General features: G+C 32.3%; 8 protein-coding genes and 3 long non-coding RNA genes across 12 annotated transcripts; 5 read left to right on the top strand and 6 right to left on the bottom strand.

Moving 5' to 3' along the window:
- Positions 1 to 1,726: 1,726 nt before the first annotated feature.
- LOC132745529 (RNA polymerase-associated protein RTF1 homolog) lies at positions 1,727 to 22,588 on the bottom strand. Its single transcript, XM_060734479.1, has 17 exons — positions 22,429 to 22,588; positions 19,788 to 19,901; positions 19,310 to 19,436; positions 18,546 to 18,717; positions 17,484 to 17,701; positions 15,256 to 15,475; positions 14,596 to 14,685; positions 12,643 to 12,733; positions 12,236 to 12,318; positions 11,350 to 11,545; positions 10,561 to 10,638; positions 9,713 to 9,834; positions 8,602 to 8,737; positions 7,612 to 7,710; positions 7,076 to 7,111; positions 6,687 to 6,786; positions 1,727 to 6,206 (listed from the first exon to the last, which is right to left on the bottom strand). The coding sequence occupies exons 1-17, from the start codon at positions 22,504 to 22,506 to the stop codon at positions 6,100 to 6,102; spliced, it is 2,067 nt and encodes a 688-aa protein (XP_060590462.1). The 5' UTR covers positions 22,507 to 22,588; the 3' UTR covers positions 1,727 to 6,099.
- An 80-nt stretch (positions 22,589 to 22,668) lies between these two features.
- On the top strand, positions 22,669 to 38,461 carry LOC132745528 (zinc finger FYVE domain-containing protein 1-like). The gene is made up of 11 exons (XM_060734477.1): positions 22,669 to 23,480; positions 24,415 to 24,922; positions 25,288 to 25,496; positions 27,502 to 27,599; positions 28,557 to 28,665; positions 29,338 to 29,435; positions 29,837 to 29,951; positions 30,460 to 30,630; positions 31,427 to 31,595; positions 32,132 to 32,239; positions 33,119 to 38,461. The coding sequence occupies exons 1-11, from the start codon at positions 22,761 to 22,763 to the stop codon at positions 33,349 to 33,351; spliced, it is 2,538 nt and encodes an 845-aa protein (XP_060590460.1). The 5' UTR covers positions 22,669 to 22,760; the 3' UTR covers positions 33,352 to 38,461.
- Positions 38,462 to 41,439: 2,978 nt separating this feature from the next.
- On the bottom strand, positions 41,440 to 50,253 carry LOC132745530 (vesicle transport through interaction with t-SNAREs homolog 1B-like). The gene is made up of 7 exons (XM_060734480.1): positions 50,071 to 50,253; positions 47,404 to 47,462; positions 46,024 to 46,134; positions 45,389 to 45,448; positions 44,440 to 44,613; positions 43,449 to 43,510; positions 41,440 to 41,638 (listed from the first exon to the last, which is right to left on the bottom strand). The coding sequence occupies exons 1-7, from the start codon at positions 50,165 to 50,167 to the stop codon at positions 41,548 to 41,550; spliced, it is 654 nt and encodes a 217-aa protein (XP_060590463.1). The 5' UTR covers positions 50,168 to 50,253; the 3' UTR covers positions 41,440 to 41,547.
- Positions 50,254 to 51,051: 798 nt separating this feature from the next.
- LOC132745523 (uncharacterized) lies at positions 51,052 to 53,044 on the top strand. The gene is made up of 3 exons (XR_009627847.1): positions 51,052 to 51,688; positions 52,184 to 52,260; positions 52,474 to 53,044. It is a non-coding gene; the product is annotated as an uncharacterized LOC132745523 (long non-coding RNA).
- A 1,353-nt stretch (positions 53,045 to 54,397) lies between these two features.
- LOC132745531 (F-box/WD repeat-containing protein 7-like) lies at positions 54,398 to 75,839 on the top strand. The gene is made up of 11 exons (XM_060734481.1): positions 54,398 to 54,578; positions 54,866 to 54,990; positions 55,547 to 55,699; positions 55,882 to 56,000; positions 57,302 to 57,453; positions 57,975 to 58,047; positions 59,942 to 60,053; positions 63,975 to 64,099; positions 64,758 to 64,833; positions 65,343 to 65,458; positions 73,713 to 75,839. Exons 1-11 carry the CDS (start codon positions 54,448 to 54,450, stop codon positions 73,839 to 73,841), a joined length of 1,311 nt encoding a protein of 436 aa, XP_060590464.1. The 5' UTR covers positions 54,398 to 54,447; the 3' UTR covers positions 73,842 to 75,839.
- Positions 68,475 to 69,277, bottom strand: LOC132745524 (uncharacterized). Its single transcript, XR_009627848.1, has 2 exons — positions 68,902 to 69,277; positions 68,475 to 68,684 (listed from the first exon to the last, which is right to left on the bottom strand). It is a non-coding gene; the product is annotated as an uncharacterized LOC132745524 (long non-coding RNA).
- Positions 75,840 to 76,187: 348 nt separating the features above from the next.
- On the bottom strand, positions 76,188 to 90,697 carry LOC132745532 (uncharacterized). Its single transcript, XM_060734482.1, has 13 exons — positions 90,552 to 90,697; positions 88,913 to 89,138; positions 87,437 to 87,544; positions 86,344 to 86,448; positions 85,754 to 85,881; positions 85,015 to 85,147; positions 84,094 to 84,276; positions 83,140 to 83,336; positions 81,623 to 81,749; positions 80,827 to 81,120; positions 79,039 to 79,170; positions 78,272 to 78,429; positions 76,188 to 77,723 (listed from the first exon to the last, which is right to left on the bottom strand). The coding sequence occupies exons 1-13, from the start codon at positions 90,662 to 90,664 to the stop codon at positions 77,585 to 77,587; spliced, it is 2,043 nt and encodes a 680-aa protein (XP_060590465.1). The 5' UTR covers positions 90,665 to 90,697; the 3' UTR covers positions 76,188 to 77,584.
- Positions 90,698 to 93,997: 3,300 nt separating this feature from the next.
- LOC132745534 (DNA polymerase epsilon subunit 2-like) lies at positions 93,998 to 137,708 on the bottom strand. Its single transcript, XM_060734483.1, has 15 exons — positions 137,605 to 137,708; positions 135,745 to 135,845; positions 134,865 to 134,940; positions 133,635 to 133,712; positions 132,692 to 132,785; positions 132,204 to 132,275; positions 130,614 to 130,697; positions 130,017 to 130,073; positions 126,908 to 127,029; positions 126,478 to 126,619; positions 125,678 to 125,798; positions 124,817 to 124,931; positions 124,156 to 124,339; positions 120,176 to 120,352; positions 93,998 to 96,704 (listed from the first exon to the last, which is right to left on the bottom strand). Exons 1-15 carry the CDS (start codon positions 137,667 to 137,669, stop codon positions 96,621 to 96,623), a joined length of 1,572 nt encoding a protein of 523 aa, XP_060590466.1. The 5' UTR covers positions 137,670 to 137,708; the 3' UTR covers positions 93,998 to 96,620.
- Positions 122,379 to 123,349, bottom strand: LOC132745533 (uncharacterized). Its single transcript, XR_009627849.1, has 2 exons — positions 123,139 to 123,349; positions 122,379 to 122,816 (listed from the first exon to the last, which is right to left on the bottom strand). It is a non-coding gene; the product is annotated as an uncharacterized LOC132745533 (long non-coding RNA).
- Positions 137,709 to 137,712: 4 nt separating the features above from the next.
- On the top strand, positions 137,713 to 180,571 carry LOC132745535 (acidic fibroblast growth factor intracellular-binding protein-like). Of its 2 annotated transcripts, none has more exons than XM_060734484.1 (11): positions 137,713 to 137,745; positions 152,355 to 152,468; positions 158,220 to 158,418; positions 167,721 to 167,847; positions 168,491 to 168,594; positions 169,675 to 169,808; positions 171,707 to 171,815; positions 173,042 to 173,111; positions 176,182 to 176,268; positions 176,813 to 176,910; positions 177,635 to 180,571. In XM_060734484.1, exons 2-11 carry the CDS (start codon positions 152,387 to 152,389, stop codon positions 177,714 to 177,716), a joined length of 1,092 nt encoding a protein of 363 aa, XP_060590467.1. In that variant the 5' UTR covers positions 137,713 to 137,745; positions 152,355 to 152,386; the 3' UTR covers positions 177,717 to 180,571. The 2 variants fall into 2 exon arrangements, with proteins under 2 accessions (XP_060590467.1, XP_060590468.1); XM_060734485.1 differs by having other exon boundaries at positions 137,720 to 137,846.
- Positions 180,572 to 212,321: 31,750 nt separating this feature from the next.
- Positions 212,322 to 232,416, top strand: LOC132745537 (homeobox protein prospero-like). The gene is made up of 5 exons (XM_060734486.1): positions 212,322 to 212,655; positions 215,588 to 217,349; positions 220,625 to 220,779; positions 224,486 to 224,630; positions 228,488 to 232,416. Exons 2-5 carry the CDS (start codon positions 215,667 to 215,669, stop codon positions 228,671 to 228,673), a joined length of 2,169 nt encoding a protein of 722 aa, XP_060590469.1. The 5' UTR covers positions 212,322 to 212,655; positions 215,588 to 215,666; the 3' UTR covers positions 228,674 to 232,416.
- Positions 232,417 to 288,358: the final 55,942 nt, after the last annotated feature.

The following is a 288,358-nucleotide window of genomic DNA, read 5'->3' on the forward strand; positions in this document are numbered from 1 at the left end:
CTAAAATCGTGCTTCATATACCAGCGATTACTCATTCTAAATAGTTGTGTAACTGCTACAACTGCATGCAAGCAAGCAATATTCCAACTTGCTGTCGTTCATCATCACTGGTTAAAATGACATTTACGTTCTATATATACAGTGAAAAACCTCAATTAAGATCACCAAAGGGACTGCACAAGAGTGGTCTCGATTGCGGGTGTTCTAAATTGTGGATATAATTAATTATCAAAGCATTTCTATTTCATGACAACTCTATTTGAATTATTATGTATGAATATGTTGAAACAATTATATTATAACCTTTAAAGATTACTATAAACTGATGTTATAATATTTATTAATCCTAATTAGAACATTAATCTGAAGATATTTAATGTACAGATTGAATTTTCATAGGTCTTGTTTCATTAGCATAATTCACATATTAATTAAGAAATTAATTCGTCACAAAATAAATGTGCAGAAGGTAACATTAAACCAATTTAAAGATTATCTTCTTACCTTTATACAATATTCTACTAATCATGACAGTTTCAACACATTGTTTCAAGTTTTAGAGAATTCAAGCAGATGAATAACAAAAAAAATTGTCATCTGAATAGGTACTGACTGGAAAATCAGTAGTCTCAATAGTGGGGTTCGATAAATAAAACAATGAATTGGGACTAAAACTGGTGGTCTTAAATGTGGGTAAGTGGGGTGGTCTTAATTGTGGATCATGTTACCATTAACATTAAGAATGACTGCAGTCTTAAATTAAAGGGAAAAAACAATGAAATATGTATACACATGTTTACTTTTGGAAAACTTATTGTTAATTGGGGAAAATTAAATCCATTGTAACTGAACAGTACTAATGCAGGTAACTTAAACTCACAACTAGAGATTTGTAAACTTATTGTTACTTAACAGTATATAATATTAAAGAAACACCACTTTAGTCCAAAAAAAATCCTAAAAACAAAAATTTGAATTTCTTACATAGATTAGCTAGGTGAACTTTAAAACAGAAAGATATGCAAAAGATAATTCAGAAATATACTAAGAAATAAATTGAAAACCCTATTTTTGTGCTATATTTGCCTGATTTGAGCATTGTGAAACTACAATTTCGGGTCATTTTCACATTTAAAATAATAATCCATGTAAAACCAGGGTGAGCAAATGATTTGAAATTTTGTGTAAAACTTACTAGTCTGGACCTACATCAAATGGAACATTAATTTTGAAAAAAAAATCTAGTCCTGTCATGTCAAAAACCTCAGTGGAGTCCCTTGAAACTCACCAAAATAGACAGATGTAATGGAAAAAAGTAAAACTTGCATAATTTAACCGTTGTAATGTAGGTAAATCAATGTCCCTTAAGCAAAACAGTTGTAATGAAGAGAAATTAAACTCATTGTTTTTTTTTGTTTGTTCACACTGACACAGTGTAGGTCATTTGGCAACATTCCAGCTTTACTGGCGGAGGAAGACCTCAGGTGCCATTCCGTGCATTATTTCAGGCACGAACAGGCACCTGGGTAGAACCACCGATGTCCAGTTAGCTAGCTGGATAGCGTCCTTACATGAAATAATTCATAGTCTCTGTTGGGATTTCAACTCACAGCGGTGAGTGGCAATTGGTTTGAAGTCAACGACCTTAACCACTCAGCCACGGACGCCCCTAAACTCATTGTAAGTAGAGAGTTGTACAGGAGGTAAATTAAAACAAACAACAAAGCTTGTTCATAAAATATTTAATTTTGTATAAAGAGAAGAATTTTGCTTATGTTAGAAACAAAACAAGAAAATATAATGAAATAACTGGAAAGCAAACATAATATGTTTAAAGTTGTTCAGTTTTAAATAACATACAAGCATTATATCAATGTAAAATTCAATTAACAGTATAAATAAACCATATGATTAGTTTGTATTCTTTTCAATTTCTTGGCAGAAAAGTAAGAAATTTCTGTTACCCTATAGCCTGCTGAATTTGTGTAATGGATTTGCCCAACAAAGACATTGGAACAGTCCATTCAAATATGAAGGGATTTCAATAACAAAATACAAAGACATCTACCAACAGTTAAGAGACTGGTCAGATTTAACAGATACTAAACATTTTGGTTCCAGCAGGTTTAAGGTCGAAAACTGACACAAAATTGACGAAACATTTTATACTACAAGGATTTGAATGACTCAAGTTTGGTTCTTTTATGCTGTTGGTTATTGTTTGTTTCTGTGATTCTGTTACATTGGCACAGTATAAGTCATATGGCGACGTTCCAGCTTTTACTGGCGGAGGAGGACCTCAAGTACCCATCAGTGCATTATTTCAGGCACGATCAGGCATCTGCGTAGAACCACTGACGTTCCATAAGCTAGCTGGATAGCTTCCTCTCATACAACAATCCAAAGTCCCTGTCGGGATTCGTACCCACAGTGGTGAGGGCCAAGTGATTTGAAGTCAACGACCTTTACCAACCAGCAATGGACGCCCCTATGATGTTGCTAAACCGGGAATAATTAAAGAAGAAAAATAAAAGGTCTGAGAAACACATCGTTATAAACAAAATGGAAATAACAAATTACAATATATGACATTAAGGGCTTAACTTTTGTAATATTTACAATCAGTAACTAAACATTTACCCTACAGAAAAGCAGATTGAAATTAAATTAATTTTATTCAATAAGCAATAAAACATAAAATCCATAACAAGTTCTGTATCCAAAAATATGTAAGTATTTGTTTAACTCAACAGACTTTCTTAATTTTCTTTCTTTATTTCCATTAAAAAAAAACTTCATGAACATTAGAATGATTTTATGGGTATGCTACTTTCATGGAAACCAATAGTGAAAATTAAATGATGAATGATCTGAGATTGCAAGAGTAGGAAATACATGTATAAGACTTTCATACAGAACTTTAATGGCACTAATCATAAAGTAATTATTTTAATCACCTAAATTTGTGTAATAGATTTTTCCTACTGTAAATTTAGAACAGTTACATGTTTAAGCGATTTCAATATTGAAAATACAACACATAAGCTACCAACAGTATAAAGCCAGGTCTAATCTAGTGACAAGCCAAGTCTATACTGGCAATGGTAGCAAAAGTTATTCACCTTCAGTTCCAGCAGATTAATCCTCAAAATGTTACAACCTAAAAGTAATAGACCTTTTTGCCACCAGCATAATACAGGCCAGCCAGCACAACTGTATAGTGTGAGTAAGCTCTATACTGATGGAATCTCAACTTTTGTATTCTTATATTGAAATCCCTTAAACTTTTGAATGGACTGTTCTAAATTCAAAACTAGGCAAAATCCATTATAAAAATTGGGTAGATTAAGGGTGAAAGGTTAACCTAAACTATCAACATACAATCACAATACAATAGGACTTACTATATTTCTATACCAAATTAACTACAGCAGTAAATATGATAAAAAAAAATACTTACAAACAGGACAGAACACTTGTCTTATAAAAAAAATCATAATAAAACATATAGCACTTTTATCAAAAGATTTCAGTAGCCTATGTGATAGATATATTTAATTTACAGTCACGTTATTTCTATATACAAAGTACACATCTATCTATAGATAGCCTATAAATAAAGTATAAATATGTTGACCAAAAAAAAAACTAAATGAATTCAGGCTGAAAATAACTATCCCTAGCAAACATTTCATTATACATGTATAAGTTTTAAATTTCCAAGAACATTTGTTGAAAAACTGTTATAGAATTTGCGATATAAGAACTTTTTTGAATGGAAACCCGTTGTGTGAATAAAATGAAATATTGAATTTGATTTTTATTTTGTTACAAAAAAAAGCATTTTTTCTTTTTCTTTTACAACAAGGTAAAAAGTTTTGAAAAGACAATACTGTATACAATAAAACAATTGACCTTAAAAATGAGACATATATCCATCTCAGAATTTCATTACAAAGACAGACTAAATACAACAATGCTCAACTTTACACAAAAAACAATTTACATATATTCATAAAAATATATCTTATGAAATATTTTTAAAAGAATAACTAACAATAAATTATATTGTTTCCATAATCTTATGGTGGATTCTCCAAAGAGTTGTAACATAGAATATCTCTGTTATTGAACAAACATCAATATTGTATGTAAACAGAATAAAATGTTCTGTACCAAAATATTACTTTGCTGTTTTAATAAGTAGAATTCATTCCATTTAGCAATGATTTTGTGTATGCGCCATTTGCTTATTTGCATATTTCTTTGATGCAATCATTTTGGTAGTAGTCTATTTTATTCTTTTTAAATTAAAATAACACATCAGACAAGTGATCTCAGGATTGCTGACAGTGGGGGTTTAAACCCCTTCAGGAGCAAGTCGTTGTTTCCTTGAGCAAGAATCTTTACGCTCATTCCTTAGGCTTAGTACAGCTTGGTTCCAGGTATGGATTCAAGAGTGTTTCAATAAGCTTATAGCTTCAAACACAACTAAACTAAAATAAATTTGTATAAACCATAAATTAAAATACATGTATATATATCTTTATACATTTTTAACACAGCTTTTCCTTAATTATTTAATCTTTAAATAAAATAATAAACTGTAGATATACAAGAATTGGTTTTATAAGAGGACAACATGTGAAAATATAAGCATGTCTGAATATCTAAAGATTCAAGAAATGAGCCGCGTCACGACAAAACCAACATAGTGGGTTTGCGACCAGCATGGATCCAGACCAGCCTGCGCATCCGCGCAGTCTGATCAGGATCCATGCTGTTCGCTATCAGTTTCTCTACTTGTTATAGAGTTGAAAAGCGAACAGCATGGATCCTGATCAGACTGCGCGGATGCGCAGGCTGGTCTGGATCCATGCTGGTCGCAAAGCCATTATGTTGGTTTTGTCGTGACGCGGCTCAAATGTATGATCAATGTAACATCTGATGATCATCAAATTAACCCCATGCTAAAAGTACACTGAAAACAGATTAATGATCAAAGATTATGTTAATGCTTTTATTTCAAATTCTAAACAACTTTTGTGACTAAAATAAGCAAAATTCAACTCCGTAAGACAATATACATACAACACCCTATGTAAAACAAAAAATTGCTAAAAATGTTTTATTTTCATTCATTATTTGTTTCACACTAGGCAATCCCCCCATAAATTTACAATATATCCCCCTAAAACAGTTTATTAATGGACACTACTGCCATGATAATGCCATTATGTTTGGTGTAAAAATGTAACAAAAATGAGGTTATTAACAATGACAAAATGGCCTGGCCTCAAGGTTATGAAACATTCTTCCGAGATCTGACTCATATCTCAGGATTTTCATTTGTCAGTGCACATTCTGTGACGGTTCCTGGCCAATCAAATACCTGAAATCCGAGTTTGAAATCAGAAAATTTCTATATAACCCCTGACACTGGTACTTGCTCACCTGAGTTCTAATCTACAGAAACATAATGGATGTGAAAACAAAATACTGAAACAAAAATTGTAGCAGGAACTCAAAAATTACAACAGTTTGGGCACCAGTTTTTCAAGATTCATTGCTAACAGTTAGTCACTGCCTATCAAAGTAATTCAAATCCAACGTTGTGTTAAAAATTAACTGAGCTTTTGGAAAAAAATCAAAAGAGAACATATCTTAAATTTCAACATTGTGAAGAGATTTTCTCACAGAGATTTTTGTAATATTTATGCTCAGCATGTCTGAACTATTTATAAACAATATAATTGGAAATCTATGAGACAGACAAAGAATAATCACGGTGATAAAAGGTGTAAGCCATTAGTTTAACACAAACATTTGGCAAGCTTTCATCATTATCCATTTATTTTATTAAATTAGACAGAGAAAAGCTAGCTAGTTTCTAGATTTAGTCTTGGTAAATCTAATTTGACCCAAACACAGTAAACTCTGCTTGATTTTCATGAAATTGCATGGATATGTACTTAATAGTTTTCAAGTATTTTAATATTTTCTCCTTAAAACTCAGCCTCACATTTCTTTCTCTCTCTCACATTCTAACTCCCTGCTCACAACCCACTCAAGAATCTCACAATGCCCTCTCAACATATGCTATATAAGTCCTTTCTTTTTTTTATATTCATCTAGGTTTAGAGAACGTCGTGGGGCTCCTGGCTTAAATTGAGGTGTTGGTCGATTTTGTACAACTACAGCGGTATCTGGAATAAACAAATAAAAACTTTCATTAAATATGACTATACTCCCTGTCACCAATTTGTGGCTTACATTTATATCTCCTACAGGTAGTTATGAATTTCTCTCTACTATTTAAAGAGACTACATTTGAGCAATTCTGCCTATTAAAAGCATGAACAATACAGTATGCAAGCATTAATTATGAGCGGGCCTATACTGTTATCTTTAAATATTACAAGAACTTTCATAAGGGAGTACTTCCATATAAATGTGTAAAAGTCATATAATTCGTTCACGCTTTGATTCTAGAGTTAACACAACACGAGTTGTTACACCAATACTTGTATTTTGTTAAATTAGATGGGACTCTTTCCTACACATTTCAAAGATTCCTAAGTCTTTTAACTGAGATGGACAAGTGATTAAAAGTCAAAGAAACTGACACTTTGTTCATCCTGTCCATGGTCTGGATATTTTTTTTTCATTTTAATAAAGCCACTTACTTGTCGTCGAGAGATCCATGTCAATTTTTATTTCAAAATCGTGATCAGCAAATGGATCTTCAGAAAGTTTTTTCTCAGCTGATTTTGAACCACTAAACATCTGTAAGCAAGAAAATTCAACTGTTACAAACATATGTAATATCTGACATTTATTTTGTTCATTGCTAGACAATTACTTATAATACACTTTTGATATATACATAAAATCTTAATGAAAATTAGGAAATACTTCATGAAATATGTCTTAAGAAACTGCACAAGACAACAAATCACTAAAAATACTTAAATCTCCTGTATTAAGGACACAATTCTCAAACAAAATAAGTTAAAAGTAACTTTTTTGAAAAGCAGCTATAAGGTTATATATCAATAGGATAGTTATACATTACCATGGAGTCATTTTTCTTGTCTTTATTTAATGCTGCCTGAAAAAATAAAGAAACAGTGTGCAACTAAAAACCTCACTGTTATATAGAATTATATCTGCAAGTAGATAACAAGAACCTCAAAGTGATCAGCTTGCTCAGCTATTCACAGTACCATAGCCTGAACAATGTAGGAATTGTGTATGTTCACAAAATAAGTACAATAAAGCTAAACTTAACTTACAGACTGAAGGCTTTAATACTGGCCTTCAAGCTACTGATATACACATGGTTATTTGTGATTTCAACAAGGACAGGCTATAACATCACCATATTTGTTGATAGTTATCAAATACCATCATTCATGGGAGAGTAGCTTCAAGACATTTGTGAAGTTTCAAGTGAATACCTTAGTGCTTGTACATATAAATTTTGCATGCAAAACTGCCAAAGGTGTATAATTCAGTCACAATGGAGTTATGGGTCTTGAACAAAACTAAAGAAACAATAGTTTGCAAGAATAATTATTATAAAACATTCATCAACTGTATCATTCTTACCATATTTTGTCCTATATTCTGTTCTACAAGTTTCTTCCGCTGTTCTTCCAGTTCTTTCTTTTTTGCTTCATCTATTTGAGTCATAGCTGTATCACGTGACTGGAAGTATAAAAAAATATACAGTTTAACTTCAACTTGCCTATGTAAGCACATACATAAAATGACTTGTCTGTAGCCACCACTTTAAATCCCCCCCCCCCCACCTCTGTGATCATTTTATCTCTATATCTTTAATGTATAAAGCGACTTTTGCTCAATGGGACCAGCAGCCACTAATAAGCCAGTTTATTGTCATCAATCTTTTCATCAAGCGACCAGTTTTATCTGTCAAGATTTTGTGTTTTTATAGAACGCCGCCTCATGTGATCACAAATGTTAACAATCAAAACCCACTACATAATGTGAAAAACTTAATTTCCCAAAGCCAGTAGCGTAAGCAAATGAAGTTAATTATACCTGTTCAATAAAATTGATAAAACAAAGCAACACAAGTTCTATAAACTTAGTATCGAATCTACACGAATATAATATTCTATTTGTCACATATATAAAATAAGAATAGTTATATAATATTCTATTTATCACATATATAAAATAAGAATAGTAAACTGTTAAAAAGAGTCATTTTTCATTGATGCGCCTATAGAATAATGCTAACATTAGCACGCTTTAACACTATGTTTATATATATAACGCAAATGATATAATGTTTAAGTGTTATTACACTAGTGATTTATTGTTTTCATTAAATGGCTCTATTACACTCCTGTGCTGTGGTTTATGTGACAAAATTATACAATTACATAGAATATGGTTTTACACATATAGTACAAAAATTCTCACAATTAGTTTTTAAAAAATTTTTTTTTGCATAAACCTATAACACATGAGACAATCCTTGAAATATTTTCATCCAATACCACTAGTGTTCATATTGGACATATTCCTTAAATATTCAGCATAAAACCTAGCTTTGCACAGATCGCTTACTTTTGTGACTAGTGTAGGTCTACTGTGGCGTCTAGTGAAAGGATCAGCAGCTGCTCCCTTCATGTCCTCAAATTCTTTTTTCATAGCTTCTTCCTTCTCAATCTGGTTACGTAATCTGTTACGCTGATTAATATAACTGTAAAATAACGAAATCTTTTTATAACTCTATCAACTGTAACAATATACAAGTACTACCAGCATAGAGTCAGTCTATGTCCATTCAAACAATGCTGGTTTTTCAATATAAACACTAAAGTCTTTCATAAAATTTTGATTTTCAATGGTGTGTAAGGCTCCCATGTTTACATTTTTTGTAAACGTTTACAGGATTGCTAAGAACCGAAACGATACTGTTTAAACGGTGGTAACTCTATGTACTTTATACACCATGTAGATGAGTTGCCAAATGATGACTTACTTGCTATTTTTAATACATGTACAAATAAAGAATGTGCAGGGCTCATCACGATTGAGTCAGTATTTTTTGCATTGTATCCCCATTTGTTACCAAAAATGTATTATGTCATGAGCAATTTTTCCACGTTAATGCTGTGTGGAGGGTTGTAAACACCCATTTTCCGTTTTTTAGTTTGGAATAAACCACTAGAATTGATAAAATCCATGATTACAGACAATGATTAAGAAATTTTGTAAGACACTATACTATGGTTATTTCTTTTAAATGGTAAAAAATATTGTAAATGTTTACGAATGAAAATCAAAACGAATCCGTTTAAACGTGTTACCGTTGGGACCTTAATGGTGTGTACTGGATTTAATGATTGACCATTCCAAAATCAAACCAGAAGTATTTGCCAAATTCAATGGTGGTTAAGGTCATTTTGATTCTAGTTCAACATTAAATACAATACAAAACATAATCTGAAATCATAGATAAATTCTGTATTATCGTCAAATTTAGTTTTTTATCGACCATTACACTATATGTTGAAAACCTTACAAATCCAATACAGTTTTGAGATACCATTTGTTTCTATCCTCAAAATGGGGTTTGGAAGCAAAGTTTGACATTTCATATATTATGTAAGAACAACAGATAACAAATGAGCATTGATCAATATAAAACAAGTACATGTATCCGCATTAATACCTTATAGAACTGATACTTTGACTTCTCTGTTTATCGAGATCTTCCGCTCGTTCCTCCAAACTGTCAAGTTCTTGTTGAAACTTAATGGTCATTTCATGATCACCTTTCAACACTGCCTCTTCCTGTGTGGCAAATCAATAAAATCATTGGTACAGAATCATCATGTTATAAATATGGATTCAACAGTTTTTAAACTTGAAAACTTTATCTGTAGTATAACATATATTATATGTTATAAGTAGATATAACCTCGTGTTGAAAAGTGAGCAAAATATAAAATTACAGACATTTCGCTTAAGGAAATATTAGCCAATCGTGCAAGAGTAGAATTTAATGATAGGTTGTTGATATTTACGCAAGAGGAAATTTTAGTGATAATCTCAATTTACGAAATTTGCCAATATTTCCATGTCGGTTACTTAATCACTTACACAGTATCTGTTAAAATACACTAGTTTAAAGGCTCTGTATAATTGGACACTTTGCAAGCCATCTATGCAGATTAAGGTTATAATGTATATCTCAATATATCAATTTAAAGTAATTGATCTGAAGTATCTTGAGGTTCTTTAAAAGACAAGTGTATTTGATCAATTAAAAACTTCTTCAATAAGCCTATGACTTTTTCAGCTATCAAGTGAAATATGATTACAAATCTTTTTTTGAGAAAATGGCTGTTTCCATAAAATAAGTATTTTTTATTCTTTCATCAATACCAACATTTTGTTTATGCCTTTAAAGTAGCAGAAATATATCTAACCATACATTCCACTGAATTTTATCACTTTAATTAACTAGATGGTTTCATATTCTCATAATATAATAATGAAAAGTCATTAGGCACTTACCCTCTGTTTGAGTAAATCGGTTTTCTTCAAAGCATAATTATGAGGATTCTTTTTAAATCTTTGTTTTTCCGCTACAATCTGAAATCAAATCAATACAATATACATGTACTATAAATATTATATGAGCTAGATGTAAAATAAGATTTACATGTGTAAATGGATTCCATGACAATACTAACAAATTTATTCAATTGGCTGCCAAATAATGCTTAGTTAAAACATCAGCATTTGACATTTAGTCAAAAAAAGTTATGGAAAAACATGCGTCTCATGCAATTGATTCAAGCTCAGGGAACCAAACTCTGTAGACTTAAATTTGTACTGAGAATAATCTCCTGGATAAAACAATTTGTCTTTTAATGTTGTATTCCAAAACTTCCATGAAGAATTTTTTTTAAAATGTTATCATACTGAGAACTCTGAGAAGTTAATACTATAGTTCTAAACTTACTTTAATTTGACACAACAAAGAGTTTTCCACAGAAAAAAAAGAAGAAACATCTAATTCAGCTTCATTTTTACACAAACAAACAGCTAAACTTATTCATTTTAAACATATTTATTTTACCTACATTGTGATAAAACTTGAAGTTTTACTGTAACACTGTCAAGTGCTTTGTGCATAACAAATATCAGATTATAATTTGAAATGACTGATTTAGTTAGGGATTAATCAGTACTGGTGTTATATGACGGAACCTGATAGTGACCACTTTAAGGCTCAAATGCTCTGGGTTGAGAGGCAAGCACCTTAACAACGATGCAACTACTGAGTACTTAAAGACAAACCTTTTCAATATCTGCATCTTTAAATTTGAACTGGTGAGCTGACTGGATATCTTTAAGTTTTTTCTGTACATCATCTGTTGATGGTAAAATTGACCCGCACAACATCACTGCCTCTTTCCATTTGAAAAATTCTGACTCTGTAAAGTCTTGATTTGATACAAACTCTAATCTGTATACCCGCTCTGCTGCACCATGTCTGTTTCAAATAAAAGAAAACTCATTGTACATGTATTTCATTGGTCAGAAAGACTTACTGCACTACTAGGTTAAATGGATAATTATTGAGATAAAAATGATGGAAAAATACATCTTCTTTAAGCCAACTTTATCACATTGAAAACTTCTTCTTCCCTAGCAGTATTAAAACATACAGAAGTAAAGAGCAAGTGACCTAAGTAACACAACAATAGAGACATAAGTGGAAGTCAGGCATGCTACTGATATTTGTAGACAGAACTTCACACGACAAACTGTTTATACATCTCTTGAATATACTTTTCAAGGCATATATGAGTATTTCATTTTTGGTATGTAAGCATAACTTTAATGTTAATGACATAGAAAGCATGGACACCTACATTTTTTGTTAACTTGTAAATTTTTGATATCATAAAAATACCATATGCAATTCGGTTTCCCAGTATTAGAAAGTATATACTAATTTACTTCAAAGAATGTTTTAGCTTGACGTTGATGGATGGTTGAAAATCACAGGTCAAGGTGTCCTCCTTCTTTGGGACACTCAGATTCAAAAAGAACAGTGTACTTTTGGAACCTGATTCAGATCAGATTGATCAAGACCCTCACATGCTAGCAATAGAGTTCTTACTGTACTATAAACAGTCAGTTTCATGTCATTATTCTAAAATATAGTACAAGATCTTACCTTAATTTTAAACCTTTATTTGTTCTTGTGCTACCCAATTGATATATTTTGGCTGTTTCAACAACATCTACAATTTCTGCCACCTGAAAATGATGTAACAATGTTATCAAAAACTAAAAACTATTACAAGTACAGGGAAAAAACCTCTTATTAAATGACCGTATTTTTTTTCTCAAAGCATTTTAGCTACAAGCTAGAAAGCTATACCACAGAATTATATGGTTGTAGTCTGTACAAATAGGGATTTTAACAACTAAAGCATTGTAAACATAATTATGTTACTATTTTTCCACCCTATTTCAGGAACTAAACTGAAACAGTTTGAAATCTCATCAACTTGGCTATAGAATACCACATACATATACATATAAGTATCAATAGTAAATTCAAATATAGAAATTACTTACCCTATATACAGGCCTACTATCATGATTTCCTATACCTATCCGTACAAAACAACCGGCAACAGTGTCCTTGAAAAATGGCATATGACACCACCTGCAAAAATATACATTTATATCAGCAAACGTCTAGAAAATTTAAAGATTGGTATGGATATCCTTGTATGATAGAGCTGGTATATAAGAAACTAGTATTGTATATTTATTTTACACCTTTTAACCTGTCCACAAGGAATAACTCAGTAAGACTTTCCAGTGTCATTAGCTTTAAGAAAAGTTGACCTACACAACCATGCTGTAACTTTTGTGTATTCAATTCTTTCTAATTTTTTGTCAGGATATCTTACTGAAATTCTAAATTTAATTGCACTACTAATAATTATACCATATAATAAAAGCAATAATCACAAAAAACAGCATCTGATAACAAGAGCACCGCTAGGCGGAGCATTATATGCCCGAAAGTGTTTTTTTTTATATAAAGGATGAAGCATTTGTAAGACATTCCATAAATTAAATAAAGTATTAACTCCTTCCAATAGCAATCCTCCTATAAAGTTTGAATATTGTGGGCCAAATAGATTAAGTTATGCTCCAGAAACTGTTTTCAGTTTTAAAGTAATAGTGAGCTTGACCTTTGACCTTGTGACCCAAAAATCAATAGGGGTATTCTACCCAATATGGACAATCATCCTATAAAGTTTGAATATTGTGGGCCAAATAGACCTTAAGTTATGCTCCAGAAACAGTTTTCAGTTTTTAGTTATAAAGTAATAGTGACCTTGACCTTTAATCTTGTGACCCAAAAATCCATAGGGGTATTCTACCCAATATGGACAATCATCCTATGAGGTTTGAATATTGTGGGCCAAATAGACCTTAAGTTATGCTCCAGAAACTGTTTTCAGTTTTTAGTTATGCTCCAGAAACTGTTTTCAGTTTTAAAAGTAATAGTGACCTTGACCTTTGACCGTGCCACCACAAAATCTATAGGGGTCTCCTACCCAATATGGACAATCATCCTATGAAGTTTGAATATTGTGGGCCAAATGGAACTTAAGTTATCCTCCGGAAACTGTTTTCAGTATTAAGGTAATAGAGACCTTGACCTTTGACCTCAAAATCAATAGGGGTCTCCGACCCAATATGGACATTCATCCTATGAAGTTTGAACACTGTGGGCCACATGGAACTGAAGTTATGCTCCAGAAACTGTTTACAGTTTAAAGGTAAAAGTGACCTTGACCTTTGACCTTTTGACCCCAAAATCAATAGAGGTCTTCTAACCACTATGGACAATCATCCTATGAAGTTTGAACACTGTGGGCCAAATGGAACTTAAGTTATGCTCCGGAAACTGTTTTTAGTTTTAAGGTGATAGTGACCTTGACCTTTGACCTTGTGACCCCAAAATCAATAGGGGTCTTCTACCCACTATGGACAATCATCCTATGAAGTTTGAACACTGTGGGCCAAATGGAACTTAAGTTATGCTCCGGAAACTGTTTTCAGTTTTAAGTTGATAGTGACCTTGACCTTTGACCTTGTGACCCCAAAATCAATAGGGGTCTTCTACCCAATATGGACAATCATCCTATGAAGTTTGAATGTTGTGGGCCAAATGAAACTTAAGTTATGCTCCGGAAACTGTTTTCAGTTTTAAGGTGATAGTGACCTTGACCTTTGACCTTGTGACCCCAAAATCAATAGGGGTCTTCTACCCAATATGGGCAATCATCCTATGAAGTTTGAATGTTATGGGCCGAATGGAACTTAAGTTATGCTCCGGAAACCAAATTGCTAACGGACGGACGGACAGACGGACGGACGGACGGACGGACAGACGCCAGGGGGTATAACATAATATGCCCGAAATTCTTTCGGGCATATAAAAAGTGAGTTTCAGAAAAACTATTCAATTATCAATCAAATATCAAGTTTTTTCACAATTGTTGTTACCTTTCAAGTTTATTTCGAGACAATCTGATTTTTGATAAAACATCTTTTGAGGATATAGGTGTGTATCTTTTCCGTGACTTTGATCTTGACCTAAAAATAAACATTATTATTTACAATATCTTTTATCTAATACCAATACAATGTACATGTACTTGTTATACATGTACTTTCAGCAACATCACAAGAACCTATGCTTCTACATTCAACAAATTTGTTACCTACATGTAGATATAGCAATAGGTGCTGTGCAAAAAGACACGCTGATCAATAAATTAATGAGGTTTTTAATTCATCTCAATTAATAATGTTTATTAAAAAAGGTTTTTAATAAATTTACTTGACAACACAATCTAGTATGAATAATATGATAATCTCATTAAATCAGTGTTTTATATACTGAATAAACATAATAAACTTTACTATAACTTCGAATAAAAGGGTAATGTCTAATGGCAAGACAAAAAGAGGAATTTGAAAAAGTTGAAAAAGGTTATAGGCCTAAAATGTTTAAATGAGTACACTTTAAGTTTTAAAATTTAAAAGTTTACAATCTTCTTCTACAGCAATACATTATATTAATACTAATGGACATGCATCAGTCAGATTATATCTATTTCGCTCTGTATCACAACATAAACTAACTCATATGTATTAACTTACTCGTCGTCTGATGACTCTGACCTATAGGAAGACCGACTACTACGACTACTGCTACTTCTACTACTGTCCGAGTCAGAATCATCCTTCTCTCTTTCACCTTCTTCTTTCTGTTTCTCTGCCTTTTCTTCACCTTCATCATCATCATCGTCATCATCATCAGAATAAATGTCACTCGCTTTCAGTGGCTTTTTCTTATCTTCCTCTTGTTGCTTTTGTTCTTCTGTTATTGGAGGAAAATGATACAGTATCCTTTTTAAATAAACTTAATATAGCAACAAACAACAACTGCTCATTTTAGGTGATGGCTAAAATTCCAATGGTTTATCTTGATCTAAATGATGGTTAATCTTGTAAAACTTGAAAACTATTAAATCTAAATGCCTTGCAAAAACAATCCAACAAGAGGACCATCATGCTCACCTGAGAGCTAAAACAGGTCATAATTATTTAGTGTAGAAATAAGTTACTGGATCACATTGGGGCTGGGCCATTCTGACTCCTGAGCCAAGATTCATGTTACTATTGTGCACTCGGCAATACTTCATGCAAAATATCTTAGTTCAAAGTCATTTACTATACATAAAAAGATTAAATATGTGAAACCCTATATTAGTCTATGTAAACAAGATATTATCATAGTATTGCAAGCAATCTATAAGTACTCTTCCAGTTAGAACCCCAGCAACATTCTTAAGGGCCACTGGCCATTCAATTATTAACATTGAATGAATGAATGAATGATATGAATGAACTTAAATCTTTAGAGTTTTCAGTTTGTCAGTATCATAGTAATGTTTTAAGTTTCCCTGCCTAGAAGGAAATTATATTTATACAACAGAAAATCAAAAGAACCAATTTTCTCAGAATGAAAACTAATGTTTCAACTTTTCTCTGTTTTAAATAAAATTGTCAGAAAAGTTCCAAGTTCTTTAAAAGTGATCATAGAAAACAGTTTTAGGAATTGACAGACAGATGGACTGAGGGTAAATCTTTAAACAACACTGGTAGTTACCAGGATATAATATTTTTCTAAAGCAAAAGTCTTAAACTAAAGAGGAGATAACTCTTGAAATAAAGATGCTAGACTTATGAACTTTGTCATTCATGATGCAAGTGTAACAAAGAACAATTATCTTAAGTTTAATGAAAATACCATTCATAATCACAAAGAAGAAAAGTGAAAAAATATGTTTTTCAAATATACCATTTACAGTAACAAAGAAGAAAATTAAAAAAAAAATCAAATAAATTTCAAGTTCAAATGAAAATAATCATGGAAACCCATGACTTATAAATCTAATCACATGTGATAAAGGTGTTGATAATGAATGTATATTTTAAATTTGAAGTAAATTCATGAAAAAATAAGAAAGGAAATTTAAGAAGGAGATCATTCTGGAAATATGGACACTACATTTACACCCCTTGTCATATTATTTAGATGTGGGAGTTTGAAGTAAATGCTATATGACATGAAGAAGTTTAAGTAAAAAATAATAATTTCTAGAAAAAATCTAAATTCAAGGGGGATTTAATTCTGGAAATAGTCAAGGTAGAGTATTGAACCTTCTCCCAAATGACTTGAATGACAATAAGAAACATATATATAAAGTTTGTAGTAGACACATTAAGAAATAAAGAAGTTATAAACGAGAAGCACTGCAATGCGACAAAAACCAGGTAAACCAAAGTATTGATGTGACAGGAATTTGGAATGAAATATGGAAGGGAAGTAAAAATGATGGTGTTATTTGTACCAACACAGAAAGTTAGTTTTAACAGTTCAAAATAAAAAGATACAAGATAACTGAGTAGCAATGTAAGGCTGTATTTTCATGTTCTCTACACACATGCCAAGTTAAGTATTAAAGGTCAAAGTGTACTGAAGTTATTGAGTAGAAGCTGAAAATTCTGCTGTAAGCAAGTGACCTTGACCTTGCTCCCAGATATCTAAATAGCAATCCCAAACTGCATCTTAATATAAGCTACCCATACAGCAGGTTTGGTGTCAATAGGTCAAAGCAAACTCAAAATATTATGAAAAAAAACTGAATTTCTTTTTTTTAGGCAACAGTGACTTTGACCTTATTCACAGACACCTGGGTAACAATCCAAAGTTGCTTCCCACATACTAAATTTGGTGTCAATAGGTCTAAGCAAACTCAATTTATTATTATCTTGTCTAACATATTTTCAATCTAGTAAATATATTCAAAGGAAGCAACTACCTCTGTATTTCTTCTCTTCTCTCCTTGCTTTTAATTCCTGCATAGCCGTCAATTTTTTATTGTCTTTCTTTGATTCTAAATCTTTTCTTCTTTCCTGACTACGTTTGCTAGCTACCATTCCAACGACACCCTTTGGTCCAGAGGCTTCACCCCCTTTCTCTTTCTTCTTCTTCTGTTCAAGCTTTTTGGCATGTTTTAATTTTCTCTCTATTTCAAATCTTGAAAGAAAATCAACAGTTGCTACAAAAATTATAGGACAATAATCAGATATTTAAAAACAACATCATATATATAGCCAAAAATATATAAATTAGCTCTTTGAAACTTACGCAAATTAAATAATTGAAATAAAGAAGTACTACCATGTGACATCCATTCACTAAATTTCAGAACAATTGATTATTTTCATCAAATTTCATTAAAATACATTAAGATTCAAGATAAGTTGCTAACATGTATAATAATATTACTACAATGTATATTAAAACATCTGTAATGATATATCCTTTGCTTTATGATTAAATACATACTACTTTAAAGAGTCGAGTGTAAACAGCTCTTTTTTTCAAAAAAACTAACAGATACATTACACTAGTTTTAAGGACTATTTCCTCAATAAAATTGATCAATAACAATCATTTAAATCTTACAACTATTTTATGATAAATACTGAAAAAAGTGGTTCAATGCAAGTATGCCCAGGCTCTTGAGAAATTTAAATGCAGCGTGAAAATATATAAGTAGCTGGTAATAAAGTGCTCTTGAGTGGTATGGATGGGTGGCCATGCCCTTAACATTTTCACAACTTGCTAGTTTGATACACTCTTTCCTTTCGTAAGTTGGAAGAAATTTGACAGATACATAAAAATTTACTTTGATGTTATAAAATATCCAATTGTTTTTCTTCTTAACAAACATTGACAAGACTTTGCGACATAAACAGTAATGGTGTTGACTTAATTACAGGGAGGAATTTATGGCATCGGATGTTAAAAGCATTTTATTTATCATGATTTAGCAGCAATTTCTACTGGCAGCTTATTACAGAGCTATATGACATACCTAGTTTGAAGTAGAGATCTTCTCTCCATACGACGGAAGAGTTCCTGCTCTCTTTCTTTCTCCGTCATATCCTCTAGTCTTTGTTTATCTTCATCATCTCCCATCAGGTTCTCATCAAAACCATCATGAAACTGTTCATCACCAGAGTCATCATCAGAATCAGAAACCTCTCCTGTTGCAATAATTATATCAATTTTATACTTTATTATATAAATTTGACTGAGACTTACAAAAGTTTTTGGAGCACCACACTAAATATGGTACGTATTCAGGTATATACTGAACAAGACACTTGAATGACTAAATGCTAAAATCTCTCCTTTTCACCTGCCAATATACATTTTAAAACATCTAATTTATCTTTTCACACCATTTTATATACAAATGTGATTATGACTGAAAAATGTTTAAATCGGCAAAAACAGCAATATTTTTCTACTTCTTAAATCACTATTTCTGCAAGTCTTTAGAGGTCATGTGCCAACACTGTACGAAGTTAAATCCTATAATTTTTCTAAAAGCCTTCAAGTGCAAACCACTCTACCATTCTCAATTCTTCATAGAGCAATTAGATCCATTAAAAGAAAAATTAGTTCACAAAGTGGTCTAATTCTTCTTATTTTCTAGATAAAACTTAAAAGTATTTTGAGCAGACAAAAATTTACTCTTTTGCAAAATTAGCACAACAGAGTAATTTATATAAATATATATTTTCTAAATCAATAAAGTACATAATATATGATACAATTTTTCTTATGACCTACCTTCTTCGGGTTCTGATCTTATTTCTCCCTCACTTTCACTGTCTGATGATGAAGCTACCATTGTCTTTCTTTGTGTTTTCTTTGATATTTTCTTTTTCTTTCTACTTTTCTTCCCGTCTCCTCTCCACTAAAAGATTAGTGTTCCATATTTAAGTAAATTTAAAATTATTTTGCATTGCTTCACATTAATAATTGCAAATATTTTACAAATTATGTATAATTTTTTTATGATTTATTGAATACCTAGCCTGCTGGCCTGCTGATTTTTTTTCCAATTCCAATAATATTTGTAAAGAAAAAAACTTTTTTATTGCATTAAATAAAGTTGTTAAAAGTTCAAAGATCATATGACCATGAGTATAAAATTCATTATAAATGTAATGGAAAACATTCTAATATGACAAAAGTTACTTTGCATATATGCTATATAACTTAGACATTGTATGAAAGTTAAAAATGATCTTGTTATGACACATACTTCTCCATCACTACCAGATGAGGATTCTGAGTCACTCCCTCCACTAGATTGGCTAGCTGCCTTAGACTGAGATTCAGATGTCCGCCTCTTTCTCTTGGCCAATGCTTTGAGTTCCTATTAATATAAACATTATTCTAATAAACTGGTAATTGAATAATTTATGAATTATAGTTTCAATAGAATTTAAAATATTTATTTTTATTATTCTATTATAAATGCATACATGTAAATATATTTCATACTTTAATATTAGAATTAACTTTAATAAATTTAAAACTTCACAATATATCGAATGTTAAGGCAACATACATAGACTTTTTTTACTCTTAAATTAAATTAGTATACTTATTTTCAAAATTTCAATGAAATAATTCAAACTTGTTATAGAATTTTTCAGTTTAACATAATTGAAGATTTTAAAAAGGTTTAGAACTATGACTATGCAATGACTTTATTTACTGTAATTAGAATTTTAAACGAGAATCTTAAAATGCCATAGTCTAAAGATTCTTTCAGGTTCGAATTGAAGTTATTCAACAGTTTAATTGTTTCTTAAATGATTCCTTTCAGGTTGTAACGTAATTTAAAGTTTTTAATGAGAAATCTTAGAATACTATGCACAATATGCCTTAAATGAATAATGATAATGAACAAAAATTAGAAGAACATGTTTTAAATCACCATAATAAGCCAACAATCTATTAATTTGCACGCTTAAATATATTTAAAGAGTTCAAAGACTACATGAAAATGAAAATTTGTTACTATTAACTTAAAAACAGTTTAAACAAAGTTTATAAACAAAATACGTAATATTTCAACAGGCTAATAATGGCATATTTTAAGGTAAATAGACATAATTCAAAAAGTAAATTTATTAGTATAATATATATGTTTCAACAGCAATCTATAAACTGAAAAAAATTTATACAGTAAATTTATACATTGTATTGCTTTCAGTTTTCATAATTTGTCTTTTGTAATAAGACACTATTGGACAATTTGTTTTATAGCAAACAAACATTCAGCAAACTGTGATCATAATTTTACTACTTGTATCTGCTATCATACACATTCTATGTAATATCATCAGTGATGTGATAATGCAGAATGATAAATGAAAGATAATTTAATATATTGTCAGATGCCCTAAATTTGTCCCTGTCTTAAAGTGAACTCTATTTAACTGTGTATATCACAAAGTCTCAACAAATGTTTGTTAAGAAAGAAAACAGTTGGATATTTTTAAACATCAAATTTCTTCAACACAGAATGCTTGGATCATTCAAAAATATAGTATATAAAACTAGCAGTGTAAAATGCTTAGGGTAACAAATGTAAATTGTATATATTGTGTCCCAGATGCTATTAAGTATTTTTCAAATGAAAAAGCCAATATTTAAATATTCTACAATATTGAGATTCTTTCTTTAATAATTCTTGAATGCAAAAAATTAACTTTAGTGCAATTCATTTATGATCAAGTTGTATGACATAGAATTGAAACTATTTGTATGTTGAAGAGCAGTGTTTTGCCATACAAATAGCGGTAGTAATAGAATGCGAAATGGACTCCATTTCGCAATTTGAACTTTTCGATTTCGCAATTTGAACTTTTCGACTACGAAATGTACATTTGTTTCTTAAATTTTGGTTTAAGTGTACTATTTAATATTTTTTTTAATAACGAACATAAGATTACTATTTAAACAATTTTTTTAATATTTTTTCATTATTTATGCTTGTAGATCTACATTTGAAAATAATCGTATAATAATGTCACATAGTTAAGTGTTTTATACATGGTCTTTCAAATAGAAAAATTCTGTAATATATCATATGTTTAACCTGGGACAAAATATTTTTTGTCGTCCAGATGTAAATGTAGAATGATAAATGAAAGATACCTTTAATTTTGTGAAAATTTGTCCTGTTAAGTGAACTCATAATGTTTTAAACAAATGTCAACAATGTTTGTTAAGACGAAACTTGCGATATTTTTAAACATCCAATTTTTCACCAGATTATATTTCAAAATATATATGATCAAACTATGTAAAAGTAGGGAAAATGTAAATTTTATATATTGTTCCAATCTTAGTATTTTTCAAATGAAAGCATATTCTAATATTGAATTCTTTCTTTATAATCTGAATCAAAATTACATTTAGGTGGTAATTCATTTGAAATTGGAGTCAACATTTGTATTTATAGCAGTGCCATACAAATAATAAGACAAAAAAAGTAGTTTCAATAACATGTATATTATTTTGTCATAAAATATTCAATGTGCTGCAGATATTTTTTTAAAAATATGATGCATTTTCTCTCTCATAGTGGAAGATAATTCTTGCAAATTAGAAACATGAAATTTAAAATAGATTTGCAACATGTTCATTTTTATAGCATTTGTGGAGTGGGTGGGGTATGGCAAGACTTTATTTTTATTTGGTATTTCTCCGACTAATTTCATTTTATTTGAGGTGGGAGGTATTCATACTGTTTTTAGAACATTTATTGAACTGCTTATATTTAAATCTGGCTCATGTGCACTGTAACCGTTTCGTGAACTTTTTAAAAGAGCAAATTATTTATAAAATGACTGTGTATTTGACTGAATGTCATTTTACAATATTATTACTTCGTCAAGATTAGAGCCACTACCACTGCCGTCACTGTCAGAATCTATAACTGGGGCAGACTTTTTCCGTTTTGACATGGTTTGGCTAAAATTATTAAATTTTCAATCAAATTTACTCCTGGGATTTCACTAACGTCCCAGCATGCTCTATTAACAAGGGAGGTAACGCGAGGTCAGAAAAGTAACCAATCAAAAATAATTTTACATTGATAAACCAATCAAACAGAAGAATACATAACGTATTTATTTACGGAAATGATCAGCAGTTCACAACAATGGAGAAAGATGACTATTAAAAATAATACGAAGAAAGAGTTAATCACAATGACACCATGGCTGCTGTTAATAAACGAAGATACAGAACACGTACTTCGAAAAGATACTGTCAGGAGAAGTTCTGCTGTTTAACAGAGGGTGCAGTCGCTGAATACCACTGCATTCAATGCAAAAGTGATCAGTGTGAAAAGTGCAATTCCTCCCTTCATAAATCGAAACTTGAGTTTGGATTTCATGATATTAAGCAAATAGAACCACCACCTTATGAGGAGTTGTGTCAAATTGCATCATTATTGAATAATTTAGATTGTGAAGACAGAAATTTTGCTGATCTCCGTTGTGAAAATTGTGATCGTAATTTTTGTTTACAGTGTTTTGACACCTATCATAATAAGGACAGTAGAAGAACTCATAGAAAAATCACATTTAAAGAGTACAAACATAGACAACAAACAGGGTTATTAGATGCTTTAAAACCCCTGCCACCACCTGAATTGTCATCATTAGAGCAGGACTCATTGAATTTCATCTCTTGTCCACAAACCACACAAGTTGCAGAGATCTCAAGCTCAGATAGTATGATGTCATATACAAGTATTCATTCAGATCACAGTCAGACAAGTATCCCTGACATTATTTCTTCTGATCCAAATCTGAATGCTGATCAAAAATCAGAAATGTTTTCACTCACAAAAGAATTGGAAGAATGCCAAATAGATGAAAGGTTTATGGATTGTGAAAGTTTCTTACTTGTAGATGAACAAGAAGCTTTGCAGGTAATTAAAAAATGCAGTCAAACTTGTGTTAAAGGTTGCTTTGAAAGCAGGAAATAACAGAAAATCAATAATTATTCATTTTGATGATATATAACTTTTTTTTATTTCTCTAATTTGCGATTCCTGGTCCCCAGTTTGGAAAAAAAATTAATATGATAAGGTTATTAGAGAAAATACAGGAATTACATTATTAAATCCCCAAATATCTATTTTCAATTTTTCACTGACTGAGTAATGTCAATTTGACAGTTGAGTTAGACATGTTCATTGTTGGGCACTGAGAGAGAACCACATGTACATGTACTAGTATTACTATAAGAGCATCCTTTTACACATTCCCTTTGGCAGCCCATGTCTACAAGTTTAATTCAATTTATAAGCTATTTTGTTAATAAGTATTAATTGTCTTTATCTGTTTAAGAGACAAGACAAAATATAGCATATAAGTATGAGAACTCATTTGTGTAAGTTTTTAGGCTTATTCCAGCATTTCAGGATTTTGACCTACTAAAATCCTCTATTTTGCATAAATATAACCATTTTAAACTTAAACACATAGAAATTTAGACAGTTGAAAACAAAATTGTAAATTTCACATAATTTAATTTGTTTTGGTTCTGCAAGATTTTTTCTATTGTAATGTGACCAGATCTTGTATTTATTTGAATTATAATTTGAAACTCAAAATCTAGACATATCCTCAAGTTGGAATACTCAAAGATTTGCACTTTATAAAAAATCATTGTGCAGATTTGGAATTATTTTAATTCCACTGAAGCATAATATTTATGAATGACAACATATTAAAGTTACAATATTGGTATTTAGGTTTCCATATTTTTGTTTGGCAAAGCTTTATTCAATACATGTAGATAAAAATGATCAATTGACATTTAATTTTATATTTAAAAAATAATTTTGATTACATTTCCAGGTAGTCAGTGCTGATGATTTCATTGATAAACTGCAGTGTGATAAAGATGACAAAGTTAAAGTTATATCTATTTTTGGAAACACCGGTGATGGAAAGTCTTATACTCTTAACCATACTTTCTTTGGTGGGAAAGAAGTTTTCAAAACCTCTGCTCAACAGGCTTCTTGTACTGTTGGAGTATGGGCCTCATATGACATTGACAACCATGCCATAATTGTTGATACTGAAGGTCTTCTTGGCGTTACCACTAATCAAAATCAAAGGACTCGCCTTTTATTAAAACTTTTGGCTATTTCTGATGTTGTCATCTACAGAACTCGTGCTGAGCGGCTACACAATGATATGTTCTACTTCCTCAGTGATGCTTCTAAAGCTTACTCTAAGCATTTCACAGAGGAGCTTCGTGCAGTGTCGAAACGTAATAAGATGTCTTTAGATGTGACTAATTTGAGCCCAGCTGTCATTGTATTTCATGAGACTCAGAATACCAATATTTTAGGAGCACAAGGTAAAAATTACTACACACACAAATTATAGTGAATAAATTCAAGTTTAACAATTTTTTCAATTTACAGAAAACAAATACGTATAATATTAATTTAATGTAATTATTGTATATGATGCAATCTTTTAATGTCAGGTAATCAGTAATTTACAAAACAAAATGCTAGCCTTTAGACAAAAGAATATAAGCACACCTTTGGTATGTTTAATTTTTATCTAACAATGATTTTGAATAAAATTTAATAATTTAGATTGCATTTCAAGCATTCAAATTTAGTAAGGAAAATTGTTTTTCCCCTGACATCTTCCTGGAACTAGGCCTTATGTTTTTTATGTCTGTTAAATAATCTGTTTATGCTGTTTATATAGATGGACAAGGAGCAGAATCTATACTAAGGGACAGATTTAAGGAATTAGACTGTTCAATGGACTTTAGCGACCTCAAATATGTGGGGACCAAAACTCATCGGGACCAGTGCACTGACTTCATAAAGTTACGCAAGTTTGTTCAAGAACAACTTAACAACAACACAATTAGGTCAAGGAGAAAACCTGAGATTATCTACAAAACATTTCAGGTAGGTTATCAACCATTCTGTTGCTAAATTTGTGTATTTAATTTTAAATGGACATCATTCAACATACCTGTATGTAGTAAATTTTTAAACATAATATAATTTATGGTTTCATCGTAATGTGTACCTGGTATGATAAATATGTTATGCCTAAGAAACCTTTGATATTTTAAGATTTATTACAGTATATAGTAAAGAATCATCATATTAAAGTGAATTGGTCTGTAATGCCATGAATAATTACTTTGACAGTATTTAGTATTAAACATAACAACAAACCACAAAAAGATAAATTATACATGGAAGTTATTGACAAGTGTAAGATACATGATCGGATATTACATATATTTGTGTAGCTGATAATAAAATGTTCTAGAACAAAATATTATTATTTATCATATAAATGTTTCGACATTTTCTTTTTCCAAGCAACATTTCATGAGAATGTCCAAATGATACTTTTCTGTTGTTTTTATCAATATTTAAAATAATTGTAGAAAATGTGCCAATACAGACTTTTAAGGCCCCCACGGTTACACGTTTAAACGGATTCGTTTCGATTTTCATTCGTAAACAGTTACGATATTTTTTACCGTTTAATCGAAATAACCATATTGTCTTAAATTATCTTAATCATTACCTGTAATCATGGGTTTTATCTATTCTAATTGGTTGATTCCAAAGTAAAAAATAGGAAAATTGGTGTTTACATCCCCCCACACAGCATCGCCGTGCAATAATCGCTCGTGACCAGAACTGCATTACTGGTACTGGTACTGCAGTACGTACTGCAACGATTTTGCAAGTACTTTGCATAATACATTTTTGGTAAAAATGATCTCCTTTAATCTTTCAAATAGTGAAAGGGGGATATATTGCAGAAAATAGTTGCCGACTCAATCATGATGAGCCCTGAATATAATTTACTTGTACAAATTAATCAGGGTTCTCACTAGGACTTTCAAACATGGAGTCCATGGACTCCCAACCCTGAAAAAGTTGGAGTCCAAAAGCGTGTCGCAATTAATATGTTTACAGATTAGTCATTCAATGCTCACAATAGTATTGCTGATATTTTGAATCTTCAAGAGACTTCCAAAGTTTATAGTTATTCAAAAGAAACTCTGAACTACATAGTATAATTATTGTTTTGTTGTTAATATTTATTATGAAATTATTTCATTATAATGCATCAACACATGGAAATCGTTGTTTTTGTTTTTTTCACTTTTATACCAAATTAAATTTTATTCTGGTTAAATAAGTCCACTCTAAAAATTTGTAAAAAAGAAGCTAGCGTTAGCGCTGATTGGCTAATCGCTTCACGGGTCGATGTGCATAGGACCGCCTACCATAGACTGACACGCGCTGACGCATTTGTGTATTTGTGGTTGTAAACAATCGGTAATGTTTATGCGTCCCCAGGCAAAATTAAGCGTACGTGGAATCCTTGCTCTGAAATATTTGCGTCCAGCTGTAATAAACATGCGTACCGGGACGCCGAAATAAGCGTCCCCGAGAACCCTAACATGTATTTAAACTCGAAAGTAAGTCATCATTTAGCTACTCTTATACATTGTGTAATTCAAAGAAGTACCACTGTTTAAACGGTATCGTTTCGGTTCTTAGCAATCGTGTAAACGTTTACAAAAAAATGTAAACGTGGGAGCCTTACAGACTTTCTACTTTAATTTTACTGTCTTAGTTAAATTAGTGGTAATCAGTATAAACTTTGAAGTTTGGAACTGTAGATTGTTCTTAAATTTAGCCGTTTCACGACAAAACCAATGTAATGCGTTTGCGACCAGCATGGATCCAGACCAACCTGCGCATCCGCGCAGTTTGATCAGGATTCATGCTGTTGGCTTACCAACTTTTTTACAAGTTGAGGATCCTGATCAGACTGCGGGGATGCGTAGGCTGGTCTGGATCCAGGCTGGTCGCAAACGCACTATGTTGGTTTTGTCATGACACAGCTCAATTGTATCATATTCCTTGTTTATTGCAGATTTTAAATGAAAAGTTTAGCGGCGAGATAGAGAAACATGTTTATGAAACATTTCCAGATCAGTATTTTACATGTACATGTAAATGCCAGTCTTGTGGGTAAGTAAATGATGATAATTTTAATTAATATTCTAATTAATATTCTAATTTCTGTGACAAGTATTTCTTCCGACACTTAATTTTGATTCTGTAAAAAATCCTGGATAGTCTTGTGTGCCTCTTGAGTGTCTAAAAGCTGCCAGCGATAAACATCTCCCAATAAACACATGTAGGCACATGTTTGTTAAATTGGGTTTTACGTCACACTGACACAATATAGATCATATGGTGACTTTTCGGCTTTACTGGTGGAGGAAGACTTCAGGTGCCCTTCGATGCATTATTTCAGGCATTAACAGGCAACTGTGTAGAACCACTGACATTCTGTAAGCTAGCTGGATAGTTTCCAAACTCCCTGTGAGGATTTGAAGCCACAGTGGTGAGGGGCAAGTTTTTTAAAGTCAACAACCTTAACCACTCGGCCACAGACGCCCACAAAGACACATAAAATTTACTTGTGCAAGTAAAAGTCTTGACCATGACACATGATTTTAAAGGTTTATTAATTTCTTAGTCTGCTTGCAGCAACTGAAACTACACATATGTGCTGTCTTATCTTAGTTTGCTCTCTTCAATCCATACTTATTTTGTAAATTTTCCTAAAAATGATGGATGATTTTGTCTTAATTGAATGAAAGACAAGTTCATTTAATATATTTGGTGCGATATTTAGAGGGATAAAGTCAATTGCTGAAATACAGTTATTTAATCATACTACTTGTATTTGTCTTCAACTACATATTCAAGTGCTTTATTTTTATGAGGTGGTAGTGGTAATAAAACTGAATTACTGATAATTTATTGGTATTAAGTAGCACTGTTAACCAAGTCTTTGTTTGTATTTGATTGAAATACTGCTACTGTCATATGTTGATATAAAAGAATCTTGATTAAGTAATGGGTCTTGTAAAGGTTAAAGGTCGCTGTTACATCATAGCTTGTTGTTATATTAAATAGGGCAAGATGTTCTAGAAGTATGAATCACAAAGAAGATGAACATGTGACTGACAAAGGTGTAAAATGCAAATATCAACACCAATTTGAAAACAAGGTTTACTTTTGTAAGGTATAAACTCAAATCATTTATTTTTGTTCTTGTTTAAATCATAAATAGGAATATGGTTGAAGTGTGTAATGATTTTATGAAATATTTTATGTTTTTCAAACCACAGATGTAAGCTTTATAAACGAAAAATGTTTATTGTTCATAAATAAATTTAAAAAAAAGATGATTTATTCATGACATATCATATTCTTATAATCATTATTTTATAAGTTTTTGTAAAATTAGCAATGTTTTACAGAACTCATTAAAGATTGCTATTACTCTGATTTTGGCATAAGCCACAGACCGAAATCAGGACACCAGTACAATTTGAATTGAGCTATTAAATATGCATGAAGTTTACAGGTCATGGCACTTGGCCCTAGTCTGATTAAACAATTAACCTCAATTTTACCTATCTATTCAATATACATGTGACTTTGTTATTATGTCTCTTGCTTTATGTAAAAAGAAAAGTTACAGTGTGTTGAAAATAAACAATTGATTGCTGTAGCAAAACAGAACTGATAATGTTTAGGGTTTTTCTTGTCAGATTAATGAACCTGTATTTCAGCTACTTAATTTTGACATTCCAAAAGTTTGAAATGGATATTTAACTCATACCTCTGTTATTATGTTACATGGTTAAAATTGAATACAACTGATATTGTTGCTGTTTGCATTGTGTTACAGAAATGTTACAGAGATGGTAAACAGGTAAGGGTGGTACCTAAAACATCCTCCTCTAAAGATAATGCTTGGCTAGGAGTTGCTAAATATGTCTGGTCTGGGTAAGTGACAAATATGGTGGTACATGTAATTTATTCAGAACTTTACATTTTGGTGCTGGCCAAAGAGACAAAAGTTCATTGAAATACCACATTGGAACATTAAGTCTCTCAATATAGTACATGTACATTTATTGTTTCATTTGTAGTAAATATTTATTTTTTTCAAGAGCCAAATTATACTTTTCCCCAGAATAAATATGATAAATTGATAACTAGTATCTATTTAACTTTTACTTAATATCAATAAATTAAGCATTATTATTAATGTGTAAGAAGAAAATATGGAAATTGTTTGCCAAATACATTTACAAATATTCCTGATATCACAAGTCAGAAACCATTTTTCATTTCTATACCGCAAAATGTTGCACAGTTTAAAATCATGTTATCTTTATATTTAGAGATGTATTGGAGTGTAGGAATTGTGGAATTATTTTCCGTAGTAGACAATATTGGTATGGAAATCCAGATGTAGAAAATGTTGTACATGAAGAAGTGGCCCATGTTTGGCCAGAGGTGTGTATCAAAATTTCTGAAATTCAGATGTTTTTGTCCATTTCAAGGCAAATAATGTTTATGCAATGAGTTATATGCTGATGGCCAGGGGTCCATGTGGCTAAACTCAATGACTTGCCCCTTACCACTATGTTTTCAATCCTAGCAGGGACTTTTAGATTCAGTTATTTGTGAAAACTGTCGAGCTAGTTTATAGGAGGTTGATGGGTCTACTTGATTGCTTGTTTGTTTGAAAAAATACATGAACATGAGGTGTCCATCCCTTAGCAAATCAGCAATTTAAAATGGTCATGTAACAATTTTTGCCTTTAAAAAACAAAACAAAATAGTAAAAAGTCATAAAATAATTATTAAATTTCATGTGTATAGATTTGAGAATTGTCTATATTCTGATGTCATTAGCTTGATTTTTATGGGGAAAAACATTTAAACAAATTAATGAAATTGTTATGTAATTTCTTATATATGTGGAATGCCATTTATATGAATATATATGATTTGGTTTCAGGGTGACAAGTTCCTAATTGGTACTCATAATGCTGCCCGTAAATTTATAGATGGTATAAGTTATGTGGCTGAATCTATTGGTACTGTGAGCGCAAAGCCCACCAAGGTCATGACAGATTGGATGGCTGACCAAATAGCACCAGCTTATTGGGTGCCTAACTCTAAAATCAAGGTGAACTTAAACAATTAGTTACATTGTAATTCATTAAGCTATCAAATTTTAACACTGACTGATTTTATGTTTTTTAGTTTTGTTTTGTCATACAAATGCTTGATTACTTTAACCCCGTTGGGGTATGTCTTCTTAAGTTTCTATGCAGCTAAAACTGAATCATGACTGTAATTTAAAGAATTCACAAAGCCGACCTGAAAAATCTGATTAATTAATTTTCTGTGAATAACTGTTAAGTGAGTTGCAAGGAAAGTATAAGATGAATATCGGTTAAGTAAGTTGCAAGGAAAGTATAAGATGAAGCTTTGGTGGTTCAAACTGCTGGATATAGATTAATGTTTCACTGAAACAATGTGTTTACAAGAAATGTATCAGATGGTGAAAGGACAGCCGGTTCTAATAAGGCTGGTTTGCAGTTGGCAGTTACTTTGTAACTATGAATGTTTCCTGTGACGAAGGTCACAATATGCTGTTAATGGTGAAATATTATTTCTAAAAGTAGCAGTTATATGTTTGAAAAATAATTTTTTCTGTTTTATTATGTAAATTGTGTTTTAAATAGTAGAGAAACTTTGTGCTTTAAGTCTTTTCAGTATTACCATACAAATATAAAAACCATGTGAATTTACATTTCATGATTTATTCAAACATGCAAGTTTAATTCACAAATATAGCTGTGCACCAGGAAGCATGTTTGTTTAAAGTTAATGGATTTCACAAGCAAAAATTAATGTACAATTTTTAAAAGATAACAAATCTTTGTTAAAACTAAATCATATTTTACACAATATTTCAGAAATGTAAGAAATGTGAGAAGAAGTTGTCAGAGGAGCAGAAACATCATTGTAGAGCTTGTGGAGAAGGTTTCTGTGATGAGTGCTCATCTAAACGTAGAACAGTACCAGAGAAAGGCTGGAATAATTCTGTCAGAGTCTGTGATGATTGCTATAATGTCAATATGAATGGTATCTTGGTTTCTGCTACTTTTTTATTTATTTATTTATTTATTTTAATCTTTCCAAACTAAAATCTCCTTGTTATCCCTTATCTTTTTTCTTACTTTTTTATTTAACACTTTTTCTTAAATTTTATGCCTTTCATTTTTCTTATGCCATCTAGATTTTATTCCTTATCTATTTCCCTATGGCAAATTCAGGTCCTACATGACATAGAGGTTAAGATCACTGACCTTAAACCATTAGTCTCTCACTACTGTGGGTTTGAATTCTGCCAAGGACTTTTGACTTTTTCATGAGGCAACTGTTCAGCTAGCTTATGGAATGTTTGTGGTTCTACTCCGGTTCCTTCTAATGCCTGAAATAATGCATGAAGGAGTACTAGAGGTTGTCTTTCACCTGGAAAGTTGCCATATGATCTTAACAGTATTGGTGTGAATCAGCCAATCTGTTAGTTTAGTTAGTTAGTCTGTTTACAATACATTTATACAGTAAGTCACTATCATGACATAAAATGTTTGTCATAAGATTAAAATTGATTTCAGATTCCAACTCGAGTACTGGTAGTGACTCCCAGGTGACAGCTAGAAAGGTGGGCGAGTCAATGACATCAGCCCTAGATGCAGTAGCTACAGCTATCAACTATCCTTTAGGTAAAGTTCTTGTCAGTTTATACAAAATATATATTATAGTTTGATAATAGAAAGCTTTGAGCTTATAGGTACACCCTCGGAACCATTTCTGGAACCAATCATTACTAGGCAATGAGTGGAAAGTTTCTTGCTTAATGGCTTATCCTGTTCTGATTGGGTTTGAAGTCATGTGGCCTTCAATCATTATATTACTAGTCCTATGTGTTAATCACACAGCCACACAATCATACAGTCCTTATTTTACTTGGAATGTGACACTGTGCTTCATGTGTTATACATAAAATAAGATAATTTTTGTAATGTTTAATTCAGAAATATAGCCCAGACACTTACATACAGGCAAATTTTAAATGTTTTAATGCTTGACCTGTAAAGAATGTACATATTTTACTACAATATGTCAGTATGGATTTTCTTTTTGAAAGTGTGTTTTGTTGCATTAGTTTTCTTTAACATTTGTTTATTTTGTGAATTAATAAAAGAAAGGTAGTCATAGCTACTATACATTCTTTAGTTATTAAGTAATTTTTTTTGTATTTTTTTGTTTTTGTTTTTGGAAATAAAGATGCAAGAGAATGAAAGACATTTTTTTAGGTCAGCAAATTGAGCTGAATCTCTGTAATAAGAACAAAGAAACACATAAATAATTATTCTTAAATTCCATATAACTGGTATAATCTAATACTAATAACTGTAAATGATTGCTTGCAAAAATACTGAGGACCATTCTTGGTATTCTGAAATTTCTCATCTGAACTGAATAATTTAAAAGGTTTATAACTGTTTGAAGGTTAAATATATAAAGAATTTAAAAAGAAACTGTGAAAATATGACATAGTAAAGTGGCAGAATGTGTTATAGTTATACTATTTGTTACAGGTATGTTGAAAGACTCAGCCAGGCCTGCCTACTGGGTACCAGACGAGCTCATCAAGTCATGTTGTGTCTGTGACCAAGATTTCTCTGTCAAGTTACCCATTCATCACTGCCGTGCCTGCGGTCAGGGTGTCTGTGATAAATGCTCCCCTAATAAACACCCAGTGCCATTAAGGGGGTGGGATTATCCAGTGAGGGTGTGTCAGAAATGTGAGAAAAGGAAAGATAAGCTGTGAAACGTGGCTGATTGTAAATGTTGACAGGCACTCACCTTTCAGATAATTGTTAAATGTATAGGCAGATATAGCTGTCAGGTTTTTCTTTTGAGACAAACATTTTTTACTGGTTATAAATAGCAGGGATGCATCACTATTTTGGATAATTTTGCGGGGCAGGGACACATTTGTGATGTTAACAATTCCCATTTAAAGCATACATCATTTAAGAAATACTGAGAAAACCAGATTGATTATCTAAGAATAAAGTATATGAACATTCACAATGTAGATTGCAAAAGGAAAAAAGAAACAGAAGACAAAATTAAAAATAATTGGACAGGGCTGTTGTCATAGGACAAATTTCTGTAAATTTTGGGGGGAATTTTTTTTTTATTGCAATGATGGAGTAGAAAAATTAACAAAAAGTTTATATACAGTCTTACCTCTACATAGCAACACTGGTTGGAAAACAGAATGTTTGGATCTTGCTATAAAGTTGTTAATTTTATTGTGAAGTCCTACTTTGGGGAGAATTGAAACTGTTGTCACTGGTGTACAGCGTTCACCAGAAATAGCCCCTCAAAACGTTGAAACTGAAAGTAAGATGATGTACGTCGGGTTCACTCAGGGTACAACTAACTCAAGCTGATGGGTGACAACTCAAATACAAGTAGAGGGAAGTCTATATTTTCTATTAAAGACGGATTTTGATACAGAAAATGCCTTTTGGGCTTGATTTAGTGTTAAATATCAACATTGTTTGCAAATGTCAACAAAAACACTTAAATTTATTGCCAAATAAACAAAAATTATTCAATTTGCAGTAAAAAGCAAATACTGGTCTAAAACTAGACATATTCAGCTTTGTTTGGAAAAATTGATTAAGTCATGATGGAGAAATAAATTAAAACATTACCTTGGGTGAACTCGACATACACCTTATTACTTTCATTTTCCATGTTTTGAACGGCTATTTCCGGTGAATGCTGTGCAACATTGGTTGTTGTTAAGAGGTCATTGTTATGTAGAAGTTCGCTTTACAGAGGTTGCTTTGTATGTAAAGCTTAGTGGTATTTATCATATTTGTCATTTTGAGAAAACTGGTTATTTTAATTGCAAGAGAAACTTAAAATTTTACTGCCATTGTTGATTTTGTATCATTGTGGGTGATTTTTTTTATAATCAAATATGGTCTTCAGTCTTTGAATTGTGTGTATTGTTTTACCTGTTTTTGTAAATTCAGCCTTGGGTTTAATAACATTCCTGCTTTTTGCTCAGTGTGTAAATTAATCATTAGGATTTTTTGTTTGGTTGCTTTTGTGGATGATAAGTAAGGCAATTGAATCGCAACATTTGAATGATTTCATTCTTCAAGTTACATGTCTCTAGAAGGGTACAAAATGATTTGAAACATAAAACTAAGAAAAGGTTAAGCCAAGATATTTATAAGATATCAACAATCCATGTGATGTGTGATATTGTTTACACAAGCATTGACTTAATTTATTGTTATAGTTTATTAGGGCGATCAATATTTTACACATTAAAGTTGTTATCTGAGTATAGAAAATACCTTGGACTGCCAGCACATTGACACTTAATCCTCTGGAACTAAAAATGATATGTCATTGCCACCAGTATTAGTGCAAAGTCCACCTGTCCTAAAGTGTAGTCTGACCAGGTTCTAAACTGTAGGTATCTCAATTTTTGTACTTGTATGTTTAAATCTATGTTTAAATTTTAAACAGACTCACTGTTCCACATTTCAAAGCTTGGCAGACCCTAGTTTTGCAATTTCAGCAGGTTATGGGATTAGATTGCATTATTAGTGTGTGTTGGGCATACATTTTCTAAATTTTTGTAAGATAAGCATTAATCGAAATGTGCCCTGTTTGAAAAAAAAAAAGAAAAAATTTCATTTATTAGAGAATTAGAGAATTATCTGTATTCATGTTTTCGAATTACATGTAACAGCTCAAGTTCTTTGCAAATGTGTATCAAAGATTTTCCTTCAATGATTTTGCACTGTAAATTTTATTTTCCCATTTATATTATGTTTTGTTGCCTATTTTAATAATGCATTTTCTTTTTTGTTCTTGTAAAAATGATTGTTTTGTTTGTTGGTGTGTTTTTTTCTCTGGTAAATAAATACCTAGTTATAATATGATACTTGTATCTGTGATGTTAAAAATACAATTTGTGCTTTAGATTTTGTTTTTATTTTAACTGTTATGTTAGATATTGGTAAACTTGAACTTTTGGTATAAGGTATAAAATTATAAGGTAAAAATTTTATATATATATAGAGGATAATGTGCTTTCACTAAATTTTAGCTCACCTGTTTCAAAGTAAAGGTCAAGCTATTATGAGTGCTGCATTGTGTTGTTGCCATCATTGTCCTTATCATGAAAAAACTTTAATATAGCCTAATATTGATATACTTTCATGTATTAGGTCAGTAGATTTTGTTTGCCTTTGCTTTATGTGCCAGAGTAACAATCTAATAAAATATAAAAATAAAACTAACAGGATCATTTATTAATTCAGATGTATGTCAAAGTAACATGTTAATGGAATACAAATGAATCGGATTAATGACTATTTTCCACTTTTATACTGCAATTAAATTAAATATAAATACAATGTACAAACAAGAATTTTTCAAACTTTTTTTTTTATACAGCTTATTTGTTGCAGAAATTTTGAGTTTGATTGCATTGAAATTAATGCATGGTGCTTATAATGTTTAAGGACTTTTTTTGTTGAGAATTTTTAGTGCAATATGATGATGGTCGATTTTTAGTCAGATTTTTATTGACTGTCTATATTGGTTTATTTTGTATTGAATTTTGAAGTTTGTTACGAGGGTTTTCTTTCTACTTCGAATTGTAAAGTACGTTGTTATTTAAAAATGCATGGAAGTAAGAATGGTTATCTTTGATTATTTTTTTTTTGCTTTAAGTAGTTTCTAATTTATGCTTTACTAATTTACTGTGATTGTCATATCCTGCACTGAATTCTGATTACTAGTAGTGCAATTTACACTTATATGATTCCGACTAAATGGTAAATAGGTTCAAATTACTTGAGTCTATGCATCTCATAGCTCCAGCAGGTGAGGTGGTTTCGACCCCTGGTTTTGCTTTAAGTTTGTAACACTGGGGTTTAGCCAAAAATCATCTTTCCCAAATCAGTACCATATGACCTAACTTGTGTTGGTGCGCTGTATAACAAAAAATCACCCAAGAATTAATGTAATGACCACTGGAAAATGTTTTGTGTATGATTCTATAGCTGAAATTTCAAGTGCATTTATGTCACTTGGTGTTGGCGGGCACTCTAAGGAATTGCTTTATCCTATTACATGCAGTTTTGAATGATTGTAAAAAAATGTCTTCCTTTTATAACCCAGGTGTGTTAAATAAATTAATAACTGTTATTACTCTTTAGAATGTATTCCTTTGTGTCATAAAGTGACACCTAAAACATTTGATTCTCAGAAGTATACGAAAATGTTTAATTATCCACCAATTAGTTCATTAAGTCAAAAATAATAAATATATGCAAAAGGGAGATTATGTTGGAATAAAAATAGCTTTGTGTATTGTACATGTATATTTAACTACATGTAACAGCCAAAATCAGTGCTGTTAGACCTTTCAAGATTCAAATTGACTTTTTAATATGATGTAAGCAAAAGTTATGATTTGATTTAAATTATTTGAGTATAATGTAGTGTTAGGATAATATTTTGTGATCAAAGCCAAATCTCATATGTAAACATCATGTTAGAATTACATACATACATGTATATCACACCATTCCTCTTGCTAGTATACACCTTTAATGGTAGTGGAAGGCTTTTATATTCTTTTTGAATTTTTCAAATTGCTTGTTATGATGAACTGTTATGATGAACTATTATGATGAACTATATGGTTAAAATAGTACTTGAATTTAGCAAATTGCCTGAATGATTAAAATGGTACTAAAGTTTTTTGAATTTTGCAAATTGCTTTAAATGATGTACTACATAACTATATCGATAGAAAGGTATTTTTAAAGTTAAAAACTTAATACTTTATATGAAAATGACAGTTATGCTTATTGCTTTTTAAGGTATGCTTAATGGTTTATGTGATATTTAAGTTTTTGAATTTCGCAAATTTATTTATATAATGTACCACATGTATATGGTTAAAATGGTACTTAAGTTGAAAACTTTGTATTTGTAAAAGTGAAAATTGACTGACAGAAGTGTTTACATTAACATTGATCATTAACTTTCTGAAAAACAAAACTGTCCTCATGTCTTAAATTATTTAACATTTCATTGTAATATTCTGGGATTTAGTTACGGAGTATATATTACGTTCATACTGTTTCTGTAGTACAATATACATGTACATGATTACTCATGGAGTTAACACCTTGACCTTCTAGTATTCCAGGAGATTGCCCAGTTTACCTGTCTGTTTTTAGCATTCCTGATGGTGTGCAGTACTGCTTTTAATAGATTATAATGTATTATTTTTGTCAGAAAAAAATGAAATAAAATATAATGTATTCAAGAAATTTCACAGATGTGATATAAAAATGTATTAGAGAATTCTTTTCTTTTTTTATTATTTTTTAGGGCAAAATAAACATTTAAACTGTATTTCTATTATTAATATGATATGTTGCAGACATTATATTTATACATATTTAAGTACATGTACTTGTGGATGTGACTTTTAATCATAGAGAAAAAAACAACAACAAAAAAACAAAATATTTAAATCTTTATTATTTTGAAGAAAAAAAGATTAAAAAAAAGATTAAATGAAAAAAAAAACAACTAAGATTAAACCATTATCTGGATATCAGTATAATGTTTCTTCATAGAATCATTTTCTGTTTGCAAAGTGGTTTGTTGAATAGTCAGATTTATTTGTCAGGGAAATGTGTTTTTCTAAGTTTATATAAAATATTTTGAAATAATCGTATAGCAACACAAACTTCTATTATTCCAACTGTAGCCTTACCTTTCTAGAAAATAGTTGAATATCTTGTTGCAGAAATATACTCATGTTAATTTCATAAGATTTGTTGAATGATTTTATATCAATAAAATTCATTATGGAGGATAGTAGTTTGTTGTGTATGTATTTAAGAGAAATGTTTTTTGTGGCAGCCAGATTACAAAAAAAATCACTATGCAGTCAACATGATTGATTTTTTATGCACCATTGAGGTTTGCTCATTATATGTTAAAGCACGAATAATCTGTTACCATGAATAACCATTACCATGCTAAACAAATAATTGATTTGGCCATCATTCTGGACAAAAAACCATCCATCATATTTAATTATTTATGGAAAATTTTCATAAGTAGTGACTGGAAAGGAAGCAATGCAGACTATAATCACATGGCATAGGTGAGCCTGTCATTTGCCACTAGCAGGCTGAGAACTGTCTGGCTATTGGAGATTTTTATACCAGTACTAAGCTGTTTTCCACAAGTAATTTCAAACTGTACCTTCCCACTAGTCACTGTACCTTAGAAATACTTAAAAATCAGTAAGATATATGGTAGCAGTGTTAGTGTATGTCATTGTGTAATAGATTTAATGAATTATTTACATAAAAGAAAATGGATCAACATTTCAGACTTGGTCAACAGATGTCTATTAAAATAGACCAACTGAATTTGTTAAAGCAAGGAAAATTGAGCAAATGGTTGTCTTTATTACCAAGGTAGAGGAAAATTTATTGGATTGACATAATACGCTTAGTAGGGGAAAGGGTGGTTTAAGAATCAATTGACTTTAGATGTGGTGAGGCAAATGAAGTGACAGCATAATTATGCTAGGACAGGGCAAACATTTGCATTATAAATCCCTTAATCTGGCTATGGTATGGCAAAGTGTTTTACATAAAATGTTGTCTGAGGTCAAATTAGTCTAAAATCCACACAACTACAGACTCAAAATTGAAGATCTGCATAACTTAAGTTTTTCCAAATGGAGTAAAAAAGAAAGAAAAACAAAAAATAATAAAAATATCATTTCTTTAATATATATTTACAATAGTATACATATCCTTAAAACAAAGTATATTGTACAATAGTTAAACAAGTCTTATAAGAAAGTACTGACTTAATGAAGATGCTTTCCTTATATTTTTCTCCTACTTAACTTACCGATAAATTAACAATTAGAAAAATAAACAACAAAAATCATTTCTTAAAAATTAAATAACCTTGAAATGGTTCAAAGGATATTAATATGTCTAAAGAATCTCAAATAAAAACAAATATTTTATTTTGTCTTGGATAAAGTGTTGTTCAACTAAAACCTACTTCATGTGACATCGTAAAGCATGTTCCAATATACAAGTAGATCTAAACATGGCCTTATTTAAAAAGCCCATATGAACAACTTGAAAATAGAAGGAAGGAAATTGCTCAATATAAATAATGCTGTGACATAATGTGGAGACAACTTTTACAAATTACAAATACCAAGACGTATTGTTTTATTTTACTTTAACACCATACAGTAGTATAATTTTGACAACTCCTGGAAATCAAACAAATTAAAGCTGGATATTTTCAGTACCTTGTAATGGAACTGTATAAAGAATAGGTTCTTGAAAACTTGTTAAGTCAAAAAGTTGGGTATTATAATGTCAAAGTACCAATCACCACGGTCAAAGTACATGACAGAGTTATGTTCTCTTACTAATAAATAAGTCTTAAGGTTAGTATTTGTACGTGGTCAAAAGCGTACGAAACGATGATTTGCCAATAACTTTTCTATTTTCAAAGCAATATAAAAATAGGTTTCAGTCAAAATGTGAGTACATAAATTCTATGCCAAAACAAGAGGTATTTTTGCCTACAAGTGGGGAGGACAATCATGTATCTTAAAAATTTTAAAGCATTATCTTAATAAAAGTTTCCATTAAAAATCTGTAGGCACAAAAAATTAAGCCAAAGCGATGAAATGAAAATGCTAACACTAGCACATACGTATAAGCTCTCAAAACATAGAATTATATATACAGTTAATTGATTTGAAAACAGAAGGAACACATTAAACAAAATAAGACATATATGCAGAATATAATAAGAATGATTTACATGATGATCATTTCGAGGCACTTACCCTCCAATGTCTCATCATTTTCATTTTGATATAATTATAATGTATTATAGCAATTAGTTATTTACATGTATAAATGCCAAATGAGTATTTTATCAAAATGCGAAGAACTGTGACTGTTTAATTAATAAGTAACCCTTCCCCTGCTTAATTTTTTTGGAACAGTCCAATATCAAATTTGAGGATATCAATTAGAAAATTCAAATTTAGTCAGCCAATAGAATAGAGCATAGTCAGACTGCATGGATGTGCATGCTGGCCTAGCTCTATACTAGTAGCAAAGGCTAAGCAATTTTGATTTCAGTATCACATAAAGGGTTAAAGGAATTGATGTTTTGAAACTGGACTGGCTATAGGACCAACTTATTGAGCTGGAGATGACTCGTTAAAAGTTAGGAACCTAATCAACAGAAAAAATTAAGATCTGACTGCATTAATGCTAAGAAGCTCATTACTTTCAAAGGTATGTCGTTAAATCAAGATTTGCAAAATAAAAGCTATAAATTGATCACTTCCACACAAACATACTCATACACACCCACATATATACAAAGATAACATCAAACGCATTCTCACACTTGCTTAAAATATAGCATAAAGAAAAACAGAAAGAGAAATATTGCAAATGCCCATTGTTCTGTTACAAACATGTTTAACATTTAGCTTAATTATAAAGACCAAAATATTAATATTGTACGACTTGTTCATCAATATGATGTAATTAACAACAGTCTTACGTCATTGTTTGCACAAAAGTTAGCACATCTATAACACAACCTATCATAAGTTATTCTTTCTGAATTTTAACAACTACATATCAGTTTTCAATTTATCAATCTTTTTAAATTTTTATTAAAAAAAAAAAGAGAAGAAAAAAAACCATGTACAAAGCTGTTCTGGTAAATTTCTTGTTTGTATGTTGTTGTTTTTTTCTCATAAGTACACAATGTACAATGAAAAATAAAACCATATAGTTAATAATAGCAATTTCCTGTGTTGTAATTATCTGCATCAAACCCTGTCAATCTAACATACAGTTTATGTTCCATATCACATTTAGCATTAAGAGAAGAATTTCCAGTAAACAACACCACCTAATATTCCAAGTTCTAATATAATTATCACAATTAATATCATCTTGTTGGTCATCATCCTGTAAAAAAAAGAAGAAACAATTCATTAGAGGGAATGGCATGTGTACAAAATGCTACTTAAAAAAGCAGGATTAAACATATCTTTTTCTGCATATTCTTTTGGTTATACAAGGGCTGTCCGGAAAGTTCGTAGACAAGACTATAGAATTATTATAAGCAGTCATATCAATATGATGACTGAATATTTTGCTCAAGTATGTATCTGCTTTATATTTCTAAATTAAAAAAACATGATAAAAGAAATATTCGCAAGGCGCCGATCACCATGGCAACATGATCAACGAATCACGGAGCACTTTGATTTCATGACGATAGCTACTCGAATAATAAGTTGCTAAAAATTGTAATTTTAACGCAAACTCTCGTTTTAATCTTGTGACATCACGAGATACTATTACATGATATTTAGTGAAAAGTATGACGTCATACGCAAATAAACAGCTTGTTAACAACTGTTATAGGCAATGAAGGTGCATAAATTTTGTGTTGCAAAAATGACGTCAAATTCACGGACGGAGCAACTTAATGATATTTAACCTCATAGCAACGCTAATATGGCACCAACTGAGATTTTAATCTTTACTTTAAAAACAAAACCAACCAAAATATGTTTAAGGCAACTTGTGTTTAAATATCCAACAAGATTAAGAAGTGGCGATGACAGTATATGGTATAAGAATTGCTCCAGACGACCAAAAGTAGCATGGCCGAAATATCGTATATTGCGTTACACAAACCTTTGAAAAAGACAGACATCTCACACACAATATAAGAACCAGTGACATTTTTGTTTTTAAATAATGATTTTAAATATGAAATTTATAAAGTAAAAGCAACATAACATGCATTTAGTATACGCCAGACAGGTATCATGGCTGTTGAAATCGGAAGAAATTGAAAAGCGGGTAAACATTAAGTTAATTTGACGCCGTTGACGTTGTCAAAGTGCTCCATGATGAGGTATATATGTTGTATGCAATTACTGTTAAAATACAAATGTAAGTCACAGTTCAGTAATTTTTGATAAATGTCTTCGTTAGATATGTATATTTTAGCTGACAAAATTTGTACAACATATGTAGTGTTATACAATAAAAAATGACGAAGTATATGAACTTTCCGGATATCCCTCGTATATTATATTCATGCGTCTTAAATAACACAGACATTTTATATAACAACTCATTTGATCAACCATAGAATTCTGGAAAAAACTAATTACTGTTATAACTTCTATAAAGTTATTTTTTTATGAGATTGAGCTCTATATCCTTTTAACCTTAAAACATGTTTTTTTTTTTAATTTCAAACATGAATTTTCTATAGTTTGCACTGATGCTGGGACATGTCACCTTTACACCCCTGTCATCATTATGATTATCATTGTATAATCCTACACTATTAAACTAGATAATGTCAAGAGGAGACACAGATGCCCCTACATTCATTTGTTTTGTTAGTACAAATACAGACAGTGTGATAATCCTCAAACTTAAAAATCCTCAAATTTCTTAAAATTATTTTTCATATTTATAGCAATATTTACATCAAAATTGGAAATTTATGTGAGGTGTGGATTCCTTGATGAATTTGATGACTGAAACCAGCTCAGACATCTTACAACAATAACAAACTTTGGTACAACTCCTTAATGCTAATTTTGGTCAAACGTTCAGTGGAAAAAGGACACTATTTTCCATCACTTAATATGATGCAATACTGGCTATAATTAGTATTTTTAAAAACAAACAAAAAACAAGCAATCTGTAACACATTTCTCTTATATATACATGTACACTTAAAACATACCTCATTGCCATTGTTTTCAATATTTTTCTGCTCTTGCCTAAATTTGCATCAGTGTCATGCAACTGAAATGAGGAATGATAATTCTATTCATCCGTATATTAATGAGTAAGAAAAATTTGAGCCGCGTCACGACAAAACCAACATAAAGGGTTTACGACCAGCATGGATCCAGACCAGCATGCGCATCTGCGCAGTCTGATCAGGATCCATGCTGCTCGCTTCCAGTTTCTCTACTTCGAGTAGGGTTGGTAAGCGAACAGCATGGATCCTGATTAGACTGCGCGGATGCGCAGGCTGGTCTGGATCCATGCTGGTCGCAAACCCATTATGTTGGTTTTGTCGTGACACAGCTCATTTATGTATTTCACTGCTTGCAATATTTCACTAATTACAGATTTAATCAAATAATGAAAACTATCAATACTTTCTTTAATAATATAGACCACATCTTTTCATATACTTAGCAAATGATAAACAGTAGAACTTCTATGTGTCAAACTTTGATTAGTCAATTTTCTTGGTGTGTGAAAGTAAAATAAAAGTCCCAATTTCTTCCTTAAAAGTGGAATTTTTATGTGTTGATTTTTTCAATGTGTTGCAGTTTTTATGTGGTCTGTAAAGAATAATTCAAGAATATTTCACCATAAATAAGTTAAACTCCATTAATTATTGTGATATCTTTGATTTTGAGAGTTAAGATATACATGTATACTGATAATCACATCAGAAATATTAACTATAAACTTGTTTAGTTATTGCCCTTTCATTATGTTACGCCTTTTGTAATTAACTTGTAAATGTCAACAGCTAGAATTTTGTCATTAAACTGAGACCGATTCTTGAAGTCCCAATTTGTTAAAGTTTTTATGAGTGTCCCTTCAACTTCAACTTAGCGAAGTTCTACTGTATAATGAATAAAAAGCTTTTTTCAGAATGTGGAAAAATCCATGGAAGAAAAACAACTACAATCAAAGAATACAATATGCCATACCCTATCTTTCGTACGTGTCAGAACCTCTCTCTGTCTACCTAGCTCTACGAGTGTTTCTGTACCTATATCCTCCGTCTCTGCTGCAATTTGATGAGATCGTGCTATACTCTCACTGGTTCTGTTCAGTGCTTGGTGACCCTGTAACAACCTATTCCTCTGTGATGCCTCTAGCCTCTGTTTAGAGAATATCAATAAAGTATATATCAAACTATGAGTATTTCGCAATGATTACGTTACAAAAACTGTAACAACACAAATGAACTGGTATTAGTTCTATTATTCTTCTTTATAAACTTAAATAAGAAAGTTCAGTGACAGGTAACCCAATGTACCGTTATTAAATCATTAATTGATAAAAGACTGTGACACATCATACAGACAAGAAATAAATTCTAACATGCAAAAGTTCAGGCTGTTGCTTAGTTTTTATTTTTTAACCATTAAATACATCATTTTAATATTTGAGAGGCTGTTAAACACATTAAAAGTTCAACATTTTCAAAAATTACCAAACACAAATTCATTTATGAGGATCATCTTTGGTGTAAGTTTCTGTATCAAACCATTTGATTACACTGTAAATGCTTTGTCATTCACCAAAGGCAACAAGAAACTTAAGCCTGGGATACTAAAAAAACCATTCCACAGCTGTACTGATGAAATTACCTGTCTGTGAACACTTTTCTCCTAGATCACCTGAACAATTTTATACCATATTTATTTAAGCTTGATTTCCAAACAAGTTCTTGCAACTTACCATGGTTGTTGCCCGAGTAGGGCTCGAACCCATGATCCCTGGGTTGAGAGGCAGACACTCATTTTACTCTATATATTTCTATTAAATAATATGAGACTTTGAGGGAGAACAAGTGAAATTGACTAGTTTGGAACTTCAAATAGTTGACATCATTCAAGCAAATTATATGTAACAAAGTTTAAAGTTTCTTACATCATCCCTGTCAAAGCCAAAATTGTCAGCTTGATAAAGTCCTGATTCATTCTTTCGCTTCTGGAAAACAAATAAGAATTTATAAATGTCCATACTCTAAATGCTTTTATGCCATCTCTTCCAATAAACATGTGTAATATTTTTTTATTTAAATCATCAATAGAGTCCACATGATATTCACAAAAACATAAAACATGGAGAGCCATATCAATGATGTTGATAAATATATCTTGGTAACCATTTGACATTCTTCATGTATTTATTCATTCACTTAATTATCTTTTACCACCCTGAACTGAAATGCAGTGTTAGTCAATACAACAGCTTTTTATTTGAAAATGTCCATTGTGAATTTAGATTATTTAACTGCATGCATGGCATTATGAAAGCTTGCCTAGTTCTATATTAGTAGATTAGACCAGTAATTAATCCTGTTTTCATTCAAACATTTAATATCAGTACTTTATGACTGATACATTCCTTTATGTCATAACAAACAATAAACCTAAGTTTTTCAATGCATACCAGTATTCGTGTGTTAAGTATTTTTTCTCAAAAATCTTCAATCATCATATATCAAGAAGTGCTACACAAAATAATCTACATTACAAAATAGTATGTAATATTGTACAAACCACATCTTTTGAAAGTTGGTCAAGATTACGTCTGTATGTTCTAAGGCGACTCAACATCTGTGTTCTGTACTGGATTGGAGCAGCTTTTGCTTCATTTTCCAATTCCTGGATCTATAAAAAGAATATCAGTGTAATCTTTCATACTACTAATATACAATGTATATCAGCTTAAAATTTCAAAATCATGTATGTAAACATGGTTTTTTAACATATTCCATGCTAAATATCATAACTGGACTTGGCCGTTTTTCAATCTGGACAAAATCATTAATCAGTTTTACAAAAATTTTCAAAAAAAATTAACTGGTAAGAATCTGTTGCAGTCAACAGACCAATGATTAATATTGACATGAGGCACTTTTTAGTACAAAATATATATGAGCCGTGTCATGACAAAACCAACGTAATGCATTTGCGACCAGCATGGATCCAGACCAGCCTGCACATCCGCGCAGTCTGATTAGGATCCATGCTGTCGCTATCAGTTTCTCTACTTGTTCTAGGGTTTGTAAGCGAACAGCATGGATCCTGATCAGACTGCGCGGATGCGCAGGCTGGTCTGGATCCTTGCTGGTCACAAACCCATTATGTTGGTTTTGTCATGGCGTGGCTCATATATATGAAGATAGAATTAGGATAAAAAATAGTCACAAAAAGGTTTTGAATTTTTTCTTCTCTCTTGTTTTTTTTTCTCTTTCAAATTTTTTCTTTCTTTCAACAGCATAACTTATATTCTGTATTAATGTGTTAACATTTCAAATAAATCATGAATAGTGCTTGCTTTTGACAAAGCTAAAATTATGGACTAAAGGGGGAAAAAAAGATTTGTCTTTCCTAAGTGAGACTGACTGTGACCAAAATCATTAGACTTAGAATCACACCAAAGGCTGGGGTTTGTGACAAGTACCAACACACCTGTAAAACATAAGCAAATTAATGGTGCCATAAGAAATATCAAGTGTGATAGGAGATCCCATACTGTATGCTTCACTGAAACATTTGTATGCAGGCATTGAGAATTTCAGCGATGTTTTGATAAAAATTAGGAAAAAATGCATGATTTAAATTTTGCAGTAATTACATTAATGTAAAGAATCACTGTCTAGGATGGCATCTTCAAACATTTGAGCACCATAACAGTGAGGAAGCTCTTACTTTCAAAGATTTTTGAACTTGTTATTCAATATTTTTATTTTATTACTTTCAATTGGGAATTTTTTCCTGTGGATTGGGAAAATAATACACTATATTCAGTTGGGAATATGACTGAATATCAGCTATAATATAAGCCAAAAAATCCTGATATGATAAGATTTCCTTATATAAAGATCGCACATTTTTAAATGATTTTTAACACTAAAAGTTTATAAATAAACTTACAATGAAATTAGCCTCTTCAAGTTTCTTCTCTGCTTGGCGTACGGCATTTTTCTTTTGCTCTGAAAACAAATGAAAATGATATTTTACAACATAATGTTTTTGAAATACTGTTGTCATGAACTCATTAAATCACTTCTACTTGTGACGAAATAACTTCTTAGTCTCTTTATCGACTTTTTCATAATTGCAAAAGAATTAGAATGGTTTCTGTGAAGTACCTGTTCTGTGAACAGGTGTGTAAATGGTTTTGTCACTATATATTATATAGTCATTTGTGGCACTTGACACAAAATTAAACGCATCACATTTAGCTGATACAGACATAGACATAAAGTGGTTTTATCATCAAAATATTACTTTCTTTATTCACTTTGATTTGCTATATAAAGAATTAGTTTGCCAAACCTTTACTTAACCTCTTTCACTTTTCCAAAATCCTCCAAGATGATAACTGATAAAAAATATCGGGATGTCAGAGCCTGGGCCGAAGGGCTTTGGCTCCCCGGCTATTGACTACATGTGTATATTTTTTTAATGTAACTCAATGAAAGTCTGCGAAGACACAACTTTTCAACTAAAGAATAATTGTTGAGGTGTTACAATTGAAAATGGAAATCATGCATGAAATACTGAATGACACCTTAAAACGAAAAATATAAAATAACAAATGCACAGGTTTTGCCGGTTTTCATAATTATCTGTTTACTTTCAGCTTTTTTTTTTGTGCAATAAATAATTATGTCCACCGAATGGAACAGACATGTTTTAAGGGACTGAAGATTTATCCTATTTACAAAGAATGAAACAAGAGCCACCGCCGGGCGGGGGCAACGCTCGACTTTTTACTTTTTCTAAACGCAAACATAGAAAGGTTTGAACATATCTTAACGTTTCCTTTTTATAAATTTAGTTGGTCTGTCTTGTCACATTAGTTTTGTTTATATATTTTGTATATATATATGAATAGAAACATTACGCAATTTCTAAAAATAGCAACATTACGCAATTTCTAAAAATAGCAACATGACGCAATTTCTAAAAATAGAAACAATGACGCAATTTCTATAAATAGCAACAATGACGCAATTTCTATAAATAGAAACAATTACGCAATTCTATAAATAGAAACATTATGCAATTCTTGTTGTTGTTGTTGTAAATATATATATATACACACACACACACACACCAATAAATATATAATTATGGTCATTTAATGCACAAATCTGAGAAAATTCAGTAATTTAACCTTCAAGGTCAAGGTCATTAAAGAGCCCAAGCAAATTTGGGTTTGATAAACAACAAGGTCTGGTCCTTAAGAATGTTCTGTTATAATATGAAGTTGATCCCTTCAATAATAGCAAAGTTACAGTCAGTTACCGCCAAAACAATGAAAATTTCAATAATTTGACCTTCAAAGACAATGTCATTAATGAGTGAAGGTCAAGGTCTTTCGGTATATTTTTAACAGTTATCTTTGAAGATTATTATGTTCAAGTTTCAAGACAATCCATTCAAAAATAACAAAGTTACAGCCAATAATAGCCAAAGAAAAAAATGAAAATTTCAATAATTTGACCTTCAAAGTCAAGGTCATTTATGAGTGAAGGTCAAGGTCTGTCTGGTAATTTTAAAGGGCTATCCTTAAAGATTGTAATGTTTAAGATTGAAGACAATCCATTAAAAAATAACAAAGTAACAGCCAAAAATAGCCAAACAAAATGAAAATTTCAATAATTTGACCTTCAAAGTCAAGGTAAGTCAAGGTCTGTCTTTTTATCTTAAAGGGTTATCCTTGAAGATTCTAATGTTCAAGTTTGAAGACAATGCATTAAAAAATAAAAAGTTACAGCCAATAATAGCAAGAACAAGAAAAATTTGGACTTTTGACCTTGAAGGTCAAGGTCATTTATTAATAAAGGTCATGGTTAGTGAGGTCTACTGAAAGTTCTTGTCCCAAGGGTTGTTGTGGCTAAGTATGAAGACAATACACCAAGAACTAAAAAAGATATGATCCCGTACAAGTTTGCGGACGGGAACGGCAACGCCGACCCGACTATAACAATACCTCTACTTCTTTTTTCAAAAAAACAAGTAATATCAATTAAATCTATACTTTTGTAACTAAATATGATAGTATTGATACTGAATCAAACGATGGCACAATTGAGTGACATGTGTGTGTTTTTATTTATCTTTTGCGCATGGAAAACTATATTGTGGCCACGAGTTACTAAGTCATGGCCAGAATATTTCCTTGACTTAATTATCTCGTGCCCACAACTTAGTAACTCTTGCAAGATCTTGGCCAAGTCATAGTACCGTGTGACCACAACATAGTATCTCAAGGCCATGACATAGTATCTCGTTCCCACGACTTATTATCTTGTGCCTACAACTGAGTAACTCGTGGCCACGACATTGTATCTCGTTCCCACGATCCCACAACTTATTTATCTACTGCTCATGACTTAATTATCTCATGGCCACGACAGTGTAACTTGAACTTGTGGCCACGACATAGAATCTAGTGCACACGAGATAAATAAAAACACACACTTGTCACCTTTGTGCCACCGTAGAATCAGATAATCTCTAATGTAGATTTCTAAATTGAAAATAAAAATTGATATAGTGACAAGAATGGCCCATGCAGTAAGATCTTACCTCCTGTATAACTGGAAATACTATCAACATGTGGGCGAAGTTTATCTATAGCTGAAGACAAATCATCTTCTAAATTTTCAAACTTCTCTGATGACATTTTTCATGTCAAATCATATGATAACTATAAACAAATAGGGGAGATCACTTTTTTATTTCCTGGTTCTCTTTTGTGAAGAGTATTCTCGTCAATATCAGATCGCGCTTGCATTTTATACAGAGTTGTAAAAGCGTTTGCTGTAACAGATTGAATGAATATGTAAGGCGTCATTAGTTACTTAATTTTATCTTATGTACAGTATGCTCTTGTTTCTTTTATCATTGCACAGTTTTTGGATATTTTATTTAGATGAATATATACACCTATTCAATTCAAACTGATTGCGATTATGCTCTATGAAGAGTGAGGCTATTACTGAAGATGATGGTGATTGGTGATGATATTTGCGTTGCATGCGTCTATCGACTGAGTGATTAGTGATTGATCATAACTATTTTATATATTTAGATTTTTTTCGGCAAATTTAGCTATAGCCCTGATTTAAAACTTATTCATGTAAATATGATAGCTATTTGCAACTTGATTAAACTGACAGGGCAAAGTGTCATCTCATTGCAAAGAGCCAATTAAACATGAACTTAATGATTAAGTATAAACCACATTGACCCAGCAGTGGGGAAAGATAAAAAATAAAAACTTTGTTTCCCCTTTATCCAGCACTGCCGGTCTTGGAAGTGGCAGCCAGGTTACAATACATCGATAAACATTTTCAGAACTAGCAGATGACTAGTCCTGTAAATATGACGTTGCTTTGAGATATTTTTGCTTCTGGGCAAAGCAAAGTCAGGCTTGACCGACATAAACAATAACAAGCCTGTAACGTCTAATATATTTGACTAGCAGATGACAGGCTATACATGTGATACATATCAGTTTTTTTGTTGTTTTTTTTTGTTGTTTTTTTAGTAAATATATTCGAAGGCATATCCCAGCAAACACATGACGTTAAAATAACGTCGGATTAATGTTAGATTTTGGTCACGACGTCGGCGACCAAAATACGACGTAAATCTGACGTTAAAATACCGATGTCTAATAGACGTTTCTTTTTGACGTCGTACTAACGTCAGGTTATGGTCGGTGTCCTGACGGTAGGTAAAAAAAATAACAAAAAATAATCCTTATTCGCTGTTGTAATCATTTAAACTTTTTTTCAAATGTTATTTGGATTACAAATGAAGTGTTCTTATATAAATACAGACCAAGATCGCGGCGCTGCAACCTAATAAAACATATAGGTGGCGCTGTATATACGCAAGTTACATGTGTTATTGTTATGAAATCTATTTATAGCCACAGATCTGTTTACAAGTTCCAATCATTTAACGTTGTAATATTATCATTTGTGGTACATTATATGTATCAAAATTACGAGTTTTTAATAGTGCTTTAACATTTAATCATAGTGACAGAAAAGGGAAAGAAAACATAATTAACCTTTAATTCGAATCTAAAGTCACGTGGATGGAAATTCAAATTCGTAGGCGTTACGTTTTGGCTGTCGGTCAGGAATCGGGATGCATTGATAAGTGAATATTATAGATTTTCTTGAACAAAAAGGTCAGTTCAATTTATTTAGATTTATTTCTACTTTGTATTTGATAAATAATTGCATGATTGCAAGCACTCTTAAATTTAATTATCATTATTTGAACAGCTGAAGTAAAATGTCACACAAATTCGCGATAATGTCTAATAATAAATATTTTTAAAATTGACATGTTTTAACTCTGCTTGTGAAGAGTTTATAATATGCCTTTCCGTACTACCAAAGAGAATGCTTAGTTTTCATATTTTTCTTAAACTGTGATGTTTTTGTCAGTTAAAATCTGAGAATTGAGAATGAATTTGTACGATTTCGAGCATTTCGGACCAATACGTTTCGGTCCCAAATAACCCAAAACGTTCCGGTCCCAAATAACGCAAGACGTTTTGGTTCCAGACATTTCGGCATTAAATCTTTAATTTAAAACTATGAAATATTTAAGACTTGCGTAACTGTTCTATTTCAAACGTAGAATATATACATAAGTTAGAATATAATTTTCTTTTCAGGTAGTTAAAGTGTTGGACATGCTCTCAAAGGTCGGAGGGACGGAAACACGTGAATATGTAAAAAGAAACATATGAAAGTAAGATTTTTGTTAATTCTATTACATACTTTAATCCGTACTAAACTGGAGTTTAAAAGCGGCTTTTTAAATGTTCAGTATTTATGTTTACTTTTAATTTTTGTTAAAGCTCTCTTATAAAAAGTTGGCAAAATTGTTCATTAAGTTAAGATAACCATGAAAACATTTTTGCTTGTTATTTTTACATGTTTCATAAATTTCTTTTTTTTTCAGTGAAAATGATGTCACACAAGCTATTGGGCGCTACAAACGCTACATATCCTCCGGACAGACGAGGGGTGCTGAAAGAAGGTCATATCTTAAAGCATCACACCTCAAAATTCGTGCTAATTCTCATGGATATCTAAAAGTATAACTCTGTGAAGTAACTAAAAGGCAGTAATTTATACATTACTGACAATTATCAGAGAAGGTCAAAATATGTAAAATGGCACTAAATGTTTTAGAAATGCTGTAGAAATATAGTTAAAGTACTGAAAATCTGTCATAAATTGCTTGAAACATTATCATCAGAATCTTTTAACTTTTCTTAAAATTATAATATTTTCATTGTTTTATTTGCTAACTAAGGCAAACTTTGATAGAAATGTGCATACATTGTTTTGTTCTTTAATATTTGTACATGTTTTCTTAGTTTCATTTATGTCATTGTTTTTGTAATACTTTTTGTTTTGTAATTAACTTATTTTATGTTTTATTTTGTTTAATTTATTAAAATTATTTAACCGTGCAGAATTTACTAAAATTGTATGTATCAGCTTAAAATTGCAACTTTTATCTTAAATTAAAAAAGCATGAAACACATTTTTGCTTTTAGTTTTCTGTTATACATTTCATTTGAGGGAAAGTTACTTAATAGAATGAGTTACATTAAATCATTAGATAAAATCAGGATTAGCCAAAAATATTTATGACGTGGTGAAACAAAAAGGATTAGGGGAATGATAAGATGTTGGTCAGAAAATGATCAGATTTAGAGCAGAAAAGGGTTAATATTTAGGTCGGAAAATGGTCAGATTGAGGTCGGAAAATGGTTAGAAACTGGTTAGATTTAGGTCGGAAAATGGTCAGATTGAGGTCGAATAATGGTCAGATTGAGGTCGGAAAAAGGTTAGATAATGGTCAGATTTTGGTCAGAAAAAGGTTAAATAATGGTTAGATTCTGACGTCTACCCGACGTCAGATTATTACGTCAAAAAAACTTTCAAATCCAACCGTTTTTCCGACCGTCATCCGACGTCAGAACCTGACTTAAATCTGACGTCAGTATGACGTCTTGTGTTTGCTGGGATATATCTGTCTTTATAAATAGTATGTAAAATGGCTGACATGTGGTGGAAGGCCAATTAACAGTTAATATAAGTACCTTTGGAGTCTAGGGAATACTAAGATCACAAGCTTCTTCATTGGTGTAAGAATTTTAGAAATAGTTAATATAGGCAGTGTTTATGGGCCAGTATTGATCCACTTATTATAAAAACTCTTATTCCATTAATAAAAGTTTTAGTCTGATTGAATTGATTGATTGGGATTTAATTAACATGTAGCCATTATTGATTGTTGAAATTGCTGGCAGCCTTAAATGACAACTTGTTTTTAAAACAATGATGCTAAATCTTTAATGAAGAGGTTGAACCATAGACAGACTTGAAATTTTATAATTCTATAGAATATTAATATCTTAAATACCCTTATAAACATGAAGTATTTATTTTGTACCTTATAGAAATAGTTTTGGTATTATTGTTAATGGGCGTCCGTGGCCAAGTGGTTAAAGTCGTTGACTTCAAACCACTCCCCTCACCGCTGTGGGTTCGAATCCCGACAGGGACTTTGGATTCTTTCATGTGAGGAAGCTGTCCAGCTAGCTTACGGAACGTCGGTGGTTCTACTCAGGTGCCCGTTCGTGCCTGAAATAATGCACGGAAGGGCACCTGAGGTCTTCCTCCACCAGTATAAAGCTGGAACGTCGCGATATGACCTATACTGTGTCGATGTGACGTAAAACCCAAAACAAACAAACAAAATTATTGTTAATATCAGTCATTTGATACAATTTCATGCTTCTGAGGTAAATCAATATTACTAATTTAGAAATGTATTATTTTTTTTCAGAATCTTATCATTAAGCATTCATATACCAGGAATAAGTGTTAATAGATGAACTGAAGGCATGAAATTGTTGTGATGGATTTCACAGAACACCTACTGCCAGAATTATTAGACAAAATCTTATCATATTTAACAGAAAAAGAACTTGTGACTTTCTCAAAATGTTGTGCTAAATGGAGAGAAATAACAAATAAAGACACATTATGGTAAATGCCTTTCACACAAACCTATTTAATGTGCTCATTTTTTTATCTTCTAATTAAATGGAATAATTACTTCTTCCAAATAAGAGGCAGGACCCCAATTGTACAAAAAGAGGTCCTGCAAATTTGACACATTACAAGATGGAACAAATAGAAGTCGCCAAATGTACGCTTGTTAATTCCAAAATATTTTTTGTATTTTTATATGTTGTGGATGCATGTCTTTTTATGTAAACCTACTTTAAAATTTAAAAGTCATTGCACTTACATATTTTGTAAATATTTTACAGGTTGCATCATTGTATGAGAAGAGGATGGCTAAGATTTGGTCTAAATGGCGACATCAACAGAGAAACTCATCTTAATGTAAAGATGTCAAATATTGGTGGAAATTCTCCAGTTTTCCAATTATATGGTATGAAAATATTGTTATCTGAAAGGACAAGTTTCTCCAGAAACATTTGTTATTTCTTTAAAGTAATTAAATCAAATTATTTACAGATAACATTTTGTTCATTTTTCAGTCTTTTTCTTTCACTATACATGTATATATTCCTTAAAAAAATTATACTTTTAAGGAAATGGTTAAGCTTTTGTATATATGTGTTTCTAAATTTGCAATTTTGTCCTTTGTGAAATTTATTCATTGTGATATTGCATCAATATTGAGTTTATTAATTGTTAAATTTTCTTTATTTATTTGTATTTGTTTTAAAGGCTTCATACTGCCAGCTAGTATTATTACTTAAGATATTGGTCACCTGTCACAAAGTTTTTGTAACTGTTTGACAAAAAACTGTTTATGATGCTTAAAATCTGATTTGTTTAGTGTGTTTCTTTAAACCCAGCAATCAGCACATGGATTTAATAGGTTAGATATTTATATTTTATTTTCAGTTTAGTACATGTACCATGTTTTTAATATAATGAACCAATATTTCATGCATGTAACTGAAAGTTGTTCTTTCCAGTTCCAGAAGAGACCAGATTATCCCCAATTTGTAAGTGGAAAAACATTTTTATTAGAGTTCATCATTTAAATAAAAACTGGAGAAAAGGTCGTTATTCAGTTTCACCATTGCTGAAAGGACATGCAGAAAAAGTTACAGCATTAGCATGTAATGGTGAGAAACTCTCTATACTTATATCATTAATGCAACACTTTTATGTACCTTTAAATCAGTGTTATTGGTAAGAGTTAATTAATAGTCATTAGTCTTTAAAAATGTTAGGTATGTTGAAAATGATATATTTTGACAACAAATCTAAATGCTTATAATCCCTGTTTATTTATATGTTATACCAGGAAAGTATATAGTTTCTGGGAGTGAAGACAAGTCATTAAGAATGTGGGACATGGCACAAGCTACATGTATCAAGAAATTAGATGGACACCTTGACACTATTACAAAGATTATTTGGAAAGTATGCAACCATTTTTTAAAAACATATTAACACACTATTAATTTTCATACTTTATTCTGGTAAAAGTTATGTCATTAATTTTTATATTTTTTAAAAATATTTTTTTTTGCATTTTGTTATGATTTTGAAATCAAGACAGGACTTTATTATCATTATGTATGTATACGTATATAATTATTCTTTTGTTAGTAATCTATTTGTAATGCAAATAGAGGACAGCATAAAACTTTGTCGAAACCTTTTATGAAAGCCCACTGCACTAATAATGTTACCATACTGGGGTCCTACAAATTACCGGACAATCAGTTTACCGGACAAAAGCTATTCCTGTCAAAAAGTGTTGTTTTTTTGGCTTTGATTCAAAAATCATACAGTCTAAATCGTACACACACTTTTTATTTCAAAGTAAATAACAACAAAACCACTCTCATGTAAATATTGTTGATTCAGTTCTTTATCTACAAACATGCCCTTTTGTTTACTAGTTATTTCATGACATGGTCATGCGGGGGAATAATCTGTTCTGCGCAGGCCTGAATATGGAGACCCTTAATGGGTTATTTTAGATAGGTTTTACTTTTAATTCTTCTCACCGTTATTTCAGGAGACAATCGTAACATATTTTAATGATTAAAAAAATTTAAATTTAGTCCAAACAGTATCTCGTTGTTGTCGTTTACAAAGAAATGCAAATTAAAAGCCATATAAGGAAACGGGTTACGCACATGGGAGGAAACTCTACATGAAATTTAAATCAGATAGATTTTATGGCTTTTGTAACATGCTACATGATGACCAAAAGGAAACTATATGACAAATAACAGAATTCCATTTGAACATCAAATTGTTTCATATGTTTAAGATTCATGAAGAACCAATACGTTAATTGAGTTAATAGTGTTAATTTTAATTACATCCCATACATTGACCTTTTCGTAAATTGCGTAGCTGCCGTGTCTAGTTTTAGAGACATATTGTTTTTTTTTGCAATATCTTAACCTTGTCTTTCAATAGTCGTAGTTTCCTCGATTTTGTCTCTCTTATAATGCCCTACTTTAAAGACACATCTCTACGGTCAAATGTTTAATTTCATGTTTGTTAAAGTAATGTTTACTTGCATTATGAACCCAATATTATTTGGGTAAAATTCCATTCTTTTTTATTGTTTTAAATAAAAGGTACAGCGAAAAAACATCATATTTTAATATGTAGGATCCCAGTATGTATTAAATTTGATTTTGTGAATTTATTTCCTGTCCAGTGTCAAAAAACACAATAATATGTGTACATGTATATTTTAGGGGAACACACTAATCACAGGTTGTGCTGACAGTTCTATACGTGTGATAGACTCTACAAATTTCACCCTGTTATTTTCCCTGCAAGGACACAGTGGCAGCGTTGATCACATGACACTTGTTGGTAAAGTTCTAGTTTCTGCAGCAACAGACAGGTTGGTACAAATGTTCTTGCCTTTAACATTAGAGCTTTATTTGACAAAGTAGTCTCTAGAAATACAAATAAATAATGAAATATGAAAAATATAAAGAAAAAAAACAAAAACAGACAAGCATAAATATATGTAATAAAATCTGTCTCAAATAGAATTCTGTCCAGGATAGTAATAAACCATCAAAAAGTTCTTTTAAGAGTATAAAATTATAATTGTCAAAATTTACTTTAAAATTACCAAAAATAATGTAAAATCACATTGTTTTCTCAATTATTTAACACACTTGGATTATATGTTTACAAAATAACAGAATATGTGAAATATGTTCCTAACTAAATATATATTCAATTGCTATGTTATTAATTGTTTGTAAAGTGATAGTATTTAAAGGAATGCTTTGTTACAAGCTCATAGCACTTTATATATCATTCTTTTAATTAAGTTATGATTTTCATCAAGATACAAATATATGCCATTTAAGGCCTAGTAATGATACAGAATAAGTGTTATTTTTTATATAGAACATTGCGAATGTGGTATCTCCCAGACAGAAGACTTGTCAACATATTCAGAGGTCATACAGATGATATTGAGGTATAACATGCTTTATTTTGATTGATCTTCATTTGAAAAAGTTTATAGCTTTTGAAAAGAGTACTTTTGCTTTTCTGTAGTTTCCTGTTAGAGGTGATGTGATAATTTTAGATGTGTTACTGTAAGGATTTGCTTGTTAAGATTGTTCATTATCTTGTTTTAAGTCAATTTTTTAAAATAATTTTAAACATGTATCACTACCAAGATCTTATCATTAATATTGTAAAATTTGTAAATACATGTATATTAAAATGAAGAGACACAGTAAATTGAAAAAAAAATCATGATGATTCTTACAAAGTTTTATAATTGTTTATGATCAGTTGCAGACAAAAAGCCCCTTATAACATGTTGAAATTTCAAAATTACCAGAATCCCTTTCCTTATGACAGGATAAAAGAAGTAAATGATATTTAAACTAGAAATGTGTCCATAGGACACGGGTGCCCCCACCGCGCCACTGTTCTGTCAATCTTATGACTCTAGGTCAAATATTTTTTGAAAACTAAAAATCTTTTTACTAAGTAAAGGGCAAGAACTTTACAAATACTGAATAAATCCCCAAGCAAACCCCAAGTTGAAAAATTGCAAATTTATTACTACTGTAAGTCAAGGGCAATAACTCTAACAAAACTGAAAAAAAATCCACATGCAAAGTCCCAGGTTCATAGCTTCACAGTGATGTGAATCATTATTCCTGTAATTTAGTGATGTTGATCATTATTCCTGTAAAGTTGGTCGATTCTAACTCAAGCACTCAAGGAACAAATAACAACATAATGAAACAGTTTTTACTAAGTCAAGGGAAAAAACTCTACAAATACTGATAAATCCACAAGCGAAACCCCAGGTGTAAAACTAAATATGCTGAGCAACATTCCCGTAAGGTTTAATGACTCTATGACAAATCCTTTTTGAGTTACATGCGACACAAGTTGAAAATTGCAAGGGAAATAACTCTAAAAATACTAAATATATCCAGACGAATATACCCAGGTGCACAACAACAGATGCTGATCAATATTCCTGTAAAGTTTCATGATTCTATGTCAAATCCTTTTAGAGGTACATGCGACACAAGTTGAAAATTGCAAAATTTTACTAAGTCAAGGGCAATAACTCTAAAAATACTAAAAATATACAGACAAAAATACCCAGGTGCACAACTTCACATGCTGATCAACATTCCTGTAAAGTTTCATGACTCTAGGTCAAATACTTTTTGAGTTACGTGCGACACAAAGAGAACGGACGGACGGACGGACAAGGGTAAATCTAAATGCCCGCCACTAATGTGGGGGCACAAAAAAAACACCAAACTGGTACACATAATCTGATGTTGATATTGGTAATGATACATTATTTATCAGTAAGGTTGATGTGATATTTTATTTAGATGTGACTTGTTTGCTATGGATCTGTCTTATAGACCAGACACATGGTTAAACATAAATTTTGAATAATGTACATTGTAATTCAAAATTAATGATCCCAAACCTGTATTCCCTAGATTGATGCCTAGTCTTGAGTTTTTATTTTAAACATAGTTTTTATGTAAGGACAGAGTCAGTGAATTGGTTGTAAATAGAGGATGAAATTTTTAAATAATTTTTGTTTAACATTTTGTGTCTTGATAGCAGATAATGTTGCCCAAAGGTAACTCAGTGTTTAAGTATAAACAATGCCCTTTGACCAATATTAAAAAGCTATCAGACTTTAAACATAAGGTCCTGTATTTCATACATTGCACATCAAAGAACTAGTTATTGCCGTTTCTAACATCATTCTTAACTTACACTCTTTTGAAGGATTGTGTCTAAATTTACAGGATAAACCTTTGGACATGTTTGTGTTGTTGTTGTTGTTATTGCATGTATTGTTGTTGTTACTCTAGTGTATGTATAGCCATGGTACACATGTTGTGACAGGATCCTGGGATAAAACACTAATACTGTGGGATATAGAGCATGCTGAACAGTTTCATATGTATAGTGGACATAATGAAGGTATTGTTTTTGTGTGTGGTCAATGTACCAAAAAGTTATTTGTCTGTCTTAATTTTTTAAAACATGTACCTTTTTATACTTTTTATGCCCGGGGCATATAGTAATTGTACCGTCCGTCCATCTGTCCTTCTGTCCATCCGTCTGTCCGTACGAGGTTAACCTAGAACGGCAAGTTGGATTTTTCTTAAGTTCTACCTGTACCAATGGCTTCTTAGTTTACACACTTACTAATCAATACAAAGTACATGATCTGGTCAAGTTACATAACTATGGCTTCCATATTTACCAAGTTATTGCCCTTTTCAGCACTTAGAAAATGAATAATGGTTAACCTAAAACGGCAAGTTGGAAATATCTTAAGTTCTATCTATACTAATGGCTTCATAATTTCCACACTTACTTATCACTACAAAGTACATGATATTGCCAAGTTATATAACTGTCATCCATATTTCCTAGTTATTTCCCTTTTTTCACTTTGAAAAGAGGGCCTTGTCTGGTTAACCTATTGCGGCAAGTTGGATTTATCGTAAATTTCTCTTAATTGCTTAATTTATTTAATGATATCTTGCATATTTGGTAGGTGGATACCTTTAATGGTCCTCTAATTATACCCCCAAAAATGAAGTTTGGGGGGGGTATATAGGAGTCACCCGGTGGTCGGTTGGTCGGTCGGTCGGTCCAGACGTCCGTTGCATTTTCCTTGTCCGGAGCATAACTTGAAGACTAATGGTTGGAATTCAATATAACTACATACAATGGTCAAGCACATTGAGAGGAAGTGCAGTGCACAAGAACCATAACTCTATCTTGACTAATTACAGAGTTATTGCCCTTTGTTACTTTTCCTTGTCTGGGGCATAACTTGAAAACTACTGGTTGGAATTCAAAGCAACTTTATATAATTGTCAAACACAATAAGTGGAAGTGCAGTGCACAAGAACCATAACTCTATCTAAAGTAATTACAGAGTTATTGCCCTTTGTTGCTTTTCCATTGCTTTTTTTGTCCGGACCATAACTTGAAGACTAATAGTTTGAATTCAATATAACTACATACAATGGTCAAGCACATTGAGAGGAAGTGCAGTGCATAAGAACCATAACTCTATCTTGACTAATTACAGAGTTATTGCCCTTTGTTACTTTTCCTTGTCCGGGCATAACTTGAAAACAACTGGTTGGAATTCAAAACAACTTCGTACAATTGTCAAACACAATAAGGGGAAGTGCAGTGCACAAGAACCATAACTCTATCCAAAGTAATTACAGAGTTATTGCCCTTTGTTACTTTTCCATTGGTTTTTTGTCCAGACCATAACTTGAAGACTTATGGTTGGAATTCAATATAACTACATACAATGGTCAAGCACATTGAGAGGAAGTGCAGTGCATAAGAACCATAACTCTATCTTGACTAATTACAGAGTTATTGCCCTTTGTTACTTTTCCTTGTTCGGGGCATAACTTGAAAACTACTGGTTGGAATTCAAAACAACTTCATACAATTGTCAAACACAATAAGGGGATGTGCAGTGCACAAGAACCATAACTCTATCTAAAGTAATTACAGAGTTATTGCCCTTTGTTGCTTTTCCATTGCTTTTTTTGTCCGGACCATAACTTGAAGACTAATAGTTTGAATTCAATATAACTACATACAATGGTCAAGCACATTGAGAGGAAGTGCAGTGCATAAGAACCATAACTCTATCTTGACTAATTACAGAGTTATTGCCCTTTGTTACTTTTCCTTGTCCAGAGCATAACTTGAAAACTACTGTTTGGAATTCAATACAACTTCATACAGTTGTCAAGGACATTAAAAGGAAGTGCAGTGCACAAGAGCCATAACTCCATTTTGACAAAATACAGTTACTGCCCTTTGATACTTTTCCTTGTCAGGAGCATAACTTAAAACATACTGGTTGGAATTCAAAACAACTTCATACAATGGTCAAGCACAATAAGAGGAAGTGCAGTGCACAAGAACTATAACTCCATCTTCAGTATTTATAGAGTTATTGCCCTTTGTTCCTTTTCTTTGTTTTTTCTGGACTTATTACAGAGTAATTCAATTAAACTTCATCAATGGCCAACCACATTGAAAGGAAATGCAACATATAAGAACCACAACTATCTTTAATTGCCCACAACCATAACTCTATATTTCAATTCTTTTACAAGGTATTCTGTTACTAATAACATCCTCATTTCCGAAGCAGTCTTGTGGGGGTATTAATCACATTTAATGATAGTTCTAGTTTTTTGTGGAGTAAGTAGTCTCTAGGGTCAGAGTCAAGGTCACTGGTTTAGAAAATAAATTTAAAGATTTTTGCTCATACAGCCTTTATTTTTTGGTTGATGTCTTCCATGTTTAATGCAAACATGCCAAGGAAGGTCTTCCTTCTTTGGGTATAGTAAGGGGTCATTTGGGTCAAGGTCAATGTCACCAATGTCAAGGTCACCAATGTAAAAAATAGATTTTTACAGGTGTATTAACCATATTCTATAGACAGATGTCATTTATAATTGATAGGAACATAAAATTTGATGGAGTAAGTGGTCAGTCGGGTCAAGGTCACCAGTGCTAAAAATAAATTTTTACACTTTAACTCATACAGCCTTAATTTATTGACAGATATATTTCATATTTGGTAGGAAGATAACTTGCATGGTATTCATCCTTTTGATTGGGGTAGGAATCAGTGGGTCAAGGTCACTTGTGCTAAAAATAGATTTTCACACTTTTGCCCATACAGGCTTTATTTATTGACAGGTGTATTTTATATTTGATAGGAAGATAACTTGCATGGTATTCTTCCTTTTGATTGAGTTAGGGATCAGTGTGTGCTAAAAGTAGATTTTAACATTTTTGCCCATACAGCCTTTATTTATTGACAGATATATTTTATATTTGGTAGGAAGATAACTTGCATGTTATTCTTACTTTGGATGGAGTTAGGGGTCAGTTGGGTCAAGGTCACAAGTGCTAAAAATAGATTTTTACACTTTTGCCCATACAGCCTTTATTTATTGACAGATTTATTTCATATTTGGTTGGAAGATAACTTGCATGGTATTCTTCCTTTGCATGGAGTTAGGGGTCAGTTTGGTCAAGGTCATCAATGCTAAAAATAGATTTTAACATTTTTACCCATACAGCCTTTATTTATTGACAGGTGTATTTCATATTTGGTAGGAAGATAACTTGCATGATATTCTATAGGTGTCAGTGGGTCAAGGTCAAGGGTGCCAAGTATAGATTTCTTACATTTATATATATTTGATAAAGTTGAATATTTATCACTTCACAAGTCATAGCAATGACTTGGCAACTTATATATTTCACAATTACAAAATGCCATGACTCTGTCAAGCTATATAACTTGTGTTTACAATTTTTTGGCAATGTTTCTGTCCATAACTGAGTGAATGGGTAAACATTTTTTGAAATATTGCTACTGACAAGAATCGGAGCCGGGGGCATTTGTGTTTATCAAACACGTTCTTGTTTGTTTTAAATTGATTGTTTTAAGCTTAATAGGAATTCCTAATTTCTAAACAGTCAGAACTCGGAAGTACTTATTTTTTGAGTCAACTGTTTACAAACCTGTTGATAACCAATAAAAGAAGATGGCAAGAAACCTGTTATTTCAGCTTTGGAAAAATGATAAGGCAGAACTGTTTACAAAACTCTATTTTTTATCAAGGTTAATGGTATACATTTGTGAACTGAGAGTTGTGTTTTAGTTAATTGAAGGGTCAAACTATAAAAATTGAGTAGTCGGTATAGAATGTGTTCACACATAGCTGTACATACTTGCTTGGCTTCATTTGGTTACCACTGCTCTGTTATTATAATGCTCAGATTATCATATTGTTATAATATATGTTTACATTTTGTATTACATGTATACAGTAGTGACATGTTGTTATTTTGATGGAGAGAAGATAGTTAGTGGTAGTGGAGACAATGATTTAAGGATCTGGCAAATTTCCCCACCAGGATGTTCACATATACTGCAAGGTCATGAAGGGGAAGTGGTAAGTACAGTCAAACATGTCCTTTATTTAAGATCTTAATACTTTAAAGGCACATTATTCCTGGGTACTAAAAATGTCAAACATGTGTTAAATAATGTTGTAATAATGTAATTAGAGCATGTTAGATGTTTAACAGCTGAAGAAAGTTATGTTGAATGTGCAGTTATGTGTTGTAAAGGTAGCAAAATGTAAACAAAGTAGTATTTTGACATCCAAACAAAATACTAATGTACTATAACTATACCAATTGCCATCAGAGCAAAAGAAGTAAAGCTAGTTCATCTATATGGCAAATTAGTTTTTTTTTTCTTGTTTTTTTGTTGTTTTTTGAAACCATAAAAAGATACCAAAAATAGAATGTTTTTGAGAAATAAAAATAATAGCATGTTTGAGGCATAATTGGCCTTTAACGAAGAAGCTGATGTGTACAGATGTTCATATTGAAATTAATGCTCAATATTTGTGGCATAAGCGTGCCGTTGGGCTAGCATGAAAAAGGTTAATGATAGTTAGTATCCATTTTATTTTTAATTCTCATAATAACTAGTAGGTATACATGTACATGTATATGATACATGAAAATTTTCTGCTGCCTAAAGAGCTAAGATATTTTTTAAATCTTGTAAATGAGGTATAATCAGTATTGATATCATTACAGTACTGTCTAGCAGCAAACCATCATGTGATAGCATCTGGATCATCAGATAGTACTGTCAGGATATGGAACTATAATGGTAAACCAGCTTTCTTCCTGAACTCATATCAAAACTAGTTTTCAAAACTGATTTAGACATGTTTTACTTTCATTACCTAATTTGTACATTAATAAAAGCAACAGTAAAACCATACCCTATTGAGCACACAATAGTCATTGCTTTAGATTGTCCAAATGCCACAAATTGATAGAATAATGGAATATGATGCCTAATACGAATATTTTCAATGGAATTAATAACATGAATAAAGACTTGACCAGTCATATCTCACTGAAATTTTGTCAAACACCTCTATGCTATCAGACTATATAGCAAACCCTTCCTGCATATCCATGCAATCTGACCAGGCTCTTTTCACTATCAGTTTCGTATTTTTCATATTGATATCCCTTAAAATTAAATTAGCCATTCTAAAATCAATGGAGGAAAAGTCTATTTTGCTACTTAAGGGGACTAAGGGTTGGTAAGAATCCAATTAATTAGCAAGCATCTACCAATTAATTAACAGATATTTATATATGATGTAGGAAAATGCCAGCATGTTCTACAGGGTCATCTAGGTATTGTTAGATGTCTACATATATGTGAAGAACGACTAGTCAGTGGTGGTGACCAGAAAAAAGTCATAGTTTGGGACTATAAAGTAAGTAATCACAAACATGCAATATTTCTGCACGAAATACTGATTGATATGGCTTGACCTATTCTTATGTAAAGACATAGTTTTAAAGTTAATTTGAGTATTAATATCTGAAGTTAACTTAAAGTTTACAATTGTTGTGATTTAACATTAAAACCTTTATTTTAGGTAAAGCCATGTTTTAGTTTTGAGACATATAGTGCTGCAAATCAGTCCATTTTACTAGCCTATTTAGAGGGGTAAGTGGTCTATGTCAGCCAACAGCAAGTTTCATATACCAAAATGTTCGTCTGGATCTGTAGTTTCTGGAATGGATATTCATTTGGCCCAACCCCGATGCGAAGCTAAGATATCCAAGATGGCGTCAAAGATGGCCGCCAAATCCCTAAATATTCTAGTATATTTCCGTTGGCTTATTTCCTTTTTCAGTTTTGTAAATCAATTGAAATTTTGCATAAAATTCCTTATTTTCAACTTACTCATGCTATAAATTTTGACTTTATTGATTTTTTTTCTAGTTTTTATCGCCTAATTTAAACGAAAAAAGAAAAAAATATGTTGCAAACTGGGTGTCCTTTTCTGAATATCTGAATATGTGTAACGTATTAGTTTTATTCTTGATTAAACTGAATAGCATTCATGATTTCGTTTAATATAGCTTTAAATCTAAATCTACACATATTTAGTATAAGTAAGAATAAGTGAACTATGCCATAAATATGTTTTATTGATCTAAATTCATATACAAAGTGGGTGGGGTATTACGAACGGGGAGTCAACTTTAAATTAAATACTTTTTTGTTTTATATTATAATAGTGATATTAAAAAGATTAACAATTTTATGTAATTGGTTAGTGATGAGACATCTTACCTTTCATAGAAAATGCCCTGCATATTTGTCTACATGTTGAAATATCTCTTTTATTTGTTTTATGCACACAATAAGGAACTAATTTACTGACCTGCAATTCGGTATTTGCGTTGACCTTATGCTAGCCTTTTGTTAAGTGTGTTTCTCCTTAGCCATAAACATTCATTGTTAGTCTTCAAATGTGATTTTGATTATACTTGTAGGTCACTGTTCAAGACCCATAAGTTAAGCATTTATTAAGAAATAATAATAATATCTATTTATTAACTTACAGAATTTCTCGGACAAGATTTATCTCCACAACCATCATTATTGTAGGTTACTTCCCTCTAACATGTTTTTATTTCAAAGAGTTATACTACTTTATGAATAAGAGAATTTCTTTATTATGCAGGCTGTTGATTTTAAATATTCGAGCGTGCTGTCAGACATGCAGCTCTTGTTTTAAGGCATTGGCTTAACATATGATAATCTACAATTGAACCATATTTGGAGTTTTGTCATTATTGATGACGGATATAATATATACATTAAAATGTAAAATGTAATTTGCTAGAACATTTAAAATGGGTAGGTTATTCAGTTTACAGTAAGATACTTTTCTGCTAGACTGTATCTGAATTATGAATAAAATATTATATAAATATAAATAAATATATATTGAGTGAATTGAAAATATATATTATGAGGGCAGTTTCTTTTTAGCTCAACTATTCGACGATTAAGGACAACTATCCTAGTCGCCCGAGCGTCGGCGTTAAAGTTTGCGTACCATCTCAAAGTCCATTGACATATGGCTTTGAAACTTGCACACTTGTTTACCATCATGCCCTCCACTTGAACACTGGAGGAGGTCTATCAAGCATTTTGACAGAATTATGCCCCTTTTTCAACTTTGAATTTACATTACCACCTCAGATAATTTCAAAATTCCATCGACATATCCTCAACCTGTGTACAGAGGAGGTCACTGTATCAAAATAGAGACATACAGAATCCCTATATAAAGCCCGACACGACAAAATTGAAAATGTTGCAGGCTCGGTTTGATTGAGCCTGTTCATGGACAGCCTTTTTTTACAATATTATGTCCCATTTTTAACTATCAAGCACTGAGAATAGTCGAGCACGCTGTCCTACTGACAGCTCCTGTATATGATTTTGAGCATTTTGTTTCAAGTTTGTTGTTAACTTCATTGGAGGAATTAAGAAAAGCTTTCAATTGGATTCAATAGTTCATCTTTTCCCTGGCGGGTATTTGAGAGTAATAATATGCGAGGGGGGGGGGGGCGGCGTAGAGTAACTTGCACTTTCCAGTACCGTTCATGAACACCCGTACGAAAACTTCCGCCCTGAAAAAAGCAGAAATTCCGCCTAGCTACTAGGCGTAATCCGTCTAAGGCATTTCAGGTTTACATATCACAGATTCCTCCTATAAGCAGGAATACGCTGCGAAATATGCAAATTTTCTTAGGAGGAAAACAGTTAGGGTAGCAGGAAAAAAATCCTCCTTAGAAAATTTAAGCAGGAAAAAATTCAGCTTAAAGAAAGCATTAGCAGGAGAAAATTCCGCCTTAGGAAAATTCTTAGCCGGAAAAAATTCCGCCTAAAATATTTTAACCAGGAAAAAAATACCTACTTAGAAAATCACTAGCAGGAGAAAATTCTTCCTATTTTAGGAATACTAGCAAAAAATCCGCCTAAGGAAATGAAGTTATTCAGTTTTGTGATAGTACACTAATAAAGCTGAATTATGGATGGATACAACATTATTTTTTAGCTGCATAAGAATAATTGGAATCCAAAAAATAGATAAAAACAGAATCCCTAAAGAAAGCCCAACACGGCAAAATTGAAAATGTTGCAGGCTCGGTTTGATTGAGCCTGTTCATGGACGGTACTGTCAAGTGCATACTACCGTCCACGCCCCCTAGCACCGGCTTAAGCAGAATTCAACATTTAAACGTGAAATAGTAAAATTTTGAATTTAGAAACATCCGCAGATGTGTTCAAAATTGCAGACAGACAATAGGTGATCACAATAAATTTTTACAAAGCTTTTAAGTTATTTTTGTGAGCTTTACCATAATGTTTTCTACATTAGGGTGCATGTACAGTACGTAAAAGAGTCACACAAAAAACAGAAACACGAGTTATATTTTTATTGCACTGCTATTGTATTGTTTTAATCCATGGCAAATTATTTCATTTTACTTCACTGTAAATGTTTTTTGTTTAGCCAGTTGTTTTCATTTTTATTCCAAGCATAACTGATCTGCTTTAACTTATGGTATCGTTAATATCCTTGTCCGTGACTCCTCCCCTCCCATTCTTTTTACACCAGCTTGAGACATATCCTGAAACACAAACAGTCATCAGTAAAACACTGCCACCACTAATATCTTATATTATTGTTTCTTGTCATTGTATCCAGTTATAATTATACATGCATTTAAACTATAATTCATTACAACCAAACTTAGTGTTACAAATTTACTCTCAAACTTAATGCAAAATTATTTAATTTATTTGAAATATATTTTTATTGTTTAAATGTATCCAAAAGTTACTTACCTGAATTTATATGATATTGGTATTTATCTTCTTATCCAAGGTCATAATGTAGCATTCAAAATTCATTTACAACTGAGCATATCCAGATTATTGTCATTTTCATTCACAAGGCTAAGTCTTTTTTTTTTTTCTTTGAAAAATTCAAAAATATTCCATCCTTACACTTTAAACAAAATATTATCTCAAAAATTGCTTATATATTATCACCACAATTTTTAACTATCAATAAAATCCTTTGTTATTTGCTTTATTTCCACTGTCTAAGCTTCTGCTGACCCATATTTCCTAGATTTCAAATTATGGACAAGTCCATGATATGATGGTAAACAGGGATAATCCAACCCATCGTTTTATTTTCACAATTATATAAAATTACAGAAAATAAATGGAAAAAGAATCCAAAATTCATAATAAATATCTTTAAAAAAACTTTGCAAAGTCCTTCTTAACAGACTCATCATATAAAATGTACAAAGTAACTGTTGCTTCCCCCCAAATAAATCGCATGGAACAGTCTGGACTGTAGCAGAATTTACTATCTGACCTGTGTGTTATCAGGTCTGTGGTGTTAAATCATAGTAGAGTGGTTACTAGAGGCAGTATTTATTTATTTATCCTGTTGATAAGAAATTTTCAGGGATATTACTCATTTAATTATATTACATTAAAAAGCTTAATATATGAGTTTAGTTCATACCCAAATTTAACAAAGTGAAATATATTCTATGCAAAAGTCATCACAACATCATTATATAATATGTTCTAAGTTTTAGTTTTGTTGTGGAGTTTTTTTATCAATTAATGATTATGTATGTTTATGTTTGTACAAACAATATTTTAGTTTTGAAAATTAACAATGAATAAAAGCAGCAAAATAATTGTTGATCACTTAATAATCGATTTATTATATACCTGTCATCTGCAGAAATTTCTCCAAATTCAGAAATCTGTCTAGTAAAATTTTCTAAGTTCAATTTCTGGTTAACAAGAAAGTCTAAGTACATAATTCCTGTTAACAAATAACTGACAAAATTCTAAGTCCTAAAACCCGTCTAAATTATTGCTCATCCCATATTTTCCGCCTAAGCCTTAGGCGGAATATGAAATTGCTTAGCAGGATTTTTTACAAAATTCCGTGTCCGTCTTAAATTAGCAGGAAAATCTTATATACACGGAAATTTTAAGCGTTTTCCTGCTTATATTAGGCGGAATCCTGCTATCTTTTTCGTACGGGCAGGCTCAATCAATCCGAGTCTGCAACAGCAGGTTACCAGTGTTATATTAATAGGTCCTTAGAGCACAGTTCAGCCACCGAATCGTTCCTGGACAGGCTGTCAAACAGTTTACCAGTGCTAGTTGCCCTCACTTTCGCAATGAACTAAAACTTCTGTACATAGCAGAGCAGTGGTACAGTGCAAATAACCGTAGAAACTATTTCATGATCAATCGCAACGAAAGTGACCTGCCCCGTCCGGGAATCAAACATGGGTTGCCCGATTCACAGTCCAACGCTCTACCAATTGAGCTAACCGGACGACTTGGTCCTTCGGGATCACTGATTGCAAAACTTTTATAGTTGAGGATTGGATACTACTTAGTTGGTACTAAGAGACGTGAGATATGGTCTCTCATGAACAGACCCCATCAAACTGAGTTTGAATTATCAACTTTGCCATGTTTAATTGCTCTCAAAGGATCTTCTCTTTTCCTGATTTTTACAATCATAATGCCAATGACATGTTAGTTTACTTTATTTACTTTTATATTGTTACTAGAGGGATTTTATGTTAAGTCTCTCTACTATTTCACAACCGGAATTAAATAGCACTTACCGCTACCTAGATGATATCCTTATCATGAATAATCAAATTTGATCAAGTGAAATCTTAAATATATCCAAGTGAACGTAAAATGAATAAAACAAACTCTTAATATTTTCAAATTTAAACATTTCTATCATTAACAATAACATAACTAAAATCTATGATACATGTAATTGTTTTTTTTTTTAAATAACGTTGTTAACTGTTCACATGTACTTCATGCAACATCATATTGGGTATATATATTTCTAAGTTAATTAGATTTGCCTGGGCCTGCTGTCGTGTGGATGATTCTAATGAACGCAATTTATTTATTACTGGCAAACTTCTTTAACAAGGCTATCGCTATCATAAATTACGTAAATATTTTACAAAGTCCTGTCGTCGTAATTCAGATATATTTAAAATTTAATTGTACTTTAAAAACTCTTTTACGTCTAGGTATAAGCAGGCCTGATTCATGTGGAAATTACAAATTATCTGTGGCATGCAGGCTTCATAACCTCTGATCCCCTTTCAAAATTCCATTTTATTTAGTTGCGCTCATTGTTTTCTTGTTTAGGGCACACACATTCTTGTACTTGGGGACCATACGCCGCTTTTTATGGAATGACACTAACGTGTCACATTGAAGGTTCCATGATAACCACAATATAAGCGCGTCTGCGGTTGTTTCTAAATCCAAAAGTTCACCATAACCATGATTAAATGTTGAATTCTGCTTAATTCGGTGCTAGGGGGCGTGTACTGTAGTTTGCACTTGACAGTGCCGTTCATGAACAGGCTCAATCAAACCGAGCCTGCAACATTTTCATTTTTGACGTTTTGTGCGTTCTTAATTGTAACAGTTTTAATTTCGTCTTCTGTCTTGGTTAGTGACGTTCTTGTTGCTCTGCCTTCCTTTCTTGCATCGAGTACTTTGGTTATGGTAATTAGGTTGTACCTTAATTGTACATATTTACACGATCATGTACATGTATTTTATTTATTTCGTCTAATGTAACCATAACAATTGTTAGAATTTTACTTGGCGGGATTTATTTTATTTACACTGTGTCGTCATATAGGAACATACCGGTAGTGGAAATTGCAAGTTACCTACCATCCACACCCTCTAGCACCGGCTTAAGCAAAAATCTCAATTTACAAAAAAATGGTGAACTTTTAAAGGAAGTGAAGACACGTCCATAGATGTATTCATACGAAAGTGGTCATGGTATCTTCAATGTAATATGTTCGTGGAATTTCACGACATACAACATATTGTCCACAAGAAATAGAGAACAATGGGCGAAACTAAATAAAATGGATTTATAAAACGGGATCAAAGGTCAAAATATAAACTTTAAAAGCAGGTAACATGTCCAAAGGGTTATTATACACTATTTATCCAAAGGGTTATTATACACTATTTTAAAAGAAATATAAGAACCACATAACTCGAAAAAGGTCAAATAGAAGGAATTTAAATAACACAAACACAAATATAATGCCAAGCTGAACGATTTTATAGAAACATTATGTTTTATTCGACTACTATGCATGTTTCATGAAACCGAAGGTCAACAGAGTAATGATCTATGTAGATAAAATATCAAACTTTTTATATGACTATTTTGTCAATTTAAGAAACTTCAAAAAAAATTACATTTCATTTGATATAAAAAAAGTGTGTAACATATAAATAAAGGAGCAGAGGTTGTTTTGCATACATTGTACTTTTCAAATCCTTAGGTGAACTTACGACAAAATCATGCTTATTAAATTGGTAACACATTTTTGAACAGATTTTTAGATCTGACAGGATACCTGTAATAGTATCACACTTTGAAAATCACCTTATGTTTATTAACTTACGTAAAAATTGTCATTCCATATAATCAGTATAATCGAGGGGTCAGAGTATCTTTAGATTTTTATTCATAGTGGGTGGGGTACGATTTGAACACTAATTCATTAAAAAACCAGAAGCAAATTATCATATTCCTAGTTTAGTATGTTAATCAGTTACATGGAGTGCACTAGAGAAGCTATAATTTGACAGAAACACAAAATTTGGGGAAATAATTGATAGAACAAGTAAGTACCAGTTACAACCTTACATTGAAAAACTATTTTAATGTACCGCCTCTCATTTTATATGTCTTACTGCATAATTACATAGATAGATTTCTAAAGATATGATATGAAAGCATTAAAGCATTACTGTCATGAATACATTACAATAGTTGAATAACAAAATAAGTAATAGATATTTCTCTATTTAACCTAAGACAAGATTATCATAGCAAAAATCCATATGTTTAGCATTATTTTGCTTATTTACGTATAAAAAAGCAAAAAGCAACCTGTTTTCTCCAATAAAATTAAATCTCTTCGTATAAAACGCTTTAAACGATATCTTCCGTGCAAAAAAATCACTTGAAATACAAAAGCGGGACAAATATGAGCAAAAATTAATATTCTAGAATATTTGGGGATTTGGCGGCCATCTTTGACGCCATCTTGGATTTTTAAGCTACGCATCGGACTTGAACCAAATGAATATTCATTTCGGAAACTACAGACCAAGACGAACAATTTGGTATATAAAACTTGCTGTTGGCTGACATGGACCACTTCGGTGTCATTTTACCCTATGAATTTGCAGCACTAATACTAAATCAACAATGTTATCATATATAGATATCATTTTAAATGATAATTTTAGAAATTGATTTGAAATGAATAATAAATTGAGTGAAGAATAATTTCGAAAATTAAATTGAAACAGATAAACAAAATATCTAAAAACATACTTTTTAAAGATAAACAAAACATGTGATACTGCAGTTAAGAGCTAATAAGTCACACATTCAACTATACTTAATTGTTCAGCATCTAAGGGACAATGATTTGCCTCCATGACATATATAAATATATATATATATACATTGTATCAGATAATTCTGATAAAACTTTTGTCATATGTTTATTTTTTTTTTTCAGAAAGGAGTTCAGATGAATATTGTACATAGACATCCATCATTGTTACATTTAATGTGGGTCAATGAAACTAAGTTAATTACAGCATCTCCCGAAAGACCAGGCACTGTGGCAGTACTCAGTTACTGGTAGTGAATCTACAGATACTGGTAGTGAATCTACAGATACTGGTAGTGTTGGTAGAGAATCTACAGATACTGGTTGTGAATCTTCACATAAAAGTCATATTTGGAATTTGCCAAGATATTTGAATTTGCCAAGATATATTGGACATTCTTATAATTGTAGATCATTCTCCAGATGAGAATTGCTCAGAAAGACATTTGATGTTACTAGAACTTATAGTAAATATCTTTTAAAGAGTTCAAAAGCTTACGATTATTTGGGAATAATGATTATAGTGTGATTAATTTATAAAGAACTGGGCATAACAAACAAAATAACAGTTGATAGTAAAGAAGTAGAACTGTAGCAAGCTGGGACCTTAAGACATTTAGAATTGCATAGAAATTTCAGACAATTTCATCATTGTAGATCTATCAAGATAAGAATTGATCTTTGGTTATCAGATTTTCTAAGGAAATTTTAGCTAAAGAACAGCTCTTTTTGATAGTTATTGGCAATTAATGAAATATACCTGGCCAACTATTCTTCTGTATGGGCATAAAACTAACATTTTAGACAAAAACAAAATCCAAAACTAAAGTAGTTTTGTTCTGCTATTTATCTATTGTTATTCAAATAAAAGATCAGAGTAGGAATCTATCTTTATGTTTTTATAATTTCTCAAAATTACTGGTATAAATGTCAATATTTGTAAAGTCAATAAGCTATTCAGAATGTATAATAGTCCGTTAAGTTTAGATTCAGATAACTTTATTACATTTTTCATGAATAAGTGGGTGGCTTAAGCTCATAATTTATAATCATGCTTGTTATTTGATTTCACTCAAATCAAAATTTATAATACTGTCTAAATACATTCCATTAATGTAAATGATGAAGTTTTTTTGGTATCTTTGATTAATAATAAACTTTTTTTTTATTTCTTTGCAAGCACTCAAATTAAAATTTGCAACACTGTTTGAATACATTCCATAGATGTAAATGATTATTTTTTCTGTTTCTTTAATAAATAAATCTTATTTGAATTTTTTGCAAATCACATTTAAATTAATTTTCTTTATGTTGAGTAAATCTCATTTGTGTTTTTTTCTCCATGTTTTGCAAATCTCATTTTAATTTTTTTTTAATTTCATGAAAATTTAGTAAAACATTTGATTAAATTAGTCTTCCCGTCCATTTTATGCAAATTATGTGCCAAATACATGTACATTTATTAAAAGTGCAAGTATGTATTTCATAAAATTTGTGTTATTCATATTTTCATTGTAAATGATTTCTTATCAGATATTTATATGTATGTATTTTTAGCTCATCTGTTCAAAGAATAGTATATGGAGTTATCCTTCCTAACTATGCATTAGCAGCATTGTTGTAACACAATGTTAGGGTTTTACACGGATCTTCATTTCTTATAGACCACTCAGGAGCATTTACATGCAACTTCAGATACCCTTCCATAGGTCATTTCTTGTGCATGACCATAAAACCTGAAATTCTACTGAATTATTCCCCTTACTCTATTTCGAAAATTCCAGCATGGCAGTTGTTTTTCTGTCAAACTCTAAGAACAGTCAAGTATGCTGTCCATGACAGGTATTGTTGTTTTCCTTCTATCAAACTGTTAAATATCTTAGTATAAAAACAATTATGTAAAAATAATACAATTAAGTTTTTATCTATTTGTTAATTTTTGAAATCATGTGAAAATGTTCATTTTATGAAGTTTTGTGAACGAAGTACAGATGTACATATACAAGTAAATGGCATTATATTGACAGCTCTGGCATTGTACATGTCATGTTTTTCAGCAGAATAGTTTGATTTTAGTTTTATAGAATCATTTGTTATTTTATGAGACTTAATTTCATATTTTATGAAATGTGTGCCTTATACTTCTTTTATTAAAAGTATGAACAAGAAAAAGACTTGAGATTTCTTGAAAAGTGATGGTGGAAGAGAAATAATACAAAATTGCATATTAATAAACTTGCTGCTATGAAAAGCCACACAATTGCCCATGATCTAATTACAAGTGTCACATGACATATTTTGAGTTTGCAGCCATTTCATGATTTATAGTGAATACTTGTGTATTGGTACATACATGTATAAATGTACATGTAGGGCAAAGGAAATGTATCTGCAGCAACACTCTCTGACTTCACCCCTCCCATCACATACATACAAGTGACAGGGGGGATAGATAATATCACAAATTTATCTAAAACCTTAGCATGGGCTTTGAATATCATATAATACATTACAATATTTATGATATATATGTTGTATGCTATTCTCTCTTGTCCCATATAAAAGAACATGTATAATTATGTGATATAATAAGCTACCACATGTAGTTTCATAATTTATTACATATCAATAATGTTTTATTACATATCAATAATGTTATCACATCTACAAAGTAAACACATGTAAAATAGTCATGAGGCAATGATTATGTCACATGAACACAAAAATTATTATGACTCAATCTGGTCTTGTAACACATAAACACAATATTCAAACATTGCATAAATCACTGGATTATTGTATCTCACATGAAATATACTGTACCTCAAGCAAAATATATCACACAAGTCTATTGTTTCTACAGAAAGATGTTCTTATTTTACTCTCTTGAGCCCACTCAATAAACAAGACACATATTTCATGTCACAGAAAACAATATTGTCAAGTTGCACTGAAATTTAAATATTATTAAATACAAACCTTATCAAAATAAAACACATTTAAACTGGAAATCTGCCAATAGTGACAGATGCCCCCATATTCCAATGTTTTGTCAGTCTACAGACAACAGGACAGACCAACAAAGGCTTATCTTAGAAGACTAAGCCCAGCATAGCTCACCAGATTTATATTGCATAGATTCCTAAGAAGTTGATCTCGAGACATTTTCCAGTTCTACTTCTATTGGTAGTTTTAGCAGTAACGCTTCATAAACAGTGATTATATCAAGTCAAGTGTTGAACAAATTCAGAAGCTGGGAGATTGTTCAACATTTCTTTTGCCTTATATAGCAGTTAACCAAATTGTCTCGTCAATGTTCTACAGTTGCCACAGAACAAGTGTGCGATGATCCTTTTGTCCACAAGTTTTTCTTAAAAAACTTTTCCAATACAGCTTAGATGGCCCCTTAAAAAGGCCATTATTGTATAATAATAAGTAACAACTTTAGTCAGAGGCTCAAAAGGATGTTACATAGCCACCCTGAAATAAATCAATCAGGTACATATAGCAAAATTAACAATAATTATTGTCAATTATAAGAGACACAGCATTAAGCTATTCTTGAGACATCAATTCTGGTGAGCTTAAAATGCCACTATGGACTTAGATTTTAACCATGTTATGTTATCCTGTATATTATTTATAACACATGATTGACAGATTATTCATTTATGTTATAACGAATAGTTCAGTATGAATGTATATTTTGTTCCCACACTAATCAACATAAAAGTTATCTTCAAACACTTCTTGACAGTCATTCTAAAAATATTTCACCATGGCCTTACACTGCAAGTACTTTTTCCAACACCATACACATTTCTTGGTAAAGTAAATTAAATTTGTCTGAAGTCTGTTTATAACAAACATCTTTTAAGCCTTCAATCTCAAAGAAGTTGTCCTCCACATGTGTAGCTTCACAGAAAATAAAAATGTAATATTTTAAAACCCTGCACTGAAGGTTTATTAAATAAAGTTTAAACTAAAAAGTACAAATGCTATCTATCCTTGGATTGGAATGTCACTGGTAATAAGTCTTTGGCTGGGAATCCATGATTTACAAGTAAAATAATCACCATTGTAACAAATGGTGCCATTAATAACCACTGTAAATCCTCTAAAATTATCTGATTAAACCTGAAAAAATAACAGTACTTTTCATATTATAAGGCTATATATATTTAACTGATATGTTTAATTTACGAAAGCTATTTTTGCACATTCCCTTACAAAAGTTTCCTACACATTTTAGAAAGTTCATTTGAAAAATCTTTGTTTAAAGTCTGGTTAGGATGATAATTTGATAAATTGTTCAAAGATTTTTTTATGATTTTTAACTTTAAACTAAAACAGACCATGGCAACAATCTTGAGGAAGTATAGCAAATGTTGGCAACAATCTTAATGAAGTAAAACATTCAAGTATATAAAAACACCAACTGACTTGTCATAGATACACTAAACAGTCCCTTGCTTGCAAACTAGGACACAATAATGAAGTATGAGGTGATCTGGTAAAAAAAATTTTTTTGATAATTTTAAAGTAAAATTTATTTTCAAAACACGCTGGTGTTTAATCCAATGCAAATAAATATGCGATAAAGTACCTTTTTGTTAGCCTAGCAAATAAATAAAAACTCAATATAAATCTAGCAGTTGATAAATAAACTTTACAAACAGACTTACCTTACAGCAAAACCATCTTGAGCAATTAGACCATTTTTATTGGTTAAAATAAGTGTCACATGACCATGGCTTGGTTTAGGGAAGGAGTCCACAAATATACTGTATGCACCAGGGTTAGAATATACACCTCTTAGCAGAAGGTTGCTCCCAAATAATACCTGAATAATAATATATAAATAATCACAGATAATTCATAATTAATTATAAGTTATATGTAAAAAATAATTCATAATTAATTATAAATAATATGTTAATAAAAACTGAATAACTACTCCATTGTTACAATTATCCTGTGAAAATTATTGCATCCACAATTTCTGTCTGTTTAGTTTTATAGTTTATACAGAATTTATTTCAGTCTGTTTGTGCAGGAAGCTGCTAGTATAAGCTTACAGACACAAACTCGAATTTGTTCCTGGAACCAACCAGTACTAAGCAATGATAAGGTTTGAACCCCTGTGGCTACTAGAGATCCTGAGATTACCAGTCCTTTGTCTTAACCACTCAGACATGCTGTCACTGTCTTTTTCTGAGTAGCAAATATTTTTTACTGGTTTTATTATCTATTGTGGTAAACTATTCATATAACAACTACACCTCCAGCTTCTAGGGAGTGAAAAGAAATATGTCATGTACAAAGTTAGGTAATTGAATGTTGAATTTCTATATAAACTTAACTGACATAAATCAGACTTTTATTTCTGTATTATAACTAACTTCCTCGCATCTTTAATCAAGTTTGTTGTCCAAGAAGAAGGTATGCTTACTTTTAAAGTATACAATGAAGTTCTCTCATTTGTTTTAACATATGTAGGGTCTGTTATAACAAAGTCTATGTGGAACATACTGCCAGTAATTTCAACCCTATTCCTGCTACTCTCTAGGATATACACACCAAACTGAAAAATATTTCAACATACGATGTTACGTAAGACTATCAACAAACTTAATTTTTCCCTAGTAGTAATCACTAATGCTATTCATTTATGAGTATACATTGAGTGTGAATCAAAGCTAAAATTATAAAATGTTGGCTTGCTTCCTTTCTATATTTTTCATATATATCAGACTGGTGTTTTCCATAGTTTTACTCATGTTTGAAATATTATCTGGCTTAGGCAGTGCCAGAAGTGTCATGTTTTATATAATGATGTCAATTCCGCTCATTTTAGAATGACACTGCATGCCTAAGATGACATCATTTCACAGTTATGAATGAACTTGTATATTCATATGATACTGTAAGAAAACACGGATGTTATGACATAAATCTTTTTGAAAAATAATTTCCTCACTGTAAATTATTTCAAATATGGTAGAATATGCAAGAAAAAAATCTGTGTTCAAGTCTCTCTTAGGACAGATATTCGAATCCAACCCCAAACACATGACTGATATTAACATTCTGACTAACCCCAAATTTTAACATCAACCCTTACTCTTCTTGCATTTTAAAAACTTCTTAAACAAAGTTCATGTATAAGCAAATACTGGGTGCAATTTCATGTAAAAACTGAAAAGAAGACCTATCTAGTTGTTGTTGATTCAGTTAGGCCTTAATGATGAAAATTTAAAAATATCTTTAAAAGTTTATCTCAGTATAAATACAGTCTAACTTGCCCATGCTACCACGTGTATTAAGCGACTTTTGTCTTTTGTCTTAAACGACCACTTTAAATTCCCCCCGATCATTTTCTCTCTATATCTTTAATGTATTAAGGGACTGTTGCTCAAAGCGAGCAGCGACTGCTAATTAGTCAGCTTATTGAGATAAATCTTTTCATTAAACAACCACTTTTACCTGTCAAGTAATTGTGTTTTTAGAGAATGCCGCCTTGTAATGTCACAAGAGTCAACAATCAAAACACAACAAATAAATGTGTGAAAAACTCTATTTCCCAAACCGTTTTAGTGTATGCAAATGAAGTTAAGTATATGTGTGACGTGTATTATCCAATAATATCGAATAAACAATGCAACGCTCCGCCACTACTGAGATGGTGTATACGCTGCGCTTGTTGACATTTAGACTGCATTGAATTGACCTTGAACTTGATCAGCAATTAAATGAATCGTAACAATTAGAAGTAGTTTGTTTATTTCAAATGAAAAAATACACAACAAAAAACATCTTCACTATTAGGGTTTTCGTGTTGGAGACAAGGAAAAACAATGGAGAAATTAAAAAATTCTGGAAAAATGTCAAACATGTACAAATGGATCAAAACTGTTTTGTCAATAAATATCAGAAAGTTATATTTTACATTAGCATCCATTTAGATTATCGGAGCGTACTAATTATTCAACATTTAGATAAATAAAGTTGAAAAAAAACGCAAAAGAAAGATGTCATTTATAAATTTTGACTTTTATATCATGCTTTGTCTTAAGAGACCATTTCTTTAAGCGACTGTTTTGGGTGTTTCCCTTGCACGGTCGCTTAATACATGTTTGACTGTATATGTATACATATATCATGACAAAACATATACCATATACATGTAGTTTGAACTAAAATGGTGTTCTATATAATAACATTTATACATTTTGTATACCTTTTTATCTGCAAATAGAAAATCATTTGGAGATTTAGTTTCTGATGGCAATGCAAGTGCATGTGTATGTTTGTAAACATCATCTTGAAATGTGTCAATAGATGTCTCTTCACCACTTCCCATGCAAATAAGTGTTCCGTCATTAGTTGCTATTAATAGTTCAAGGCCTTCTGATTGGACAACAAGGTCATGTGACAATATTTGCACCAATGAGGTTTCTCCAATAGGGAAGTGAGTTCTGCAAGTCTGATCTGTTGAAACCACATGAAGTGCCCCATCATTAGATAAAAACACCTGTAAATTTAACATCATTTATTCATTTTGAAGAATTAAGGCCATATGTTTTATTCCCAGCTTTAACATTAGAAGAACAAAAACATACATGTATGTAAAGAATACTTAATAACTTTGACTGAAAGACAGTAATAACAGAAGAAAATCGTACTGCCATACATCAAAACCTAAGTTGGGAAATCTTTTTTGTCAAAGTGTCACCATTTACTAGATACTTCAAAATGTAGTAAAGTTATATAGTAAGTTCCACTTCATTGATGGAAGAAAATACAAGGTGCCCCTCACCGTGCACATTTTTTTCAATTCATATGCTCCCATGCATTTGGGTAAAGCCATCAACTATTTTAAATCTCAAAAAGATAGCAAACATTTATGTATAATTAAAGTTCAGTTAAGGTTTACATCAAAGTTCAGCTGTATATCAAAGTTCAATTTATTTCAATAGCAGTATTGCCACTTGACTACATTCTATCCTTAAACAATAAACATACATGTATCTTACCATGTCTAAATCTTTCCTTGTATTTGAAACTTTTGTTACTAAAATATTTGATAAAATTGGGTGTCCAGTTTTGATTGGCCATTTATCTAATACCTTTCCAGTCACGCCATTTATTGCAAACACATCTCTGAAAGTATAAAAAAAATTCCTGTTATCAGTTTTTAAATTTTCAAGTTAAGTCTTGTATATTTCTCTATCACATTGTAATTAACATTTGTGTATGCTAAAACCTAACAACTGATAAATAAGAAATTATTATCCTTTTATTTATGTTCAATAACTTCAAATACAGTTAACTATCGTTATCTTGACATCGCTTTTCTCGATATTTCGTTATCTCGATGAAATTTTGAAAGTCCCGATTTTCTTCCTTCTTTATCTATATTGGAAATATTTGTTTCTCTCGATATTTTTATTTCGATATTTTCAGTACCTCGATGTAAAATTTCAGCCCCAACAGTTATTTTCACACTATTGTCCTTTGTTTATCTCGACTAATAGTTTTCTTTCATCTGTTCCCTTCAGACATGTGAAAAATACATACTAGACGATAATTGCTCAATAGCGCGTTTCATAATGATGATTATGTTTATAACAAGTTTAGCTGTTATTATAAAAGTTAATAATTAGCATGTTGATTTACTTGTGTTCAAAATGAGTGAATTTTACCTTTCTTTATAAATATTCGCAAAACACTGAATCAATTCATTATGACTTTAAATGTAAATGAAATAGTGAAAGTATAGAAACGATATCGTTGCAATATTGTTTCACAACATCACCTCCAAATTAATCAGCGGTCGAACAATCTCGAGAAAGATCCAATAAATAATATGGGAGGATATCCGGATCAACCACCCAATCACTATATTGATGTATTACTGAGTAAACCTCACTATGTGTTTTTATCACAGACACCCGTATTTCCGCTGGTAAACATCCGCTAATATTACTTTGTTAAATATTGACTAGGCGTATGAAAACAAGACATGGGGATATCATAGTTCATTTGACATAAGGTATGCACATGTCTTTTGTAAAAATCAGTTTCTGCATTATTCAAACCCTAATATGTTTATCTCGACATTTCGATATCTCGATATTTTTTGGATGTTCCCGATGACTTCGAGATAACGAGAGTCGACTGTATAACAAACAACTTAGTAATTGATAAAGTCAATGCACAAGATACTATGAATTCACTTAATTTTGTGGGCATGAAGTTTCGTGGTTTTGTTATGAAGAACATTTTCATGGGTTCTTAAATTCATTGACTGTCTTTTTTTCAAAAAGGTAAAATGTGACGCAAAATAATTTTAAAGCAGACAAAATGAAATTTTGTTGCATCTTAAATTCATGGATTGACCTATCCACAAAAACCATGAAAATTAGTGCACCATGAATAATAATGATTTTACAGTAATTTTTGTATTTGATCCTCATGTAAATAATTGGTACTTGTTTGTTTCGATGATATAAGAATTCCTCATTAACAAAATAATGATATAATAACATACCCTTCATTTGTAGGAATGATAATATCAACATAACCGTCACCATCTACGTCTAGCAGTCTGCTGCCAGGAGAATTATCTCCGGACACCTTCGCCTCCCATGTTATCGTACCATCATCATTTAAACATATAACATTACCACTTGTATCTATAGCTATAATCTCCAACGTACCATCCCTGTTTACATCAGCTACTGTCAACTGTACAAATATAACCAGAGATTTTAGTTCTTCTTCACAAGAAAAACAACAGAAACGAAATACAACATGAGGGTTCAATGCTCATCTTTGAGTAAAATATTTTTTTATTTTCAATGCAGAAATTCATCAAAATCTATAAAATTCTTACTGTCTTATCTAAATAAAACAACTTGCAAACTATGTATGGGAATTTGCGGTCTTTATTACAGGTCAAGTTAAACTGGTCATTCCTTAAGAAAACTGCCAGTTGATTAAAAGCATAACATATCTACTTTCTTAGAAGTCAAAACATGTGTAGTTTATATTAACAAAAAGTAGCAATTATCAATATTTTAAAATATCTAATTTGAGCATAGTGTATCTTTAATAGATAAAATAAAATTAAAGATATTTTTCAGAGATCTCTTAAAGTAAATTTGTTTGCAATCTGTGTTTATGTTTTAAACAATATCACCATCAATAACTGTAACAAATTAGCATAAGCATTCAGCCTTTGGTCATTTTGGTCAATGTCAAGGTAAAGGCTGATGTAGTAAAAATTTAAAAAATCTTGTCACAAAAAAAAAGAATTCCCGCAAACAGTGAGATCAATTTAATTTATCATAAGCTACATTATGGGCTGCAACATTTGAAAAACTAAAATTAATTACCCTATAATTACATCACTTGTGAGTTTAATCTCATATGGTAAAGTTATGCAGTACGAAAAAAAAATATCAACATTTCATTTTTGAGTTATTTGCCTATTATATTATACCTGTCCATGAATGATTCCCATACTGTATGGAAAGCCTTTCCTGTCTTTAAACTCCCCTTCAGTCTCAATGACATGTACATTTCCTGCAGACGTTCCTAATACAATTTCAAGATGGCCGCCATTTCTGTCCATATCTATCACAGTTGGTGTGAACAAGACATAAGCTGGAAACCCCGATACTTTCTGCAATATACATTCATACCAGCATACTGTACCAATACAACATAAATACTTATTTATTGATGTACAAATATTTACATGGTTTCAAAACTGTCTGCAACCATCATTAAAATTTGTGTGATTAGTGATTACCTATAAAATATACACAGGCATTAAAAGCTATATATGACAGGGTCCATACTCTCAGTGCCTCTTAAGGAGGATGGACCCTTAGAACACACACACATAGCCATATATTATTTGCATACAAAGGGCAACAAGAAATTTTGATAGGTAATAGGTGACATCATTAAGATATATTCACTTAAAGTATCTGCCACCACCTTTTTTAGCATTATAAGAGTTCAAAGATTCTATTTCAATTCAATTTACACCTATTAGTGACTTTAAGCTTGGTTATTGGTCAAATACGTAATAGTAAACAAAAAACCATGTATTATAAAAAAATTGATAATGATGTAATTACTTTTCCATGTACTTGTTTTTTTCTTCATGTTATTGTTTTGTACACTATGTAATTTGTCTCAATTCAAAAAAGTACTTTTATCTTTACATGAATTATTAAGGCAATTCTTGGCATAATTTCTCTTGTGATTAGGTAATATATATACATATATAATTTCTCTTGTGATTAGGTAATATATATACATACATGTATATAATTTCTCTTGTGATTAGGTAATATATAAATATATAATTTCTCTTGTGATTAGGTAATATATAAATATATAAAGCACTTACTGTAGTAAGATCAAGGAAGATTGTTTGAAGAACCTTCATCTCTCTTAGGTTAACAATGGTGATTCCTGATACAACATACTTTCCTAACTCTGTCTCATTTATGTTGTTTATATGCTCAAAATTTTCTGAAAGTCTGAAAATATTCAAATAGGTTTACATCTACTATCATAGTGATATGGTCTTTGGTATATGTGTCATATATTATGAGAAAATCAATGACTGAAGAATGATTTCAATGACATACTAGTACATTTATTATTTGTTCGGTTTGTGTTTACGTCGCACCAACACTGTAAATATCATATGAACTTTCATGTTTTGGTGTAGGAAAACTTCCAGTGCCCTTTTACACATTATTTCAGACACCAGCTAGCACCAGAGTAGAACCACTAACTTAGTTCTTCATATAAATATAAATTCCCTGATAGAATTCAAACCTAAATCGATAGGGAGTACAATATTTATAGTTTGAGGTCACTCAGTCTTGAAATCTATTTATTAAACTACTAAGTAGCAAAAATGACAATGATGTAAGCTATCTACACTTAACAAAAATTCTACAGACATAAATGGACGATTTAAATAAAATACAAGTTTCAGTGATAATTTCTGAACTCAATATAATTAGTTCCTGAGGATTCATACCTGTACATGTACCTTAAAAACAATGGGGTCCCATGGAAAAAAAACAACTAAGGGCCAAACTATCAACCACCTAATATAAGCATATTGTGCATACCTGTAATCTTCATCATCAAAGTAATAGGAAACTGGAATGATTAACTCTTCTAACTTGTTGTCATTGTTGATATCAGCAATCACTGGGGTAGCCATAACATGGGCATCAACAGGGAGGTAACTCTTGTCCTGATACACAGATGTATACTTATTACATGTACCAGTGCATTTATGAAATCAGCATAGTTTTCACTACTTAAAACTTAAATCTAGTTATAGACTTAAACAAAGAATGACTAGAAGAATTAATTTGGATAAGACTGTTCACAAAGCAAATACATTTCCTGTTAAGTCATTAAGTCAATTATATATTTACATGCACATTTATTATTGGTTAGGTTCTAAGTTACACCTACACTGTACAGGCCATATGGCCACTTTCTAGCTTTACTGTAGAAAATAGCAGATTCACATTATTTCACAACCACTATTAATAAGCTACCAAGATAGTTTCTTAACATCAAAGAAACCATAGGCTTAATTGTTTCCTATTGAAGTTAAAGAGTAATATCTCAGAGGAAAATCTACAGTTATTTTCATAACAAGCAGAAAAAAGGTTCAAACTAACAAGGGAACAAACAGAATGCTTACATGTTTAACACTATCACTGGCTTCCTTTACATATGTTTTGATATCATCCCCAGATACCGACACCACTTGTTTATACCAATCTTCCTTCACATACCCTGGTGCTATCTGTTAGGTAGTTATAACAGTATTTCTATTTTACACTTAGTTTAAAAAAATATATTTTAAAAGCAAATATTAAGAGGATATTTTTTCGTTTGCGTGAAATATGGAATATATTTTCACGAAACATGATAAAATGCCACATATTTTGTGGCATTTTATCATGTTGAGTGAAAATATATACCATATTTCACAAAAAACGAAAAAAATAACCTTTTTATTTAATTTCATTATCAAAGAAAATGGTAACGAATTCCCTTGCTTGCTATCAACTGCAATTGTACAGCGCGCAGTAATTTATGCGTAAGCACGCGCTGTTTGGCGCTATATTGTGACGTCATGTAAACAACTCTTTAACCGTCTGTACAGCGTTAATTACTGAATTAAAGATATTGGTGTTCGGATTAATTTTCTTAGTTAGACCTTTTTCTATCATGCTAGATAGTTTTTAAAACAATATTCAAGAAAAAGTTGTTTTGCATTTATCAGATTTTTCAAACAAAACGGCGAAAGAAGTCCCTTAAAATAAATATGAGTTTTGACTCCGCCCACTTTCATATTTATATTTCATATTTATTTTCAAAAAATATGAAATATATTTGACTGATATAGCACCATATTTCATGGGTAAAATTAAATAAATAATAATACACTGCAAATATTTTACATAATCAGAATTTAGACAATAATTTCTTCTTGACACTTAAAGTACCATTTGATATTCTATGCAAACTATGAAACTAAGTCTTTATTCAAATAAATTAGTTGATGTTCACTAGATGATAGTGATATCTACAAAGTAAACAAGAAGACTTACACCTTAAGTTTTTTACAGTCACTGGTACCTATTGGCATAACACAGATTAAGAAGATGTATCTGCTACAATAGGTGACTGAAATTGTACTGAAATAGTGAGCAATAAAAATAATAATAATGATAGTAATAATAATTATGATAATAATAATTATATATTGCTCTCAAGAAGACAATTACCTCCATAAACTTGTCCTTTATGGCAGTTCCATTTGGTGTATAAAATAATATGTCACCAGAAAATGTTACAAACAGTATATCTAGCATACCATCTCCATCTATGTCAAACTGTAAATAAAATTAAATGAATATAATACATAAGTAGAAACATCTAAATATCAAAAGTAAAATCAACTGATTCTAGAGTAGTCAATATACATGTAACAAACACAAGTAAACATGAATAATATTACAAATTCACAGTATGTAAAATATTTCTTTGGCTATGTTTAAATTACTACTCACTAAAACAGTTTAAGGCTCATTTGACTTAATACAGAATCACAATAATGTTTATATTAGGCTAAATTGTTATATTTTAATTTGATACTCTCCTATAGCTTTAATTTGTAATGTTCATTATATACATATTCTGACTCAATAAAATGTTGGTAATGTCAGTGACAGTGCCTAATTAAAATATTGGACACGTGCCTCACTTTATTTATACAGCTTCACTAAATATCATGTTTTAGTTGCATTAACCATACATATTATGCTGTTTCTAGAATTATTTCTTTCCAAAAACTATATCTTTACTGAAACCATTAACCCATTATTTCATGAGCATTTTGTGAAAAATGGCTGTTTTCATTGAAAAGTCTCCCGTTACAAGTTCAAATTGCTATAATACTATAAAAACTGCTTCAACACTAATCAAACTTGGCACAAATGTTGACTGGACCATTGCCCTTGCAACAACATGCTCAGGCTTAATTTTCTGTTACCATGGCAATGAGGAGACATCTCAAAATTGCCAAAAATCACTATTTTGCGTTGATTTTTTCCATCAAAATTGATTTCAAAGTGCTGCAACTTCTCAATGGATTGAGATAGAGTCAAATGCTTTTCAGTGTTGGTTACATGTTACCTTATGATCAATCTGGGGTCATTTTTAGCCTCTCACAAGTCCAAAATTTTCTTGGCGATGAGGGGGACTCCGCCCCCCTTCAAACCCCCCAAACTTCTGGCAACCCCCTGATGTATCTTTTGGTTGGGGGGCCGCGCCGAAAAAGAGGTCAATTTTTTAACAACATTTCTCAAACAAAAACAAGTGTTGGGGGCCTAAATAAGGCATTTTTCACCATTTGAGACAACAAAAAGGGGGGGTGAAAAAGGCGTTAAAAGGCATGTATATAACGTAATGGGTTAACCAAGTAAGTTATAAATATAAAAATATAATATATAAAAATAAGGGCTTCTTCAATGTAATAGGGCTTTAATGTTTGAAGATGCCATCATAGACAGTAATTGTTTGCATCCATTTAATCACTGCAAAATTTCAGTCATTATTTTTTCCCCAATTTTTAACAAAACACCACTGAAATTCCCAATTCCATGGGTATGGGTCGTGTTCCCAAAATCCTGGAAAAAAACAACTGAAACCAATATAGCACATTGTGCTAGGTTTTTTCTTTTCTTCAGCATAAAACTAACCTGTAGTGGTGAAGCCAAAATCGATGTATCTAGTTTTTGTGTTGGCCACCTGGATTCAGTAAGTGTTTTACCATTCTCTGCCTCAACTACTGTTTTAGACTCACTTAGTGGAGCAGCTATAATATCAAGTCTACCATCTCCATCTACATCAGTTATCAGTGGGGCTGCTGCAAATGGGGAATGGGCAATTTCAGCTGTCCATAGTTTCATCAGATTATATCCACATCTGAAATGAAAAGACATCATTATATAAATTAATAAGTGTTCATATACACTAAGATAGTATAAGATTTTTCCCCGCTGTCTTTTTCGGTTTTTATCAAATATGCATAGCAGTATACAGGTATTTTGCAACAACAGATATAAACAATCTCTTCAAAAATTCTACTTATATTCAACTAGAATGTTCATTTAGTGAACATTTTGTGATAGTGTAAAACCAAAAAAAAAAGATGAACTAGGCACTGGATCTGGACAACAAAATTATGTTTTACACAGTCAAACAGACTGACTTGTATTCTTATTTTATGGGATGAGGTCTTATAGCAAAGCAACAATGGTAATGAGGGGCATGGAGGTAAAAAGGAATCTTTTGAGAGATATACTATGCTCATCCTTGAGTAATATATTTTAATCAAAGGAATTTATTAAAATCTATGAAATTCATACTGAATGAGTCTAATTTGAATAACAGAATAATTAAATTTTGCATGAGAAACTGCGTTCCCTATTACAGGGCAAGTAAAGACTAGATCTTAAGTCTTTTCTTAAAATAACTGACTAAATATTCATGAATAAATATTCTAAATATTGTGACCATCTATAGTGTATAAATTTTTAAACATAACATAGCTACATTGTGTGAACTCAAAAAAAATCTTATTTTATATTTACAAAAAGACTGTGTAGCAAATTATCAATATTTTCTGATATCAAATTTGAGCAATGTATATCTTTAACATTTATTTTACTAACTACATTTTTTTCTCAACTCAAATGCTATCACTGCATTATGAATGATGAATAATCAAGATGCTTGTATTAAAGTATGTTAATTGTTTTTCTTTAATTTTTGGCACATTTAATTCTCCAGGGCAAATGAGTTCTTTTATGGTGGGTTGGTTGTGTAGAGTATTCTAAGAGCCTACAAGTATTACCCAGGATGTCAATAACCGGAACAGCAGTAGCAGTCAGATTTGGAGAATTATTTGGCACAATATAGATTGCACAGACACACAGCTAGGGCTTTTCACATCCTATAAATGATCTCATCCCATAAGAATTTTTCTTTTAAATCATGTATTTTTTTGTTCCAAAAAAAAAATCAAAATATCCAAAAATCCTTACTTACATGTTACATCAGGTTTTTATTTTCCAAAATTTGCAATTTTAGCAACAACTTTTCCCAAAATCAAGAGGCTAGTTTACAAATAAAGAAAACACCAACACACCATTTTCATCATCCCCCAATTTATCATCCAACATAGAATCAGGGTCACAGAGACGGACTGTTAAATGTTTTGATTGGATTTGAACGGTTGAATAATCTGATCAATAATGATTATTCTAGATCTAGTTTGTACAACATAAACAAATAATTTATGAGATTCTCGAAAAAAAACAGGGAAATGTTACCTACCTCGTTCGTTCTATCTGATCAGCCTTTGCCTTTGATGCAAGATGAGCATCATCAAATCCATAAATTATGGTAAAATGAGCTAAAATAACGCAAAACTCTATGAAATTTGTCATTTTTGCATGGGCGCAGACATCTTAGTTTTACTAAAGTTCTGCCGAAAATTATCGTTGTCATCTTTCGGACAAGGTTGGAAGGTACTAAATATAGCTTGTAATAGTTTGACATAACAGTAAGCTCAAAGCTCTTGATAAGCATTTTTTCAATCATATATTGATTATGAGTAAATAAATATAGAGGGTTTTGTTTTTATTGGTGATTATAAGTTTTAGGCTATTTTTTTTAAATTTATCTCAATCATTTTACATAAGGATTCCTGTATAAGGCATACACAAGTCATGATGAGACTATGTGTAGCATGATGTCCATTTATTACATGCTTTTCGGTGATTTATAGAAATATATCAGTGATATAAAACTGGTAATTTCACTGTTTGAAACAGTGAAATTACCACTTTGATAATTTCACTGTTTTTCATTTAAGCCCCTTACGTTGTTTCAGTGAAATACCAGCGTGCACAGTACTGGGTACCAACTTAATGACGTGACGTCGTAAATGACGTCACGTTGTATTATTATTTGGCGCGCTTTTCATTCAGTATTAGGTTTAATGTCTTTTCAAAACGTTTCTTTGCATATAATAAAAAGAAGATTTGTTTAATTTAGTGTAAGATCGAAATATATTTCACCTTGTGAACACCAAAAGTTCATATTTCACTCGTGGCTGCGCCACTCGTGAAACATACCTTTTGGTGCTCACTCGGTGAAATATATTCCGATCTTACACTGAACTAAACAAATATCCTCTATGTATCTACAGCATAAATCTTAGAATGATTTACATTCAATTAATTTAACGTGAATAGTTTCATGATTATCACTGAATATCTGTGAGATCCAAAGGTAAAGTCTACATACCTTTAAATTATCCTGATGTTAGGATTTTAAATATCTTCCTTGATACTCTATCATATTGATCAATAAAATCAAAACTAAAAATATAAGAAAGGAAAACAATAATTTACCAAACAAGGTTAAACTTAAGTGTTTCCATTTCATTTAAAAACTATAGACATTTGCTTTTTATCTTCTGCTGTAACTTCATCTTCGGTTGAGAAAACATATTACATGTATTTAATATCTGCGTAACTTGGGAAAGGACTGTCATTGATAAAACTAGTAGTTTCAGAGTAAATGCAATTGGTATTTGTACTCGTCTGTGTCTTGTATGCGCCAAATATGTATCATTACCCAAACGATGTATAGGCCTGATATGCTTTCCATTAGTATACAAGTTCTTCTACATGGTCTGATGGATATGTAATAGAAAGAGCGTCGAAACACGAGGCTATCTGATTTGTACGAGGGGGCGTAGCACCCCGAGTATTAATCAGATTGCCGAGTGTTTTGATGTTCTTTCTCTTTTGTATCATAGTCAAACACAAGAAACATGGCAATGCCATGAAACCAGGTTTTCAATTATCAACATTGTAGATAAATATGTTGTAGTTGAAATACAAATACAAGCAACCAACAATGTAACTATGTGCAATGTAAATCATGATTAATGAATTTTCTATTTTTAGTAACTGTAACCTTGACCCTAGGAGGCCAAAAAGCCATCCCAAGTGAGGTCTTCATAAAAACTTGATTTACCACAAATTTCATAAAAATATCTTATTCCAAACAAGTTTTAGACCGGAAACCTATTTTCTATTTTTAGTAACAGTGACCTAACTGGAAACAGATTTTCTATTTTTAGCAACAATGACCTTGACCTTGACTCTACAGAACCCAAAAGCAGGCAGATGAGCTGGCAGGCATGCAACAACCTAGATAGTTTCTGTTTTATAACTAAATAAAGTTTGTTGTGATTAATAGAATATATCACACTAATAATTAAATTTTATGGAAAAACAAAGGGCCATAATAAGGTAAATGGTAAAAACTTATCCAATCATAAAACCCTGACAATACACAGCAGGGCACTTGAAGATAAAGCTAATCTGTGAAAATTTGAACAAAATCCTTTGAGAAATGTAGAAGCAGTTGGGCAACAGAAGAAATTGTTCACTATATACTTTATATAAGGGAAAAAAACAAAGGGCCATAATTAGGTCAAAAATTATCCAATCACAAAAACCCAAAAATATGCATCAGCGCACTAGATGACAAAGCTTCTGTGAAAGTTTGAACAAAATCCCTTGAGAAATGTAGGAGGAGTTGCGCATAGAAGAAATTGTTCACTATATATTCTGTATAAGGAAAAAAAAAAACAAAGGGCCATAATAAGGTAAAAAATTTTCCAATCACAAAACCCCAACAGTATGCATCAGGACACTTGATGACAAAGCTTCTGTAAAAGTTTGAACAAAATCCTTTGAGAAATTTAGAAGTTGCGCACAGAAGAAATTGTTCACTATATATTCTATATAAGGGAAAAAAACAAAGGGCCATAATTAGGTCAAATATTATCCAATCACAAAACCCTGACAATATGCACCAGGGCACTTGATGACAAAGCTTCTGTGAAAGTTTGGTCAAAATCCGTTGAGAAATGTAGGAGTTGCGCACAGAAGAAATTGTTTACGCCCGCCCGCCGACATACCTCAATCTAATAACCAGTTTGGTCAAAATCCGTTGAGAAATGTAGGAGTTGCGCACAGAAATTGTTTACGCCCGCCCGCCCGCCGACATACCTCAATCTAATAACCAGATTTTTCCTTCGGAAAACCTGGTTAATAAAAACACGTTCCCTGTTGTCACAATATGAACCCCGGGAAAAAATAACCAATGAACGAGCATCTGAATATGATATTTCTGTCGCTTTCACTTTCTCTTCCTTCACAATAAGTAAACCCCATCAAAAATGAGCCAATCAATGGGCATGCTCTGGAGTGAGGGTAACTAATATCTGCACTCCAGTTAATGCACTGTGCATGTATATGTATACAATTTACTCGGACACATTTTCAACAGAAAGGTCCCCAATCTATGATACAATTGTATGTAAAGGCATGCAATGCAATAAGTTATTTAAACCACAGGACACATCTTTTAATATATATATGTGATTCATAAGAAACTGATGTGTCACCTTAGTTAAATAGAAAGAATTAAATCCAACGCCTTATTTTTGCTTTCGGGATAAACTTTTCACACTGAAGTGGATATTTGGTCCTGTTGATCTAACATGGTGTCACAGTAACACTCTTTCAAAAGCAAACTGAATCATACCGGTACTTTCCAGCCTGGAACTCAACCTAGGCATTAAACTTCTGGTGGTACAGAGATTCAAAACTAGCAATATCTTCTATTCTGTTTGACGATGATGATGAGAAGCAGGGTGAAGACAAATAGAATTATAATAAATAATCAACACCTTTTACATATATCATTTAATCTTTATTCACTGTACATAATATAATATTGTTATGGTAATAACAGTATCTCACTATATATAGATTTTAAAAATAATTAGTTTGTTTCAGGACCTGAAACATTGTCACAGTGAAGAACAGTCTTAAAGCTGCATGCCTCTAGATGAGCAAAAATAATTCAAGAAAATCAAACATGAGAAAAGTGTTCCAAGATCTTGAGAAAAATAAAAAGATTCAAAATTCATGTAATGATATAAATGTTATGTCAGATTATTGACTGATTTTGCAGTATATATCATCATATTTCAACAGTTAGGGCTATTTTGCCATATTTTGACCCTTTTTTTAGTACTTATCATGGATTGTAAGTGCTGCATGCAATGTGTAAATTACTTTCTTTGTTCACTTCACAATATTTTTTATTTCTATATACATTTTTAAAATTTTCATGAAAATTAGCATGAATCTGGAGGCATGCTGCTTTAATTTATATGAACTATTCTGACAAGATTATAGTACAATAAAATTACAACTAAAATTAACTACATGCATAATTACAGATAGAATAACTTATGTCTGAAATCTTTCCTGCCCCTCTTGTGTAACAAACTTATTGCGTTGAATTTAGAACTTTCCATTGATTCAATAAAATAGCCAACAGTATAGAGTCTGGTCAGACTGGACATAGGTGCAGTGTAGACTAGTTTGTACGTATATTGACGGCATATTTTGTATACAACTAACATCACCATTCCATACACATATATGTTAAATGCTATTATGTACCAAAATTACAGCAGTATAATTTCATTGAACAAGTACAATTAATTGAACATTAACAAATTTGCTGTTTTTTTTTATGCAATGGTTAACAATCATACAGTTTTGTTTTTTTGGTTGGCTTTTAAGTCATGGCATCACTGTAATAGTCAAATGAAAGACCTCAGATGCCCTTCTAAGTATTAGTTCACGCACAAGGAGGCACCTGAGTAGAACCAACAACCTCTGCTATACTAGCTGAATGGCTTAATCACATGAAACAATCCAAGCCTGATCATAGAGGATATAAGTGGTGATTGAAAAAGATATAATGTTAAGACAGTTTTATGACTATTATAATGAAAATTTGTTTCTGAAACAGAATAAAACAACCATTTTTACAGAAACACGGATGTTTGTTAATCATTCAAACATTCTCAAAATTCAGCAGGAATTATCTTATGTTTTATCATGCATTGTACATGTATATAAATAAACTAACAAACAAAATATCAGTCCACTGGTATCAATATTATTTTTACAACACATTCATCATTCTAAAACATAAATAAACACAAGTAAATATACAATATCTAAGACTCTTTACTATCAAAATCTATATAAATTTTTCATACTTCAGTATAGGCAATCATTCATTTTCTAGAAATAAAATACTAAAATAAATATATCAATGACATCAGTATAGAGCCGGAAACACTGTAAAAATCACACTGAATAAAGATTAAACATTAGAATAATCAATATTAGAGTACTCTCTTTCAGCTTAGCTTATAATATAACACACATCCTGCTGCCTTTGTGTAATAGAATAGTCCAATTTTGAGTTTGGCATTGCCCAATATTAGGGTACCATAAACAATGTTCAAAATCTAAAATTTGGCAACTAAGGATGTCCCTGGTTGGCTCTTTACTCATAGTATCTGCCTATTATATTTATCACTAGTTTTCAAATACTAGCACATGTAGTCCACTGTACAATAAATATTAGTTATATTTGTTTAATAAATATTAAATTATTTTAGTATTCCTACAATATTTCCCAGGATTGTTGACAAAAATTCACAAAACAGGTAAACAAAAATTCATGCTTTTAACTAACTTTAATTAGGAACCAGATATAGCCATAACTAACATTACATATCATCACATTTTGCATATTTATTCCAAAATCTTATCTTGAATATTTCATTTCAAAATATTTTTTTAGGTTGAACAAATATTTATGGACAAACAGGACAAATTTCAATCTTAGATGCACTAACAAACATTTTTTTTTCCTTCGGGCATCTGCAGAAATTCACCAGCCTTCAATAACCTAGCTGGATAGCTATCTCACATGTAAGAATCCATTGCCCCTAGTGGGATTCTAACCCAAAATTAGTGAGGGTCATTATGACAGTTTAAGCATTAATAATATAGCACTTTCAATATTTCCAGGTTTTACACAACCAGATATATCAATTCAACCAGATATATCAATTCATTTCAAATATCAAATTTCATAGTTTTAAATAGTATGTAAATTATAAATCAAGGAATGCAGTTCTTTAACAGTTGCAAATAAATATAACAATAATAGTTAGCCTGCTGAATTCATTTCGCAAACAGTTACAGCATTTAGAACTATCCATTATCAATTTCCAGGTAAACTGTATGAAAATTTTAAGTAAGTCAGCCAATAGTAAAGAACCCGTCAGACTGCACGGATATGCAGGCTGACTTGACTCTATACTGACAACAAAGGCGGATCACTTTTCGTTTCAGCAGAAAACAGGTTAATTGGAGGTCAAAGGTCAATAAATGACAAGTGTGATATATAAGATGAGATATCAAAATGGACTGAGATCATTGGTTAATCTTCTATTTTACTGTCTTCTATCTGTTTAGTTGCTGGTAGATACACCTTGAAACTGTAATCTGTCCTCGGGAATGAACCCTGAAATGATAAGACAACATTAAATTATTGTCAAATGATATAAAATATATTGGAGATACAAATTAAACTTTAATTGTACATGAGTTTTTACAACAACAACAACCAAAAAGTGATTAATCAGTGGGTTTTTTGTTTGTTGCTGTGAATTATAACTATCCAATCGATTGTATTTAATAATTGAACAGTTTTCAATGTCATAAATAAGAATAATGTCAAATGGTATATTGTGAAGTACTTATATTAACCCTGTAACTCCACCAATTTAACTACTTATTTGCTTGTACATTTGAATAGTTCTTAACCATGTCACGTTTAAAACACTTAGCATACTATAGGCAAAAGATTCTACCCATGCTACCAGTGCAGACCAAGATTAGCTTCACTCTCGGTTGCCTGATCAAGGTCTGCACTGTTTGCTATTCAATCAGTACTTATTTTGAAATATTACCTAAAAATGATGAATAGTTTTATCCAGATTGAAAGATAGACAAGTCAATTTATGATATTTAGTGTGGTAACGGTTATGTCCTTCTTATTTTTCAGTTTAGAGTTTAAAGGTTAGATTCAAACATACAACCCCTAGACTGGTGGTCAGAAGCCTGCCTTACCACCACATCATACAGTTATCTACAAGGTGTTCACTATGCATTCTTACTGCGAGTCATTTAATAAGGAAGTTATTGAATCTGACACACAGTCTATCATTTTATTTAAACTCTTCAATGTAATTATATCCTGATAGGGGTATTTTTGAAGACTTAATCACACAGGACATAGTGACATCATATCAGAGTAAAAATCTAAATCATATCTTACTAAAATATCATTATAAACCAGTTGTCCTAGCAGCCGGTTATTATATTACTACAAAAAATGTTCTAAAAATTTAGTTTACTAGGCCAAAGTAAACTTATACAACAATCTTTATAAGAAAAGGAGAATTAATCAATGAACTTCAAACACTGGCGACACGACACGTAATTAATAATTTTCAGATTTTTGTGTGAAAAGAATCTTTTTGATAAGTATCACAGGAAGTTCTTACACAAAGATGATCATACTTTGATGTTCTATTTTAAAAGTTTGAAGAGTAATTTGATACAATAACCCAGTGGGGTAAGTGGGTGGGTTATTTTTACTATAGGTACTCAACTGTTCTTGTTACAGTCTGTGTGGAAGGCACTTGACATATGTGTTTAACACTTGATACCTTTAATGTGATTCAACATGTCTCCATATAATTCTATCAATAAATCATTTATCTTGAATTGATAAACAGAAAAAAATTGCATTCAACATAAAGCTACATAAATATGTTTTCACCCTTAATAACATAAAGTTATAAAAAAAAATCTGCATTTGTGATTCAATTAACTGCAAATTCAATAATTTTAAATCTACTATGTACTATCTTCTGAGGAGATGAAGAGAAAAGTAATTAAATTTAAATGTTATTTTTTTCTTTTTTTTTTTAATTTCCCAGCATTATTTTGTTTAATGGCAACCATGTTTAAGTCTTGATTTTGAACTCAAAAGTAGTAAAAACGCAGTAACCAAAGGACAGAGAGGAACAAGTTTGCAAAATTTAGTCCTCGATTTTTTTTCAATAACCTAAAAATAGATATAACCAAATTTTATCGAACCCGACATGAACCGAGACTTGTAAAGTTCTGACAGGAAGGTTGTCTCATTATCTGGTAATATTATACTTTATCCATGAATAGCTATTACAACTAAAAGTAATTATTGCTCCCTTAATTTAGGCAGTGCATTTACCCTAAGAGAAAATTACTGTTTTTGATACAAAATTGCTACAATTAGTCAAAAGTTTTTATCACAAAAGCACATATGATCTTATCTGTTGATCAATTTTGCTTCCATTCAAAAGCATTTCAAAATTTGGTAAAGATTTTGCGATATTTTTACAAGTTTAGTACAACTGTAAGTGTGGTAGTAACAACAAGTGTCAAACTTAATTTATCACTATTTAATGATCAGTAGAACAAATTATTTTAAGTTACTTATAGAAACATAACCGTTTTACTGGTTTTTTTTCATGGACATGTTATGTCATAATTTTCTAAAAATACTGACTGACGCAATTATATTTCAAAATACTTAGTGGTTAATTTCTACAGCTTAAACTCTTCAACAAAAGATGTGAACTTATTACACTTACTGACAACATATACCACACAGTCATAATTCTCTACAAACTATCCCTAAAATTGATTTAATCAAAGGTTCAGTCAGATTTAAGGTGAAAACAAAATCCAAAGAAGGATATAAACCAAAAGTTTGAATATAACTAAGTCAAACCAACATATAACCAAAAGTCAGAATATAACCAAGTTAAACTAAAGTATAACAACAAGTAAGTATTTAACCAAGTCAGGATATAACCAAGTCACACTTAAGTGTAATCAAAAGTCAGAAAACAACCTAGTCACACCAAGATATAGCCAAATCACAGTAAGATATAACCAAAAGTAAATATATAACCAAGTCACACCAAGATATAACCAAAAGTCAGGATATAACTTAGTCACACCAAGATATAACCAAAAGTCAGGATATAACCAAGTCACACCAAGATATAACCTAGTCAAGATATAAACAAGTCACACCAAGATAAAACCAAAAGTCAGGATATAATCAAATAACACCAAGATATAACCAAAAGTCAGGATATAACCAAGTAACACCAAGATATAACTAAAAGTCAGGATATAACCAAGTCATACCAAGATATAACCAAAAGTCAGGATATAACCAAGTCACACCAAGATATAACTAAAAGTCAGGATATAACCAAGTAACACCAAGATATAACCAAAAGTCAGGATATAACCAAATCATACCAAGATATAACTAAAAGTCAGGAAATAACCAAGTAACACCAAGATATAACCAAAAGTCAGGATATAACCAAGTCATACCAAGATATAACCAAAAGTCAGGATATAACCAAGTCATACCAAGATATAACTAAAAGTCAGGATATAACCAAGTAACACCAAGATATAACTAAAAGTCAGGATATAACCAAGTCATACCAACATATAACTAAAAGTCAGGATATAACCAAGTAACACCAAGATATAACCAAAAGTCAGGATATAACCAAGTCATACCAAGATATAACTAAAAGTCAGGATATAACCAAGTAACACCAAGATATAACCAAAAGTCAGGATATAACTAAGTCATACCAAGATATAACCAAAAGTCAGGATATAACCAAGTCATACCAAGATATAACTAAAAGTCAGGATATAACCAAGTAACACCAAGATATAACCAAAAGTCAGGATATAACCAAGTCATACCAAGATAAAACTAAAAGTCAGGATATAACCAAGTCATACCAAGATATAACCAAAAGTCAGGATATAACCAAGTAACACCAAGATATAACTAAAAGTCAGGATATAACCAAGTCACACTTAAGTGTAATCAAAAGTCAGAAAACAACCTAGTCACACCAAGATATAGCCAAATCACAGTAAGATATAACCAAAAGTAAATATATAACCAAGTCACACCAAGATATAACCAAAAGTCAGGATATAACTTAGTCACACCAAGATATAACCAAAAGTCAGGATATAACCAAGTCACACCAAGATATAACCTAGTCAAGATATAAACAAGTCACACCAAGATAAAACCAAAAGTCAGGATATAATCAAATAACACCAAGATATAACCAAAAGTCAGGATATAACCAAGTAACACCAAGATATAACTAAAAAGTCAGGATATAACAAAGTCATACCAAGATATAACCAAAAGTCAGGATATAACCAAGTCACACCAAGATATAACTAAAAGTCAGGATATAACCAAGTAACACCAAGATATAACCAAAAGTCAGGATATAACCAAGTCATACCAAGATATAACTAAAAGTCAGGAAATAACCAAGTAACACCAAGATATAACCAAAAGTCAGGATATAACCAAGTCATACCAAGATATAACCAAAAGTCAGGATATAACCAAGTCATACCAAGATATAACTAAAAGTCAGGATATAACCAAGTCATACCAAGATATAACCAAAAGTCAGGATATAACCAAGTCACACCAAGATATAACCAAAAGTCAGGATATAACCAAGTAACACCAAGATATAACCAAAAGTCAGGATATAACCAAGTCATACCAAGATATAACTAAAAGTCAGGATGTAACCAAGTAACACCAAGATATAACCAAAAGTCAGGATATAACTAAGTCATACCAAGATATAACCAAAAGTCAGGATATAACCAAGTCATACCAAGATATAACTAAAAGTCAGGATATAACCAAGTAACACCAAGATATAACCAAAAGTCAGGATATAACCAAGTCATACCAAGATAAAACTAAAAGTCAGGATATAACCAAGTCATACCAAGATATAACCAAAAGTCAGGATATAACCAAGTAACACCAAGATATAACTAAAAGTCAGGATATAACCAAGTCATACCAAGATATAACCAAAAGTCAGGATATAACCAAGTCACACCAAGATATAACCAAAAGTCAGGTCAAATAACCAAGTCCCTCTACGATATAACCAAAAGTAAGTATATAACCAAGTCACTCCAAAATATAACCAAAAGTCAGGATATAACCAAGCCACATTTTAGAAGGCCGCATTGTAAATAAGATGTTGCTATCTGTGTATGTCTTAATGTGTTACCTTCGGTAAATAAAGTTATTATTATCATTATTATTATTACACCAAGATATTTCCAAGTCACAGTAAGATATGACCAAAAGTAAGTATATAACCAAGTCTCATCAAGATATAACTAAATATCAGTAATCGCCACATCAATATAATTATGACAAAAATTATTGTCAGGATATAAGCGAGTCAAACCAAGAAATTACTGGAAATCTTGATGATTTTCCAGCAACTCATTTTGTTTCTCAAATTCATGTTTCCCTTCAATATTGATAAGTATGAATTTCTTGAAAGTACATGTTTATCTAATAATAATAACAGTTGCTATTGAATGAAGAGACAAAATTATGTGGAATCACAATTCAAAATGGTATGGTATCTTGTTTAAAACTAGAACTCCGCGAGTCGGATGTGTCGCCTTGTGAAATATAGTAGTTTAGGGGAAATGGCCAGGACAAAAATGAAATATGAACTAGAAATGTGTCATCATGCCACGGATGCCCCCGCATGCAGCCAAAATTTCAAATGTTATAATATTTAGTTCCAAATTTGTTTGCACAAATTATTTTTTTCATTCTAAGTTCAAAGCCCTTAAAACTTTTCAATGTTAACACAAACCATTTTTATACAATGTTCAAGGCACTGAAATTATTCAGTCTTAACCTTTTAAAAATAGCATATTGCATATTTGTAGCCAACATAATGGCTATATACATTTCCACAAAAGTATGAGGGCTGAAACTGAAAGTTCAAAATTTTTCCAACATTCAGGAAAGATAAGTTTGTCTAAAATCATTGAACCACGACCAAATTCAAACTTAAACTGCTTATTCCTAAGATGTATCTATATTATTTTCAAAGTGAAAGGGACATAACTCTGCCAAGAAATCATCGAACCATGACCAAATTCCAACTTGACCTGCGCATTCCTTTGACATATCCATTATGTCAATTTTGAGTTGAATATGTAACACTGTTGGGTTGATAATGAACAGAAACTGTAAATTTCATATCATTTTCAAAGTGAAAGGGGCAATACTCTGCCAAAAATCATTGAACCATGACCAAATTCCAACTTGACCTGCGCATTCCTTTGACATATCCATTATGTCAATTTTGAGTTGAATATGTAACACTGTTGGGTTGATAATGAACAGAAACTGTAAATTTCATATCATTTTCAAAGTGAAAGGGGCATTACTCTGCCAAAAATCATTGAACCATGACCAGATTCGAACTTGGTCTGCGCATTCCAAAAACATATCCATATGTCAAATTTGAGTTGAATGTGTAATATTGTTGGGGAGATAATAAACGGAAACTGAAAATTTCATATTACTTTTAAAGTGAAAGGGGCATAACTCTGCCAAAAATCATCGAACCATGACCAAATTTGAAATTGGCATGCGCATTCCTTTGACGTATCAATATGTCAAATTTGAGTTGAATGTTTAATACTGTTGGGGAGATAATAAACAGAAATTGAAAATTTCATATTATTTTCAAAGTAAAAGGGGCATAACTCTGCCAAAAATCATCGAACCATGACCAAATTTGAACTTGACCTGCGCATTCCTTTGACGTATCGATATGTCAAGTTTGAGCTAAATGTGTTGTACCGTTGGGGAGTTAATGAACGGAAACTGAAAATTTCATATTATTTTCAAAGTAAAAGGGGCATAACTCTGCCAAAAATCATCGAACCATGACCAAATTTGAACTTGACCTGTATTTTCTCATGACATATCATTATTTCAAGTTTGAGTTGAATGTGTTGTACCGTTGGGGAGATAATGAACGGAAACTGAAAATTTCATATTATTTTCAAAGTAAAAGGGGCATAACTCTGCCAAAAATCATCGAACCATGACCAATTTCGAACTTGGCCTGTATTTTCTCATGACATATCCATATGTCAATTTTGAATTGAATGTTTTGAACCGTTTGGGATATAATGAACGGAAACTGAAAATTTCATATTATTTTCAATGTAAAAGGGGCATAACTCTGCCAAAAATCATCGAACCATGACCAATTTTGAACTTGACCTGTATTTTCTCATGACATATCCATATGTCAAATTTGAGTTCAATATGTGCAAGGGTTATTAAGATAATGAACGGAAACTGATGATGACGGAAGGACGGAATGACGGAATGACGGAACAGGGTAACACTATATGCCCCTGCCATTATATGGCGGGGGCATAAAAATAACAAAGGGCAATAACTAAACAAATAATAAGTGCAGAGCAGCAGTTTCAGTACACTGCACTTCTTATCAATAAGATCTATCATTCTATGATGTTTCAAGTCCATAGCTTTCATACTTGAGGAAAAATGACCAGGACAAAAATAAGGTATGAAAAGCAACAAAGGGCAATAACTGAAAAATAAGAAATGCTGAGTATCAGTTCTTATGCACTGCACTTCTTTTTAATGAGATCTATCATCCTATGAAGTTTCAAGTCCATAATTTTTATACTTTCAGAGAAATGGCCTGGACAAAAATTAAGTATGAAAATAAACAAAGGGTAATAACTCAAAAAATAAGAAATGCAGAGTACCAGTTCTTGTGCACTGCACTTCTTCTTAATGAGACCTATCATCCTATGAAGTTTCAAGTCCATGGCTTTTATACATTAGGAGAAATGGCCCGGACAAAAATAAAGTATGAAAATTAACAAAGGGCAATAACTAAAAAATTAGGAAGTGCAGAGTACTGGTTCTTGTGCACTGCATTTCTTCTTAATGAGATCTATCATCTTATGAAGTTTCAAGTCCATAGCTATTTTAGTTGAAGAGAAATGGCCCGGACAAAATTAAAGTATGAAAATTAACAAAGGGCAATAACTCAAAAAATAAGAACAGCAGAGTACCGGTCCTTGTGCACTGCACTTCGGGTTATTGAAAGAAGCATGCATACCAAGTTTGAAGTCAATCAGACTTATAGTGACTGAGTTATGCTCCGGACAAGCTTTAGCGGACGCCGACAACGACGCCGACACAGACACCGCCGCCGACAAAAGTAACCCCTATATGTCACCTTTTCAAGGTGACACAACAAGAGCCATGTTAACATGGCCATCCCCCGCCGAATGTGTTTGCTCATTGGAAGAATGTATAATGCAGTAGAGCAGAAAAAAAATTCAATTCTAAGAGGTCTTTTGGTAATGAAAACTGATGGCTGAAGTGATTACAGATTTGAAACCTATGTGAATACTGATGGCTGAAAATAACAAAGGGCAAAAACTGAAATATAATGCAGGGTAGGTTATCATTTGTGTGTGCTGCACTCCTCCTCTATAATATCTATCCACCTATGAAGTTTCAAGTTGATACCTCTAACACTTTTTGGGATAAGCTCCTGACAAAAAGGTAGGAAAAATAAGAAAGGGCAACAACTCAAAAATCATAAAGGGTAGAGTTATCATTCTTGTGCACAGCATTACTCTTCAATAAGATCTATCCACATATGACGTTTCATGTTGACATCTCAAAGACTTTTTGAGATATGCTCTGGACAAAAATTAAGTTTGAAAAATAACAAAAAGCAATAACTGAAAATTATGAAGGGTAGAGCTATCATTCTTGTGCACTGCACACCTCCTGAGTGAGATGTATCCACCTATGAAGTTTCATGTTGATATCTCATAGGCTTTTTGAAATATGCTCTAGAAAAAAATTAAGTTTGAAAAATAACAAAGGGCAATAACTGAAAAATTATGCAGGGTAGAGTTATCGTTCTTGTGCACTGCACTCCTTCTCAATATGATCTTTCCACCTATGAAGTTTCAAGTTGATACCTCAAATACTTTTTGAGATATGCTTCGGACAAAAATGTTGGACGTCTGGACAGATGGACGGAGACTATTTCTATATCCCCCGGGGCCTTTCAGCGGGGGATAATAAAAAGGCAAAGTATTTTATAAACTGAAAAAAATTTGTCAATCAGGATAAATAACAATTCTTTTTTAAAATTTATATAATTCATCAAAAGGAGGTAGAAATATGATTTATATAAATTTTGTGAGAAAACTGAATTATACTAGAATACAAAAATTTTCTGACATACCATAAGAACATTGTCATAAATATTTAATGGTGATACATGGGATACCCATATCCCATTGGATAACTACTAGTATAGCAACAACCATAGCTCCCATAATCTACTTCTTGTTTTATGATTGGTTTAGGAGTAACATATAGTCTATCATTTTTATATCCTTTTCCCATCAAGATCTGATGCAAGAACGTGTCCTGTGGGGGCGTCGTCTCACAATGACAGTTACGAGTTGACGTCGCTACATAGTCCATACTTGAATAAGCGTATGGATAATATGTGCCGTATGAAAATGGACCCATGCTTTCTTGGTATTGATACGGATAATCCTCTATACGAGACGAAGAACTAGCTGACGCGTGCGTCATACTGGATGATTCTTGGAAATATGTCATATTCTCTGACACAGGATTGTTAACGAGCATTATAGAAGATGACACCAAGTTAACATCCTTCGAGTCAATTTTGTTAGCCATACTTTATTCTTACAATCTCTTTTAATTTTTCACCTCGCCAGTCCTATTTACTTCACCCTGTAGTTTTAAACACTGTTTGATCTGTATTAAAATCTAATTCCTTTTAACAATATATGAATATTTTATGTAAAACTTTGATTAATTATAATTTTCTTGAACATATGTGCGTGATACACATTTAAGATAATTTATTTTTACAATAACATCCACATTGTATCAACATTTACAAACATATGTTTTTTTCAACGCATTAAAAATTGGTTTTTTATTTCATTTGAATCATAAGACGTGTTCACAGAATGATTGGTTGACATTACAGTAACAGGTTTTTTGAATAATTTTGATTATTATGTCTCCATATAGTAATTATGACAGTGATATGGGGGTACAATGTTAGCCAAATATTGTCAGTGATTGGGTATACCACTTGGGGAGCAATAATTATAGGCCAGAAATGCAATTATACAAATATTTGTCAAAACTTGAAATCTGTCATTATGACACTTCACACAATTATCTGCATGCAATGCTGAAATTTAACTTTTAAAGGTGGGTTTTCAATATTTCACGTCAAGATTGTTATCATAACAGATTAATCCAATCTCTTACTTTAATAACCGAGTTTCTCTTATTTTCATTTCTTTAAACTGAGTGCATATTTTAAACAAAGTTTGTTTAAAAATTTTGTTTAAGGGTAAACAGTGTATGAATGAATGGGGACTCAAAAAATCCTTTACATCCAGGTAACATAACCCTTTCATCGCTGATTTTGATTAATTGACAAGTCCGATTTTAAAGTTGGACTCAATTTAATATTGCAATTTTAAGGGATTTCAAAAATCATATTAAATCTTAACACAGTATAGTCTTGACAGACTTTTTCTTCTATAGAAGATAGTAAATAAAAATAAAAGAGTCATTTGCCCTAATCATCAATTTTCAGAGGCACATACTTCTCAATTACATGAGAAATTTCTAAAAAAAAAAAAAAAAAAAAAAAAAAAAAAAAATTAAGACTTACACCTGTACTAAGTATTATTAATCTATATAAATAATCACATAATTATAGTAATTCATGTTGTACCTATATGAATGCTAAGTTTATAAACTTAGTGCGTATGTACCTAATTTTGTAAAGTGGCAATTATTTCTTCCTTCTAAAAAACTGGGCCTTAAAACACTTGTAGTACATGATCACCTTTGCTTATATATTTTTTAAAAAGGTTTATCGGTGAGTGTGTATTAATTTTGTAGTCACCAAATCAAAAGGCAGGAAAATAATATTTTTTGTAAATTCTTATTCATTTATTTGATCCAAGAAAAAATTGACTACAAAACAGCAACCTCTATTGGATGGCCTTAATCTGGAACTATATGACTGATTTGTACTATTTTTTAGAAAATAGTGTCCTTATAATAAAACTGCACTCAGTTTCTATTTAAAATTAGCATTTTAAGTCTAAAACCACTTACACTAGTAAAGTGTTTTCTGATACATATCATAGGACGAAAAGATTTAAGTGTACTTAAATGGTAAAATCGCGTTGTATTTAAATAAAGTATGAAATTAAATCGTATCGTTTCTAATAAAGTATGAAATTAAATCAATTAGTGTATTGTCTGTTACTGGGGGAGATTCATTCCTATTTTTGATAATTTCCCCCTATTTTTTCAGAGGCAGGGTGAAAATTTTACATAGAGAAAGAAGAAAAAACATCAGTAAATGTAATAAATTCTAACTTTTCGATAAAAATCCTTTTTTTCAAATCCTAGAAAAGACACTGTTATATTTTGTAAATATTTTTTATAAATAAATATCTTGTATATTTATAGGAGTTGCGTCCTTTGTCTTATATACATGAACCGCATATACAAGTAACTGCCGACTGGGCTACATCGACATATACATGTTGTATTAAAATATTCCTAAATTTATGAAAAGGTCATGTCTTGATGTGAATTTGGGATGGTCTTTTCTTAATGCTAAGAGGATACAGTAAATGACCTGGCTAGACATTTATGGATTCTGACTCGGCTCTACATTCTGACAAATTGCTTATTTGCCATTTACTTTTTTATCACATCTTATAAATAGTTGAAAAATAATAAATAATCAAATATGTGTCTAATTTCATTCAATGCTCATTATATATATTTTGTTACAATTTATTAACAGGAACATCATCATAGACCAGATTAACATGGTCATCCCTGTAACTAAAACTGTAAAATGAAACTATCACATATTTGATTTTGATTCAATACTTTGTTTCTCAACTTGATAAGGCAATTACAGCTAGGCACCTTGTCCTTATTGGTACATAATTATAAACTTATTTTTGAAGATTCTGTTGTGGAATGGGTGACCACATACTAATTATGATGAATAACATGCCTTAAGTCCCTGAAATTGGTAGAAGGAGCTGGGGATACACTTTTACAGGTCTGAGTTTGATATTACAAATGTTTTGCAATATAACATGCTATGCATCTAAACCAAAGAAGCTAAACTTACAAACTTAAAGACATTGGCAAGTGCCATAATTCTGATGGCTTGATGGCATAATGTAAAGATCATTCTTGAAATATTTGTTTCTTATAAAAGACAATCAACAAAGAACACATTTGTATCAAAACAACAACTACTATGCTGTGCACAAGAAATGCAAGTGCATAACATATTTTCATATGTGCCTTCCTTCCACATGTGTAATTTTGAACGCGAGCATATATTTTCTTTCAAATCATCAATAAATATGAGTGTACACTGATAAAACAAACACATTCCAAATATTAATTTGGTTGTGTAATCAAAAATAATCTTTCAATTAGTGCAGAGACCCAATCAAGAAACTTGTCTGAACTAGAAATGTGTCCATAGGACACGGATGCCCCCACACGCCACTGTTCTGTCAATCTTATGACTCTAGGTCAAATATTTTTTGGACTACATGTGCCACAAGTTGAAAAATAAAAATCAACAAAGGGCCATAATTCTGTTAAATTTGGTCGCAGCAAAAATTCCTTCCTTAACTACCATCTACACATAAAGGTTGTTAATCCCTGGAAGTTTAAGCAAAATCTGCCATCCGGTTTAAGAGGAGTTGCGTTCACAAAATTTCTACATAGTATAATGAAAAAATCAAAAAAGGGCCATAATTCTGTTAAATTTGGTTGCAGCAAAAATTCCTTTCTTTACTACCATCTACACATTAAGGTTGTTCATCCCTGGAAGTTTAAGCAAAATCTGCCATCCGGTTTAAGACGAGTTGCATTCACAAAATTTCTACATAGTATATAGTGAAAAAATCAACAAAGGGCCATAATTCTGTAAAATTTGGTTGCAGCAAAAATTCCTTCCTTTACTACCATCTACACCTGAAGGTTGTTCATCCCTATAAGTTTAAGCAAAATCTGCCATCCGGTTTAAGAGGAGTTGCGTTCACAAAATTTCTACATAGTATATAGTGAAAAAATCAACAAAGGGCCATAATTCTGTTAAATTTGGTCGCAGCAAAAATTCCTTCCTTTACTACCATCTACACATTAAGGTTGTTCATCCCTGTAAGTTTAAGCAAAATCTGCCATCCGGTTTAAGAGGAGTTGCGTTCACAAAATTTCTACATAGTATCTAGTGAAAAAATCAACAAAGGGTCATAATTCTGTTAAATTTGGTCGCAGCGAAAATTCCTTCCTTTACTACCATCTACACATTAAAGTTGTTCATCCCTGTAAGTTTAAGCAAAACATGCCATCAGGTTTAAGAGGAGTTGCGTTCACAAGATTTCGGGACGTACGGACGGACGGACGGACTGACGGACGGACGGACAAGTGCAACGCTATATGCTCCCACATTGTGGGGGCATAAAAATATTTTATCTTGATTATCCTTATGACCTCCAAGGTAGAGGCATTTTTTTTACCCTAGGTGCATGATTCATAAAAAATTTAAAGGTCTACTAGGCAATGCTATATGCCAAATATAAAGGCTAGTATTTATCCACCAAAAAATGTGTTTTCCAATAACTTAGTCCAGATAAAGCCAGTGATTCCAAGAGCCAATTTTGATCTGAGTTAATATAACTTTTGTAGAAATCGACAAATTGATGCTACATGCAAAAAATATAAGCTCTGGTCTTTGTAGTTTCACACAAAAGTCTGAAATGAGTTTTCCTATGTAAGTTTATATAAATCAAGTGACTCCTGGGCGGGCCAATATTGACCCCAAAGGCAAGATTAATATCAGTTCTGATCTCAGAAAGCCTTAACTTGTGTTCTGCAAATTGTCTCATTATAAGTTATATTTCTGCCAAAAAGTTTAGTTTCTTTCTATTGATTCAAAAGATACTGAGTGAACATGAAATTTTGAAATTGACACAAATGACCAAGTGTGACCCTTGACCTGAGGAATGTCAAACCTATGCCCTGCACATAGTCTCTTATGAAATATATAACCATCAATCAAATTCACAGGTAATTATCTTAAAGAATGAAAGATAATTTTACGGGTCATTTCATTATTTTCTCATGCTATCTTTAGCATTAAATAATATGATAAGGTATAATTCATGTGACAATGAAGTCTAATTTAAATGTTTCATCTATACAATATGTATGCAACATACAATGCAACGCTCTTATATAACACTCATGTTGGAGTTCAATGTTTCAACACCATGTTATAACGAGGTTCTGATAGATAACGCTCATTGCAAAATTACCGCATTACTCCACCCACGGTCGATACATATAACGCTAATTTTGACTTACCGTTCAAGAAATATTTTAATTTTTTTCCCCTTAGGCAATTTAATAAAGTAAACGTATATTATTTTGTCAAATATTACTAATTATATTCAAAAGAAAAGAAAACTTTCGAAAGAAAAACGTAAATCACAGATGTAAACACAGCCATTACAGTTGTAGTAAAAGCTTCCAGCTTTAGTTTTGTCCCTTAGTTAATCAAATGCCATTTATCTCCTGTCTCTGACAATAACTTTTTTTCCAATAGAAAGTGTAGTATAGGCTTTTGAAATTAATTTTGAGCTTGTGTGGTTTTCTTAATTTTTAAGAATCTTTAGACTGATCAACAGGTAAAACAAAACAAGAGCTGTCGGTAGGACAGCAACGCTCGACTATTCTTAGTGCTTGATAGTAAAAAAATGCTTGATATAGTTACCTCCTCCTGTTTACAGTTTGGGGTCATGATGGTGAACAAGTGTGCAAAGTTTCAAAGCCATATGTCAATGGACTTTGAAAATATTTGAACTATTACAAAAACTTTAACGTAAATTCTAAGTCCAAAAAGGGGCATAATTCTGTCAAAATGCTTGATAGAGTTACCTCCTCCTGTCTACAGGTCAGGGTCATGATGGTGAACAAGTGTGCAAAGTTTCAAAACCATATGTCAATGGACTTTGAAAATATTTGAACTATTACAAAAACTTTGACGTAAATTCTAAGTCCAAAAAGGGGCATAATTCTGTCAAAATGCTTGATAGAGTTACCTCCTCTTGTCTACAGGTTGGGGTCATGATGGTGAACAAGTGTGCAAAGTTTCAAAGCCATATGTCAATGGACTTTGAAAATATTTGAACTATTACAAAAACTTTAACATAAGTGGTTACGCGGACGCCGACGCGGACGCCGACGCTCGGGGTACTACAATAGCTCTACTTATTCTTATCGAATAGTCGAGCTAAAAAGGAGCCAATTAACACTAAGCTGTGCATGATTTTCACATCTTTTACCTTCACAAGAGTCCTAATTAAAATTGTTTAATGTACTTGACTGTCACATTGAAGAAGTGTTATAACAGGCACGGCATGTTATAAATATACATGAAAAAAAATATGTTGGCAATTTTTTTTTTTGAAACCAACAATGCTATAATTATGAGCCTTAAACTGAGGTTAGCATTTTAACAGGGTGGCAGTGCATGTAACAAGATCCATAATTCAAAAAGAGCACCGCTAGGCGGAGCATTATATGCCCGAAAGTGTTTTTTTTTGTTAGTAAGGATGAAACATTTGTCAGACATGGGAATTAAATACAGTATTACCTCCTTCAAAAAGCAATCCTCCTTTATAGCTGAAGAACCTTCATATATATACAGTTGCTGTTTTCATAGCACCAGCATCAAGTTGTAGTTATGCTCCAGAAACCACAACTTTCAGTGTAAAGATCATTGTGACCCTGACCTTATGACCCTAAAATCAATAGGGGTCATGTATTGGACATGGCTGTTCATCCTATAAAATTTTACAGCTGTAGGTTGATTAATACTTAAGTTATTGAGCGGAAACTGTTTTCAGTTTTAGGGTTAAAGTGACTTTGACCTTTGACCTTGTGACCCCAAAATCATTATGGGTCTTCTACCCAATATGGACAATCGTCCTATGAAGTTTGAATACTATGGGCCAAATAGAACTTAAGTTATGCTCCGGAAACCATTTTCAGTGTTAGGGCAATAGTAAACTTGACCTTTGACCTTGTGACCCCAAAATCAATAGGGGTCTTCTACCCAATATGGACAATCATCCTATAATTTGAAGACTGTGGGTCAAATGGACCTTAAGTTATGCTCCGGAAACCATTTTCAGTGTTAGGGCAATAGTGGCCTTGACCTTTGACCTTGTGACCCCAAAATCAATAGGGGTCTTTTATCCAATATGGACAATCATCCTATGAAGCTTAAAGACTGTGGGTCAAATGGAACTTAAGTTATGCTCCGGAAACCATTTTCAGTTTTAAGATAATAGTGACCTTGACCTTTGACCTTGTGACTCCAAAATCAATAGGGGTCTTCTACCCAATATGGGCAATCATCCTATGAAGTTTGAATACTGTGGGCCAAATGGAACTTAAGTTATGCTCCGGAAACCAAATTGCTAACGGACGGACGGACAGATGGAAGGACGGACGCCAGGGGGATATAACATAATATGCCCGAAATTCTTTCGGGCATATAAAAAGATAAGATAAAAAGATATATGATAATTTCCTTAGCTACTGATGACATATGTAACTTTCAATTTATATATCAGTCTTTTGCTAGGTGGGCACAGGATATTAACCAGAGACTCAGTGGGGAATTTGAGACAAGCTTAGGACTGGGGTGCGCAGTGGTTATAAATACTTCAAGGACATCTGAGAAAATACTCCTTTCTAATCTACCCTTAATAATCATTAGTTTGAAAGAAATATTAAATAAAATTTTACAAAATTCACAATTTTACTTGATTTTAGGTAAACTTGCTCAAATAGATTATGTTTGTCAGCTTAAATTCAGATAATTATACCAGTTACTAAATTCTTTAAGTAATAAAGGAGTTTCTTCCATTGCTCATTTGTGGTACACTTTTCTTCAGCCTTGGCCAAATGAAATTTGGAATGTGCATTTTTTTAATGATACAGTCTTCTATTCTAAATTATTCGAGACCCCACATTACTATTGCTAATGGTATAACTTTTAGTCTCTTTCTTTGTTTAAAACAATGACACACCTGGGGCAGGGCCAGTTTTGACCTAAGGGCTTTTATTTGAACAATCTTTGTAGACACTTACTAGAAAATGTTTCATGCTTAATATCTAAACTCTAGCTATTCAGGTTTTTTCAAAGAAGATTTTTAAGTTTTTGCTATACACATATAAGGAAAATCAATGTCCCCAGGGGCGGGGCCAATTATGACCCCAGGGCTCTTATTTGAACAAACTTGGTAGACATCCATTAGAACATGTTTCATGCTAATTTATCTTAGCTCTAGCTCTTTGGGTTCTTTAAAAGAAGATTTCTTAAGTTTTTACTATATGCATATAGGGAAAATCAATGACCCCCTGGGGCGGGGTCAATTTTGACCCCAGGACTTTTATTTGAACAAACTTGGTAGACACCCATTAGAAGATGTTTCATGCTAAATATCTTAGCTCTAGCTCTTTGGGTTCTTTAAAAGATGATTTTTTAAGTTTTTACTATATGCAAATAGGGAAAATCAATGACCCCCTGGGGCCAGGCCAATTTTGACCCCAGGGCTTTTATTTGAACAAACTTGGTAGACACTCACTAGAAGATGTTTCATGCCAAATATCTAAGCTCTAGCTCTTTGGGTTTTTTAGAAGAACATATTTAAAGTTTTTTCTTTTGGTTGCCATGGCAACCAGAGTTCTGCATGGAATTAAATTCTTTGTACAATTTTCAAAGAATACCACCAAAGGAACATTCCTGTGAAGTTTGGATGAAATCGGCTTAGTGGATTATGAGGAGATGTTATTTAAAGTAAAAGTTAACGGACGCCGGAGGAAAAGCGATCACAAAAGCTCACCCTGTCACTTTGTGACAGGTGAGCTAAAAACGGTTCGTAGAAGCGTCGACAAAAAAAGATGAAATACGGACTTACATCAAAGCTCGCTTAAAACTAGGTTGCTCTTTGAAGCAGTTGATGACTGAACTCTTTACTGCTTATGGGCCTTCTTGTGTGTCTTATGACACAGGCGATGGAAAAAGAAATTTGAGTCTGGCGTAGAGTGCATCAAAAATGCACTAAAATCAGGTAGGCCAAAATCTGCATCTCGTAACGAAATTGTTTCCAAAATAAAGGATATCATTGAAAGAGATGCCAGATTTACAGTTTGTGATATTCCACGAAAGGTAGGCATATCACTATCAATGGTTCACTTTATTTTAAAGAAACAGTTGAAAGTCAGAAAGATTTCTGCTAGATGGGTGCCACATCTGTTGACCGATGAGCAAAAGAGGCAACGGGTTTAGGTGACCAAAAAGCTGCTTCAAATGTTTCCAAAATATGACAAAAAACAGTTTGCCAATGTCGTCACAGGTGATGAAACTTTGGTCCATTATTTTGTCAGAAAAGTTAGCAACAAAATCTGGGCCACTGAACACAACAACCGCCTAATAATCGCCAAACAGTCTTTGAGTGAAAAGAAGGTTTTGTATGCAATTTTCTTCTCTAGTGAAGGAATGGCAAAAATAGTGCCGGTGAAAAAGGTCAGAAGTATCACTGGGAAGTACTACAAAGACGTAGTACTTAAGAAACTGAAAAAGTATTATAAGAAACGACGCCCTGTCACTGGTTTTAAGCATATCTGTCATCTACATGACAATGCCCCCGTTCATACCTCCGCAATAGTTTCGGCCTTTTTGAAAAAAAAAAAGTAACTTTTTTTGCCTCACCCCCTGTATTCTCCAGACCTTGCCCCATGCGATTTCTTTTTGTTTCTGAAATTGATATCCTTCCTTGCAGGGCGGAAATACAAGTCCTGAAAGGCACTAGGATCTGCCATTCATTAGTACCTTATTACTGTGCCCAAATCAGCGTTCCGTGACGCCTTCAAGAAGTGGATACATCGGCTGAAACTTTACATTTCTAGCCACGAAGGTACTTCGAGGGCATGAAATGAACACGTTTGAGCTAACTTGAAATTTGAAGTCTCCAGATAGAAATAAGCAATACATTTCGAACATCCCTCGTATATCTTAAATGGACTTGCCTTACTTTTAATCTGGACAAAACCATGAATTATTTTCAGCGGAAAATTTCAAGACAAGTACTGAATAGTGAACAGTGCAGACCATGATCAGACATCACAGATATGTTAGCTGATCTTGGTCTGCACTGTTTGCATGGGTAGAACCTATTAGTATTACCAAATTCAGGCTAAGAGATAAATACATGCACTCATATGAACAGTTTGTTGGTAACATTCACAATCCCTTCTATCATCATCATAAACTCTCTCTATTAAAAGTGACATCATGCCCATCCAAGCATAAATAATCAGTGAACAGGTAAATCTTAAAATAACTTTGCCTTAACTGTGTACATATTTTATGTAGTAGATAATCATTAATCCATCTGACCATTGGAAATTTCTATAAATATTGTATATTGTATATACGAATAAAAAGGATAAGGAAAGTGAAACACACGAAACAAAGTGGGTCAGGTTTCTATAATTTTATTTTAGACCTACGTTTCGGCTATTCAATAGCCTTCATCAGGGTACAGATATATCAGAATTTTTCAACTAAGGTACAGTTTTGACGGTTCTTTTTGTCACGTGATCAAATCTATTTATAGAAGTTATTGTTAGGCGGTTCATTTGTCCGTATATAGTTATTTAAATTATATGAATAATTAGAAAATAATAATAATAAATGTTTATAGTTATAGTGGAGGTACATGTGAGCATTAGTAGGTTTAGTGTAGTAGATAAGTTCCCGTAGGTATTTTTTCTGTCAGTTACGTCCAGGAAGTGGATCTCTTTATCGCTGATGTAAGAGGTAAATTTTATTGTGTGTGTTGACTGTTTAAGGCCATGATGAAGGAGCTCAACTCCTGTCGAGAGGTGGCCATATCAAAAAAGATTTCGTCTATGTTAGCGCCACCAGACCGATGGTGTAATTGTGTACTTTTTAGGAATTTTTGTTCAAATTCGTGCATGAATAATATTGCATTTGATTTGGTGAGAACACACCTTTCGAAGTAATCTAGGTGATGATGGGTCTGTGTAAGTTGTATATTCAATTTTTTTAAACTTTGAATTTCGAGAGGTTTTCTTGTTCTATACGGCCAGGAGTTGAAGTCGTTGTCGTCCGCTTTCCGTTTTTTGGTGGAGTTGTTAGACTGTCCCGGAAATGTTGCTATGGATATAGGCGGTTGTAGTAGTAGCTTTTTCGTAGAGATTTTCATCCGACATAACGTAATGTGTAGGTTTCGAAGCACGGGTCCCTATCAAGGGCGATTATGGTGCTTTGGCCGGTGGATCCAAGGACTGGATACTTAGAGGTAAGTTGTAAGCTGGACCAACCTCTCACACCGATTACGTAGAACCCGTTATCGATTCCCACAGAGATCGGATCCCAAACGGGATGCTTGTTTCACAACAGTAAACTAATAAAAAGGATAAGGAAAGTGAAACACACGAAACAAAGTGGGTCAGGTTTCTATAATTTTATTTTCAGACCTACGTTTCGGCTATTCAATAGCCTTCATCAGGGTACAGATATATCAGCCCAATTTTTCAAACTAAGGTACAGTTTTGACGGTTCTTTTTGTCACGTGATCAAATCTATTTATAGAAGTTATTGTTAGGCGGTTCATTTGTCCGTATATAGTTATTTAAATTATATGAATAATTTTGAAAATAATAATAATAAATGTTTATAGTTATAGTGGAGGTACATGTGAGCATTAGTAGGTTTAGTGTAGTAGATAAGTTCCCGTAGGTATTTTTTCTGTCAGTTACGTCCAGGAAGTGGATCTCTTTATCGCTGATGTAAGAGGTAAATTTTATTGTGTTGTGTTGACTGTTTAAGGCCATGATGAAGGAGCTCAACTCCTGTCGAGAGTGTGGCCATATCAACTAGAACTGCCACTATCATGGCGTGAATACCCCCGCATACCACTTTGTCAGAATCAACAGTGGCCATTTAGAGCTCAAGGACAACCTCCCTACCAAATCTGAGGTAGTAAACCAGTGCATTGCTAAGTTATGTATTTCTACATGCTTCAAATGTGAAAATGTCAAAATCAATACATTGCTGACAGGACATTCTTTAGCAATTGAGAAGAAAAAAGCTTTTTTTTTTGTCAAGGTCCCTGTGACCTTGACCTTTCACCCAGTGACCTCAAAATCAATAGGGGTCTTCTTATAGTCATGATCAACATCCATGCCAAATATGAAGACTGTGGGTCAAAGGAATCTTAAGTTAATGGGTGGACAAACTTTTTTGAAGTCAAAGTCCCTATGACCTTGACCTTTGATCCAGTGACCTCAAAATCAAAAGGGGTCATCTACTAATCATGATCAACATCCATGCCAAAATATGACGACTGTAGGTCAAAGGAATCTTAAGTTATTGGCAGACAAGCTTTTTTGAAGTCAAGGCCCCTGTGACCTTGACCTTTGACCTAGTGACCTCAAAATCAATAGGGGTCATCTACTAATCATGACTAACCTTTATGCCAAATATGAAGACTGTAGGTGAAAGGTATCTTAAGTAATTGGGCAGACAAGCTTTATAGCATCAAGGCCCCTGTGACCTTGACCTTTGACCCAGTGACTTCAAATGAGTCATCTACTCATCATGACTAACCTCTATGCCAAATATGACGACTGTAGGTCAAAGGAATCTTAAGTTATTGGCGGACAAGCTTTTGAAGTCAAGGCCCCTGTGACCTTGACCTTTGACCTAGTGACTCAAAATCAATAGGGGTCATCTACTAATCATGACTAACCTCATGCCTAATATGACGACTGTAGGTCAAAGGCAATCTTGAGTTATTGGGCGGACAAGCTTTTTGAAGTCAAGGCCTCTGTGACCTTGACCTTTGACCTAGTGACCTCAAAATCAATAGGGGTCATCTACTAATCATGACTAACCTCCATGCCAAATTTGAAGACTAAGGGTCAAAGGAATCTTAAGTTATTGGGGACAAGCTTTTTTGAAGTCAAGGCCCTGTGACCTTGACCTTTGACCTAGTGACCTCAAAATCAATAGGGGTCATCTACTAATCATGACTAACCCCTCCATGCCAAAAATGAAGACTAAGGGTCAAAGGAATCTTAAGTTATTGGGCGGACAAGAAAAAACCGACGGACGGACGGCCGGACGGACGGCCGGACGGACAGCCGGACGGACGGACAAGCTGATTCCAGTATACCCCCCTTACAACTTTGTTGTGCGGGGGTATAAAAAGATTTCGTCTATGTAGCGCCACCAGACCGATGGTGTAATTGTGTACGTTTTTAGGAATTTTTGTTCAAATTCGTGCATGAATAATATTGCATTTGATTTGGTGAGAACACACCTTTCGAAGTAATCTAGGTGATGATGGGTCTGTGTAAGTTGTATATTCAATTTTTTTAGAACTTTGAATTTCGAGAGGTTTTCTTGTTCTATACGGCCAGGAGTTGAGTCGTTGTCGTCCGCTTTCCGTTTTTTGGTGGAGTTGTTAGACTGTCCCGGAAATGTTGCTATGGATATAGGCGGTGTAGTAGTAGCTTTTTCGTAGAGATTTTCATCCGACATAACGTAATGTGTAGGTTTCGAAGCACGGGTCCCTTCAAAGGGCGATTTATGGTGCTTTGGCCGGTGGAATCCAAGACTGGATACTTAGAGGTAAGTTGTAAGCTGGACCAACCTCTCACACCGATTACGTAGAACCGTTTAATCGATTCCCACAGAGATCGGATCCCAAACGGGATGCTTGTTTTCACAACAGTAAACTAATAAAAAGGATAAGGAAAGTGAAACACACGAAACAAAGTGGGTCAGGTTTTCTATAATTTTATTTTAGACCTACGTTTTTCGGCTATTCAATAGCCTTCATCAGGGTACAGATATATCAGAATTTTTCAAACTAAGGTACAGTTTTGACGGTTCTTTTTGTCACGTGATCAAATCTATTTATAGAAGTTATTGTTAGGCGGTTCATTGTCCGTATATAGTTATTTAAATTATTATGAATGAATTAGAAAATAATAATAATAAATGTTTATAGTTATAGTGAGGTACATGTGAGCATTAGTAGGTTTAGTGTAGTAGATAAGTTCCCGTAGGTATTTTTTCTGTCAGTTACGTCCAGGAAGTGTATCTCTTTATCGCTGATGTAAGAGGTAAATTTTATTGTGTTGTGTTGACTGTTTAAGGCCATGATGAAGGAGCTCAACTCCTGTCGAGAGTGTGGCCATATCAAAAAGATTTCGTCTATGTAGCGCCACCAGACCGATGGTGTAATTGTGTACGTTTTTAGGAATTTTTGTTCAAATTCGTGCATGAATAATATTGCATTTGATTTGGTGAGAACACACCTTTCGAAGTAATCTAGGTGATGATGGGTCTGTGTAAGTTGTATATTCAATTTTTTTTGTATATACGAGTGAAGCAGTCTTTTTATAATATAGGTCATTTTTATATTGTATCAAACTTTTTTATCATAAATCATTAATCAACCACCATTATAACAGTCAATCTTCTGATAACATTATATTTAAGCTCAATATGAGAGCAAAAATTAAGCATAGTCTCACAATTGATTTCGAATTTGGTATGCTTCAAACCTTTGACAAATAGCCAATTAAAAGCAAACTTCTGCACAGCATGTGTAAATATGACTATAATATGTGGCAAAATATATCCAAAACAATTTTATCATTAAACCATATTTTCTAACTTCTTTCTGGAAAATTCTACACAAAGGCATTTGATGAATAAAATCACCTACCGGATTTAAAACTGTACAATCTACTGATGTGCTGTGGAAAGGATCGTGTTTATCTGCACATATCACAAGGTCAGGTAGAGGATATAACCGTAAACCGCAATCAAATGCCCAGTACACTGGGGCAACATGTAGGGGGAGGGGCGTCAGGTGTCCTTGACACACTAATGTTTTTGTAAACTGAAAAATAAAAGACATGTGGTTAGTCTATATTGGAGCAGCTAATTTCTAAAAAAAAATTAAAAAAAGATTTTTTTCTGCTGTAGCAAATATTGAGTATACAAATAAAGTGATAAAACTTAGCCCAAAAAGCACATTCTATAATCCATAGGAATTACATCTAACAAGTCTAAATAGTAAATATGCGAATTAAGTCCCTAATCTGTCAGCAACAGGTAAAAATATGGTGATCAAAACATTTATTGCATCAACCATGCAAAATGTCAACTGAATTTTGAATATTTTTACATCTCTAAAACTATTAACATATTTTTTCTTATGTCTGAGAATTTGAAAATTTGCTTAGCTTAAATTGTTTACCCTCTCAGAAAAGATTTATAACAAAATTATTGGGTTACTGAAGATATACAGTCGAGACTGTCATATGTGACTTTCCAAGGGACCTTCAGAAAAAGGTCACATATGACAGGGAGTCTCTAAATACAGTCTCAAAGAAAATTAAATTTAAATATCATCTATCTGTCTATATACCATTGTGACTTAATGATCCTGTATCATTATGTTTTGTGATTGATATTGTTACTGTTCACACTTGCAAAAAAATATATATGGATATAATTATGCAAATAAAACAATTTTCAAACATCAAAGAATATGTTAAATGTGTACTGCAAATATTTGTGCACATTATAATTAATCAATAAATTACATGCATTGATTTCTTATTGGAAAATTTAACTTAGAATTTATAGAAAATAAAGTTCTAATTACCTCCCTTTAATGGCCTTTATTTACATGAAATGTTAAATTGGGTGATATCTTTATAAATAATGCTTATTTGAACTTACGATATTGACAAATCTTAATTTTAGCATCATATTTATAAAATAAATCCATGAAAAAAATGTGTTACAGGATCTTTAAACATATCCATATTCAAAGCTTTTTTCTGGTTTGGTATCAATATTTTTTCCGTATTAATTATGCAGCCATAGAAAGGTAAATTAAAAAAATTCTGCCTAAAAAATCTTCCGCTGGCACTCTATAATTAAACTAGAAATGTGTCATCATGCCACGGATGCCCCCGCATGCAGCCAAAATTTCAGATGTTATAATATTTAGTTCCAAATTTGTTTGCACAAATTATTGTTTTCATTTTAAGTTCAAAGCCCTTAAAACTTTTCAACGTTTACACAAACCATTTTCATACAATGTTCAAGGCACTGAAATTATTCAGTCTTAACCTTTTGAAAATAGCATATTTCATATTTGTAGCCAAAATAATGGCTACATACATTTCCACAAAAGTATGAGTGCTGAAACTGAAAGTTCAAAATTTTTCCAACATTCAAGAAAGATAAGTTTGTCCAAAATCATTGAACCATGACCAAATTCAAACTTAAACTGCTTATTCCTAAGATGTATCTATATTATTTTCAAAGTGAAAGGGACATAACTCTGCCAAAAATCATCGAACCATGACCAAATTCCAACTTGACCTGCCCATTCCTTTGACATATCCATATATCAAATTTGAGTTGAATATGTAACACTGTTGGGTAGATAATGAACAGAAACTGTAAATTTCATATTATTTTCAAAGTGAAAGGGGCAATACTCTGCCAAAAATCATTGAACCATGACCAAATTCGAACTTGGCCTGGGCATTCCAAAAACATATCCATATGTGAAATTTGAGTTGAATGTGTTGTACTGTTGGGGAGATAATAAACAGAAACTGAAAATTTCATATTATTTTCAAAGTAAAAGGAGCATAACTCTGCCAAAAATCATCGAACCATGACCAAATTCAAACTTGACCTGTATTTTCTCATGACATATCCATATGTCAAATTTGAGTTGAATGTGTTGTACCGTTGGGGAGATAATAAACAGAAACTGAAAATTTCATATTATTTTCAAAGTAAAAGGAGCATAACTCTGCCAAAAATCATCGAACCATGACCAAATTCAAACTTGACCTGTATTTTCTCATGACATATCCATATGTCAAATTTGAGTTGAATGTGTTGTACCGTTGGGGAGATAATGAACGGAAACTGAAAATTTCATATTATTTTCAAAGTAAAAGGGGCATAACTCTGCCAAAAATCATCGAACCATGACCATATTCGAACTTGACCTGTATTTTCTCATGACATATCCATATGTCAAATTTGAGTTGAATGTGTTGTACCGTTGGGGAGATAATGAACGGAAACTGAAAATTTCATATTATTTTCAAAGTAAAGGGGCATAACTCTGCCAAAAATCATCGAACCATGACCAAATTCGAACTTGACCTGTATTTTCTCATGACATATCCATATGTCAAATTTGATTTGAATGTGTTGTACCGTTGGGGAGATAATGAACGGAAACTGAAAATTTCATATTATTTTCAAAGTAAAAGGGGCATAACTCTGCCAAAAATCATCGAACCATGACCAAATTCGAACTTGACCTGTATTTTCTCATGACATATCCATATGTCAAATTTGATTTGAATGTGTTGTACCGTTGGGGAGATAATGAACGGAAACTGAAAATTTCATATTATTTTCAAAGTAAAAGGGGCATAACTCTGCCAAAATTCATCGAACCATGACCAAAATCAAACTTGACCTGTATTTTCTCATGACATATCCATATGTCAAATTTGATTTGAATGTGTTGTACCGTTGGGGAGATAATGAACGGAAACTGAAAATTTCATATCATTTTCAAAGTAAAAGGGGCATAACTCTGCCAAAAATCATCGAACCATGACCAAATTCGAACTTGACCTGTATTTTCTCATGACATATCCATATGCCAAATTTGAGTTGAATATGTGCAACCGTTACTAAGATAATGAACGGAAACTGATGATGACGGAATGACAGAATGACGGAAGGACGGAATGACGGAAGGACGGAAGGACGGAATGACGGAAGGACGGAACAGGGTAACACTATATGCCCCGGCCATTACATGGCGGGGGCATAAAAATCTAACACAAGTCTTAGCCCAGTTTACTCAGGGCATAATGTACATTACACACACATCGATTGCATAATGCTTCGCTCCGTCACTCGATACCTGTACTGTATACATGTTAACTGTGTAATTGAGATAGAGGTGTGTAGACTTTGTTTGCTACTGGATTATAATTGGACTTAATTATTTTGGCCCTCTGGGGTGTTATAATAGGTATTATTTATCTGATTAACGGACAAATAAAAGGTGTGAAAGTCGTTTAAATCAGACCAAACATTGTATTGGGACCAGACAATTAGGGTCGCTTGTCACATATGACAGGGAGTCGTTTAATTCAGACCGTTTATATAGGAAAACACGTTGGGAGTACTGAAACAAGGTCGGATAAGACAGGGAGTCGTTAAAATCAGGGGGTCGCTTAGGCAGTCTTGACTGTATTAAGGGTAGTGTTGGGATAACATTACAATTTATATCAAAAGACAGCTGTTTTAATTTTTTTTATTGCCATGAAACTCATACATGGTAAATACCAATAACAGATTATTGATGAGATTACAAAAATAACTATCAAGAAAAATGTAATATGGCAACTGTCACAGCATGACAAGATAACAAAAATAATAATTGATTTAATTCTAATCAGGCAGATGTCACAGCATAAAAAAATAATCCAAATATTAACAACATCAGCATGTGACATGAACATGTTTTTTAAAAGCTTGTTTCTTTCAGTTGGTAGTCATTATAAATAGTTATCAATAATTTTTTTCTCTCTCCAAAATTCAGAACTTCTCAACACAAGATTTCAGTTATTTTTTACTTACATGTGTTGGAACATCACCATCTTCTGGGAATTTGACACAGTTACGGCACATCTTTGTCACAATGTCTTCCCTAAACACAACAATTTCCTGAGTACAATACTGTATCCGACATGGATTACTGGCAAATATTGCTGACGGCACTTTCTTCCTTAGTTCCTCTGTTATTGAGTTGGGAATTGCTGGCCTAAAATACAGGATTTAACTTATAATAAACAGATGTAGACACTAAATAAAGCATATAAACTAAATGTTATCACATACTCTTTGGTCATTTTGAGATTGCTGACAGCTGAAAATTGATTAAGTCTTGGCTAGGATGCATGAGATATGTGTCAAACATTTCACTACCACTCATGAATAGCAAAGATCAAAGTTAGTCTGAGATTTTCATTTATTTTCATTGACATTGCTATTGAGTGATCTCCCCTTTTAAAATCTACAAACTTTAATATCTTAGTTGTTGTTAATCCAAAGTTATTTTGATGCCATTTCCCAAGTCATACTAAGCAGTAGGTTTTCTTCAGGTCATCCCCTGCCTTTTACTCAGAGCTTATTAACTTCTACAATTTTTGCATCAAGTTTTATTAAAATGGACACTGGACGGGTCTATTCAAAAATACTGATGAAAATATAATGGCAAGGGCAAACTGAGATAGCTTACCTTGGTAATATGGTAGCTGGTCCAGGATCTTGTGGTCCAGGTATAAATAAAAATTTACTACTTTTTATAAGGTCTGGAAATTCACACATCAGTTCAGCTAACTGTTGAAAACAATCTGTAAAAGGATTTATTTCTAAATTACAATTTACATCAGTTTAATTTTTTTTGTCATTTAATGAAAAACAAAAGCAATATTTACAAACACAGCTGTTGATTGTCCTAGATAAAACCTGTTGTGAAGTAAAAACTTCATTTGAGGGAAGAGGGAGCAATGTCATATTGACATTGTCATGGTCATGGTGACCTCCAGCTTTACTTGTGGAAAAACATCTCCAGTACTCTCCCCTTTACCTACTTTGTCTTCAACTTAAACTTGTGTTTAAACTATAAGCTTTTAACTTTGTATAAAGTGAAGGAAAGAAATTTGCTTAAAATATTGCATCAATAAAACACTATAATGACTTGAACTACATGCATTTTATGTAAAAATTTCATAGGCAGAAGCTTTCCAGCTAGTTTGCAAAAGGCCCATTTTTGTTTTTGTTTTTAACTTTAATTTTAACACAGTTTTTCAGTCTTATCTTGGTGGTCTGTCCACCACACCGGATTTCCTTTATAACTAACAACAAGTAACCAACTTCTACTTATCTAAAATGATTTCTGAGTCAGCAATAAGAGACTAAAGACCAGTAGATTCGCTGCCCGAAATCATGGAGGAATTACTTAAAGCCAGAGGATCAAACCTGCCATCCCTGGATTTCAAATCCAAAGCTCTCCATATTGAGCGAAATGGATGGATGAAAAAGGTCCATGGCTCTACTGGAAAACAATTTATAATAATTTGTGGAAGTTGAAACTCACCTTTAAGAACTTTAGCATGACTATTTCCAAGAGGTACAGAAAGGAAGTTTCCACAGAATATAAAACAGGTAGGAGGAAATCCTGAGTAACCAGAAAATAATACTCTCAACTTCTCTATAACCTGAAGAAAAAAATATTTATACAAGGTAATTATTCTTATATTTAAAATAATGTAGGAATAACTTTTAATTAACTTGACAAATAATGGAGGAATAACTTTATCAATTTAACACATTCAATGAGTTGTTAAGATAACATAAGAAAGTGATGTGTTACTGCATACAGATGTTATTATAGGAAGCAAAGTCATTCAAGAAGTAAATAAGCATCATATTTTTAATCTGAGCACTAAGTATGACACATATATAAATAGATTTATTATACCTCACTTAAACTTTTAACTATATTAGCCTAATGTGTGGTCAAATGGTGTTTTTTCGATATATCTTCCTGGAAATGAATATTCACCCAGTGAATAATTTTTTGCAATATTCCCCAGGGGCCAGTAATCTAAATAGAATGAAGACAATATCATGTTCTAGTTCTCTCCCCTAGGCCGCAAAAAAATGCACAGCAGTGAAAAATTATATTAAAATGTTAATTCGGTATAATAAAAGAAATAACACATGTCTCTGTGGGTAATAGTGCTCCATCTCGGGGTGTTATCTCAGTTCTCGGGTTGGTAACATGCACTATTACCCTGAGAGACCCTTTATATTTTTAAATAGTACCTCATTCTCTTCATTTTTTAAAAATCTTACACAAGATATACAAAATCACTACTCTTTCAATAAACTTACTTTGACCTGGTCCAGCCAGACATCAGACAGTATTATAAACATTGCATCTGTATTTTCTTGTTCTATCTGTTGTAATTTACTTGATGCCTTCACACATGTGTTTGATGGTCCTCCAAAAAAGTTCAAGTTGCCAAAGAATGACCTGTCAGAAAATATAAAATCTTGTTGAAAAGCCACTGATTTTTTTAATAAACAATATTTCTGTTCATCATTGAATCAAACTAAACCAATGATACTCAAATGCTCACATTCACTATGCACTGAAATGGGAAAAGAAATTTTATTGAGGGGAATCAAATACGGATATCCATTGTAAGACCAAGATGAAATATCCATGAAATTGAGATGACTATTTGAGGGTATTACTTCTTACTTTATACTATAGTTTACAATATTGCTTGCTTAGACAGTTAAAGCATCAAGTAAGTACCTGGTAGTTTTTGCTGGCTCTGGGGGTGGGAACCCAAAAGCATTTACATGGAACAATTCATCTTCATACCAACCCTCCGCTAAAACAAAACAATTCTCTGTGAAAAGCCCTGTGTGAAAATTCTGACAATAAAGTTAAGGTAACTATAGGTTACATATTTCAATATATTTGCTCAAATGAATTACTTTTTTGTTATTACTTATAAATCATGGGTACTGTAAGACATGAAACCAGTCAGTCATTGATAATTTGTGTAACTGGGCTTAAAACAAAATTTTCATTTTTCCCCTCCTGCTACCTACCCACAAAAATCACAGCTACCCAAAACATTTTATTGCCTAGCAAAAAAAAATCTTTTTAACTAAACATAGAAGTAGAGAGTGTCAATGAAAATCACATTTTTATATCTGACTCATGTTTTTTAATTGTAAATATACAAACTGGGTTATATGTTAGATAATTCTAATACAGTGTAACTTCCGAATTCCGGAACTTCTGAAATCCGGAAACTTCTAAAAACCGAACAATTTTTTCGGTCCCGATTTTTTCCCTTCTATTTTCTATTAATATAATACTTCTGAATTCCGGAACTTCTAAATTCTGAATTCCGGACGATATTTTCGTAAAATTAGAGTCAAATCAATGCAATTTTACCTCCAAAAACCGGAAATATCCAAAGGTGTGAAATACATTGTAAATTGAGAATGTTTACCCTGCAGGAAGATTTTAACTCCCTATCGATTGTTTACTAATTAGCGGTGATCGTGTAATTTGACACGCGTTAAAATCACAAACTGTGAAATGGTATGTTTGAAGTGATGCAGTTAATCAAAGTAATTTACGGCGGTCAGTTAATTTGAAGTGTTTATTAGCGGATTAAATGACAATTAATTGGACAATGTATGCATCAAACGTCTTTAGGGATTTTATCGCATTTGATGTAATAATTAATTAACTAGCATCGGACAATATGTAAGTTTATGCAATTAACAACATTTCTACAAACTGATTTTGCAGGTAAGATAAACATGTATTATTTTCATTTACATCTTTATCTTGATTAAAAGACTATTATACATTTTTGTATATGATATTACAGTAATGGCCACATCTTCCTTGACATTTAACATTTAGTGATATTAAGTGGCGTAGTCTTGTCCACATTATCATAAACCTCTTAATTCCGGAAACCTCTGAAATCCGAACTTTTTGACAAGTCCCATGGGTGTTCGGTTTTCGGAAGTTACACTGTATTTAAACAGATGCTAAGCATTAACAATTTGTTTTGAACTCCATTATCATTTTGATAGGAAATAAAATATTTTGGATAAAAAAATTTTTTATCAACCTACCTACACTTCTTAAAGTGGCATGGGTTGCAATTTTAAGGTTGCCCTGGGTACCGTTTTAAAATGAAGACATGCGTTTTTTTAACAATGTCCCTGCTAAGCAGATTACCTAGCCAGTTTTCCTTGTTTCTGGTTAGTACCAAAACAAGAGCTGTCCGTAAGACAGCGCGCTCGACTTTTTTATTGCTTGCCAATAAAAAAAGTTTTTGCAGTAAAAGGCAATACAAGAATCTCTGTATTTTTAAAGTGAACAATGGCCATGAGCATTAAGATATTTAGTGAAGAATTATTTTACTGAATTGTGTGATACCCTTGAACACTGCAGCAAAGTTTGAAATGTTTAAGTCAAAAGAGGGCTGGTAAGAAAGAAAAAAAAACTGAGTTGAGCCTTAAATAAATTTAATAGTATTAAACCCACTTTGAGAGAATAAGGTATTTTTACGTCACTCAGAACACCTTGGTAAATGACATAATAACATAATTTTTCAAGAAATCTATGCCAAGGAAGCAGTATATTTTTGTACAATCAGCATAATATATAGATTTGACTTTGTATGTGAAAGTATTATAGTTACCTTATAATACAAGTAATAGATAAATTTTATCAAGCTTTTTTAGATGTTGTCAGTTACCTTCTCTTGCGTACAGATGGGGGTAATGATGTGAAATAGCATTAAAAGTTTCAAAGCAATATCTCAAAGGGTTAAGGCAATAAGTGGATTTTACCCATATTCAATGTATTTTCTAAGTCAAAAAGGGGCATAATTCTGTCAAAAACCTTGACAGAGTTATGTCCTCTTGTCTGTTGATGAAGGTCGTGATGGTAAACAAGTATGGTCAGTTTCAAAGCAATACCTCCAATGGTTTTGAAATAAAGTGAGGTGGTACAAAAAACTTAACCAAGCTCAATACACTTTCTAAGTCAAAAAAGGGCCATAATTCTGTCAAAAACCTTGACAGAGTTATGTACTCTTGTCTGTAGATGGAGTTTATGATGGTGAACAAGTATGGTAAGTTTCAAAGCCATACTTGTAATACTTCTGAAATAAAGTGGGGTGGTACGAAAAACTTAACCAAGGTGTGACGCCAACGCCGACGCCGACGCCGGGGCGAGTAGGATAGCTCCCCTTTTCATAGAAAAGTCGAGCTAAAAATGCCAAATTCTTAATGGGAAATAACTTTGACCTTCATCCAAGAAAATAATGTGTATGAAATGATCTCCCTTGTTGGTGGAAAGCAGAAAGATAAACATTCAGTTATGTATATAAATTCAGGCCCTTTATAATAAAAGGAATAAAGCATGAGAGAGAAACAGTGTTGGACAGTGAATTGGGCAATCTGGGTTTGATTCCTGAACCGTGCGGTCACTTTCGTTGCAACTAATCATGAAATCTATTCTAGGGTCATTCGCACTGTACCTCTGCTCTGGCATGTACAGAAGTTCCAGTTCATTGTGAAAGTGGAGGCAATTAGTACTGGTTAACTGCTTGACAGCATGTCCAGGAACGATGCAGTGGCTGACCTGTGCTCTGGTAAATTCAATGTGGCTTGCTACCATGATTCGGAGTGAAAACTACCAACACCAACACCAGAGAAACAGTGTTACACACAGTGAATTTAACCTCTTAATTAAATGATGAAACAGAGCACTGGAGTTAGGTTATGAATTATAATTTTACTGATTCTGGATAGTAAAATGTTTGCAATGCAATGATTGTAAGTACACTGTACTAGGAACAACTTTCAAGTATAAAGGATACAGCTTTTGAAAGGTCAATCTGTACAACACCTGTAGGATCTTCCAAATACCATTTTCCCTGTAGAATAATAAATACTGAATGTGACATTACACTGATTACATTATTGTATGTAAAACAATAAGTGAACAAAACTACTAACAAAAGTATGAAAGATACTCAATGCAAGAATTTATAGCTGAAAATGGATAGTTAGTGGGAAAAAAAACATAAATTAAAACTAACTTATTACATTTTTACTAACAATTTGCTTCCCAGACATCCGGGAAGTTATGGCATGTATGATATATTCATTTAAAAACAGTATGTCAAAGGTCTCAGCTGGAATTGCCTTTGAATAATAAATTCCTTCTAAATTCAAACATAATTAATAAACTGTAAATTGTATAGTTTCCTTCAAATGTGGACTGAAACTTAACACAACCTGCTAAGTTAGTCATAATAGCTCTTTTGACATTTGATGTAAACTGTAAATCCAATAGTATCCTTCAAATGTGGACTAAACTTGGCACAGCCTGTTAAGTGAGTCAAAAATAGCTCTTTTTACATTTTATGAGCTAAATCTAAAATTATGTGAACTAGGAAAAGATTTTGAAATACCTCCTTCAGTTGTGTCAGCATACCTAATACAATAACCTCTCCCACTTTCGCTGTTGTTCCAAGCAAATACTCTATGGGCTTTAACTACAAACAAAAGATGAGACTTCTTAATATGATCATGATGGCATGTTTCATTAACTTCAAACAAGAAACATGGCAATGTCACGAAACCAAGTTTTCAATTATCACCATTGTAGATAAATATGTTGTAGTTGAAATACAAATACAAGCAACAATGTAACTATGTGCAATGTAAATCATGAAAAATGTAGGAGGAATTGTCCACAGAAGAAATTGTTCACTATATAATCTGTATAAGGAAAAAAACGAAGGGCCATAATTAGGTCAAATATTATACAATCACATAACCCTGACAATATGCACCAGGGCACTTGATGACAAAGCTTCTGTGAAAGTTTGGTCAAAATCCATAGAGAAATGTAGGAGGAGTTGCGCACAGAAGGAATTGTTCACTATATATTCTGTATAAGGAAAAAAACAAAGGGCCATAATTAGGTAAAAAATTATCCAATTACAAAACCCCGACAATATGCGCCAGGGCACTTGATGACAAAGCTTCTGTGAAAGTTTGGTCAAAATCCGTTGAGAAATGTAGGAGGAGTTGCTCACAGAAGAAATTGTTCACTATATATTCTATATAAGGAAAAAAACAAAGGGCCATTATTATGTCAAATATTATGCAATTAAAAAAAAACGACAATATGCGCCAGGGCACTTGATGACAAAGCTTCTGTGACAGTTTGGTCAAAATCCGTTGAGAAATGTAGGAGGAGTTGTGCACAGAAGGAATTGTTCACTTTATATTCTGTATAAGAAAAAAAACAAAGCGCCATAATTAGGTAAAAAATTATCTAATCACAAAACCCCAACAATATGCGCCAGGACACTTCATGACAAATCTTCTGTGAAAGTTGGTCAAAATCAGTTCAGAAATATATGAGGAGTTGAGCACAGAAGAAATTGTTCACTATATATTCTATATAAGGAAAAAAACAAAGGGCCATAATTAGGTCAAATATTATCCAATCAAAAAACCCCGACAATAGGCGCCAGGGCACTTGATGACAAAGCTTCTGTGAAAGTTTGGTCAAAATCCGTTGAGAAATGTAGGAGGAGTTGCGCACAGAAGAAATTGTTTACGCCCGCCTGCCGGCCGACATACCTCATTCTAATAACCAGTTTTTTCCTTCGGAAAACCTGGTTAAAAATATATATTGTTCTTTGTTTTGAAGTATTTTTTCTTTACAGTATATTGTATCATAGGGATTTTCAACTTAAGGAATGGAGTAAGACCACAAGGAGCACTTACATAAGACTTAATGAGGCATTTAAGGGAACTAGGGCTATGTTGGGGCATTTTGTGGTTTGAATACACTGATTAAAGTAAGAATAAATGCTTGGTAACTGACTACAAATGTGACATAGACACCCCAACGTTCAATAGTTTTGTCAGTCTATGGAGAGACAATGTGACAGACAGGCGGACAAAGGTAAATCTATATATATAAGAATAGTAATGGGGCATATAATATATATATTTTTGCATGTAATCCCAAAACAATATTTTACCTGAAACTTTTTACTTTCCTCAGGTGCACTGCCTAAAGCTGGTGGTGTAAACAGATCATGTCTTAATGTTCTCTAAAATATATCATATATACTTGGTATAAATTACAAAGGTGCTGTTAGTCTATATATAAATATATATCAGCACAGATATAGATTGATAATTTTTCTGACGAGAGTTCCAATCTTCAGCATCCTACACAATATTTTTACCAAGTGTACCAATAAAATATTTTCCTAATTTAAAACCTCATACTTAATATAATTAACAAAATAAATTTTCATTTAGAAATTCAAATCTCATCATATCATCATGTTTAAAACAAGAGTATTAGCTTCACCAATGGCTGCTTCCCAATGTCACTGAAACAAGTTTACGATGGAAGGAGCGACAAAAGGGCAACATAATGCTGCACCAAAAGAATTATATGGAGCATGTACACAAACATAAAAACAGAATTTGTAAATCTCTAACATGAAGAATGAGTTACCTGATGAAGTATTGTATATCTCTCCCTGAATAGAGTTGCTTTATCATTGGCATTACCATGTAGACAAGGGGGAGGTAATCCTAATGTGGAGTTCCTGTAAAATATGATGCATACAAAAACTAGCAAGTACCTGCATTTCCTCTCACAATTTCCTGCTTTAACGTTCCAGGATCATAACATTTAGTATGTAGGTATCATAAATAGGATTTCTGAGCATCCAGTTTTTACATTGAAATAAATAAACATTTGTTCTCTATATGATTTATTTTCTGTTTACCTATGTGGATTTTCAAACTTGTGTATTATTCTATCAAGAAGCATGTAAAGATCCAGATTAGTTTGCATTCCACTGACATAGACTAGCATTTGAGGGCCAGGAATCAACTGATGCAAAACTTCCACTGTATGAAAACTCAGCAAGCATTTTAACTTAAATTGATAATGTAATACTAAGGAAACTATATCTATTTCAAAGTCAAAACATTTGACTTTTAGTATATCTGTTGCATACTTCATTTTAATATCTGAAAATATTCTCTTAATTAAACCAATCATACATCATCATCCAAAACAATCATTCTACTGTTTTAAGCTTACGTTCAGTTTTACCCACTGTTTTCTTCTTTATGGTACCTGCATTCTTTTACTTCAGAAGCATACACATTTTTTTGGAATGGCATGGAAGTGTCACATTGTAGGCTCAATTATCACTGTCAAACAAGTACATATGTGGATGTTTCAAAATTCTTAATTTTACCATATTAAGGTTATAGGTTAAATTCATCTTTTGGATAAATGGTAGCTTGCACTTTCCAGTACCATCCATGAACAGGCTCAAACTGAGTTTGTAACATTTTCAATTTTGCTAATTTGGGAATTCTTTAGAGACTCTGTTCTTTCCTATTTAATAATATTTGTTTAAAACCCAAATCTCTGTACTTACGGTATAAACTTTTTCCTATCTCTCTGATATGTATATCTTGGTACAGAAAAGGCATCTATCACAGTAAATACTTTATCACTGAAAATATTAATTAGTATTATATATGGTAAATGTACACTACTACTTACATATATACAATACCATTAAGAACAGAACAAGAATACATAGAAGACAATGTTCAATACGAGATTTTTCAACAATCTGAATAGAATTATTTTGTGCGAGCCTCTGGCAAGAATAAAATTATTTTATTTAATGAGTTCAATAAATTTAGTAATTATACTAATTCGTCACCTTAGTGCAAAAACTCAATAACTGCTTATAGATAAAGAAGCAGATATTGAGTTCTTGCACTAAGGTGACGCTATACTAATGTAATGTACAATATCTATACTAATGTAATGTACAATATAGATACATGTATCAAACAGTATTCTATTTATTAAATACTTTTATAATAAGCCAAAATCAGGACAGTTTATAATCAAAGTGTCTTTGCTTATACAATGTACTGTAACATGATTGATATTTAGCACGTTTACACTGTGTATAGTGAATTTATATGCAATGTATTTTATTGCCTTGCAATATCTTTAAAATCGAGTTGGAAAGCAGCATGGAAATGAGATAAACAGCACCCTTAAATCACTGATTTTTTCAGCACTGGGGTAATTGTGGCAGGTCCATTTTGGAAGCATACACTATTCAGTTATTACTCTCACAGCTAGTGCACTTGTTTTGATTCTTTAACAGGTATACCAGTCTTTGTAATGTGAAGCTTGTTATTTATCAATTACTTAGTATTTGTTCCACATTTTTTTGTTCTGCTTGTTTTTTTATTTTTGTTAAGAATGTTAGGTTACATATACATCATTTTATTTTTCACATACAATGATACACAGTACAAATAAATTTTAGGAATTATTAGTGAGATCTCTTTTGGCCGTTGCTATACAGTAAATCCCAATTATAACGATATACATGGGACCCCCAAACTCATATTGTTATATCCTGATATTGTTGTATCCAAGTGGCAACCAATTTGAAAACAAGAGTTTGAACTTCTGCAACAGCATCATTTTGAGCGGTTTAAATGTTATAACCATTACAAGTTATATCTTTATAAGTGGAGTTTACTGTACAATGAAATTTTGGCAGGGTTAGGGTTAAACATGCATATCAACCTTCGCCATAAAGATTCTGTTGAATAATTATGTTGCTATACCATACCTTTCATCATCCTGTTCAGCATTACATTCCTGTACAGCTGCCTCACATATTTGTTTATCTATCAATGCTGATGTTACTAAAAATAGAATACTCATAATATACATGTAGTAACAAATATGCCTAATGTGAAGACCACTTAAACCAGATAATTGTAAACAGAAAACAGGAATTTTCTGAGTTCACGAAGGGCCAAAATTCTAGAGTTATGGGTCTTGGAAAAAGACCTTCAATTTAAATCCTGAAGACATGTATTAAATTTTAAGTGAATATCGACAGTATTATTGAAGACAAATGTGGCATCTAAAACTTTAACCAGAAGTTTACTAAATTCAGAAGGTCAAGATCAATGCAAGGGTTATGGAGCTTGGACTCCTGGTTTAAAAAAAATGTGCGAAGTTTCAAGTATACAATTAGTAGTTTCAAGACTAAAGATGCAAACTTCAATAAGGAATTTTCAAAGTTTACAAAAGGCCATAAATCAGACACAATCAGTAGGAGTTATCAGCTTTGCACAGTTATTATGAGTTATCTGCCTTGTACAGTGACCCCCAATTATGATCTTTCAGACTAGATTTGTTTATAAAACATGCACACCCACTCCACCACCCACTGTCATCATATTGGAAGATGCATGCAATGTCACTTAGTAACAGTTTTGTCAAACAAGGTCAGTGACCTTGACTTTTGAGCACTTGACCCCAAATTCAAAGGGGGTCCTCTAATACCCAAGACCAATGCATGTGATACATATTAACACAGAAAGTGACAAAGATGCTCAGGTGACTGTGAGTAGGATAGACCAACTATTTTTTTAACTTTTGGCCTGTAGTTTCTTTTTTTATGAAATGTTGAGCAAAACTCTTCCAAGAGAACCACTTACAAGGTTGTTTCTGAACAATTTCTATGATTTTGTCAAGCCATTCTTGACAGTCTGATTCATCTACCTGGGAAAACACCTCTACCAGATAGCGGGTTGCCTCACTGAAACAAAACAAAAAAACTTTATTAGTTAAATTATTAATCAGTCTAAAGTCTATGATTCAATATATATCCTTATGTTCTACTTGCCAACATATATTACAAATTAAACATTAAGTGTTTATTCTAAAGCTTTGATTTCTGAGAATTTATCATTTGTTATTCTTTAATTATATAGTTTGTTAAAGCTATTCTTCCATTTCAGTCTTGCGTTTCCATTTGTTTAATCCATGCTTGAAATTTCATCTAGCATGGCAGGCACCAGTAACGATGTCATTTTGCCATTATACAGTCATATGAAGTTGTAAGTTCATGATAAAGCACTGTAAGAAAATAGTAACAGATGAAATGACATTAATCCCTGTGAATAAATGTATCGAGATAAAATATGGTGAATATGCAAGATAATTTATCTGACATGTTTGCAATTCGGATTGGAATATCTGTGTCTCCCTTTCCTACTCATGGGCAGTAACATTGCCTTGTAACTACACAATGGGTAGTTACCCTTAGGACAGATAATCAAGTCCAAAACTGCAAGACATGACATATTATTGTTCTGTTAAGTAACAAAAGGTCTCCCAGTTTACTCAGAAGCTAATCAATGCCTTTGCGAAATAACCAGAGAGGGTTGTTTGAGATCTTCATAACCTAGTAGTGAGCTCCAAGAGCTGGCCCGAAGGGCCTGCTCGCAAAGCGAGATGAGTACCTTCTAGATAGTAAAGGTTTTGTGGGAAGATAGCTGTCTCTTTAATGTATACAATGTATACCTGCTTAGAGTGATCGTAAACAATTTTAAAACAGTATGATGTAGAAGTAGAAGTTTTATATGCTTTTGAACGAAGTACCGAATTGACACATCGCAACTTTTCGAATAACAATATAACGTTAAAAGCCGAGGTATTCTCATTGAAAGCGAAAGCGTAGACCAGTGTCCTGCGCACTTAAATGGGAACCAGAATAGGACGAGGAACCAGAATAAACGGAAGCAGTGTATAAAATACCGAATGACAATTTTAAAAAGGAAAATGTAAAATAAAAATGAACAGTTGTGCTATACTAATTCACGGTGAAAGAAAATCGAGCTCGCTTTGTGGATTTGCCTTTTTTATATGGGGAAGTCAAAGACCGGGCCCGCAAAGCGGGTCCGGGCTTTGGCTTGCCCGGCTATAGTCTTCACGTGTATATTTAAAAGAAAATCAAATAAAAAACAATTAAAAATTTATAGAATTCTATACCCATCAATAAAATTTTCAGTGTCAATTCTAGTCGGGCGCCGCCATTTACAATGTAACTCAATGATAATAGGCGGGGTATTCCGTTAACGGAACAAATCTCAAATTTTCGGATAAATAATAATTGTCGAGTGTTCCGAGTGAAAACGAAAGTGGTGCATGTAATACCAAATGACACCTTTAAAACGGAAATAATGAACGGAATTTTTTAATGACTTCCCCGTTCATAGGCTTTGCCTAATTTCATATTATTATACACTAATGTCAGTGTCAGGGTGACATTTCCATCTAATTACTTAATATGATATATTAAAATCCTCCTGGGGATATAAGACACGTGTAAACAAAGCGTAGAATTATAGGTATATAATATATTCGTCTTAATCAAATTCTGGTACGAGTTGGCAAAGGTACGAACTGATCATGGTACGATTTGATCAAGTACACCTTGATAAATAACTTAAAAAGAAGTCGGTGAAGCCAATGAAACAGCATAAATGTTTGAAAATCTTAATTGTTTTTAATACCTTCTTAATGACAATCCATTCATCTTAAATGACGAAGAGATTGTCGATTTTAACTTTGTTGACATTTTTTTCGCGGGTAATTATCGGTGCTAGCGTAATTTTATATGAACGTGAAATCTGTTACGGAGGTGCTTGCTTGGTGTAACTTTATTAATCTTATTTATCTTAATTTGTGTAGATTTTTCACTCTGATGATACAATTCATTAACTTCGAATTTTGAATTCATTTCATTGTATTCAGTGTGAGTTTTTGTAATGGTTTTTGTTGGTAACCAATTAATTGTTTATCCATATGATTCGTCTGAATGTAAAAATTATCGAAGTCATATAGGCGCTTGCTTGTATAAGTTGTTATTTACTTATTTATACACAAGGTTAGCTTTTAAAAAAGCTAGTAGCGACTCGCTTCGTAATTTTTTTCAAGGGGGTCCGTGTGTTTAACTGTAAAAATTGACAGTTCTGTTAGCTGAAGAGACTTTCAGCGAAACGATCAAAATTAAAAGTGAAGTCAACACTGGCCCCCCGGTGCCCGATGGCCAGTGTATATAAGTTTCAGGCCAGTGTAAATTTTTAAGAAAAATTTTCGTTAATTATTTAGTAGAATAAATTCAAAAACTGGAATTCGGGGCCAGTTAAATTCAAAAAATCTTAAAAACTCATTGACTGAAAGTGCATAATAAAGTTCTCTCAGTTTAAACCAAAAGATGAGTTAATGAGTAATATATGAAGGTGCATGTAAACAGATTAGAATGGAAGAACCCGGTACCACTTAAAATACGCAAGCGGAGTTTTTTTGGCGCAACGGACGCAACTGCGCCAACGAGATATTTTTTAAAAGAAAAACCGGCACAAAAGTTTTTTTTTAAAGTCAATGTGCTATATTTTAAGCATCTAAAATGATTGTTTAGCACTATTAAGTAAGAATGTTTTAAAATGTTTTCATAAATTGTATATGTTTAATTGCACTGAAGGGTTATATGCCTGGCGAAATGGAAATTTCATGGCGCAATGGAGATATTTTTTTAAGAAAAAAAACCGACACAACGCCTTTTTTAAAGTCAAATATGGTGAATTTGAGCATCTACAATGATTATTTTAGCACTTTTAAGTAAGTATGTTTTTAAAATGTTTCATAAATGTATATGTTTACACTGAAGGATTTATATATGCCTGGCGAAATGGAAAATTTCATTGGCGCAACGGAGATAATTTTGGAAAATCGGCAACAACGTTGTACTAATATATTGAAATTAAAATTAACACCAAATTTGTTATATGAATTTAAATAAATTTAAAAAAGATGTTAAAAACCGTAATCGTATTATCAAATAATCAAATACCTGCAATGTTGATGTTGTAAAAGGATTATGTGCCCGGCAAATGGACATTTTTCTGCGCAACGGAGATTTTTTTTTGGCGCAAACGGAATTTTTAAATTTGGCCTAATTAAAGTAGTAATATGAAGAAGTAAATCATTTAAAGATATGTAACTGAATAACTGAACTGGTGTAAAAAAAGTCTGTTTTTATTAATTTAAAAATGGAATTTTAGATACGTTTTTATACGTTATGGCTGACACGGAAGAAGACAAGTATGGACTTTTACAATCTGTTTATTTTTTTCCTGTTTCAATTCGTTATTTTTACGAAAGTACTTTTAATAGCAGAGCTTTTTAACAGCAAATATGGTGATTTGAAGAATGTTTTTTCACGGGTTTATTAAGTACCGATTTAATTAAATTACAAATGACACGGGGTTTTGATTTTTTTTGGACTGGGGTTTTCACACCATTTAGAAAAGTGATTATGAGGAAATTTGTTTTGATTTTAAGGGTTCAACAAAATATTAAAATTTTCCAAAATGGTTTTCAAAAGGTGGTTAATTCTAGATTTTAGAAAAAAAAAACACGGGCTTTCGAAAGAGAACGGTTTTGGAATTTAAACTGCCCAAAAGGGTTTAAAAACCCTTTAGCCCTTTCAGAACCTTTTCTCATAAAATTTAATGTAGAAACCCGGGAAGATAAAAATTCTGCGAGATAAAGGGGTTCTTTTTCTCATGCAACATAATTTTAAAGAATGAATCCCTTTTTCATTAGTTTTTCCCAAAAAAGAGAACTAAGGCGAAAATATTTAAAAGAATATTATTGTCACGGGCCCTACTTAAACGAATTTTAAAAATCTTATGTCTTCTACATCAAAGGGCAACTATTATAAGTTTGTCGAAAATTTATATATTTTGCAACAAAATTACGTGTTCTTCCTAATCAAACTTGCTTTTTTTTTAGGTAAACAGAGATATACATTAATACACATCATTATACTGGTTTAGTTTTAAATTTAACACAGTGCTCGCTGTATAGTATTGTAATTATGAAATATTTTGGATTGTTTTGATGAATATACAATGTTATACGCAACAAACAATTATTTGAAAAAGTCACAATGATTAATGAAAGAATAATAAATTAATAAAATAAATAATTTGATTTAAAAGTTATGAATAATCCCCGTTGCCCCAAATAGTCCATTTTGCCGCGTAATTTAAAATATCTTTACAATATCCTATTTTTAAACATTTTCTAAAATTAAAGCGGAAAGTAAATCATTTTGAAAGGGACTGTTACTTATTATTCTAAAAATGCTCTTAAGTTATGGTTTCAAACATAAGATCTAACCCGTTATACAAATCATCATTTTTCCGTTGCGCCCCGAAATTATGTCCATTTCGCCGTCCATTTTAGAATCTGATATATTCAGTATTTACCTAATAAAAATCAAACTTATTACAGTATATGTAAAATGTGTATAAAATATCAACAATACCAAACCCTTATATGATTATTTTATGTTTAGACATGAAAAAAAAAAATCAATACACAGTTTTGAAAATAAAAATCTCCGTTTTCGCAATAATCCATCGGCGCAAACGGAGTTTATGAAAGGTATAACAACAATACAATTGAATGTTTATAATAAAAAAAAAAATACTGAACATTTGATCTGTAATATTAACATATGACTTTATTTAGTATTATACTAATGCAAATTCATTAAAAAATTATGTATAGAAAAGCTGCTATTACATACTTTTTGTTAATTAAAAATAACGAATTGGAACAGGAAAAAAATAAAACAGATTGTAAAATTTCCATACTTTTCTTCCATGTCAGCCATAACGATAAAAACGTATCTAATTCCCATTTTTAAATTAATAAAACAGATTTTATTTACACCAGTTATCAGTTATTCAGTTAATATCTTTAAGATTTACTTCTTCATTACTACTTAATTAGGCCATTTTAAAATTCCGTTGGCGCCAAAAAAAAATCCTCCGTTGCTGGCAGACCCAAAAGTCCATTTCGCCGGCACATAATCCTTTTACAACCATCAAACATTGCAGGGTATTTGATTATTTTGATATACGATTACCGGGTTTTTACATCTTTTTTTTAAATTTATTTAAATTCATATAACATTGGTGTTAATTAATTCATATATATTAGTACCCAAACGTTGTGGCCGATTTTCCAAAATTTATTCCCTCCGTTGCGCCATGAAATTTTCCATTTCGCCCAGGCATATACAATCCTTCAGTTTAAAAAAAACATATTACAATTATTGAAACATTTTAAAAACATAAAAATTTTTTTTACTTAAAAGTGCTAAAACAATCCTTTTTTAGCCAAATGGCTCAAATTCAGCATATTGACTTTAAAAAAAGGGCGTTTTTTGTCTGTTTTTTCGAAAAAAATTTTCTCCGTTTGCGCCATGAAATTTCCATTTTGACCAGGCATTAACCCTTCAGTGAAATTAAAACATATACAATTTATGAAACAATTTTTAAAACATTACTTACTTAATTAGTGCTAAACAATCATTTTAGATTTTAAATATGGGAATTGACTTTAAAAAAAAATTTGTGCCCCCGGGTTTTTTTTTTAAAAAAAAAATTTCCCTTGGCCCCTTGCTTTCCCTTGGGGCCAAAAAATCCCGTTTTTGCGTATTTTGTGGACCCCAAAAACCTTGTCTATGCACATTTCTATATTGGGGCCCCCCGTTTTTAACCCCCTTTACCCAAAAATGTTTTTTGAAAAATTTTAAAAATTTTTATAAAATGTCTCTTTATACAAATTAAGTTGGGAACTGTATGTTTTTTTAGTATTGAATAGAGGCACAAATCCTAAAGTAAAAAAACAAGTTTCAATTTAATTCAGCCAGAAAAACCGGGGTCCTATTAAAAAAATTTGGGATCCGAAAAAGACCCCTCTAAGAAAGTTTTTCAGATAAGCCGGGGGCCCATTAAAAATTAGGGGTCCCGGGGAAATTTACCAGACTTCAAGAATATAGTATATTCAGAAAAGCCAGCGGATCGTATTAAAATGTAAATAGATCTCACGGATTGGCCAGTTCAAGTATATAGTTTTCAGAAAAGCTGGGATCGTTTTTAAAACATATAGGGATCCCGGGGATTTGACCCAATTCAAGAAAATTAGTCTTTGATTTTTTCCAATTAATTAGGCATATTATTGTTAGTCATTGTTGATTTCCGCATTTTAAGTTTTTGAATTAATAGCTCTAAAAATATATCTATATTCTAAGTTAAATTAATTTAACTGTTCATTTATTACAATAAAAAAACTACACGTTTAATGGCTTTCATTACGACAAACAATCAACACAATATATAGTTCATTGGTTTTTCCTCCATATCTTATGACCCGATCCGGATTCCCGGAATCCCGGCCAGTAAATACATACACTAAATACCAGAGAAGGATAAAATGACTGGAAAAAAGCGAAAAATAAAAAAATGCACAGAACCAGATGTTAGCACTTATGTTAATTAACCAAACCCGAAAACTTACTACAGAGAAAACAGGTGAAATCGCTAAATCAGAAGTCAGTGTTAAATATTGATTTATTGAAAAGAATTCATAAAGACAAACATTTTAAATCATCATTATATCTTTGCGCTCAAAACAATACTTGCTGATTTTTAAATATGGCGTGAAAATTGAAGGTTTTTTGACGCTATGTAAGATTAAATTTGATTGGCTAAATAATTTTGGATCCTAGCCCTGATAGATAAATTTTGTAGAAAGCTGGAAGCCAAGCTTCGATTAAATTTTTGGATAGCTTCGGAGTTTTAGGTTGTTTCTCAGTAAAATCCTACCGTAATACCACGGCGAGCCGGCACAACAATTTTATAGGCAGTGGCTAGCCATATGGGCCCGTATTGCTAGCTAAAAGTTCTATCCATATGTGAGTCATGTACGACTAGCAGCCAAAAGTTTTAGCTGTCACGTACGACTAGCCTATAAGCACTGCTGATGCTAGCTATATCCTCAAGGTATAGTGGAACCCCATTGTATCCTGCTATTCATTGTATCGATCTATTTACAAATCTTTCGATTTTTTTGCAAAATGCAGTAGGTACTGATTCAGCGTTTTTTTTCTCTACTTTGGGAATGGTGCCGGTACCGGACTGATTGGGAAAAAATGCGTTATTTTGACTAAAATTGGGAATTTTTTTAATGCATTTTTTCAGCTACAAATGAGATTAGACATCATTAATAAAGATAGCTAACAGCTTCTACTGTCTAGATAGAACTATTGAGTGGTGATTTATATGAATATGTTGGATTTAAATGATCTTAGAAAAATCACTTGGCCTTGTGGGCATTTTGAACAGCCATTTTGGGAATTTAACATTGGAAATTGGGAATTTTAATGTTTATTTTCTATTGGGAATGGTACCGTTTAACTTTTAGGGTAGTAGTTATATAAAAGAAAAAAACACTGTGATTGCTAACATTTACAAAAGTGTCACGAAAATCTTTCGCATTTGTTTTGTGCCGTAAAAACGGTCAAAAACAGGTTTCCAGTACCGTCAGACTTTGTAGATAATAAATGGACTTATAAATAGTGTGTTCTTATTAAAAACACATTTACTGTCTGTTGAAAGTTCCTAAATTGATGCTGACATTTTAAAACAGACATCTTTGATTCTAATTGACTGAAAAATGTATCTTAAAGATGGGTCAGACTTCGAAAACTTTGACTTAATGAGCGATTCTCACAATGCATCGATATAATGGCGTGACCTAATTCTACAACCTGCTTGACATGACTGTAAATAATCGTATATTCCAAAGCTAAAAACTATATATCAGTGATGTTTGCCATGTAATATTTTTGACAAAAGAATTAAAATAAATGATACAAAATAAAGATTCAGGGAAATTTAATGTTTTTAACTGCAGTTGTGATTTATGGGTTAATAGATCGATACAACGGGGTTCTAGGCTACTTTATACCGGGAGGAACTTTGTACCGGGAATGTCCAGATATTACAAACAATACTTACATAAAAAATTTATTTTGTATGCAAGTGTTTTTCACATTATTTTCATACAAAATATATCATTTTTTGAAGAAAATTCAAAGTTTTAATAACCTTATTCACATAAATGTGTTTTACATATAAAAACCAGTAATATTGCTAACGATTTTGACCCAACATGATATTTTGAATGTGTGTGCAAATGCTTATCAAATTGTTACCCTTTTACTGTGTGATAACTGATAAATATTGAATAGACCTTTAGTATCATTAACAGTAATGGACCATTTACATATGTTTTTAACTTTTTATTGATTGCTTAAAAGTCATTCCTGGTATTAAGTACTTTAAAACAAAGATGGCTGCCACTCATATGAGGTTATTAACAGAACTATCTTTTTGATGTATAGTTAAGATTTCTTTTGGATGGTTGTAATTTTCATCAAAAAACGGTACCTTCTACAGAAAATAACTATTTTATCGTAGATTTTTTCTGTATTATATGATGGTGGGCCTAATAAGGCTTACACTCCCGGTAGATAGTACAACCAGGATACAGCATTTTTAAATAAATAACCTAAAACAACAATATATGAGCCGTGTCATGACAAAACCAACATTTGCATGGATCCAGACCAGCGTGCACATCCGCGCAGTCTGATCAGGATCTATGGTGTTCGCTTACAAACCCTATAACAAGTAGAGAAACTGATAGCGAACAGCAGGGCCTGATCAAAGCCCATCGCAGGGGGTCTGGATCCCCTTTTCCAAAACCCTTTTTTGGTTTTTTCATGACAGGGTTTAAATCATAAAGCAAAAATCATTCATCCAAACAAAATCCAGGATTCCCTTTTTGGGCAATTGAAAACACCACTGTTTGGGAAAATTTTTTTACAATAAAAAAAAAAAATTTTTAAATTTTTTTAGCCCAAAACAAATTCAAATTAATTTGCATGTTAATTTCCCCAAAACTTGATATCAATAAATTTTCCAAAAATTTTAAGGGTTTTAAATATTTTTTTGCAAACACAAGAACTGTTGGGCACTTTTCCCCCGATTGATAAAAATATGTTTAGGGGCCCACAAAAAAGAAAATTTTTCCCTTTCTATTTTTTTAAATTTTAAGCATTTTTAATTTTTTCCATATAACATCTAAAAAATAAAATTTTTGGAAAATTTTCCAAATTGTCTTTTTAAGCCTAATTTTTGTTTAAATTTTTGCAATTTGTATAAACATTTTTAAAAAAAATTTATGGGAAAAATTTTTCAAGTTCTTCCAAAAGTTTCAAAACCTTTTGGGAAGGGCAAAAATTTTTTTGGAAATTTTCGCATTTTGTGCACTATTTTTTTAAAAAGTCTAAAACAAATTCCTTTAAAAATTTTTTTAATTTTTTAAAAAATAAAAAAAGGGTTTATTTTATTTCTGCTTAAAAACGCCCTTTTGGGGGGATACAAACAAAGATTGAACATTTCTTTTTTAATTCAGCTTTTTTCACCCATTCATAACAAAACTATCAGTTAATTTACCAAATTTAATTTACTTGACATTTTAAAATATTTAAAAAAAAGAAAAAGAACATAATTTAAATTTAAAAAATCGTATCGAAAAAAGCAATTTATTTAAAAAATAATATTTTTCATCATCATAAAAGATGTTAATTTAGAGTAAAATACAAATTTAAAAAACAATGTTAAAAAATAAATTTCAAAGTTTTTTTTAAAAATTTTGGGTTTGCCCATTCTGACTATTTATATTTCAAATTTTGATAACGGAAAAAAGCCAAAAATTGGGGGAAATTTTTTTTTTATTAAAGACACGTAATTTTTAAATTTAAATATTTTTAATTTAAATATTTATTTAAAAAAAGTCTTTTTTTCTTCAAAAAGCTTGATTTGATATTTTCCATCTGTATAAAAAATTTCACATCCCCTTTAAATTTAAACTGAATTTTAATTTATATTTTTGGCCCTTTTTCTGTACCAATGGGTAAAATACTTCCCTTTTAAGTTATTTTAAACCCCCCGGGGCATTCTAATATTTAATGGGAAAAAAAAATCTTTTATTGGGCCCCTTTAAGACATAAAATTTTTCACAGACGCCCTTTCCCAGAATTTTCCCATGCCTTTCCCTTTTTCAATTTCCCAAGGGGAATGAAGGACAAACGTATTTTTTGTTATTACATTTTTAAAATTTCTTATTTTTCCAAACAATGTTAAAAAAACGGCCCTTCCCCAAAATTTTTGTTTAATTTCATTTAAAAAAATAACTTGGGCACTTTGCTACCACTCTCCATTTACTAACATATATTCATAACTCTTTGGTTTTTAAATTGGGGAAAAAAAACCGTTTAAAATCTACCGGGAAAGTTGGGAAAAAGCCATAAATTCCCCCAAAACCACAACCATCAATATTTTTTTCACTTTTTAGGCCCCCTTTTGGGCCCCATTTCACTATTTTAACATAAGGGTTCCCTACAAAATTTCCCTATTAACAATTCCGTTTTCCGGGGTTTAAAATTTAACCCAAAAAATTAAAAAAATTTGAACTTTTTTGTTAAAACTATGGAAATTTTACCCCTTTTAACCCTTTTATTTCCAAAGGGACTTTTCATAGTTTCACATTTAGGGCTCGTTAATGAATTTTTGGTGGGACACGTTCATTACTTTTGCAAAGAAAAACCCCAATTTCAGCACTATAACAAAGAATTAAAGAAACCCTATCGCAAAGGTTTAATTTTTCTTAACTGGGATTCTATTCCCTTTTTACCGACAGAAATTTTTCAAATTTCCTTTTTTAGGGAAAGGCCCCAATTTCCCCTTTTTCCCCAACCCAAAATTTCTTTGTACGACCCAGAAGGAAAAATTCGAAAAGAAAATCTAAACCCCTTTCCCTTTTTTATTCCATTTTTTCGTTTTTCTTCACACGCCCCTTTCCTTTTTTTAATACAAATTTTGTTTTTGTTTCCCTTTGGTTAATCCCTTTTACACAATAGTTTTAAAAGCAAATCGAGATTTTATTGCATTCCTTTTCCGGGGGCCCAAAGTACACATCCGCATTTTGACAAAAAGGGAAATGTTTAACAAGATTAACCCCAAATGGGGGTATTTTCTTGGAGTCATTTCAATATCATTTAAAGGAAAACAAAAATAATATGGGGGTTGACGGTTTTTTTCTTCCCCCTTAAAAACCTATATCACAACTGAAGGAAACGGAACTTTTTCTATTTGTTTTTACACAAAAATTTTCCCCCCCCACCACGAAACTTTTAAAAGTTTCCCCCTCGATTCCCTGTTTTTTTACTTTTTCCAAAAACCCAGAAACAAAGTCAAAAGCCTTTTTTATATCGAAAAAAGCAACGTTTTTAACCCCTTGACTTAAATACTGCAATTTAAAATGTTAAAACAAAAAATCGCTCTTTGTTCCCAAAAATTAGGTTTTAAAACCGAATTGGGGGCCAGTTTTTGTTTTTGGGAAAATCTGTCCCAAAAATTTTAAAACCATTTAAAACACCCGGGGGGAATGAAAAATAAATTTTCCCCAAAAAACTTAAAATATTGAAACCCGCCCAATTTTTTCGGGCATCAAACCCGGGGTTTTTTTCTTTAAAAAGGATAATAATAACCTTTAAACCCAAATTTAGGAAATTGCCCGATCAAATTTTAAATTTAAAAACGTAGTTAAAAACTGTAATTTTAGATAAAGGTTTTAAACCCAAAAAATTATTTTTAATTTGGAATTTTTTCCAGTATTATTTTTTAATTTTAATTTTTTAACCCCTTCATCTGATAATAGGGAAAACGAGTCCCCATATGTCTGTTTTCCCCATTTCACAACACTTAAAAAACCCCAAATCAATCCGGGTTAAATTTTGGCCCGGGGCTAAGGGTTTTTTTGTTTCCACACAAAATTGTTCTTTTAAAAAAACCTTGCAAAGAAATATTTTATTAGTTTAAACATTCCCAAAATTAACGGGGGGGTTTTTCCCCCCCCATTTTTGTTTAATTTAAAACACCCTACCTTGGAAAATTTTTCTTTGGGACCATTTTCACATTTTTATATTTTGCGTTTCGATGGGAGTCTATTAAAAATTTCCATTTTCTATGTTCAAAATATTTTTCCAATCCCAAACATGCTTTTTAAAATTTTTCGGGAAACCCTTTTTCCTGGAAAATTTTCCCTTTTACAAGAATTGTTTTAATTAACATTTTTCCTTTAAATATTTATCCGGCCCTTTCGGGAAAATTTTCTTTGCTAAAAGTTTTACTTTTTCATTTAGCGATATTACGGGCATCTTTGCAAAATTTTTTTAAAATTCCAAAATTTCCCCCTGGGAAAATATCGTTTCGAAAAATAAAAATTGTTAACATTTCCCCCTATAAATTTTTTTCTTCGGTGAGTTTTTTCCCTTTTTTGGGCAATACCCAATTTTAATCAAATGACAAAGGGGTGTGGTTTGGGAAAATTCTGTGTAATTCCCTGAACATAAAATTCTTTAAGGGAAATTTAAAAATTTTCCCCTTTTTTAAACAATTTAATCAAAACTTTTTCCATTTTCCAAAACATAAAAAACCCCCTTTTCCCCCATAAATATCGCCCCTTTAAAAATAACAATTCACTTGGGTTTTCAAAGTTTAACCCAATTTAAAACACCCCAAAACGATTTTTTATTTAAACATGGAAAGTTTTTTTGGGGGTACTTCCTCGTTTAAGGGGGATTTTCTGTTTTAAAACCCTTAAACCCACCCTTTTAAAAAACAAAAACCCCCCACTAATTTGCCCAATAGAAACGGCCCCCCGACTGGGTTTAAAATTTAATATCCCTTTTTCTTTAAAAAACTAAATATTCACTTCATAAAAAAAGTACTAATTTCCGGGCCAAAAAAATTTTGGCAACAAATAACATTCCCGTAAACTTTTTAAAAAAAATTTTTTCAAAGTTTTAAAACCCTATAACCCCCAAAAACTTTTTCCCCAAAAAGACACCTTTCCTTTTTAAAAAACTTTTTAAATACACAAAAATCCCCCCGCTTTCCCTTTTTTTTTTCCAAAGCCAAAAATTTTGGGAAAAAATCTTAAAGAAATTTCTATATCCTTTTAAGTTATTTTTGATATTAAAAATCCAGGTTTTAAAATATTTAAATCGTTTTGGGGGAGAATATTTTTAAAATCTCGTTTTAACGCTTGTTTTGGGAAAAACCCCCGGGCATTTCCCCTTAAAAATGTATTTTCCTCTCGGGGCTTTTCCATCCTTTTGGCAAATTTCCAAATTTCCAAACAATGAATATTTAAACATAAACCCCGGGGAGTTCAAAACCTTTTTTTTTCATTTTTTTGCTTTCCTTTTGATCCCGGGCCGAGTCTTTCCGTTTTTCGCCAATAAATCTTTGGGGGGAAAACACCCCAAAAAAGAATTGACTTTGTGAGAATTTTTTCAAAATTTTTTTCAAAAGGGTTTTACGTTCCTTTAAAAAAAACTTAACGTAAAACAATAGGGGGTATCTTGCCCCCTTTTTATTTTTCCCTTCTTTTTGTTTTGGGGGAAAAATGATATTTTTTGCTTTTTTTTTTTTCATTTCTTCTTCATTTTTGTCAAAATTTTTTTCTTTTCACGTTCATTTTTTCGGGTTCCTTTATCAAATTAAACCCCAAAAAAAAAAGAAGATTATTTTTAGGGAAATTTATCTCATTAACGAACCTCCCCATTCAAAACCGAAATTTTTTTGGGGCCTTTTTTTTAAGGAAAAGATCCTTTTCCTGCTTTTTTTTGGGTTTTAAACTACGGGATTGGGGTTTTAAAAAGCGGGTACCTCGAGAAAAACTGGGGTCCGTTTTTCCATGGGTCGACCTTTGACCTTTTACATACATGATACCCTTTAAACCTTTAAAAGGGAGTCTGAATTTTTTTAAGTTTTTCCTAGTTTTCATAAACCATATTAACCAAACTTTCAAAAATCAATGTAAATGGACGATGCTATTGGGGGAATTTGAAAATTTAAAGGGGTCGGATTATATTTTTGGGGGATTAAAACCTTTCTACGGTTTTTAAATACCCAAACCATGAAACCCTTTTCTCAATTTTTTAAATGTTTGTTGGGGATTGGGTTTTCCGGGATTTTGGGGATGAAAATTTTCCCCCAAAATTATCCCCTAAAAGTTTTTCCCTGCATAAAAAAATGTCTGAAATTGCCGCGCCAAAACCCTTTCAAACATCCCCTTTTCCCCGACCCGTCTCGAAAAAAGGGTTTAATATCTTAACTTTCCGGGGTGAATTTTCCCGGTTTACTGCGGGAAATTTTAATTTTTACGTTTTTTTCCCCACTTGGGGTCCCTTTCCCACCTTTTCCCCCCATTTACTTAACCACCCCGAATTTTTTAAAAAAACACGGCCCCTGTTAATACATTTTCAAATTTTAATTCCCCTGTTTTCCCTTTTTTTTAAATAAAAGACTATACCATCAAAACACAATTTTTTTGTTTTAAGTTTTCTTTTTGTTTCTCTGCTTAAAGTTAAAATTCAATTTTTTTTTTAAAATAATCCAAATTTTCCGGGGAAAAATAATCAAAAATTTTGTCTTTTTGAAAAGGGGTTTCATAATTTTCTTTCTCAGAAGCTCAAAGGGTTTTCTTTTTAGTCTTACACGATATTTTTTGAAAAAACAATTTTTTTTTTTCCCCTTAAATTTTTAACTCCATTAAATTCACGCATCGCACACTTATCAAAAAAAATTAAAAAATGGGGTTTTTAAATTTAAAAAGTTTGTTTAATTCACAGGCATAAAACCCCAATTTAAATTACTAAGGGCCAAACATTTAAATTTAAAAATTTGGTGGGAGCCACAGGCCCAAACCCCAAAAACTTTTAATTTTTTGGCCCCCATATAAATTAAAAAATTATATTAAAAACTGGGGAATTTTTTTTTTTAATTTTTAAAAAAAAACCTGGCTTTTTTAAAAGGGGGAAAAAATTTTTAAACGCGATAAATCAGAAAAAAGGAAAATTAAAATTCCCCAAATTTTTTAAATTTCATTTTAAAAGCATAAAAACAAGGCTATCTTTGGGAAAAGCTTTTTGCTTCTAGCTGATATTTTACTGCTGTTAATCATGGTTTTGGCCCAAGAATGTGCAAAGGTCCCTTTAATTTTTCTAAATATCAAAGGAAAAAGCTATGCCCCGACTTAGATTTTGAAAAGTAGCATTTTCATAGAAATGGTTTACAAAAATGATAAATTTTTTTTTTGCCCCTTTGGGGCAAACCGGGGCAAGGGAAAACCAAAACGGGGGGTCATTAAATTTGAGTCATTAATTTACAGAAATATCATTTACCTTATGCATAAAAAATTAAATTCTTTTTAATTTAAAAAAGTTAACCCTTATTGCACTAAGGGGGAGATATTTATATATAAAAAAATCTTATTTTAAACATTATGCCAAAGCAAGAATTTACAAAAAGCATTTCCTTGAAAACCCCTGCAAAACGATATAAATCATCCCCGGGGGAATAATTTTCCCTGGGGTTTCTTGATTTATTAATTTAAAAAATTGGGATAAAAAAAACACATTTAAGCCATAACGTGTGAAAACCCCCAAAAACCCCAAACTTTTGATTTCCTCAATTTAGATTTTTTCAAAATCATATTTAACTATGAACTTCTTGCTGTGGGAGTCACTTACTTTATGTAGACTAAGGTATAGGAAAACACATCTTTTGTGGATAAAAATACTATGCCTCTACATTTGGTATATAGCATTGCCTACTAGATCTTTATAAAAGTTGTATGAATCATGCACCTATGGGAAAAAAAATGCCTCCACCTTGGAGGTCATATAGTATCATAAAGATAATTAAAATAAAATATTTTTCAGACAAGTTTCTTCATTTGATTTCTTCCCTAATTGAAAGATTAGTTTTGTTTACTCCAACAAATTTACATTTGAGAGTATATTACCCAGCCTATGCGGTAGTCTTTTTTACTTTTGCCACATGGCACATCATACACCTGTAAAGTGTGTGTATAAAAAACATAAAGTTCCCTTGTGAGTAATGAAAGTTTAACAGTAAATGTGTGAAACACACCTTTTTGGAGTTCAAATATCTCAAATGCAAAAATTATGTAATCCTTGTAACTTGTATTTTGAAATATTTGTCACTTGCTCCCAGTAATAAAAAGGTAAGCAAAGAGATATATACATGTTGGTCTGTATAACTGTAAGTGATCCATGCTGCTGTTTGCGTATAGTATATATATAGGTATTTAGCACTTTTGTAATCAACATGTTTGCGTAAAATCATATTAAAATGATGATAGTTATAACTTCTCTATATAAAAAAAAACTAAAGAAGTTATGACAGCTGAAAACTGAACCTTTGATTCCATGTTATAAACTGTAAATCTTTTATAATTTCAGAAGAAGAAGCTAGCTGTTCCACAACAATTTAGATGAGTTTTGTAGATGTATTTGTTGGTAACTACATTGTCATAGACTTTGAGCTGTACCATCTATGGCTCACTGGCCGTTCATGTAAGATACTTTCTTATTATGTGAAAAGAATTTTCATACATGAATTATGTATATTGTGTTATATTGAAGGTACAGTCAATTTATTTAAAGGCACATTAAGTGACAGAAGTTCTAAGTATTTCTTCTGTAGAAAGGGAAAATATGCGTTTTATAATCATTAATGTAATAATGGATTAAGATCATGAGAGGTGATTATCAATTGAAGAAAATAGCAATGAATGAGAAGTTTTTTATGATAATAGTAGCAAAATGTAAACAAAAGTTGCAAAATGTAAACAAAGTAGTATTTTGACAATTGTACCAATACTGATTGCTGAATGCAAAAGAGGCAATAGCTGCTCAATGTTACATGTTTATTGTATATGACGCTCAGAATGGCTTAAATGGCTTGTATTAAAGTAACCTTTTTTGAAACTGTAACCTGTAGGACTCTCTCTCCCCAAGCCCACTTAAAAGCTATTTTTTAAAAATTAATATATTAGCATTTTTGAGACTTAATGGGCCTTAAAGAGTTTTACTCTAGGGATGAAATTAAATGTTACAAATGTACAGAGAACTTTTGGCTCCCCAAAGGATTAAACCACAACAACTTGATTACAAATCTGATACTTTCCTTTTTGAGCTAAGCATGCAAACATACATATGTAAAATTAACAGTTTTGTTTAGTCTATATATAAACTTTTTTGTTAGAATGATTTGTTTAGTAACTGTCTAAAGGCATATACTTATGAGATGACATATACATGTAATTTTACTACGAATAGCACTTGTAACAGAATACCGTATATATTTGTGGATTTTGCTCTACAAAGAGTATGAAATGAATGTTGATATAATTTTATAATTTATGTAATGCTATTTTATTATATATTTCAAACATAAGCTTTTATCTTTTAAACTGAATGTCGTCATTTCCAAAAAAAGAAAATACATGTAGGTCTATTTATGACTTTCAGTCTGTTAAGATTCACCACATGTTGATTTTGTATCTATCTTTTATAGATACATAATTACATATCATATAAAAATATCATTTATGAGCTGTCTGGTGGATACCTATATATAATGACCTTTTCAGAGAAATATTTTCTGTTTATTTTATTACTTTATATTGCCTTAATTTAATATTGCTGTAAAAATTCTGTCTTGAAACTAGTCATGTCTGGAAACTAGTTTTTATCCATAAACCACACCTAATATTCCTGTAATTATAAATTATAATACTCTTTAAACTTAAATGAGTTTTTTCACTGACAGATAAGATAGTAATTATTTTCAAACCACCCTGATGTTTGGCTTGTGTTGTCCCACTTCCCCCTGTTTTACTTTCTGTTTTAGATTAAATAAAAGTTTTAAATGAAATTTAATTTATTAAAAGGATTATTTGTCACATTATGAGGAAATATAGTGATATTTTATTTCATTCATAAGTCATACTCATATACTGTATGACGCATAATGTTCCATTGACCTAAATATCTTAAATTTCAAAAAAAAAAGAGTAAAAGAATAGCAAAAAAAAAAGGTTATGAATGTAGTTAAACTCCAGTATCATATGATGGTATATTTTAAACATGTCACATTTCTTTACAGGTGAATCTTTTAGACCAGAAATTAGAGTTATATCTAATGTAATTTCATGTATATTTCATCTCCTCACACCATGTCAGTTAATGTATTTCAATTGCCTTTGTCAATTACAAACAATTTTCAAATGTCTTTTCTTCTCCTGTTTTCAAGTTTATTACTTAAAACAGTTTTTCCCGAGTTAAAAGACAATTTTAAAATTTGGGAAATTTTTGAGAGAAATTTGAAAGTTCAATAAAAGAACCCGTTTAATTTTTTAAGATAATTTTATTATATTTTTATATTTGAATTTTTTAACCCGTATTTAAAGGGCAGTTCATAGGTAAGTTTTATTTTTGTATTTTATAATTTTAAAATTGATTTCGTTTAAAAAGCAAAAACCTGGGGTAATACCTTTGGGTTAAAAAATTTTTGGACATTTAAGACAATCCTTTTCCCCCCAAATTTTTTGAAAAAGTTTTTTTATAACAAAATATTCTATATAAAGTTTCCCCTTATTGTGATTCCTGTTGTAAGATTAAAAAGCACTAGGGTCATAAATATCAAATGTAAGACAATTATGGTAGACATTACATTGTGTTGTTTCTGAACAGATATCAAAATATTTTAAGCCATCATGTCTTTATCATGAAATAAACGTAGGCAATATTCCAATCTTCCATCTTGGGGGACATTTTGCTGTGTGATATCCTGATACAGTAGAGTAAGTGTGTGTCAAAGGTCAAAGACATAGTGATGCCCTGATACAGTATAGTAAGTGTTTCAAAAGTCAAAGACATAGGGTCTTCGTGATACAGTAAAGTAAGTGTGTCAAAGGTCAAAGACATAGGGTCTTCCTGATACAGTAAAGTTAGTGTGTCAAAGGTCAAAGACATAGGGTCTTCCTGATACAGTAAAGTAAGTGTGTCAAAGGTCAAAGACATAGGGACTTCCTGATACAGTTAAGTTAGTGTGTCAAAGGTCAAAGACATAGGGACTTCCTGATACAGTAAAGTAAGTGTTTCAAAAGTCAAAGACATAGGGTCTTCTTGATACAGTAAAGTTAGTGGGTCAAAGGTCAGAGACCTAGTGGCATCCTGATACAGTAGAGTAAGTCAGTGTGTCAAATGTCAAAAGGAGGTAGAAAAATGATTAATTTAAATTTTGTGAGAAAACTGAATTATACATGCTGTATTATAAATTTGTTATAAATATTCCTGACAGGTTATATGGTCCTGTTTAAACAGTTTATTGCAATATACAAATTGAGTTGTATTTGCAAGCAACTGTTTATATAGCGCCTAATAACTTGTCAAAAATCTTCATAACTAAAATTTTATATAGCTAAGGCTTCTGCAAATATATGACCTATAGGTTTTTAAAGATTTGACAGGTTATAATGCTCAGTAAAAACACTTTTAGGCTTATATCACTAGAGCCACTTCAGGGGCTTAGGCAGGCTGAGTTCTCCATTCCTCAAGTAAAAATGACTGGAGAGTCTAAACTACACAGATGTTTTGTGACATGTTGGGATTGGAAATGATTGTTCAAGATTAATTTTTCATTTGATGTAGGTCTAGACTGATAAGTTGTGTGCAAAATTTCAGAACTTTCACTCACTCAGTTTAAACTAATTGTGAAAAATCACCCAAAATTGAAAAGCATTGTTAAGCTTTTCACTCAAATCAGGCTAAGAATAGCACAAAAATACAATTTACATTTTATTTCCAAGTATACTTTTTTAATTTTCATTTAGCATATCTTTCTGTAGTGCCACAGCTGATCTTTATCAGTACCGTATAAGTGGTTTTTTCTGCGTTGACTTTATTTCTGCGTTTTCTGCGGTCAGTTTCAGCACCGCAGAAATAAAAACCGCAGAATATTTCTCCACGTTTGTTTTTTTAAAAGAAATGAGTCCTACATTATGACCTGTTTCCTTAAAAGGAATAAAGACTAACGGTTTATAACGGTTAGCAGGTCATCAAGTTATATAAAATTGATTTTGGCTAAATATGCAATATGTGCATGACTGTAAGGATGTAATTGTTGTTAATTATGCCAATTTATGAACAAAGAAATTCAAACATCATAGTGTTTGCCTGTACGCTAAAGGGTTTGTTTACCACTAATTCATTAAAACCATTTAAACCCTTATACTGCTAAATAATCGTCGTATACATTAATTGTTGTTTGATTTACGATAAACTTCTATCAATTTTATTAAATTAAAGATACTACCGTGGTATATTTTTCACACATCATTTCACACTGATTTAAAGATGCAAACTGTCTATTGATGCACATTATATTTGCAAGCAAACAATATAATTGTTTGTAATTACTATATAGTTTTGCGGTGATGACGGTAAACAAAATTTTAATGCGAATGTGTACATGCAAATAAAATAGGTAAAGCAATGTGACTTAGACTTTGAAAAGATGAGCCACAGACTTTAAATCACATTTTGTCCAAAGAATGTGCCGCAGAAATTAAGTCCGCAGAAATAAAAACATGCCAAAATTTTGAAAAACCGCAGAATTTGGAGCCCGCAGAAAAAAACACTTATACGGTAATTCAAATTCTATGTTTTGAGGCTTTTGGGACTCAGTGGAGTTCCTTTAATACAGGTTATACTGTATGGTAATTTTTTGTACAATTGAACAGGGGACTCATACATGTGAGAAATTTATATAACTACATGTATGTAATTTCAAGCGAACATTAACCTTTTGCTTAAAAGAGACATATTTAAACATTTAACCAAGATAAAGGTGCAATTATTACCTTGGAAATTATAGAATAATTTGTTCACTGAAGGATTGTTAGAAAAAAAAGTAGGACATTGATTTTATTTGAAATGTAATGATAGTTACCTATATTTAATAGGTAATGACTAGTTCATATGTATCCTGTGTGGTCTGAGAAATAAGTTATGTAATGAATTCTTTAAAAATAGCCATATTCTTCCTGTATGCTTGAGAAAAAGACATGTAACACATACTTTGTTTATTTCGCATGTTCTGTTCAGTTATTCAGCACTGTTCTGTTCAGTTTCTAGCAGTATTCAGTTCAATTTTATGCAGTATTCAAGTCCAGTTTCAGCAGTATTCAATTCAATTTTCTGCAGTATTCAGATCAGTTTTCAACAGTATTCAGTTCAGTTTTCAGCAGTATTCAGTTCAGTTTTCAGCAGTATTCAGTTCAGTTTTCAGCAGTATTCAGTTCAGTTTTCAGTTCAGTTTTCAGCAGTATTCAGTTCAATTTATAACAGTGTAAGAAATTAGGATTTGAATCGACTAGGCTGGTAGGACAAACAGATTGGAATATTCACTAGCCCAAAAGACATTTCACTAGGATGATTCATTTGTTCAAAACAGTTGTTTATATTGCCTCTGAAAATACAGTAGCCTGTTCGGGCTTGTTTAACTGTGAAAAGTTGGTTGCCCGAGGAGAAATTTAGTAGTCAGGGGCTATCAGACTACTGCTAATTTCGAACACTGTTATAATAAACATAAATGTAGTTATATACTTAATATGTTGTAGGAATATACATGTATGTTAAAGTTAAACTTACCAATTTTCCTAACTGCCACTTAATTTTCATATATCAAAATGTGTCAGTGATTTTTAGAGTAACATGTATCACAGTATGTGATGTTATAATGTAATGTCCTCCACCTTATTGTCATGGAAAGTTTTTGGCCAGACTTTAGTATACTCATACTTTGAACTATCCCTTCTGATTTCACCTGATTGACTGTATTATATTGGTAGACTGTTTATTCATGATATTAAAAATCAATATGATTTTAAATCGTATCCCACTGTTCGTTTTAAAAATGTTTGAAGAACTAAATTTATAGTAACAATGGTTGCCATGAGAACAATTTCAATAAAAAGTGTGGTAAGAATGGATTTTTTGAAACTTGTTAGCAAAGCTATAAAAGGCCTAAACAGGTTTCTTAATATAAGTTAAAGGTGTTATGACATTGTATAAACATAGATGAACTGTCAACCCATTGCCGTAGAAAAAAAGTAGATGAATAATGAAATCTGACAAACATATTTATACAAGCTAGAACTGTCAGTGCCTGAAAGGGCGGATGGACATTTGGTAAACTTGGGATACACACACTGAATAATAAATGCATGTTCATAAAAAAAAATATCTTATTTTTTTCAGTGAATGAATGTTGTGTAGCTCTACAGCAGAGAGGTGTATTACAATCAACAGGGGCGAGATATGAGGAACTTGTCAGTGATACAAAGGACAGTTTCCGCTTGTTTGCCAACATAGAACAACTACTGAAATGGCCCACAAAGTTTGGAGAGCAACACTTGTACCAGATTGATCCTGTTACACAAAGAAACTTGATTGAAAAGTAAGGCCATCTTGACTTTGGTTTTTATTTGCCCGAAAGGGCATATTATGTTATACCCCTGGCGTCTGGCTGTCTATGTGTCTGTACATCCATCCGTCCGTTAGCAATTTGATTTCCGTAGCATAACTAAAGTTCCATTTGGCCCACAATGTTCAAACTTCATAGGATGATTGTCTATATTGGGTAGAAGACCCCTATTGATTTTGGGGTCACAAGGTCAAAGGTCAAGGTCACTATTACTTTGATACTGAAAACAGTTTCTGGAGCATAAATTAAATTTCATTAGACCCACAATGTTCAAACTTCATATGATGATTGTCAATATTGGGTAGAAGACCCCTATTGATTTTGGGGTCACAAGGTCAACAGTCAAGGTCACTATTACCTTGATACTGAAAACAGTTTCTGGAGCATAACTTCAGTTCTATTTGGCCCACAATGTTCAAACTTCATAGGATGATTGTCCATATTAGTTTAGAAGACCCCTATTGATTTTGGGGTCAAAAGGTCAAAGGTCAAGGTCACTATATCCTTTAAACTGAAAACAGTTTCCAGAGCATAACATAAATTCCATTTGGCCCACAATATTTAAACTTCATAGGATGATTGTCCATACTGGGCAAAAAAAAACCTATTGATTTTTGGGTCACTAGGTCAAAGGTCAAGGTCACAATTAACTTAAAATTAAAAACAGTTTCTGGAGCATAACGTAAATTCCATTGGCCCACTATATTCAAACTTCATATGATGATTGTCCATATTGGGTTGAAGACCCCTATTTGTTTTGGGGTCACAAGGTCAAAGGTTAAGGTCATTATTAATAACTTACGAATTAATCAAACTACAGCTGTAAAATTCTATTGAATGGACAGCTAATTCCCATGCCTTACAAATGCTTCATCCTTACTAAAATAAAAACATTTTCGGGCATATAATGCTCCGCCTAGCGGTGCTCTTGTTAACTCTTTTGATGAATATGGAAAGGTATCTTGATCATACAGGTGCCATCTTAGTTTAGCTTAATGAACCTATATTAGTTTTGTTTAAACCATCATTTCCTTTTGAAAGTAAAAGTACAACTCTTTTTCATGGATTGACATGTTACACCCTGTGTTTACTTATTTCTTTGGTTTGGCAACGGTTTTGTACCACACTATATTTTCACTATTAAAACTGGAAAAACTTGCACATGACACTTGTTTCTAAGCAAGAGTAGATTAATTGAGATTTTTACATAATTTTGCCCATTTTTTAAGCATCATTATGCCATTGTCCTTGTGCAAAGGCAATTGGTAATGTTATGGGTTACATGTATGGGTCATTATGGGATGACTAAATTGCCTTTTTCATTTTTTTTTTTTTTTTGTTATGGGCTTGATCAAACCGAGTCTGCAATTCTTATGTTATTTTGTTGTGATTAATGCTTCCAAAGGATCACTTTGTTTCCAGAATTTTGTATGTCACAACAGCAGGTGTCAAGTGCTGTGGGGCAGCCGTAAAAAGTTGCCCCGTACTTCACTTCAGTGTTGTTATATTTTTTGGTCCTTCGGGATCATTGATGCCAACACTATAAAGTGTTGAGAATTGAGTACTGCTCAAGCCGGTGCTAGGGGGCATGAGGGATGTTGCACTTATTCATTATCCCTCATGTACAGACTCAATCAAACCGAGTCTGCAATTCTTATGTTATTTTGTTGTGATTAATGCTTCCGAAGGATCACTTTGTTTCCAGAATTTTGATATAATTTTGTGCTGAAAATAGTCTTAGATGTCCTGGAAATATTATAAAGCTGACCAAAGGCTGGCTTTATAATGCTTCGCTTTCTTGACTGGTTTAATGTATGTAATGACAAGTCATATATTATGTCTACAAACAAAACTGGCATTTACTGATTTTTCTCAATTTAATAAGATGCTGATGGGTTTCTTGAAATAATCATGGGAAATCAACTATAACAGTAGTTTTTATGCCACCGCAGCATCTGCGGTGCGGTGGCATATAGCGATTCACCTGTGTGTGTGTTTGTTTGTGTGTGTGCGTGTGTGTGTGTGTGTGTTATATAGATTATATAGTGAACTTCAAAAATCTTCTTGTGAAAAACCACTGGTCCAATTTCAATTAAACTTGGCAGGATTGATCCTTGGATGAAGGGCTTCCAAAGTTGTTCAAAGAATTTCATTCCATGCAGAAATCTGGTTGCCATGGCGACCAAAAGGAATTATAAGAATAAATTTAAAAAATCTTCTTGTAAAGACCCAAAAGGCCTAGAGCTTAGATATTTTGCATAAAGCATTGTCTGGTAGACCTCTACCAAGATTGTTCAAATTATAGCCCTGGGGTCAAAATTGGCCCCGCCCCGAGGTCATTGAGTTTTACTATATGTACATATAGTAAAACCTTAAAATACCTTCATGTAAAGACCCAAAGGGCCTAGAGCTTAGATATTTTGCAAGAGGCATTGTCTAGTAGACCTCTACCCAGATTGCTCAAATTATAGCCCTGAGGTCAAAATCGGCCTCGCCCCAGGGGTCATTGGTTTTTCTTATATGTATATAGTAAAAACTTATAGTAAATTCTTAAAAAAAAATTTCTAGCAATTGACAAATGCTAGAGATTAGATATTTTGCATGAAACATTGTGAAGTGAACCTCTAGCAAGATTGTTCAAATTATAGCCCTGGGGGTCACAATTGCCCCCGCCCTGGGGGTCATTGATTATCAATATATACATATAGTAAAAAATCTTATTGTCTGAAGGTACGAGGCTTAGAGCTTAAATATTTGTTAAATGATATCATCTATAGGTACTCTACCTAAAGTGTTCAAATTTTGCCTCTAGTGTCAAAATTAGCCCCGCCCCGGGGGCCATAGGTTTTTATTATATGTATATAGTAAAAACTTAAAAAATCATCTTCTCTAAATTTACAAAGGCTAGAGTTAAGGTATTTGGCATGAAACATTGTGTAGTGAACCTCTAGCAAAATTGTACAAATTAAAGCCCTGGGGTCAAAATTGGCACAGGGGTCATTGATTTTCTCTATGTACATATAGTAAAAAAAACTTCTTGTCTGAAGGTACAAGGCTTAGAGCTTTGATATTTGGTATATAATATCATCTATGGGTCCTCTTCTAAAGTTGTTTTAATTATGCACTTGTGTTAAAATTGCCCTGCCCCAGAGGCGATAGTTTTCCCAATATGTATAAAGTGAAAACTTGAAAACCTCTTCTCTGAATTGACAAAGGCTAGAGGTTAAATATATGGCATGAGACTTTATGAGGCTTGAACCTCTACCAAGATTGTTCAAATTATAGCCCTGGGGTCAAAATTGGTTCCACCCCAGGGGTCATTGATTTTCATTATGTAAATTTAGTAAAAAAAAAAAAAATTGTCTGAAGGTACAAGGCATAGAGCTTTGATGTTTGCTATATAATATCATCTATAGGTCCTCTACCAAAGTTGTTCAAATTTTTCCCTTGGTGTTAAAATTGGCCCTGCCTGGGGGCAGTGATTCTCATTATTTACACATAGTAAAAACAGAAAATAAAACAAATGTTTTCTGAATGGGAGAAAGCTACAGCTTAGATATTTGACTTGAAATGTTGTTTGGTGGACCTGTATCAAGATTGTTTTGAATTAAACCCTTGGGTCAAAATTTTGCCTTGCCCAAGGGGAAAGTGACCTACTTTCTTGTCCTTTGATGTACAGCAATGGAATTTTGACCATGTGTACAGTTTAAGTTGTAAAATTGAACTTTGATATAAGGTGACCTAGATTTTGATGATGTGACCTACTTTCTTGTCCTTTGATGTACAGCTATGAAATTTGAACCATGTGCACAGATTAAGATGTAAAGTGAACTTTGATATCAGCTGACCTAGATTTTGACAAAGTGTCTTACTGTGTTGTCCTTTGATGTAGTCATGATATTTAGGCTGTGTGAAATATGAACTTCACCACCAAATTCACCAGACTCAAGTGCATTGATATATTCCTACTCTGATCTTTTATTGGATTAACAATAGATTTAACCTCTAATCTGATAATAAGAATTAGATAAGTCAGGGATCTATGCATTATTACAATCTTCAATTGTATAGAAACAAAAAAAATCTGTTCCTACACTACTATTTAGTGTTGTATTAATGCGGTGGCATAGCATTTTTCTCAAATGCAATATGTTTTGGTTTTTTCCCCCATTATATTTCCTTGTCTTTCTTTATTTATATAATATATATATTTCTATCTATGTACATGTTTATATGTCTAATATAATTACAACAGTCTCTAACAGTAATATTTACGGAGAGCAATTTTATGACACCTACTTTTTGTGAGGTGATATATTACCTAGGTGTCTGGCACGGGTAATGGTCACACTTTTCAACTAAATAACGCTCATTTGTGCGACTTTTACAATGTTTATATGTTTTATTGCTTAATATAGGAATAATGCCCTTGCTCGTGTTTCCGCCTTTATTTAAGATATAAGTATAATGCTAATATTAAAACAGTGGGATGTCAGTCTTTATCTATCTTGCTGTTGACATTGGCAATCAATTTTGTGTCTGACCTTAAGTAAATTACTTTGGCTCAGATTTTTATTCAGTATGGCAAATAAATCTCTAACGGAACTTTTGATGCCCTGTCAATGCAAAAAAAAAGTGTTGTCCCACATTAGTATGACAATTTTTTTTATATATTTTTTTGTCAACTTTCCCTGGGCTTATTTAAAAAAAGATTTTAAGATCTTAATGATATTAAAAATAAATTTGATTTCATATTAACACTGTCTACTTAGCACAGTTGCCCCCACTCTCCAATGTCGACTGACATACAGCAGGAACCTATGAGAGAGATAGACAAGGGAAATTCTACATGACTCCTATCCCTAAGTGGTTGGGGCATAAAATGACATCCAATTTTTCCAATGTTGACATCTTGATTTTTAACAATCACAGATGAATATTTATATATACACATGCTGACAAACATTCCTGTAATGTTTCATGACTTCAGGTCAAATACATTTTGGGCTACACATGATATGAGTTGAAAATGAGTCAAGGACAGTAACTCTACATATACTGAATAAATCCACAAGCAAACTCCCAGGTGTACAACTTCACATGCTGACAAACATTTCTATAAAGTTTCATGACTGTAGGTCATATACTTTTTGGGGAATGCATGATACAAGTTAAAAAATTGCAAATTTTAATTTATTCAAAGGCAATAACTCTACAAATATTAAATAAATCCACAATCGAAATCCCAGGTGCACCAACTCATATGCTGACTAACATTTCAGTAAGTTTCATGACTCGGGTCAAATACTTTTTGGGCTATTCACGACAGAAGTTGAATATTGCAAATTTGAAATATAAAACTGGACACAAAGTGATCCCTCGGAAGCATTAATCACAACAAAATTACATAAAAATTGCAGACTCGGTTTGATTGAGTCTGTAAATGAGGGATAATGAATAAGTGCAACATCCCTCATGCTCCCTAGCACCGTCTTGAGCAGTACACAATTCTCAACACTTAATAGTGCTGGCATCAATGATCCTGAAGGACCAGAAAAATGTAAAGTTTTCATGACTCCGGTCAAATACTTTTTGGGCTATGCAAGACAGATGTTGAAAAAGTCAAGGGCAATAACTGAAGAAATTTCCATGTGAAACCCCAGGTGCACAACTTAAGATGCTGATCAACATTTTTGTAAAGTTTCATGACTAGGTCAAATACTTTTTTGGCTACATGCAACTTAAGTTGAAAGTAGCAAATTTTTACTTAGTCAAGGGCAGTAACTCTGACTAAACTAGATAAGTCTACATGCAAAACCCCAGGCACACAATAACAGATGCTGATAAACATTTCTGTAACGTTTGTTGACTCGTCTCAAGTACTTAGAGGTACATGCAACGCAATGTGAGAACAGACAGACAGACACACTCATTGGTCAACTTATAGAGCCAGATCAGAGTGATTGGATGTGCAAGCTGACCAAGCTCTGTACTTGTGGCAAAGGCTCAGCAATTTTAGCAAGCTTTATAAGAGTTGGAAATACTTGAACTTCTTTAAGAATACTTGAACTTCTTTAAATTGTTTTAACACAAAAAAAAAATGTAATTTTACAAATTAAGTCGAAAGTAAGTCATATGTTAGAGTATAAGAATCTTACACTGGCTGCCGGTACAGATAGGAATATCTAGCTCGAGGGTAACTGTTTTCCGGGGTAACGAGGCTCTGCCAAGTTTCCACTAAACAGTTACCTGAAAAGTTTGGTTGTCAGAAAGTCATTCAGTGCATTCTTTGGGGATGAGGTTTGTTGGATTTCATCTATTGCATAATGTACTTTATAAATTAAATTTTAATCCAGACAATATCTACCCATCCCTTATGATTATGTTTCAACTCTGTAAAGATCATAATATCTTATAGACAAACAAAATTTGTTTTGAACATTAAGACAAAAAAAGTAAAACACAATTACAGTGTATTTGATTATTTAAATTGTTTTGTCTAAGTGTCTTTCATATTAATTGACATCACTGCCTTAATGCCTCAGACATTATATTTATTGTTTCAAATGATTTTGATTAAATTGTCTTGTCTCTGAATTGGCTTCTTTTGATAGCTCGAGCTGCCATGCTGTGAGAATCTGTAAGAAGAAACCGGTATGCCGCGTAATTGACATAGAAATTCTCGTTTAATGTCGCACCATACCGTGTTACAGTCTCATTGTCTCACATACCATCAATTTTCTTAAGCTAGTCGTATCTAAGAGTCAAGATAAGCGTTTAAGATGAGGTACATAAAATTATTAGCTGTGACGTCAATGTGAAAAATAATCGCAGTTTGTCAGAAGAAATAAATGGATTGTTTATAACATTTTCGCAATTTACTTGTTCACTTTTGCAATTATTCTGAGGGCTTTTTTTGTTCCCGAGAAAAAGGTTTGGTTTGCTGACTTGACTTAAATTGATACAGTGTTATTAAAAATATGTAACCATATTACCTATTGTGAATTATCTCTGCGATGTATTGAAAGGTCACAATGTTCTACATCTTTATGGCACGAAAGAAAGGCATCAAATATTAAGTAATACCAGTATAATTTGCAAGGAAAACAATATTTACATTGCATATGGTGATAAAAATCCTATGGACTCCTAATGATATATTCTAATCTGGATGTATACATTAATTTTGATATTTATGTAAATATTACAGAGCTTTTAAAGGAAAACATTTTCCACCATCTTTAATAAATGGAGAGTCTGGAAAAGGTTATATGTATTTTTAGCTCGACTTTTCTATGAAAAGGGGAGCTATCCTACTCGCCCCGGCGTCGGCGTCGGCGTCGGCGTTGGCGTTGGCGTCACACCTTGGTTAAGTTTTTCGTACCACCCCACTTTATTTCAGAAGTATTACAAGTATGGCTTTGAAACTTACCATACTTGTTCACCATCATAACCTCCATCTACAGACAAGAGTACATAACTCTGTCAAGGTTTTTGACAGAATTATGGCCCTTTTTTGACTTAGAAAGTGTATTGAGCTTGGTTAAGTTTTTTGTACCACCTCACTTTATTTCAAAACCATTGGAGGTATTGCTTTGAAACTGACCATACTTGTTTACCATCACGACCTTCATCAACAGACAAGAGGACATAACTCTGTCAAGGTTTTTGACAGAATTATGCCCCTTTTTGACTTAGAAAATACATTGAATATGGGTAAAATCCACTTATTGCCTTAACCCTTTGAGATATTGCTTTGAAACTTTTAATGCTATTTCACATCATTACCCCCATCTGTACGCAAGAGAAGGTAACTCTGTCAAGGATTTGTTTTAAAAATTAAGGCCTTTTATCGACTTAGAATCTTGGTTAAGTTTTTAGTACCAGTCCACTTTTTGACTGAACTGTTTGAGATATTAATTTGAAAGTTGGAATACTTGTTTACAATCATGATTCCCAAACATGTCCAGGAGAAGGTAATTCTGTCAAAGATTTTATTTGAATTATGGCCATTGTTCACTTTAAAAATACAGAGATTCTTGTATTGCCTTTTACTGCAAAAACTTTTTTTATTGGCAAGCAATAAAAAAGTCGAGCGCGCTGTCTTACGGACAGCTCTTGTTATATAAGAGCCAGCCTGCTTAAAAGGTCTGATATATGCTGTCTTGCTTAAAAATGTAAAACTGTCAGCTTCAACAAACTAAAGTAAAACTGTCAGCTTTAAAAAAACTAAAGTAAAACTGTCAGCTTTAAAAAACTAATTAACCTTTTTGATGCCCTTAAGGGAGACATATTAAAATCACGTGTCTGTCTGTCCGTCCGCCTGTTAGTCCGCACTACCGAAAAGGGATAGAGGGCCATCTAACTGTAAACAGAACAAAAGAGTTCATTCCGTAACAATAGAGTAAGGGGCCATTGGCCCCCTATTAAACAATAGAAAATAACAAAAGAAATGGCCCTTTATTCCATTTCGGCCGGACGTCCTTACAAACCCAGAGGTACTTGTGTGACTTGGAGAACAATGGGTAACAGTAAATTCTCTTTGATCCTATTCATTCCGTTTTCAATTGTGTGTCTTCTATGCTCCCTGAAAAAATTTGGGGGAGCATATAGTCGCAGGGTTGTCCGTCTGTCCTTATGTACGTCCCTAATTCATGTCCGGCCCATTACTTTGTTATTTGAAGTCAGATTTTACAACTATTTCACAGAAATGATCACCATATTGAGATGATGTGTCACGCACAACATTTGGGTCGCTACCTTGAAGGTCAAGGTCACAGCATGACCTTGCAACAAAATTGTGTCCGGCCCATAACTTTGTTATTTGAAGTCGGATTTGACAACTATTTCACAGAAATGACCACCATATTGAGACAACATGTCGCGCAAGTCGGTTCATAGATCTCATCAAGTAAAAGTGCAGTGCAAAGAACAGTAACTCTGCCTTGCCTTAGTTTAGAATTGTCACACTTTGAACTTATTCTGGGACTACAAAAGATAGACTTTTCTGTGGTTAAAACCCAGTGGGGGAGCATCACCCGGTTCAACCAGCTCTTGTTATCTTATTAAAGCAGAATATAAAAACATATTTTGGTACTAAATTTACACTGTTTTTATTGCACTAAATTTTGCCTATGATAGTCACAAGTCTTCTTGTCATACATGTGCATTGTACATTGTAAAAGCAGGGATCTTGAATTAAGCTTATATGGGTTGAGGGACTTTGCCAAACATTTTAAATAGTAGAGAAATGTTTTCACCTTTTATCTTTTCAGCTACTATAAGTTTGATGATGTAGTTATTAGAGAGATTCTTGGGCGCAAGTTGTCAACAAAAAACCGCAACAATTTAGATGATGTCAGCGACAAAACACGGATACCACTTAGAAGCTGTTGTAGACAGGTATTTGTTATTTCTGCTGGCTTCCATATTTAAGTCTGACATGGACGTCTTAGAAATATAATCTAAAATCAGAAAGAAAAACAAAGTGATAAAATCAGTTGTAAACAAAACACTTAAGACATAGTCAAGTATTTTTATTTTAATATCAAAAGACAGCTAGACATTGCTCTAAAAGTATTCTTTTTGCTGTATTTTGCTAATAACAATACTGGGCTATTTGATATGGATTGATTAGCATTTAATTATACTAAACAAGACACTGCAACATGTGTCTATGTGTCTGTCAGCCGATTGTTTTGCCTATCTAAGCACTATATATAGATTGGAAAGATAAAAAATTCTAAGACTGTTTATACGACACAAACAAAATATTACCCATATCCTTTGAGTAACAGTATTTTTGTCTTGAAATCTATGGAAGTGAATTTTATCTAAATCTCATATATAATTATGGCCTTACTTGTGAGGGTGGACATATTGGTTGGCCATGGTTTATCTGTCCATCCTTCTTTTGTGATGTCCTACTGTCAGACTGTGGGTCCATATTATACTGACAAAACATGGGATTGTTTGGGGAAAGCCTTATCCTATGGACACAGTTTTTGTTTAAATTCTTGTATGGAATTCTAATTGCTGTTTTCAGTTTGACAATGTAAAGAGGGTGTTTAAGACAGTAGAAGAGATGCCAGGATCACTGGAACGAAATATCAAGACACATTTCTGTATCATGTCTGATGAATTAGCTAAGTATGTTCTTCTTTATTGTTTAAAGTTAATCCTTTCCATGCATTCATGCAGGCCCTATTTTGTTGTGTGATAAAATACTCATTTTGGACTTCAAACCATTTGCCTCTCACCTCTGTGGGTTCGAATCCCTACAGGGACTTTGGATTCTTTCATGTGAGGAAGCTATCCAGCTAGCTTACGGAACGTCGGTGGTTCCACTCGGGTACCCGTTCGTGCCTGAAATAATGCACAGAAGGGCACCTGAGGTCTTCCTCCACCAGCAAAGTTGGAACGTCGCAATGACCTATACTGTGTCGATGTGACGTAAACCCCAAAACAAACAAACAAAATACTCATTTTGATATCCCCTAAGTTTATTATGGACAGTTCCATAAAATGAAGTTGGACAAGTCTATTGAAAATTTTTTAGCAGGTACAGGGTTAGTAGTTAGCTTTCAATTAGGGAGAAGGAAGATCTATGAACTTAAGATAACTTAAGTCCAAGTTGTGGCATGTTGTTATGTGACAATTTAGCGACAGACAAAGTACAATGTGGTTAACACCGGTTGTGATTTCAATGTTGTTTTAAGGAATTTATTTGAGGAAGTGGCAACTACATGAATAGGAATTGTAAAGATTTCATGAACATATACTGTGAATTCACTTAATTCCTTGGGTATGAAATTTTGTGGTTTTGTCACAAAGAAAATTTTATTTTCATGGGTTCTTAAATTCATGGACTGTCTATTTTTCCATTAGGTAAAATGTAAATAATGTGATGCAAAATAATCTTACAGCAGACAAAATGAAATTTCATTGCATCTTAAATTTGTGGATTGACCTGTCCACGAAAACAATGGAAATTAGTTCCCCATGAATAATAATGACTTTGCAGGAAGACAATCTAGATTCTCCAGTCAGGAAGACAATCTAGATTCTCCACTCAGACTGACTCAAGAGTTCTATTGTGTTGACAGTTTGGTTCAGTGCTTTGGTCTGAACATTATACTATTTCTGTTGCCTAAAGATTTGAATAACAAAATAAGAAAAGAGAGATTGTTTAATGAGATACCATGAGATATATATTTTGTTTTATTTCAGGAAATATGCAGCTATTGTCTTTATGGCAAACCATCGATTTGAAACCGGGAAGAAGCGTTTAAGTCATTTAACATTTGATGATTTCTTGTTCTGTACAGAACACATGATTGTCAACTGGTCATATAGTGCAGCAGGTGAGGGGAAAGTTTCACAGTGCATATTACATAACCTGCAAAAGTTCATCCTGTTGCCATTGTATTTTTCGAATGATGTTATCTTGTATAAAAGGCAAAGATTTTGGACTAAGACTGTTAGAATTTAGAATTCAGATCCTATGCATAAAAGAACTTAGGTTTTTGGACTAAGAATGTTAGATTTTAGAATTCAGGTCCTATGCATAAAAGAACTTGGGTTTTAGACTAAGAATGTTAGATTTTAGAATTCAGGTCCTATGCATTAAAGAACTTAGGTTTTGGACTAAGAATGTTATATTTTAGAATTCAGGTCCTATGCATAAAAGAATTTAGGTTTTGGACTAAGAATGTTAGATTTTAGAATTCAGGTCCTATGTATAAAAGAACTTTGGTTTTGGACTAAGAATGTTAGATTTTAGAATTCAGGTCCTATGCATTAAAGAACTTAGGTTTTGGACTAAGAATGTTATATTTTAGAATTCAGGTCCAATGCATAAAAGAATTTAGGTTTTGGACTAAGAATGTTAGATTTTAGAATTCAGGTCCTATGCATAAAAGAACTTGGGTTTTAGACTAAGAATGTTAGATTTTAGAATTCAGGTCCTATGCATTAAAGAACTTAGGTTTTAGACTAAGAATGTTATATTTTAGAATTCAGGTCCTATGCATAAAAAATTTAGGTTTTGGACTAAGAATGTTAGATTTTAGAATTCAGGTCCTATGTATAAAAGAACTTTGGTTTTGGACTAAGAATGTTAGATTTTAGAATTCAGGTCCTATGTATAAAAGAACTTCGATTTTGGACTAGAATTTTGAATTTTAGAATTCAGGTCCTATGCATAAAAGAACTTTGGTTTTGGACTAAGAATGTTAGATTTTAGAATTCAGGTCCTATGCATAAAAGAACTTAGGTTTTGGACTAAGAATGTTAGATTTTAGAATTCAGGTCCTATGCATTAAAGAACTTAGGTTTTGGACTAAGAATGTTAGAATTTAGAATTCAGGTCCTGTGCATAAAAGAACTTAGGTTTTGGACTAAGAATGTTAGATTTTAGAATTCAGGTCCTATTAATTAAAGAACTTAGGTTTTGGACTAAGAATGTTAGATTTTAGAATTCAGGTCCTATGTAAAACAATTCATTTGTCCTAGCAATGTGTGTGTACCTCATTGTGTACAGAAAAAATAGGTAAAGTATTTTTAGGATGGAAAAAATTAAGAGAGGTAAAAGCCCACTATAATATAACAACAGTAGAATGTTTGAAAGCTGTCATTGTGCTGAGGAAGTAAATAAAATAGTGATTTAAATGATCACAAAGTAAATTATGCTAAAGAATTGTTTAGTTACCAAAATTATGCTGCAATCTGTAAATCTGTAAATTTTATGCAATTAACAAGCTTTGCTTTGCTTTTGTAATTAGAAAATTGTTGCATTTCACAAGCAAATAATTGTCAATAATGTAAAGCCATGTCTGACAGAATACATGTACAGGGTGGCCTGGCTCTACACTGGTGACAAAGGTTTGTCACAGTCATTTCCACCATTCATAGGGTTCATGCAGTGTATGTGAACAGAACAGAACGGAACAGAAAATTTATTTTAGATTTAATCATTACCGCTTATCATCATCAACCATTAAATATATACATATACAATAATTACTTATATTGCATACAAAAATCATGGATTGAATTACATATATCATTACGGTTAGGTACAAATGTATTTAATATGTTTTAATTTGTTGCTTGTGAGAGAGTACACATCTGTATACCGGTAATGATATTTAATTTTGAGTATTCATTTTATATGTTAATGCTAAAGATGCATAATTTTTGCATGAAATTATCTGGTTCAATAATTTTTGACAGAGTTATAGTCCTATATTTTCTGTTACAGAATGTGATAACCATGAAGATATGGATGTAGATTTAGACAGAATGTTCTTACAAGAACTGCGAGACCTTAAAATACTCACTGAGAAAGAATTTCTAGATGAACATAGAAAGTAAGTCTTACATGATTGTGCCCGGTTTCCTTAGATTATATGTGCCAAATAAAACAAAAAGAAATTTGTAATATCATTTTAATACACTGTTGGCTTTTGCATATGTTTTATTAGTTTCCTCTGGCTTTTGCTCTTCTTTCTGGATTGTTTATCATATTCTATTGGATATAAATGCTGTTTTTTCGAGTTTATTTTCAATCCATTTTCAAAGGGAGTGGTGACTTATATTTTTCACAATTACAAAACGCCAGACTCTGTCAAGTTATATAACTGTGTTTACAATTGTTTGGGCAATTTTTCTGACCATAATTGAATGAATGGGTAAACATTTTTTGAAATATTGTTACTGTAGTGACAAGAATCTGAGCCAGGGGTATTAGTGTTTAACCCTTTCCCTCATGAGCATATTGTGAAAAATGGCTGTTTTATACTGAAAAGCCTCCTGTTACAAGTTCAAACTGCTATGAAACTATGAAAAATGCTTCAATACTAATCAAACTTAGCACAAATGTTGCTTGGACCATTGCCTTTCTAACGACATGCAAAGTCTTAAATTTCCTGTTACCATGGCAACGAGGGGACATCTCAAAATTGCTAAAAATCACTATTTTGCCTCGATTTTTTCCATCAAAATTTATTTCAAAATGCTACAACTTCTCAAGGGATTGAAATAGAGTCAAAGGCTTTTCAGTGTTGGTTACACGTTACATTATGTTCACCTGGGGTCAATTTTTAGCCTCTCACAAGTCCAAAATTGTCTTGGCGATGAGGGGGACTCCGCCCCCTTCAAACCCCCCAAACAGAAGGGGGCACATCCCCCTTCTGGCAAGCCCCTGATGTATCTTTTGGATGGGAAAAAGTGCTCAATTTTTTTAGCAACATTTCTCAAACAAATACGTGTTTGGGGCCCAAAAAGGACATTTTTTCACTATTTGAGGCCTAAAAGAGGGGGGGGGGGTCGAAAGTGCGTTGTTTCGCGTATATATATGAGGTAAAGGGTTAACAAACACATTCTTGTTTCATATGACACCAGTACTGGTTAGTTTCAGAATGTGAATTTGTAAGTAATAAATATAAGTTGCAAGAACTTGTTTTTTTACAATCATGCTAATATCGATTATATTTAGAATTTTAAATTAATTTTGACATTTTATAATTTGTATAATTACATAAAACTGCAAGCATACTGTTTGAATAATTTATTGTTTATCTGATATTAATTTCAGTTACTTGATGAATAGTTTAAAAACCAGTTTAACAAAGAAGAAGCTTACTGATCTTGATGACAATTTTAAGGTGAGTATTAAGCCTAATACATTGAAGAGAGAAAGTTTTAAACAATTAGTTTCTTAAATGGACTTGTCCTATATATTCCATTTGGAAGTGTCTGTGACAATTCTTTTTGGGTATATCAGGATAAAAAATCTTAAATTTGTCACGAGCAGTATAGAGCCTGGTCAGACTGCATGGATTTGCAGGTTGTCCTGGTTCTATTCTGGTGGAAAATGCTGGTCACTTTTGGTTCCAGGTTTGACAGGGTTAAATCAAGGATTGTGTCACCTTTCTATTCCTTCCTCTTAAGTTTATGATAATATTTAGGGAAAATTTAAAAGATTGAATATCAAACAGTGCAGGTTATGATAAGACGGCATGGATGTGCCAGCTGATCTTGGTAGCCACTGGTTACATGGGTGGAGTCAGTCCCTGCAAGCATGCCAAGGGTTAAAAGTCATAATTATATGCCTAGAAATGTAACTGTTTTGCTGAAATTGTCATGCTTATGTATGAAATATTTAGGATAACATTAATTTTCAACCATTTTATATATTGGGAGAAGGCCTTTATATAACCTCTATCTAATGCAGATAATTTCTAGATCCTCAACTACAAATTTATGAAAAATTTGAGAAGAAAAAACATTGAGATTTATGAATTATTATAATACAATGTACTGTATGTGTAGAAATATTCGCGGGCTTCAAATTTTCGCGATCTTCGCGGTGACATTCGATCCGCGAATTCATGTTTAGCGCGAATATTTCTACACCAATAATTTCTTAATAGTCATATGTTCGCGCTTCTGTAGAACAATGTACATGTATATCAGTGTGTGATATGCTTTCAAACTTTTTATGTAAATCTTCACCGAGTAATTGGGTTTTGTTTTCCGAATTATTCATCATTTAAAATCGTTTATGTTTGTGTTTTTTAATTGTTTATTCAGAAAAACCAAAACATGATGTGATCAGATGTCAAGACTTTTATGACGCAAACTGTGAAATATTATACACGTTAACGGGCATTCTTTTGTTTGCTATAATCTGTCTGCTAGACAATGTCTTTTTTCTGTACAATAGAGTATCGTTTGACACCTGTTATTGAAAATAAATGTGAACTCCCACGATGATTACAGTAATTTTCCTTTTTTAACCTAAGTGGTCTACGCGAATTTATGATTTTCGGCAGTCACCTCCGCGAATTCAAAATAGCGCGAATATTTGTATAGACCCCCAAAGTGGACCTTTCCGCGAAAATTTGCTTCCACGAATTTAAATACACATACAGTATTTGAAAAAAATCATAAACTTCTTGTATATGTTCAAAAATCAAACAGAAGATAGTATTAAAATAGTTGCAAATATGCTTTATTTTTTATTGATTTTGGTATACTATATTTAGGTATCTTATGTAGACATCTGTTGTGGGTTATCAAAAAGCTCTAGCATTATAATTGTTTCCAGTCACTAAACTCACTTTATGTATCTTAGAGTTGTCTCCCTTGGTCTATATTAATGTACCATTTTCATATATATCAAACAGTTGTTCTATCTAGAGAGTACAGATGTACTCTCGAAATACTTCTGATAGGAATTATAGGAGGATTAAGGCAGTTTTAATAGCTATAATGGCATAAAAATGAAATCTTTCTTTTAAATTTAAAATATTTCCCAGGAAACATTTTTAGCTCGACTTTTCTATGAAAAGGGGAGCTATCCTACTCGCCCCGGCGTCGGCGTCGGCGTTGGCGTCACACCTTGGTTAAGTTTTTCGTACCACCCCACTTTATTTCAGAAGTATTACAAGTATGGCTTTGAAACTTACCATACTTGTTCACCATCATAACCTCCATCTACAGACAAGAGTACATAACTCTGTCAAGGTTTTTGACAGAATTATGGCCCTTTTTTGACTTAGAAAGTGTATTGAGCTTGGTTAAGTTTTTTGTACCACCTCACTTTATTTCAAAACCATTGGAGGTATTGCTTTGAAACTGACCATACTTGTTTACCATCACGACCTTCATCAACAGACAAGAGGACATAACTCTGTCAAGGTTTTTGACAGAATTATGCCCTTTTGACTTAGAAAATACATTGAATATGGGTAAAATCCACTTATTGCCTTAACCCTTTGAGATATTGCTTTGAAACTTTTAATGCTATTTCACATCATTACCCCCATCTGTACGCAAGAGAAGGTAACTCTGTCAAGGATTTGTTTTAAAAATTAAGGCCTTTTATCGACTTAGAATCTTGGTTAAGTTTTTAGTACCAGTCCACTTTTTGACTGAACTGTTTGAGATATTAATTTGAAAGTTGGAATACTTGTTTACAATCATGATTCCCAAACATGTCCAGGAGAAGGTAATTCTGTCAAAGATTTTATTTGAATTATGGCCCTTAACTGTCAATGTTTTGACTTAAACATTTCAAACTTTGCTGCAGTGTTCAAGGGTATCACACAATTCAGTAAAATAATTCTTCACTAAATATCTTAATGCTCATGGCCATTGTTCACTTTAAAAATACAGAGATTCTTGTATTGCCTTTTACTGCAAAAACTTTTTTTATTGGCAAGCAATAAAAAAGTCGAGCGCGCTGTCTTACGGACAGCTCTTGTTTTTTAAGTTTTGGTCCCTCAACATAATGACTTTCCAATGTCACAACTATAGGCTAGATTGTATGTACATGCAGTTTAAACCACCTTAATATTGTCAGCTGTTTGATTTTATATTTTGGTATGAAATTCTTTTTTGTAACAATTGTTTGTTTCAAATTCAAAGCATGATAGATCATTTTTAGAAATACAGCAGTGTACAGCCCCCGATAGGTTTAAGTACACAAAATTGAGTGCCAAGTATATTTCTAATTACATATATCTTTGTTATGTGAACAACATGTATAAACACTTACATTATACCAGTAATTATTAAAATATTTAATGTAATAAATGCAAAATAATATGTGATAGTTTACATGATTTATATACATTGTGTATGTTAAGTTTGATTAGAAACGAACAGAAATAAAAGAAAAATTAATGATAATTCTAAAATTTTTACTATAGACTAATTTTTCCATTTCAGAACTTATCAAAGGCCATTATTTCCATTGCCTATGGATTGAATCACAGTAAAGAGGTCAAAAATTACTTTGTTGATGTTGTTGAGAAGGTATTACAATTTACATTATATATTTTAGAGAGTAACCAGTGATACTGACTGGCTTATACCATTAGTATAGAGTCAAGCCGTCAACATTTTTTGTATGAATTTTTAACGTTTACCACCCTAGATATTTTAAATGGACTTGTCAATCTTTTAATCTGGACATAACCAATCAACATTTTTAGGGAAAATTTAAAAATAAGTAAGGAATGAACAGTGCAGAAACTCAGTGCTGGTCTGCACCAGTGGCATGGATAGATTCTTTTGTTGCCAGAAGGTTAAAGGTTACATGAGTAATTCTTAAAAGTAACACTTGTTGAATTTAATCTCTTGTCATATTGATAGTTTGAAGTAAATGAAAAGCTTTTTGGCTATATCATTTTGGTATATCAGGGAAAAAAACTTGTAAATTTGTCTGTGATATTGAAATACATGTAAGTAAAATAGCAAAAAATTCTAACAGAAGCTTTCATATTGATTTTGGAAAACTGTTTTATTAAAATGCAAGTAGATTTTCTCTACTGTAGTTATATTTTATTTTCATTTATAGGTTATAGAGCCATTTATGATGGCGATGTGGTCTGAAGATGACATGGTGAAGTTTCTGAATTTGTACAAAGATTCCGGTTTAAGACTATCAGTGTTTAGGTAGGTATAAACCTATGAGTCTATATTAGGTATATTATGTTTTCTCTTAATAATTTTGGCATATAGAGACTTTCATTGTCTAGTGGCTAAAGTAGTTGATGTAGAATTATTTTTTCCTGGTATCTATTGATTCCAATACTATGCCATATGAATTGACTTGTTGTAAACTTATATAAGAAAAAAATATTTAACATAAACTTGGTCATATAATTGTAACCTTTCAAAAAAGTTTTCTATCTTAACTTATTCATAACACTGCTGAAGTTTTTGTTTTTTGTTTTTTTTATTGAAATTAAGTCAGTAGCTGGGGTGTGGGTGGCCGAGTGTTTAAGGTAGTTTACTTCAAACAACTTGCCCCATACCACTGTGGGTTTGAATCCCAGCAGGAACTTTGGATTCTTTCATTTAAGGAAGCTATCCAGCTATAGTTTAAGGAATGTCAGTGGTTCTACTTAGGTGCTTAAAATAATGCAGGGAAGGGCACCTGAGGTCTTCTTCCACCAGCAAAGCTTAAGAGTTGCCATATGACCTATACTGTGTTGGTGGGACATAAAATCCAACAAAAATCAAAATAATCAGCAGCTGTGTATATAGATACAAAGATCTTGACTGTCCATTGAAAATCAATTACTGAAATCAAGCAATATTACATATAAATTGTTTTAACCCTTGTACATTGTAAATATAAAGTTATCAAGCTATTTATGTATGATTTTGATTTCAGAACTTTACCTAACATGGTTACAGTGTGGGAAAGATATATGAACACTTTCAACAAATGCTGCCTTAAATTGTACCATAATTAAGTAGACTGTGTCACTTTCTTTTTGACCACTGTTATAGGTAGAAAAAATGTTATCTTATAACCAGTCAAAATGATGTCATATTGTACCTGTGTCACTTAGGTCGTGTCACTTAACTGGAAATAAATATCAAAGTCTTTTTCAGACCAGTCTTAAATGTTAACTATTTACACCTATTTACCAATCTGTTTTGAATTATTTTAAAATTGTCAATCATTATTGATTACTTTAAGTTGAACTCAACTTTAACCTACACAAAGATATTTCTAGTAGAAAGGCAATATATTTGAGATTTATTTGAAATGTGATAATAATACATGTATGTTGCCATATTTTATGCTCTACATTTTTTTTCTCAATGAAGTATATACACTTCATAAATGCAAATTTGTCATTGAATTTCCCTTTTTCAATCCATGTGTCACAGTTAACGTCCTTGTGTCACAGTTACCATTTTGTCATAGCACCTTGATTTATTTACTGATATCCTACATATTTATGTTATGTTTGTATCCTCTATTGGCCTATACCCTAAGATGGGAGATTAAGTCAATTGGTCAAGGTCATATAGGCTAAAAATAGGTTTTCCTACTCTCATTCAAGGCCATGTTTTTAGCCTTGTCAAAGAGACAGCAGAGAGCATTCATCAATATACCAAATTGTCTTCTTTAATAGATATTATAAAAGTATTTTGAAGATAACTGTTAATTGATATTTAAGATTGCAAAAGTATATTTTTCCATGCACTTTTAAGTTTTCTTCTTTTTTTTTTAACTAAAATCCTCTTGCAAGATGCTATTAACATTATTTAATAATTTTAGTGATTCTCAGACCACTAGAATATTATAGGTTATTATTAAACAAATATTGTGATATGATTATATGAAAATAAAACACAATAAGTTAAATTCAAATATTGAACCCTCACTATGTTGAAACCAGAACTGTGAAATCTTTGCTACCAGACTCTATGCCATTGTCTAATCATCTAGACTGTTGTCTCACTGGCTACAAACTGTTGTTTGCCCAATTTCCAAAATTAATATTCATAATAAAAAACATGATTGAATCATAATAAAATTCTTAAAATTCATAATGAAGTGTTTCAAAGTGGAAGTTGGAAAAGTCCATTTAGCATATTCGGCAGTTTAGAGGTTGAGGTTGTAAAAAGTGTGTAACTTTACAAATATCTATTTAGTGTATTATTTTAATTTTTCTGCTGATCTCATAGTTATACAGGCATTACATAAAAACCTTCAGATGTTTCTGATATTATCATGTACATATTTCTTACATAACAAACAAATGCAAACAATGTATCATAATGTTATAGTTATGTACATGTAATAGTGCAATTGAAGATATTTTATTAGCTCACCTTGGCAGAGAGTGTTGTAGGGTGACTTTGTATTTGCTTGATGTCTGGCATCTTTTATTGTCTTCTTTTTGTTTAAAGTTAAACCTCATTATATGTAAAACAGCAGGGTAGATTTTTACCAGACTTCACAAGAATTGTCTTGAGGAAGTCCTTTGCATAGTTTGTATAAATCATCTTACCAATAAGCATCTTACGCTGATGTAGCCATTGTTGGTCACACAAGTCAAAATTAGATTAAAAATTTTAAGAAATAGATTGTTATGTTACAAACTTCAAGGCCAAGACCTTAGATAATTGGAATGCAATAATTTGTCTTGTGTTCCTGTTATTTTATTTTATGAATTTCGCCCTTAGCATAAAGAGTGGCCCCTCCATTGTGATCACTTGTTTTGAATATTGTTCAATGTTAAAAGTCTTTCTGAAAATAAATATGTCTTGGCTAAGATACTTGTCTAATTGGCCTCTACAAAAGTAATATGGAAATCATGGCAGAGTTCAAAATTGTTCCTGTTCTGAAGTCTATTGTTGCATGGACATTAACAGGAAAAAATCCCATTGCCAGTGAAACAAAAAAGTCCTTAGGCTAAGTTATTTGATATTTAGATATTTGTTATCTTTGCGGCTTCTTCAAAAGTTATACAACATGTATATATCTTATTTCAAGATACAGAAATGGTATTATTATTAAGACAATTTTATCTTCTTTTCCGTTAAATTGGGTGAGCCATTTAAACTCACTTGAGGAACTGTTTCCATGTAGGAATTCTTTGCTTTTGAATGCTTTATGGGACCATTGCTATGTGTAAGGGTAGAGGCTATGAAGTGATTTCTTCAGCATTAAGAAACCTACACTCATTGCTTAGTACTAGTTTGTTCCAGCTACAGATTTAAGAATGTTTCAATAAGCGTATAGCTGCCAACACAATCAAACTAAAATAAATGAGAATAAACTAAGAAACAAAGAAATAATAAAATAAAAATATGTGTAGAAGATGGAGTAGTTACTAGTACATAAGTACTTTGGGATTTCACTGCATAGCCTATACCTAACTTAGTGTTAAAGTTTCTGATCAGCAGTAAATAGCTTAGCTATAATGTCTAAGTGCATTAGAAGAATTTAAATTTGGTTTGATCCTTTGATCAGCCTTATTATCTATATGACAATATTTTTGTTTGTTACAAATAAAATAAAAGATTCAGATTAAAATGTTTGTTTTAGAGCTTTATATAAATACATTGATGTAACTGCATGAAAATATATAGGTTCAGTATAACTTGTTTTAATAAAACATTTAACAAATGATTTGTAAAAGAAAAATACTAAACACTAAGAATAAGTGTTTTAAGTGGAAACATGCATTCCATGGTATGTGTTTTATATACTATTTTATAGGTAAAATACAGTTGTGTTTTACTTTTTTACTTTTTTGTTTAGAATTAATTGATGTATTAAGGAGTAAAGTGTATAAGCAAGAAAAAATTGTTTTGTTTTCTATGAAATCATCTTGTGCTATTGTATCCTGTAAACCTGTTTTTGAAGAATATGGTATTTTTGAATCAGATTTTTAAATGGCTTTTCATTGCATCTTGTCTGTAGTGCAAGTCTTGTGTTAATCTTTTATCATATACATATAAAACATTTGGCAGTTTAGAATGGTCATTTGAACACATTGCTTATTATACATTCTGTAGACCCGTAACATTCCGGTCAGTTTCCGGATGATGAGGTATAGCCCTTCCATTCCTACATGGTGACTTTATTATAAAGTATAACAAGTCATGAAATGTATTGGTATTTAGTTTTGTCAAGTGTATTACACTACATATCATGTATTTCCCTTGTGTTGGAAATGGCATTCTACTCCACATCTTAAGTGGATAGATTAATTGCAAGATAAGTGTAATGATTGATTTTTAATGAAATTCTGTTTATGGATTTACAAAGATAGACTGGATTCTGGATAAGTTTTACTTAAATAGTTGCTATGGTAACATATACATGTAGAAACTGCAAGTAAGATTTAGTACAGCTTAAATCTTGGGGGGAAAAATGTTCAAAAGATTAGAATGTTCGGAAATCTAACACAAATGTAAATGGTTCCTTGCATTTGATACGGCTTCTGTTTGTCAGAAAAAACAGTTCATGATACATGTACCATGGACAAAAATTCCAACAGTATATCGCGGTATATCTAGTCTCGTTTTATTTTTAGAGGTAAGTCATATAATACACCAAAGGGCCTGCTTGGCGCCAATGCAACATGTAGAAAATCTTCAATCGAATGTTAAAATGGCAGCATGATTTTGAACATAATGACAGCTAAGAAAGTGTACTCTTGTGCTTTTTGACTAGCTAAACTGAAATAATTATTGTTCAGTTATGAACTTGTTCTTTACTTAAATACGTTTGAATCGATGGATTTACAATAGCTCCTGAGACTTAAGATTATGTGAAGTAAATACCAGCAAAATGTCGCCGCACCCGAGTTTAAAGACATACTGTCCTTACAAAGACGGTATACTGTAAACTATAGACTCGACTCTGCCTATCCTATGCCTAAAGTACATGCCAGAAGATGCCGTGTATTGCGTGATACAATATACGTAAGAACTACATTATACGGGAAAGGCATTTAGAACTGGTGTTTAAAGACAGCACAAGACAAGACACGACTTTTAAAGACAAACATCCTTCTGTAACTGTCCGACAACTATTGCTTCTTTCTCCATAGCAACGTAACAACTTTCAAATAAATGTAATTTCAATACGCTCACCTGTCTTTAGCCATGTCTATGAATGAATGTTAATTGCACTTAGGAACCCAAAGATCAATTTCTGGAGGAAAGAAATTGTCTCTTTTATCCAATCCCAGCTTTGTCAAGATGTCATTGATGGAAATCAGAAGTAATCAAGTATCTATTGAATATCTAATAGAGTTTTTTGAAAGCAAAACGTTACCGGTATGTATTGACGTTTCTTATTTCTGAGAGACAAGACTGACACGTGAAAGCATTTGTGTATTGAGAAAAAGAACGCGCTTTCTACGTGATTAATAGGCATGTTTAAAGTTATAAAAGCCGTGGCGAGCACTGATTAATGGAAAACGTATTTCACAATGAAAAACACTTTCCAGTACAGTTCAAGGGGAGAGACAAGCGTAAGAAAAACAAGCCTATCTGAACATCAGTATACAATTTCATCCTGATATTATAAAATATGCAGTAGAAAAACGAACTTGTTGAATTAAACTAGCAGTTGAGCTGGCGGTCTTTTTTTCAATTGCGGAGGATTCTGTCATTTTCTATAGAAGTTGCTTTCAGATAGTAGTCAGTAGGTGTGAATTTAACACACACAACTGTCCAAGTATTATTTGACCGAGTCCCGAAATGTCTAGGTATCATTTGACCGAGTTTCACAATGTCCAAAAGTCTACCGGATTTCCCATGTATTATTTGACCATAGTCCAGAATGTTCTTAACTTGTAACACGAATCCTTAGGTAGCTAGCGGCAAGTGAATTTACCCTTTCGACCAGTGTAAAACAAGACCAGTTTGCACATACGCGCAGTCTGGCCATGCTCTGCACTGTTCATGCTCTGCTCTGTTTGCATATTCAGTCAGTACATATTTTAATGAGGAACAGTTTTCTCAGGATTGAATGATGGAAAAGTCTAAGATATGTCGTAGCTCAGTAAAAGTTAAAATATTAGTACATTTCGTTTAGCAATACAATTACATATCACTTAAGGTGTGAGGAATACCTTGAAGCTCATTCGCGGTCAATTTTCTGTTAGTCATTCAATTAATATAAACCGAAGTCTGGCGTAAGCTACCGAAATTGGCCGATTGCAGTTTTAATTTGTATCGCTTATAAACGATATCTGTGCAAATTAGAGAGAAGGTGATCATCAAACTGTTCTACATATCCTGCTTACGTATCTATGTTTTATGTTAAGAAACTATTTCTAATTTTTTTATATCGTTTGATCCTTGGGGACATAAAATCAGCATCAATGTCTCTAAAACGATTGTTTGTCTGTTAAGACAAATTAATTGCTATTCTTTAGAAAATTAAATTTGATACGGCGTATAATTGAAGGAGGGAGACTTTCTTGCTAGGTAATCAGTGGAAATTTTATGGTTCTTAGATGAAAGAGAAAGGGATTTTTTCCTGTACTATCGTAGTCTTTGCAGACAATGGTAATTTTATTTTGTTTCTGTAGGAGACCATTATTCTATAAATGTTACATGATATTTCGACTCGAGTATATATCATAAAATGAGCTCAGATTTCATATTTATACGACTTGTGAGATTTCAAGTCTGAATGATGGTCTTGTACTGTTACATGCCGGGCTTGGCGTTGCCAGCAATATTTGCTTAGTGAAACCATTTGATAACATACAATGAAATATAAATGAATATCGTCATTGTTCATCATTATGATATATATATTCTAGCTCCAGCGTCCGCAAAGAACCGTGTTGCGTCCAGCCATCTGACCTTATCATAAGTTATAACTATGACGTGTAGATTTTATGGTTTAATATTGAGTCAACTCACCAAACTTTGACAGATACAAAATATTTAGCAAGTTATATAAATTGTTGAAAATAGCACATTATTTTTCACAATTTCGAGCCATGTCTCAATTCGTCCTTTTAAAACAGAAACTGATTCTAACACAAAAAAAAGAAACAGAAATACATTGAACGTCATGGCATTTTCCAATAGACTGTTGTCATATTGATATGTACAAAAATCAAATTTTCTGTATGTACCTTAACAAGTTTTTACGTTGCTTAGAATTGAATATTTATATATTAACAATGTTTTGTCTATTTTTCGAACCCTTCTTGAAGAATAATAATTTGTCAGACGTAATGTCGCATCCAAATTTAGCACTTCCTGTGTTACAAATTCGGAATCATGATTTTAACTGTAAAAAGCTATTTCAAATATTAATAGACACCTTCATAAAGTGCCGTTGTTGGCACGACTATAAAACCGTATAAGATTGTTTAGAAATAGCATCTCAAACCCGGCGTTTACCAAGTTAGGGATAATTAAGTTTTTCTAATGTTCCACGCTTGAATGCGGGAATCTTTATTGACCGTTACCTGCGTCTTTATCTACCGGAAATTGCTCGTTCAAGCCATTGTTCGGGAAAAAGACAAGAAAATTGCATTAGAAATGACAGATTTACTCTTTGATAGATGCTACTGGCTTTTATTGTCATCTTTACCTGAGATTTATTCATAATTACGGCATTGAGTCTTGTGTAGGATTGTTTATAGCCCGGAACCACTGCGTAAAACTATCACCAGACTTAAGTACATGTATATGTCTTAACGACTTCTTTTTTCAAAACAGTGGAGTACCTTGATGTTATTAACCTGTTAAACCACTTATAAGACAACCAAAGAACAAGTTCTAACTTATGCTTATAATATAATTTATGTTGATACTATATATATCAATTATTATCATTTAATAGGAAGCACGTGATAATCCGATATACATGCATACGCATATTGAACGCTCTAGCGTCCAATATAATTATCTTTTATTGGGCAGTCCAGTGCATATTGCATTTTCCATGTAACGTCAATGATAATTTGATAAAAACCGTTAACTACACGTATCCGAATGAATATTACTAGGAGCGTTGCAATCGTCTTAAAAAGTCAAACAAACTTCCTTCATACATACCCAATCGACGGATAAGAATAATGAATAATCGTTGAGGTGATTTATTCCTTTACCCATTACGGGAGATTCACGAAAACGGCCGAAGAATTGCGATTGATGTAATACTAGTATGCATTGATACTTTACAACCCTTTAAAATATAGTTTTTTGTTTGTTTTTTGTTTGTTTTTTTTTCGAAATGTTCGCCATTTTGTGTTTCTACGTCCTGAACTTTTCTTTTCAGCATCCATAAACATATGATTAATTCAAAGTGTCCGTGGGCTTCTTTTATGAATTGCTATCCATTTCCCCGTGTTTGGTAACTTAAAACTTTGTCATCATTAATTCAATATTTTCTGTGTATTTTAGTGCGAAAATCGTTGTGTTTCAAAGATTATACAATGTTTTATCTCAAGTACATTAATCATGCAAAACTTGAAACTGTAAATGAATTAATTGCAAACAATAGAAACCACATTTGTATCAATTGTGAAAAAAGTATCAGTATGCTTTATTATACTACTGGGCTTTGCAAGTAATTATTCATTGAAAATCAGCTTTTCAAGTTTTAGCTAATTGAACTTTCAATTGTTGGTCATATGTATTATTTATTTTTCCTGTTCAGTTGACGTTACTTGAATAAACCTCGGATACCGCACTGTGCCAAAGGTCCGTTTAATGCTTAACCCTTACCACTCTTTATGTTTTAAATTAATCCATTCATCTTTTCAATCAAGATAAATAATTCATAAGCGAAGTTTTTAAAATTTGTAGGGACTGAAAAGCGTACGGTGCAAACCAAACTAGATCAGCTAGAAGATGCGCATAGGTAGACCAGGCTAAATGGTTAAGGTCATTAAGGTTGCATTGTTGTTTTTACTTCACTTCAAATGCTTATGTTTTAAAATTACAATTATCCAGCGTGAAGTTAAGGAGATTTTTAATATGAGAAATACACATGTAAGCGGCCAACTTAGCTGAGGCTTAACGTGAACGCTGGCATGCTTCTTCAGTTGTAGTGGTTGACACATCCCAGAATTTAAAGCCTCTAGCGTTCGTTTAGTGGATACCACTTCACTTTATATATTATTATTGTTCATTCTTGAAGAAACCTATCAGAATATTACTTTGTATATAACATTGATCCGGTAAGAATATTTTATTCACTAATGTCATTATTTCACAAGGTCAAAATAGCATATCAATACTTACATGTATTACTGTTCAAGTGAACACACCTTGTTATCAAAAAGTTTTCAAGTCAATGTTGAATCCAGAATATCAACAATATATTATGTATGGTAATCTTCTTTAATGCTGTCGCTGATATTAACATTGAAATGGTCAAACAGCGATCTTCAGCTTTACTGGTAGGGGAAGACGTCAGGTGCTCCCCCTCCACTGGATTACTTCAGGCACGATTCTTCTTTTATAAAATACAAGCTGCTGTTATAAGAGATTGAAAAGTTGTACGTATTTCTAATCTCTGTATTTTTTATGCCATAAAGTCTCCAATCTGAATATTTTAGACATAAAATAAGAGAGAATTAGGCTCACATATGGTATGCAACGTTCGCAGAACGTAGCCACGCCACATCAAAACGAGGGACCTCGAAGTCAACATACTTCTTGCGGAGAAAATGTAAATGGCTTTCTTGTCCATTGTAAAATAATATGGAATTTCAAGACAAGAAACACCATTAGATGTCCAGTTGTACAGCGTGTGGTCAGACTGTACGGACCGATCTGACCTAATATTGATGCCATAGACGTATCATTATAACCACGAATTAATTAGGTCAATGGAAATCTGTAAGCACGCACGACGGTCAGGGGTACAAACATACTGTACATGTATCTTCATAGTTTTACTGAAATCTCTGATATAAATATAACGGAACAAATGGCCGTATTTAATTATTTGCTTAACAATTGTTATACAATTTAACCTATGTTTGTAGACTTACGTTATATCTAATTATATATTTTTATTATCTTTATATTTAATCTTTTAATCATTCACAAGCACACTTGAGCTGGATATCATTTCAGGTGATAAAATATTTGACAGATTTGACAACTAAGGTGCACCAGAAGTATTGCGGCCAGTTACTTCCTAAATAAATATATATGACCCTGAAGATATTTGTAATCAGATTATCTACAGATTAGCGTCTTATACCGTTACTACATGGTATACTTAAAAGTGTGCGTAGGAGGTTGATATACAGTTATCCGAAACTCAGTTTGGTAGAAGCTAGTCCATCCTAATTAGTTGTAATCACATGGCTGTTGATAATAAATAATGGGATACCAAATGTAAATGTCCTACATATTTGTTATATTGTTGTTGTTGTTGTCATCTATACATCAACTCATAGACAAGTGGGTAATTCTTCCTTGAAAAAAAGACCACTGCTTTATCAACTGATCAATATAGCAAACATTTTTGAACTAAAATTTATGTGCAAAAACGTAGCTAGGTTCCTTGTCATTCATGCATGCATATATTGTTGTATATGAAGATGAGCTGTACATGCTTAATTCAAAATAAACAAGGCATTTTAAAGGACAGCTAAATCTCCTTCCGCAGTGAACATAAATGTGTAATTCTTGACCTTTAACCAACCATGGCCTTGATGTTGTGTCATGCATATCATATGCACATAGTCACGATGGTGATTATTTGTGCCAAGTTATTTAAAATCTTCCATAAAATCAAAAAGTTATGGAGAACATATAACATTGACCTGGGGGTAGCATCCTGGATGTTGAGCTCTGCAGATTTTGTCATTGTGGGGATCATTTGTGCCAAGTTATTTTATAACCTTTGAGTTTTCAATAAGTTATAGAGCGGACATGAAAAATAGATGTTTTTACATTGAACCTTTGAGTGTGACCCTGACCTTCATGGTTTTGTGGGCTTGATTATTGTGCTCTGCCAATGGTGTCATAATGGTGATCATTTTTGCCAAGTTATCTTAAAAATATTGCTGCGGTTTAAATGTTATAGACAGACACGACATGTAGACTTTCTAACATTTGACCTGTAAGTGTGACCTTGACCGTAGGAGTAGCAATTCAATTATTGTGCTGTGCACGTCGTCTCATAATGGTGATCACTTGTGCCAAGTTATTGAAAAGACTTCTCAGGGGTACGGAAACAAAATGTAGACTTTTAACACATGACCTTCAAGTTTGACCTTGACCTTGGGGGTAGCAACCCAATTATTGCGCTTTGCACATCGTCTCATTATGGTGATCACTTGTGAAAAAAATTCAGCGGTTTAATGGATATGGAGCGGACACGAAATGTAGACTTTTTAACATTTGACCTTTAAGTGTGACCTTGACCTTGGGGGTAACAGCCCACTTAGTGCGCTCTGCACATCGTCTCATTATGGTGATCACTTGTGCCAAGTTTTAAAAAAAAAAAACTTTTAGCAGTTTTAAAAGTCGTGGAGCGGATACGAAATGTAGACTTTTTTACACTTGACCTTTAATTGTGACCTAGACTTTGGGGGTCCCCAATTATTGCGCTCTGCACATCATCTCATTATGGTGATCACTTGTGTTCAGTTAATTAAAAAAACTGTCAGCAGTTTAAAAGTTATGGAGCGGACGCGAAATGTAATCTCTTTATTATGAAATGAAGACTTTTTAACTTTTGACCTTTAAGTGTGACCTTGACTTTGGGGGGTAGCGACCCAATTATTGCGCTGTGCACATCGTCTCATTACGGTGATCACTTGTGCCAAGTTATTTAAAAAAAAACTTTTAGCAGTTTAAAAGTTATGGAGCGGACACGAAATGTAGACTTTTTATTATTAAATGAAGACTTTTTAACATTTGACCTGTAATGTGACCTTGACCTTGGGGGTAGCGACCCAATTTTTGCGCTGTGCACATCGTCTCATTATGGTGATCACTTGCTACGCGGAAGGGGGTTAAATATAGTCCTATTCTCACTTCCCCTTGACGCGTGCAAGTCACGGCTTGGCGTACCCAGCCAGTTATCGGGACTGCTACTTCGTTGACGAATGGGCACCAGCTGCCGATGTCCTGACTAAAGCCGTGGGGAGTGGCCCTACAATGTTGGCAGAGACAAGGATGGTGTGCTAGGATGCGTGAACCACTAGCAAAGATAGACGGCTTGTAAGGTTGGCCCTTTGCTTGGCACCAACAGTTCTTTCAATATTATCTCAGGTTACTGTACATTTAGGTTCTCATTGACCGCCGTACAATGACCTACTTTTGGCTCGAAAGCCGCCTTTTGTGCCTTACCAGGCGGATGGACCCTTATTAAACATGAACTATATACATACAATGTATGTTCTGTTCTATTCTGTAATGTATATACAATGCATGATCGCGACATTCATAGAAGTTTTACAAAAATAAATCTCTCTGTTTTGATAGAATATATCAAAATCAAAATTGTAAATATTTATCACATAATAGGTACAATTATATTTATAAAGATTTCTGACAATAATATACGTATCAAACATTTGCTTTTACTAGAGCATTTCACTAGTCATATATATCTACACGTATAACGATTTTATAATACAGTAAGGAAAAATATAAAATACTTTATAAATATTCAGCAGCCGTTGAATAAATTAGATAAACATCAGCTTGATCGAAACGTGTTTCTAATACATGTTTATTGGTAAAATTCGTGCATACAAAATACAAAAACTGATGCCCACGGCTAATTATATTATTAATAATTCGAAGTTTCTTTACTAGTTACTTAATTCATGACCTTCTTATAAGTGTAAGGTTCAATACCGCATGTCCTTTTTTTTTAATGACCATGTCCTTTTAATTATAAACAAAAACCTGCTGTCTTCCTGTTGCACATTGGAAGACATTAGCGAAATGTCTTCGTGTCATTTTTATTATCTTAAGTCACAGAACCAATTTGTTCTTATCACCATATTAATCAAATCAATTAGCTTTTCTAAGACATAATCAATGGTGTCTTATACCTGCAAGTAGCTCTAATAACATCTTAATAACGCGACAACAGATCATTTGTCATGTGATTACGGTAATTTGTCATTCTTAACCAAATTCCAACCAGTCTTCTGTCAAGAAGAATGAGTCGTGAAGAATATAGGGAAATCTAATCTTTCCTAGCAGATAAATAGCTAATTTTGCTTAAGGGTGAGAAAGATTTCTTTGACATGCAACCCGGAAGATTTGACGTTGATAAAGTAAGTAGAACAGAAAACGCATTTGAAGAGTTAGATATTTGCGTATGAAAATGCATGCCACGCTAATTTCTTAAATGGACTTGTCGATCTTTCAATCTGGACAAAAACCTTTCATCATTTTTAGGGAAATTTCAGAATATGTAGAGAACAGTGCATACCATGACCTGAAAGTACGGATATGCCGACTGATCTTGGCCTGCAGGGGTCGCATGGGTAGAATCTGCTGGCGCTAGAAGGCTTAAAGAATAAAGAGTAGGGAACGAAATCTATCAATCTGAAAAGCAATGGGTACTTTAACGTGTTGCGGAAAATATGTGGTATTATTGTGTCAGAGCAGTACAAAAGATTCTCATTTGTTTATGGACGCTAATAGCAACAGCAATGAGTATATGCCACCAGTATATTTTCAGGCCAGCTTTCATGCTTGTATTTTTATAATTAGTTGTTTTTTAAAGTGAAACATCCCTTCAATCAACAATCGATAATTACAGATTTAAACCAGGTCATGCCCATTCCAAACACTGAATATGTTGAAGTTTATACACAAAATAAAAATTGTTGATATAGATTTTAATGTGAGGGATGGAACGTTGGCTAAAAGATAAGACTGTTTACCCTTTTTCGTGGGTTCGAATCCTTCTTTGGTATGAAACATGATTTCATGATGATAAGCCTTCCAGTAGGAAAGTCTAAAACTTTACTCCACTCCTGAAACGTCACATTTATGTGGACACAACGAGGGGTGGCTCATTCAATCCCGATCTCCCCGTACTGTTATATTTACGGAGCGGTAACCATAACTTTTATGCTGTGTTCGCAGTCGAGTTTGAAATAAATAATGTTAAAAGTAATAAGTAAGTTATTCGCTATGTACAACAATAATATGTTATTCACCAGGCAAAAACCGTAATATGAGCCATGCTGTGTTATGTTTTTTTTATTTTTTAATCAACAACTGGATCAACATTAATTTAGAGCGTTGTTTTGATTTTGCTCTTAACATTAAAGAAATAATTCTTGGAAAAATTGTTTGTTAAAATGGTGACATTTTCTCTAAAACGTGAATGGAATTTATTCGTTAAAGACTAGTTTATGTCAATATGGTATTAATTGCTCTGGCGTTAATGTAGTCAGCATATATTATAAATATCTTTTCTTATTATTTTCATTTAGAAATGTACGTCATATTTATATAATCATCTTATCCTGAAATAGAATACAGTAATGACGTCATTCCATTTTGTTCTGCCAGTCGTGTGTTTTTTTCATACGTCAATATTTCCAGCACTAAAGCAGCACGGTTCCAGATTCATACTATTTTTTTTCTTCGAAAATTAGAAAGTATTTAAAAAAAACTGTCGAATATTGTCAAGTAAACAAACAAAATAATTAATGCTAGCACAAGACACCAAAAATCCATATAAACAACATTTTCCTATAGCTTGTAAAACAGTAATTACATGGATTGCATATATTTATATATGTATTTCGTAAAGTTTTTTTTATATAATATCTGAGCCGCGCCACGACAAAACCAACATAATGGGTTTGCGACCAGCATAGATCCAGACCAGCCTGCGTATCCGCGCAGTCTGATCAGGATCCATGCTGTTCGCTATTAGTTTCTCTACTTGTTATAGGATTTGTAAGCGAACAGCATGGATCCTAATCAGACTGCGCGGATGCGCAGGCTGGTCTGGATCCATGCTGGTCGCAAACCCATTATGTTGGTTTTGTCATGACGCGGCTCAAATAGTGTTGTCTACTTTTCCATTTATGGAACTGTCCGTTATCAATTTAGGCTAGCCTGGCTCTATACTGGTAGCAAAGGCAGATCACTTCCGGTTCCGGTAGTGTAAGGTTTGGTATAAGCACTATTTGACAAAGATCTGTGCTGCAAATGGTAGATTTACCAGAACAACCGCCATCAGTTCTATTAAGAAAAAATATTTATTATCTTCTACATTTGTATATTTAATGCATACATCTCATGCACGTAAACGATCCGACAGAAAATAATTCTATATCACACTCGAGCTATATTTATTACATTATGAGTTTAAATTCGACAAAGTATATACATGTATAACAAAAGGGTAATTATTTCATTATCTTGAAATATTACATGTATTTTGGCTCTCTGGGACGGATCACACCACTCGGCGCGTCTGCGACCTTTAGCAAAGATGAAACAATCACCGTAAATAATGAAAGGCCCATTATGCCTAATAAATGCTATTATTTTTATTTCTTAAAGCTTTTTTAATTGCTCGAATCTTATTTAGCTTCTGTTGTCTTTAGCAGTAAGTACAGTAATAGTGAGTTAGTATTTTAAATGAAAGTCAAAATATCTGTGTAAACTTTGTTTACTTGTTAATATTATGACAATAATTTCACAGTCAGCGCTACTTTCTACAGGTGATAAACATCTAACATGCTCTAAAGTCATTATTCAAACGTTTAATAACTCATATTTGCCTATTCTAAAAAGGCGAAAAATTCTTTTCTGAGGCATAATGTGCCTTTAAGTCTAAATGTATAATGACATGGTCTTAGACAAAATACCTTTTGTTCGAAAAGAAGTAAAGTAAGGTTTTGCCATGTTATCAAGTCGAGGGGAAAGCAAGCTTTGTACAACATTCGATTTGGACTGTTCCAAATTCAAAGCAATATATTTGTTTCATACATATTAATGGTGAAGCATTTCTCAGCATGGGTGTTTTATGCCAACATTATTATTGCCTTTTATTTTTGAATTTGTAACTGCTGAATGTCGTATATTTTGAAAAAAAAAGTTAAGATAAAGTTGAACTACATTGTATGTGGCTCGTAAAATATAACGATTTTTGTCAATGTTTCGAAAGTGTTGTTGTTGTTTGTTATCACATGATATGGAATCACGACTCGCCGTTTTTCTTTGAGTAATAACGAAACAATCTCAATTTAACGCCACTTTTCGCTGTTTTTTCCCTCCCCAAATTAACAACAATATGTAATCATATATATAATTGAACATAGGATAAATCTACATATTTGGAACTATTTCACAGTAGATATCCTCCATATGTGTCACCAGTCACCACTATTATTGTTGTATGTGTGTTTTTTTATTCGTCCGCCATTACTTATTAATCCACTTAGATATAAAAGATGTTATTTCGCCATTCCTAAAGGTCGAGAAAACAATTTTCGTAATTATCTGCCTTTCTAAAATGCCATCAGCGTAGAATTGTTTTCTTTCTCAAGGGAAACAAGGAGAAGAATGATTTATCTTATTCCCCATTTTCACTGCTCTTTCAATATGCCTTAATTCCGTATAATGGGTCCGTAATTTGACAGAAATTGCGTATAAATAATTGAAGAAAGCAAGCTAAATGTATCGGTTATCAAGATTGCTCGATATTTTCATATTAAGCCATTATTAATTAACGCTGTCAAGCGACAATTGTCTGAAATGAAAATAGCTAACTTTCGGTGAAGTATGGGGTGTCAAATGGACCACCGAGAGAATTTGAATTGTGACATATGCAAAAATATAGTATACCAATCAACTGATTTTATCTTCATGCATTTAATCAATGAATAAATATTAATTTTCTGGCTCAAGGTCATTCCACTCGTTTGAAAAGAACGCTCGTAGCTAATGGTGCTCGATTGTTTTTGTTACAGACTCGAGCGAAGCGGTAACAAGTAACGGAAATCTCTATCGTCACATTGAATGTCTGGCTTTTACAGAGATTTATGGCATTATATTTCATTACAATTCAAACAAAAATGACAATACAACAATTATAACATTAAAATTAAAAGTTAGTCATTGAAGCTGAACCATATCTTGTATACATGTAAAGAAATAATTCTAAGGGAAGCAATATTGTTTATGGGTCATGTTCTCCTATATTGGCAAAACATTTCTTGACATTTTCAATAGGAAAAAGCTATTACAATAAATTTTTTTCTATGACATTGTCATCGGTGTTTTGTTTCTATGAAAGAAAATTTGTAAAAAGTAAACAATGAACTTTCAGTGTTTGCACCACAAGCGATTCCAATATAAATTATTATTGGATCCAATCTTATCAATTTCAGCCACGATTTCATTTTTCTAGTCCAAAAAAGTCATTTCAAATCTATATTATATACTCAAAGTACTTTCACCTTAAAAATATTCTTGCACAATTACCTGTATTCTCTTTTACATATTCGAGACGCTTTTTAAGATTATGTATCATCAAGAGTGTAACTACTATGATTGAATGTCATCTTCAACGAACTTTGTTATTTTTTTTATTATAAACCAATGTTCTGCCAAAATGTCAAATGATGACAAAATAAGTATTTTAAACACTCTGAAAGCACAGTTACTTTTGCATATTTTATTGGTGGTTAATTCCATTGGACACATACACAGCTACATGAACTATATTGGACGTGGCGCCAGGTTTAACTGCTATGTAGTCTACACGCCATATAAATTTCAATATTGTACTGAACAATGTTGAAGAGAACAAGATAGTTTTGAACGCCAAGTAAAACATTTAAATATTAAGTAATTAATAGAAAAAAATATAGACAATTTCAATTCGCAGGAATTAATGAAGCAAAAGGAAGTACGAAGGCTGTGTTACCTAACTTTGTTAGTGACATCAGTAGAAGAAAGCATAAAAAATAAGATAACAACAAATGATAGCCGTTATTATGTCCCGTAACGCGCACCATACCTTTTCTGTTTTAAGTTTAGAAATTGTTTCCTCAAATGTCGTAATGGAGACTATGAGTCTATGGAAATGTCAAGATCTACATTATCTCCATGTGAATATCAACTTATCATTGCGGAATGTTCCTGTAATGATCCTATAATAAATAGCCTATATGATCTTAGAAAATGCGTAAATTGGTTCCCACAATATTTCAGGACCTATTTTGGCTGAACAAAAACAATAAGAATAGAATGCAGACAAAACTGAAAATGAGTTATTTGAATAGATAATAATGCATTATAAGTGTTGTTATATTCTTGTTAAAATTATACAAAAAGATGAACAATCACTACTTACAATGGCAAAGAGAACGGGACAGAAAACTTTTTGCTTTCTAAAATTTGAACTGACAAAGATAGGTACGGGATATATGTGCATAAACACGACTCGAACCCACAAATTCGAGGTTTTTAGATAAAATAAACGTCTCTGCTAGGCTTGCCGGCTCCGACTGAAATCAGTCAGCCTAAATTTTGTACCCATTTTTTTTTTTTTTTTTTTTCATTTTTCAAATTATAATATTCTGATCCCTCTTAGATCATTTCCTTGAATTCATTTTTGTGCGGAATAACTTATGAATGATTGATATCGTGTCTGCTAAGCGTAAACAATTCCAAAGTGGCTCCTGAAGGAATTATTATCTTTCAAGACATTTTTAATTGATTCACTGCCTTGTAGGCTACCTCGTTCATGGCCCGAAAGCTTTTAATCAATTACGGTTTCAGTTCTCTGTCAGATAATTAATATTTCCACTTCGCTATGACACATTAAATATTTCTTTTCCTGATTACCTGTGGAGACAATATTTCTCCGAACCTGTGGCTTTATTGATCGCCATGGCAACAAGATTCTTGCAGCACGTGCCAGTTGCAAAGGATCATGGGACGGCGGTTTCGTGGAAATTTTCGTCAATTGTTTCTTAAATCTCAAAGCTGTTTAAAAATCAATGGCAGCAATAGTTTGCTATTGAAACGTTAACAAAATTCTCACATGGGTCTTTAATATTTCATTATATTATTATTGCAGCAGTAATAAATGACTCCTCAAATTTGTTCAGTCTACGGAGAAAGTCATGGCCGTTCAGGCGTGCTCGATTTCTTTGTCATCTCCAAATTAAATAGCTGATGTATAATGAGTCGGAGTTTTTATAGAATTAAAGCAACAAGTAAAAACAATAGCTAACTCCCAAGTGACTAACTCAGAAAAAACAGAGACAAAAAACGCAAGATGATCAATATAAAACAAGAAAACATTGTTGTTTGTGTTTGTTGTACTTTAACCAATCAAGCAAGTATAGGAAATTGCTGATGTTTATTGCCCCTAGTATCTCACAGAAGATTTCATTTACTGAGTAAATGACGATACATTTTTATTTCTAAATTTGCGCCATTCCGCACGATTTAGGCGAAATGTTATGGACGTAAACATAACCCGAACATTCACTGTTTGGGTAATTAAGAGGAGGTCGTTCAATGGTAATAGTGTTTCACTACAAAACCAGGGATCGCGAGTTCAATCCCGCATAACTCCAACTTAAATTACTAACAAGTCTTTCGGGCAAGTCTTAAAAGTCCGGTGTCATCTATTTCTGTGATCTATTAGAAATGCATTAAGCAAATCTATGCCGTGTTCCAATCGGCGATAATAGGAAAATGCGCATCTTTACTCCTTCTTGTCTATGGGGCCATCACTTTTTTTTAATTTCTCAGTTTGGAGTTGCACCTGTGTTTACCTAGAACAGCAAGTGGTTCGCCTTTCTCTAATCAGCAGACAGTTTTTTTTTCAATTTTCAGCTCGTCAAAATTTGAATACTAATGAGGCGCGGAAAAACTTCCACAATACATACACATTGAGCATGTTGTTCTCTTTCATCTGTACTCAATATGTGGGAAATTAGGCAATGTTTGCAGATGCATAAATGAAATAAAATACAATTTATAATAATATTCTAGGATGAATTAATCAGCACTAATGAAATCAGTCAAATCAGCATGTACACATTCAATGTACAAGCAAACTTCCAGTGTATTTTTTGGATGAGCAAAATTCAAAATTCTAACACTTATTTCTCTTGTCATTTACTGACAAAATCAAGTCAAGCAAACGATTTATGGGTAATAACAAGGCTATATACAATGAAGAAATATCTGTCAGGTTTTTTAAATTTATTTTGAGATTGACATCTGTATTGTATATTTTATATTTTAATGTTTAAAACCAGTGTGCGTGATCAAGCAGTTTATCAGCGATGAATATCTCGTGTCTATGTTTGTGGAAATTAACCGGTTTGCTGTTTTATTTGTATTTTCAAGGCAAGCGTTTGCTGAGAATAACTGTCTTCTCTATATAACTGGTTTGTATCTCTGAAGTGAAACTGTAATTGCGTACTAACATAAAACAAATCTTGAAAGTTAAAGGTACTCTTAATCAAAGTTACCAAACGACAATTTGAAAAAAAAAAGTAAAAAACTTCAGCAACCCCCCCCCCCTCCAAATAAAAATATATATAAATAAATAAAATTAATAAAAAATGATTAAAAAATGGGGGAATAATTACCCGTGACATATTCAGTACCCATCAATTAATTATGTAAAAATCAATTTGAAGATCTAAAAACTATAGCCTATAACATCGAAGTCCTAATGAATCTGTATAAATAAATATGCAAACATTAGAGTGAATCGTCATCAAAGTTAAATTAAATTTGCAGAGAACTGTCTCAAGAGAAGTTTTGTAAGAATCGATCACGGTTTCATGACGAGAGACGGCCCACTAGTTATAACTCATACATCTTTAATGATTGAAATTTATTCCAACCCCTTAATCGAACCAAAACAATTTCCCCTTAAAAACCAAAACGACAAAAACACAGTCATTTTTTTAAATGATAAATCGAAAAATCTCTGTTTTTTTATAAACTTTCTCATTTTATTTTATGAAGAAAAAAAACGAACGTAAGGGGAGGTAACTAAGAGCTGATCGCCTCCTCACAACCGGATTGATAGTCATACACCATAAAACGATAGTTCTCCCATTCATTAACATATTATGAATGAAAATATTTATTGAAACTAGTCAATTCACAAACAAATGAAGTTGTCCCAAATTACGATGATGTAGATCTCCTTTGACGAAACTGAATCTAGATAACTGACCAACACTAAATTCACGCGCTTAAAGGAACTCCACTGAGGTCCAGCTCAAATGAGGCCCAAAAGCCTAATAACATTACATTAAGATTAGTACATAGATCAGTTTGGGCACTTTAAACATAAAGAAATGCAAAAGATAATTAAGAACTAGAAAAGTGTCATCATGCCACGGATGCCCCCGCATGCAGCCAAAATTTCAGATGGTGCATTAATTATTTTTTTCATTTTAAGTTCAAAGCCCTTAAAACTTTTCAATGTTAACACAAACCATTTTCATACAATGTTCAAGGCACTGAAATTATTCAGTCTTAACCTTTTAAAAATAGCATATTGCATATTTGTAGCCAAAATAATGGCTAAAAGTATGAGTGCTGAAACTGAAAGTTCAAAATTTTTCCCAACATTCAGGAAAGATAAGTTTGTCTAAAATCATTGAACCACAACCAAATTCAAACTTAAACTGCTTATTCCTAAGATGTATCTATATTATTTTCAAAGTGAAAGGGACATAACTCTGCAAAAAAATCATCAAACAATGACCAAATTCCAACTTGACCTGCCCATTCCTTTGACATATCCATATATCAAATTTAAGTTGAATATGTAACACTGTTGGGTAGATAATGAACAGAAACTGTAAATTTCATATTATTTTCAAAGTGAAAGGGGCATTACTCTGCCAAAAATCATTGAACCGTCATATGACCAAATTTGAACTTGGCCTCGGCATTCCAAAATTTTGAGTTGAATGTGTTGTACTGTTGGGGAGATAATAAAACGGAAACTGAAAATTTCATATTACTTTCAAAGTGAAAGGGGCATAACTCTGCCAAAAATCATTAAACCATGACCAAATTTGAACTTGACCTGCGCATTCTTTTGACGCATCCATATGTCAATTTTGAGTTGAATGTGTTGTACCGTTGGGGAGATAATGAACGGAAACTGAAAATTTCATATTATTTTCAAAGTAAAAGGGGCATAACTCTGCCAAAAATCATCGAACCATGACCAAATTCGAACTTGACCTGTATTTTCTCATGACATATCCATATGTCAAGTTTGAGTTGAATGTGTTGTACCGTTGGGGAGATAATGAACGGAAACTGAAAATTTCATATTATTTTCAAAGTAAAAGGGGCATTACTCTGCCAAAAATCATCGAACCATGACCAAATTCGAACTCGACCTGTATTTTGTCATGACATATCCATATGTCAAGTTTGAGTTGAATGTGTTGTACCGTTGGGGAGATAATGAACGGAAACTGAAATTTCATATTATTTTCAAAGTAAAAGGGGCATAACTCTGCCAAAAATCATCGAACCATGACCAAATTCGAACTTGACCTGTATTTTGTCATGACATATCCATATGTCAAATTTGAGTTGAATGTGTGCAACCGTTCTTAAGATAATGAACGGAAACTGATGATAACGGAATGACAGAATGACGGAAGGATGGAAGGACGGAAGGACGGAATGACGGAACAGGGTAACACTATATGCCCCGGCCATTACATGGCGGGGGCATAAATATACTCAGAAATAAATAGAAAATCGTATGTGTGTACTATTCTTAGCAATATTTGTGCGCAAAGCATTGCAACGTTGCAAGTAGAATAATTATTCTGGTAAAAAGTAGTGAGCGAATGATCTTAAAATTTTGCACACAAGTTATTGGTCTACACCTGTTTTAACTAGAACATTAATCTCGAAAAATGATTTTTTGTTTCGTCATGTCAAAAAAACCGCATTGGTGTTCCTTTAAATTTTCTCGTGATCTTCATGCGACCAGGCTTTGCTTGAGGTCGGAGGCAACAGTCATTGTTTGAAAGCATAATATCATGATTTTAGTTTTTTGAATTTCATTATTTACATTTGAATTAGCATACAGTTAGTATTTCTTCTTTATGTATTAAAATAAAATTCAATCAACTTTGATCATACTCGTGCCCCCGGTAAGGATAGCTCCACTACATGTACTTTCAGCACTTTGATTTCATACGCGTTCGTGCCAATTATTTAACTATTAATTCTAAAAAATTCCCCAAGCAGCGTATTCTTTACATATGATAACAGATTCTTTTCCATTTTCATAATTTTAACACAATACACCATTCCGTTTAAATAACAGGATAGGTTCGTCTTTCTGGCGGCTGAAAATACAGAACATGTTCCCAAAGAGAATACTGCAAGAAAACAAAATCAACTAAGCGCAGGAAATGAATATTTCTATTTGATATTTTTCATTCTATTTAATGGGTCTTTAGTGGCAAGTTAGAGCAGGTACAGACATTATATTCAATCTTGACTAAAAGCAACAATGACAAACATTGTTTCTATTTCTTCTCTCCCGAGACTGATGGCGATGGTGATAATAGACGATCTACCTTTTAGATAGAATAGTGCGGTGATTAATTTCGCGTAAAGTATTGCACTTCGAAGTAAATTTCTCCTCCGATATTAAATACAAAACTTTTCCTATAGCTTTATTACTATCGTCTTTAATATTAAAAGGTGTTTCCATTGATAGGCACAGGGGATGAGATTGTTAAGAACTTTCTAAGGAAATTGCAAAGTCATGAGTAAATTGTAAGTCACGCAAAGACATTAAAGGATAAGAAATGCATATTAATTCTTCACGCAATCACTAAATGCATTGATCGGATAGGGTTATCAGATCGAATAGTAAATGAAGCTGACTTTTGTAAGTGGCAGATTTCATTACACATACTATTATCAGCGAAGACATTTCATTTCAATTATAGATTGATTTGTAAAAGAACTTTAGCATGCGTTATTTCAGAAATCATATCATTTCTGGAGAGGGCCTGGTACATACTTTTCTAAGAGCACGCTGTGTGTCAGTGGCTACAGAGTGACATACCTCTGACATTGTATATTTTCATTATTTCAAAGAGAAGTATAAAATCAGAAGCTCTTACAATCAATTAAAATATCAGGTTCAGCAATGTGGTTTCATACTGTGCAATTTTACTTTAAACTCAATAAATGAGCCGCGTCACGACAAAGCCAACATAATGGGATTGCGACCAGCACGGATCCAGACCAGCCTGCGCATTCGCGCAGTCTGATCAGGATCCATGATGTTCGCTTACAAACCCTATAACAAGTAGAGAAACTGATAGCGAACAGCAGACTGCGCGGATGCGCAGGGTGGTCTGGATCCATGCTGGTCGCAAACCCATTATGTTGTTTTTGTCATGACGCGGCTCAAATCTGCTTGAAAGTCAAATCTGACAAGAATGTTTCTGTAACACCTTAAAAATGAGAATAAAACAAACAAACACAAAAGAGAAAGAAAACACAAGCAATTAATTCAATCCAATAATCGAAAAGTGATGACTAATCTTATTTATAAATTGAAATACAAAGTACACTGGACATGCTATGTATAAAATTTATTCCAAATTTCAATTTGAACATCTTATTTTAATTGTATCTACATTTACCTTTTTTGTTTTGAATAGATTACAAAACAGATTTTCGAAGCCTAATATACTAATAGATAAGTATATACCCGACTGGACGTAAACATTTTCTTTGATATGTAAATCAGCAAATTCTTCACAGAAAGTGGGTGGCACCCAGTTATTGTTATTGTATGATATGTAATGTTATGATATGTAAATGACCAATTTCGTCCTTTTTTGTCAGAAAGTGGGTGTTACCGACTAATTGTTACTTTGAGGCCATAATTTTTTTTAATAATTGACTATTTCGATATTTCGAATAAAGAAACGGTCTACGAATGGCATTTGAAGAAAGTACCCAGTAACTGCAATTAACTAATTTACAATTCCCTGCAATACCATGCAATTGTACTTAATAAACCCTGAAGGACTTCCTTGTTTATAAAGTGCTAATAGTACAGTTTGTGATGTATCATTTGGAAAGAGTGAGAAAGTATGTTACATCTCATATAACGAGCAATTATATAATATAACTATATGTTCTGTTGAGGGAAATGCAGAAAAATGTCTAAATTCGACAGAATGTCAACTTGTTCTCAAAGACAAAACAAACTTAGTTCTTGATCGTGGATATTGTACAAGGAAATTTTGTCTGAAAGATTTTTAACAGATACCATGCCCTGCATTAACACAAAGCTACGATTGCTTGTGGTCGAATATAAATTGTTGATATACAAATGTATTGCACATAGATTATCGTGCGAATGCGGATGGTTACATGGTGCAATCAAAATGTGATTGCACGCTTTTATATTAACGATGTTCGAAAGAGATGAATCTTCGCACCGCTTACAGCATTATTCGATGAAGACGCCAAAACTTCTATCTCAACACAAAAGCAGACGACATCGTAAAAAAGCTCTGTGATAGTAAGCCTCAACCTGTGAGATAGTAGTGCCAAAGAAGACTGTCATAACGGTCTGTCACAATCAAATATGTTTTAAAACACAATTAACTTGCAATAATAGGCTAATATTGTTTACTTATTCAATGACAAATGTGTCTGAGTACATATTATGAAGAGGAGTCGCCGCGGTGGAATATTTTCCCGGGTTTTTGAATAGAAAGAAGTTTATTTCCTCGGAAACACATTAGATGACGAATGAGCCATTGTGTGCACAGAATTTATGAACGTCTGTGCCCTATAGGTAGAGCAATCACTTTGATTCAGTCATCTTACATTAGACACGTGAAAAACTCATTTCAAGCACGAGAAACTGATGTTTTGTTCAGAACTCCATCATGAGGGTAATTTATTCTTGAAAAGGCGAACTAAAATTATTCTTCGGGAGTAGGTAAACTGCAAATCAGTAAGAAAAATAGTAGCATTTATAAGTTTTATAATATGCGGATTTTGGAAATGTGTGATTTAATAAATAAATTTACCTTGCAATTTTTTTCCAATGGCCCACTCTTGATTGTTTGTGGAAATTATAAGGGTCTTACCATCTAAGAATGGTGACGTTTGATTACATTTTCTTGTATTTAGTGTTACCTTTTAATTGTCATTATTTTTACCTTTTAAGTACTTGGGGTTTCTTTTTCTCCTGTCAAGTGTTACCATGACGCGTTGCACAAAAAATGACACCAAACTGTTATATGTGCATACCCCCAAAGACTACAACTTTAAGCACACATATTTTAAAGAAACGCCAAAAGAAGTATAAATCTAACTTCAGTGAATCAAGTTAGAACTATGAGCACCTTAATATGTTCGTACTCAGCATGTACCTGCTAATGGCTATCAAATTACATTGCCATGTCTTCTGTAAAAATATAGAAAGAAAAAAGAAAAAAAACTGTTTAGTATTGTTTACAAGGCATACAGCCTGAAATTATATTTTTACTCATTAAATTGCAATTTTCCGACCATTTCCGTCAATTTTCTGGAGGAAAAAAATATCGGCGAGGTTTTGCGAATGACATCTCAAGTACTATCAATGACAACATTCCGGCCTTCTCCGTCAATCAACGGATAAGAACTATTGGAAATCGGCGAGGCTTCCCGAATAATTAGCACTCTAATGGCAGCATTAAAATGCCCCACACGAAATGAAAGACAGTGTATGTATGCTTCATTAGAATAAACTTATTAAGAAAAGTTTATAGAGTTTTACTTTACACACTCTCTGGTACTGCAGTAAGTAAATTAATTGTCATCCTAATACTGGTGTAAGTGACCTTGACCTTTACACCTACAATGTATATGCCATTTCGCGAACAGCGGCGAGTAGGCGCGAGTAGTCCCACATTGGTAGAGTTTCAATTCAGCCCATATTTAGCCATTTTCAAAAACAATGCCGAGAAAGAACGCAGACACGCATAAATATAGCGTGGTGTTAACATCAACAAACATGAAAATACTTACTAGAAATAACAAATAACGCGGCGATAATTATTAATATTAAAGAGTTTTTATAGCTTAAACAAGTACAATGAGAAAGCTTCTATTAGATCTATTCAAACATATATCACTAGTAAACAATAACCATATAAACATTATACATATATTATGCAATATGCACATTGTATGTAATAGCATAACCATGCTTGAAATTAATCTTGTATATATAAATTACAGTGAACATAAATAAAAGACAAATGAAAACTCTTTGATAGTATTCGTTACATAGTTTTCTATATCAACAGAATAACTGAAGCAAATCAGAATATTTATATACCCTTAACCCTAACCACTCTAAATTTCTTAAATAAACTTGTCCATCTTTCAGTCTGGACAAAACCATTTATAGTTTTAGGGAGATTTTCTAAATATGTACCGAATGAATAGCGTACAGTTCAGACCATGATCAGACGGCACGGACACAGTATGAAAGGTTTTTAATAAAAAAAATATTTAACAGCAACTTATATATGTAAGAAATTCCTTGTTGAAACACCAAACAATGTCAAAAATTCAAAAGCATTAAAAGTAATAGAGAACAAAGAATGAATACATTGCATAAGGTAAAAAAAGTAAAGTGACTAGAAATATGTCCGGAGGACACTTGTTGTTCTAGAGTGGATATGTACAATCAAATCTGAAGACAGTAGGCTTCCACATTTTAAGTTGGGAACATGAAATGCCAGTATTGAGCAATTTGTAAAAAAATGAACGCATTGTGTGTAAATAATTGTGGATGGTGAAAAAAAAGAAGATTATTTCTGAAAAATAATAATCTGATTCGACAAAAAGTACAAGAAATGGGACACGCCTTGAATAGATAAGTATAGTGTTACATGTAGCATGGAATGGAACTGAAGTATCGTATACAGAATGTTTACCCGGTATATGACACATATCTTCTAAATATTCTATTCAAAACAGCATAATCAAATATTTCTAATTTATACCAAGTGTCGACATGGGTCTCCGAACCAAGCTTAAAGTTAGAGATCATCGGAGTACAAAGTAGAATGACTTGCTTCCATGGACTCTTTGTCTAGAAGTCGGAGCAAAGTGGCTGGTTATGTCGCTCTGTGTCATAGGTTGAAGTGACGTCAGTTGTTTGAAATGTTTTAAGGTGTGCTGCACTTCTAAGTGCCCTGCCAGTGTGACCATGTTGTGCCGGGGACTAATTTCTGTGCATGTCTCTCGCCTTGCCCTGTTGATGGTTGTTACAAACGATTTTTTAAAGCCTTCCGATGCCCTTCTGGCCGCCGTGCCCATATTGCTGGATACTTCAGGAGCTGCGTGCCGGAAACGCTGTTCCGCTTGTTTATCTACACTCGTACACTTTTACTTTGCATCATGTGGTAGTAGAGAATGCAAAATTTGTGAAAATCATGGGACAATTAAGAACTTTTTGACGGATTCGGATGATTTTTTTTTAAATATTGTTTTTGGTTTGAAGTGTTATCAGAAAAATGTGACTTGCCATCTTGTCCTTTCCCATTGCTTTTTATTACTTGAAGCGTCTAATTTATCTTCTTATCCGGCCTATAATATCTCTGGGAAAAAAATCAGCAGAAGCGTTTGACAACGTCGTCTGCTACAAACAATCACCCCTGTGACTCCCGTTTCAGGAATATGCCGTCTGCGTGTTGGAAATTCTCAGGGAGCGGGAACGAAAAGATACTTGATTTGAGAGATTGATAAAGTTTCTCATCTGGGAGGAAAAACTTATCACTTATTCATTAACACTCTACTTTCAATACACTTCGCGTTGACAGACAATCCACAGGTGTTTTATTTCAATTACTCAATAGCGTTTGATTGATAAAATAGTGCCTCTTGATTGGAAAGATTGCATCGATGACCCATTTGCTTAAAGCTCAAAAAGCTCTTTAAAGTGAAAGTTAAGGTAATGCTATCCTATATTATTGAATATTTATGAGTTTAGGGTATTGAATACGGTGTTCGTGAAAAAAAAATATTTTTTCATCATTGTACTATTGAAAGATGACGTTCATTAATTATTTCAAGTAATAAATCAGACGATTTATAAAATCGAAGCCATTAGTGCTTGTTTGTTTAATTAATAAGATTCAAATCACCGTCGTACTAGAAAAAAAAGGTGGAAAGAGCATCGCAATTGACTCGCTAAACGAATTGTGTTCATACTCAAAACATGATGGAACTACTTTTAAATGCTAATTAAATTATTATCACAGTTTATCAGTGTCTTATGTGTTTGTCCATGTGTATTATTATACATCGTGAGCATGGTTCGGTGGTAAACACGCACATTGGTTCGAGGTTAAAGCCCTCGCCTACTATTCGAGTCACGACAATGTCTCCTCATACCACATCATATCACAGTGCTTGTTAGTTCCTTCAAAAAATAAAATTTAATATATATTTTTAAACGAACTAAACTATAAATGAACAATGTATGAAAAGTGAAATAAACGGGTACATAACGGTAGAAAATGAATTATGAAAGTTAAGTATATAGTTTCGCCATATAACGTTCAAAATAAGTACAGCGCACGTTGTCGAAAGGATATACGTATAGTGCTGCAAATTTCATATGCTCTGGAACACATATCTGGTCCCCAAACAAACAAGGGGTTTCGTAGATGCGCGACAAAAATGTGAAACAAAAATTAGGACTACGTTTAGGTATTTTTTGGACATGTTAAAGCCCCATTTTTTTTGCCTGCATGAACGAAAGACTTTCTGTCAAGATTCTTGGTCGTAAAACTGCCGAAGAACTTTTTTTAATGTGGCATGGCCATTGTTTTAAGTCCAACAGGCTATAACTAGCCCGTGGTATACACGACAATGCCCAGCGTCTGTTGTTCAGATTTATCACATGACCCGAGTTGTCCCTCTTTGGTTCAAATTTAGGTTACCGTAAAAAAGTATTAAACGTGCATGCTGGATGGTAATAGAAAGTCATATTTAGCGTAAAGAACAATACAATAAGACAATTCCATCGTATAGCCACAGGAGATCAAATTTAAACTTATTTTCTTAATGGAAAGGTATTACTTTTCGTATTTGATAAAGATATAAACTTTTATAGATCTAAAACGTTTTAAAATTTTCGAAAAATAATCTGTTTAAATACCTATGGTACCATTCGTTTAAAATAATGATGCTTTCAAGTGTTTGAAATAATTATCATTCTAGGCAGAAATTATAATTAACGATAATGTTGATGATGCTTGTATTGGTGGGGAAGGTGAAAAAATTGATGATGATGATGATGATGCTGATGATGATGATGGATGGATGATGATGATGATGGATGATAATGATGGATGATGATGATGATGATGATGATGGTGATGATGATGATGATGATGATGATGATGATGATGATGATGATGATGATGATGATGATGATGATGATGATGATGATGATGATTATGATGATGATGATGAATAATTATGTAGATGAAAGTGATGACAATGGTGAACGTGTGATAACGACGATGATGATGATTATGACGACTAAGATGATAATAATGATAATAATAATAATAATAATAATAATAATGTTTGTGATAACGACGACGACGACGATGATGACGACGACGTCGACGATAATATTAATAATAATAATAATAATAATAATAATAATAATAATAATAATAATAATAATAATAATAATAATAATAATGATAATGATGATGATAATAATGATAATAAAAATAATTATGATGATGATGATGATGATGATGTATTTCTTTGCAATAAGAATATTTTAGTATTGGATATTTTTACTTGGTTGCATTAAGTAAATAATCTGTCTAATTTTCGACCAAATGAATGACTCAGTTCGCTATATTGTTTATTATCAATTAATCTGTTCTTTCAAATGTGTGCACTTTCCTAAATTATTCTAATTCTCGAAATGCCAACGGGGAGATTGATAATTTTTGACAAGTTAACATGTCCTTTACGCTATTTTATTTATCTTTCTTGAGTTTTCTATTAATTTATAAAATTGACAAATGTTTACATATGGCTAATGTGTGACAAATTGTCGAAGGTATTAATTGTTTTCTGTCTTATAAGTGTACATTTTCCCAGGACCACGCTTCTCATTTCTCGCCTTTTCCGTGTAACATTATTTTCCCATAAAAAATAACTGTTATTTTATTACTTGTGGGGTATAGGTGAAGTTTTTTGATTGGAGTGTCAAAAACATTAAATTAGCTGGTATATTTATGTATCGTTGAGTGATATGTTTAAATAATAAGATTGGGGATAGGTTCATATGACATGAGAAAATTTATTATTCCGACACATCATGTGACATGAAGACATTCTAAATACCTTTGTTTTGTTCTTATTTGAAGGATGGGGTGGGGGATATATTTGTGTCAAGAAAGATAACTTAAATTCATCATTATCAGATTAGCCACATCAGGGAGGGCGCTAGGTTCAGTGGTTACACTTGCTGAGAGTTCGATCCCTCGGTTATCCAACGGAATCATCAGTCTCTGATAAAAGTCCCAAATTTTTGTCTTTTGCTAGAAAGAAATGTGGTTCCTCTAGAACGGATAACCAAGGTATCCAGCTCGATTTCTGGAAGTATAGCTAACGTTTATTTGATTATCTCAGTATGCATATAAATACATACAGACGAGAACAAAATCCTAAATAAATATAAAACCATGTCAACACAGAAACATGGCTTAGCTGTTGTTTGTTAATTACTTTCAACTAATACTGACTTGTTAATTCTGAGTAACTAATGCTGGGTTACTAATACTGACTTGTTAATTCTGTGATACTTGTACTTGATTACTAATACTGACTTGTTAATTGTGAGTTACTAATGCTGGGTTACTAATACTGACTTGTTAATTCAGAGTTACCAATACTTGGTTACTAATACTGACTTGTTAATTCTGAATTACTTATACCTGGCATCTTATACTTACTTGTTAATTCTGAGTTACTAATACTGGATTACTAATACTCATTGAATAATTCTGAGTTACTAATATTGGTTTATTTACATCAAGTTACCAATACGGACTAATTAATACTGGATTACTAATAATGACTTGTTAATTCTTAAATACTAATACTAGGTGACTTATTCCGACATGTTTATTGTCATTTACTAATGCTGAGTAATTAATATTGACTTGTTAATTCTGAGCTGCTTATGCTGGGTAACTAATACTGACTTTTTACTACTGGCTTACTAATACGGATTTACTAATACTGAGTTACTAATACTGAATAACTAATATAGACGAACATGAAATATTTTTAATCTTACTAATAAAGTTAGACAATTATCATTACATATATACAAACAATACGTACACTAGTACATATGTCATGCATGGTAATGATTAGATGACTGACATTACTACGTGATGTTATTTTATCATGTCTTTACACTGTAATATGTTTACATATTGATATATATTTCAAAAATAAAATGAAAAACTGATATATATTTCAATAGCTAATTTCTATATTAACCTTTATATAATAAACTGTAGTGAAAAGGGTTTAATTTAATGAGGACATTTACATATTAATTTGATAAAGTCTTTATTTAGATCTTCGTTACATCGTCTTTTTACCCTTTTATAAGCAACTGTATAGCTTTGAATATCACATCAATGTTTGCCGGTAAATATAAAATATTCATCAACAAAATAACAAATGAAATAGCAAATGATAAAACATTGCTTTAAATTCACATTATGATAGCTAATTTATCATTTTATTTTTCATGAACAGAACAGAACCTAATTTTAACTGTGTGGGGGGGGGGGGGGGGGGGTGCAGTTCGGATTTTAATGCAAAGAAGGAAAGGGGTTGACACTTTCGAGTATTACTTAACTTAGTATTTGAAATTATTTCAAATGAATCATAACACATTTACTTTAGTAATCGGCTAAATTTAATCAGTGTATTAAATCGACAGTTTTATATATAATAAAATAAGTTCAAACACTAAACTGTGCCGTTCTTGACCAATATAATTCTGTATGTGCTTTCTAATAAACACTGACCTTTTACTAAGCAACCTGTTTTTTTTATTGCTGGTCTTTAAAAAATATGTTGAGGGGTTGGTGTGGGCGTGGGGTAAGTTGAGATTCTTTAACAGTTATAATAATAATAATAATAAGATGATGATGATGATGATGATGATAATGATGATGATGATGATGATGATGATGATGATGATGATGATGATGATGATGATGATGATGATGATGATGATGATGATGATGATGATGATGATGATGATGATGATGACGACGACGACGACGACGACGACGACGACGACGACGACGACGACGACGACGACGACGACGACGACGACGATAATAATAATAATAATAATAATAATAATAATAATATAGAGGATATTTGTTTGTTTCAGTGTAAGATCGAAAAATATTTCACCGAGTGAACACCAAATGCAATATTTTCCACGAGTGGCGTAGCCACGAGTGAAAATATAATAGCTGGGGTTCACGAGTGAAATATTATTTGATCTTACATGTAAAACAAACAAATTTTCTGTTTATTTCATGATTTTTTAACGATTTTTACACCATTTTACTGATTTTTGCCGCGTAACGTCATGCTCTTATCTTCATGACGTCATCAAATAATGACGTCACAATGTTGAAGCAAAATATAATTCCATGATTATTTTTAGATTTTAGATGTTTTTCAGCACAACGTTCGTAAATATTTACGAACTACAGTTATCACGTACATTTGTTATTATGATTGACTACATTTCCGCTGAAAAAAAAACATTCATTAATGATAAATATTTTATTTTTACGCCAAATATAGTTCGGCTACTGTGAAATTATATTTGGTAATCATTACTGTGAAATTATCAGAATATAATTAACCGTTATAATTCAGTAATCTACTGCAAAACATGTAATAAAATAATAATAATTGTTGTTGTTGAAAAAAAATGCAAAATTAATGCCCAAAAGAAGAGAATGAGAATGTTTATGTTTAAAGGCAATGTATCGTATTTCGGTAGATTTTGTTTGTATATTGCCTGGCTGAAGGATGGCACTAGGGTGAACTCTCAACACAAAAAGTGGACACGTGTCTTTGACTGAATTATGTTTGTTATTAGGCAGCATGTTACTCACTGATGAACGTTTATCCTTGGAAAAAAAGAAAGTTTATCAATCATAGAATGTTAATTGGCAAGATGTTACAGTGTAGTAGAGTACGAACATCAAGTACATGTGCTCAAGTTTGGCCCCAGGACTAGTGGCAACTGTCAACAAAGATATGGTAGTATATCTATATTATCTACATGTATCTATATCAAGATAATATTTGTTATTATAACTTCATACATTTTTATCAGTCGGTCTCAATCTTTTTCAACTTTCGTTTTTACATCCATTCGATATTGCGTAATTCAAATCAAACACTTTGTCCCAACGGCGCATTAGGACAAATGTCGATATAACCACACCCCTGACCTGAACCCGAAAAAAAATGAAGAAGAAAAAATCTTTCAGTATTAAAAATTCAGATGTTTGCTAGAATGTATTAAGAAACCACCAGCCCGTAGATTAATTAATCCATGCACCGTCCTATGTTATTTATTTAATGTATCTTTTTATTTTTAAAGTATGCGGGTCTGATTTTTAACACTTTGATGTTCAGTTAGATAGAAATATGTATTCGATCCCAAGAGTTTTATCTCCTTCCTGTCGTTTCATATTTTATGAAATTTTGTCTCGAAACAATCTAGTGTGCAACAATAAATATGTTTGGAAACATTACTTGTTGAAATATTAATAATTACGTCACATCAGTGCATAAATGAACAGTGAATTTTAAGTAACAATTTGATCCTGATTGCCGTGTAATAATTAAATAATTGAATCTCTGGTGTAAAACATATTCTACGTTTGATAATACAATAATCAATAAAACGCTGATTGAATATTTTTGTTGCCTGTAAAATTGACGATTGATTACAGGACCCGAACAACTAAGACTTTGCAGTTACTTCCCTTGAATCAGATAGTAATAATTTGTAATAAAAAGGTTATTACTTTTTGCGGAAAGATTAAAAGCTCTCGTTCTTTAGAAGGGGTAATTTGTTATTAGTGAAGTGACAAAAACAAACGGCTTTTAACAATGGTATTGTCTCATTTTCTTCAAACCACCTGTTTTAGGTAGACAACATGTTGCATAACTTAAGAATAGCCTTCTCTATCCTTAATGCCTTTTAGCTAGATCTAAATTAGTGAACACGACAATGCCGCTACAATACGCTACAATGAAAACAAATGTCATCTTTTCGCAGCTGTAACCAAATAGTCCGTGTTTTATCTGTCAATCTTGTATATGTTATGCCACTTTAATACCGCATCATCCAATATTTAACGCTCGTTCATGGATGTTCATTTTATCGATCATCGATAAAACTTCTTACGACGCGTGCCGAATGAAAAGTAGGCGTGACTAGCGATTACGAAAAGAGCCGGGAACACGCGAAGATCAATGGGAGGTGTGGTTTGTGGCACGCGACCTATATCATCTTTTGTCACGCCTTTTTAGACACCGACTTTTAATCTTTATATATTTAATCTTCATCTTTTGCAATCAAAGTACTAGTAAAAGTTACATTAAGGACGATATATCGTCGACTCAAGATATGTAGCCTATATTTATGATACATCTGGGCAAGCGTTTACTTTTAATAATAAACTGTTCGGATTTATTGAATCTTAATATTCATTTCCCGTTGAAAAAATGTGACATTTGAAAATCTGTAGTGTTCATTCATATCGGAGATAGTTCATACAGAAAAAGGTATGTTTTGAGTGTATATTATTTCTTAATTCATATTTCTCTTAGTTGAATGGAGGTTTCAGCGCATGTATAATATATTTCTTCTGACATTGACACACACTAACCCAAATTTATTTTTGCTTTTAATCCTGAAAGGAAAATGTTTCTATATTTTGCTTGTAAAAACTAAGTTTAGCGTGTATGTATATCATATATAGACATTACACGCTGGTTGCATTTCTGCAAGTGACAGGTCAGTGTTATAAATGTCTCGGAAATATATATTTATAAAAAAAATTGCTTATTTATGGTGCCAAGTGTTACTATTTTTGTCAAGAGAGAATATAGCGTTACTGGAAAGTTACAGCTTTTTTTATCATTTTATTGTAATTAAACGCTAATAATCGATGTTAAGAATATAGAAATAAGAAAATAAAGCTAAGATGTTTTCATTCAGATATAGGAATTTAAAGGCAAAAGATATTACTGGACATTACTAGGTTAGTACTTTTACGCTTGAATGATGCTCAGTAAATATAATGTTTATTAAAAGTTTGTTTTTTGTTAAAAGAAAACGTAAACAAAATAAAGATAAAAAATAATTGAAATTAATACAGGCATTATTTATTTTTGCACGATTCAGACATTTATTTTTGACTTATTTCATTTAATTTTCAATGTACATTTTTCCTGTAAATTTTCATTGTAGTAAATCATTTCTTATAGAAACAATGTTTCGCATGTTAATTTTCATTTTTAAAAATAAGACAATAAACTATACCCACTTTTAGAAATATAAACTTTTAATAAAATATATACATGTATAGTGTAAATTAAGTTTGAGCGTAGTAAAATGATGCCACGCTTCAATTTAAATTGATTATCATTTATTTCATTTTAACCCCCGTATATCGCTCGACTTACTATTTTGCCACTATGAAAAAGCTGTATAATATACAATTATACTAAATGCTTCTCTTTTTTTAATGTAAATATTTCAAGAGCTTGGAAACAATACGTTGTGTACACATTTAATACAGTTCATATTTTATTTTAACCGAGCAATGTCTATTATTTTAGAGAAAAGAAAATGATATTCCAGCGTGACTTACAGTGTATAGTAATAACATAATTTCTGAGAGAAATTTTTGTCATTTTAAACATATTTTAAGTCAAATGGATATTGCAAATAAAACAATGAACTGAGTTTTTTCTTTTATTCTAAATATCAATTTAAGTAGAAAACTACTTTCAATAACTTTAATTATCTGAATTGTTTTAACAGTGTCAATTAACAGATTTTTGTACTTGTTTTATTTAATTTTTATATATCTATTTATATGCCAATCTATAGGCAATGATTTGACTGAAATATATCTAGCTTTATAATACTTTAATATGTATGTAAACGGCTATAAAAGGTTACATTTACGAATAGTTTTTAATGTAAATGTAAATCTGTTTTCCTATCAGGAAACAAAAGCTAGGTTCGATAAATCCATGCCCCCTCTCGATTGTTTATTTGATAGACTACATTATTACATATATTTTGCATGTGATGTTATCATTTTTGGTGTAGTTTTACATGTAAAACACAACTCACATTGCTTAATTGCATGAATTCTTATCTCAGTAATTTAATGATTTATTAGAAATTTCACTAAGCCATTAACTCGTCGATTTAAAAAAAAAAGGACTTGTCCTGCTTCGAATTGGGAACAGTTCATTCATAGATGAAGGAATTTCAATATTAAAACACAAAAATTAACCACCGGAAGTATAAATACCTGGCTCCTGTAGCGGTGGCCAAGGCTAATTTACTTTCGGTTTCATGCAGGTTAAGTGTTAATATGAAGTAATTGTTGAAATATAAGACAGTTAATTTAAAATAAATACAACTTATCATTTAAGAATGAATTCGTAAAAGTTTCAGATTCTTTTAAATCCCTATCTTATCATGACATGACAAATTTTTTTTAACGTTCCGTTCTTCGGCTGCTTCTAAATTTGATTTGCGTTCTCTAAACATGTTGACATTAAATATAAAGAATAAAAAACAACACTAAAGGCGAAAATACTGCGTATATTATAAATGAGTAAAAATCATAAGTAGATTTATTGATCAAATTATTTTTTGAAAAGGGAGGCCAAAAGTAGACAGGCCTTTATTTCGGCCTTAACATTAAGGCTTTATCGATATCTTTATTTCATGAAACACCAAATTTTAAAAGTCAAGCGTGCAAGCTATTTCATTCAAATTGGCATTCTTTCATTTCCATTTCATCGCCAGTCCAAACGTATCGCTATACAATCATTGATTCGCTACATGTGTTGTGTAATTTAACGATAATTTACAAGGCAGCAGCGTGTATTATTTATGTTCGAATACGTAAAACATAATATTAATTCTAGCATCTAAGATATATGTCCCATTTAGTGTTATCACACTTGTTACAGTTATCACGCACATTCCCAGAACCTGGCACGATAGTACATGTTTGAAATGACTAATCATCACATAAAATCAACACTATGATATAAACTATCTGGATGGACTTTGATGAAGTTTTGTGTAATTGTTAGCAACTTTGTAGGTTAGTAGAGGTGACATATCTTATAGATAGAGCGCGTCGACCGTGATAAACGTAAGACAAGGTCCAAGATAGGTTGATTTTAATACGTAAGCTGTAAAGATATATCTATGTTTAAAAATACATGCAAAAGTAACATCCGCATTTCAGAAAAAAAACACGTTTCGTCACGTTATTATAAAGTACTCGTTCTTTTTACAGAATATGATTTACAAAATGTTAAAGTGTTTTCAAATGTTATTGTCTGTAACGTTTGTAAGGTGCAAATTTATTATTTTTGTGGGTAAATGTTGTATATTGATACTTACTACCGAGTTTTTGGCTGTTAATAAACGATGATCAATAATAAAACTGTATTTCAGATTTTCATATAAAGACAGAAGTTCCGAATCCAAAGAGCCAGTCCTCCCAGGATATTTTGCGTGACTAAAGAGAAATAAAATGGTAAATATAGACCAACCAATAGTCTCTGAATCGCAAATTATTCTCAGAGAAATTTTGCAAAATCGTGAATCAATTTCAAGTGAAACAAATATAGACAAATCTGTTAAAATGCACGACACTCAAAGCACACCCCATAAACCAGATCATGAAAATATGGCGCCAGGACATGAATTAAATGGAGAACATTCCTCAAGATCAGATCGAGGCTCAGAAACCGGAAGTGACGAAGAATCAAGCTATCTTGACCAGAGCAGGGTTGACGAAACTGATGGAGATGATCAAAAATCAGACGCCGATGAAACAGGCTCGATTGGTATAAACCCAAATGAAGAAAGTAAAGAGGCGAAGAGAGCAAGAGTGGAAAATATACTCACTTCAATGCAGCATCCACAATTTGTAGATATGGAATCAATGTATGGAATGAATGAAGTCAGACGACAGAAACGGAAGCAGACGTTACCTCAGCAACACGAACAGGCGGCTAAAATGAGAAAACTTGATGGTCCACATTATGAAGACGATCTCTGGAACTTGAGACATCAAATAAATGCTGTGCAAAGTTATTTTAGACAATATGACGATAGCTTACCAAAACAAATGAATGGCTTTGGTGCCATGGACAATATTCATAGACTTCATCAAGCTTACTTTGCCAATCTCTCTGCTAGACATGCAGAAGAAGTTCAAAAAGAACAACAGCAGCAGTTACAAAATAGAGCAGCCGTTCTTGGAGCTTTTGAGAAGAAAGTGTCCAGTGCTAACGAACATTTTAACATTGCGGAACATGTAAGGGAAACAATGAATGCCAATAAAGGACTCTCACAGGGTGTCGCTGAACTTAATGATAAAGAACTAAATGAACTGATTGCAAACCTTAAATCAAAAATAGAAGAAGCTGTAAGTGTGACTGTTGATAAAGAACTATCAAAATTCTTTCAAAAACGCAATAATAGCAAAGACAATGCTTTTGATACTAGAGACAAACAAACAAAATCTGAGACAAATCAAAATGAGGAGAAACATGGAAAAGAACCAGAGAAGAAACAAACCACTGATCATTCACTGAATCATATTCTACAAATGCCAGACAGGTCAACACATAACAATTCATTTAGAATACCAGAGAGACACAGTGCTTTTGAATTACCAAAACTAAGTGGTGGTTTACAGGATATTCCTAGGACGCCATTTCCACACCACCCTCCTCTCGGGTATCCTCCACTCTCCTTCTACCTCCCAAATACACTCCATCCGCCATCTTTGTATTCATGCCCGGTTATTCCTCCTGAGCAAACCGAAGCGCTCTCACTTGTCGTAAATACGCCGAAGAAAAAGAGAACCAAGGTCACAGACACTCGACTTTCACCGCGTGCCGCTCGAGCTCTTTTACACGAAAATGGCACGTTAGGTTCAGTGTTTGAACACGAAAGAGCGCTCTCTTCAAGTTTTGGGCAGATGAACCCGCCATGTTTACCAACAAGTGTTGCAATACCAAACCCTAGTCTCCAACACTCTGACATCCTCAACTACTACAAGGAACAAGCCATGTGTAACTCCCCTAACGAGAATGACCGCACCACACCCTGCTCATCTACGTCACCATCAGAAGGCGGATTTGGCTACATGAAGTCGGACTTCTTCAATGACGGTGACTCGTATGATCAACATGGCAAACAAATTATATCCTTTTTGTTACCTTTTCATTTACGTCAATAATTATTACAATTTTCTATTTCTTATTGCAAAGGAGTCATATTTTCTGTCATACTGATATATCTGCAGTGTCATCTAACGTTATATCTACCTTCTTAACAATCCCTATGCGTTCTATTTAAGGTATTGTGATAAGACCATGTCGCAGGTATTATGTTAGGTGTCGAAAATATGTGTTAAAGTATGGGGTCTGGCAAAAGCAAGGTGTGTTTAATGGAAGTCTCTGCAAAAGAAGATGATTATGATTCCGTATAGAAAATGCCAATGTAACATTATATCGATTTCCCCGCTGTTTACTAAATTATATGATTCCAATTGTATGACATATATAGATAATAATATATAATACTAGGTATATCTACATAACGTCCCTAATAATGTGTAGGAAATTACATGTAGATTGCAACGAACTTAATCTGTAGTAACAGAGTTTTTATCTTTATATCTTTATTTTAATTTTATTTCGTTATTTATTCTGGGTAAGTTCATGATCCATTGGATCTGTTTCCTTTATCTAGTTACTAGTACACATTCAGTTAAAAGATACGTGTATCCGTACCAAAATCTCCATCACCGTGAAATTATTTTTTTCTCAAGAAGTGAATTCCATTTTTCATTTATACTAAGTACACTCTAAATATACTAAAAAAACTATTGGCTAAATGATCAATTCAACTACAGACCCCAACACGACAGTTTTAATAACAATTCATGAATTCAGTGTAATATATTTAGCTATCGAATAAACACGACCTTTTAATTTATTGAAGAAAACAATTATTTTGCTGCGCTGTGAAATATTAGAATGAATGAATACTCTGTTGGGTTCCTGTATTGTCTCAAGACGTTGTAATTTTCAAAAATGTCTCAAATTACAGGCTTGTTATAAGTTTCAAGAGAGACTTTTTTGCCGCCTCGTTGTCTTTGAGTGTTCTGGAAAACCTCCGGCATAGAGCGATGACAATGATAAAAACTTTAATAAGTAGGCACAGTTTTAATCTAAGCCTTACATTTCAGTGTGCGTATCTTTAATTCAAGGGGATTAGAATCACATGCTGAATATTGTTGCATAATATGTTTTACATCATTTTTGAAATGACTGTATACATGTATATGAATGACATATGTTCGACATAAATATTTTCATCATAAGAAAACCTGTCATTAACTTGCTAAAGAATTCCATCCTTCGGTAAATGATAGGAAAACACGAGTCCTCGTGGGACATATATGGATTCTTCACAGTCCTTTGAATCTATCTTTTCTCCAGGTCTACCGTATTTTCCAATGGCATTGCCAGTGACAATTAGAGATAAATAAGTAATAGCGATAATTAAGAACAAAGTCTTGGAAACATGGAATATCGACTTATTCGGTTATTATGGCGGATGATTTGCCTGATAGTTTCTAATATTTTGATCGAATGCTGTTTCCGCGGCGTCTCAAGCAACTATTCTTTACTTCCGGTTTAGCTATGATCAAAACAAAAGAGATTTAATACCGATTTTTTAAATTCTTTTTTTTTCTTTTTAGCTTTGAATCCAAACATTGTAAAAATATACGCATGTTTCACAGGCTTCATCCGTAGAACATACATTTGCCGACGCTTAGTGCAATGAAAAAAGTATTTCTAATCAATATTTAGAATAATTGTGGGTATTTTTTCAACAGCTCTTCAGTGCGGAGAAGTGTTGTCTTACACGTAGAACAAGTTTGAGAAGACTACTTGTGGTGTTTGAGAGCTCATTAGTATCCCGTTTCATTACGCTTGTCCAAACATCCTTATGGGGAGAGAATTGTCTATTAAGAAGATTGGTTAATAACTAGTTCTTCTCCTCTAGAGCCGCTTCACCAGTCCCTTATGACAATTGATCAGGGCATATTAAATACGACGATACAAAGAAGCGTCAAAACAGTTATCACTTTAGAAACCGAGACAATAAAAAAGAGAAATAAAAGATAAAGCATGTCTCGATGTTAAGATTTGTGGATCTCTTTTCCGGTCGTTGAAAATCCTGAGACCTTTTGTGTGATATTTTGCTTTGAATCGATTTGTTTTTATATAATTTCTAAGACGCTTTACTTTATCTGTTAAGTAGTGCTATTATTTTTTATGAGATATTTGATCATGTGTTTAAATGACGTCTGCTGAACGGGGAAATCGAAGATGCTACTTGGAAAAGTTTGTTCACATCAATTTATATTGAACATGATCAGGCAATCGTCACGTATACGCATCTTAATTGTCTTCTAGAAGGTCTTCAAGACGCGTGCAAATATTTACAAACTTTCATTTTTTAAGTTCCATAGAAAGAAAACATTTAAAATGCACTCGGTGTCTGTTAATCTTTCATTCTTTAAAATCAATTAAAGACAAAGTAAACCTCCACCTTAATGCGTTTCTTGGACGGAAGAATATTGTTTTTATTCCTTGCAATATTTGCTGAGTTTTTTTTTATACAAGCGATTTATTCAAAGTATTAAACACTGGCAAGAATATTATTTTCAAATGGCGAAAGAAATATCCTCTCTATTTTGGCAATTAAGTAATTAATTATTTATTAAATATTCAAAGCATATTGCCAAATCTGCTTCCAAATCGACAATTTTGTCATTTTTGTCTGTATAAAAACATTTTCATTTGCCACTATTCAGTCTATTGTCGTAAACCATCATGCTCGCTGTCATTGTCGTAAAACATCTTGGTTGCGAGACTCTATCAATTATTGTCATTCTTAACACGCATGTATAACTCTTTTGATTATTTGATTATGGGCGGAATCAATTGGAAAATGATACCTTAAGTAGAAAATATGAGTGTAAGATTGCTAGCTCTCTGGAACATCTAATAACGGGGATCAATTGAACACGGCGTCTTTACTGAGCTGGCTTTTGACATTGTAATAGGAGAAGCAAACTGATGTTTAGAAAATCTGAAAGTCCTCGAAATTGTAGATTAAAATCTCGCCATATGCTATTAATTATGTAAACGGCAATTCTTTCCTCTAAATGGTTATCAAAAGATTTTTGTTGTAATAGTTTTTTTTTCTCAAATAAATACAAAACTGATAGAAAAATACATGTTACGGTAGGCAAAACGTTTTTAGTCATTACACAAAAGCTGTAATTGTATTATACCTGATTCCATATTTAAATATATGTATTTTACTGAAAATATTAAAAGATATTTTGATAATAAATGTTGTAATTTATCCACATACTTTGACCTTAACTATTCATACACTGATACATTGACGCCCATGCATCTGCGGAAAGCCAAGTTGATGTTTTTCTACGTGAGATACCCAAGTTCTGCCATCCTGAAGGTCTACTTTCCTGATGTTCAGTTCAACAAAAATAACACAGCTCAACTAGTCAAGTGGTTCAGCAACTTCAGGTGCGTACATGCGTGTTTTTTATATTTCTTTCACTTAACTTTATCTTATTTGGGTGCTTCAAATTCGGTCAATTATTTTATCAGACTTTGATGTTGTACCAAAGTTATGCAAATTTGTAGGACAACAAAAATTCCTAGGTTCAATAAAGTTTTGATCAGTGTTTAAAACGGAAGCTTTACTTAAATTTGGTCATGACTTTTTCACACCCTCCATTAACCAATGAAATTTCAGAACTTTAAATGTAAAGTTATAAGAAGATACATTACGTTTTTCTCTGGACTTTATGCAACTATCTAAATATGCAATAATCACTTTAATCCAAAATTGTGCTATTTCGTATCAGGGTCATTTAAACCATTTGAAAGGTCCTGATTGTATATCGCAACGCTTAAGCAAACGTTATAACATTAATTTTAACAATTTCATAATTATCAAGAGTGGATTTGGTAGATTAAACCATTCAAGTAACGGCAGCTGGTAAAACTGGTTTACGTAGAACACTGACCAGTCGTTTGTCCATTTGACATTTGGCGCTCCAGGCTCGACCGATATGGCATTTAAACGTTGTAATGATGTACTAGGTCTAAGATTGAGCGTATCCCCCAAGTTTTGCCGGCATATTATTAGGACCAATCAAGTACTTAAGATAAATATCAGTAATAACAATGGCGACGCTATGAGAACTTAACGCATTCTAAAGGTCATATATGACAAACTTTGCGACTTTTTTGTTTGTGGTACTGAAGAGGAAAGGAATGTTTTAATCGAGAGGAGAAATTGTACTTTAGAACACGCCTTCAGTTTAAATAACTTCAGATCATTTTGAGCTTGATATTTATCACTTCTTTCGCTTCATTTTTTATAATAAAACATATTAAGGAAGCTTAAACCCAAAACATTGTTTCCATTTTTTGCAAGGAATAAGGTAAAGAAAGAAAAAATACATGTCGGTGTATTATGTATAATTCCAAGACTAAACGTTTTTTTCTGGGGGCAGACGAGAAACATTTATTATACAGACGTTATAATTCGATATACAATTGTCTTTTACGTCTGGTGATTAATCGTTTATAAGAGGAACATTAACAAGTTGAGAGAAATTATTCACATCTGGCCTAGACGCAGACAAATACCTTTAAAGTAGAAAGCTTCATGTCAGTTCGGCAGCCAAAATAGTAGTCCGAAGTGTGTCGCAAGGGTCACTTGATACCCGTAATTCTCGCTATGCTGTGGACAAAGTAATGGTGGTTCACACCACGACTATACTAGAGTCCCCAAAACTAACCGAAAGATCATCACTTTCTAGTCTAAATGAATATGACTGCCAGACGTCGGTTTCTTTGCGTTTTCACTTCACAGTGTGAAACGCTGGTATCATATGTTTCCTTTCCATCAAATAAAAAGGGAATTTTCTACCACATTACGTGTGTGTCGTTCAAAACATCAACACTACTTCCGTCAAGATACTAGTATTAGAAACTGAAAAGCATCATCATCTTTCCTCGCTGTTAATCGATTTTTTTTTAATATAGATTATGTATATAAATCGATCGAGGAGATTATATTTGTACAGCAAAAGTCACTTTCTTAATATTTATTTTCAAATAAGTCAGCGTCTCTAAAGAACGCTGTATCTGTTTTAAATATCTCTAATAGAATATTTAATGAAAATAAATGGCAAAGAACAATTTATGCAGAAAACAATTTGCTTAATAAATATGTTAGCTCATGCATGCATATTTTCTATTTCTACTGTTGAATTTACCACACCATGGAAATTTCGTGCATTAATCAACAGCACACTGTATTTTTTACATCAAAAATCCGGGTCTCGTGCTGCCAGCTTTCACCGCTAATAGCATTCAGACGTTGCGCGTTGCCAACCTTTTCAGAGGAAAGATGTGTACTTTTCATTCAGATCAAATGAACGGGAAAAAAGTCACATGGTGTCAGTTGCATCCCGGATCAACTGGGTGACAATATTTTATATCAAAAAACAACATTTAAATGTTACAAGAACAATATGTTTGAACTAGTTCCATGACATGTTGATGTTCTAATTTTAGAATTCTCCTTGGTGATTTTTATTAAAACAACATTGGCACATGCACAAATTAAGTCGAGCTAAAGCGTCAACAAAAAATATACAAGTCGTATGTGACGAAAGCTGAGGAAACTGATATTCTAGCATCTTTACAATTAATTGGACAGGTACCATAAAGCTCACGGTCAAGAATGCATATATTCACCAAGAACCTCATTATATGGAAGAAAATCTCGACAAATCGTCATTTAAGCAACTTTAATTTAGCCAAATCTCTCCCAACTCAATAACATCACATTCTATTCTTACCAGGAAATCAAGTGAAAGGAAAATTAAATCTTGATAGCGCAAAGTTTGTCGATGGAATTAACGGACACGCGTTGTAAGATAGTCTCGCAAGATTTAAACAAATCTCGCGATATTTTAAGCTTCTAATGAGCCTGATTTGAGAAAATCTGTCAATATCTTTAATAATCTTGGGAGAAGGGTAAATAGCAACAGTTTGTCGAGGGAATCCTTTGTTAATAATTACCAAGACGGTTTGCAAGTGTAAACAGTAACCTGTGTATTTATCGTATGCCGACTTGGAAACATTAATAAGAAATGGATAGAATAAACAAGCGTCTAAAACGAATTATTGGTCCAACGAGTGGGTGAATACAAAATGCTAACAAGGAATAAAATCTTGTTAATTTATCTATTAGGAGAACAAGTGTCAACACAGCCGCCTTGTACTTCATTTTCATTTTCCATTCTTTTTTTATTCTGCTTTATTTCAAGTGAATAATTAAAGTACCTTTAAATGTATTCTAGTACCCTAATGACACAATGCCAAAGCAGCAGCAACAACACCGCAATATAGTGAACAATTTTACCGCGATGTTGACTAATTCAGTTTCCCACACTAAAATCAAGTATGAATGGATAGTTGCCATATCGAAAATCATTTTTTGCTTTAAAAACAATGTCCAAAAGGGAAAACATAACCTTTATAAATTGCGGATATTTACAGAATTAATGTATTTGTTTGTGTTTCAGGACCGTCTTTCTCACGTGAAAGTGTTTCATCAAAACGTTTACATTTTTGGCAATTTAACAAAAAAAATAAATAAATGATGTAAATTTAAAATTAAACAACTCAAAGGCATACTAATATCATATTTAATAATAAAAACGTAATTTTTTGCATAAACAGAAAACAATGTCTTGCAGAGCTTTATGAAATTCTTATGATCAAAATGTGTATTCGTTAGTTTCAACAGAAAATTAAATTATCTGAAAATAGTAGTTAATACACATATTGCGTTTAATTCGTTTGTACATGTCTGGTTTACCCCTGTTTCATTGCGAATATTTTCATGTACTACTTTATGTTTAACGCTGAATTCATACATTTGACTGAGTCCTCAGTTTTAAAAACAGTCAAACCTGTAGATCTCACCGCCACAAAAATATATAGAAAGACCGGTCACTTAAAGCCAGCATTTTCTCTTTATATCAAATATTTAACAAAACATTTTTTTTCGATACACCAAGTATTATAATACATTGTTCTACGATTTTTACCCAGGATTGTCTTTATTAAGAACATTTTTATCATGAATATCATTATTATTGTATATGAAGACACTTATTTACAATATAATGAATTATATTTTCAGGGAGTTTTACTACATTCAGATGGAAAAGTATGCACGCCAGGCAATTGCAGAAGGGTGCAAACATTCCGAGGAGCTTACAGTTAACACGGACTCCGAGCTGTACCGTGTGCTCAATCTACACTACAATAGAAATAACCAAATTGAGGTAAGTCTTAATACTAGTGTAAAACCCGTCTGTCCGGACAACCGGTATTTATCTAAAAATGCAATATTATACAAAAAAAAACTTAATTGGTGGACTTTGTAGACAGGTTGATCTGTATTTAAAGGGGCGGAAAAGGATTTAAGAAATTCAAATCCTAGTATAAGATTAAGTTTGCATTGTCAGATACACATCTACACAGGTACCGACTCAAAAGAACAGATCAAAATGTAAAAAATGTGTCAATCAAATTATAAATGTATTTTTCAAATACCCCTCACTAGAATCCACTGGTAGTATCCAGCTTCTGTTTATAAATAGAAAAAACAACAACAAAACAACAGCAACCAAACAGAAACAGCTGGATGTATGCCCCGTGTTCATATCTAATATTCTGCCAAAATTCTGGTATACCACTATGTAAGAATAAACTGTCAGAGCGAGATGCCAAAATCTCAATTTCATATTATATAAAATTGACTTGCACGCCTATCAATACTGCGATAAAATTCTATCGTATGCCCTGGTATCAGAAATCTAAATCTCGGCGTGGCGGTTGAATCGGCAAGAGCTAAGATAAAATAATCATTTTTCGGTTAATAAACTACATAATCATAAATTTAATATGACGATAATGTGTCTACATATAAATCATGGAAACCATTGTGGCGATGCCTTAATGTACCGATAGCCAATTCTAATAGAACAATTTTTTATTATTAAAGTGCGCAAAGTTTGGTTTGAAGCGAATATATGTATGCATGACGTGACAATAAGCTATTTGAATTGTATATATACTTTTAGATTTTACAGTAATAAAAACGCAGACTTCTTCTCGTGTTAAACCTGCCGAATTGCAGTTTTATATTTTGAATTTGCCCTGCTTTTACTTTGGAAATTTATGGATACAAAAATTGAGCCTCCAGCAATTTGGAGCCTGGTAAAACTACACGGATGTGCAGACTGGCCTGCCTCTATACTGGTGGTAAAGACTAACCACTTTGGATTCCATCAGAATAATCTATATACACATGTATTTTCCTCTTTAAGATTTATTCTAAATCATATCAATTACGACCGCCGATGTTTTAATGCTTGTATTTAAATTGCGTGCTTCCTTATGGGTAAACAAATTATAAAAACTATATTTAGAACTCAGGAAATGTATAATTCAGACCCTCTGTGACGTTTTGCATACTTTACAGTTATTTCTTTATCATAATAATAATAATAATAATAATAATAATAATAATAATAATAATAATAATAATAATAATAATATCTTTATTTAAAGAAGGTTACACATTAAGAACATACAATAACAATCATATATATCTTATTTCCAAAGTGGCCTTCTGAAATAGAAAACAACAACAACATGACATGCATAGGTAGAAAAATGAATGTATAATATGTAATTTTTAGAATAATACAACTCATATACTTTCTAAATCATATCAATTATATATGGTAATTGAAAAGGTACCATAAAACTCACGGTCAAGAATGCATATATTCACCAAGATAATTCATCATTATCTATGCTTAGTAACTCTTTTTGTCATATGTTAAGAAATTGTCAGCTTGTTGCCCAACATCTTTAAAATTTACTCTCTTGTATATTTGACTATGTTGCTATCTTTTAGAACACTGTTTAAATTTTCATTATTTAAAGCACGTATCTTGAGATATACTGCTCTAAAGGTCGATATATATTCGTCTTAAGGTGAATTTTTTATTGGATATCGACTTTATAATTACCATAAATCTCGTGGGCATAGTGCTTAACGGACTGCGTTTTGTTTAAATATCTTTTCGCCTGAAACGTATACGTTTGTAATGACTTTCTTACATTTAATTTGTTCATGTTTAACTCCCAAGTCACTTTTGATGAATATTTCATCAAAGCCTTAACTGCCGGTAATGATTTAAGACTTATTTTCTCGTAGCGATTACAATCAAAATTCACGCATGCGTAGATGGATAATTAAGGTCTTCAGAAATGTTTAGCCATTACTTTAACATGCACAGTTCCTGTTGTTTTATTTCTATAACTCGCTTTCCATATGCTTTAAGACTGCAATATTCTTTAAAGGACTTTAATATTTAATGAACGAGTCAGAGAGACGGCAGTTATCATATCCGTACGGGTTTTATCCTCTCCTTTTAGTATCGGCGCAATTAAACCCTCTTCATAAATGAAGTCCTTGATCAAAAGAAGTCCATTTTCTATATTGGATAGGACGTCCCATTAAATATACATACTTCTTGGATCTCCTTTTATGGAATATGGCAATTAAAGGTGTCTTTTCAAAATATGATTACAATACGTCATAAAGCACTTCGGGGCTGTCATTTTCTTTCATAGAAAACAAGAAAATCGTGTAAATTATTCATGTCACACGGCATAGGAGAAAACAAAAAGTTATTATTTTCACTACAAGACGAGATGAGATGGTGTCCTCTTTGATCAGTATTAATAGAGACGAAGATATGGGTTTTAAAGACGACACAATTAACTAATGCACATTTACTTCTAGAATATTAATATCACTTTAGAGACACTCGGGAATTGAATTTCAATTGCAATGAAGAATAGAGTAGTCCATTAGAAGTGGCTTAGATATTGAGTCTCGGGCTTCCCTCATCTGAGGAAATCTATTTTCTTGTGTAAGCAGTTCCCAAGGGCCACCGTTTCTGCAACGTTACGGCGCTTTAATTGCTCGCATAGCTTTCTCAGACACTAAGTTACTTTGTCATATCTTGATATACATCAAACATAAAGAGAAAAACATAGGAACATGGACGCCGTAAATTTCAAAGGAAATACATGAAGAATATTGAGAGTAAACTTTGTTACTGTAGAAGTTATCTTAACTTTCCTTTCCACTAATATTACTTGTCCTTCAAACAAACTATAGAAACTTAAGTTACGATTACCAGGGGACCTATTTTCGAACTCAGACAGTAATGACACGGGGATGTCAAAACAAGGAGTGTGCTATCTCGGAACATTAGTACTAATGCATTCTTTAATTTTCTGCTAATCTAGACTTCCTTTAGCGGCGTTAATCTAGTTCTGCTTTGCCTTATCAGCCAGAGCTTATCTTTATTCTTCAGAAAGAATCGCAATGCTTTCAGCGGGTTGTCCCTCAGGAAATCAGCGAGCTTATGAGACCGCGTTAAAATCTCGTCTGTTACGAGACTCAAAGATCCAAGATGGAGTTTTATTAGTTCTGAAGGCGGGAAATAAAACAAACGGGGTCGTATTCAGAGAAAATAATGATCCTATCCCATTATCTTAAAGATCGGCTAGTAGACTATTAAGTAGAAATCAAACCAGTAAATTTAATGAATGGGGAAAGTAATTTAATCAGAAAAAATATGGTATATTGTATACACAAAAGATATTGATGGCCAATGGCATTATGGGACATACGAGAATAGTCTAGCCCATCTCAGGAAACTGTCAAAGTATTGAAAGCGCAAAGATAAGAGTTACGAGCCGTACCACAAAGGCATTGAACTCAAATAGGAATGTTTGATGATTTGTTCAACTGGAACTTTCCCCCCAAGAGACCAAATGAGATGCCATGTAAAAATCGTGAACACAAGAAAATTAAATGTAGCGGCTTACGCTATAATGATATATTGAGCACAACTGTTGAACGTGTTTGATTGAAAAAAACTAAACAAAACACTAAGTGAATAACTTATCAATAGGGGGTTTAAATATTTAATGACTTTGATATTCTAATGCATTGGTTTAAATCATTATTCTTGTAAACATCCAAATAAAAGTGTATTTGTTGAACTTCAGTCAACTCTTTAGCACAATGGCGTTTATTTTATGATTTCAGGTGCCCGAGAATTTCCGACTAACAGTTCAATCAACGCTACGAGAATTTTTCATTGCAGTAGCTGCCAATAAAGATTCTGAGCCTTCCTGGAAGAAGCCCATTTACAAGGTAATTGCCCGTATGGATGACGCACTTCCGGAATACTTTAAATCGCCGAACTGGATGGATCAACTTGGTGATGCCTGATGGTGATAATTTCAGTAGCCGTTAGAAATTTAGTCAAATGAATGTCGTCTGCTATGTGAATATGACTTCTCTTAGATAGTATAAACTGATTTTTATTCAATTTATATCAACTTCAGGCGAACAATTTATATATTTATATGATGAACGCTTTAAGAGCGCAGATCAAATAATAAACTAAAAGTTTAATACATGTAGTATATGTTCTCAACAAGTGAAGGGACGTTTAACCAAAGACTGGATGTTTGACGGGTGCGACAATCAAAATCCTGCCCCCTTTTTTTTATACATATAAGGAATGTTAGACTTATTTTTCATATTGTGCTATATATATAAAAGTATTTGATAATTTGAACTTAAATAATGTTTTAGCAATACTTTTGTTTGTTGCCAGGGAGCAGTATTTTATTTAGTTATTATTATGTTTGTTTATTTTTGCAAAAGGTTGTGTGCAAGCAATTGCTGTGCTTGTACACAAATTTAACCCTCACACCGCTAAACTTATGTAATGTTGGGCATTTGGAACACTTTATTGTTATGCTAAATGGTTACAGTATCATAAAACCAAAATTTGAGACCAACCAATCAGAATAGTGATACTCGGACTAGCCGGATATGCAGGCTGGTTTGGCATTTTACTGGTTGATTGGACTGCTAAATGTAAAGGGTTAAATAATGCTGATCTATTTTGTATTTTGAATAAAATAACAAATAAAAATGGTATATTCAATGAAGAGTGCATTTAATTATACTTGCACTAAGATAATATTACGATGTTTTTTTAAACTAACCAAATACTGTAAAACTGACACCATTTGACATTTTTAGTAAAATAACATGTATACATATTTGTTAAGTCAATATACTTAACATGGTTGTTACCAATATACAAACCACATTATGTGATTTTAAAACCAATTTTTATTCTAAAAAAAATAAAGTGACTTGATTGTTTTGTGACATTCCTCATCACCTGACAGTGAGGGGTTACATTCCATATTATGTGACATTCCGTGACATATAATGTGACATTCCGTGACATATTTGTATTATCTTTATTCAATAAATTAATAAATATTTATTCCTTTATTAATTAATTTGTATCAATTATTTTATAATTTCAAAACCAATTTCATTTGATATACACAATTACCTGATCAAAAACTGTAAGACGTGACTGTTTTTGCTATTTTTATGTCTTGTATAGAGTTGTCGCTCTTTTTTAAAAAAATCCAGATAGGTGGGGGTTAAAAAAAGAAATGATATGTGTGTTAAACTGTATTTTCCTTTACTTTTTTGAGATCAATGAAATATATTTCTAGTCATATAACGATGATTTCACCATTTTTACATGTATTACATATGTTAATTTTCTTTTCTCATTTGTATAGTTTCTAATCATGTCGGGTTAAATGTTAATTTTTACTTCGTTATAATTATATATCTTATATTATGTCTATTTTTTTTCTTCTGCCTGAAATCCAGAGGACCTAAAACATCATATATTAGTATTTTAATACACTTACAACTTTTTTCTCTCCATATTTTGTATCATCTTTTATCTGATCATATATTCATTGTTTACTTCAACTGTCATCGTTCATAGTAACAATCTGTTTCATATGTCATACATATTCTCATTATTATTATATGTTTTGCTGTTGAAATATCTAAAAAAAAAAAATGACATTGTATAAAGACGTAGAAAAGAAAATAAAACGATTTTTTTTTTAAAACAAAACTTTTAACAAGCATGTCTTTCAACAACATCTTTGGACAAAAAATCTTCAAATTCATTGTTGATGTGTTTTCTCTTTTTTTCTATCTTATAAAACATTATGTTAATGACAGATTTTGTTTACGTTTAATTAAGAATGTATTTATACTTACAGCTTGGTTTCTGTGCATTATAATGTAAAATGCACGTTTTTCTCGATTTTTTCTTTTGAAAATATAATGTAGCGAGATCGATCTACACTAAATAATTTATAGCATGTTGTAGATTATGCTCTATGCCTGAGAAATCACGTGTCCGAAGTGTATATCCTGTAAGGATTTCTGGACTTTTCATCAATTAAACATACATCAACTTAAACTGGGAAAAAATCGAATGATAAATTTGGGAAAAAAAACTACAATGAAGTACCAACTTACATTTCAACATTTGCTTGCCTGTATCTCAATAAGTTTTTTACATGTATATAAAGTTATTTTAAAATAGAAAAAAGGTATATGTTGATTCTATCTGAAAAGGTCAGGATTATTATTTGCTTAAATGGAAGTGGTTTTTATCATGTGTAAATAGTGAAGGCTATACAGTATGAAAGCTGGGAGGTATCTCATTTTTTTCTGGTTTAAATGAGTATAGGTTCAGGTGGTTGTGCAAACTCTTTGTTACTTTTTTTACATTATTTATGTACGCACATTGTGCCGATATTTTTCTTCAGAAGAGATTTTGTATTGTGCAATAATACATTAGCAATTTGATGAATTTGATTTTTATTGTTTGTTTATAAAATACACAAATGTTTTCTTCTTTGTAACAGAGGAAGAAACTTTTCTACGGAAACCAATAGGGGCAATCATTTGCAAAACCATGTTGCAAAATTCCATTTTTGATTATCACGGTATGGAAGCAAATGTGCTCCATTGACCGCACGTAAAACTTCATTTATGTATATACGTATATATGAAATATGATCTCTTATATTTGCCAATAATTCATGAAGGTTTTTTTTGTCAATATGTTTAATACATAGTTAACTGACTGTTGGTTAACGACCTCGGTCCTAATGTTGTGACATCTAAACATTGCATCATCTTTTATATCTAATGTCAACAGCCATGTTCGGCCTAAAATTACGCATTAATTCTTAAAACAGCATCTTTTATTTGTATCACCAGTTTCCGCCAAAAATATCAAAGAGGCAGACGACAAAAATAAATACAAGATTTTCTACATAGCTATATAAAAGCGAACATGCGTGGTTTTTATACATTTTGTTTACAAAGACTGTTTTGTATACTGAATTCTATACACGTATGATAACATTTTCTGAGTTTTAAAGGATATGTACATTTACATACAAAACGAAACTGAGATATTCTTTAACAAAGAAAAGAAACAATTGTTTCGGGATAGAATTATAGAAACAAGATGTTCAGTTGTTGTTATCTTATCCTTGTATAACGTGAATGTAACAGCTGCGAATTAATGAGACAAGTCGAAACTTTACATTTCATTAAAACAAAGATGTTTTATCGCCTAATTAAAGATACTGTATTAAATAACCATTGCAGATGTTTACAAATTAATACGAACGGGAGTTTAAATAACATTTTCTTTGTAAGAAATAGGTAAAATTTGCATATCTTAATTAAGAATGCAAATATGCCCTACACTTTTCGTGTTGGTGTAATTATCTCTTTTATAGGAAGTATTATTTTATTATTTTTGTCACGGTATTACAAATTGTATTTTCAATTAAAAATGACATTTCGTATTAAGGTAAATTTAAATATTTGACTTTACAAACAATAAGTGAATGTTAAGGGACATTCACAAGTATATGGTGTAAATATATATATGTTCCCATGTTATTGCCATTTTAAATTTCATTTTTCATTCCATTGTGTTTATTTTTTTGTATTTATACATTTTGATTGTTATATATACTATTGTTAATGACTCCCTCATAATCTCTTATTAAATGTTCTTTTGAAATAAATAGATATTTAATTGAAATTCTTGTTTGTGTCATTCTACTTAACACCGTTACTTGTTCTTAAACCAATAAAAAATGTACACCTTCATCCCCCAAAAAACGTATTGAGGGATTAAAGTTTTATACTATTGATTGAGCCTGTTCACGGACGGAAGTGGTAACTGCAAGCTACCGGCCACGCAAAAGAAGCACCGGCTTCAGCAGAATTCAACATTAAACATGAACTCGTAAACTTTTTAATTTTGAAGAAAAAAAACGCATATGAACCGTCCCATAAAATTGAAAAATATCAGCTACATGTAAAACCCCAAAAAACAACAACATTTCTCAAATTAGACTTCATCTTTGGTTAAGAAATCTGTATAAAATATCAAAACTTGAAAAATGAAATTGAAAAAAATAGTATACTCGTATTTAACCTTGCTAAACTTAAGACTATTGTGATATTTTTTCAAATTAACATTTCTGTCATGAATATTCTATCATTAAATATGGCGATTTATGGACCAAAAATCTTATTTTACATATATTAATTAGTCAGTTCAGACGGAGAATATAAGTTAGAATGTACTATAAATTAGTACTTTATAAGGAACGCCAGGAGATATTTCCGGAGTCTGTACTTTACGAAGCATTAGCCATTCAGTGTTTTGGAGATCGGACGAACATTAATTAATTACGATCCAGTTTTAGTGTGACCAGGTAACTTGACCGCCATATTACATCTATCATATAATCAGCCGTGATGTATGTATTAATTATCTGACGACATCTTTTTATTATAAAAATTCTATAAAAGGAGCGTTAATATAATCAATGAATTAAAATAAATTTATTTCTTCTATTCTTCTACAGAAAGTCGTCAAGTACAACAAGCACTTGTTTTTTGTATGTTTAATTAAGAAATCTAACGAATCGATGTACAAATCCCAAGGAACTTCCTCTTTCTAGATTTGATTTCACATTTCCTTTCAATATAAATTGTTTTCCTTGACGCAAATGGAATTCAGAAAGACCTGAGCAAAGATCTCACTTTTAACTCTTCTGTAAAGTTGATGAGATATATTAATATGCGTGGAATACGAACGCCCCAGTGGCTTAGACACTTAGTTACATTTAGAGATTACCATTTCTTTCAAAGAAAAATCAGGCGACCTGTATGATACTATAATCTTCTTACCTGAAAGATCTCTTACGTCTTTTGTCCCCGCAGAATTTCTTCCTGTTGTCGTAAATTAAACCATGAAACCACAAATAACGAAATTGTAAGAGGGTAAAGTGGTTTCTGGGAGAAACCGGTACGGCCATGGATCTTTTCAATTTTACGGAAATTAAGACCGCTGCGATTCTGAAAACGAATTAAGAAAGCTTTGATTGGACTTAGAATACTCAACGCGATGTCAGGTGTCTTTTATTGTAAGCCTGAATAGGGAAACATATAAGAAAAAGAAAAAATGAACTAAGTTCATATCGTAGACAACAGCGTCATAAAATATGTTCATGTTCGTTGCTGAAAAAGCCATTGGTCCCTGATTGGACTGAAAACTGTGTCTGACATATTTTCAGCTCACTTGGTATTACTCTGGAACTAATAGAATGTACAAAAGTAAATTTTGTCATAACGGTACCGTTGGCCTAGTGGTTAAGGCGTCCGCCTTCGGATCGGGAGGTCGAAGGTTCGAGCCCCACGGGGAGCGTTAATTGAAGGATGAATGTTTCTCGTGGGACTCGTTCCGAAATGGCCGCTTCGTGAGCCGCGAGGTATAGTTAAAATGAATGGTTACCGATTTCTATCCGCCTGGCGCCTGGCATAGTGGTAGGAATTGGGAGGTACATGTTATGCAACCAAAAGGTGTCTCATAAGTCAAAATGGCTGGCCCTTTCAGTAGGGGTGACACTATAATAAACAAGACCTTTACCTTTTTTATATATCTTTAAACTGCAAAATACACCAACTAAAAACTGTACTCATTGTTTTGAACCACATCGTTGTTATGACTTCTCCCATACTTTTAAATGTGTCAAAACGATTGCTCGTTTACAGGGAGAACCAATCAAACACTCGTAAAATTTCGACAGATTCCGACATAGTGCTGAAAAGAAGCAGCTTTTTTTACAGACATACAGTGAAGATTTAAGAGAACTAACACCTAGTTGATGACAATGACAAATGATGAAGAGAAAAGATTTTATCTTAAAACTTCAGAATGTGTTTGAAAATCACAGCTTTTAAAATAATCTTTAGCCTGCAATCTCTTAATCAGGTATTTCTATAATTTTCATATGGGTTCACTTTCTTTCCTTGTGTGAAACAAAGAGTAAGTTTTAGTTTTCTTTATCGTACAATATGTGCACGATTACAAAAATAGAACTTTGACAAGCCACGTGTCGTCAAACGTGACGTCAATAGACCATGTGACGTTAATAAATTTACTTTTTTTCAACATGTACCATTAATTCCTTTTATAAGGAACATGTTTTCTACGTCCCGCCTGAAATCATATCAAAATTAAATATGTGTTTTTAAGAGAGAGTGTAACAAGGTCATTCTGGGAATATTCACTAGAAGTCGTTGTATAACATTTGATGCACGATTACATGACTTCATTGTCACATTTTTAATGTTTTACAAAAATCGTGAGTTTAATATTAGGACTATACCCCAGTTATAAGCTGTATTTCCGTGATGTAAACCCCGTACTCTTGACTGACATAATTCTGTTACAAATCAAATTGTACGATGACAAAGTTTAACATTTTTTACATTTTACGAACAAACAATTATAAGGAAACACTTAAGTAGAAAACAAACAGTGTAGTATTAAATCTCTTTTAAAAGATACAAACGTTACAACCGCCTGCTGGTTCTTGTCGGCAGACGACAACTGTTTCTACATCTGGCCACTGTTTCTAAGATTCTAAACTATTTATGCTACCTAATGGTTCACGATCATGTTCAAAACTCTTTGAAAACTAGCCGGAATAATGACAATCGCATCTTACAAACTTCGAATAGGGGCTATATAAAACTGTATGGCTGTATACAGAATATATTTTGTTATTGTGAATATATGCATGTATATTGTTATTCTGTCCCAGCTTGAAGTGTGAAGTGAACATTTATGTGGTCTAACCGGACTGTGTGCGCTATCGACAAATAAGAATGATTTCTAAGAAAAGTTCTAAAATCTAACAGTGGATGGGTTCAATGTAAAGAATAAGTTCATTACAAAGCAATACCGTGTAAGAGTTAAAACAACAACAACAACAACAACGCAAAGTGTACTGCACAGAGAAAGATCGGTATCTTAACAATTTCATTTTCAAAAGATGTTTTCACAATTGTCATAATAAAAAAAGAGAAATCGAAACAAAAATAACTAGTATTAAGCATTAAAAAAACTCTTAAATATTTAAAAGGAATTATAAACAGTCGAGTGACTCGTGCACGTGTTAGAACGAGCGTTAGAGATATTGTAAATAACAAAATTACATTTCATTTTTCTTTTGCAAACTGTAAGAGAAGAGGTATTTATAAGGCTCTATAATCATTAATAATACAACAAAACATCGTTTGTTTGCGGTGTATCCACATTTCTTCATTTATTTTCGCAAAAATAAGGGCGCTCTTTTAGAAAACTAAGCAAATAAAATTCCGATTTCGGTTCGTACTTTTTTATTATTCTGTAGTGTACTTCTTCCACCAGCCCCTCGTTTATGTCATTAAACCTCCCAATTTGATTAATAATCACTTTCTATATGATTAAAAAAGTTAAACCTTTTAACGCACGGCAATCAGTCGTTTTTCAACAATTTCGGTAGAAAATTCAATTTCACGGTGTTTACTTTAACATAAAAGTTAAAATTTCTTTCAGTTTATAACATTACCAAAACTGATAGCTTTAGATCTGGGGAGCACCTGTCCTGCGTGTAGTAAAATAATCGTAGAATGATGTCTCCTCAAACGGGTCATTCACGCACAATATACTTAATATATTGTCCCTTAAATTTGATTTAAAATGAATTAAAAGATTTTTATCACGAAGAAGAGGGGATTTTTGAAACGGGGTTAGCGTCTTATGTAAAGCTTGGCCCCTTATCTGCGGATTTTCATCAATTTAAATATTGTACAATTTCATTATTTAATAAATCTTCAGATGTATTCAAATTGACATTCCATCGCAAATATTGTAAAAAAGTTCACTTTTACTCACAAAACGAGTGTTCAGTGTTGTTATATTTTTTCTGATTCTTCGGGATCATTGATTCAAACACGTATGTGTTGAAGAATAAATACCACTTAAGCAGGTGCTAAGGGGCGTACGGGATTTTGCACTTTAACATTATCTCTCATGAACAGACTCAATCAAACCGGGTCTTGCCATTTTAAAGCAAAAAGTATATATCGAAAAACTAGTGAATTCTTCATCAGCAGCGACCTTGTGCAACAATATATCATTTTTGTTACGGAAATAATTCTTGAACTAGAATTATATTGATTACGAACCAATAGCCTGTCAGAAGACTTGAACGTAACACAAATCAACGAGAGTTTAACTCGTTTATTCATATCTTAATAATGCATACACCCTTTGCCGGAAAGGAAATTGTCTCTTCGACTATAGACAAAAATTTATCTTTTTTTCTGTATTTATCTGCTTTATATCCTTAATCTGTAAGCGGTAACATAGTCTGGGCATGCGACCAGTGCAGACCAGGCAGAACATAATTATATGCATTTAAAATTTTCCGCTAAAATGGTGAATGGTTTTGTCCAGAGTGAAAGATGGACACGTCCATTTTTGATGTTAAGCATGTTTTCAGGGTTAGTCTTTTGCATTCTAGGAGAAATTTTATTTAAACGCCATCTGCCAATCAGTTATATCGCGGATATAATTGCCATTTAAAAACGTCTTTGTGCCGGCTTTTTACTCAAATATTCTATCTTCAGCGTTAAAAGTCAATACACCTATCGATCACTTAATACCATTTTTTATAACTTGATAAAAAGGAAGAAATCTTATTTGGGAAATTAAACACTTACGAAAATTATAGCTTTATCGTTAGTAATGAAACTTGAGAGAATTGATGATTAGAGCTCTCGTTCAATCGTTTTTTATACTTTAAGTGCACTGTCTTGCTCGCTATTTATTTTTCCGCTAAATTACCTTTTAAATTGCCACACTCAATTTTCGAATATAATTTCCATGCCCTTGTTAAAAATGCGACGGGCTATTAAAATCATGTTACCGTGGCGAACTGTCATACCTTAAGCCACGCGCCCCAAGTGCGACAAGGCACGCGACCAGAACGAACGCGCTTTCTCAGGTAAATTATAATGGATCGAGAGCTGAATACATTCCCTGTTGAAAACACCAGCAAAGGTTGATGTTTAACGTATTGAAACAGAATAAAGGTTTACAAGTCACTGTGCATGGCAGATGAAATATTTTTTCTTCTTGTTAAAGTTTGATGTAATGATAATGAAGTGATTCAGTCCTCGAAAAAAGCATTGTCCACTTTCTGTAGAACTAACCTGTACAACAACAAAAAACCCTCTGTCTGACATGTATTTTTTATTCAAATATTTTGGTTCTTTTGATTAGGCTTATCGTTTATTTTTTTGCGTTAATGGGTGTTTTTAATTGCTAAATTTCCTAACACGCATACGGGTATTAAATAGGCGTAAGTCAAAGATCATTAAGTTCCGTATCATTCAATATATGTAAATTAATGAAAAAGAATACGATCATCTTTGTCAATTGCGTGAAAACCATAAGACAGAGGTCATTATCAGTAAGAGAATCTAAGTATACGGTGAAAATAGAAATATTTGATACTTTTAATGGGTATTCTTTCTTTGATAAACTTAAACCACCGTTATATATAGTATCCAAACGGACCAATATCAGCGCTCGCGTTTGAAAAATTAAGTGTAGCCAGTTAACTGTCATATGTCAACCGTTTACAAAATAATAAATTTATACTCATAAATCTCGCTTTTATTTAATACATTAAAGTTCAGACACCAGCATCGTAGGTTTCAAATTTTTTGAAAGAAGAATCAGGCCATTATCTAAAATTAAGGTTTAAATTTCATTTGATGATCACCAAAAGTTTGTGGGGTAATGTATGAAATATGAAATGGCCAGCAGTTATTTTAAAGGGCAGATGTTTCTTCACGCCGAAGGTTTTCCTTCTCTGACACTTGAAGACGGATCCCCGGCGCGCGGCACGCCTTAGGTGACCTTTAACGCATGGAACACCTGAACGGCGTAATTACACGTTGTCATCATCACATAAAGACCATGAAAGACCCCTGACTGGGTGGATGTAAAAATGTGTAATCATTTTAGACAAAAACGGATTGAAAACGTATGAAATTGATCACTATTCGACGCAAACACTGTCACAACTCGAGGTTTCAAGTGTTACATGTTTGTGTTGCGGTTTTAATTTTAGGCTAATCATTTTCGAGTTTCAACGCACTATTACCTCATAAGTATTCTTTCCCCAGCATTAATGAAAGGAAATAGTTTAAGCTAATAAGGTAAAATATATGTCTTGATAATGTGAACATACATTTCTTCTGACGCATTTAACAATAAAGCTTGACCATAGTTGAAATGGCATTTGGTATTTAAGATGATGATGGCGATGAAAGGTTAACGAGGATAGAAAAGTACTATAGCACCGTCGCGATTATTTGTGTAGATGTGGATTGCACGCGCTATTTACAAAACGAAGGTCTATTGTTATGTGACCACCTGCCTTTTAAAAATATTTACTTGACCAATAAACTTTTAATGATGACCATTTCTTTTATATCCTTTGTCCGGTATTTGTCGGGATAAAAATTGTGTTAAATGGCCGGCTTTATGCTATCGTATGATCTTAACGTTCAGTAAATATTTGTAATTTTGCTAAGACTGTTTTGAAAACATCTTAAACAAGGCAACATGTTGCAATCTTAAATGAATCAATACCACTGAAAAAGAAATTATCTTTTTTTATCCACAAAGGCCAGTTTAATGTTCATGTTATATGAAATGAATAAAGGTTACAGATGTCGAGAGAAATAATTAAAATTTGAACATATTTCATGTACGAAACATTTGTTTTTGTCATTATCTGTGAAATTTTTATTGACAAATAATCTACTGCTAGATCAATTAAAACATTTAAAAGATATTTCATGAAATTAAAATCATGATATCAACCAGTGTAACAGTAGTAAAATTGTGATTGTTTTTTTTTTTTTCATTTATAAGATATCTTATTTTGGATAATAGAACTGTTAAACATTGATATTATGTTTGACATCTAGCAATTGCTTAAAAGTCCGTATGAATGAAGCTATAACTTGGTCTGTACTTTGGTTGTCTTCGCTTTGAGTGTGTATATAAAATATATCTCACTGAGAAGTGAAAGAATTACAAAATCGCAATAAGAAATAATCCCAATTCACAAACGACCAATACATTTCAGTGTATTATCTTTGTAACAGATGGTTATTTATAAGTTCGAAGTTATATTTTATGACATTACGGTCCTACGAAAAGTCAAACATGCCTGTACAGTTTTTTAAGGGAAATCAAATAGTGTTTTTTATTACAAAAGGTTATTTCTAGCTCTGTAATTGATGAACAGGGCAACTTAAATGCTGGCACGTTAATTTTAGCAACATATTTTATATATGTTTTTTTTAATTTAGACTTCTTCTTTAACACATTGTTTAACCGTAAAGTAATCTGTAAACGAAGCCATCTTGCTATATGTGAGAGGCAATCTCATTTTTATGTCAAATTGAATTGACCTTTCAATAGCCTTCACCTTATTAGAAAAAGGAAACAACAACAAAAAAATCATGAAATTATATGTACGCGAACCTTCATATATATTCGATGATTCAGTACATCTTGATTCACTTTAATGTCATAAATATATTTTATAGCAAGCTTGAAGCAGACGACATCTTTAGAACGACCTTGATTGATATAAGCCTCGAGGATCTTAAGAGTAATGCATGATATGAAAGTTAATTGTCTTATAATCATATTGTATGCGAAGTTTGTTGCAAAGATCGATTAAGCAATAAGTGAAGTCTCCGCTAGTTACAAGATCTATACAAGAATCAAGATGGGAAGATTTAAGGATTTTATTCTAACCGCCGGGAAATTGAAACAACGATAGGCAGATGGTATTCCCGAGAGGTAAAACATGTATAAATTCAAGTCATCTTTTGCTATTTAGCACAGCCTTAAGAATATACGTATTTGAAGTAAAGACAGATAGCGAAGGAGTGAAAGAAAAAAAAAGACAGAAAATTTATATAGCAATAAAAGTGTCACTGTTATACATAAATATAAAATAATAATTTGCGTCTCATGTGAAAACAAGAAATTAAACGTTTTAATATCTATTCCGTCATTTTGGTAATCAAACCGTTAATTTAAAGAGAATCAGGAATCTATCAATTATTGGGAACACCCCTGAGACACTTGAAGGATTTCCGTTAGGAACGCCGACCCCGCCTCCAGACGATAACAAGGTATCAAGCAGACGACATTATTAAAATTGATGATGACAAGAAAATGGCGGGTTACAACCTCGAAATGATGAGAAATATTGTTCATAAAGTTCCCCATTGTGTGAATTGATTGCATCTGAACCGGGCTAGGGACATTTTCTTATTCGCAAACGCGAATAATGGACCATAATTGGTTTAGTCTTCAATAATGATTGTAAGACTAATGGTTATCGCATTTTTGGCGATAACTACAATTCAGATGTTCAATACTCTTGCGGTTATAACTCGGACATTGTCGTCTGCGGATAAGTTTTCAATTACAGCTGCAATATGGTGATTATTATTACAATCATGAAGTCGGTGATGTTGTCAAAAAAGATTTTATTTATTTGATGCGTTAACAGTTATAATGCCACACTTGCAGTTATATGAAAAATATCAAGCTTTTACTTGTTGAAGAAGACTTCCGGATGACTGGCAATGCAAAATTTCAGACACAATGTGAGCGCATTTGTAGAACAAGACACCATATAATAACGTGTCTTCACAAACCTTAACATCTCTGGCTGGGATTCTGAACATCGTATCTCTGCTTTGATTCTTAACCCCAACATTCCTGCTTGGATTATTAATGTTAACATCCTTGCTTGAATTCTTAACAGCTCAACTTCTAAGTTTGATGCCAATGCTGGTGACAACTGAATAGGCGGAAACAATTTGACGAAACTACTAGTTTTGACTGACGATTTGCTCAACAACAAAATGCATATTGTGTTGAACATAACAGAATGTGAATTCTTATCCCTTAACGTTTCTTAGGCAACTGTTGATGATTTTGTTGAACTTTCAAACGAAACACTGCAGTAAATTAATTTAAGGTAATGCTTTATCAAATTTAATACTGTCTCAATAATGGTAAGAAAAAGACGTGAATTCTATTTAAATTTAAAAGTGAATTTGTTATAAAATGAAATAACAAACCAGAAGTTGTTAGAAAATGATATGATTTCTGTGTCACTAAAATGGCTGACAACTGCCTTAGTTTTGACTGTAAGATATTTAGCTGTACTCATATACTTCAGAGGAAAAAAAAAACACACGCACACAAAACACAATATTTTGTCTGAAATAACAATAAATGTTAGGAACTGTTGCAGATTTTAGGTCATACATGTACTAAATTAATTTTATTTTTAAAGGCTAATCCCATATCGTTTAAAAATATTTTGTCTAAAAGTGAAAATACGAATAATGTACTACTAGTAAATCCAAATTTGATACTCCTTATTAAATGTAAGTAATAAGAAAAGATTGTACTTTAAAGAAGATGGCACATTCTTACAATCTAAGTACGCTTTTAGAAAACTGAAAAATAATTTTCTACTACTTATGTCTAATATACATTGTATATTTGAAATAATTATTTCAGTACTTTGTAGAAATACAGTGATAGCTCTGTTCGAACTTAGCGTGATAAAATTTTAATACAGAAGAACAACCTAAAGAACACATTCTTCGCTTTTGGAACAACAGTAACAACGACGACAACGGCGACGGTGGTAGCACCTGCATCATCATCATCATCATCATCATCATCATCATCATCTTCATCTTCATCATTATCTTCATCATAGTTATCATCATCATGATAAGCAGCAGCAACAACAACAACAACAACAACAACAGCAGCGGCAGCATCAGCAGCAACATCAACAATACATCAAGTCTCGACCATATTTCTTGAAATATTAAACCATGTATTTTAACCATTTTTTATTGTCTGGCATATTGCAATGCGGAGAACATCGCAGACAGTAAGAGCCACGAAAACTATCTCAAAGCGTTCTTTACAGAAGCAATACCATGTCAATTCTATACGAAGGACTATAATTGCAAAATAATGAAATAATTGGAGCCAGCCTAAGAGATATAAAAGACTTTATTGGATTTGGATCTTATGTCTTCCCATTCTTTTCGTTAGATTCTATTCTATTTGATGATTAGCCAAACAGTTTTCTCTGTTTCTTTTTTGTCTTGCGCAAAACATTATTTTGAAAAGTTTTAAAACCCAATTTTTTACAATATGTTCCATACTCTTTTTATTGTTAGTCAAAGTATGTCAAAATGAGCTATTTAACAGATAACGCGGTTCAATAGTGAAATGAAGACATTTTCTCTCTATTTCAGTTTAATTTTGAGCATATTTTGTAATATTTCAAAGGGGTGAATTTTAAATATGCTATTATAGAATTATATTGGTAATAACGCCAATAAAACCATGGACCAGATAATTGTATGCCAGCACATTCATACTAAATTAGACCTGCAATACGGTATCTCCCTGCAAAATCAAAATTAAGATAAATTACTTAAAGTCATGTTCATCAATAACACAATAAAAATCACGTCATAACCCCCGGATGATAAGATGCTTATCCGGGACGTTAGACGAGTTTTAATTGGCCCCCGGTTGTGCACGCAATCCAGTCAAAACTTTCGTCACTTGGTCAACAATGGCGGCGTAACTGGTGACTGTTTTCACCTGCCTTACCGACAATGGAGTAACCCCAGGCAATACGGTGTATGTTAGACAAGGGCAAGGTACCTTATTTCACCTATTTTTATATCACAAATTAGCGCTGTATCGTACTTAAATCTACTTTCATGACATGACATTACATGGCATGTACTTAATTTATGAATGAAACAGAAAAAAATAAATACGTTGTTGATGTTGTTTTTGTAGAAAAGAATTGTTTGCTGTGTATTAACAAATTTCCTCTTCTTTTTGCTAACACGTGGCATTGGCAAGCCATTTTACTTACTGCTGTGCACTTATTTAAAAACATTTGGCGGGAAAATCGTTTCTATCGTCTGCTGTAGAAAATTTATACATTAGAATATAACGTTTTCCAAATAAATATAGTAATATACTAGTACACATGATTTAAGTCTATAACTTAACACTATTTTGGAATTTATCAATAAAAAAAATTAGAAAATTCGAAAATAATGGGTCTAAATTATTCATTGCCGTCATTTCGAAGTAAATAAAGCACCATAAAGCAAAGCATAGTGGACTAATGAACCAATCACGCTACTTTACATGTGCATATTTTCTGATTTGTACAAACAATAAAATATCATTACTTTTTAACAGAAATATTACAATATGTTTTTTTTTTCGTAACAAAGTGTCAGCTGAGTAAGGTAACATTATCACCTTGAGATGTATACGTATCACAACAGCTTGTGAAATACGACCACCTTTAAAGAGAAACCAGGGTATAATTTCACGTGTCTTTTGTTAAGATGTTTCATATGAGAGATTAATCAATGCCTTCTGTTTCTCCACAAACACTTGTAGAGATAGATAAACGTCTATCTGTTTCTTAGAACGTGTTTTGATAGGAATGCTTTTGTTTAAAGCTGTACAAGCTGTGCCCATATCCCCGTGCAATGCGAAACCGGTGTTGCAGCCGGGTCTATTGAGACCCGTCCATTTATTAACTTTATTTGAAGTAGACAACAGAGAAAAGATTTTATCTTCCAAAGAGAGAATTGTGAATTGTCTTTACATTGTGTATTTATGGAATGCACATACGTATAATGAGTGGTGTTTGTTAAGTAAAGAATACTGTACAACATAATACAACATGATGCGTATGAACAATGCCTTTATATACAAGAGAAACTATTGTTGTAATAAAAAATGTCATAATTGTATTGATAAATCCATGAAATATTTTTATCAACAAATCAATTAATTTTTTATTTGAATTTTTTTCGCATTGTTATTGTTTTTATATTTGTTCGTGTTAACTTTAATAATTTCTTGGAAGCTCACATAGAAATATCAATTCAACAAAATCAGTCAATATACTTTAGAAGGAGTATTTCAAATGTGCATAATTCTATCATAATATAATAGAAAAATGCACGTATGAAGTTATTGATTATTAATTTATCTTAAGACTACCTTTCTCGTCCATTGCATTACATTTGTACTACTAGCAGCATAAATATTTGTTTAAAAATTCTATAACACCCCTTAGCCAGCTAGTGGGAACAATATGACCAGTGCAGACCAAGGTGTCGTCTGATCGTGGTCTTCACTGTTCGCTTTATAGTCAATATTTAATTTTCCCCTAAAAATCATGAATGGTTTTGTCCAATTTGAAAGTTGGGACACGTCCATTTACGATTTTTAGCGTGGTAAAGGTTAAATACGAGACATTCGTCCCATTACAAAAAGTGACATTCAACTTATGACATTCAATTCAAATGGTAACAGTTACATAGTGAATGTTTCAAGTTTCACTACCAATATCGTACAAAGTATGTGTAACTTATATATACCCTGTTAGTCATCATTTACTGAACTTGTTCCATTTTTTGTATAGTTTTAGGATATTGTACATGTTGTACTTTTAAGCATGATTAAATTTGTTGATAACAATGAACGCCGGATATGTTTAAAATATAATTAAACGATTTTTATCACTTTGAAAGTGAATATATTATGAACTTAATAGAGCGGGGTCGTCATTTGCCGAACGATGTCTATTTCCGAACAATATATAAGAGGCGTTTATAAAGTACTGTTGTACACATTGTAATGATTTTTAGAATTAGGTGAAAAATGTTATATAAATTCTGCTATACAATGTATTTGAAAAAAAACCTAAACGTTTCGTTGTTCTTTTATGCCATTTAATTATGTTGCGCCAAAATAAATTGTACGTATATCTAACAAGATTGATAACTCATTTCACGAGTGAGTGGTTTCAAAAACACCACGAAATTACCTCCCCCTTTGTCAATAAAAGATTTAACAATAATGTTATCTTTTGATGTATTATTTTGTAAGGTTCGAATTTTATCAATAGCCCCAGTAACTGATCACACAAAAATAAACAAACTGCTTCTGAAGCCGAGCGTGAAATAAAACAGTTAATCATTAAGGTAAACCATGAGTTATTCATTAGTAGCAATTAACATACTGTAATTGTTAAATGGACTCGTCCAAAATTGAATTACGAATTAACTGTCCATTGTATTTTCAGGCATTTCAGCATTTAATTACTAGCATTGGTGAACCTTAAGTCTAGACGGTGCTAGGGGGCGTGGACGGTAACTTGCATTTTCCAGTACCGTCCATGAACAGGCTCAATTAAAACAAGCCTGCAACATTTTCAATTTTGTCAGTTTTGTTTCTATTCTCTATTATGTACAGACGGCCCAGGTACTGTATTTGTGGCATCATAAGTTTGTTAAAACCCCTGCTGGTCACCAAGATGTGCAGGCCAATTCAAAGTGGCTGACTGACCTTATCCGGGGATAAACTATACAGTTAACAAACACGAGTATTTCGTGTCTCCATATATCATTTTAATAAAATATTTCATATTTCACTGCACCGTGTTACTTTATTAAAGTTAAAGAGAAAAAAGATACACAATTTACAAACTTTTTTTTCATGATTTATCACCCGTGCATTGACATAACTTTAATTTATTTGTAACAATTATTTGTATCATAATTTGTTGGCTCACCGCAAGTAACCAAGCAAAACGCAAATTATTGTCTTCTTAGGAGAATCCTCGTACTTAAAACGACAACGCGTTAAGTGGCGTAAACAGTCATGCGTAAATGTCTTGAAATTAAATTTATCTACAATGAATTTATGGATTTTATGGTAGCAATTAAATAAAAAAAATGATGAAAGATATACTTTATTTTTATAACATCACCATAATTTACAGTCTAATATTTCGATTAATAAAACATAATCGCCATAAAGTGTGTCACAGTACATCCCAACAGACAGGTGCTCGATACAACACGGAATATAAAATGAAAGTACATTTGCAAATGCATTTTTATGCGTGTTGTTTTTTACCACTAGAAACACAAATTAGTCAGAAATGTTCGCGTGTGCTTGCCCACACGCATTCTACACGCTTATCAACGCATTAGATTTTCCGAACACCCAGACTTTTCATACTTAAACACGTTGGATGAACCATTCATTCGGAAATAATTAAGGCGTAAATATATTTGTTTATATTAAAACATTTAAATGTCTTAGTTTTTCTTTAATGATTAAGCACTAAATAACGTGCACAGACAGATGAATGTTACTGTGATGCAACACCGTAAAAACACAGAACGCATCACGTGTTCGTAGCCTTAAGGTAATATGTGTAAAATTGTCTTCATATGATGATTATTCAAAAATATTACAATAAGAAGTAGCGATCTTTTTTTTTGCCAGACAGACAGATATCTTTATTCACTCAAGCACATTTGTACGTACAATATGAGGATTTTCTAATATAATGAGTATAATACATTAGTTTTCCAGCAGTAAACATACATAATTTTGCACAATATAATTTTTATCTTAATTAAAACTGACCCATGACATGTTGTAAAATTATTTATACCGTACGAAGAAGGACGTGCAAATTAATGGTCAATGAAACATCTTTACCTTTGAATCGGTTTTAGACATATAAAAATAGTAAAAGTTACTGTGATTCGATGTGAATACTGCATAAGCTATAAATATGCTAACGTGGCAGCTGGTAGATAAAATGGTTATGAATGGCTTCCAATTCTTTAGACCTGTTATCATACTTATATGTTTAGTATAGAATCCATTCTATCACTTTCCCCCACTCTCCATTTCTTTTGCTGGATAGCCCTGAAGCAATTTACTTTAAAAAATGAATTACTAGATCAAACGTTAAAACAAACATAAAGAAGAATTTGCGTAAAGAAGGCATTTTAAAATTATCATTCGCATTAATTATCTGAGATACAGCTGTACCCATCTTAATGGTGACTTTAGTAATTTGTTACCATTCAAAGATATCTTTTAATGAGCACGAGCATGACATGTCTTTATTGATGGCCGTAAAGGAATGGTGTGGTGGAGCGTTTTAACAGAACTCAAACATAGATTCTCATTTAGATTAATGCGTGTTAAAGTGTTAAAAGTTGTCTCCATGTAACCGGTACAGATAAACGTATTTGTAACTTAATAAATAACTCAACCTTGATTCAAAGTTACCAATTATTATATTCATTTTCTATTTCAATGAAAGCGTGCCGGCTGTTAAAATTGAACTACTAGTATTAAAAGGTCACGTTTCCAAATGCTTTAATACTTATGTCTGGCATAAGCATAAGTTAATGTTGTATGTCAATACAAATTTGTAATAATGCATTAAAAATACCCAAAAAAAATAGATCTGCTGTATTTTATATCAGGCTTCGATTTTCAAAAATAGTAAAATGTCTGAAAAGTGGAGACAAGGCACGCAACTTAACTTGAATATGTCGCATACTCGATTCTTTGATAAGTCAAATTGCTATGCATAATTATAATGATTTTGTCTCTGTTTCCTGTTTTTTTACACTCATTGAACTAAACAAAAGAACGCACATTGTTCAGTCATTTTTTCTTTCTTGCAGCCTGAGCTTATAAAAAGCGCACACTTTTATGTCTTTGAATGGCTGTGTCAAAAGGTCAAAGGAACTTGTTTTGAACACTAGGTCAGTACGAATATTGAGCTTTATCACGATGGCTTCATGGTCAGATCCTAAAACTGTAACATTTTCATTTTCTTGCAGAGCTGGGTGACAAAAATGATTCACATTCCATAAAATGCTGTGAGATTTATAAATAGTAAAGTACAAAACAAGTAAGCGAATTGCACCATACATAAATCTGACAAAACCAGAAGAAATCAACGGAAAAAGTTTTCACAACAACTGTAGAGCGACAATGAAATATGATGATTGGAGTTGAGATAAAAGGGAAAATAAGAAATATGAGATATATTAGATGTAATATTGCGTATTAATGCTCTCGTGAGAAATCATACCATTTTTATCTGAAGGATCTCGCATTAGATTCGCCTTAAGGTCATTATATTTTATTCTTCATTTTATACGCAGTTGGTTAAGGACCTTTTCCTTTTAGAATAAATTGACAAAAACTCTTTTATTACTGGAAACGTTTCTGTGCACGAGTGTTATAATGCTGTTATTGAGGAGAAATAACATTTCAACATGCATTATGATATAAAAAATATAATATTACCGATTGATACGTGATATCGAAATATTTCAAATGATGGAAAGATATCAAAAAAGTTAAATTATCATTTTTTTGGAGGATGGCATAATTTCTCCATTAACACCTTCGTATACACCAATTGTATTCGTACGTTATTAAACGGCACGAGCCTGTGTTCCGCTTAGATTTTGTATCTTACAAGCGAAATGTGTAAAGCCCATTAAGATATTATAATGTTATTGAAGATTGATTTGAATTAAATGCAAAATCTGTGCATGAAAATGTGATACGTGGTGTATCGAAAAAGAATATCGAGATGCTACAGACGCTTGTTAATGAATACAAGCGTCTCTGGAGAAAATTTGAGATTTAAGTTAAGACAATATTCGTACCAAGAACCAACTTTTCGTGAAGACGTTTTAGACGTCAAATGGAGGATAACACAAATTTACCCCGCTTATTAAGAGTTTGAATGGCGCCAATAAGAATCATTTAATTTTCTTATCAAGCTAAGAATATTGCCCCTAGGAAAAAAAACAACTTGGCGAGGAGCCTCCACGAACTCTGTTTCATTGTTTTATTTCATATCTCTCCCAATTGCATGTAATTAAATATCAGAAATATGGTGTGGACATGTGATTGGCGACCTGTATTTAAAAAGGCATACGTTCCACAAGTGATAAACATAATATCAATAGATAAATCAGTAACTAAGAAAATGCACGCTGTACAAGTAGATTCTAAATTTCTTTATAAAATGTTATATAAACCATGTTATATAAATCATGTGATATAAATCATGTAATATAATTAATGTTTTATGAATTATGCTATATAAATCATGTTAGACTTATCATGTTATGATTTATGTTATGAAATCAGGTTAATCGTAATGATAAGTTCTCTTATTTCATAAAGAAAATATAGTGTTTTGGATTGACTTAATATTTAAACTGACGCATAATAACGGTAATAAGATTCTCAAAGCCACGGGATATTATGAAAAATTGATAAGTATATTACTGTTTAACATCTGTGAGTTACAAAAATGTATAGATAACATATTAAGCTACAAATAGGAATATATTCTTATCTTGAACAAGTCTTAATACAACTATCCATTACAGTTTTTTTTTAAAGTCATTTTCAAAACCGTTTCATATGTCCAAATATTCTTTAAAAATATTGTTACATTAAATTTAATAAAAAATCAAATTATTTGAAAAACAGGCCTCAACAATCGCTGAAATTTGGCTATTACACACTTCTCGATATTTTACATCTTAACTTTTCCTAAAAGTTTCTTTCATGTAAAGACATATTGTTTTAGAATGAAAATATAATGAAAAGGTATTAGAACAACTTATCAAAGTACATTTTGAGAAACAAATTTTCCCGATTTACCAGCCATGTATAAACTACACGGTAATTATCAATTGATACACCGTAATAGCTTTACATTAATGTATATAGAAAATGATGGCAATAGAAGTTTTGTTTATAAACATCAAATCATTTTTTAGTGTAATAAACTGATTGCCATTATCATTTACTGCATATTTGTTCCTTTCAGTTCTTTTCCATAACCATCAGATTCGTTATTAGAAAAAAACTGTTCTTGGAAAATGTAAATTTAATCAGAATATTAATTCAATTTGTGCATTATGCAACCACTTTCATGTGTTGCCTTTATTTCCAACTTTCAAAGCCTGAAGATGAGAAATTCTTTGAAATTATTGTTCATCTTACATCTCTAACAATACCGATCAATTATCTTTGAAATCACCAATCAATATCAAAACAAAGGACTGCCAAGGCGGCATCAAGTGACAAAATCGATCTGTCTTTAGTAATCAAGCGTCTATAGTACAATGTTTTAAGATCTGACATTTTACTTAAGTACACCATCGTGTATATTTACACCTGAAGTCTTATTGTTTACACCCTCTTCCATTTCTAACGGTTTCCGTTTTGTCAGGATGCAAGTGTTTGCCTCCGTTCACGCCTGCGCAATGCCGTCACATGCCAGTCACGTGGCGCTATTTAGGGCAAGATGGCAGTTTCCGGTGAAGGAAAGCGGTTCTATGAAAAAAGCGTCGTTTCGTCTTTTTACAGGTGAAACAAATTACTGATAAAGAGAATGTAATATTGACCAAAACTAAATGGCAAGAAAGAATACAAAGCATACTTATATAAGTCAAAATTTGATCGGTTAATTTTATTTCCTGACGATCAACCAATAGTCAAAGTCTAAATGTTTTATAAAAAGTGAGAGGTATTTGGAAAGTAATAAATCGCAGATAAATGAACACATTAGAGCTGTTACCATTAAATAACAAAAAAGATGGTCCTCTAACCATTAAATAACAAAAAATATGGTCATTTCCAGTTGAAACCCATCTTTCAGATAAGATTATCTGACTTTATAGCACGCGATTTTTCATTGCAAATGCGAGAAAGTTTTTTTATTGTCATATGCCAAAGCAGATTTTCTTTCAACAAATTGCTACCTGTGTTCCGATGTTGACAAGTCGCTCCAACAATGGCCCAATATCCGGCCTGATATGTCTTTTACAGTTGAGATTGTATCGATTCAAATCGAAAGTAGAAATAAATTTCCGGTTCTACCGGAAATCCATTGCGCCGCTTGCATTAGACAATGTCACTCCCCAGGTGACAATGTTTAATTAAAGCCCGTATGATGGCCGTGACAAATAGATTTATTCTGCTACAATGGGCATGCAGAAAAGATATACAGGTAGTTCCAACTAAATAATGATAAGAATAGAGGTACTTAACAATTCTGTCTCTTGGATCAACGTATTTGACGGCAATTGAACAAGTAAACAGATATTAACTTTATCACAATGAGAGGGACTAAAACATCATCATTTTCTTAGGCTTAATAAAATTATTTAGGATAGACCTTTTTATTTTGCGTCATATGTAAGACCGGTCGTTCTATCAGTGGTCTAAAAAGGATGCATGTATTAATGTTTTAACAACCGGGGTCTTTCTCCATCAGTTAAGTCATGAATACCAACACCATCCCGAAACATCATTCTTTTCAGAAATAACAGGAATAAATCTTCAATATGATGAAGATTGTTATTTGTCCTTAAATAATCATACATTTTGCTTTGTGATTCTTTTTCAAGTACACACTTGAATTATTGAGTTTTCCATAGAAGATACCCAAGATTTATTATACAATGTAATCACAGATTTAATATCCATCGAAGCATTTTCAAATTAAATATTTCATGAGCTGGAAATCAAATACCGTAATTTGAAAATCTTGATATTTTTATTTTATCTCATAATTGGAAATAAAAAAGCAACAACAAAAAACCTTTACCACCAACAGCAAACGCCTTTCCTTTACTTTCAAGTTAAGATTTAGGGGGTCTATACAGTTGTTCCAGTATGAAACAACCCCGTATATTTTATGTTGCTGTAAATAAAACGAACACCCCGGCGAAAAACAAAACTAAAACCTCCCCTAGAACATTAAATTTGTAACATTACAGATCTGTTCAGCTAACATTTTATCTCACAATCTTAGCTGAATGTCAGGTGACGCTAAAAAGAAAAGTGATACAGTTTTTTTGTTAACCTACATTTCTAATTTCCTTAGACACATTTAGTATCATCAAACCTTTAATGCAGAGAAGATTGCTTTTAAATGTGGAAGAAAACAATTATACGTATTAAGTTCCTCCTTTATGGTGAAAATCCATTTGTGATGTTTGTTCGGAACGTCTCGGTTCGTAACTTACGATGCTGATTTCTACGATAAGCTCAAATTTCTTCTTTGAAATACAGTTAATATGCAAAACATTATACTGTATCTTTCTTGTCATCTAAATTCTTGCAATTATCGTGTGTTTACTTTTTCTGCGTCCAAGGCGTCAGTTTTCTTGGAAACTGTCTTTATCGATAGGGAGTTTTCAGGGAAAGTTCTATATAATAGGGCTCATAGACAAAGAACGAGTTTGGCATGTTACTACATGTTTATTAATAGAGAACCTATTGTAAAGTATACAATTTAAAACAGATACGTAAGACATACAACAGAAAGACGATCATAAGTCTGAATTTATTGCCCTGACGTAATACAGTTAGGAGAAAGACGAACCTAAGACTGAACTGATTGCCCTGACGTAAGACATATAAGAGAAAGACGATCCTAGGACTTAACTGATTGCCCTGACGTAAGGTTATGAGAGAAAACGATCCTAGGACTAAACTGATTGCCCTGACGTAAGGTATATGAGAGAAAACAATCCTAGGACTAAACTGATTGCCCTGACGTAAGGTTATGAGAGAAAACGATCCTAGGACTAAACTGATTGCCCTGACGTAAGGTATATGAGAGAAAACGATCCTAGGACTAAACTGATTGCCCTGACGTAAGACATATAAGAGAAAGACGATCCTAGGACTAAACTGATTGCCCTGACGTAAGACATATAAGAGAGAGACGATCCTAGGACTAAACTGATTGCCCTGACGCAATGCATATGAGAGAAAGACGATCCTAAGACTGAATTGATTGCCCTGACGTAAGGTATATGAGAGAAAACGATCCTAGGACTAAACTGATTGCCCTGACGTAAGACATATAAGAGAGAGACGATCCTAGGACTAAACTGATTGCCCTGAAGTAAGACATATAAGAGAAAGGCGATCCTAGGACTAAACTGATTGCCCTGACGTAAGACATATGAGAGAAAGACGATCCTAGGACTAAACTGATTGCCCTGACGTGAGACGTATGAGAGAAAGACGATCCTAAGACTGAATTGATTGCCCCGACGTGACACATATGAGAGAAAGACGGAATCAGAGGAGGGCCTCCGATAATGTTGTGTTTACTTTTGGCCAAACCCTTTTTTATATTTACATTAATGAATTTATGTATAATTGTGAAAATGTATCTATGTATATACAATAAAATATGTTTAAACTAGAGAAAGACGATCCTAATACTGAACTGTTTGCCCTAAAGTAAGACATATAAGAGAAACACGATTCTAAGACTGAATTGATTGCCCTAAAGTAAAAGATATGAGAGAAAGACGATCCTAAGACTTAATTTATTGCCTTTTAGTAAGACACATAAGAGAAAGACGATCCTAAGATTGAACTGATTGACCTAACGTAAGACATATAAGAGAAAGACAATCCTAAGACTAATCATTATCCCCCAATACTCAACATACCTAGAACAATATCCTCCAATATTCAACATACCTAGAACAGTATCCTCCAATACTCAACATATTTAGTACAGTATCCTCCAATACTCAACATATTTAGTACAGTATCCTCCAATTCTCAAAATACCTAATACAGTATCTACCATTACCCAACATACTTAGTACAATATCCTACAATACTCAGTATATTTAGTACAGTATCCTCGAATACTCAACATACCTAGTCCTCCAATACTCAACATACCTAGTACAGTATCCTCCAATACTCAACATGCCTAGTACAGTATCCTCCAATACTCAACATACCTAGTACAGTATCCTCCAATATTCAATCCAATACTCAACATACCTAGTACAGTATCCTCCAATACCCAACATACCTAGTACAGTATCCTCCAATACTCAACATATTTAGTACAGTATCCTCCAATACCCAACATACCTAGTACAGTATCCTCCAATACTCAACATACCTAGTACAGTATCCTCCAATACTCAACATACCTAGTACAGTATCCTCCAATACTCAACATACCTAGTACAGTATCCTCCAATACTCAACATACCTAGTACAGTATCCTCCAATACTCAACATACCTAGTACAGTATCCTCCAATACTCAACATATTTAGTACAGTATCCTCCAATACTCACCATACCTAGTACAGTATCCTCCAATACCCAACATACCTAGTACAGTATCCTCCAATACTCAACATACCTAGTACAGTATCCTCCATATACCATCAACATATTTAAGTCAACATACCAGTACATTATCCTCCAATATCATACCATACCAGTACAGTATCCTACCCAATACCTACAACAATACCTAGTACAGTATCCTCCAATACTCAACATACCTAGTACAGTATCCTCCAATACTCAACATACCTAGTACAGTATCCTCCATTTCTCAACACACTTAGTACAGTATCCTCCAATACTCAACTTACCTAGTACAGTATCCTCCAATACTCAACATACCTAGTACAGTATCCTCCATTACTCAACATACCTAATACAGTATCCTCTTATACTCAACATACCTAGTACAGTCTCCTGTAATACTCAACATACCTAGTACAGTATCCTCCAATACTCAACATACCTAGTACAGTATCCTCCAATACTCAACATACTAGTACATTATCCTCCAATACTCAACATACTAGTACAGTATCCTCCAATACTCAACAACTTAGTACAGTATCCTCCAATACTCAACATACCTAGTACAGTTATCCTCCAATACTCAACATATTAGTACAGTATATCCTCCAATACTCAACATACCTAGTACAGTATCCTCCAATACTCAACATACCTAATACAGTATCCTCTTATACTCAACATACCTAGTACAGTCTCCTGTAATACTCAACATCCCTAGTACATCCTCCAGTACTCAACATATCTAAAACCGTATCCTCTAATACCCAACATACCTAGTACTTTATCCGCAATCTAGTTCAAATTCTCCAAAAACAATTACACTTCTTCCGATATCAAACATACCAAGTATGGTATCCTTCGTTATTCAATATACTTAGTACAGTATCCTCTGACATCATACATACCTACTTCTGTATCATATGTTGTCCAATATATTAAGCACAGTGTCCTCCGATATCGAACTCCCATATATTTGTCAGATACCCAAAACACCCCTTTTTATTATTTTTCGAAACCAACATATCAAAAGTCATTTTCCCCCGATATAAAAACACCCCAAAGTTGTTATTATTTGATACCCAACCACCTTTTATATATAATTATTCGTACCAAAATACATAGCCCATGTCCTCCGGTATCCCATTCTAGTAAGTGTCCTCCGTAAAAAAAATTAATGGTTTCCTTTATATCCGACCCCTTTTACATAATTCTAGCTCCCAAAAAATATAATGCCTTCCATATCCAACACCACCCAGTTCCCCCATACTAATTAGTGGTTTCATATTTTTGTACTGTTCCGAATTAGCTTTCATAACAAAACATTTGCTTTCTCCTTGTTTTTATTATTAATTGCTTGATTCATAAAATATGATCACGTGAGCGTTAGTTGCATGAATTTTACCGTGATATCCCAAAATAAAAACACGAAAACAAAAAAGGAGATTTTTTTTCAAAAGTCGACATTTCATAGACAGGTGAGGGTTGTAATGAATGAGTTGTAAGTCATGTTTTTTTTCAGCTGTTTCGTTTTTTTCCAACAAAATTTTATCAAAAACCTTTGTTTTACGTTTCAAGACAGAATTAAAAAACATTTTAAAATTGGGTCACGATTTTTTTTCATCAATGTTTTTTTCCCAGATGTCATTTTATTATCAGCTTTGGTATGTCAAGTATATCAAGGTAATAGAAGACTATCATATCAGTTCATCAACAAATATCTTATTAAATTAATTGATTAATTTTATTTCTTACCAATCCACGTGCCATTTTTTTCAAGTCAATGCGCATGCGTGGTGCTAAAGAAGATCTGTATTCATTTTCAACAATATCACAGCAGCTTAAGTCTTCGGTTGTACAAGTTTTTGATATTATTATCTTTTTTTAGTAATTTGAGTGACTTATTTGTACATTTATAATTCACAATAACTTTACAATATTGATGTCAACATATTTAAGTCATTTATATCGTGTCAGTATTTATTAAACTTCATAACAAAGATTACGAACATTTAAATTTTAATCAATGACAATGTGTTATTGTTAAATTCCATAACAAGTCATTGAGATACCGTTGTTCGTATATTTACTGAAACATCTGTGCATTAAGCATGAAATCCTAACCAAAGCTGCAGACAGAAAATCAAGTAATTCAGGTTAAAATATGTGGTTTATAACACCCAGAAACTTATTAAAATGATTGTGTATAGTTCAGCAATAACACCACGACAGATACATTTAATCCGACCGTAAATAGACATATGCGTAACAGGAGATCAGGACAGACAGGTGCGCGGGATATACGGTGTTTGGTAACTCCATTTTCCGCTTTTAATTTCCACATTGATAATTTACGATATGAGAAAGAAAATTTGATATAATTAAATAAACCGAAATGCATTAGCAATATTTGCAAAAAAAATGTTACTTCAGCTATTATCCGACATTGCTCAGCTGTCATTTATGAGGTAATTTTCTCAATTTTTACAAGACGGACGGATATGAATATCCTATAATGAAATCTTACAAAAAAAAAACTTTACTGATTACGTGATTATAGTGCGTGTTTTAATTAATCGAATTGAGAAGGAGTCTTTTTTGCATTATTTTGATATCAAACATATTTTGTCGTTTTATCTGATTTTAGGGAGCTGCAAAACATGTCTTTAAGGGAACAAAGAATATTAAAAAAATGAAAAAAGCACAACTTGCAACTGATGAGAAATACGCTATCTATTGAATTAGAGTGATTTGTAATAATGTGTCTTTCTACGGCATTGGTTATCGCCAGTTTTCATCTTTAAGTCACCGAGAATTATATAAAATCACATTGCTTTTTAAGTGGAGTAATAACCTGCAGTTGTGTGAAACAAGATGGATGGTTATACAAAATACCCCCTAAAACAACAACAAGAAAACAACAATACAAAAACAGCAGCAACAACAACAACAACAACAACAAAACAACAACAAAAGAAACACACACACACACCAGTCACAAAAGCAAAAAGAAGCAAAAAAAAAAAAACAAAAAAAAAAAAAAACCTCCAAAAACAAAATGAAAAGTGTTATGATTTGTAGCAAAACATCCATTTTTATTATACGTTCCCAATAGCATTATATCTTTATTAGCTCAATGTTATTTTTATATAAACTTTTTTTGTAGATTATCGGTTAAATACCGTTTTTATACCACTAGATAATCATCGAATGTGACACGTTTTTGTTTGTTTGTTTTTTTTTCTTTCCTTTATACAAAAATCTAAAAAAACAGCAAGCATCACAACAACAACATCATTAACAATGGCGACATTAACAACGGCGACGATTTCGGTTTATTAGTCGCCGGTAGAAACCGGCGACTATATTTGTAACAGTTTAATATTATACCTATGGTAGGAGAAGCCCTTAAAATCTGAAAATAAAAGCATATCAATTATTGAACAATTAAAGACCACAATTATTTTCAGTAATCTCAAAAATTCAAACATATGATAACTTTGCTCAATGAAATGAAATATACACATATTGACATCTTAAAAAGCAACATTACAATTTTCATAAAATGAATCAATAATGTATCCCTAAGGATCAGTCATTGAATTTAGGGATACTTTTTCTTTTTTATATGAGTCAAGCGTTGCTATTTTATGATATATAAATCATGAATGATATATGAAATGACACTTTTAAATTATTTGGTTGTATATATTTTATGAGACCTATTATATTTCTTTATTTTATCTAATTATAAACAAATGCTCCCTGTTCTTTTGTAAGAATCACGTGACTACACGTTGTATGTTATCGTTATAAACTGATAAATACTATTAATAGATTCCAGATAAGACTTGTTAATGGTTGGCTAAAGGTATGGCGGATGCAAATCATTGTAATTTTGCATAATTAATTACAAAGTTATTTTTCATTAATCAGTTTCATAGTTTATATCATTAGAAAAACCTGTATACTCATATTTTACACATAAAAAATATATTTTCAAAACCTTTTACTTTTTTCTTGGTAGTTTCTGTCAAACTTTTGACAAGAACGTACTTTTGTTAAGTCAAAAAATAATTTTATGCTTAAGAGGCACATTATTGAAACATATAATGGTAATCGTTGATTTCGTTATATTCCGTCGGTTTCCGTCGCGCAGGTTTCCAATACGGTATGACGGTAGGGGTCCGGAATTTTATTAGATACATAGAAAAAAAATATAATAAACTATCTTTGTGTTGATAGTTTATATAGCACTGAAATGCAATTATAAGTTAATTATATCGTATGTAACGATGGGAATTTCAACTAAATTAGATCTATATATTTTTTCGATAGCGCATAATGTAGATGGACAACACTTTTTAGAATTGCACTGTTTCATGCAATAATAAAAACATATATATATTCATAGTCACTTTGCAAATATTCGATGATCGGTAATTATTTGTCGGTAATTATCGGATTCTGAACTAGTAACCCATACGGATTTCAATGTATGGTGTATGAAGTAGAATTACAAGTAGAATTATGCCCTACAAGCCTCGGTGGCAAACATTATTTTAACATATTGTTCCTCTTTTCTTTACACTTGCACCATTAAACTGATATTTTCATATGATCTTTATGATAGCAATCATATTCTTATCCGGCGACTTGATGCTTTAGCATCAAAATCTCTACTTGTCTTTAAATGTTCCCAAAAATGATTAATGGTTGTGTCCAGATTGAAACATGGACAAGTTTATTAAAGGTATTAGTGTGATAAAGGAATTTTTTATTTCAACAATTTTCTACCATATAAATAGTGTCAATGCCCGATTATGCACACATTTACCAACTAAAATACATTTACCAAATAAGGCATTGTGCACGTGTCTTGAATATTTTATTAGTACTTTAACACATTTACCAGACCTAGATAATCAATTACGTTTTTCTAAACTTGCCAGTGCAAAGCTTTTAGAGGATTAAAGAAACACGAGCGTTTGATCAAATGCGCCGCGGCACGACAAAATCAACATAATGGGTTTGCGACTAGCATGGATCCAGACCAGCCTGCGCATCCGCACAGTCTGATCAGGATCCATGCTGTTCGCTTAACAACCCTATAACAAGTAGAGAAACTGATAGCGAACAGCATGGATCCTGATCAGACTGCGCGGATGCGCATGCTGGTCTGGATCCATGCTGGTCGCAAACACTCTATGTTGGTTTTGTCGTGACGCGGCTCAAATCTTTAACATTGTAACCAACTTGCACTGCAAATCTTTGAAATAGTATAAAATCTATAAATAATCTATAATTTAATTAGGTAAACCGTCTCTTGTGGAATTCAAGAAAAAGAAACTAGAAAATTTAATTTTCTTAGAAGAAATTTAAACTGTCTATGAAGGTATTGAATTATACTTCATGTAAACGATAGCAGTTCTAAAGACAACTTTAATAAGAAGAACTATTTCTTTCATGATGATTGTGGTATATTCATTTCTCATTTATACTCCCGGGAGTTTAAAACGCATAGAAACAATAAGGTTTAATTTCTTGTTATTTGTACTTAATCTGGTTCCCAGCAGTTTAAAAAAGAAATATTGTCTTATTTGATTTATACAAATTAATAAGAATTCTTTGATGAAAATCAAAATTTCTCTAACTTTAGACTTATAAAGATGTATGAGAAGTCCGCGTGGAATTAAAATTATTAACTTAGAAATTAATGTTCGTGGTATCAGTTAATGAAAATTATAAAGAGGCGGAATGGATGTGGTTTCAAAAGCCTTATGTGCCAATAAGTAGACATTTATATCTCCAAGTTTAATTACGTTTTTTATAATGTTTACGCTCGGAAAACATAACTCAACACTTGCTTCTAGTATAAAACTCTTGATTATTCTTTAAATGATGATTGAGACAATTTCATTTAGATATTAATTTGTAAGAAAATTATAGAATGAATCATTTATTTCTAATCATAATATAGATTTTTTCAGATTGTGGTGACTTTTAGAACATGATATGCATCACCTTTTTTAATCATTATTATGCGGTAGTATGTGGGTGTAGTAATTTTTTTTTATTTGGGTTTTACGTCACACCGACACAGTATAGGTCTTATCGCGACGTTCAAGCTTTACAGGTGGAGGAAGACCTCAGGTGCCTTTCCGTGCATTATTTCAGGCACGAACGGGCACCTGAGTAGAACCACCGACGTTCCGTAAGCTAGCTGGATAGCTTCCTCACATGAAAGAATCCAAAGTTCCTGTCGGGATTCGAACCCACAGCGGTTAGGGGGGTGTAGTAAATAAAGGTAAGTTAAATGAAACGTCGGTGGTCTGTTCGTGTCTGAATGGGCACGGAGGAGCACCCGAGGCCTTCATCCACCAGTAAAGATGGAAAGTCGTCATATGACCTTCACATTGTTGTTGTGTGGTGCGACATAAAACCTAAACAAAAACCAACAGTTAATAAACAAGTCACGCAGTTACAAGTTACACAGTTATGTTATAGCAGTTTGTTATTCATTATTGTTTTGTAAAAAAAATGTAGACAAACGTAAGTTTCATGCTCATACATTTAATTTATACATTTTTATATTAAAACTGAAACTGTTCTATTTAATTAAACGCCTATTTCTATATACATATTCAATGGCGTTGTACAAAAGGATAATAAAAGTATGTACATATAGATAAAAAAAACAACACATATGCATGGCAAATGAACTACAAAAAAATATGTTAAAGATATCAGCCGTGTAAAATATAAAGTATTAAAAACTTTAAAAAAAGAAGGAATAGTTATAAAAAATAACAATAAAAAATAATTTAAAAGAAAATAAAAATGAATGGTTATTTCAGTAAAATTTCAAACACATTTCCACATCTCTATCAGTTTACAGCCCAATCACAATCTTAAAACAATGCGTAAAAATCTCTAAAATAGTAGGTTTTGACATTTTTCTTGAACATGTCCAAAGTCGAAGACTGTCTTATATACAGAGGCAATTTATTCCAGAGAGTTGGACCAACGGTACTAAAACTTCTGTCTTTAAATATTTTCCTTTTGTTAAAGGGGACAGCCAAACAATAATCCATATTATCAACAGATCTGAGATTTGGTCTTTTCATGACAGGTTTGTGTAATAGATAAACCGGAGCTTTGCCCATAAAACAGTTATACATTATACATAGTATTTTAAAATTAATTCTAGCTTTAATTGGTAACCAATGCAGTTCAAACAAAGAGTCTTTGGAACTATCATATTTTCCGCGTTGCAAAACAAGTTTTAGCACATATTCTGGATACGCTGTAATTTCTGTAACACACTTTCTGAAATGCCAAACAATATAGCATTGCAATAATCCAAATGTGAGATAACAAGCGACAATACTAGGATTTTTGTGGCGTCCTGAGTCAGATATTTGCGAATGCTCTTTATTCTCAAATAATTTAACATAGCAGTTCTACACTTGGTCTTAACATGTGTTGAGAATCTTAGGCCCTCGTCTAAGTAGGCACCTAAGTATCTTATGACACTGACATTTTGAATTTTATCACCGGCGATATCAATTTCTTTAATTGAACATTTACCAAGTTGGGCTTTACTACCAAACATAATGAATTCTGTCTTAGTGGTGTTCATTTTGAGTTTATTGGCATTCATCCAGTCATTGATGATTACAGCACTGTCTTCAAGTTGCTTTATAGCGTTAAGTTCATTGGTCACTGAAGTTGGTCGAAAGCGTTGACTAGCAATGTGGTCATCAGCAAAGCCGTACACAGATATGGATGGTGGTATCACATCAAATAGGGTTCCTGCATATGTGAGATAGAGCCACGGACCAAGACAGCTCCCCTGAGGTACACTGCATTCCAGCAATCGTGGAGTCGATTCAGTAGAATTAACACTGACTGATTGCTCCTTCTGCATGAACATGGTATTTATAACTAACAGATTATATTCAAAAATGATATTATTATTCATTTTGAAGCTTTTGAAATACTAAAAAATACACTTTGACTTAATAAATTGTATTTACACATAATGCTTATATAATATAACAATGCTTATCTAAGCCTTGTTTTTGTTGATTTTGTCAATAAACTTGTTGACCATTTCGTAAACGTGTAAATGAACTTTTATAATCTGATTAAAGTTAACATATTCTTATGTTTTACAATATATAGCGTTATGTAGGAGCTGCCTTTAATCAGAGTTTAGTGATTGATTGATTGATTGATTGATTGATTGATTGATTGATTGATTGATCATCATCATCACCACCACCACCATTATTATTATTATTATTATATTATTATTATTATTATTATTATTATTATTATTATTTAATTTCTTTCAGCCCATGACGAGTAGTCGTTATTATTGTGATAGCAGCTATATGTCCCGTGATGACAACCGGATGTTTTTAATGTCCATGGCAAAAGTGATACATGTTCTAATAATTTTGTTGACCATTTCAAGGAAACCGCTCAAAATTCTTAAGATCTCTTTTCCAAAGAGAGTCTGTTACTTAATTCTTGATTATTGAACAAAAGCTCATTTTTCTTCATGAAACAATCTAAATGTCAGCCCCTTATGATAAAGAAACTTTTAAAATGTCAGTCGAAACGTTGATAATAATAATCATTAGTGATTCGATCCCTTCACTTCGTCATCGTGTTAAGATATGCAGATTTCAATTTATAAAACCTTATGAGTATTATAGGGTATTCGATGTTTTGTCCACGCTCCTTTAATTGGAAGAATAAGACCCCAATTCTATGACATTTAAAGTAATCTGATTCGGTATCCATTGAGAATTGTCGACATTATCTTTTCTAGACATAATGCATATTATTTTGCTCTTCTTTACGATGTAACGGTGAAATGTCTGCCACGCTATTTACATCTTTTATTTTCAGCAAATATGTCCTGAAAAAAAAATATTGGTAAGTGGTAAATTTATCAGAATCCATTGTTCTCGAATAGTTTGTAATGCTTCTTAAAGAATACAAATGAATTTTTATTATTCTTTTGTTTGATATTGATCTGCATTTAAGCTATACATATATTCATATAAATTCAGGTCGCATCGTCTTTTTTCCTAAAGAATATATTGAATAACGTTTAAGTGAAAACGAGTTTTTAGTTCCATTTAAGCCATACCTATGAGTAGAACACATCACACATTAAAATTTTTCAGATTATCATCAAAATCCATCAAATTATACAAATACAATAAGTATAAATAATTAAATAGCATATAAAGAATGCTTTATGGTGCTTAAAAATGTTCTAATTAATTAAGGTAGGGGAACTTAGTCGACGAGTTTTGACTTCAAACCAATTGCTTTTAAGAGGACACGTTAGATCTTTCCCCACCAGTACAGCTGGAAGTCGCTATGTGTTATCTTTAAAGAAGTTAAGACTTAACCCCCCCCCCCCCCAAAAAAAAAAAAAAAAAAAGATTTAGTTACAGTTTTTTTTTTTATCAGAAAATGGTATGAAACTTTTTGTATTTTTGTATTGCTTAAAATATTCAAATAAAGCACATCCTTTTAACATATATTTCATACTAACACATCACATTTAATTTATGGACGTTGGCGATGACGAAGCTTGTGTTTTACTTTAACAGATAATTATACAAGTTCATTTCAAACAAATATCGAATACGAATATTGTATGCTGTTTGGAAACTGTCACGTGATTGGATATTTAAGAAGTAATCATCCTCTAGTATTAGTATCAGCGAATCACGGCCATTTTATGGGGTTTCTTGAGATCTTAAGACGCTGTAACGAGCCGCTTCTATTGGTTTTCTTCTCCACTTTCTAATTTGCCTGGCCATACCATCGACTTATAAAAGAAGAAGAGTGTGGTATTCAGCAAATCATGTCCGTTATTCCCCTATATATTGTTAGTTATAAAGATCTTTTAACATGCCCGGGTTTAGATATAAATTTATACACATTAATACTGACATAGCCGTATACTAGAGTAATCTGTGAACAAATCTTTATAATACAACATACAACACAATATTTTTGTATAAGGAAAAATGAAAATGACTCCAAAATTTTTACAGCAGCCGAGCATTATGATTATATACGATCATCCAATGCAAATCTACGTTAGAAACACATTAAATAGCTCAATATTCTAAATACTAGTATCATATCATAGGCTTTGAGTAGAAATCTTAAATTGTAAAAAAAAAACCATAATAAATAATAACATTAAATAATATATATATATTTTTTTGTATTTAACGTTTTTTATTGACTATGCGTATTCAAATACATCGCAAGTTAGTTGTCAAATTATGACGATTTTATTACAATATATACAGTGTAATACTTTTGCGGGTATTGAATTACTGATAAGCTTCCATACATCATATGCAGTATACATTTATTTCATCATTTTCATGCAAATAACTATATTATCCAGCAATGTAAAAAAATAATATGAACTCTTCTAACAAGAATGTTGGATTTATTTTTCTTTTATCTAGTCCATGGTAAATGTTTGGATTTTTCTTTGATGACTAGTGGCCTATATTTTGACGAATAAATCGGCCCGTATAACTAGCGGTAATTGTATCAGTAAAAATGGCAAAAGAACGTAAATCTTCCAATTTCCTGCGTTAATAATCATGTGTACATAGTGTAAGCTTTCTTTCCCTGGCTTTTGTTTTTTGTGTTGTAATAGCCAGGGAGGCTGATTTCCTTTAAAGATACAGTGAGAGTAGTAAAATTCAATACACTGGTCCTTTTGATGTGGAAATGAATAACTTCGCTTTCCATTTTCTTAAGTAAACACTTTCAGAAATACAATTATTAATGTATAAAGAAAGAACAGCGCTTGTCAGAAATTTCAATGCATGAATGCTATTGAATAAGGGAAACCGAGTCTCCCTAATGCATCTTGGTTTGTTTTGTCTCCCAGCTTTCTATATATTGTTAAAAGATTTATTCCAATTGTTCAACAAATCGAAGAGGCATTGTACCTGAGTTTTAGTTAATTTTACATTCTTTTGTTAGAAGAAAGACTATTATCTTCTCTGGCAAGAACACTTCTTTGTCTCTTTATAGATTCATCTAAAGCAGTTTATCTCTATAATTGATCTGCGGTGTTAGTTTCCAGTGAGCCCGTGTTAACAAGATTACTAACAACGTCAAAAGAATAGAATTAAAAACAATTTCCAGTGAATCTCTATGGTTTTAAATAATCTCCGATGTAATCTACAAGCGTGTAATTTCACTATGATTTACTGATGTGTTATAATTTACTGGCAGCACGGGGGATCATCTATTCAAATATGATTAAGTTCAATATTTTCTAAATTGCATTTTCTGTAACGTTTTGTCGTTGTTTTTATAAATGTATTTGTGGGTGATATTAAAGAAAAATAGACAATTACTAACCATTTGTTAAAGTGAAAATAAGCGAAAAATGCTAAAACCTGTTTGCTAATTTAAATAACTTTTCTTAATTTAATTCTCTTTGATACCAGAATAAAAGAAACGTTTTAAACGAGCAATATTCGCATTTCTGACACAAAAAAATCTTCAATAGGAATAGACGATGATTGCTCGAAAACTTGATTTAAAAACATTTTTTTGTGAGTATAAAATCATTTTATTACTAAATTCATTACAGATGTATTATCTTCTAAACTTGTTAATAGTAAATAAGACCCAAGTTTAAAAAAAGTATCAAAACCTCTTTAAAATTTAAGGAGCTCCAAGGATGACACATAAAAATTTAAATTGTTGCAGAAATCAACTGGGGTGCTTAGAACTTGAAAAAATGTAAACGATTATAAGAAAATATACTCAGAATTAAATTGAAAAATCGATGTTTTTGTGCTTTCCATATCCGATTTGAGTTAACAACGTTTAAATGCTTTTAGTTTTTGGATCATTTTGAACAATAAAAATGATTATTATGGTTAAAAGGATTGCGCGAATGATCTGAAATTTTGCACGTTCAGACCCACACCAAATGGTATACAGATCTATATGGCGTCAATTAAATACATGACTTATTTTCTCTGAAAAAACAAAAATATTTAAGTAAGAGTTTCGCGTCTGTATAAGCAGCAGGCGTACATGCAACAAGTAGCTAGATCAATATCAGAAAATTAATACAAATGCTTTTGTTGAATTAAGACATAGTGTTCTATTCAGGCATGTTGTTCATTTTGTAATAGAAATGAATTGTATAACAAAGGACACCGTCTAATGACAGTAATCATGCATATCTAAGGCTTCTGTGATGCTAAATACGCCATGCAGCGTTCCTTGATCAAATAAAGTGACTTGAAGTACTTGTTTAGATGTTTGATATATGAACGGGCTGTAAAATATTTAGTTTACAGTTATACTAGATATTTTTTGCAACATTTAGCTCCCTTGGAAAAAGTGGCGGTCAGTATTCCATACATATAAAAGACAAAATATGAAATATAGTTAACAGATGACGTTGAAAAATTGTCAAATTCTTTTACATGTGTAAAAATATTATAATGGCATCAATATAAAAAAAGGTTTTATCAATTTACATGGATATGATAGAATTGCGAGTTAGATTTTATTTGATATATTTGGAATGACCCTCAACATGGCGACCAGGATTCGAAGTGTATCCGAGGATGATCACTAGGGAAAGTCATAAGCAAATTAGACTCGGAATCGTTTACGTGTGTTTTTTTGATGGGTTTTTAATGTGTTTTCTTTTTAATTTCTTCTTATTCAAGAAAGTCAAGAAAATATGGTAATGAGGTTCCCTTTCCATATATTTAGGTCACAAATCTCTCCATATTAAAAACATAGTCATATATGCAACCGATACAAAAAAAATGAAGGCAGTTCAAACATTGTACAATAGTATGTTGTTTCTGTATACATGTTTATGTCGTGTATTATATACAATCAGTATACTGGTAATTACACTACACAGAATAAACAAATAGCTTAAAACAATGCGTTTTTGTGCCCATTTTTTGATAAGACTATTTTTTTTAAATGTTCATACAATCACAGGCACGAGTATCGGACCTGGGAAGAAAAAATATGACCAGATTGATAAGAAAAACCTGTGTTCATCTTAAAAGTGTCAAAAAACAAAAAAAAAATGTAAATAATGACCCCCTTTAAAAATATACTATAAGTTAAGAGAAGGCCGGAAACTCCAGATTCGAGCCTACGAGCAAGGGATTCATTTCCCGGGCCGTTGTGAAAACATTTGGCCAGACAATTAAAATAAACTTTTATCACTATTTCACGTTTATACTAAGCTTCAAAATGAGACCAACCCCAAGTCTCTAGCCCTTCCCGTTCATGAAATATCTATCAGGAAACGAGCGAATTCGTGCTAAAAATTCTTGGTTGACAGAATTGCGGCACAACAATTCGGTACGTAAACATAGACTAATACATGTATGTCAGCTGAGTATGGGTCAAAATCACTTGAATTTACTAAATAATATTACTAAATACATTAAGTTGGACCACTCACAACCGTCAGTAGCATCTGATACACACGAGATTCGAGTTTTAAACATTACACGGTCTTTCAATCGCTTTCTACGCCATTAGGCATCCTTGTGTGAAACGTTGCGGTTTTCGTTGCTATTGGCCAATCAGAAGACTCGTTACAAAATATCGAACAGCTGATTGACAATGGCGTAGAAAGTAATCTAAAGACCGTGGAAAGGTTTGAAATTCGAATTTTACGTGTATCAGATGCTACTGATGGTTGTGAGTGGTCCAACTTAATGTATTTAGTAATATTATTTAGTAAATTCAAGTGATTTTGACCCATACTCAGCTGACATTCATGTATTAGTCTATGTTTACGTACCGAATTGTTGTGCCGCAATTCTGTCTACCAAGGATTTTAATCACGAATTCGCTCGTTTCCTGATAGATATTTCATGAACGGGAAGGGCTAGAGACTTGGGGTTGGTCTCATTTTGAAGCTTAGTATAAACGTGAAATAGTGATAAAAGTTTATTTTAATTGTCTGGCCAAATGTTTTCACAACGGCCCGGGAAATGAATCCCTTGCTCGTAGGCTCGAATCTGGAGTTTCCGGCCTTCTCTTAACTTATAGTATATTTTTAAAGGGGGTCATTATTTACATTTTTTTTTTTGTTTTTTGACACTTTTAAGATGAACACAGGTTTTTCTTATCAATCTGGTCATATTTTTTCTTCCCAGGTCCGATACTCGTGCCTGTGCATACAATCATTAAATAATTCGTTCGTTAGTTAGTCACATATGAAAGAAATTAGTGATAAAGGACACTTTAAATGTCATTGAAAATGTTGTCATAGACAGAATTATCTTGTTTAGAGACTAGTTACAACTTGTCTGAATGAAAATATGAGCAAAATGCCAACGAATATATGCCAAAATTGATCAACACATGTTCATAGAAACCTTGTTTTAAGACACATACTTGCTATAGTATTTGTTTCTATTTAAGTTAGTAATGAAATTCAATGGAAATGTATTGCTATTGTTTATAAAATCATGTATAATTAGTTGATAAGACTTATTTGACTAACTACATGTACTAGTATTACTTCAGCCATTATTCTGTGATCATTAACAATTACTGACTCATCATACGGGTCTTTTGAATTTATTTATCTCCTAATTAACTTAAAAATATTACTGAAAACTGAGGACAGTTTCATAGCTCATTCAAAGTCTACACGAAGAGTGTAAAGAAATATTACACCTAAAGTGAATTGCATCGGTAAAAGCATATTTTATAGTGGTGCTACAGCCCCTGATTGACATGATAAACGAGCAACAGTTTCTTACAAATCATCTAGACATAGGAAACCATAACAATAACCTGTCTTGTTTGAGTTGAAAGTGACACGGACTTGGCATTATGTAGATGTGTAATAGTGTAGATTGTATCTTCATGCACCTAAATCTATCCATCATCACATTGTAGTTCTACTTGTAATGGACACAACTAATCACATTTTTAATGTTTTTATTCTGTAGACATTAAAAGAATCGAAACGAATTGAAAGACCGAAAAGAGAAATATGTCACAGTCCTATCCGCTCTCAGACGAAAGTTGTCACATAAATTGCCTTTAATTTTCTATCTCTCTTCGATGATAAATGCTAACGTGAGGCTATTTTCAAGCAAGTTCTTTTGTTTACGACATCATCTGCAGGAGAACCGCGAGGGATTATGTCACTTTGAATCAATCATTCCCGTATGATTTCTATCTGTTGACTATAGATTGTCCCAGAGCACTGTTTTTCTCTGTCTTAATGTCCGCTTGTTGCGTGCACCGCAATCGTAACTACAGCGCCGCGGGGTAAACACTCGCAGAATCCAATATGGCGCTCGTTGTGCGAGAAATGATTTGAAATAATTATTGTTTCACCTTGTCTTTCACCTATCTTATCAGATTGTTCGAGAGGTAACTTACGGTGTTTAGGGACAATTAAAGAGATTGATCTTCCCCGTTTTAGTACCGTGGCAATCAAAGTTTTACGGCGTAAATTAAGGTAGTGATATTAAATATCCGTGACTGCTTAACTTAAGGTACAGATAACATCTTCTGTCATCAATAACTTGAAATGTTTGTCACACAGGAGCCCTGTAAAATTGTTTGAAATGCATAATTCATTACATAGTAATGCGACTTCTGACAAAATGAGTTTACGTTAGAAGGACACTAAAGTTTGATATTAATAATTATGGTCTCTTTGATTAAACTTTGAGCCTTAGGGGCAAAATGCAAAGAACTGTAATTCAGATTCAGTGTGCATGAAACGCAGATTTTTTTTCTTACTTCAAACGCATGTAATGAGCGCGTGCTGACTGTTTGAAAACAATTTTATTTGATAAAAGTTAGGCAAAAGGCAACTTCTTTCAAGGTATGATTATGATACTGGGAAAGAAACTGGTCGACAGAAAAAAATTATCTCGCGTTTAGTAAATTTTCCTATACATTGCTATGGTTGCTTTATTTATATACAAATATTTCATGAAAAATGCTAGACTGCTAACTTTACGGACTTAAGTTTAAACTACAATATGTAGGTCTATTTTCCACTTAAGTTGGTCTTTAATATGTTTATTTAAATATTTGCAACAGAACTGTGTAGGATTTCTTTTCAAACACTGATTGTCTTTCTTTTTCGTCTTTATTTTCAACAACAACAACAAAAAAAAAGAAGAAAAAACGACAAAAAAACAAACAAGCTAACTAACAAAAAAAAAAAAGAAGAAATAAATGTTTATGCATAATTTAATAAACATCCGTTGCCTAGCAAAATTAATAAAAAAAGGAACGTTAAAATTGTGGATAAAATTTCTTCCCGGACTTTCTTTTTTATGATTAAAAAATGTTTCCAACAAATGGTGTGCATGCCGTCCCGGCTCATAAAACCATAAAACGATTTTCTGGTAATATTTCAAGAAATTCCATATCACATCAATATGACACCAAACTTTTAAGCCCAGACGAGGTGACTCAAACGTGAAACCGACATTTAATACCTTACATGATTTATTAGCTGTTTCGAGTCTGTTGCCAGCCACGGAAAACCTCCAAACATTCTCAGCAACGCACAGCAGGGCTCAATTCTAGGACGTAAATGGTTTTCAGACGCAAATATCATTTTCTTAGCCGGCCTGATCGAATCCCCACGGATACTTCAATTTGATATCGCAGCTATAGTTCTGGCGTCACAGCTTCTCTCATTTACATCAAGTACGGCAAAGTCGCTTAAAAAGCTATCTTCCGAAAAGCGGCATTGTTTTAATGTGGCGAAACGAGATTTTTACGACAATACAGAAATATTCTTGTTGTAAATCAAATTTGATATTATGGCCATTAACGGAAAGTTGCGGGCAATTGGATTCCCTGAGTTTGAAATATGACGCCTTAATCACGCCGACTTTTGTTATTAATTCAACAATCACCGGACACTTAATCTAGACACAGGGTTCATTTGCTGAATCTTCTCAATTGTTTCAGAATCAATTACATAATCATGATGAACACATATATACGTGGACAGTAATAGACAATATAAATGATAATATAATATCAAAGGAAACTTGTTTTCTTATTAAAAGTATACACTGCAGCCACTTCAACAAAATGATTAATCTTATCAGGTTTGTTTCTTTACAGATGTCTGTACAATGTATAATATTTAAGAATTATATTTTCCATCGGTGATATAGATACTGATTTATTAATAATATATACACGTTCTTGCTGCAGATTTGTTGCGAAACTTGTTAAGAAAATATACAATGCTAAAAAAGACAACAATATTCAACTAAATATACGATTATTATTAAAAAAAGTGGTGTTTGCTAAATAAGGTATGAATGATAATTATGTTTAATCATCAGAATAATTCCGATATTTAACAAATTTAATCATCACTCTATAACAGTTCAAATATTCTATAAAGTACCCCCACCATCCCTATATATATATTGCTATTCAGTAATTCATTAGATGGAGGTTTTACAGAAAATTATACTTATAATATTATATGATAATACAACTTCAAATATCTGTGATAATTGACATTACACAAAATAAAATACTCTATTTAGTGTTATATTTAACGTAATTAATTATTTAAGCATATTTCTAATAGTAGTAGATATTATCACATAAATCTGTTAATGTACGCAATTGCTCATCATTGCTGCTATTTTAGTCAAGCGACTAGATATGACGCAAAGAAACCAAGTAATGTAACACACTTTAATGGATTATAAATATATTGATTAATAATAATATAAAGAATTATCAACCTTCTCACATTACATTAAAATCTGCTTCCCTTCATTATGCATACATTTATACAGTAGGAACCATCATACCATAAAGAAATTAAAACTATAGTCTGCTTCATTTGATAAATTAATCATTCAAGTGTTTCCGCCTTTTAAATAACTGACTTTAAAATTTCTTTAAATTCTACCTTTGAAAATAATTAAACATTACGAAAATTTAGGTCAAGTCACCTCTATGTACTAAAATAAATACATGAAAGTTCAAACACTTTTTAATAAAACATATGTTTTCATTTATTAACTTAAGTGTTCATTTCGTAAGCATTTATTAAAGAAGTTGGTCAAGAACTGCGCATCCGTTCGACCAATTTAATTTTGTAAACGCTTATTACTGAACAATAACCGATTTAGTATTTGATTCTTTTTCAGCCGATTTACTAAGGTAAAAGTGATGCGTTACGATTCATTTGAAATATTGTAAACACTAACGTTATCTTAAAGCCACATAATGCCTCAAAAATTAAAATGTTTTCTTACTTTAGATAGGGTAAAAATGAAAATTATAACGTTTAAGAAATGGTTTTTAGAGCATGTTAGATTTTTAGCACGTGATGAAAGAAGCGCTGAGTTAAAATTTTTTTTCATACAAGTAGCAAAATGTAAACAAAAAAGGTTTTTGACTTCTATACAAAATACTAATTCACGGTGACTGTACTAATTGCCAAAACGAATCTGGAGCAAAAGATGTCTCAGATAATTGACCAGCGTGTAACTTTTTGGAAACTATAACAGAACACCAAAAATAAAAATCTCTTGAGATATGAAAATGAAATCATATCTGAGGCATAATGGGCCTTTAAAAGAGATTTTTTACAAGGCAACAATGAGCATTGAGAATGGCCAGACTGTAAAGAATGCCGTGTGTCTATATTAGCGGTATATGCTTGTTATATGTCTGTTCTAAGGGTTTATGAGGTTTGTCTTATAAATGTGCATATTTCTGCATTTGTTGTACTTCTTCAAAGGAATATACTTGCAGTTTTTTCTTTATTCTTAGAGACTAGCCAGTTTAACAGACCTGTCAACCAGTTTGAAAGCAGATTTACATGCATATGTATGTATGTAGTTAATGCTTAATGAGGGCCCTTCCGCCCTTTTGGCACAAAATGCAGCTTTCGCTGTCGAGTACGGACCCCAGACATGTCACCAGTCATGCCCTTAAAGATGTTGATTTGAGCACCAAAGTGGTATAATTTCCTCCATGCAATAAATCACGAGTATTAGCCAAAGATATGAATTTGAGCCAAAAGTAGCCACTGTACGGGCGGTTCACATGAGAACCTAAATGTACATTATAACCTGTCTGTGACAATATGAACGGGTAGCCCTGAAAAGTGCTGTGGGTGCCAGCATAGGCGCTGCCTTTACAAGCCCTCTATTCTTACTAGGGCTCCGCCCCTAGTACACCAATCCTCGTCGGTCTCAGCCTACTTTTGTAGGCCACTCACCGTCGTTCATTAGTCAGGACATCGGGCACTAACTTATGCAACGCTAAGTCGTCCGCCTTTAAACGTTACCCAGAGCTGTAGAAAACATGCGGACTTGCCGCCTTAAACGTAGCATTGGTCCTTCAATCATCTGCCGATGCCCTTTGCCTTCTCAGCGACGTGCACGCTCCGAGGGGAAGTGAGAAGTTTACATGCATACTGCTCGTTAATGACATTTATACGGCAAGACTGTCGGACAGCAGTTGACCAGAAACCTTCAAATATAACAAAACTTAAAAAAAAAAGAGGCTATATAAGTGTACGCGAAGTATTTGAATTTTTAATTGATTCTAACCACAGAAACTTGAAATCCTATTAAAACATTCCAAAGAATTCCTTTAAAATAAAAACATTATACTACGTAGGGGTACGTTTGGGTATATTTGTTAATATCAGTTATTTTTATATAATTTCAAGTTCTTGTGTTTTATCTATCTATTATGATGATAAATTTGGCACTTTTATCTGAAACGCAAATCACTATTGCAATTAACATTTTTATCCGGTCAGCAGGAATTGTTTTTAAAATTAAAATCAATTGAATTAGCTCTACAATTAAAACAGCAATATGGCTGATTCTTGTCAGCGTAGTATTGGAAACAAGAAAAATATTACATACATTCGTATGATTGCATACTACTTTTTGTGAAGACTTTTTATGCTTGCTGCATTAAAGGTGTAATGTAAAATGAACAAATATGTCATGAGATATTTAATATCTTTAAACATTTTCATGGAATGTAATTAATGTATCATCATATTAAAGTTGCATGCCTTCAGATGAGAAAAATGATTTCAAGGAAATCAAAATATGAAAAGAAAATTCACGGTCAATTGACTGCCTTGAAGCATAATCACAGAATAAAATTTCAGGAAATTAAAAACCTTTTTAATACACTAAAGGTAGAAATTTCATTGTAAGTCGTAGTCGCAGATTTGAGATATGATTATTTATTCACATTAAACATCATTATTGGTTATATATTGATAAAAAAAAACCCGAAAGACACAGTTTGTAAATATTTATTACAATAAAATATGAAAAAAAGGTATTTTCCATCCTATGCGACGCGCCAAGGTTAGCTATATTTATAATTCCCGCGCTAAGTCGCGGTCGTGCTTGGGATAATCACTTGATACTGTAAATGGTAGCCATTTTACGATACGAAAATGCCTGGCCCTCCTCGGACAGTTTATCCTGCCGAAAAGATATGAAAAAATACTTGCAATTCAAAGTTTGTTTGCTACATAAAGATTATCGATTTACTCTTTGCAAACTTTTTCTCTGCCTGATTGTAATAATATTGATGTGTTTTCATTGGCTTAAACCATCACGTTATCAATACACATAAAGGTGTGAACTAATTTCGTGTTCATTAAAATCATTCCGTTAATAGACATATAACAATCTTATTTACAAATGAATTGATAAAACAACAACAGAAGCATTTAGGATAATAACAATCATTGGAAAAAAATAAATGCATATAAATTTTAAATTTGTGTATGACAACTCACCCCTAAACAAAACATAATAGACTCAACCAAAACAAGCGTCTGCTTCTTAACCTAACTATGTAGTTGCATGACCATGATTAGAAATAGCAAACCAAATCTAAGAGGTAAACCTATTGTAAAAATAATACTATGACCACAGCAGATTTCGTACAGAAAAATCAGAAATTTTCTAGTGTTTGTAATCTTGTTGCCATGGTACAGGACTTCTGTATTGTTTGTTACATGTTGACCTGGCTCTGTGCTGGTAGAATAGGTACGTAAATATCACCGCAGGCAGTAAGTCAGATTTGCTTAGGGGAAGATTTATCAGCGTTCTCGGTTCAAATCTTTCTATGGACGTTAAATTGTGATGTTCAATACATTTCTTTTGTAGCTAGAAGGCCTTATCGTCTGGTTGTACCTATAATTCTGCCATGGAAGACATTATTTTCAGCTGGAAGGCTTTTGTTTTTTTCTTGGTGTCGTCTGCTCATACCTAATAAAGCCAAATTGAGGACACCTGTATTCTCTATTCACCAGTAAAATTTAAAATACTCCGCCTGATATTGACAGTTGGTTTGATTTATATTGATCAGAAAAAAAAACAACAACAACAAAACAATAGTCAACAGACAAGATAAATAAATAGATATGTAAGATAAAAAATGCATTTATGGATATATTCCATTTGTTACCCGCTTGGTCGATTTACAAACAAATTTATTTTACGAGTTAATTGTGCAACGTGTGGTTACTAGAGAGAAAAAAACTCGAGTGTTGCATGCGGAAATTACATTTGTCATATTCTGACACGTACAAATGGTATCAGTTCTCGTGCATTGTATCTAACACTCTTGTATAACTCAAGTCTCAAAAAACACGAAAACATTGTAATTCCCTCGATGCAGTCTCGTTTTCTGTAACTTAAATATTTTAAAACTAATTGTCGTGCTGAAACATTTAAGTAATTGTATCTCGCATTATTTATGAGAGTTATTGTCTTAAATTACATTTTTACTTCTCAGAATTCAAATACAAAAGTAATATTTCAATTGTGAGAGATTCCAAGGTCCGATAACCGGGTTATAATTACTGCAATAACAGCTGTTTTCATTTTTATTGTTATTTTCTATGGTGTTTTGTATTCATTCTTTTTTGTAATTTAATTTTTTACTTCCATTATTTTTCCTTCACTCAACAAGGTCAACGACTCGTTGCGATGTCGTATTATGAAGTAACTAAAATCTTGTAAAACTATCTCTTAACAAAACTGTGTTAGCCTTAAACGTCAGGGGTCACAATTTCTGGTTGTTCTCAAGTTAAATGCAACACTGTTTTTTTTTTAATACATCTAACAGCTTGTTTTCAAAACAAAGACGGTAAAAATGACATTTAATACCAGTAATGATGGGAAGCAACAAGAAACTGAAAGACAGTGAAAGTCAGTAATACATGTAGTAGAAAAAAGGAAAACAACAACAACAACAACAACACCAATGCCACCACTAACAACATCAACAACAAAACGACAAACATATTGTGCTGTCGGTAACGTAGACAAAGTCTGTTTTCATTCATTGGTATCTCCTTTATTGAGATTTTCCATTTTGCTCCCTGTCGAGACAGTTGTCATTACTTAAGATGTCTTTCTGGATGGTGTTACTTTATTGTCGATAAAAGATTGGAGCCGAACAGCATGGCTCCTGGTAACCTGGGTGACAACTTGTCTTACTTTATTGTATAAATATGTTTCTATAGTTCGTATATATGGTAAAGCGTTTACATGAATGAAGAGATGCTTGTTTTTATGTACAAACAACGCAACATAGACGGGTATACACGGGTCTTACTCAAACACAAGCTTAACACGCCGAATCCATCTATACGGAAACATTAAGTTAGCAGCAATCCATCTTCACAGTAGTTTGTTGTGAGATGACAACGACTTGCTATAGAAGTCAGAAATTATTTACCACTTCCAAACCATGAATATCATGACCAATCTCAGTAATTTAATGAGAGAAGCTAGCTTTTATATTTTCACACTAATGTCCATTCATTCATACGTGGAATAATCAATCTCTGAATTAGCTGACAAGAAGATGCTGTTAGTTAATTTCCATATCTTCAACGGCCAAAGCTATGTTTTACATCAACAATCACTATTGATGACTATCCGACATTGCAAAAGGTGACCAAGAGAAGGCTGGCAATTCAATTTTGATATGCCAACATTGGTTTATATGTGAGGATGGCCTGCGAATTATGTTATACTCGAAATTATAACACTTATCTTTGAATAAATTCATTACATGTATAAAACTCGCCAATTAACGAGATAAAAAGCTGCAATTCAGAATAGAACTGTTACCAGTAACATTTTATACGATGTACATGGAATAATAATCTAGTACAAATAACTCATATGAGAGAGTAGTATATACATGTTTGAATGTCAGCTATCTTGTCCTGTCAGCGACCAACTGTTTGGCATGATGACAGAAAAGACATATATCACTCGTGGAATGTAACATCCAATGACAAAACGATTTATGAATGGAAAATGTCTATATCTGCATATAAGGCAAAAGTAGGTTTCCACATTTAGTAGCGTTCTCTGAGTTTCATCCGATTCCTTAAAACGCTTTCAAACACCACTGTTTCCCAGCGTTACTATCCATAGCGTTACAGTAAAAATTGTAGAAAGTTTTACATATGTTAATTTAATTAACGAAGTGTGTTGTATATAAGATATAAGTATCGTATATATATCATTAAGCACGAGTTATTTCTATCTGTTGTTCTGTTTCGTGATTTATAGGAATGTCTTTCAAAAACTATAGATTGATAGGTTTGCACTGACTATGTACTTTAACAATGCCACATGTAACACTTTAGGAAGTAAGTATTAAATGTTACACTGGAAGAGCCAATGCCTTCCTAACTGTCCTAACTGATTAAAAACAGTTATCTGACTTTTCCTTCGCAATAAGTCACACTTTTTTAAATTCAGAATAAGGATTTAAAGTAGACTTCATGCAAAAGGGTAATTCACCATGCTCACGTGTGATATGACAAATAAACTTATAAAAGTGAATATACATTTCTTGATATTGCCATCGGTCTGTATATTAATTCTGTATATAACATCAGCAATTACTCCCAAATAAGACAAAATCTACGATAAACAAGTTACCTGATGAAATAACATACATGATTAAATGACTTGTATGACAAAACTCTATATAAGATAATATATCTTACATGTATATGACAAAATAACATACAGGAAAATATATGATAAAACATTTTTAATGTATATCATAAAATTTCAGTTATATTAAAATAAAATGTATGATGAAACAGCATGTACAGCATATATGTTTATCTTTTATTGTTCTCAGCTTCAAATTAATATACAAAAATATACATTGTACATTTTATGAAAAAATGTATGACCGATTTTTTATCTTAAAGACCCATTTTGCCTCAGAAATGTTTTTATATTTATTTGTATTTTTTTATTTTTGGTGTACATTTCTAGTACCCAATAAGTTACTCATTGGCCAGTTACCGGTACCGTCTTTTTCAAATGTTGCTTTTTTGGCAATAAGTACGGTTTTAGTGAATTAGTATTATGTATGGGTGTCAAAATACTACTTTGTTTACATATGATACTTTTATGACAAATTATTTCAAATTTATCTCTACTTTTTCAGGTAACAAGTATCTAACATTTCTCTAAAACCATAATTTAAACACGTAAAAATAATGTGTTCCCTTCCTAAAGAAGTAAAAATTTATTTGTTTCTGGGGCATAATGTACCTTTAAGATTTTGCTATATACATGCATATGTGTATAAACTGACAAAAATCTCATTCTTTTCAAGGCAAAATTGCCGAAATAGGGAAATAGGAAAAAGTGATAATCTATGAAAACATTTTTTTCTTTTAAATTGATACATTTTGAGAAAATATGAAATCTACTTTACACTTAACGACAATAGCCAATTCTGACCTATAAATTTTAACTGATTATTTGCGTTTTAGATCACTATATATTCTTACATATGGACAGATTGCCGCCTTGAAAGAGTCTAGGGAATTTGACAGTCTCATCGAAATGTAATTTTCCAGTAAAACTTTCTGGTATTAGACGCAAACAATTGTATCCAGAAACCTCTGGAAATGAAAAGGAAAGGTTTGATATTTCAGTAACACGGGTCCAGATACCGTCACGATTGCTACCCTATCGTGTTCCTATTTCAATCTGCCTAATGAAATTCACCTAAGTTCTCATTAATATTTCATTGTACATCTTAGCAAGTATGTTTTATAGCGAATACCATTTACTCAATTAAAAGCAGGGAAAACTGACAGTAGCATATATATGAGTGGAAGAAGAGCTCCCTTGGGTGAAGAATTAAGGAGTCTAGAGCTATCTAAATGATTTGATGAAAATTATAGTTTCTAACATCTTTCGTGATGAACTAGTCTCGTTCCCAGAAGACGAGCTATTTCGTAATTGCGACGTGAAATGAATAATAGCGCGATGAAGACAAGTCGTGAATTATTTATAAGTCCATTTATATTTCAAAACAGTTAAAGATTCGCGAACAGATATTGAAAACTATACACTTTATGAACTACAATTTGTAACTAATGAAAAATAAATCAACGGTTTGCTTAATCAAAGCTTTATAATAGCTCTGGGCCACATCAAAAGCTAGAGTAGTCGCCATGAATGCCGTACGGAAGACGTTAGAGGGCGCTGTGGTCAGCTGGTATTCTCTGAAGGTCCTTTTTACAGTGTTTTCTAATCAAGTGAAGAGGGTGATGATGAGAATGGCGGAATAGCATACAAATTACATAAAAGGATTCTACAGTTTACTAGTAATAAAATAATTTCTTTCTCCGTCCCTTATCTCTTTACAAAACAAATGATATCGACATTAAAGTTGTAAGTAACTAGTGATGGTAGGGTGATATTAATTGCCAAGGTTGCTATAATACAACGGTTACAAGCATTAATGAATTAGTTTTGTTTTAATCAGTTCATCAAAGTCAAAGTCTGTATTTAATGCGTCGGTAACGATATGCTATTGTCATAGTCTTTATTCATTCTAAAGTAAGCCTACAGCTGAAGTGTCAAGTGGTGACAAACAAATAAAGCATATAATATAATGTTTTATACATATGTCTCCATTTGTTGCCTGTTTGAGGGTGCAATAAAAGAGTTAAAATTTCCGTAGATAAATTAGATAGAACATTATCTTCTTAAAATTAATGTTCTTAATTTTGACCTATTCTCTCGTTATTTTTAGAAATGAACTTGTCTTGTTACTGGTTTTGAACATTACATTAGTAAGTTCAGGGATTTCAATGTCAAACATCAAGATGAAGCTGCGAAGGGGATTAAGTCTGTCCAGGATGACCGCTTGTACGTGTAAGATGTCATGGTTATACGCTGATGGTACCGGTCCAGTGCTATAAAATATGTTGTTACTTTAGGTATTTGATTGATTTAAGAGTTGAATTGCTTATTTTATATGTTTCTCTTACTTAGACATGCAATTTTATAGGTGATTACAAAACATAGGCCACTGAATTAAGATATATTTCAAATATATATAATGTAAAATTATATTTATACTTTTATTTCTTTACTTTATTCCGGGACTAATCTACTGTATTCATCTATTATCCAGCTCTCGCAACAGTTTATGTATATTTATATATCAAGGCCAGTATTTGAAGTGGTTTCAAAAATTGTATTGCAGTGGATGATAGTAATAGACCGTGGTTATAAAAAGACTGTAGGTAAACCTTCATGCAAAATCTTTGGACTGGAACTACTGCTACTACGAGGATCACTTTTCCATTTTTAATGTCACTATGGTAATATCGACAATTGTAGTAACCCACTCTTGCCCCAATGTTCTAATTCATGAGATTGGCAAATAGTTTGAATAAAAATATACATAGATGTTTTAAAAGAATTAAATAACCCATACATATTGATAGAGAATCAAGTGTAATATGTTGTTCAGACACACGCAAATTTGTTCTTTGTCTAATAAGTCAATCATTAAATTTATATTGATAAAGATAATTTGTAAATACTTCATTTTTTGATAATACCAATAATAATAATAACAACAATAATAATAATAATAATAATAATAATAATAATAATAATAATAATAATAATAATAATAATAATAATATAATAATAATAATAATAGTAATAATAATAATAATAATACTTATAATAATAATAATAATAATAATAATAATAACAGCAGCAGCAGCAGCAGTAGCAGCAACAGCAACAACAATAACAACAACAACAACAACAATAATAATAATAATAATAATAACACTAATAATTTTAATAATAATAATAAAATTAATATAATAATAATAATAATAATAACGATAATATACAAATAAATAAATAAATTTCAAGGAAAACAACAATGTATGAATAAGTGAATAACTGGAGGAATAAATAGATAAATAAAAAATGAATAGATAATAGATGAGTGAGTGAGTGAGTGAGTGAGTGAGTGAATGAATGAATGAATGAATGAATGAATGAATGAATAATAAATAAATAAATAAATAAATAAATAATAAATAAATAAAATAAATAAATAAATAAATAGATAAATAAATAAATAAAATAAATGAATAAATAAATAAAATAATGACGATGTCGATGACGTGACAATGATATTGATGATGATGATGTTGTTGCTGCTGCTGCTGCTGCTGATGATGATGATGATGATGATGGTGATGATGGTGATGAATACAAAATAAATAAAAAATGTATTATATAAAACTTTTTTTCAATGTAAGGAATTAAGTCAATTTGTACTAAGTATGTTTAAATAGATCTCTTAAATCAAAACATATTAATTAAATATAAAACTTGACAATAAAGATAAAACATCATGTTTTTAATGTAATTTAATGTACTTTCAAGCAATCTAGTCCTGTTCGATGTATATAAATAGTTAATGAGAACTAAATCACCAAGTTGAAAGTTTCTAATTAGTCACCGTGAAAAGAAAACCACGCTTGATAAAAATTGGGTCGTTTGTAATCGCATCTTCTCGGCCATTTCCGTCAAACTTCGGATCAGAACGTTTATGTTATTATGATGTTCCGACTAAGTCCGACTAAAACAGAATTTCCGGTGCACTAAAGTAAGTATTCTTTTCATGAAGATACATGTAATTTATTCTGCCAACTTGACTGACGCAGATCTGGAAAAAAATCAGCTTTTAATGTCCGAAGCCATGTCGGATCAAAATATACTGTTTTAGTATTGATATTACGTACGTTTGGTGATAGAACGAGTAACAAGAAGTATCCTTCAAAAAATACTCAGCCGAAGTAATACTGGTTAATACTGTAAAAAGTTAACAATGCTTGTATAACAATGTCATACAGCAATGAAAATACCCATTTTGTAAACATTGAAATTAAGTTATTGCATATTGATGATATTTTTCAAGGTAAGACGTGTCCCTTTAACTTGTTTATCGTTTGATTTTACAAATTTTGCAATCATTTACATATTAACCTGAAAGTTAAAGAACCTTCCTCATTCCTGTACATTTTATTTTAGTACTATCCTTTACATTTTATAGTGGCAAATCTATCCCTTACATTTTATTTTAAAACTATCCTTAAAATTTTATTTTAGAATGGTAAGAACTACCCTTTACATTTTATTTTAGAATGGTTAGAACTGTCCTTTACATTTCATTTTAGAATGACCAATAAGATTCATCGATTTCAGTTTGTTATTTTAAAATGACCAATGAAAATTCTTCTTACATTCAGTCCTTCAGGAATTCAAACTGATAACAGACGGACTTCGTCCGAAAAAAAAGGGTACATATAGCAAAAAATATTCTAGTTACCTCCCCTGTCATGGCACAAGAAAATAAAAGAAACAATAACTCGTGCATCAATTTAGGTAAGCCATGCTTATTCATTTTGCGTGATTATTCATAATTTCAACTTAGAATATTTAATGTTTTATAATTAGGTTTCATCAGTCTATATCAATGGGATCAAGTATAAAAAAGTACATGTATGTGATGGACACGATGACAAATAAATCTAATTCCATTAAACATAATCCTAGCAGTGCTAGATGGGCTTTGTAAAAATATTTTGTTGCATGGCATTAGATCTTTATTGATAATAAATGAAAGACAATCCATTCCATAAAATTTTATCCTGATTACTATACTAGTGTATGTAGAAAATTAACAACCTCTTTTAAATCGCGGGTCCTTAAAGTTGGCACGCGTCTTCACGATACTGGCGGTATGTTTCCCGCCTTATACATTGGATTGGTTTCCGGCTTGAATAAAATTATTTTATATATAGGTTAATTGATATAGCCATAAAGATTTCGTGTCTGCAAGAAGTAAAATTAACGCAACATGTGGCGGGAATCATGATTTTAAGAATTACATCAAGAATCACCCTCAAGACTAAAAGCCGCGAGAAAATCCATTATCTAGTTTCTAAGAGCCAGGAAAACTTCATGTCAATAAAGCATAAAACCCGTAAAATTTCTCGACTTACAACGTTACGCCATTGCCATAAAGAATCATAACCATGTGATCTCTGAAAAGATATGGCGATTGTACACGTCTCAGACATTTCCATTAATTAAGTCTCGCGTTTTCTCGTAGCTGTGTTATGTCTCGGTTGTCATCAAACACGCCTTATTTGGTCATAATTTCTTCTTAGATGTGACAGGAGAACAGAAGCAATCGCCATTTGGATGTAGTTTAAGACTCAGGTAGAACTAAATTGCTTTGAAGTTAATTGAAAGCGAGGCTAGTTATTGCAGACGACAATACAAAATCGCAAACAAAATGGCGACATCTGTAGACAATCAGTCAGAAATGTACGGTACATTGTTGAGTGCCATAAGTAAAATTAATGATGTTATTTTTCTCCAAGTGAAACTATCCTGCGCACGCAGCAGATTCTAATCGTAAGCACCTCAGCGCAGACGACAAAACTTATATTGCTCACAGTCATCTGAGAATATAATGAAATCAACAGAACAATATACGCGAATAAACTAAACCTGAAACAATAATTAAGAATTGTGCTTTCATGCCTATAACCTCTTGTGAAATAGGTTCAATGAGCAAAGTCAATCGAATACAGATGCAAAAAATGTATAAAGTAAGACTGTGAGTAACTGTTAGTAGTTTAATGAACGCAAATATGTTTAGCATAAACTGGACATCATACATCATCTTGGTGTCGAAATCAGTGACCGTATCTTTTCAATTTTAATTTTTAATGCAATTTAGATGCACGCAACGCAAAAACTATCTTATCAACTCAGATTTGGACAGTATTCATACGCGTGGCTGTCACGCGCGGCAGTATTCCCTTTGTGTTGACTATCAACCTATCTAGTCCGAAGATCACCGGGGTTCATTTAAAAATCCTCTATCTTGTCTTTATATCTTTAAAAACTGAATTTTGGATCAAAAATAAATTAGTTTTCAGTTATACGTTGCAATAGCGTCGCCACAAGACTGTCCACGGGGTGCGTTAAAGATGCAGTATAAAGTTTGATTAGATATGCGTTGGTTTCTATGGAAATATGACAACAACAGATAGGAAACGTCGGTTCGGCTTTAATGTCCATAAGTGACCATTGTGAACACAAGGCGTCGACTCTTTAACGAGGAAATTAAAAAGGGACAGGTGAGGGCGCCCTTAATGTTATAAAACCTATCTCTTTTCTTAATATTCTGAATGACCTATGTATTTAATGAATATTTAAGTTACTAACGAGAAAGAAGACGGACAAAACAGAAAAAAGAGATTAATGACATGGTGCAGATGATGACAGCTGTATGTTTGAAACATTAGCTAGTGTATTATATTTTCTCAACATTTTACCATAGACCATTTGTAAAAAAAAGAGAAAAAAAAAAGAATAAAGAAGAAAAAAAGAAACGAAAAAAATCCGTGAGTTAATATGCGAATGAATATCAGTACGAGAAACATTTGACTAATTTATTAAACTGGGAAAAAAATGAAACTCGTCATCCGCACCATTCTGTTAGCATAGTTGTCAAAAATCTTTTTTATCTTACTTAGTTTTTAAGTCAATTCATTGTATCCTTTTATTGTTAAATGCAATGATGTAAAGTAACTGACAGCTGCTCGTAACACAAACCGTATTATGACTGAAAAGAAACTAAACTTAACTATAAACTATACTTTTCTACACTAAACCTGTTTTAATTACAACATTTATTAACTATTTTTTTAAATAGCAGTAAAGTAAATAGAATTCATGACAATGTATGCAATATCTTGATCGCCAAACTGGCGCTTTTGCGTACGTACACGCATAAGTTCGAACTTGGGTCCGTTCGAGACAGCATGTACGGTGCCGATCTGTCAACTTACGAACACTTGAGGAACACGAATTAGACAAAAAAAACAGAGGCATAACATATGAAATATTACATGAATCTTTCATTTATATCAAAATGTCGAGAAATTCATTTTTAAACCAAAAGTTTTGTCTTGAAGGCAATTGCTATATATACAGTGTATAAAGCTTAAAAAAAGTTTTTTGGCAAATCATTTTATCAATTTTCAGAAATGTATTGTTATTTTTCCATCTTGAGACAGGTCAATTAGTTAGTTACTGCCTACTATTTCTGTCCAGACCTCAATTTGACTTATTTCTGTACATGTACATGTATTGTTATGTAACAGATGGTCGTCTCCGTAACAAGGAATATTTTAACTATTACATTTTTATCCGTTTACATTAATCATGTATTTTTCTACGACTATCAATATCCACTTAATCAAGCTAATGTCCTGGAGAGTAGTGTTTTATCTTCGTATATAAACAGAAGCAAATATGTAAGTTCTGTATTTTGCAGTGATCCCCTTTTCCTGCAACATTTCTCTGTCATATAGCACTATCATATTAAAATACGGTGTCAAATTGTACCTCATCAAAAACTAACCTTCAGAAAAGCGTTCAACCGAATTCGAACCCGCATCATTTGGCCGAGAGCCCTCTCGCGTCGATCTGTTTCCACTATTTTCACCTGTTACACACCGTGACATGTACGTATGAATAGTCTTTTTATCTAGAGACAATGCTAATCGGTTATAGTTCAGAGAGATGAGAAATACTACTGCCCATCTGTCGCCGCACTGGTTATTAATGACATTAAAACATGTTTTCTAAACATGTTTGAGTAATTAGATTAAGACAAAATTCTGACGTGACAATTTCAAGCCAATTAGAGTGACTGATACAAAATAACAATCTGGCGCGATATCGTCGGCAAATGATTACATCTCGAGTCATTTCTCAAGTTTATTACCAGTCCGGAGGTTACGAATACATAAGCTGTACAGTATGGCACGGGTTTTGAAAATCTATTTTATCTGAATGGAAAAACAGACACCATATAGTTTAATAATAAAGAATGCTTTCGTTTCATTAGACAGCATGTATATAAATATCTTAATATTTCATATAGAAAGCTTGACTGGAAAAACATTAATAGAAATACATTTTTTTTCTTGTGAAAATGATAAGATTTATTCTTTAAAAAAAACGTTGATTTTTATTTTTTTTATTTTATAAGCTAGTTAAGAATACATTTCATTTACATTTTATACAATAAAAATGTTCCTTTTAACTTCTTGAACTGCCTTCCTTTTCGGAAAGGTGGCTTTATTTCTTTGTTAAATGCTATTTGGTTTGAGGTTAGTTAAAAATGATAAGTTTATCAGCTTGTTCTTTACCCGGCACAGCCGTGATATAATCTTGCTGAAGTAAATTTTTGAGCCAAGTTTGAAGAAAATCCGTCAAGGCAAAGATATTACAGGGCAGACACGAATTATCTGACATTTGACCTTCAAGCGTGACCTTGACCTTAAGCCGGCAAAGCGATATCATAGATTCTGCACATCGCCTTGATGAGGTGAACATTTGCCAAGTTTGAAGCAAATACGTCAACAGGGTATGAAAATCATATAGCGGACATAAAATTGTTTAACATTTGACCGTCAAGCGTGACCTTGTCACGTTATAGACCTCAAAATACCGCTAGTTCTGACATTCCTTATGAGTAATTTGGTTGTGAGTAATCGTCAACGGGAGGAAATCACTTTGTTCCAAATTGTTTTTTACCTTGAGCCGGCAAAGTAGTGGCATAGATACTTCACATAATCATGATGAAGTAAACATTTGAGCCAAGTTTGAATAAAATCCGTTAGGGGATGAAAAAGCTTTTCAGCATACATGATGGAGACGGACGAACGGACTGTCGGACTAACTAATGGTCCCAAACTGATTCCAGTATAGCCCACTCCGCATTATGTGGTGGGATTATAATAATTTAAAGTTGTTCTATTAACATGTGACGTAAAAATACATGTTGCCAAGACAGTATAATGAAACAAATACACGAGTGATTGATATATCTTAGAACCGTCATTATACATCCAATCTGTAAACAAGGAATAAACTAAACCAGTTTCTCTGATTCGCT

Source organism: Ruditapes philippinarum, unplaced genomic scaffold, assembly GCF_026571515.1.
Source record: "Ruditapes philippinarum isolate M1 unplaced genomic scaffold, ASM2657151v2 ctg2233_1_1_1_1, whole genome shotgun sequence".
Classification (NCBI taxonomy): domain Eukaryota; kingdom Metazoa; phylum Mollusca; class Bivalvia; order Venerida; family Veneridae; genus Ruditapes; species Ruditapes philippinarum.

Excerpts from the sequence above, each read along its gene's own strand:
- LOC132745537 (XM_060734486.1), top strand. The coding sequence starts at position 215,667 with ATGGTAAATATAGACCAACCAATAGTCTCTGAATCGCAAATTATTCTC. Across the intron at positions 220,780-224,485 it reads AAGTGGTTCAGCAACTTCAG|GGAGTTTTACTACATTCAGA; the intron begins GTGCGTACATGC and ends TTATATTTTCAG. Across the intron at positions 224,631-228,487 it reads ATAGAAATAACCAAATTGAG|GTGCCCGAGAATTTCCGACT; the intron begins GTAAGTCTTAAT and ends TTATGATTTCAG.
- LOC132745530 (XM_060734480.1), bottom strand. The coding sequence starts at position 50,167 with ATGTCATCAGAGAAGTTTGAAAATTTAGAAGATGATTTGTCTTCAGCT. Across the intron at positions 44,614-45,388 it reads TTGGCTTTGACAGGGATGAT|AGGCTAGAGGCATCACAGAG; the intron begins GTAAGAAACTTT and ends TTCTCTAAACAG. Across the intron at positions 41,639-43,448 it reads TTGAAAACAATGGCAATGAG|GATGATGACCAACAAGATGA; the intron begins GTATGTTTTAAG and ends TTTTTTTTACAG.
- LOC132745535 (XM_060734484.1), top strand. The coding sequence starts at position 152,387 with ATGAGTTTTGTAGATGTATTTGTTGGTAACTACATTGTCATAGACTTT. Across the intron at positions 167,848-168,490 it reads TTAGAAGCTGTTGTAGACAG|TTTGACAATGTAAAGAGGGT; the intron begins GTATTTGTTATT and ends TGCTGTTTTCAG. Across the intron at positions 173,112-176,181 it reads ATCTTGATGACAATTTTAAG|AACTTATCAAAGGCCATTAT; the intron begins GTGAGTATTAAG and ends TTTCCATTTCAG.
- LOC132745532 (XM_060734482.1), bottom strand. The coding sequence starts at position 90,664 with ATGACAAATTTCATAGAGTTTTGCGTTATTTTAGCTCATTTTACCATA. Across the intron at positions 81,121-81,622 it reads CAAGGAAAGATTTAGACATG|GTGTTTTTATCTAATGATGG; the intron begins GTAAGATACATG and ends TTAAATTTACAG. Across the intron at positions 77,724-78,271 it reads CAAGATGGTTTTGCTGTAAG|GTTTAATCAGATAATTTTAG; the intron begins GTAAGTCTGTTT and ends TTATTTTTTCAG.
- LOC132745534 (XM_060734483.1), bottom strand. The coding sequence starts at position 137,669 with ATGTCAACAAAGTTAAAATCGACAATCTCTTCGTCATTTAAGATGAAT. Across the intron at positions 124,932-125,677 it reads TCATGCTAAAGTTCTTAAAG|ATTGTTTTCAACAGTTAGCT; the intron begins GTGAGTTTCAAC and ends ATCCTTTTACAG. Across the intron at positions 96,705-120,175 it reads ATTGTACAGTTTTAAATCCG|GGTTCATTCCCGAGGACAGA; the intron begins GTAGGTGATTTT and ends TTATCATTTCAG.
- LOC132745529 (XM_060734479.1), bottom strand. The coding sequence starts at position 22,506 with ATGTCAAAACGGAAAAAGTCTGCCCCAGTTATAGATTCTGACAGTGAC. Across the intron at positions 11,546-12,235 it reads AATAAAGGTTTAAAATTAAG|ACATGGTGCAGCAGAGCGGG; the intron begins GTAAGATCTTGT and ends TATTTGAAACAG. Across the intron at positions 9,835-10,560 it reads CCGATTTACTCAAACAGAGG|GAAGAGGCAGTGTTGAAAGG; the intron begins GTAAGTGCCTAA and ends TTTGCCACACAG.
- LOC132745528 (XM_060734477.1), top strand. The coding sequence starts at position 22,761 with ATGGCTGCTGTTAATAAACGAAGATACAGAACACGTACTTCGAAAAGA. Across the intron at positions 27,600-28,556 it reads TGTAAATGCCAGTCTTGTGG|GGCAAGATGTTCTAGAAGTA; the intron begins GTAAGTAAATGA and ends TATATTAAATAG. Across the intron at positions 29,952-30,459 it reads TGGCCCATGTTTGGCCAGAG|GGTGACAAGTTCCTAATTGG; the intron begins GTGTGTATCAAA and ends ATTTGGTTTCAG.
- LOC132745531 (XM_060734481.1), top strand. The coding sequence starts at position 54,448 with ATGGATTTCACAGAACACCTACTGCCAGAATTATTAGACAAAATCTTA. Across the intron at positions 54,579-54,865 it reads ACAAATAAAGACACATTATG|GTTGCATCATTGTATGAGAA; the intron begins GTAAATGCCTTT and ends AATATTTTACAG. Across the intron at positions 64,834-65,342 it reads CAGGATATGGAACTATAATG|GAAAATGCCAGCATGTTCTA; the intron begins GTAAACCAGCTT and ends TATATGATGTAG.